General features: G+C 33.4%; 7 protein-coding genes, 1 long non-coding RNA gene and 72 other non-coding genes across 81 annotated transcripts; 75 read left to right on the top strand and 5 right to left on the bottom strand.

Moving 5' to 3' along the window:
• The first annotated feature begins 40649 nt into the window (after positions 1-40649).
• Positions 40650-40721, top strand: Trnad-guc (transfer RNA aspartic acid (anticodon GUC)). Its single transcript has one exon. It is a non-coding gene; the product is annotated as a tRNA-Asp (tRNA).
• Positions 40722-40805: 84 nt separating this feature from the next.
• Positions 40806-40877, top strand: Trnad-guc (transfer RNA aspartic acid (anticodon GUC)). Its single transcript has one exon. It is a non-coding gene; the product is annotated as a tRNA-Asp (tRNA).
• An 88-nt stretch (positions 40878-40965) lies between these two features.
• On the top strand, positions 40966-41037 carry Trnad-guc (transfer RNA aspartic acid (anticodon GUC)). Its single transcript has one exon. It is a non-coding gene; the product is annotated as a tRNA-Asp (tRNA).
• Positions 41038-41119: 82 nt separating this feature from the next.
• Positions 41120-41191, top strand: Trnad-guc (transfer RNA aspartic acid (anticodon GUC)). Its single transcript has one exon. It is a non-coding gene; the product is annotated as a tRNA-Asp (tRNA).
• Positions 41192-41281: 90 nt separating this feature from the next.
• Positions 41282-41353, top strand: Trnad-guc (transfer RNA aspartic acid (anticodon GUC)). The gene has a single exon. It is a non-coding gene; the product is annotated as a tRNA-Asp (tRNA).
• An 81-nt stretch (positions 41354-41434) lies between these two features.
• On the top strand, positions 41435-41506 carry Trnad-guc (transfer RNA aspartic acid (anticodon GUC)). Its single transcript has one exon. It is a non-coding gene; the product is annotated as a tRNA-Asp (tRNA).
• A 666-nt stretch (positions 41507-42172) lies between these two features.
• Trnad-guc (transfer RNA aspartic acid (anticodon GUC)) lies at positions 42173-42244 on the top strand. Its single transcript has one exon. It is a non-coding gene; the product is annotated as a tRNA-Asp (tRNA).
• Positions 42245-42653: 409 nt separating this feature from the next.
• Trnad-guc (transfer RNA aspartic acid (anticodon GUC)) lies at positions 42654-42725 on the top strand. Its single transcript has one exon. It is a non-coding gene; the product is annotated as a tRNA-Asp (tRNA).
• Positions 42726-42813: 88 nt separating this feature from the next.
• Positions 42814-42885, top strand: Trnad-guc (transfer RNA aspartic acid (anticodon GUC)). The gene has a single exon. It is a non-coding gene; the product is annotated as a tRNA-Asp (tRNA).
• Positions 42886-42967: 82 nt separating this feature from the next.
• Positions 42968-43039, top strand: Trnad-guc (transfer RNA aspartic acid (anticodon GUC)). The gene has a single exon. It is a non-coding gene; the product is annotated as a tRNA-Asp (tRNA).
• A 409-nt stretch (positions 43040-43448) lies between these two features.
• Positions 43449-43520, top strand: Trnad-guc (transfer RNA aspartic acid (anticodon GUC)). Its single transcript has one exon. It is a non-coding gene; the product is annotated as a tRNA-Asp (tRNA).
• Positions 43521-44402: 882 nt separating this feature from the next.
• Positions 44403-44474, top strand: Trnad-guc (transfer RNA aspartic acid (anticodon GUC)). The gene has a single exon. It is a non-coding gene; the product is annotated as a tRNA-Asp (tRNA).
• Positions 44475-44563: 89 nt separating this feature from the next.
• Trnad-guc (transfer RNA aspartic acid (anticodon GUC)) lies at positions 44564-44636 on the top strand. Its single transcript has one exon. It is a non-coding gene; the product is annotated as a tRNA-Asp (tRNA).
• A 250-nt stretch (positions 44637-44886) lies between these two features.
• On the top strand, positions 44887-44958 carry Trnad-guc (transfer RNA aspartic acid (anticodon GUC)). The gene has a single exon. It is a non-coding gene; the product is annotated as a tRNA-Asp (tRNA).
• Positions 44959-45040: 82 nt separating this feature from the next.
• On the top strand, positions 45041-45112 carry Trnad-guc (transfer RNA aspartic acid (anticodon GUC)). Its single transcript has one exon. It is a non-coding gene; the product is annotated as a tRNA-Asp (tRNA).
• A 409-nt stretch (positions 45113-45521) lies between these two features.
• Positions 45522-45593, top strand: Trnad-guc (transfer RNA aspartic acid (anticodon GUC)). The gene has a single exon. It is a non-coding gene; the product is annotated as a tRNA-Asp (tRNA).
• Positions 45594-45681: 88 nt separating this feature from the next.
• On the top strand, positions 45682-45753 carry Trnad-guc (transfer RNA aspartic acid (anticodon GUC)). Its single transcript has one exon. It is a non-coding gene; the product is annotated as a tRNA-Asp (tRNA).
• An 82-nt stretch (positions 45754-45835) lies between these two features.
• Positions 45836-45907, top strand: Trnad-guc (transfer RNA aspartic acid (anticodon GUC)). Its single transcript has one exon. It is a non-coding gene; the product is annotated as a tRNA-Asp (tRNA).
• Positions 45908-46316: 409 nt separating this feature from the next.
• Trnad-guc (transfer RNA aspartic acid (anticodon GUC)) lies at positions 46317-46388 on the top strand. The gene has a single exon. It is a non-coding gene; the product is annotated as a tRNA-Asp (tRNA).
• Positions 46389-47434: 1046 nt separating this feature from the next.
• Trnad-guc (transfer RNA aspartic acid (anticodon GUC)) lies at positions 47435-47506 on the top strand. Its single transcript has one exon. It is a non-coding gene; the product is annotated as a tRNA-Asp (tRNA).
• Positions 47507-47596: 90 nt separating this feature from the next.
• On the top strand, positions 47597-47668 carry Trnad-guc (transfer RNA aspartic acid (anticodon GUC)). Its single transcript has one exon. It is a non-coding gene; the product is annotated as a tRNA-Asp (tRNA).
• A 552-nt stretch (positions 47669-48220) lies between these two features.
• Trnad-guc (transfer RNA aspartic acid (anticodon GUC)) lies at positions 48221-48292 on the top strand. Its single transcript has one exon. It is a non-coding gene; the product is annotated as a tRNA-Asp (tRNA).
• A 412-nt stretch (positions 48293-48704) lies between these two features.
• On the top strand, positions 48705-48776 carry Trnad-guc (transfer RNA aspartic acid (anticodon GUC)). The gene has a single exon. It is a non-coding gene; the product is annotated as a tRNA-Asp (tRNA).
• A 564-nt stretch (positions 48777-49340) lies between these two features.
• Trnad-guc (transfer RNA aspartic acid (anticodon GUC)) lies at positions 49341-49412 on the top strand. Its single transcript has one exon. It is a non-coding gene; the product is annotated as a tRNA-Asp (tRNA).
• A 410-nt stretch (positions 49413-49822) lies between these two features.
• On the top strand, positions 49823-49894 carry Trnad-guc (transfer RNA aspartic acid (anticodon GUC)). The gene has a single exon. It is a non-coding gene; the product is annotated as a tRNA-Asp (tRNA).
• A 564-nt stretch (positions 49895-50458) lies between these two features.
• On the top strand, positions 50459-50530 carry Trnad-guc (transfer RNA aspartic acid (anticodon GUC)). The gene has a single exon. It is a non-coding gene; the product is annotated as a tRNA-Asp (tRNA).
• A 410-nt stretch (positions 50531-50940) lies between these two features.
• Trnad-guc (transfer RNA aspartic acid (anticodon GUC)) lies at positions 50941-51012 on the top strand. The gene has a single exon. It is a non-coding gene; the product is annotated as a tRNA-Asp (tRNA).
• A 244-nt stretch (positions 51013-51256) lies between these two features.
• On the top strand, positions 51257-51328 carry Trnad-guc (transfer RNA aspartic acid (anticodon GUC)). Its single transcript has one exon. It is a non-coding gene; the product is annotated as a tRNA-Asp (tRNA).
• A 412-nt stretch (positions 51329-51740) lies between these two features.
• On the top strand, positions 51741-51812 carry Trnad-guc (transfer RNA aspartic acid (anticodon GUC)). Its single transcript has one exon. It is a non-coding gene; the product is annotated as a tRNA-Asp (tRNA).
• Positions 51813-52698: 886 nt separating this feature from the next.
• On the top strand, positions 52699-52770 carry Trnad-guc (transfer RNA aspartic acid (anticodon GUC)). Its single transcript has one exon. It is a non-coding gene; the product is annotated as a tRNA-Asp (tRNA).
• Positions 52771-53334: 564 nt separating this feature from the next.
• On the top strand, positions 53335-53406 carry Trnad-guc (transfer RNA aspartic acid (anticodon GUC)). Its single transcript has one exon. It is a non-coding gene; the product is annotated as a tRNA-Asp (tRNA).
• Positions 53407-53816: 410 nt separating this feature from the next.
• Trnad-guc (transfer RNA aspartic acid (anticodon GUC)) lies at positions 53817-53888 on the top strand. The gene has a single exon. It is a non-coding gene; the product is annotated as a tRNA-Asp (tRNA).
• Positions 53889-54132: 244 nt separating this feature from the next.
• Trnad-guc (transfer RNA aspartic acid (anticodon GUC)) lies at positions 54133-54204 on the top strand. The gene has a single exon. It is a non-coding gene; the product is annotated as a tRNA-Asp (tRNA).
• Positions 54205-54616: 412 nt separating this feature from the next.
• Positions 54617-54688, top strand: Trnad-guc (transfer RNA aspartic acid (anticodon GUC)). Its single transcript has one exon. It is a non-coding gene; the product is annotated as a tRNA-Asp (tRNA).
• Positions 54689-55252: 564 nt separating this feature from the next.
• Trnad-guc (transfer RNA aspartic acid (anticodon GUC)) lies at positions 55253-55324 on the top strand. Its single transcript has one exon. It is a non-coding gene; the product is annotated as a tRNA-Asp (tRNA).
• An 887-nt stretch (positions 55325-56211) lies between these two features.
• On the top strand, positions 56212-56283 carry Trnad-guc (transfer RNA aspartic acid (anticodon GUC)). The gene has a single exon. It is a non-coding gene; the product is annotated as a tRNA-Asp (tRNA).
• Positions 56284-56373: 90 nt separating this feature from the next.
• Trnad-guc (transfer RNA aspartic acid (anticodon GUC)) lies at positions 56374-56445 on the top strand. The gene has a single exon. It is a non-coding gene; the product is annotated as a tRNA-Asp (tRNA).
• Positions 56446-56692: 247 nt separating this feature from the next.
• Positions 56693-56764, top strand: Trnad-guc (transfer RNA aspartic acid (anticodon GUC)). Its single transcript has one exon. It is a non-coding gene; the product is annotated as a tRNA-Asp (tRNA).
• A 250-nt stretch (positions 56765-57014) lies between these two features.
• On the top strand, positions 57015-57086 carry Trnad-guc (transfer RNA aspartic acid (anticodon GUC)). The gene has a single exon. It is a non-coding gene; the product is annotated as a tRNA-Asp (tRNA).
• Positions 57087-57166: 80 nt separating this feature from the next.
• Trnad-guc (transfer RNA aspartic acid (anticodon GUC)) lies at positions 57167-57238 on the top strand. The gene has a single exon. It is a non-coding gene; the product is annotated as a tRNA-Asp (tRNA).
• A 218-nt stretch (positions 57239-57456) lies between these two features.
• Positions 57457-120995, bottom strand: LOC144853984 (GREB1-like protein). 2 transcript variants are annotated; one of them, XM_078711864.1, is made up of 30 exons: positions 120931-120995; positions 113041-113123; positions 98327-98459; positions 93823-94311; positions 92237-92413; positions 90563-90739; positions 88909-88992; positions 87301-87555; positions 85275-85610; positions 81232-81422; positions 80483-80618; positions 79917-80045; positions 79533-79667; positions 78530-78727; positions 77871-78054; positions 76817-76991; positions 76272-76402; positions 71948-72287; positions 71372-71484; positions 70376-70964; positions 68137-68337; positions 67532-67784; positions 67063-67184; positions 66535-66696; positions 66144-66348; positions 65502-65670; positions 65037-65237; positions 64271-64638; positions 63256-63387; positions 57457-62536 (listed from the first exon to the last, which is right to left on the bottom strand). In XM_078711864.1, exons 3-30 carry the CDS (start codon positions 98454-98456, stop codon positions 62370-62372), a joined length of 5949 nt encoding a protein of 1982 aa, XP_078567990.1. In that variant the 5' UTR covers positions 98457-98459; positions 113041-113123; positions 120931-120995; the 3' UTR covers positions 57457-62369. The 2 variants fall into 2 exon arrangements, with proteins under 2 accessions (XP_078567990.1, XP_078567991.1); XM_078711865.1 differs by lacking the exon at positions 120931-120995 and adding an exon at positions 120639-120695.
• A 3044-nt stretch (positions 120996-124039) lies between these two features.
• Positions 124040-124112, top strand: Trnad-guc (transfer RNA aspartic acid (anticodon GUC)). The gene has a single exon. It is a non-coding gene; the product is annotated as a tRNA-Asp (tRNA).
• A 988-nt stretch (positions 124113-125100) lies between these two features.
• Trnad-guc (transfer RNA aspartic acid (anticodon GUC)) lies at positions 125101-125172 on the top strand. Its single transcript has one exon. It is a non-coding gene; the product is annotated as a tRNA-Asp (tRNA).
• An 88-nt stretch (positions 125173-125260) lies between these two features.
• Trnad-guc (transfer RNA aspartic acid (anticodon GUC)) lies at positions 125261-125332 on the top strand. Its single transcript has one exon. It is a non-coding gene; the product is annotated as a tRNA-Asp (tRNA).
• An 83-nt stretch (positions 125333-125415) lies between these two features.
• Trnad-guc (transfer RNA aspartic acid (anticodon GUC)) lies at positions 125416-125487 on the top strand. The gene has a single exon. It is a non-coding gene; the product is annotated as a tRNA-Asp (tRNA).
• An 88-nt stretch (positions 125488-125575) lies between these two features.
• Positions 125576-125647, top strand: Trnad-guc (transfer RNA aspartic acid (anticodon GUC)). The gene has a single exon. It is a non-coding gene; the product is annotated as a tRNA-Asp (tRNA).
• Positions 125648-126058: 411 nt separating this feature from the next.
• Positions 126059-126130, top strand: Trnad-guc (transfer RNA aspartic acid (anticodon GUC)). Its single transcript has one exon. It is a non-coding gene; the product is annotated as a tRNA-Asp (tRNA).
• A 243-nt stretch (positions 126131-126373) lies between these two features.
• On the top strand, positions 126374-126445 carry Trnad-guc (transfer RNA aspartic acid (anticodon GUC)). Its single transcript has one exon. It is a non-coding gene; the product is annotated as a tRNA-Asp (tRNA).
• An 88-nt stretch (positions 126446-126533) lies between these two features.
• On the top strand, positions 126534-126605 carry Trnad-guc (transfer RNA aspartic acid (anticodon GUC)). Its single transcript has one exon. It is a non-coding gene; the product is annotated as a tRNA-Asp (tRNA).
• An 83-nt stretch (positions 126606-126688) lies between these two features.
• Positions 126689-126760, top strand: Trnad-guc (transfer RNA aspartic acid (anticodon GUC)). The gene has a single exon. It is a non-coding gene; the product is annotated as a tRNA-Asp (tRNA).
• Positions 126761-126848: 88 nt separating this feature from the next.
• On the top strand, positions 126849-126920 carry Trnad-guc (transfer RNA aspartic acid (anticodon GUC)). Its single transcript has one exon. It is a non-coding gene; the product is annotated as a tRNA-Asp (tRNA).
• Positions 126921-127170: 250 nt separating this feature from the next.
• Positions 127171-127242, top strand: Trnad-guc (transfer RNA aspartic acid (anticodon GUC)). The gene has a single exon. It is a non-coding gene; the product is annotated as a tRNA-Asp (tRNA).
• An 88-nt stretch (positions 127243-127330) lies between these two features.
• Positions 127331-127402, top strand: Trnad-guc (transfer RNA aspartic acid (anticodon GUC)). Its single transcript has one exon. It is a non-coding gene; the product is annotated as a tRNA-Asp (tRNA).
• A 399-nt stretch (positions 127403-127801) lies between these two features.
• Trnad-guc (transfer RNA aspartic acid (anticodon GUC)) lies at positions 127802-127873 on the top strand. The gene has a single exon. It is a non-coding gene; the product is annotated as a tRNA-Asp (tRNA).
• Positions 127874-128116: 243 nt separating this feature from the next.
• Trnad-guc (transfer RNA aspartic acid (anticodon GUC)) lies at positions 128117-128188 on the top strand. The gene has a single exon. It is a non-coding gene; the product is annotated as a tRNA-Asp (tRNA).
• Positions 128189-128276: 88 nt separating this feature from the next.
• On the top strand, positions 128277-128348 carry Trnad-guc (transfer RNA aspartic acid (anticodon GUC)). The gene has a single exon. It is a non-coding gene; the product is annotated as a tRNA-Asp (tRNA).
• Positions 128349-128431: 83 nt separating this feature from the next.
• On the top strand, positions 128432-128503 carry Trnad-guc (transfer RNA aspartic acid (anticodon GUC)). The gene has a single exon. It is a non-coding gene; the product is annotated as a tRNA-Asp (tRNA).
• A 399-nt stretch (positions 128504-128902) lies between these two features.
• Trnad-guc (transfer RNA aspartic acid (anticodon GUC)) lies at positions 128903-128974 on the top strand. The gene has a single exon. It is a non-coding gene; the product is annotated as a tRNA-Asp (tRNA).
• A 401-nt stretch (positions 128975-129375) lies between these two features.
• Positions 129376-129447, top strand: Trnad-guc (transfer RNA aspartic acid (anticodon GUC)). The gene has a single exon. It is a non-coding gene; the product is annotated as a tRNA-Asp (tRNA).
• A 1048-nt stretch (positions 129448-130495) lies between these two features.
• Trnad-guc (transfer RNA aspartic acid (anticodon GUC)) lies at positions 130496-130567 on the top strand. Its single transcript has one exon. It is a non-coding gene; the product is annotated as a tRNA-Asp (tRNA).
• Positions 130568-130655: 88 nt separating this feature from the next.
• Trnad-guc (transfer RNA aspartic acid (anticodon GUC)) lies at positions 130656-130727 on the top strand. The gene has a single exon. It is a non-coding gene; the product is annotated as a tRNA-Asp (tRNA).
• Positions 130728-131126: 399 nt separating this feature from the next.
• On the top strand, positions 131127-131198 carry Trnad-guc (transfer RNA aspartic acid (anticodon GUC)). Its single transcript has one exon. It is a non-coding gene; the product is annotated as a tRNA-Asp (tRNA).
• A 401-nt stretch (positions 131199-131599) lies between these two features.
• Positions 131600-131671, top strand: Trnad-guc (transfer RNA aspartic acid (anticodon GUC)). Its single transcript has one exon. It is a non-coding gene; the product is annotated as a tRNA-Asp (tRNA).
• A 559-nt stretch (positions 131672-132230) lies between these two features.
• Trnad-guc (transfer RNA aspartic acid (anticodon GUC)) lies at positions 132231-132302 on the top strand. Its single transcript has one exon. It is a non-coding gene; the product is annotated as a tRNA-Asp (tRNA).
• A 401-nt stretch (positions 132303-132703) lies between these two features.
• Trnad-guc (transfer RNA aspartic acid (anticodon GUC)) lies at positions 132704-132775 on the top strand. The gene has a single exon. It is a non-coding gene; the product is annotated as a tRNA-Asp (tRNA).
• Positions 132776-133502: 727 nt separating this feature from the next.
• Positions 133503-133576, top strand: Trnad-guc (transfer RNA aspartic acid (anticodon GUC)). The gene has a single exon. It is a non-coding gene; the product is annotated as a tRNA-Asp (tRNA).
• Positions 133577-133659: 83 nt separating this feature from the next.
• On the top strand, positions 133660-133731 carry Trnad-guc (transfer RNA aspartic acid (anticodon GUC)). Its single transcript has one exon. It is a non-coding gene; the product is annotated as a tRNA-Asp (tRNA).
• An 88-nt stretch (positions 133732-133819) lies between these two features.
• Positions 133820-133891, top strand: Trnad-guc (transfer RNA aspartic acid (anticodon GUC)). The gene has a single exon. It is a non-coding gene; the product is annotated as a tRNA-Asp (tRNA).
• Positions 133892-134134: 243 nt separating this feature from the next.
• On the top strand, positions 134135-134206 carry Trnad-guc (transfer RNA aspartic acid (anticodon GUC)). Its single transcript has one exon. It is a non-coding gene; the product is annotated as a tRNA-Asp (tRNA).
• A 727-nt stretch (positions 134207-134933) lies between these two features.
• Positions 134934-135005, top strand: Trnad-guc (transfer RNA aspartic acid (anticodon GUC)). The gene has a single exon. It is a non-coding gene; the product is annotated as a tRNA-Asp (tRNA).
• An 83-nt stretch (positions 135006-135088) lies between these two features.
• Trnad-guc (transfer RNA aspartic acid (anticodon GUC)) lies at positions 135089-135160 on the top strand. Its single transcript has one exon. It is a non-coding gene; the product is annotated as a tRNA-Asp (tRNA).
• Positions 135161-135248: 88 nt separating this feature from the next.
• Positions 135249-135320, top strand: Trnad-guc (transfer RNA aspartic acid (anticodon GUC)). Its single transcript has one exon. It is a non-coding gene; the product is annotated as a tRNA-Asp (tRNA).
• A 243-nt stretch (positions 135321-135563) lies between these two features.
• Trnad-guc (transfer RNA aspartic acid (anticodon GUC)) lies at positions 135564-135635 on the top strand. The gene has a single exon. It is a non-coding gene; the product is annotated as a tRNA-Asp (tRNA).
• An 874-nt stretch (positions 135636-136509) lies between these two features.
• Positions 136510-158109, top strand: LOC144854087 (patched domain-containing protein 3-like). Its single transcript, XM_078711970.1, has 4 exons — positions 136510-136557; positions 149657-150806; positions 151705-153330; positions 154829-158109. Exons 2-4 carry the CDS (start codon positions 149822-149824, stop codon positions 154864-154866), a joined length of 2649 nt encoding a protein of 882 aa, XP_078568096.1. The 5' UTR covers positions 136510-136557; positions 149657-149821; the 3' UTR covers positions 154867-158109.
• A 1219-nt stretch (positions 158110-159328) lies between these two features.
• LOC144854061 (patched domain-containing protein 3-like) lies at positions 159329-162571 on the bottom strand. Its single transcript, XM_078711943.1, has 3 exons — positions 161755-162571; positions 159682-161286; positions 159329-159553 (listed from the first exon to the last, which is right to left on the bottom strand). The coding sequence occupies exons 1-3, from the start codon at positions 162521-162523 to the stop codon at positions 159534-159536; spliced, it is 2394 nt and encodes a 797-aa protein (XP_078568069.1). The 5' UTR covers positions 162524-162571; the 3' UTR covers positions 159329-159533.
• Positions 162572-163471: 900 nt separating this feature from the next.
• On the top strand, positions 163472-171908 carry LOC144854708 (putative E3 ubiquitin-protein ligase RNF144A-A). The gene is made up of 8 exons (XM_078712655.1): positions 163472-163587; positions 164347-164487; positions 164997-165101; positions 165269-165329; positions 168002-168111; positions 168880-169001; positions 171035-171269; positions 171714-171908. Exons 2-8 carry the CDS (start codon positions 164359-164361, stop codon positions 171846-171848), a joined length of 897 nt encoding a protein of 298 aa, XP_078568781.1. The 5' UTR covers positions 163472-163587; positions 164347-164358; the 3' UTR covers positions 171849-171908.
• A 1947-nt stretch (positions 171909-173855) lies between these two features.
• LOC144854707 (ribonucleoside-diphosphate reductase subunit M2 B-like) lies at positions 173856-178296 on the bottom strand. Its single transcript, XM_078712654.1, has 9 exons — positions 178028-178296; positions 177349-177405; positions 177112-177150; positions 176825-176863; positions 176382-176612; positions 176028-176161; positions 175442-175670; positions 175007-175225; positions 173856-174647 (listed from the first exon to the last, which is right to left on the bottom strand). Exons 1-9 carry the CDS (start codon positions 178112-178114, stop codon positions 174495-174497), a joined length of 1188 nt encoding a protein of 395 aa, XP_078568780.1. The 5' UTR covers positions 178115-178296; the 3' UTR covers positions 173856-174494.
• A 4769-nt stretch (positions 178297-183065) lies between these two features.
• Positions 183066-187581, bottom strand: LOC144853456 (uncharacterized). The gene is made up of 8 exons (XM_078711152.1): positions 187472-187581; positions 185971-186089; positions 185384-185773; positions 185071-185179; positions 184857-184918; positions 184630-184716; positions 183696-183889; positions 183066-183098 (listed from the first exon to the last, which is right to left on the bottom strand). The coding sequence occupies exons 3-8, from the start codon at positions 185769-185771 to the stop codon at positions 183066-183068; spliced, it is 873 nt and encodes a 290-aa protein (XP_078567278.1). The 5' UTR covers positions 185772-185773; positions 185971-186089; positions 187472-187581.
• A 421-nt stretch (positions 187582-188002) lies between these two features.
• LOC144854256 (uncharacterized) lies at positions 188003-192427 on the bottom strand. The gene is made up of 5 exons (XR_013614548.1): positions 191124-192427; positions 190698-190858; positions 189638-189765; positions 189199-189266; positions 188003-188817 (listed from the first exon to the last, which is right to left on the bottom strand). It is a non-coding gene; the product is annotated as an uncharacterized LOC144854256 (long non-coding RNA).
• An 8221-nt stretch (positions 192428-200648) lies between these two features.
• Positions 200649-205131, top strand: LOC144854074 (sterile alpha motif domain-containing protein 12-like). The gene is made up of 4 exons (XM_078711959.1): positions 200649-200741; positions 201395-201524; positions 202973-203039; positions 203383-205131. Exons 1-4 carry the CDS (start codon positions 200721-200723, stop codon positions 203471-203473), a joined length of 309 nt encoding a protein of 102 aa, XP_078568085.1. The 5' UTR covers positions 200649-200720; the 3' UTR covers positions 203474-205131.
• Positions 205132-226674: the final 21543 nt, after the last annotated feature.

Raw genomic sequence — 226674 nt, 5'->3', positions numbered from 1 at the left:
TAAAACTACAGTGCCGGTCAAATTTTATTTGATATCTTAAGCATGTCATTTAAAACTTTAAAAACATTCTCATCACATCGCAGAACATATCATTTTGCTTTTTGTATACAGATAACAACTTGGTTTAATTTATATATTGATTATGTTAATCATATTTTTATTATGTACGATGGACCTTTCAAATAGCATATTTATTTGAATAAACAACCTGTTTGGAATAAACACTCCTCGAGTAAATTCCTCTCTCGAATAAATGCCCTCCATGGAATATCGTTTGGAATTAACTGTTAAATGCCATTTCTGCAGCTTCATCTCTCCATTTTCTTAATTGCTTAAAAGAACTTGGATCTGTATCATCAAACATTTCCAACCATTGTATGACAGTTCCAACTGCTTGAAAAGCTTTCTTTGGCGTGACCTTATTTTCTCTATCATCCTCCTCCACTGAAGATGACCATTCCGTGTTTCTTGCCGTAATCAACCATTGGTGATAGGCAGAATCTTCATCCAACCATTCATTTCACACTCATGCTATCTTCAAAAGCAAGTTTTTCAAACATATTTTTAAATATCTTTCTATCAACTGAGAGATTTTCATCAAAATCTTCATCAGTAACTTCTTCATCAGTAACTTCTTCACGCATTAATTTTCTCCATGATTTTTCTAATCTATCCTGTGTAATTTCATCCCATGCATCAGCGCTCCAAAAAACTGCATCCTTTATCTCCAATTCCTTAATAACTTCAAATTTTGGAATATCCTCATCCTGACAAAAAATGTGTGACAGAAGTTTCATTTTATAAAGCATTTTCAGAGATTCTGCAATTCCTTGAGACATTGGCTGAAGTTTACTTTCATGCACTGAAAGATACATAACACGAATACTACCATCCACAGTTGACAGTTCATCTTCTGGTGAATGGGCAAGTCCATTATCTAATATAAGAATAGCTTTTGAAGGGATTCCTTTATCTCTACAAAATGTTTCTACAAATGGTACAAAGTGCTCAAAAAACCATCTCTTAAATAAATTGTTATCCATCCTTGAATTTGTTTGAGTAAAGTAGTTCACAGGTAGAACATCTATTTGTTTGGAACATTGTTCTAAAGGGGCTTGATGTGTAAATGCCAAAGGTAATTTGCAAGTTCCATTAGCGTTTGCAGAAGCTAATAAGGTCACGCAATATTCAGCAGTTTTTCTCTTGACCTTAGGATTCATTGAATTACTGGGCATCAACTTCCAATACAGACTTATTTCATATGCATTAAAAATTTGATCTTTAGTGAGTCCTTCATCAGCCATGACTTTCATTAACTTAGTCTGAATTGGTCCGCTTGTAATCTCCAGTCCACTTGTAATCTCCAGTCCACTTGTAATCTCCAGTCCACTTGTAATCTCCAATCCACTTCTGGATGCCTTGTCAATGGACTGGATACCATGTCTTTTCTTAAATCCAGCCAACCAGCCAGTACTAGCTGCGAATTTCTTACAACTATCAGGATAGAGTTCTTCCGCTAACAATAAAGCCTTGGTTTGAATTAAGGGACCAGACACAACAATTCCTTCTCTACGTTGCTCTTTCACCCATTCATAACAAGCTTCATCAACCTTTTCATAAATAGCTGAAGATAAGTATGACTTCATTAAAAACTGATCAGGAACTTCAGATTTCGAAATGCTATTTTCAATGTTATCTCGCTTACCCCATATTGTGGAAATTGTTGATTTGGATAAATTGAACATATTTGCAACGACGGAATTAGATTTGCCTTTTTTCCTTTCAGCAATTATTTTCATTTTAGTAGCGAGAGACAAAGTTTGACGAGTCTTTGTAGGAGCCATACCGGCCAGTTAAATAAAAGTTTTCAAAGTTTCCACTTAACTTCTATCTTGAAATTGGACCATGGATTGGTTACTGCATAATATCTTGTGCTTTTTCGGTCTTTAATTCAATTCTGGAAAGAAACGTCAGGATTTTCTCACAACTAAAACTTATTTCTTCTCATAAACTCATTCATCATCATCAAATCTGTCAGTAAATTATTAAAATTATCATGTTAGAATCAGCTTACGGTATGTTTTTAACACTTTGACTGCCAGAGGTTTTTCCAGTTAGAAACTGCCACCGCCAGCGTTTTTAGCCCAATTCGATGTTTTTATTAAAGCTGATTGAAACCATGTATGTGATCTGATTTATATGTAATTTAGACTAAAATAATCATAAAGATTTTAGCTTTACAATGGTACCAAGAACGATTTTTAAATCGCAATATGTAAATCGTAATAGTAAAAGGAAAGTAACCGACTTTTTGAGTTTTTCGTAGTTTCGCGCAAGAAAGTCGAGATATTCGCGATTTTGTGCAAGACATCACAATATAAAAATATCGCCCGGTGAGATCAACAAACAACAAAAAAGTTACTTACACGGCACCGATAGGCCTATAAAAACAAGTTATCGCTATCGAAAAATGTATTACATTTTATAAATCATAAATCTTACATCAATGTTTCGCCAAAATCCACATAGTAAAGACACCAGGCCTAGTTAACCAGGCCTAAAGTTGGTCCGGAACTGTTTTACGACTAGGCCTAGGCTAGCCTAGTACTACTAGCCTAGATAGTAAACTGATGATAATATCCATACCATTTCAAAACAAGTTTGTTGCGTGAAACTTTCAGTAAAACACCAAAACAATTAGGGTATACATACAATAATAAAATTAAAGACTTCATATTGAAAATGACTCCATTATTTTTTATTCAGATAACAAACAAACATGTCAATCCACAAAAACCTTTGTAATGCTTCGGCGGCATAGCTAGCGCGCGACCGATACACAATGCGCCCAAGCCATCCCTCTACGCGCTACTGTGATGGGCGCGGTGTTTGTTATTTCGACAGGTACCATTTTGACAGTCGTTCGTAACCAGATTAGTTACTTTCAAATTGTAAAATATTGGCGGTCCAGACCGAATATAGTGTTCATATTTATAGTATATACCAATAATTAACCTATCTACCGGATTTCATAAAAAAAACGCGAAAAACGAAGATCTTTGTGTTTGGCAGTCAAGCGTTGTGTTTCCAAAAATATTTACAATGTGAAAAATATAGTTAGTACAATACCTAAACAAATATTATTTACCACTAAATAATTCATTAGAATACAAATTGATATTGATATCAATATCATTACATAATTATTATGATATTCAGATGATATATTATTGTATCTACTGTACAGTGCTCTACAGTATTTCTACATTTTGAAATGTAAAAATATAAAGGATTTTAGTAAACAATTAATTAACATTAACATTATATAATTCACCAAAAAGTTTTACATATTCTGCAATTTAAACAATAAAATATGGATATAGTACAGTACATCCACTACCTTCATGTTTACTAATTATAGTAATATTTATTTTATATCATTTAGGTTTTTATAAAACATACTGTATTATTTATAATTTTTTAAATAAAATGGTTTTCGACAACAATTTCAAATTTACAGATATTTTATATACAGTAGTTCAAAGACTTACAATACAAATTGATTCAATTATTTATAATTAATTTATTGTAATTATTGATTAATAATAATGTCAGTAATAATGTTATTTTATAAGTAACTGAATAATTGCTCATTGTAATAAAAAATAATATATTTCATCATTTTACACAATTGAAGGTATCACATTTCCAGACAAAATAAGCTGACAAAAACTCATAAATTTAATGTGAACAGAAATATTAATATATATAATATTCTTTGGAGGAGACATTATAAAGAAGGCTGTCGACAACCAATATTGTTTAAGATTAGAGGGGTAACCCCAAGGTACAGGTCAACCAATCATATCATGGTGCTAGCATCGATTTAATAAAATAGTTCTCAGAAACAAGGTGATGTAATCTACATAAATTTTACATCTAAAATCCTAATCATAGGTCCGTTTATACTAGGATGATAACAACGAAGATAAATAGATAACTACAGAAAAGAACAGACATTTTGTTCATCCTAGAATTATAGGATAACCATACTGTGTGATATTATAGCTCTAACTACACTATCAAAAAATGTGATGTGCCCATATATGGACATGATGATATAGTCATATTACTACCATATTTGGGAATATCATTACCATATTTGGGCACATCACACTTTTTTGTCAAACTAGTTTGATAGTATAGACAGAGCTTAAGGAAATAATATTCTCACAATTCCAATCAAATGATCAATTGAACAATAAAATTACACAAACCAACAGTGGTGTTGGTAGTCTATTTCGTGCCTGCTTACCTGGATAAACCGACAATATAGCCTCTCTCTCCGAAAAGAGGATAAAATTTACGAAAAAAGAAAATCCGTATATATAAATTAGCACCCTTATCGGATAATGCACGCATCCGTAACCACGCCCTCAAGAGGGAGCAATCCAACGTAATAGCGTCATCATTTCTTTTCGTACCGCCATAGCGTGTGTACGTGATACAAACGAAATCTGAAGAATTTCAAGAATTTAAGGAATTCCTTCCAGTGCAAATACAAGACGAAGCTAAGTTCTTTTCTCAATCACGATCAGTTGATTAGAAAGCAGGCTTAGCTAATTCCTTGTTGTGATACGTTGAAATCCGTTATTCTAGGCCTATTTAGAATAGTTTAGTTACGTTTTGAAAAAAAAACGTTATTCTAGGCCTAGAATAGAAATAATTGATACGTTGAGAATCGTTATCCTAACGTGGCTAGGATAGAAACAAAGCACTTCCGTTAGTTGTTACTCCGTTAGCGTGTACGTTTGTGTAGCTATACGATTGCTAGTAGGCACCATGCCAAAATCTGAGTGCATTCAGTGTAAGGGTCCCCGTGCTACGACCAAGTGGGACAGGCACGCTAGGTGCATTAATTGCCGGACTTGCAGCGAGGAGGCCCCGTGTGATATTTGTGTCCGTTGGGCGCCCGCGAAGTTTGCGTCCCTACCTAAGCATAGGGAACGTGTGGAGGTCACTGACCCCGCGCCGTGCGTAGCACAGGAGACTGTTGTTGTTAGTCAGCCTACACCACCTGCACGCGAGAATGCTCCTCCCGCGATGCCTGCCCCCGCTGCAGCTGCGGCCGATCCGGATGTACTCTCCCGGCGGTCATGCAAGCTATCTCGGCAGCGGTGAGAGCGTTGCCTAGGGAGATGCCCTCTGCAACCTCTCCTCATACCGGTCCTCCCCAAGTTCCGTACATCGAACTTCGGCCCCCACTTCAGACGTCTGTGTCTGAGGGCCCGTCCATCGTCAGAGGGTATGATTCCGATATGACGATGGTCAAGCTCTCTGATGAGGAGTGCGCGAGAGAGCGTGAGGGACCGTATGAATTTTATCAGTTTCATTTGATTGGATTTGTGAAAATATTATTTTCATTGATGATAGAATAAAAGGTTTGTATTTTAGTTCTAGGATGACTTTGGGTTATTAAACCATGAGTTAGTTTTTTCGCAGCAGAAACTGGACAACAGGAAAGTATCAGTTGGTGTAAAAATGGAAATAATTCCTCAATGGTCAGAAACAGATTTGAAGACTCTATTTCAATTGTATAGAAAGGACATTTAAAAACAGCTGTTTATGTTAAAATGCAATGTAATGTAATCTGTTATGCAAGTCTAAAATAGTCAAACAATATATAGTACAGACAATAGAAATTGTGGTGTCTAGAACTCCCATAAGGATAAATTATAGACCGCCTATTGGGTAATACTGGACCGCCTATTGGGAAAGACTGGTAGGCACATGGGACACTGTCTACTGCAATAATCCATAACACACAAATAAATCTAGGTACATAATTGAATCATGGAGTAATTCCTCCATGATCCAATAGAGTGTCATTGCATAATATTTGATAATTTGATAATATAATAGTTACCTTTGGAATTTCAAAACAGATTTACATTGATCACTGATTAGGTGATCATTTAGAATAAAATGATCACCTATTGTTATTGTATCAAATCTTTATTGTTATTATTGTTTCTGGGCACTATTTTGTGTAACAAATATCTAAAAAAGTTTAATGTCAATGATTACCAAAATTTCACAATGTCTTTCAAATACTTTAAAGTCCTAATAAGCTTTTCAGCGTGATCACTCATCCGTGACGTCATTTATACGCCATTTTGTGAAATCACATTATCAATCATATCTCCATAATTCATTATCACATATTAATGAAATTTATTACACGTAAACTTCAGGTCAAGGGTAAAAATATTAGCAAGTAAAAACGCACGCGCACGTAGGGTCATGCGCGTAAAATCGCGCGTTCAAAATTTAAAAAGCTCAAAATTAAGTTTTAATCAATTTAGAGCATGAATTAGGCCATTTGCGTGTTTCAAAAAATTACTGCGCAAAAATGCGTTTTTGAGCGCGCGATTCTTAAAAAGCGTAAAAATACGATTTTTTTGTAGAAATCGCATTCTACTCACCATCCTTAGTACATTCACCGAATTTGAGTTCGTTCCGACTTAAAATAACGCTATACGAGCATGTTAAAAATGACAAAATGCGCACATTAATTTCACAAAAGTTCTGAAAATGGTGAAAAATATGTCTTTTTTAAAATGAAAATAACTCTTCAGAATGGACGATGACCCCTAAATTTTTTAACTTATTCGGGAAGCCATTGAGTTGTAGATATAAATGTATATACACATTAGACGTACAAAATGGTATTACGTCATCACATGGCCACTTGAATTAAAAAATTAGGTTTTTTTCTCTTTTGTCATAGATTATCACATTCAACTGAGCGAATCTCGGTTATTTTGCGCCCGATTTTCGCTCAATTTTTTGTATATGATTGCTCATTTAATTATCTTTCTCATGAGTTGTCAACATTTTTATTTCGATGACGTCATCACGCGTAAAAATTTGAATAACCTAGGTCGTGTAATTTTAGCTACACCATACATTTGAATATCTAATAGCTCTTCAGAATTAAAGGTGACCTTGAAGATTATAACTTATTATGAAAGCTGTTGAAATGTAGATATGAATTCATATAAAAATTAAGCCTATCGGATGTTGTGATGTTATCATATGGCCAGTTGAAGTTAAAACGTAGTTTTTATATTTCTTTAGTCGAAGTTATACAAATTTCAATGAGCGCGCATTGCGCTTCTACGTATCAAATTCTCTTCCAATCCTTATAGTTATTTGCTCAATTCATTATCTTTCGAAATTGTCATCTTCGAGTTTATTTTGATAATTCCATCATACCAACAAATTTGAACATGATGTGGGTCCAGTAATTTCACCTATGCTACACTGTATATAGATATACAGTATATACTGTACATAATAGGTACAACTCAGCACTATAAGTGTATATGCATCATGTCATAGGATGGCGTACATCAGCTTTTTACGATCGTATGTTAACGTACGTGCATGTTTAAAAAATGTTAATTTCATTAAAATGATAAAAATGATCACCTATAATTCGTCAAAGTGACGAATTAAATTCTAGTTTAATGTTGCTATTGTATAAAGACAGTGTTTGTAATATCGTTCAGAAAAATGGTTAACAAATAAATTCAATTATATAGTTAAATGTTGCAATCTGTACAGTTTAAATTAAATAAATTTGCAAAGGATTGAAGTGAGTAAAAAATAACTACAGTATGGTAGCTGGCAAAAGAATTGGTGCTAGCAAAAATATGTTTTTAGATATAGTTATGTTATAAAAATATACACTAGCTGATACCAAGTATCACTATCCACATGAAATTGATTTTGTGTTTTCACAAAGAAACTATGTTTAATATACTACAGTAGTTCATTAATTAACAAGATTACAATTGAATTAAACCTTTAAATAGCTAAAGTCTTAATTTTACAGATGTGTTAAATAAAATATGTAAATGAAAATTTTTTAAAGCTAAAATAATGTGTTTTGTGAAGCTCTCTAAACCACATTTTTGCGCGAAACCCATGTTTATATCGGACCAATGCGCGGGTTAGTGTCGCTATGTGGCGTTACAAACGATCCTAAACACTCCAGAAGGTGGAAGAAGAGATAGAGTACAAAGTGTCTTATCTATATTAAACAAAAGTATTTTTAAGTGTGTTAAGTGGTTTTACTAGATTGTTACCAACGATAGTACTTGTCAGTAACATCATCCAAGAGAGGCTAGTATTTAAAGGAGATACCACTCACATTGGCTACATGAAATTCCTGACATTCTGAATATAATTATAATAAATAGTAGAATGCCAATTTCAAAAATGCATCTCAGAGTACACAGTTATGAGCTCATTTGTACTATTTCTAATTTAGGGTATAAAATGATGCATATAATGTTAAATGTTAAATTCATGTCTTAGGCTCTGTCTACACTATCAAACTTTATGTGACAAAAAATGTGATGTGCCCATATGGACATGATGATGTCATATCACTACCATATTTAGGCATATCACTACCATTATTTAGGCATATCACTACCATATTTAGGCATATCACTACCATTATTTAGGCATATCACTACCATATTTAGGCATATCACTACCATATTTAGGCATATCACTACCATATTTAGGCATATCACACTTTCTTTGTCAAACTAGTGATGTGTAGATAGAGCTTAACTGAATAAAATATGTGTGTATAGATTATTCTTATTTTACTGGATAATAACACGTCCTGAATATAGTTAACAACTGAAGCTCCCTGAATACTGAACAAAGTCTTGATAAATCCATACAGTACTGTATTATTTTAGTCATGCATTCTAAAACCATACATTCTGAAGGGTTTCTATTATTACGATAGAATTGTATGGAAAAATGGGAACAATCTGTACGTATACAGGATAATATTTAAATTTTAAGCATTGTATTGTTAGTAACAAGCTGTAGTTTTGGGATGGTAGACAAAACAGGAATCTGAACCACTGTCACAGTCTGTTAATTACCATCTTTAGTCTATTGAAACAAAAACTCGCTACTGTTACAGTACACTAGGCAATATGGTAATTTATATTTAGTGAAAATGCTAATATATTGCAATTGTATAGTTAAATAAATAATGCACATATGTTGAACATATTCAGAATGACAATTGACATATGTTACAGTGCAAATTTATACAATTTTCAATTGAATCTCCTAATATGTTATTCACTGCAGATATTTAAAAATGATCTGCGTAAAACATTTCTGCTGTGAAAAAAACAGAAAGAAAATACAAACACATTTATTATCAAATCACAAATTACAATAAAATAATAGTGTGTACAATGTTTCAAGAAAATGATGAAATTGGATCTGAGGATAAACGGTGTGTACACAATATCATCTTCAATGTAATCAGAATGAAAAATTGTTTGTGTTTTTTATAGAAAAAAAATAATAATAATAAACCGATGATTTATACAATATTCCCAATCTCAATTGCATTACAGTATGCTGTAAACTATCAGAAAGATCATAGGGAACTTGCATTTTCACAATATGCCATTAGAGAAATTATTTTAGAATGACTATTGGACTCAATAGCTGCATTGTTGAATGCGGAGCATAATTATGAAAGGTCACTAAAGATAGAAAAAATATACCATAAATGTGCACTGACTGACTTGCTTTTCACAACTGAAAAGAAAATCAGTATTTTCCTTATAATCACATAATCTACAGTTACTGTATATGAAAAATATGAAAGTATTTTATTGAAACTTTACTTTTTTATGTTTGTCTTTCATACTGTTTGAAGATACAAGAAAGAAAAAAGTACTGACAGGCGTCCCTTAAAAGTCATATTTAATGCAACATATTAATGATATGCAACAAATGAAACATGAGTGAAATGATTGGTTTCCTGCTTAGGTCACATATGATCTCTGTCTGAACACATGTTATAATATTTGTGATTAAAAATATATATATTAAGAGACTGCATAAATCTTTCATGGAGAATTAACACATCCTGGAGTGAAGTTCATTGATAAGACCAGTTTAAATTTAACTATCAGCTCGGCCTTCAAAACTGTTTTACCTTGAGCTTAGGTTTGCTATTGATCACTGAAACAACATATGAACACTTTGAATGCAATAAAATAAATATCGAAATAATTGTAATTAATTAGGCACAAAATGCCTTGTTTGCTAGATACTTGAGGAGCATGGCTGCTCTGGTATAGCATGGAGAAATCAGTTGAGATTTCTGCATTGTGTTTAATTAGTACTACAAACAATTGAATTGTAGATAAAGTTTCTCAAAACATTGTACATGTTCCATCTATATTTTCAGTACATATTAATTAGCAGGGTAATCTGAATTTAAAATTGCAATATAAAAATAACTGCTCTTGATTTTCCAAACTTGATTTTTCATTCAAAATAATTATGAGAGCTTTATTAATACAGGTACACTAGTAGTACTGTATATCTTGAAATTGTATTCATTTTTGGAAAATACTATACAGACAAAACCATATAAGCCACATACTGATCATAGTGTGTTAGCAAAAACCTTGCTTGTTGAGAATGTATGCCTAAATAAACATAGTGAGAAAATTAAAATAGAGAAAAATGATATGAAAAAATTATATTCTTACCATATAAATATAAATGTACCTGCTAAAATATTGTATAAGTCCATTGGATTGCATAAGAATTAGATCACATAGAGCATGCTGTGTAGTACATGCCTTGTAATACCAGACAGACCACATAATATGAATGAAATGATTTTACTGCATAAAGCAATGAGGATTATAACAGTACGTCACAGATCTTACACGTCAATGGCTGATCTGCTCAAGCGGAACTAATGATATGCAGGATAATAATCACTACACTCTTTTAGTATTATGTATATTCATATATGATTGCCATGATTCCCTGTTGTTAATACCTTTTTACAACAATTTTCTGTAGATGAAAATAATTTGGTGAAAACTAATAATCTCTATTAAGAGAACGAAAAACATATTTAGATGGTTTAGAATTATGAGAAATATAATGTATATTATATAACCTACAGTATGTATTATTGAGTTAGAGTAGTGGGGTTCTAAGCCCATTGCGGCACTTTACATTTAACCATCATTTATCTATTTGATGCTATAAACAGCATATAATTTGTTTAAAATCTACTGATAGACTAACAAAATTATTCTGTATTCATTATTAAACGTACACTGCATGTTTTTATATTCCATTATTTAGTAACTATTAATGTCAAAGGTCAGACTGTATTGCATAACTGTATTATTACATAATTCATTGTGGGTTGTACTGTCAAATTCTACTGCAGTGTCATTTGCTTGTCTTGGCTTTAGATCAAGTCTATGTTCTATTTAAAAGCCAGACTTTCCGAAAAGGGGCAATCTAGATGGTGATCCTGAGACAGAAGTAAACTGGAATCAAACTTAATATTGCTGTTGCCATAAACAGTTTTATCCCAGACAGTAGAAACAGGCCCTAACACTAAAAAGTAAAGTTTATAAGTAGTGTAGCTGTAGCTTGGTGAATAACGTGCTTGCCTTACAATCCCAATGTCAGGGTTCAATCCTGACCTAGTGCCTGGGTTGTAACTCACTACTCTTTCAACTCCTCAAATGAGACTTTAGTTTATTTACACTTTTTATAAAATAGTTTATTAATCCTGTAATTGGCGATTTTAACAAAACAACAGTTTAAGCACATGGGAATAGGTTTACCAAAGTATTTTCACAATAAAATACTGTTATATAACGCCCAGTACAAGTTTTTGAATACACTGACAAATTATTATAGCATCTTTTATCATAACTGTTTCTTTGTTTTTTTTGATATTGGTCATGCTATGCTTTGTTTCACTCTTGATTTAACAACAATTGCTTTTATCAAATTTGTTGAGTGTTTACTGTTTAAAGTCAACTTAAGAGAGGTTAAAAAAGGGTTAATATAGTTTATAGTAACAAAAATAAGGACTGCCCTCTTCACCAGGGATCATTTTATTCTAGTTTGACAAAGCTCTTTGGAATTGCAATGTTCAATTCACTTCTGCTGCTGAATATGATTTATATAACTTTTTTATGCTTCACATAATATGTATTGTACAACTGGAACATTGTCATAAAACATTTTTGCTACAGTTTTTAAACTAAACAGTACAATAAATGGCAATTACTATGAAATACCTCCAAAGAATTTCTATTAAAACTGATCCATAAGAATTCTGCTAGCCCTATAGGTAGGCTTATGTCGACCTGGAACTAAAAACGACTCAACTAAAAGGTAATAGTGCAGAGCACAAGAGCACTAATAAATGTCAACTTTCGAGCAACTGAAATGGAATTAAAAGGAACTGAAAATCTGTTTGCAAGTGCTTATGGAAATGAGTCGTGGTTACCCATATCATTATTCGTGCACAGGATGCAATTTGCATTAAAAGAGGCACCATTGTGTGCAAGTGTTTATGTCAAATTGCCTATTCCACACAACGGGTGACACGATTCAAAGTTTTCAGTTTCATGAAAATAGACCATGTTCAACATAATCTAACTCAACAGCAGTTACATTGAAATTTAGCGCAACTGTCTGGTGTTACTTTCAGGTGTGGTAGATTGTGTTCAGTTGATAAACAAACCAACTCAACATATAAAACAGATCTAAACTATTGCATCATCATACTACACAAAAAACTGCCATCTCATGTTTTTGAAGAAACAATAGATTAACTGCTTGATATTTAAAGTTCTGTCTTCACCATCAAACTAGTTTGACAAAGAAAGTGTGATATGCCAAAATATGGTAGTGATATGACATCATCATGTCCATATGTGTGCATATCACATTTTAATAATTTAACAGTTTAATAGTGTAGACAGAGCTTTATACAGAAGGTATGCTCAGATGGAGTTATGCTTCTGTATCATAAGTAAGGTTACATTTAATAAAGATCATAGCAGCCTAGTATTCAGACTAATGTTGGGTTTATCCAGGTAAGCAGGCACGATATAGAACGAACGCTTTTGTTACAAAAAGTGTCACAGATTGGGGCGAACGTTTGGTACGCAAGAATAAATTTTATTGGTTGGAGGTCAAAATCGTTATAGTAGGCTACTGTAAACGTTGTACATTAATCTACAACTTTAAGTTTTCGTAACAAACAGGAGGTCATAAGAGGTGGCTTCTGCTTAATCTTTTCCTAGTCCAGACCTATGAAGTTGTACGCCGCTTCATAGGTGTGAACAGGCCCTAAGAGTTTGTTTCTGAACAGATTTAATACTGTATTTAAAAAAAAACATTTACAAATTCAATATTTTAACACATTAATTAGAATGACAATTTAGTATAATTACTAACACACAAAAACATAACGTCCCTTAGAGCACATGTTTAGTACATTGCAATTTGTTACATTCAGTGTAATTAAATCGAAACTCATTCAATCTGTCAATAAATTATTTATAAATAATCCATCATACATTGTAATTACTGTAATTTAATATTATTGTTTATCTTATCCATGATAACGGGAATTATTGTTTTGATCCTACAATTACAAGCAATAAAAGGAAATTGTTTCTTTTACCAAAGAAACTGGACATTTCAAAATAAATATAGAATAAACATAAATTCAAGCTTTGAATCGAACATCAACGAAAACAAAATACAATTAGAATGTTTGAAAGCATGCCAAAGGTTTCATTCATAAAAATTAAGACTCAGAGTATAGGGTTCCCTAAAAAACAGCACTGGCTTATAGCCAATTAACCTTTTACTAATAATTGGCTCAAACAAGTTGTTTTCACTTTAACTTTCCAAGACTAGACAGTTTGTCCAGTGACTATAATATACTTTCCCTGGTAATTTTAATTATTTAATAGTGTGTATGATGTCAACACGTTTGAGCTATTTAACAATAACATAAAGATATTATTAAGTGTATCCTTGCAATTTGATTGGTTGATGTTGTATCATGTGCCATACATTAGTTTCTCCTATTTCAACAATTGAAGATACTATTGCACTGTCAGCTTTGATAAAAATGATTGTGGAACATGGTTGGTCAGACTATTTAACGTTCAATTCTTCACTTCATGGAAATATTCTTTCCATTCAACTCATTATTATTTGTATACTATTACTATTTAATATTTTTTTCAACCACTTATTTCAGGATGTTTCTTTTTTCTAACCTGGTATAGATTTTATAATACAATTTTCACATTAGTTTTACCAAGAAAATATTTTTACGCTCGACTTGAGGCAGTATTAAACTTGTTTAAATTACAATGGACAGTTTACAAATTACTAAAAACTGAACAAATTTAGGCGCCATATGATACAAAGCATAGGTATCACCTTACCGTGCATTAAATGGAAATAGAGATGAAAAAATCTTTCAGCAAAACACGTGCAACAAAGAAAGGTACACACAGAAGTTTTCGTTTAATAAATTACAAACAATTGGAATGTTTTTATAGATTATTTTTTTGTTAATTCATGATACCTGATAGTATAGATTGTTTTACTAACAATACATGGCTCCCAATTATGGGCCACTTTTAGGATGTGGAATGATTATGGCCAAAAGGGGATAATTTTTATAATAATAAACATTATATTCTCCCTGTGGCCTTCAATATCTTAGGGCCTGTTTCTGCTGAAAAAATAAAAATAACCGATTTTTTCTAAGTACCACAAACCACAGAAATGATCGCGTTGCAACTGAAAATGTTCTCCGACGTTAATCGGTTATCTGGTAATCGCTTTTTAAAAATCACGTCATCCATACCCACAGCGCAGTTCAAGTTATGGAAGGCCGATGAGAGTTGGTTTGTTTACATCCTATCGCTGCCTAAAACTCTCACATGTAGGATTAAAAATTGAACTCGTAAAGCTATATTATTTGTAAAATAAACATCTAGTAAACTAGACCTACTACCGTACCAGATACAACAGAATAATGATGTTATATTAATAAGGGCACGTCGGCGAGAAAAGTTCGGTTCGGCGTTGGTTCTACTGTAGGGCCTAGCTAGGCTATATATTTCTACCGAAAAAACAGGCCTAAAAAGGACATGCAAAACATTGTTAGCCTGGACTGGTGGAATGTAACGGTGTACTTGTAACGCAGAATCTTGGAGTCTCTTGGTATACAGTAATTCTCCCCCACAAAATAATAAAAATCAAATGTTTAACATTTGATTGTTATTCGGTCCGTCCACATCGCTGATCGTCGTCGATCGCGCAAATAAACAGCATGCTTTGTGAATGAGGGTTGCCATACTCTAGAGGTCAAAGTGGGGTCAATAATCGCTATTTGTGTTGCAGCTCAAAACTGCTCCACAATAATCGGTTAAAACAAGAAATAATCGATTAAAACACGCAATGGATTGAGTGTTTTTAATCGGTTATTTTTAATCGGTTATTTTATTTTGCGCCGTTTCTGCTGCCCAAAAATAATCGATTAAAAAAATAAACGGTTAATAATTGATTATTTCCGCTCAGCAGAAACAGGCCCTTAAACAATATTTAAAAACGGGACTTAATCATTTTTAATTTTGGAGGTCAGCCCTTGGTGGAGGTGTAATTTTTGATTTTCTCATTTTTTTTCCATTCATTGAATGTCTTTGTACTATATTCAAATAATACTTAGGAATTGTATTGCGATTAAGGTGGGGAATTACCCAGCCTTAACTAAACTTCAACTAAAGGTATTTATTTAATACACCCATAAGTCACCCTCCTAAAAACATTCGAAAACAAATATTTGTATCTGCATGAATGAACTCATAATAATAGCAATAGTAGAATCAATGTATTGTTAGTACATGACTGTATGTTAGGTATTTTAGTACGTACTAGCAGTTGAGAAATGTACACCTCTGAGACAGGTGGGAAAATAACAAGAATATAAGATTTAGAATCAAGAGTCTAAGGGTCTGTTTCTGCTGAAAAAATCAAAATAATCGATTTTTTCCAGTCACCGCAAACCACAAAAATAATCGCGTTGCAATTGAAAATTGCTACGACTTTAATCGGTTATTCAGTTTAAATGTTTAACATTTGATTGTTATTCGGTCTACATCGCGATCGTTGTTTTGCTGATTGTCGTCGATATCGCGCAAATAAACAGCATGCTTTGTGACGTGAATGAGTTTGCCATACTCTAGAGGTCAAAGTGGGGTCAATAATCGCTATTTGTGTTGCAGATCAAAACTGCTCCGCAATAATCAGTTAAAACAAGAAATAATCAATTAAAACACGCAATGGATTGAGTGTTTTTAATCGGTTATTTTATTTTGCGCCGTTTCTGCTGCCCAAAAATAATCGATTAAAAAAATAAACGGTTAATAATCGATTATTTCTGCTCAGCAGAAACAGGCCCTAACTGGCTAAATTATCTTATTTCATTGAAAATACTGAGTTACTTCAAATTATGGAAAGTTAAACTTTTGCATAACTAATATTTTTTTTAAAAAACAGGAAACTATACTTACAGTGCAAACACTTCAACCACAAAATTTAATTTCACTGTTTTCCTTTGATGACCCAAACAGTGTAATCAAAAACATGCCTTATCAGCAGACGAATACATCATATCTTTTTGAAATCTGTAACAAAATAAAACAATGTAGAAAAATGAAATGAAAAATGAAAAAATTTCCATATTTTGGACTTCATAGTTCCATAGAATAATAGAAGTAGCTCAATAAATAATAAAATCCACTAATTTTATGTATGTTTTACGTTTTGTAGGAGTTTTTGTTTGCTTTCAAAGAAATATAAAATAATGCAATTACGAGAGAACATTTCTAGAAACAAAATGATGTTATCAAAGCAGCAGTCTAAACATCTTTAATAATGTACAAAAGTAAACTTTAAATTGAAGAGTCAGTTGAATGACAGTTGACATTTAGGCAATTACAAACAGTTTCAAATACATGTGTGTTATTAAAAGTTCAAATGTACTTGGAAATGAAACTCCAGCTGCAATATATTGACAATAACATATGAATCATTCATATTTTTGAAAAAAAGAAATTACTTAGACTTGCTACGACCTATGACCTAGTCATGAATTCATTGTGTGCATACATTCCTGCTTTCTCGATTTGACAAGTTTTTGAGGATTCTAGGCCAAGACGACAAAGAATGATCAAATAAGAATGTCATTTGCCAAGTCGCCAACATCGATTGGAGTTAAGAAAATTGGTGAAAAAATATGTTGTCTTTAAATTTGCAAATGTAGTTCGTCGCCATTGGATGTAAAAAAAAAACACCTAAAATAATAATTTGGCTAGCACATGGTTAATACATGAGTCGCATGATACAGAATATGCGATGGTCAATTTAGGGATGTAACCAAATTTTTCATGAAAAAACTGTTGAAATGCACGAGTATCAGAAACGCAACCTAAATTATTTTGTCTAACTTTTTTAGTAAATTTATTTCATATATGATCATGAAACAGAAAACAAACGTTACAGAGTATAATCACCAAAACTTAATACATATGGTTTGATAATTAACTTGTTTTCAATTATATTCCATGGAGATTATTGTATTGATAACATATTCATGACTTAATCTTATTTATAATTTATTAATCAGGATATCTAGCTTATCACATTATCCCAACTGCCACTTACCTAAATTGGATAATTTCTCATATTCAATTATAATTAATGTCATACATATTAATGTCATTTAAACTAGTTTATTTAGTTTCCTTATAGTTTAGAAACTAATTATAAACATACAGTCTTCCCAATTCTTATCTACACTATGTACACTTTATGCGACAAAAAAATGTGTTGTGTCCATATGGACATGATGATGTCATATCACCATATTTGGGCATATCACTACCATATTTGGGCACATCAGACTTTTGATAGTGTAGGCAGAGCTTTAAATAGACTTTGGAGCTCAAAAATTGATCTGAAATTGACCAAATTAGTGTGTGCGCTGTCAATCACACAATCTACTTCACCGCCAAGTTTTGAATACCAGATTGTTTAATATTGAAAAAATCATGCACTTGCTTCAAAAGAAAATGAAGAAAAAAAAAAGAAAAGAACTCTTCCTACATTAAAAAAACAAAATAGGAAATACCAGATCATATTATAATCACATACATGCTCCAAATTCTTATAATACAATACCGGTAATATGTATTATGCTTTAACTTTATCCAATAATCCATTCAAAATAGAAAAAAAAGACTTTCTATACAGACACATAGGATCTTTCAAAAGAAAAGCTAATAAATTTAAAAGTGGAATAGTTTGGTCGGATACTTTCATTCAGGATATAACAATAGTGTGCGGATATGTTTCTTCAAGGGCAGAAAAAGATAATAATCTATTGTACCTACAAGATTTTGAAAGTCAATGGAACACATTCTTTGATCTCTTTATGACCTAGATTTTCTATGGTAATACAAAAAGCATTTTGTATTCTCGGATACAGTAAGAACTATATAAAATTGATGTGTAGTACAGATATCGTTCGAGACGAGTAGGGGGTACCCAGTTGTTAGGATACAGTACAGCTAAAAATGACTGTAACATAACCCACGTTCCAGCTTCGTGGCTACGAGGTATTGTGTTTTGATCACAATTCCACGACATGTATTGTTTTTTATCGTGATCCTACGAACTGCATTGTTTTTTGATCTCGATACTATGAGAGGCATTGTCTATCGTAATGTGTAATAAACACCAGTGTTATCAATGAAGCATTTTGTATTCTCGGATTAAGGACTATATAAAATGTATGTGTACAGTATATCTTTCGAGATGAGTGTACAGTGTACCCCATTGTTAGGGTACATAGTACTGTAGAAGGTTTTATAATACCTGTGTCACTCACAGTCATCAGGTGCCACATGAATGTCCAATCGGTGCCACATGAGCGTCCAATCAGATATGGACAACTTTGACCTGGTATTACCTCAACATGTTCCTCCCAGTTGTATTGCCCAACCAACAAACAAGTTGAAATATGGTACGACACTGATGACAATTAAAGTTGATCAACGAATGAAGATTTTATCTGAATATGTAGATAAACTATCTTTAACACAACCATTATACTGATAACCAAGACAATACTCATACCTCATTAAACTGATTTCTGTTATGTGAAATTTGATTATATATTTTTACAGAAAGAGAAACCTGGCCTGCAGCAACAATTACACAAAACAACAGTTTATTAAGTGGTGTTGGCAGTCTATGAGTGCTGCTTACCTGAATAAACCAACAATAGCTCTTCCTCCGAAGGGAGTATATATTTACGAAAAGAAATTCCATTGAGCATCCCTATTAGATAATGAATGGTGCTATCCACGAACAGTAAAATCTAACCATCCCAGATACCACTGTCATTATTTCATTGTGCTGTCGTCTATGTACGTGTATACAGAAACGATTTGAAAGTATTCTAGGAATTCTTGAAGCTTAGAGTGAGTGAACCAAGCTAAGTGAACTCTGTCAACATCGTTAACATGACACATTGCAAACCGTGAAATTGGTAAAGAAAACAAAATATGCGAAAGAAATTCAAAACTCGGATTCTTCTGCTTAATAAATAATATGAACTGTAGATCATAATACCAAGTTATATTTAAAAAATAATTAATTTTGAAGTAAATCTAATTGAAAACTGAAACTTATAAAGTTTACTTTTCATTGTATTCAAATCTAATTGGAAAGCATCTTTGTTCACTGTAACATACCAAGACACTTATTATTTCTCGGTTTCATAGTATTGTATGTAATTTTTAAGAAAAAATAACTATGAATAAAGTTTTCATTTAATCAACTGTAAACTACTGTATGCTCATAACAAGTACCAGTTCAAATCTTCATTCTTCTAATTAAAAAAAATCTTCATTAATTTTCTAAGAAGCATACCATTTATTATGAAGATCATATTCTTTTATGAAAATGTCAATACTGTAAGTTAAACATCGGTGGATAATAAAAGATTTCATTTATGTGCTGAGTGTAAACACAAATTACTTTCACCCTCAACAATTGTAGTATCTATTTTTAATTTTATACGAATCCGAATGAAACAGTCTTTGATTTCCCCCAAAAAAAGGAGAAAATTGCAGAAACAGATAAAGAGTAAAACAAATTTTGGTTTTCACAAAAAAAACCCACCCATTACATTGTCCTTCCATAGAGAAAGTTTTCCATGGTCCTTTCCACTGGTTCCCTTTTCCATATGGGTGGTTATTAACCGGGATGGTTAACGCCATACTTCCATATTTTTTTCTCTATTATGTAATTTTAATTATAAGAATATGTATGTACAGAAATTGATTGTGTTGTCGGAATTCAGTCCCTATTATAGGAGAATTCCGAATGCAAGTGTATCTAAATTGTAATGCCACAAACCCTAATTTCAATATATCATATGCTAATGCTTCCTGATAATATCTTAACTCAGAGTACACTGAACTAGAATTGAATAGCTATCGTGGCCACATCTAAATGTTTAAGCTAGATTTCTTATTGTGCAAACTGCCAGGATATAGCGGTGCTTGGTAGTAACAACACCACAAGAAACAATAGACACAGACAGTATTAAATATTGCATCCTACATCCAAAGATAAGGACAATAGATTTAATTGGATTTTATGAAATAATCCTTATAATAACGACACACCTTGGCAACATATTACCCGGGTCATCGAAACAAATATAATTTTTCAAAAAGTGTTCACGATTTTTTCAAGGTTAGACAAATTACTTCCAAGCCAATAAACAAGTACAATATTTCGACAGCAAAGAGAAAGTTAGTTCCACATGCATTGATAATGACAATGAAGAGAAATATATCAGTTTCGTAAAACAAACTGCATACGTAACCATTTCTCGAACATTCTTTTAAACACCGATTATCAAAATACAGTAGGGCCTTCATTTTAGGTAGTGCATTTCTAATCCCAGATTTTTTATTTACATACACCATTCCAGGGGCGGATCCAGCATTATAGATTAGGGGAGGCTAAATATTTCATAAATGATTAAAAAGTTCCTTCGGGTTGCAGAAAAATAAAAAATAGTAATTATTTTATTTTAAAAAGACATGGCTGTTGTTAAATTTTAGGGGGAGGAGGACCAAAGCCTGTTTCTAAATCCGTGTATTTTCACAGAAAACAGATCATTATCCCTCTATCTTCACATTGATGAATAAATCCAAGTTACTTGTAAATTTGCATTGAAAATGAAATGCACATTTATTGCCTATATATTTTATAAAACAACATAGATGCACGCTTACAATTTTTAAAATTGAAACAATTTATATTTTTGAATAAATTAGACCATTTTAACTTTAACAAATCCGAAATTTCCATGTGTGCACAAAATTGTCTCCTCCTCCATCAATAATTCTAAACCACATATTACTTTTAAAATTATTTACTATTTATCTCATTCTTCTTTTTTATCAAATTAATTAATCTTCAGTATACAGTTATATGGTTTGGAGTATCTCTATGCCTGTCACATTTATATTAATTTTAAGTTTACACAATATAGTCTTTAAACAGGAAGTTGTACAATCTATAATAGTCTTTTCTGTAGAAACGACTAGCCTTGGGCGTCTGACCTGGATTATTATCACCTTTAGTGCATTTCAATTATTATAATTGTATAATTTTTTTGTTGTATAATATTATAAAATAATCCTTGTCCTATTTTCTAAAATACAATATCAACAAAGAAAGGACAATTTAAAACATGACTTGATTATTCTGAAAGAAAAGGGATACTTTTTGCAAGAAGGTAAAATCAAAAGGGTACAGTAGGCCTACATATGTGTTAGCTTGATTATAGAAGTTCATAATTAAAACTATGTAGATTTGTGTTAAAAATCAGACACCTGAATTTAAGTTACACAAAATTTGGAGCACCCAGTACTGACTTAATTATTTTTTCTACAGGTAGGTTTTTTCATAAAATGTTATATTTAATTAACTAACATTATATTGTACTGAACACAAAAACCATTCTTTATTCACTTTTCTTTAAAATCTGATTTTCCTTTGTTTAATCTCATAAATCATTCATTGGTCTTCCGAATAACCGAGTGAAAATTCTGCAGCGTCTACAAAATACTGCTGCCTGCATAACAACAAGGACACGTAAATTTGACATCTCCCCAGTATTTGCAGATCTTCACTGGTTACCAGTACAACAACGGATACAGTACAAGGTGTTGATCCTGGCCTACAAAGCTCAGCACGATTTGGCGCCTGGCTACCTATCTGAGCTTGTGCAGAGTTACCAGCCCACTAGATTTCTTAGGTCCGGTTCCCAATGCCTACTTGTGGTTCCTAGGACAAGGACATCTACCTACGGTCAGAGAGCCTTTGCAGTGGCAGCCAACTTTGTGGAACTCCCTATCTATCACAATCAGACAGTGCACTTCTCTTAACTCATTTAAGACTCAACTCAAGACTTTCCTTTTCCAACAAGCTTTTCATTAATTTAACATTTCCTGCTTTTATTTTTTATGTAAAGCGCATTGAGAGCCTGCTTATATGCGCTATATAGGAACAGACTATTATTATTATTATTATTATTATTATTATTATTATTATTATTATTATTATTATTATTATTATAAATATAATATAAAATAGGAGTAATACACATAGAAAAATAAGTAATATACTATGAAATAAATATTATATAAATACATTCATCAGTGGAAAATTATTTCCATTTATTGTCATACATTTATTATTTATTTATTTTATTTCATTCTAGACTAACAGAGAATCATTGGCACTAACAAAAACAACATGAATTGAAAATGAAACAATAAGACAAAAACAACAACCATAACCTGGCATTAAATATCCAACCAATAATTACCTGCCTATATTTTACAAACATGACCTTGAAAGGTACAGTACAGTGCGAAAGATAGATACTGTAGGACAGTAAACATAATCTATAGGTGAAAATCAATATAGTTTAACATGTTTTATTAATCATAGCATCCATTGATATCTCCAAATCTTTTATACTTCAATTAGTCTATTATTTCCAAAGAGGTCATGCCACAGGCACTCTAAAAAGAAAGTACTGCATAGAGAGAACATGCACTTGGCGGTGAAAATAAATTATGAAAAGACCATTCAAATGTTGTTGCTGTGCTCTGTCTACACTATCAAACTAGTTTGACCAAAAAAAAGTGCGAGTGCCCAAATATGGTAGTGATATACCCAAATATGGTAGTGATATAAACATCATCATGTCTACTATAATGGGCACATCACATTTTTTTGTCACATAAAGTTTGATATTGTAGACAGAGCTTTGTTTATAATCAATTCACATGTAGAAAATCTTATAAACTAAAACAAAATGTTACCAGGGAATAATTTCGCCAAAAACTATACAAAATAATATATTATTATTATATTTTTATTGATATAATATCAATAAAAATATAATAATAATTCAGTTTAATTAGCAATATTACTAAACTAAATTTTAAAATGAAATTGCTCCCTGGTTGAATTGAAATATTTTATTTATACTGGGCGAACTCTTCAGTCAAAGACTGGTTTCCCAGAGGGCCCAGTTTTGATCAGTGGCGTGATGTGCTAGTACAGCGGGGTAAGCCCTACTCGTCTCGAAAGATGTACTAGGTTTTTTTTTTAAAGTGCATGAGCTAGATGTGTGCACCGGACCTACAGTTTATAGTCCTTATCCAAGAAGACTCGTTCTACCACCAGAACTATGGAGCGAGTGAGCCTTGAACCCTTGCCGATGGCTACGTAATTACGGTCCCACTGTCTTAACTGCTCGGCCACTCACTTGGTATGAACTGGAATTTCTCACTGATACAACAAATATATTTTGTACACAGCAGCTGATGTACAGTACATTTACATAATAACTACCTACTAAACTTACTTTTGATTCTTTTATCTGCAACAAGAGAGTGAGAGGTTTAAATAGGTCATCAGCCTTAGCAACAATTGCTACTAATCACATCATCCTACAAGACAAAAATAACACATAATCTAATCACTAAAATGCCATATATTGAAAATCATAAATACTATGGAACATCCATTTCCAAATCTATTTGTACAATTTTATGTACAATTAATTCAAATGAAATCTTACACAGTAAACAAATTAACTTACATACAACTTATTTAGGCCATTTTACACAGACAATAGCTAACGGTAAGCACAAAAATATAGAATCTATGTTGTTTTTTATGACCATTACACACAATGCGATCAGGGATAGATACAGATTGTGGGACAAGCTACTAATTTTATAGAAAATGTAGTACTGTACTATATTTATTTTATATGTTCTGAATGAATTTTTAACTTAGTATACATACAGTACGACAACCATTTTATCACTTGGCTGCCGCCTAGTTTGATACTATCTTAATGTATGTTACTTTTTCAGTGCATACAAATCATTATTTTTAACCATCTTATTATTGGTTTTACTGGACTGCACAGTTGGATATTATAATAATATTTTAACATATATTTTAAACAGCTGCAATTTTAGCATCATGGGTTTTGGCTGGTTGTTTTTTCTGAAATGTTTCAAGTATGGTACTACAAAATACTGTAGGCTGTTTTAGTAGATTGAAAAAGACAAACTATACAAAAACCAACAACCAAAATATATTGGATAGTCTGAAATTGACATCTTTGATACAGGACTGTATCTTTATATTGACATGCTTTGGTCTTGGTAACGCAGGTAAGCCAGGCTGAGCTAGGATTTAAATGTTGCATACGAGCAAAAAAAGGGCAAAATCTCGATTAATTTTCATTAATCAGAAAATTATCACTGTTTTATGCCAAATATTATCATGTGATAATACACTCAGTACACCTTTGTATTATAATCATAATCAAACTTCAACTTTCCCCTAATTCAAAGCCATTGTTGGATTTCCTTTATCTAGGTTAAGTTAAACCATAGCTTTAATTTCACAATGATCCACTGGTCATGGATGGACCTACATTGTTATTCACTCAATAACAATTATACAGTATTATAAATTAAAAGATTTTTTTAAATAAACAGGATGTGATTATGCTGAATGCATTTATTGGTCAGCTGTCCAAACTATTTAATTTTAAGGATCATTTACAGTAAAAAATATTTTAACTGCAGTTACAACTAAAGGATCATGTTATTCTTAAGTTATTCTACTGAAATTACTGCAGTATACTACAATGTTTACTGCAATAGCGCAAAAGGTTTGTATATGTAGGGGATTACGACGCAGTCACTGCAATAAACAGTGTAATGATTGCCCCATCAAACACCAACAGAACATACTGTACAACAGTAGCGTAACTGTTACAATATGAGCACTCACTGGCTAAACCCAGGGGCCCCGGAGCTTATGGGAGCCCCTGAGCAGTGCCCAGGGAAAGGAAACATGCATTAAAATATGTTGAAAAAGGCTAAAAACGCCAAGGCCTCCAGCATTCTTCCTAAACCAGGGGCCTCCGGTCTCTATGTTATATGCCATTGCTGTACACTATTGTCTATACATTCAGCCCTACATTTCTCTAGCTAGCAAACATCCCTGATTAAAATAATACAATTATGATCAATTGATTCAGCACTTGGTACAGTAACCTTGGAAGATTAAATATTAATTGATTCAGTTTAAAGTCCACATCAAGTTCGTCTGATGTTATCAACATTGATTGCTCTAATGAACATGGTGACCGCGGTCAAAATGTCTCCATACTGTAGCATTATTAAGATGACGACATCAGCCGACTCAAGAATTGAAACTATTTTATCAAGAAATGTATACTTTACTTTTTTTTTTACTTTTAATAGATGTTTATGTTTTGAGATCTCGTTTCATCAAAAAGACAACAAAAAGATAAAAATACCCTTTTGTTACATAATTGAAAAAAGCTGTATTGTTGTAATGTATTCTATTCTAACATTATCAATAAAACACACAAACAAATGGATATTATGCAGAGATAATAATTCTAGGACCCTGCCCTGCTATCTGACTGCATGATTTTGCAGTTTACTCCTGAGTCTTAAGCGCTGTCTATACTATCAAACTTTATGTGACAAAAAAATGTGATGCCCATATATTGACATGATGATGTCATATCACTACCATATTTGGGCACATCACACTTTTTTTGCCATACTAGTTTGATAGTGTAGACAAAGCTTTAAAGTCATACACTCGAACACAACTCTGTAAGTATATATCACGTCAAAAATTACAAGCAGGGAATTGCCTCAAAATTAATTCTTTTTATGCATTACAAAATTATTATTTCTACAATGTACAGTAACTGTAACATTCCCAGAGTGGTTTGAATATTTTGATATTAAATGAAATACACTATACTTTATTGATTACCCTTATTATTGTATTCATTGCTCTAATTTCTTTCATAATGCAATCAAGTGGATACGATAATAATTAAATGTTTCTGTTTATTATGAAAATTAGTAGTTTGTACCAAGATTATTATGCACATTGAGTATAGTTATTCTCAGGTGGGATAAATTATGTCGTAAACATCTTTCTACTTTAATTCCTGACGCAAAAAAAATAATTTGTTACGTCAGGAATAACTTAGAAATCATTTGTTCCATGAATGTGTTCATAACATTGTATTTAGGTTTAACAAACTTAGACAGATGAACTCGCACCTGAATTGGCAGCACTGGCATGACATGAGGGAAGGAAAGAAGCATCTAGGGGAAGGGAAGAAGCCATGAACAACGATCATTGGAATGGCGCTATGTCTTTCCTCTTTTTACTCAACTTCACTGGCTTAAATACAACGCATCATCTACAAAATGTCAACCCTGATTTAGACATGTATTCATGGACCTGCTCCTACAATATCTACAGACCGAGTCCAGGACTTCATTCCGAAATTGACTTATATCAACTGCAAAAAAACACCGTAAATGAGACCCAAAGGTTTTTTTTTTGCTCAAGCACCATTGATCTGAAATTGGTTTCCATTTTACATCCGTCAGTCTAAGTCCTTAATGCAATTTAAATCTATTCTTAAAACTTACTTGTTCAAATAGATTTTTATTCATAGTGCTATGAGACAGCAGTTTAAGACCGCTTAATAAATTCTCAGTATTACTGTTTTAATAATAAATGGACATTATCATACTACACAGAATATACTTCTTAGTATGGTTAATAAAAGTAATATTGACAATTATTTATAGCACCTGAAGAAATTCTACTGTTTTTTCTCAGAAAAAAGAAAGAAATATGGTCGGTTTATGGCCTGACATTTTTTCTACAGAAAGCTGAAGCTAGGCTAGACCAATATAGGTCTGGCTGTGGGCTTGGTGGTTAACGTGTTTGCCTTCCAATCCCATGGTCTAGGGATCAATCCTGACCTAGTGCCAGGGTTCAAATAAATAAAAATTCCACTCCCTAAGCCTCAAATAAGACTTGGTTTATAAATAAAATTAATCATAACATAGTTTATCCATCCTGTAATTGGTACTCACTTTTAGATGCGTATGAAATTGTTTTCCAATTCCAATCGGGTAGCAGCATAAAACAATTCTACGCAAGTGTTTATAAATTAAATTTTTTCTTATCAAATTGAAAAAATTCATCTCCTTCCCAAAATATTTTTGATATCAAATTTTCGTTTTTAGTGAAGGTAAAGATAAACGTTGAAACTTACCAACGTTTCGTGCGTTAGCATTGCACTTTTTCAAGGTAGTGGTGTCAGCTTGGTTTGCCGACACTGATCATGGCATAGTCACGTGATGTTGTGACATCAAAAATAGATCAATCTAAATAGATTGCTTAATGAAAAGAAAATCACATATGGGGAAAAATGTAAATTATTCCTGACAGCGGAAAAAACTCCGAGGCTATATTGCACACCTAAAATTCATAAACCAAATTGGCCTTTGAGGCCAATCGTAGACGGTATAGACTCCATTTACTATGAGGTGTCCAAATTTCTAAGAGATATTCTAAAACCAATGGTTGGCAATGCCACACACTCAATAAACAACTCTAAAGAACTAGCAACCGAACTAAAAGATCTTCATGTGTCACCTAACCATACCTTTGTTTCATTTGATGTAGTGTCTTTGTTTACAAAGACCCCTACGGAAAAATCACTGGAAATAATACATGAATGCTTGAAGGCTGACCAAACGCTACAAGACCGTACAAAACTGAAAGTAGAAGATGTTATGGAACTATTGTCTCTGGTAGTGAACACCGCATACTTTAGTTTTGGAAACATCATATACAGGCAAAAATCTGGCATAGCTATGGGAAGTCCAATTAGCCCAATCGTTGCTAACCTGTTTTTAGAATGGTTGGAGACTGAGGCCATAAGCAGGGCAAATGACAACATCAGACCCACTTATTGGCGAAGGTATGTAGATGATGTTTTAGCTGTGGTCCAAAAAGAATATATAGAAGAACTTAACAACAAACATCTTAACACCATAGACCCTACTAAAAGTATCAAGTTTACTACATAAAGAATGACCGATAACACTCTTCCGTTCTTGGACTGCCTCATCTGACGGTACTATAAAAACTTCGATTTACAGGAAACCCACACATACTGACCAATACTTAAACTTCAAATCAAATCATCCTCTTGAGCACAAGCTGAGCGTCGTCAAGACACTAGTGGACAGATGCCAAAACATTGTAACAACACAGCAGAGCAAAAGAGAAGAGATGAAGCACATCCGAAAGGTACTTAATATATGTGATTACCCGAATTGGGCCATTGATAGAGTGATACACAACAAAAAAGAAAAGAATAGTCAGAAAAAAGGAGAAAACAAACAAGACATGCGTGGCAGCGTAGCTTTACCCTATGTGAGAGGGCTATCCGAAAAGATACGTAGAACGCTCACTAGCCATAAAATTAACTCTTACTTTGTACCCCAAAACAAATTAAGATCGCATCTAGTACACCCAAAGATAGGATTTAGCCGGAGGACACAAGTGGAGTAGTGTATGGTGTACCTTGTATGAATTGCAACTTAATATACATAGGAGAAACTGGTAGAAAACTGGGAAACAGAATAAAAGAACATAAAAAAGATGTAGAAGATCACATGAAAGGAGTTATGACAAGGTCAAGTAGAATGTCACAATCAAACATCACACATAAATCTGCAATTACAGACCATGCTATAAAGGAAAACCATACACCTAATTGGGAGGCGAAAGTGTTAAAGAAAGATGGAAAGATCAACAAGAGAGGATGGCAAGAAGCAATTTCAATTAGAAAAACTGATAACATGAACAGAGACCAAGGAGGAAAGTGGCTGCCACACATATATGATGACCTGTTAGAAGTGAGACGGCCGGCCGGGGCGGACACCTCTGGGATTCACCCAGAGGTATTCAAGAAATAACTCAGAGAGGGCGCATGTCACAACATCACATGACTATGCCATGATCAGTGTCGGCAAACCAAGCTGACACCACTACCTTGAAAAAGTGCGATGCTAACACACGAAACGTTGGTAAGTTTCAACGTTTATCTTTACCTTCACTAAAAACGAAAATTTGATATCATAAATTTTTTCTTTTGTATTTGAACATATGGCTGAAAGAAAATTATTACTGATAGGCTAGAATTTAATTTAAACATACAGCAGGCCTTTTGCCAAGTGATTGCGTTGCTATTGGAAACTGCAGTAAACACACTTAGGGCCACTAGATAAGTCAAGACCCAAAAGATATATTTGTATTTGAATAAAACAAATCACCAAACTTCCTTGTTTTTACTCACTCACATTCACATGAAATACAGCCTGTTATGTTGTTGATGAAAATGAGTCCATTTCTTTCATTACAAACAAGATTTAAAACCTACAATAGTTGAAGATTTTTGAACATCACATTTACCTTTATTCGTAAGCAATTGATCGGATTGTCTGTATTTAACTCCTGCTGCAATCCGGTTACGTCACAGACTGGTCATTATAAAGAAATAAATTTACTATAGTGAATTACAACGTTTTGGATCATGTGATACCATTTCTACAAAGCACGTTAATACAGAGTACTTTAATGATACTCTTTATTGTTATTAAAATTCATTTAAAAGAAAATAAAACTGAAAATTTCCATTAGTTTTGTTATAACATACAAATGTATATTTATATTATTAAAAAGTCAAGGTTAAAATTATAAAAAAAAAAAAAAATACTTTCTCAATTGTCACGCAGGTCTTACGACAGAGACACAGAACATTCACTAACTTGTATTTAAAATAATGAATAATTATTATTCTTATTATTATTTAGAAGCTACACTTTTGAAACAGTGGCACACTTCTTGTGTGCGTCCAGAGCATAGAGATATTAGTTCACTATAATATCTCTCGGTCTAGAGTAAGCAAAATAAAACTGAGCCTACAGTATATGAGTGACTATGCATTTTTTTTAATGGTTGACCTATTTGTTGAAATGGACAATGAATAGAAAATATGAATAGAAGAACCTTCTAGTGTGGTGTAGGCAGCATGTAGGGATTGGATATTTGCTCCTTGTGAATTTACACAATTGGACTCAAATACCATCCTGTTTATTCCTGTTTTGCAACAATGAACACAGACAGCATAGTGGAAAAAATGAGTGTATACTAGACTGAAAATAAACAATTGTATGTGCCTTGTTCCATATTGATATTAATATATCTAGGCTTGTTCATAATAATTAGATGTTTTGCCCTACTCTGACGTAATTTGTACTTTATACTAAGTACATTTGAGAATACTTGCGAAAAAATTTGCAAGTAGTTCTCGGGTGGGACTCGAACCCACAACCTCCAGATCACTAGCCTGGCGTTCATACCTCTAGACCACCGAGCTTGCGCTGATGGCTAGTGGTTAGATTCGAAGTAAGCAGCGAGTACTGCACCAACAAGTATTCTCAAATGTACTTAGTATAAAGTACAAATTACGTCAGAGTAGGGCAAAACATCTAATTACTCAACTCCCTGACGCAAAACTACAATTAAAATCCTGTTGGTGCAGTACCCGCTGCTTACTTGGGTTCGAATCTAACCACTAGCCATCAGCGCAAGCTCGGTGGTCTAGAGGTATGAACGCCAGGCTAGTGATCTGGAGGTCGTGGGTTCGAGTCCCACACGAGAACTACTTGCGAATTTTTTCGCAAGTATTCTCAAATGTACTTAGTATAAAGTACAAATTACGTCAGAGTAGGGCAAAACATCTAATTACTCAACTCCCTGACGCAAAACTACAATACAATCCTGTTGGTGCAGTACCCGCTGCTTACTTGGGCTCGAATCTAACCACTAGCCATCAGCGCAAGCTCGGTGGTCTAGAGGTATGAACGCCAGGCTAGTGATCTGGAGGTCGTGGGTTCGAGTCCCACACGAGAACTACTTATAAATTTTTTCGCAAGTATTCTCAAATGTACTTAGTATAAAGTACAAATTACGTCAGAGTAGGGCAAAACAACTAATTACTCAACTCCCTGACGCAAAACTACAATTACAATCCTGTTCATAATGCTAATTAAATATAAAGTATTTTAAAAAGAAAAAAACAAGCAGTTATAGGTACCTGTACAGTATCCAAATGTGAAGGTGTCTGAGTATGTGTTTACAAAATAAAGCACCTGGGACTTGGTGCTGGCACCAGAGTGCCATAAACGAAACCTAGTTATAGCATAAGAGATATTATAGTGAACATATCTCTATGGTTATAGGTACATGTATGCGAATGTGAAGGTGTCTCATTGTGTTTACAAAATAAAGTACCATAACAGCTGGATAAGCGTAACATGACACCAGATAACAATTTTAATTGGGGGGAGGGGGATAAAGTAGCATGATTGTATAGAATTCTCATAAATCCTTTCTGGCAAAGGTAACTGTGCTGTCTTAAAGGACCAGTCCCCTGTACATTTTCTGGGTCAACTCCGGCCTCCAAAGTCTCACTATATTCAGATAAACAGCCATTAAATAACTATGGGGAAACTTAATAATACTACCTATAAGTTGATCAAGACCAACTTCCAAGAAGGATCATATTATTATGATTTATTTAATAATTTCCGTTGAAAGTTGTCCGAATTAATTCATCTAGCCTAGGTACCGTAGTTTAGTATCACTATGAAAGGAGCTTGTAATGTATGTGATAGTAGTGTGTGTGGGTTTAAAATCTGTGCTAACCATGATGGGTCAGTAGTCCATGTTAACAGATACCCTGGTAAAAAGCAAGAATTCGAAAAAGGAAATCCCATATCTTTATAAACAAATTCTTGTGCATTTCCCTCTAGGTCTGAACTGTATGAGTAACCAACCTGGTAAAATAAATGACTCATTTAAATATCATTTATAGTTATTTCTACAGGCTGTACTATCACAGTATCAGTAACTAATAAAAATTCTATTTTAAAAACGACCCTGTTTGCTCCTGGTGTCCACAATTCTTTCGACAACCAATGATATTCTTATTCAAATTTACTCTTTCAGTTACAGAAAAATTATCCATTAATATCACTGGATACATTTTTACTTTACTGTATTCAGAATTGTATTATTTCTGGGGCCTGCTGTGAGGGCCCCTTAGTCCGGGGCCCTGCTGTGACTCGTGAGGGCCCCTTAGTCCGGGGCCCTGCTCTGAGGCTGCTTAGTCCAGGGCCCTGCTCTGAGGCCACCTTAGTCCGGGGCCCCTGGGTTTAGCCAGTAAGCACTCATAGCCATTATGCCAGTCCTGAATATTGTGCTTTCTATGTCTGTGCAAACATTGAATAATGATCAGAAAGTGAAACCAAATAGTACTGTTTATAATAAAACAAAACATCAACAAGGAAGATGACAAAAATAATATTTTACTGTTTTTCAGTATCATAGCATATTTAAGCCTCCCATCACCAACTATACAAACAATCATCTCATTTTAAAGACCAAAAAAGTTATCGCAATAGGACCATATAGTATTTATTTTTACATTAAATATACTTTGTGACCTTTAAATTAGATCTAAAAAATGTAGGGCATGGGGCTTTAATATATACTATAAACAGAACATGTAGTCATTAAAAATATGCCATGGTTAGCTTTCCAGCACTGGAACGCAACTTCCTCTTGTTTCAGAATCAAACATACATTAACGCTTAGACGATCCGGCCTTGCGGCCTTCATCCTAAAAAAAACATCCCTTTAGGCAACTGTGAGTAAAGACTGTGATGAGTAATATGGTGAGTATTAAAAGTGAGTTTTGTTTTTTAAATTGTGTTTAATTGATCGAGAATCGAACCTACAAAACCAATAGATCCCTAGCCGCAGTACGCAGAAAAAACAGTGTTAAACTTTGTACATAGTTTATAAAAATGTGCATGTATGAGCGATTTTTAATTGACCAATCAATTGCATTCATTCTGCCAGATAAACAGCATTACAAATGTAGTGCCTATGTAAAATAGAAAATGTATTTAGCCATTATAGGCTCTAGGCCTTTTTTACGAAACGAAAGACATCTTTGATCGATGCTGTTCAGGAAAGCGTAACGAACAGAAATAACATAGCATGACGAGCATATTTTTTCAGATTACAGTACGCCATGTGTGCTCAATTTTAGCTATTTTAATTTTTTAAGAATTTATCGAGGGTCTGTTCGAATGCGGTTTTTTGAGAGAGTGTGATATTAGTCGGGAGGCTGTTCCAATCGTTCAATGTCCTGGGCAGAAAACTGTACTTGTGACATTGTGTGTGACAGAAGATTGCGGTATATTTATCCAAGTTCGTGTTCCGTTGTTGACTTGAGGGTTTTTTGACATATGATTGGAATCTCATTATTAATAGCTTGTTTTATAATAACATTCATTAATCTTTTCTTTTTCCTACATTCATGGGTGTGACACTTGATGTTCTTCTTGTAGGTCAGCCTGGGGCCCGGCCTAAATCTGGGCTCGCACTGGCCGATCGCCAAGTCGCCATGGGCGAAAACGTTTCCAGATTGGCGAAAAATAAAACGGCTACTTTAGCCATTTTGGCTATGACATATGATAAAATAGATAATAAAATAATAATTTTGGCGAAAGCATAAAGTCCAACTAAAAGGTCCATTTGTCGATCTTCAGGCATTTATTTTGTTCGTTATCATGTTGTTTACTTCAAGCTCCATTTTCGTCAACTTGTTTCGTTGTACCAGGCGTCTCTTTGTTATTTCAATATGATGAAGATAGCAGAGGTAGACTGCACAGAGAGACAGACATTACACGACACATGGATGATGGAGTCTACCCAAACTATCACGTGTTGCGCTGCACAAGCGAACGACGACTCGACAGCCGACGGTCGGCTATTTACCGGGATTGTCTATTTTTCGATAAGGGTGTTCTTTTCAGATTAAAAAGAAACATAGTATCTTCAATGAATGATCTTATCGAAATCAATATTTATGCGTTATGCATTTTAGGCTCCAATAATGTAGTTTCATATTTTACCCTTAATAAAGTTTCCTTGTGCGTGCAGTGCGTCAGTAGAGTAAACAAAACAACAATCGGGAAATGGTAGAGTCTAACGGGGATTTAGCTAAACACACACGTGCATTTATTGCGGACTATATAAACAGCAAGGCCGGCCGCCGGCTTCTGTGTTGTTGGGTAATAAATAATCGAGCCGGGATGGTATAAATTTCTCTCCCGACAGAAACGCCTTTTCCCTGTGCTTTGGTCTATATTATCTGCACGTTCAACAACGATACGAGTGTTCGTTTGCTAGAAATATTTTTAGCATATAGGCCTACGACGTACCGTCGTACATAAGCCTAGGCTTGCGCTACTGCACTTTCGCACCTCTTGAGCATACCCAATTTAAAAACATTCACCCGCTGCGCGGCGGTGACGGTGGGTGACCGTGAAAGTCTTAGGACACGATTTTCGCGTGGTATAGTACGGAAGCCACCAGCCAAGCGTAAAAAACAAAAATAACATACGTTCAGGGGATTTCAGAAAACTGTAAAATGTTTCTTATTAAATTGATAACTGCATGAATGCTGTATGATTAAAAACAATTTGAACAATTGTTTTGATCATATAAAATACAACAATTATTTTTTTAAATCAAATATACAGTGATTTAGGCATGGCTCTCTTTCCCCAAATGCCTTACAAAAACGTTCAGGGAACAGTGTATAGACCTATTGACATAGATAAATTAACTAAAACGTTTTTACCATTATATTTCAACAATTTTTAATTTTGGCTAATGACCGATTCATTTGGCTAAATAAAAAAATTGAACTTTAGCCATTTTGGCTATAGATAAACTGATTTGACTTAAAAAAATATTTTGACTTTCGCCAAATGGCTAAACAAAATGAAATGTTAGTGCTACTCCAGTAAATCTTCAATCAACACTGTGACATTTTGTGTCTTTTTTACCGTTGGATTTTATTAGGCGATCAACAGAATTTTAGCCTTAGAATTAGGCCTATTAGTAGGCTATAGGCCTATATAGTATTTAGGCCTAGCTATAGAAGGTTAAAGAGATGGGCCTAGCCTACTTAGAATAGGCCTAGGCCCCTAATAAATAGGCCTAGGCTAGAGTTAGAGATGGTTTATAGAGTAGTGTAGGCCTACTGGCCTAGGCCTAGAGCCTAGCTAGGCCTAGTACTTAGTAGTAGTGTAGGCCTATATAGGCCTAGGCCAGGCCAGGGCCTAGGTCTAGAAGGGAATTATCGGAATTATGATATTCTAGGCATACTTTGATATTTGATTAACAACAATGTAGTTTACCTTATACACGCAACAAAAAAAGTAACTAGGTTAGTAAATGACATCCTTTTGTCGCCATCCAATGAACCTCATCTTCCTTTCTTATCTCTCCTCTCTCTCTCTCCCCCCAATCTCAATTGCGAAGTGTTGCCAGCGATAAAATTTAAATTTATATGCCGTAGAGCCTGTCTCAAATAATGCCAGATTGGGAAAAATAATGCCAAATCCCCAAAATGTGGCCGTAATTTAAAGCTCAGGTACAGGCATGAATTTTAAATATAATATCTGGATAATTGTACATAAATCAAATATTTGTAACAGAATTCAAGACGAAAAAAACATGAATTTCCCTTAATATGGTCAAATACAAAATTTGGCAAAATTCTGCCATAAAAACCAGAAAGACTTTTTTTCAGTAGTTAGGTAGTTTCACCTAATGTAATTTAACATGTCTGGTGACTCCCTAGAAGGTGAAAAAAGATGGTGGATATACGGTGGATAATTTTTGCTATAGCATGAAAATAAGAATCTGAAGTTGAATAAAAATACCAGAAATGTAAAATGCAAGTTATATTACCTATGTTTAGTCATCTAATAAAATTTTTTACCATACCGTTTATTTGTCATAGCTTTTTAAAATGCCTCTCTATTTACAATATTTGTGTACAAAAGAATAGAGATTTTACTGTGTAATTTGAACTATCCCCCCACTGATAAGAAAGTGCTTATTTTCAACAAGCTTGTGTAACACAAATAAAATCCCAAAAATTATGAAACATAGGGGAAACTATAGATCGATAATTATTGGAATGTATGATCAATTGAATAGACATTTTTTGCCCGCACCTGGCCTTTAAAAACGTCTGTAAAACCCCAACTGACACAAAGGTGCGAAAATGGTAATTGCAATTAATGTCACCAAACACCACCAGCCCACCCAATTTCAAAACCTGCTACAGCCACGGAAATTTTGAATTTTTTAGCTGAAATATGTTTGGAAATATCATATAAATATATTAATGTCTGAAGACCTCAGTCCCACCATGGTTAGAAAATTGGGTAAAATAGAGATGCCCGATGGCTGGAAATGGCACTTAATTCAAATGAAATAAATATATTTATTAGTACCTCCAGGATCTGCCCACCATGTTCCGAAAATGGCACTTATAATTTAAAATAGGAAATAAAAATGTATGTGTCTCCAGGACTTCAGCCCCACCATGGTTGGGGCTAAGGTAAGACAATTTGGAAAAATAGAGCTGCTCGATGGCCGGAAATAAGGGTCTCTAGGACCTCGGCCCACCATGTCACTGGGGCTGAGGTAAGAACATTTGAAACAAGGCCATACATGGCTGCAGTCGCGTGCTAAACTTAGTGTTTACCGACCAACCGACCGACATAGTGAGCTGTAGAGTAAAAATATGGCTGCTACGATGCAAATGGAACTGAATTTGAAATATGGAAAACAAATTCTCTAGGAGAAAATGTTGTTGGTTATCCGCACTTATTTGCACGCAAAATTACGCGCGCACGCGTGTTTAAAATTTTAAAATGCGAACAATCAAATCAAAGTGACTAGTGACTAATCTAGTAACTATCGTTTGGATTCTCTCAGATATACTAGCTTGGGTTCGAATCTGTATGCATTTTTAAAAATAAAATAAAATGTTTTTCTTTTATTTTGAAAGAAAGATATTTAGAGAGTCAAGTTAATTTAGGATAATAAATGTAAAAGATTAACAACATCAAATTCAACAGTGTGGCGTGTTGACCGCCGCGAATGACTAACATTATTTAATGTCAGAAAAAAAGGAATTATAACTCTACGTGTTTAGAAAAGAATTTATATCTCCTCGTTGGTATGTCGGCGTTGTTATGCAAATGAGTTTGTGCAGGTGTACCACACTGTTAAATTTTGATTTTTGTGCTAAACATAACATTTACAACATCAAAAATCGGGTGGCGAAAGCCACAGAAAAATAAAAGATGTTATCGTGTGCTCTTCCCGCCTCAGCACTAAGGCCAATTGAAGCCAAATGTGCTCCTTCATTTTTTAGTATTCTTGGGCGGACTTCTTTTCCAGATGGACTTCTTTTCGAGATTACTCTCAAACTAAATAAGGGGATCTGCTAGGTTCCTGCCCGGAGAAAATGTTTTTTTTACAAGATTTGAATAATCTTCTAATGTAAAGATCAACAACATTCAACAGTGTGGCGTGTTGACCGCAATGACTAACAATACCATCTTCCCCACTACACCTGCACCAACTCATTTGCATAATAACGCACGGCATACCAACTGTTCAATATTTGTATAGGGGTAGCAATCAATGGGTTGGTTGGATGGCCAGGCTTTTTCAGGCTGCTATTGTTCATCATTTAATCCATTGTATCAGTTGTTTTGATTTCTCATTATCAATTATTCACTTAATTCAATATCATTTATTCATGCTGAAACACAGTAAAATGTAGCATTGTGAAAATTATTTATTACAATAATGCATATGTATTTCAATAAATAGAGAGAATACACTAGCCAGGCCAGGCATCGGCATCTTTACACATTTCTATTTTTTTTGTTCCTAATTTTCTGACGTAACTTAGGTGCTCTTAAAATTGAGGGCGGCAAACATAAAATTTACGAGATCGGAAAGAGGCGGGTAGCCAAAAAAAAAATGATGGTGTGCTCCCTTGCCTCTAGCACGGTAAGGCTCTCTCACAGCCTTGGGGGTACCACACATCAGATGCTTTGATGTTATTGCCTCATGATGTGTGGTGGAAAGGGGGACGTTTAAATCTGTGAACCCCAAACACAGAAGCTCGCATAGTTTTAACTCTTTTCCACCGACCGGCATGGGGTTTGAACCCACGATAATCGTGTTCCACGACGCTCTACCGACTGAGCTATCCGGCCCTCTGGTTTATAGAAAGGTTAAAACTAGTTTCGTTTCCTCAAAAGTACGTCATGAATATGCAAATTTATGACGTAACGATTGGAATGATGTAATATGAAGCGCGTATAAGACTATACTATTGTCACCTTTCATTACTCGTGTACATTGTGGCATAACGGGTAGTGCTCTATCGTTTGGATTTGATTCTCCCAGCTTTACTAGCTGGGGTTCGAACCTCTACGGATTTTTAAAAAAAATATATATAAAATGTTTTTTGTTTATTTTGAAAGAGAGATATTAAGAGAGTCAAGTTAATTTATGATAAATTTAAAAGATTAACAACACCAAATTTCAACAGTGTGGCGTGTTGACCGCCGCGAATGACTAACAATTTAATGTCAGAAAAAAAGGAATTATAACTCTCTTCGTTACGTGTTTAGAAAAGAATTTATATCTCCTCGTTGGTATGTCGGCGTTTGTTATGCAAATGAGTTTGTGCAGGTGTAGTGGGAAAGATGGTATTGTTAGTCATTCGTGGTCAACACGCCACACTGTTAAATTTTGATTTTTGTGCTAAACATAACATTTACAACATCAAAAATCGGGTGGCGAAAGCCACAGAAAAATAAAAGATGTTATCGTGTGCTCTTCCCGCCTCAGCACTAAGGCCAATTGAAGCCAAATGTGCTCCTTCATTTTTTAGTATTCTTGGGCGGGTTTCTTTTCCAGATGGACTTCTTTTCGAGATTACTCTCAAACTAAATAAGGGGATCTGCTAGGTTCCTGCCCGGAGAAATTGTTTTTTTTACAAGATTTGAATAATCTTCTAATGTAAAGATCAACAACATTCAACAGTGTGGCGTGTTGACCGCAATGACTAACAATACCATCTTCCCCACTACACCTGCACCAACTCATTTGCATAATAACGCACGGCATACCAACTGTTCAATATTTGTATAGGGGTAGCAATCAATGGGTTGGTTGGATGGCCAGGCTTTTTCAGGCTGCTATTGTTTATCATTTAATTCATTGTATCAGTTGTTTTGATTTCTCAATATCATTTATTCATGCTCAAACACAGTAAAATGTAGTACATGGTTTGAAATCCTTTTCGTTTGTTCAAAGTTTAAAATTCACAACAAATTGTGAACATTATTTATTACAATAATGCATACGTATTTCAATAAATAGAGAGAATACACTAGCCAGGCCAGGCATCGGCATCTTTAGACATTTCTATTTTTTTTGTTCCTAATTTTCTGACATAACTTAGGTGCTCTTAAAATTGAGGGCGGCAAACATAAAGTTTACGAGATCGGAAAGAGGCGGGTAGCCAAAAAAAAAATGATGGTGTGCTCCCTTGCCTCTAGCACGGTAAGGCTCTCTCACAGCCTTGGGGGTACCACACATCAGATGCTTTGATGTTATTGCCTCATGATGTGTGGTGGAAAGGGGGACGTTTAAATCTGTGAACCCCAAACACAGACGCTCGCATAGCTTTAACTCTTTTCCACCGACCGGCATGGGGTTTGAACCCACGATAATCGTGTTCCACGACGCTCTACCGACTGAGCTATCCGGCCCTCTGCTTTATAGCAAGATTAAAACTAGATTCGTTTCCTAAAAATTACGTCATGAATATGCAAATTTATGACGTAACGATTAGAATGACGTAATATGAAGCGCGTATAAGACTATACTATTGTCACCTTTCATTACTCGTGTACATTGTTGCATAGCGGATAGTGCTCTAGTAACTATCGTTTAGATTCTCTCAGCTCTACTAGCTGGGGTTCGAATCTCTACGGATTTTTTTTTATAAATAAATATATAATGTTTCTTTTGTATTTTGAGTTAAGTTAATCAAGGAAGAGTTAAATTACAATTTTTGCTATTATATTAGAGATATAAGAATATTTACAAAAAAATGTTAAAATACTAAATATTCATCAACTGATTCCTTGGTAGTATAGTGGTGAGTATCTCCGCCTGTCACGCGGAAGACCGGGGTTCAATTCCGCGCCAGGGAAAGTTTACTTATATTTTTTGTCTGCTACCATATTCGAGAGATATATTTTAAAAAAAGTTAAATTTCTAATAGTACATCAACCGATTCCTTGGTAGTATAGTGGTGAGTACCTCCGCCTGTCACGCGGAAAACCGGGGTTCAATTCCCCGCCAGGGAGAGTTTACTTTTATATTTTTTGCTACCGTATTCGAGATATAAGAATATTAACAAGAAAATGTTAAAATACTAAAAGTGCATCAACCGATTCCTTGGTAGTGTAGTGGTGAGTATCTCCGCCTGTCACGCGGAAGACCGGGGTTCAATTCCCCGCCAGGGAGAGTATATCTTTTGCTACCGTATTCGAGAGATATAAGAATATTATCAAAAAAATGTTTAAATACTATGATTGCATCAACCGATTCCTTGGTAGTATAGTGGTGAGTATCTCCGCCTGTCACGCGGAAGACCGGGGTTCAATTCCCCGCCAGGGAGAGTTTACTTTTACATTTTTTGCTACCGTGTTCGAGAGATATAAGAATATTAACAAGAAAATGTTAAAATACTACAAGTGCAGCAACCGATTCCTTGGTAGTATAGTGGTGAGTATCTCCGCCTGTCACGCGGAAGACCGGGGTTCAATTCCGCGCCAGGGAAAGTTTACTTATATTTTTGTCTGCTACCATATTCGAGAGATATATTAAAAAAAACTAAAATTCTAATAGTACATCAACCGATTCCTTGGTAGTATAGTGGTGAGTATCTCCGCCTGTCACGCGGAAGACCGGGGTTCAATTCCCCGCCAGGGAGAGTTTACTTTTACATTTTTTGCTACCGTGTTCGAGAGATATAAGAATATTAACAAAAAAATGTTAAAATACTACAGGTGCAGCAACCGATTCCTTGGTAGTATAGTGGGAGAGTATATTTTTTGCTACCGTATTCGAGAGATATAAGAATATTATCAAGAAAATGTTAAAATACTACGAGTGCATTAACCGATTCCTTGGTAGTATAGTGGTGAGTATCTCCGCCTGTCACGCGAAAAACCGGTGTTCAATTCCCCGCCATGTTGAGTTTACTTTTATATTTTTTGCTACCGTATTCGAGATATAAGAATATTTACAAGAAAATTTAAAAATACTAAAAGTGCATCAACCGATTCCTTGGTAGTATAGTGGTGAGTATCTCAGCGTGTCACGCGGAAGACTGGGGTTCAATTCCCCGCCAGGGAGAGTTTACTTATATTTTTTTGCTACCGTATTCAAGATATAAGAATATTTACAAGAAAATGTTAAAATACTAAAAGTGCATCAACCAATTCCTTGGTAGTATAGTGGTGAGTATCTCCGCCTGTCACGCGGAAGACCGGGGTTCATTTCCCCGACAGAGAGAGTACATTTCTTGCTACCGTATTCGAGAGATATAAGAATATTATCAAGAAAATGTTAAAATACTATGATTTCATCAACCGATTCCTTGGTAGTATAGTGGTGAGTATCTCCGCCTGTCACGCGGAAGACCGGGGTTCAATTCCCCGCCAGGGAGAGTTTACTTTTACATTTTTCGCTATCGTATTCGAGATATAAGAATATTTACAAGAAAATGTTAAAATACTAAAAGTGCATCAACCGATTCCTTGGTAGTATAGTGGTGAGTATCTCCGCCTGTCACGCGGAAGACCGGGGTTCAATTCCCCGCCAGAGTGAGTATACTTTTATTATTTTTGCTACCGTAATCGAGAGATATAAGAATATTTACAAGAAAATGTTAAAATACTAAAAGTGCATCAACCGATTCCTTGGTAGTATAGTGGTGAGTATCTCAGCGTGTCACGCGGAAGACAGGGGTTCAATTCCCCGCCAGGGAGAGTTTACTTATATTTTTTTGCTACCGTATTCAAGATATAAGAATATTTACAAGAAAATGTTAAAATACTAAAAGTGCATCAACCGATTCCTTGGTAGTATAGTGGTGAGTATCTCCGCCTGTCACGCGGAAGACCGGGGTTCAATTCCCCGCCAGGGAGAGTTTACTTTTACATTTTTTGCTATCGTATTCGAGATATAAGAATATTAACAAGAAACTGTTAAAATACTACAGGTGCAGCAACCGATTCCTTGGTAGTATAGTGGTGAGTATCTCCGCCTGTCACGCGGAAAACCGGGGTTCAATTCCCCGCCAGGGAGAGTATATTTTTTGCTACCGTATTCGAGAGATATAAGAATATTATCAAGAAAATGTTAAAATACTATGATTTCATCAACCGATTCCTTGGTAGTATAGTGGTGAGTATCTCCGCCTGTCACGCGGAAGACCGGGGTTAAATTCCCCGCCAGGGAGAGTTTACTTTTACATTTTTTGCTATCGTATTCGAGATATAAGAATATTTACAAGAAAATGTTAAAATACTAAAAGTGCATCAACCGATTCCTTGGTAGTATAGTGGTGAGTATCTCCGCCTGTCACGCGGAAGACCGGGGTTCAATTCCCCGCCAGAGTGAGTATACTTTTATTATTTTTGCTACCGTAATCGAGAGATATAAGAATATTTACAAGAAAATGTTAAAATACTAAAAGTGCATCAACCGATTCCTTGGTAGTATAGTGGTGAGTATCTCAGCGTGTCACGCGGAAGACAGGGGTTCAATTCCCCGCCAGGGAGAGTTTACTTATATTTTTTTGCTACCGTATTCAAGATATAAGAATATTTACAAGAAAATGTTAAAATACTAAAAGTGCATCAACCGATTCCTTGGTAGTATATTGGTGAGTATCTCCGCCTGTCACGCGGAAGACCGGGGTTCAATTCCCCGCCAGGGAGAGTTTACTTTTACATTTTTTGCTATCGTATTCGAGATATAAGAATATTTACAAGAAAATGTTAAAATACTAAAAGTGCATCAACCGATTCCTTGGTAGTATAGTAGTGAGTATCTCCGCCTGTCACGCGGAAGACCGGGGCTCAATTCCCCGCCAGAGTGAGTTTACTTTTATTATTTTTGCTATCGTAATCGAGAGATATAAGAATATTATCAAGAAAATGTTAAAATACTATGATTGCATTAACCGATTCCTTGGTAGTATAGTGGTGAGTATCTCCGCCTGTCGCGCGGAAGACCGGGTTTCGATTCTCCGCCATTTTGTGTTTACTTTTATGTTTTTTGCTATCGTATTCGAGATATAAGAATATTTACAAGAAAATGTTAAAATACTAAAAGTGAATCAACCGATTCCTTTGTAGTATAGTGGTGAGTATCTCCGCCTGTCACGCGGAAGACCGGGGTTCATTTCCCCGACAGGGAGAGTACATTTCTTGCTACCGTATTCGAGAGATATAAGAATATTTACAAGAAAATGTTAAAATACTAAAAGTGCATCAACCGATTCCTTGGTAGTATAGTGGTGAGTATCTCCGCCTGTCACGCGGAAGACCGGGGTTCAATTCCCCGCCAGAGTGAGTTTACTTTTATTATTTTTGCTACCGTAATCGAGAGATATAAGAATATTTACATGAAAATGTTAAAATACTAAAAGTGCATCTACCGATTCCTTGGTAGTATAGTGGTGTGTATCTCAGCGTGTCACGCGGAAGACCGGGGTTCAATTCCCCGCCAGGGAGAGTTTACTTATATTTTTTTGCTACCGTAGTCAAGATATACGAATATCAAGAAAATGTTAAAATACTAAAAGTGCATCAACCGATTCCTTGGTAGTATAGTGGTGAGTATCTCCGCCTGTCACGCGGAAGACCGGGGTTCAATTCCCCGCCAGGGAGAGTTTACTTTTACATTTTTGCTACCGTGTTCGAGAGATATAAGAATATTAACAAAAAAATGTTAAAATACTACAGGTGCAGCAACCGATTCCTTGGTAGTATAGTGGGAGAGTATCTCCGCCTGTCACGCGGAAGACCGGGGTTCAATTCCCCGCCAGGGAGAGTTTACTTTTACATTTTTCGCTATCGTATTCGAGATATAAGAATATTTACAAGAAAATGTTAAAATACTAAAAGTGCATCAACCGATTCCTTGGTAGTATAGTGGTGAGTATCTCCGCCTGTCACGCGGAAGACCGGGGTTCAATTCACCGCCAGAGTGAGTTTACTTTTATTATTTTTGCTACCGTAATCGAGAGATATAAGAATATTAACAAGAAAATGTTAAAATACTACAGGTGCAGCAACCGATTCCTTGGTAGTATAGTGGTGAGTATCTCCGCCTGTCACGCGGAAAACCGGGGTTCAATTCCCCGTCAGGGAGAGTATATTTTTTGCTACCGTATTCGAGAGATATAAGAATATTATCAAGAAAATGTTAAAATACTATGATTTCATCAACCGATTCCTTGGTAGTATAGTGGTGAGTATCTCCGCCTGTCACGCGGAAGACCGGGGTTAAATTCCCCGCCAGGGAGAGTTTACTTTTACATTTTTTGCTATCGTATTCGAGATATAAGAATATTTACAAGAAAATGTTAAAATACTAAAAGTGCATCAACCGATTCCTTGGTAGTATAGTGGTGAGTATCTCCGCCTGTCACGCGGAAGACCGGGGTTCAATTCCCCGCCAGAGTGAGTATACTTTTATTATTTTTGCTACCGTAATCGAGAGATATAAGAATATTTACAAGAAAATGTTAAAATACTAAAAGTGCATCAACCGATTCCTTGGTAGTATAGTGGTGAGTATCTCAGCGTGTCACGCGGAAGACAGGGGTTCAATTCCCCGCCAGGGAGAGTTTACTTATATTTTTTTGCTACCGTATTCAAGATATAAGAATATTTACAAGAAAATGTTAAAATACTAAAAGTGCATCAACCGATTCCTTGGTAGTATAGTGGTGAGTATCTCCGCCTGTCACGCGGAAGACCGGGGTTCAATTCCCCGCCAGGGAGAGTTTACTTTTACATTTTTTGCTATCGTATTCGAGATATAAGAATATTAACAAGAAAATGTTAAAATACTACAGGTGCAGCAACCGATTCCTTGGTAGTATAGTGGTGAGTATCTCCGCCTGTCACGCGGAAAACCGGGGTTCAATTCCCCGCCAGGGAGAGTATATTTTTTGCTACCGTATTCGAGAGATATAAGAATATTATCAAGAAAATGTTAAAATACTATGATTTCATCAACCGATTCCTTGGTAGTATAGTGGTGAGTATCTCCGCCTGTCACGCGGAAGACCGGGGTTAAATTCCCCGCCAGGGAGAGTTTACTTTTACATTTTTTGCTATCGTATTCGAGATATAAGAATATTTACAAGAAAATGTTAAAATACTAAAAGTGCATCAACCGATTCCTTGGTAGTATAGTGGTGAGTATCTCCGCCTGTCACGCGGAAGACCGGTGTTCAATTCCCCGCCAGAGTGAGTATACTTTTATTATTTTTGCTACCGTAATCGAGAGATATAAGAATATTTACAAGAAAATGTTAAAATACTAAAAGTGCATCAACCGATTCCTTGGTAGTATAGTGGTGAGTATCTCAGCGTGTCACGCGGAAGACAGGGGTTCAATTCCCCGCCAGGGAGAGTTTACTTATATTTTTTTGCTACCGTATTCAAGATATAAGAATATTTACAAGAAAATGTTAAAATACTAAAAGTGCATCAACCGATTCCTTGGTAGTATAGTGGTGAGTATCTCCGCCTGTCACGCGGAAGACCGGGGTTCAATTCCCCGCCAGGGAGAGTTTACTTTTACATTTTTTGCTATCGTATTCGAGATATAAGAATATTTACAAGAAAATGTTAAAATACTAAAAGTGCATCAACCGATTCCTTGGTAGTATAGTAGTGAGTATCTCCGCCTGTCACGCGGAAGACCGGGGCTCAATTCCCCGCCAGAGTGAGTTTACTTTTATTATTTTTGCTATCGTAATCGAGAGATATAAGAATATTATCAAGAAAATGTTAAAATACTATGATTGCATTAACCGATTCCTTGGTAGTATAGTGGTGAGTATCTCCGCCTGTCGCGCGGAAGACCGGGTTTCGATTCTCCGCCATTTTGTGTTTACTTTTATGTTTTTTGCTATCGTATTCGAGATATAAGAATATTTACAAGAAAATGTTAAAATACTAAAAGTGAATCAACCGATTCCTTTGTAGTATAGTGGTGAGTATCTCCGCCTGTCACGCGGAAGACCGGGGTTCATTTCCCCGACAGGGAGAGTACATTTCTTGCTACCGTATTCGAGAGATATAAGAATATTTACAAGAAAATGTTAAAATACTAAAAGTGCATCAACCGATTCCTTGGTAGTATAGTGGTGAGTATCTCCGCCTGTCACGCGGAAGACCGGGGTTCAATTCCCCGCCAGAGTGAGTTTACTTTTATTATTTTTGCTACCGTAATCGAGAGATATAAGAATATTATCAAGAAAATGTTAAAATACTATGATTGCATTAACCGATTCCTTGGTAGTATAGTGGTGAGTATCTCCGCCTGTCACGCGGAAGACCGGGTTTCGATTCCCCGCCATTTTGTTTTTACTTTTATATTTTTTGCTATCGTATTCGAGATATAAGAATATTTACAAGAAAATGTTAAAATACTAAAAGTGCATCAACCGATTCCTTGGTAGTATAGTGGTGAGTATCTCCGCCTGTCACGCGGAAGACCGGGGTTCATCCCCGCCAGAGTGAGTTTACTTTTATTATTTTTGCTACCGTAATCGAGAGATATAAGAATATTTACAAGAAAATGTTAAAATACTAAAAGTGCATCAACCGATTCCTAGGTAGTATAGTGGTGAGTATCTCCGCCTGTCACGCGGAAGACCGGGGTTCAATTCCCCGCCAGGGAGAGTTTACTTTTACATTTTTTGCTACCGTGTTCGAGAGATATAAGAATATTAACAAGAAAATGTTAAAATACTACAGGTGCAGCAACCGATTCCTTGGTAGTATAGTGGTGAGTATCTCCGCCTGTCACGCGGAAGACCGGGGTTCAATTCCCCGCCAGGGAGAGTATATTTTTTGCTACCGTATTCGAGAGATATAAGAATATTATCAAGAAAATGTTAAAATACTACGAGTGCATTAACCGATTCCTTGGTAGTAATAGTGGTGAGTATCTCCGCCTGTCACGCGAAAAACCGGGGTTCAATTCCCCGCCATTTTGTGTTTACTTTTATTATTTTTGGTATCGAGAGATATAAGAATATTAGCAAGAAAATGTTAAAATACTATGATTGCATTAACCGATTCCTTGTTAGTATAGTGGTGAGTATCTCCACCTGTCACGCGGAACACCGGGGTTCAATTCCCCGCCAGGGAGAGTTTACTTATATTTTTTTGCTACCGTATTCAAGATATAAGAATATTTACAAGAAAATGTTAAAATACTAAAAGTGCATCAACCAATTCCTTGGTAGTATAGTGGTGAGTATCTCCGCCTGTCACGCGGAAGACCGGGGTTCATTTCCCCGACAGGGAGAGTACATTTCTTGCTACCGTATTCGAGAGATATAAGAATATTATCAAGAAAATGTTAAAATACTATGATTTCATCAACCGATTCCTTGGTAGTATAGTGGTGAGTATCTCCGCCTGTCACGCGGAAGACCGGGGTTCAATTCCCCGCCAGGGAGAGTTTACTTTTACATTTTTTGCTATCGTATTCGAGATATAAGAATATTTACAAGAAAATGTTAAAATACTAAAAGTGCATCAACCGATTCCTTGGTAGTATTTAGTGGTGAGTATCTCCGCCTGTCACGCGGAAGACCGGGGTTCAATTCCCCGCCAGAGTGAGTTTACTTTTATTATTTTTGGTACCGTAATCGAGAGATATAAGAATATTATCAAGAAAATGTTAAAATACTATGATTGCATTAACCGATTCCTTGGTAGTATAGTGGTGAGTATCTCCACCTGTCACGCGGAAGACCGGGGTTCAATTCCGCGCCATTTTGTGTTTACTTTTATATTTTTTGCTATCGTATTCGAGATATAACAATATTTCAAAGAAAATGTTAAAATACTAAAAGTGCATCAACCGATTCCTTGGTAGTATAGTGGTGAGTATCTCCGCCTGTCACGCGGAAGACCGGGGTTCAATTCCCCGCCAGGGAGAGTTTACTTTTATATTTTTTGCTATTATATTAGAGATATAAGAATATTTACAAGTAAAAGGTTAAAATACTAAAAGTGCATGCACCAACCGATTCCTTGGTAGTATAGTGGTGAGTATCTCCGCCTGTCACGCGGAAGACCGGGTTTCGATTCCCCGCCATTTTGTGTTTACTTTTATTATTTTTGGTATCGAGAGATATAAGAATATTAGCAAGAAAATGTTAAAATACTATGATTGCATTAACCGATTCCTTGGTAGTATAGTGGTGAGTATCTCCACCTGTCACGCGGAAGACCGGGGTTCAATTCCGCGCCATTTTGTGTTTACTTTTATATTTTTTGCTATCGTATTCGAGATATAAGAATATTTACAAGTAAAAGGTTAAAATACTAAAAGTGCATCAACCGATTCCTTGGTAGTATAATGGCGAGTATCTCCGCCTGTCACGCGAAAGACCGGGGTTCAATTCCCCGCCAGTTGAAGTACATTTTTTGCTACCGTATTCGAGAGATATAAGAATATTATGAAGAAAATGTTAAAATACTATGATTTCATCAACCGATTCCTTGGTAGTATAGTGGTGAGTATCTCCGCCTGTCACGCGGAAGACCGGGCTTCAATTCCCCGCCAGGGAGAGTTTACTTTTACATTTTTTGCTATCGTATTCGAGATATAAGAATATTTACAAGAAAATGTTAAAATACTAAAAGTGCATCAACCGATTCCTTGGTAGTATAGTGGTGAGTATCTCCGCCTGTCACGCGGAAGACCGGGGTTCAATTCCCCGCTAGAGTGAGTTTACTTTTATTATTTTTGGTACCGTAATCGAGAGATATAAGAATATTTGCAAGAAAATGTAAAAATACTATGATTGCATTAACCGATTCCTTGGTAGTATAGTGGTGAGTATCTGCACCTGTCACGCGGAAGACCGGGGTTCAATTCCGCGCCATTTTGTGTTTACTTTTATATTTTTTGCTATCGTATTCGAGATATAACAATATTTCAAAGAAAATGTTAAAATACTAAAAGTGCATCAACCGATTCCTTGGTAGTATAGTGGTGAGTATCTCCGCCTGTCACGCGGAAGACCAGGGTTCAATTCCCCGCCAGGGAGAGTTTACTTTTATATTTTTTGCTATTATATTAGAGATATAAGAATATTTACAAGTAAAAGGTTAAAATACTAAAAGTGCATGCACCAACCGATTCCTTGGTAGTATAGTGGTGAGTATCTCCGCCTGTCACGCGGAAGACCGGGTTTCGATTCCCCGCCATTTTGTGTTTACTTTTATTATTTTTGGTATCGAGAGATATAAGAATATTAGCAAGAAAATGTTAAAATACTATGATTGCATTAACCGATTCCTTGGTAGTATAGTGGTGAGTATCTCCACCTGTCACGCGGAAGACCGGGGTTCAATTCCGCGCCATTTTGTGTTTACTTTTATATTTTTTGCTATCGTATTCGAGATATAAGAATATTTACAAGTAAAAGGTTAAAATACTAAAAGTGCATCAACCGATTCCTTGGTAGTATAATGGCGAGTATCTCCGCCTGTCACGCGAAAGACCGGGGTTCAATTCCCCGCCAGTTGAAGTACATTTTTTGCTACCGTATTCGAGAGATATAAGAATATTATGAAGAAAATGTTAAAATACTATGATTTCATCAACCGATTCCTTGGTAGTATAGTGGTGAGTATCTCCGCCTGTCACGCGGAAGACCGGGCTTCAATTCCCCGCCAGGGAGAGTTTACTTTTACATTTTTTGCTATCGTATTCGAGATATAAGAATATTTACAAGAAAATGTTAAAATACTAAAAGTGCATCAACCGATTCCTTGGTAGTATAGTGGTGAGTATCTCCGCCTGTCACGCGGAAGACCGGGGTTCAATTCCCCGCCAGAGTGAGTTTACTTTTATTATTTTTGGTACCGTAATCGAGAGATATAAGAATATTTGCAAGAAAATGTAAAAATACTATGATTGCATTAACCGATTCCTTGGTAGTATAGTGGTGAGTATCTGCACCTGTCACGCGGAAGACCGGGGTTCAATTCCGCGCCATTTTGTGTTTACTTTTATATTTTTTGCTATCGTATTCGAGATATAACAATATTTCAAAGAAAATGTTAAAATACTAAAAGTGCATCAACCGATTCCTTGGTAGTATAGTGGTGAGTATCTCCGCCTGTCACGCGGAAGACCAGGGTTCAATTCCCCGCCAGGGAGAGTTTACTTTTACATTTTTTGCTACCGTGTTCAAGAGATATAAGAATATTAACAAGAAAATGTTAAAATACTACGGATGCAGCCACCGATTCCTTGGTAGTATAGTGGTGAGTATCTCCGCCTGTCACGCGGAAGACCGGGGTTCATTTCCCCGACAGGGAGAGTACATTTCTTGCTACCGTATTCGAGAGATATAAGAATTTTATCAAGAAAATGTTAAAATACTATGATTTCATCAACCGATTCCTTGGTAGTATAGTGGTGAGTATCTCCGCCTGTCACGCGGAAGACCGGGGTTCAATTCCCCGCCAGGGAGAGTTTACTTTTACATTTTTTGCTATCGTATTCGAGATATAAGAATATTTACAAGAAAATGTTAAAATACTAAAAGTGCATCAACCGATTCCTTGGTAGTATTTAGTGGTGAGTATCTCCGCCTGTCACGCGGAAGACCGGGATTCAATTCCCCGCCAGAGTGAGTTTACTTTTATTATTTTTGGTACCGTAATCGAGAGATATAAGAATATTATCAAGAAAATGTTAAAATACTATGATTGCATTAACCGATTCCTTGGTAGTATAGTGGTGAGTATCTCCACCTGTCACGCGGAAGACCGGGGTTCAATTCCGCGCCATTTTGTGTTTACTTTTATATTTTTTGCTATCGTATTCGAGATATAACAATATTTCAAAGAAAATGTTAAAATACTAAAAGTGCATCAACCGATTCCTTGGTAGTATAGTGGTGAGTATCTCCGCCTGTCACGCGGAAGACCGGGGTTCAATTCCCCGCCAAGGAGAGTTGACTTTTATATTTTTTGCTATTATATTAGAGATATAAGAATATTTACAAGTAAAAGGTTAAAATACTAAAAGTGCATGCACCAACCGATTCCTTGGTAGTATAGTGGTGAGTATCTCCGCCTGTCACGCGGAAGACCGGGTTTCGATTCCCCGCCATTTTGTGTTTACTTTTATTATTTTTGGTATCGAGAGATATAAGAATATTAGCAAGAAAATGTTAAAATACTATGATTGCATTAACCGATTCCTTGGTAGTATAGTGGTGAGTATCTCCACCTGTCACGCGGAAGACCGGGGTTCAATTCCGCGCCATTTTGTGTTTACTTTTATATTTTTTGCTATCGTATTCGAGATATAAGAATATTTACAAGTAAAAGGTTAAAATACTAAAAGTGCATCAACCGATTCCTTGGTAGTATAATGGCGAGTATCTCCGCCTGTCACGCGAAAGACCGGGGTTCAATTCCCCGCCAGTTGAAGTACATTTTTTGCTACCGTATTCGAGAGATATAAGAATATTATGAAGAAAATGTTAAAATACTATGATTTCATCAACCGATTCCTTGGTAGTATAGTGGTGAGTATCTCCGCCTGTCACGCGGAAGACCGGGGTTCAATTCCCCGCCAGAGTGAGTTTACTTTTATTATTTTTGGTACCGTAATCGAGAGATATAAGAATATTATCAAGAAAATGTTAAAATACTATGATTGCATTAACCGATTCCTTGGTAGTATAGTGGTGAGTATCTCCACCTGTCACGCGGAAGACCGGGGTTCAATTCCGCGCCATTTTGTGTTTACTTTTATATTTTTTGCTATCGTATTCGAGATATAACAATATTTCAAAGAAAATGTTAAAATACTAAAAGTGCATCAACCGATTCCTTGGTAGTATAGTGGTGAGTATCTCCGCCTGTCACGCGGAAGACCGGGATTCAATTCCCCGCCAGGGAGAGTTTACTTTTATATTTTTTGCTATTATATTAGAGATATAAGAATATTTACAAGTAAAAGGTTAAAATACTAAAAGTGCATGCACCAACCGATTCCTTGGTAGTATAGTGGTGAGTATCTCCGCCTGTCACGCGGAAGACCGGGTTTCGATTCCCCGCCATTTTGTGTTTACTTTTATTATTTTTGGTATCGAGAGATATAAGAATATTAGCAAGAAAATGTTAAAATACTATGATTGCATTAACCGATTCCTTGGTAGTATAGTGGTGAGTATCTCCACCTGTCACGCGGAAGACCGGGGTTCAATTCCGCGCCATTTTGTGTTTACTTTTATATTTTTTGCTATCGTATTCGAGATATAAGAATATTTACAAGTAAAAGGTTAAAATACTAAAAGTGCATCAACCGATTCCTTGGTAGTATAATGGCGAGTATCTCCGCCTGTCACGCGAAAGACCGGGGTTCAATTCCCCGCCAGTTGAAGTACATTTTTTGCTACCGTATTCGAGAGATATAAGAATATTATGAAGAAAATGTTAAAATACTATGATTTCATCAACCGATTCCTTGGTAGTATAGTGGTGAGTATCTCCGCCTGTCACGCGGAAGACCGGGCTTCAATTCCCCGCCAGGGAGAGTTTACTTTTACATTTTTTGCTATCGTATTCGAGATATAAGAATATTTACAAGAAAATGTTAAAATACTAAAAGTGCATCAACCGATTCCTTGGTAGTATAGTGGTGAGTATCTCCGCCTGTCACGCGGAAGACCGGGGTTCAATTCCCCGCCAGAGTGAGTTTACTTTTATTATTTTTGGTACCGTAATCGAGAGATATAAGAATATTTGCAAGAAAATGTAAAAATACTATGATTGCATTAACCGATTCCTTGGTAGTATAGTGGTGAGTATCTGCACCTGTCACGCGGAAGACCGGGGTTCAATTCCGCGCCATTTTGTGTTTACTTTTATATTTTTTGCTATCGTATTCTAGATATAACAATATTTCAAAGAAAATGTTAAAATACTAAAAGTGCATCAACCGATTCCTTGGTAGTATAGTGGTGAGTATCTCCGCCTGTCACGCGGAAGACCAGGGTTCAATTCCCCGCCAGGGAGAGTTTACTTTTACATTTTTTGCTACCGTGTTCAAGAGATATAAGAATATTAACAAGAAAATGTTAAAATACTACGGATGCAGCCACCGATTCCTTGGTAGTATAGTGGTGAGTATCTCCGCCTGTCACGCGGAAGACCGGGGTTCATTTCCCCGACAGGGAGAGTACATTTCTTGCTACCGTATTCGAGAGATATAAGAATATTATCAAGAAAATGTTAAAATACTATGATTTCATCAACCGATTCCTTGGTAGTATAGTGGTGAGTATCTCCGCCTGTCACGCGGAAGACCGGGGTTCAATTCCCCGCCAGGGAGAGTTTACTTTTACATTTTTTGCTATCGTATTCGAGATATAAGAATATTTACAAGAAAATGTTAAAATACTAAAAGTGCATCAACCGATTCCTTGGTAGTATTTAGTGGTGAGTATCTCCGCCTGTCACGCGGAAGACCGGGATTCAATTCCCCGCCAGAGTGAGTTTACTTTTATTATTTTTGGTACCGTAATCGAGAGATATAAGAATATTATCAAGAAAATGTTAAAATACTATGATTGCATTAACCGATTCCTTGGTAGTATAGTGGTGAGTATCTCCACCTGTCACGCGGAAGACCGGGGTTCAATTCCGCGCCATTTTGTGTTTACTTTTATATTTTTTGCTATCGTATTCGAGATATAACAATATTTCAAAGAAAATGTTAAAATACTAAAAGTGCATCAACCGATTCCTTGGTAGTATAGTGGTGAGTATCTCCGCCTGTCACGCGGAAGACCGGGGTTCAATTCCCCGCCAGGGAGAGTTGACTTTTATATTTTTTGCTATTATATTAGAGATATAAGAATATTTACAAGTAAAAGGTTAAAATACTAAAAGTGCATGCACCAACCGATTCCTTGGTAGTATAGTGGTGAGTATCTCCGCCTGTCACGCGGAAGACCGGGTTTCGATTCCCCGCCATTTTGTGTTTACTTTTATTATTTTTGGTATCGAGAGATATAAGAATATTAGCAAGAAAATGTTAAAATACTATGATTGCATTAACCGATTCCTTGGTAGTATAGTGGTGAGTATCTCCACCTGTCACGCGGAAGACCGGGGTTCAATTCCGCGCCATTTTGTGTTTACTTTTATATTTTTTGCTATCGTATTCGAGATATAAGAATATTTACAAGTAAAAGGTTAAAATACTAAAAGTGCATCAACCGATTCCTTGGTAGTATAATGGCGAGTATCTCCGCCTGTCACGCGAAAGACCGGGGTTCAATTCCCCGCCAGTTGAAGTACATTTTTTGCTACCGTATTCGAGAGATATAAGAATATTATGAAGAAAATGTTAAAATACTATGATTTCATCAACCGATTCCTTGGTAGTATAGTGGTGAGTATCTCCGCCTGTCACGCGGAAGACCGGGCTTCAATTCCCCGCCAGGGAGAGTTTACTTTTACATTTTTTGCTATCGTATTCGAGATATAAGAATATTTACAAGAAAATGTTAAAATACTAAAAGTGCATCAACCGATTCCTTGGTAGTATAGTGGTGAGTATCTCCGCCTGTCACGCGGAAGACCGGGGTTCAATTCCCCGCCAGAGTGAGTTTACTTTTATTATTTTTGGTACCGTAATCGAGAGATATAAGAATATTAGCAAGAAAATGTAAAAATACTATGATTGCATTAACCGATTCCTTGGTAGTATAGTGGTGAGTATCTGCACCTGTCACGCGGAAGACCGGGGTTCAATTCCGCGCCATTTTGTGTTTACTTTTATATTTTTTGCTATCGTATTCGAGATATAACAATATTTCAAAGAAAATGTTAAAATACTAAAAGTGCATCAACCGATTTCTTGGTAGTATAGTGGTGAGTATCTCCGCCTGTCACGCGGAAGACCAGGGTTCAATTCCCCGCCAGGGAGAGTTTACTTTTACATTTTTTGCTACCGTGTTCAAGAGATATAAGAATATTAACAAGAAAATGTTAAAATACTACGGGTGCAGCCACCGATTCCTTGGTAGTATAGTGGTGAGTATCTCCGCCTGTCACGCGGAAGACCGGGGTTCAATTCCCGCCAGGGAGAGTATTATTTTTGCTACCGTAATCGAGAGATATAAGAATATTATCAAAAAAATGTTAAAATACTATGATTGCATTAACCGATTCCTTGGTAGTATAGTGGTGAGTATCTCCGCCTGTCACGCGGAAGACCGGGGTTCAATTCCCCGCCAGAGTGAGTTTACTTTTATTATTTTTGCTACCGTAATCGAGAGATATAAGAATATTTACAAGAAAATGTTAAAATACTAAAAGTGCATCAACCGATTCCTTGGTAGTATAGTGGTGAGCATCTCCGCCTGTCACGCGGAAGACCGGGGTTCAATTCCCCGCCAGGGAGAGTTTACTTATACATTTTTTGCTACCGTGTTCGAGAGATATAAGAATATTAACAAGAAAATGTTAAAATACTACAGGTGCAGCCACCGATTCCTTGGTAGTATAGTGGTGAGTATCTCCGCCTGTCACGCGGAAGACCGGGGTTCAATTCCCCGCCAGGGAGAGTATATTTTTTGCTGCCGTATTCGAGAGATATAAGAATATTATCAAGAAAATGTTAAAATACTATGATTGCATTAACCGATTCCTTGGTAGTATAGTGGTGAGTATCTCCGCCTGTCACACGGAAGACCGGGGTTCAATTCCCCGCCATTTTGTGTTTACTTTTATATTTTTTGCTATCGTATTCGAGATATAAGAATATTTACAAGAAAATGTTAAAATACGAAAAGTGCATCTGTTCAACCGATTCCTTGGTAGTATAGTGGTGAGTATCTCCGCCTGTCACGCGGAAGACCGGGGTTCAATTCCCCGCCAGGGAGAGTGTACTTTTATATTTTTTGCTATTATATTAGAGATATAAGAATATTTACAAGAAAATGTTAAAATACTAAAAGTGCATCAACCGATTCCTTGGTAGTATAGTGGCGAGTATCTCCGCCTGTCACGCGGAAGACCGGGGTTCAATTCCCCGCCAGAGTGAGTTTAATTTTACATTTTTTGCTACCGTGTTCGAGAGATATAAGAATATTAACAAGAAAATGTTAAAATACTACAGGTGCAGCCACCGATTCCTTGGTAGTATAGTGGTGAGTATCTCCGCCTGTCACGCGGAAGACCGGGGTTCAATTCCCCGCCAGGGAGAGTTTATTTTTTGCTACCGTATTCGGGATATAAGAATATTTTCAAGAAAATGTTAAAATACTAACAGTGCATCAACCGATTCCTTGGTAGTATAGTGGTGAGTATCTCCGCCTGTCACGCGGAAGACCGGGGTTCAATTCCCCGCCAGGGAGAGTTTACTTTTACATTTTTTGCTACCGTATTCGAGAGATATAAGAATATTATCAAGAAAATGTTACTTTTATATTTTTTTGATACAGGTTTAAGAAAATGTTAAAATAATATACAGGGAGATGTTTATTTTAAATGTTATTAGTGAAGAAGCAAAAACAGATTTTAAAAATACCAAAATATTCACAAGAAATAAACGCAATTCATCTAAAACAATATCTGAAATGTAATATTAATTATTTTAATGTACTTAAATGAATTCACATAACATATTTTGGTCACTGTGTACCCCAAATCTCAACATATTATTAAAATAATACATTTTTTACCATCAAAGAAACTATCATACCAGTAACGACACAATGCCTTATTTTTACTTTACATTATTCGGACTAGCACCAATGCTACAGCTGCTTATAAACAACAGTATCTAACAGACAATATAATACTTTTTGTATATGAATTAGGAATCATGTCAAAACTATTCTACTGCAGTTACTGCAGAAATACATTGTTTACTGAAAAAATTATGCAATCATATGCTACGTTGCTTGCTAATATTAATTGCATAAAGTTAAACCGGTAATGAGTAAACAAAGTTACTGGAGTAGAATAATTTTGACATGTTTTAATAGAAATACTGCATTTGCGGGAAACACGCACATTTACAAAGCTGCTTTGATTAACAAAACAAAAAGTATACAACAATTTAAACTTCATAGCCATAAATATGTAGTGTATAAGTGTATAATACTGTTTGTTTTAATTTTTAAATTTCGAATATTACAAAATAAAAAATTAATATTAGTAAAACAATAAATTTATCTTATAAAACTTCTTTAACAGTGATGAGTATGACACCCTTGAAAAAACAACCATGGCACATTCTACAGTAAAGCATGTTGCTAATGATGAAATTGCATCTAGCGCCGTTAATTCACACTAAATATACATTCTACCAATATGAGATAACACCTCAGATATCTTAGAAAGCACTCTGAAATGGTTGGGAGGAGTTTTCCTTTGTTTGGTTATCCCATTCATGTAGGTGCTTTAGTTTCTATTCATTTCCAATATAAAGTATTTAATTGAATACCGCTATGATATCAGGTAACACTTGCTATTCAAATCTAAGTGTTTGCTTGGTATCATTTTCTACAAAAATAGGTACAAAACAGTGAAAAAGAACTTGACATTTGTTAACTGATTAGAACAAAAACGAAAGAAATCTTAGGAAAGCACTACATTAACTGTTCATTGAGAAAATATATAACAAAATCATCGTAACTAGTAACTATACTTTTCTTTTGATCATTTTTACCCGTATTAGAAAAATATATTACAGTGTAAATAAATGGATTTTTCTTCGACCCGTCCACTATTAATTCAATGTAAACAAAAACAGTTATGTTATTGCCAGATAGTATGCAACTCTTACTAGCAGATTGTCAACAAAACCTTTTTCAACTTCCCAAAAAATCAAACATCTTGGTAGGTGTCTGAGTTTCGAAGAATTACAATTGATTGTAACAGTAGCGTATATTAAACACTTTCCAACTAATTACATTCCAACAATCTCAAAATTTACATACAAGTGGTACAGGAGGTGTCATAAAATCCATTTGTTCAAATATGAGTACCTTTAATTTTGTAGCAGAATAAATCAGCAGTTTTTTTAAGATGAACCCAAAGGCACATCATAATAATTCAATCAAAGTTATTACATTTTCCAATAAAAAATGTTACATTTTAATATTCTAATTGGAAATTAAACATAGCTATATAATATTTTGAAGATTAACCATGATTTTAAATATATAAAAAAATTGTCACTTTATCTCCTAGATTGTAGTAGATCTCTTGCATGAAATAGTCTGTAGTGTGAACATTCAAATGTTGAAATTAATTTATTTACCTATTTTGCTTTGTCTTTGTCAAGTCAAACGCGCAGATTATTTATATTATCCCATATCCATAAATTCTTAAATAACCGAATTGTGAACGCCTTTGATCAAAATACCTTACTATATATGCAAATTACAAACTGAAATCTTTTGATACAACTTGCTTGTTTTTTGCCTTCAGCAACCATTAAAACTACAATACTATTTCATAATCTCCGCAGCAATTCCTGTACTCATAAATTTAGTTTATACAAAGCCAGATTACAAATAATCGTTTTTTAAATATTTTGCCAACAGCAATAATCAAAATATGAATAACATTAAATGTATTATTACTTATAAAATATATTTACAATTCCATATTCTAGGCTCCAATATCCTTGTACTCAAACATTGTGTTTTTATACATTTGGCATATTAACAATATGCCAAATCTTTAATACATAACCCTTTTCCATATGTGTAGAATTTACAGATTCTGGAATAAGCCCACCAAATTGAGAAGAGAGCCCACCAAATTGAGAAGAGAGCCCACCAGCATATTTTGTGTAGTATTCATATAGAAAGGTTATTATTGAATTTACTTGCATGTTTGGCGTGGGTTATACATTTGGGTGTTGCCTGTTCTAGACTTATATAAAAATGTATTGCAAAGAGATATACTGTATTTATGGTAAATCAGCCACAAATTTAGGCAACATTTCCAGCTATAATAGCAACATATATAAGAGAGATATTATAGTGAACATATACAGTATATGTTATAACTGAGCACAATGTAAGGATGCCAGCTTTTTATTTTTACCAGTACTGTATTTTCATTATTGGGTATTATTATCTTTATGCAAGAACATTCCAAAACCATGTTTATTTTAATATTATTTTGATTAAGTGAACAAATTTGAAATAAAATTAACACTATATAAAAATTATTCATACAAGTTAATGTTGATTTATATAATAAATTGGAATTAGTTAAGAAATACAATCTGCAATTTTAGTTACACACAGTGACAATGTACACTTTATACAGTGTTATTACATGCTAGTATGTTCCAAGTTTATTTTGCACCTTTGTTCAATTAAAATCATACATTTTAGTGCATTGGACAGCACGCTATGAGCAAAAACAATACATTTTCTCCAAAATGTTATACTTTGTTAGGAATTTCATACAAAAGTTAGACGTACAGTTTATTTATACAAAAATAGCTTATCTAAAATCTTCCCAAAAAACGTTGTGCTTGCAAATCTGTAGGGCCTACCAACAAGGATTTAAACTGCTCACCAATCAGTGGTGTTTGATTGTCGTCCTATGCGTAACACGGAATGCCATTCAAATATCGTTGTACAGACCGGAATTCGATTTGCCGACCCATCAGTGGTGTTTGATTATCGTCCTATACGTAACCTGAAATGCCATTCAAATATCGTTGTAGAGACTGGAATTCGATTTGCCGACCAATCAGTGGTGTTTGATTATCGTCCTGTACGCGACTCAGAATGCCATTCAAATATCGTACAGACCGGATTTTGATCTGCGGACCAATCAGTGATGTTTGATTATCGTCCTGTACGCAACTCAGAATGCCATTCAAATATCATTGTACAGACAGGAATTCGATTTGCCGACCAATCAGTGGTGTTTGATTATCGTCCTGTACGCAACTCAGAATGCCATTCAAATATCGTTGATAAAGTGCAAGACACTTTAAGAAGACCATATGGACACAATGAACACATGCCAAATCACATATACAGTAATCCCATTGTTGGCTAAATATTATCGTCATTTTGAAGACGATGGAACAGGTATACATCAAAACTATTAGATCAATATAAAAAATAATAATTTTCCCCGCATCTTCCAATATATTCTTAACTCATCACTGTATTCTATTAATCAAATTATTTTTTAAGGCTAGCATAAGTTTTACAGCACCAATTAAAGATATAAAATAGACACCTATAATCTGTTAATGAGGGTGGGTATATCGCATCTATTTACAATTATTTCAGCATAGATTAATTAAAAACAGTTATGTATTTACAATCGGTTCGTTGAAAGTTTTGAAAAGAAAACTGAATGAATGTGTGGAAGAAAACATTTATGAAAGCATAAATAGTAATGTACATTGGCAAAAAAAACACAAATAAAGTAAATCTTAAATTTGTTTAAGATCCCTTTTCTACAAACTCAAGGTTTTTGGTATTTAAAATCAATAAAAAGAAATAAAATAAAAAAATAGAATTTAAGGCTATGATTCAGTAATTGTGATATGAAACAAGACACAAACATTAATTAGCTGCTTTTAATGAATTAGCCTAATTACAAATTAAACACAGGAAAACAAAATAATACTTATATTCAATGAAAATATCTAGCATATATTAATAGCTATTTAACCCTGAAATGTAAACAGAGGGCAATATGTTGTTTTAATCTAATTCATTATTAATTATACATATGCTAGTGAGATATGTTTCACAAAAATAGTACAAACATATATAGTACAAAAGTTAGTGTAAAATACTCTATACCCTGTATCAATGTCATTACACACACAGGTGGTCAATCTCCACTGAATAAATTAGCAATGGTTGACTGGTCAGCTGCGTTGAACACTTTGCATGACACCTGGTACAAATATACAATTATGAAAGCAAGTGGATCAGCTGCCTTTAACACACACGGAGGACATTTAATGCGAACAGCGGTTTTAAAATTTACAATATCGTGCGTTTTCCTCACTGCACAGCAAGGTGAAATTTACAAAAAAATGTGTTCACGGTTGAAAACTTCCTTGTGTTACTTTGATAATGTAACTAAAATTATGAAGCTCATCAAAACAGCTCCTGGAAAATCTACGGCACCAATAAACTGGAACAGACATGAAATATAGAAACGAAAGACGCCAAATCAGTTCTTGCTTTGTTGCGAGGTAACTGCATTACTCCGTTGTTTACATCTGTTATTTTATTTTAAAACAAGATGTAATGCGTTGGATATAATCGAAAGATATGCAAATCAGGATCGAGATGAGCACAATTGTGTTTCTTGATAGAAACATTGTACAGAGTATTTTAAAACAATGTTACATTTGTGTTATTTACATAACACATATAGTATGAATGTTAAGTGTTTATACCTTATATCAATACTACTGTCTTGTTGATAGAAAACATTGTACATAATATCCTTATTTAGCTTCCACGATAACAAAAACGTTTAGTTTGGATGAACGCCAGTAAGTAGAAATATAGGTCGATCTTCACGTGCATTTGCCGTCTGGAATTCATCTCGTAATCGGAACTGCCATTGATCCTCAAGGTCAAGCCTGACCACCAATCGTCGCAGCGTGTTACGGTCAGGGCTTATCAAACATAGCTTAGCACCTATTAGATTTTTGAGAAATAAAAGGTAGACAGTAACTAATAAGTTTATTTAATTCAGTTTTAAAATAGCAGTGTGCACAAATTATTATAGTCTCTCTTATGGAAAACAATATTTTAGTAGGATTTGTGTAATAATTTTATTGCTTGAAAACAAATTTATTAGAAATAATTGAGTAGAAAGTGTCAGTGACACACAAAGTTAGACTATCATATGAAATAATTTTAATTAAAATGTGTTTTCACAAAGTGAACATGAAACTAATACTTAATACTAGTAAACAAAGTATTTTCTAGCTTTACAGATGTGTAAATGCAATTTTTTAAAGCTAAAAAAATGTGTTACATAAAATTTCTTTTTGAACAACCAAAATTAGTATAAGCGAACTTACAGTACGTTTCGAAACCTATCAGGTTTCATTCTCAACTGGCGTTTCATCGTCTTGTCACACATTTATTGAACTATTATTACTATAACTATTGAAGAAGGAGAAGGGGGCCAGTTGAGAATGAAACCTGACAGGTTTCGAAACGTACTGTAAGTTCGCTTATACTATTTTTGGTTGTTCAAAAAGAAATTTTATGTAATACCTATTCCACAACCAGATGAAATTCTTCCAACATTAAAAAAATGTGTACTGCAAATCTGTATACGATTTTACTCAAGGTTTTGTGGTTAGAGTCACTTTGTGACACCACTAATTCAAAGTTTTTGTTCCTACCATTTATAAACTTGAACTGTTTTAGGAACTCGGGTGTAACGTATGAACTACACATGTACAAGAGAAGTCCACTGTATTCAATGCCTGCCGACATCTCAACTGAAGCAGCATTCCGAGAGCTCACATAGTGTACTGTAAGTTTCAAAATATCAAATTAGCATTGTACAAATCAACATGGTTTTATCACGGAAGAGTGAGATTCACTCTTCCCTGATGTTAGAAGTTAAATCAGCAATTAATCTATATATATATATTATTCAAGGCTCACTCGCTCCATGGTTCTGGTGCTAGAACGAGTATTCTTGGATAAGGACTATAAACCGCATGTCCAGTGTACATATCTGGTTCATGTGTACTTTAAAGAACCAGTACATCTTTTGAGACGAGTAGGGGGTTACCCCGCTGTACTTGTTCACACACAGCCACAGTCACAAACTCATAGTACTATACACTCTGGGAGAACAGTCTTTGACTGATTAGGTTACCCAGTATAAAGAATAAATAATAATAACAATATTAATATTCAAGGTGTGTTTTAATAATGTGCTGCATAAATTGATAGACTTGCTTTGGAACAATAGGAGGAAATATGATGTAACAAATAGTATTGAAGAAACTCAGTGCATAGCATTATGTAACAAATTAATGATAGTGGTAATGTTTTAATTAGAACATCAACAGTATTTCTAAATATTCCAGTCTGTACAATAGATGGATTAAATTAAACTACTGATTTATTAAACTCGTCAACTTTCCCAGTACTGACTATCTCAAAACCAGACTTTTCTTGAGGTCCGAATGGTCTCAAATTCTTTTTTTGCCATTGAAAACACATTCAGAATACCATGTTTTCTAGAAAATCTGACATATTAGGCCAGCCAAAAAGTGTCTGGTATTGGGAAAGTTGACTGTTTTTCTATTAAGATATAATATATGAAATAAAAGAACAAATAGATGAATATATGCAATGATGTTATGGTATTGTACATCTATCCAAACCAAGATCATAATGTACCTGCTATTGATGATCCCAGATTATGGTAGCAATCAACACAGAGCACAGGATTGTCTGGATTCCTGACAGACAGTGAGAACAACCTCTCAGCACTAGCATCCTTAAGGAACCTCTCCAGCAGAAGCTGCGGATGCATGGTCAGAGGAATCAACTCCTCACTATCTGGTGTGCATACAAAGTTCTTGACAGATATGAGACGGTTTAACTTGTAGTTGTGAGGGAGAGCCGAGACCTTTGGAGTTGGAATGGCATTCTTTATCTTGGAAGTTGGCAGATGTTTAATAAGGACACTGATGTGATTGAAGCAACACGAGGCAAGCCCAGAGCTGCCAATCTGCATATTGAAATCAATGTCATGATCAAAATACCTGTTGATTTAAAAAAAAAAACAGATTACTACACAAATCTGGTAGCTCCATAAATTCCTATAAATTGGGGTAGGTTTATTCCTGGGTGAGTTTTAGTACCATATATTTTTTATACAGTAGAATCCCTATTTATTAAGGTAACATCTTAAGGACCCAACAAAGTATCGCCTATGTATAATAAATTCCCCTCCTTTGTTTCATGGGAAAGTGTCTTAATATAGGGATGTCCCCTGAATATGAGTGTTCCTTAAATAGAGGTTTCACAAAAGAAGGATTCTATTGTATCACCAATTCGCAATATCTGATTAAAATAATTGGATCTTTTGGGCAATTAGTTGATAATAAACTATGGCAGTTAAGATGTTTCTTTAAGCACCATACAATCACATTTTATCTACCTGTTCTGGTCATACTGCAAACCATGCGTCAGGTCAACATTGATAAACACCATGTTATCTAGATGTCTGTTTGAAAATGGTTCTTGAGGAGGCTCTTGTGACCAGCGGGTGTTCCACTCTCGTACACCCAACATCCCAAACCTGTGGATCTTGGGAGTGGATTCGATATGTTGTATCACACTACGTAAAGATGACAACGTTCTGTAGATAAAATTTAAATAGAAAGTTTCAATACAATATAGTGTATAACATAATATTGATAGCTCAGGTTTAAAAAATGGCACAAGTCACAAAGTCTGAAAGTTTATTGAATGAACATAAGAATGTTCAAAATAGTTTGACATAAAAGAGTGTAATGTGCCCAAATATGGTAGTGATATGACATCATCATGTCCATATATGGGCACATCACATTTGTTGTCACATAACGTTTGATAGTGTAGACAGAGCAGTATACACACTCACTCTTCTTGTGAATCAAATAACTTATGAGCATGCCATGTGACACAGGTATCTTCCATGATGGATATGAAAGGCCACACATCTTGTCTTCGTACACCGACTGCCTCCTGTCGTGACATTTCCAACTGTAAATTGTAGTATGCTAACTCTTTAATGAAAAACTTGGCAGCACCTAAAATGATAATTATTTTTTTATTCCTTTATCTTAATTTGTAAAAAATAATACTGTATTTTATAGAATATGAACAATAACATGAATGTGTTACCATAATCAGTTTTATATCATAGAAATCAAGCACAAAAAAAACAGGGATAGCCCTCAAAATCCCCATAAATTTACATATTGGGGGTGTCCACTAAAGTATATTTTAATATTTATAAATAAACATTATGTAGTGGTGATAAAAATAACTTTGAAAAATCCTCTTTCGTCATATTTTCTCATTGGCCAATAATTTATTTTTGTCTAGAACAGCTTTTAAACTTATTTCCTCAAAGATGCTATGAAATAAAATGTATGTCTAGTGTATGATCAATGAAACAATTAAAGAGGGGAGGCAGAACAGAATATTTTAATTTTCATGCTGTATTCTAAAAACATATTTTAAAAGACAAGCGTGCAGAAATTGGAAAGGTGGTACACACCTGGTCCTGCCTCATTTGCAAATGCAGGTAGCACAAGTATAATGTTGTTTGGCCAATGCTTTTCGTATGACAATACATCTTTTTGTTTGCACACCAGTACTTGTAGATAGGAGGCACCGTCCATAGCATGCACCAGGTTCACCATTGCTTGCTCTGGCCTTGCAAATGACGGTGTGAATATTGGAGTCTTTATCATATTTCCACTCTGAAAAAAAAAAGTTCTTCACTGTAATATTACAAAACAGTTTGAAATAAGGATTTATTTGTTAACATAGATGACTAAATTCCAACTAAGTAAGCATCCGTTGACAGTTTTTATGTCATTGCTTAATATTGCAAATGGTCTTGTTTGTTTGTATAATTAATAAATAAATAATTTAAAAATGAATACCTTATCATTGATGGTTGGTAGTCTCATACTTTGAAGTCGTCTTGTCTGTTCATTGAACACAAAGTGTTTCACTTGTTGTGGTGGGATGATAAACTGCATTTCAAAATCGTCTGTAAAAGCACTTGATTTGAAGTTGAACACATGTGACTTTGTGTCCCTCACCTACAGAAACAATATAAACATTTAAATGTTTGTGTGAAACTGAATGGCTATATTATATCTATAACGCTTTTCATTGGATAACCACTAATGAAATTTCAATGTGTTTGTATTTTACAAAAAAAAGGTATGAATTAGGGTTTGAATAAATTAAAATCTTTATATATGTAATGTAGAAAAGTAAGTTGACTGACCAAAAGTTATAATTAAATTAAAAGCAACATAAACATAGCCTAGGATTGTCTTAGGCCCATGTTTTTTGACAAAAAATGACCTGTCGGTTTTTTCTGACAATGACTTCAGGTGGTCAAATATCTGTCAAGATTATGATTAGATGCATTGTAGCAATAAATATGTAATAATGCTTACCTCAGTTGACGAAGCATCTACGTGTTGCTGGCATTTCTCACATCGGTGAAATGCATTGTGGGCACTGTATTTTGTCAGCATGGTGCATGAGGTTTTGATTTCCTTGCTAACTGACTCTTCATCTAAAATAAAGCAAAGAAAATAAAAATAAAACATCTCATCTATGTTACCCATGTTTCTATACAGTCAATGAAAAACATTAGTCGTTATTGGTGTGTGTAAATAAAAAATTAAGTGATCTTATGAAGGGCATACCGATTGTTATTTATTTGAATTTGTTATTTATTTATACTAGTCAAAGACTGGTCTCCCAGAGGGAGTGCCTACTGCAGTGGTAGTTCTGCACAATGATATCTTATCATAGTAATAGTAATAATTATTATTACGAATTAGTACATAATACTAAATATTATTAATTAATATAAATATTATTAATTACTGTAAAGAATTTTTTGAATAAAAAGCGTACCAACAAACTGAACATGTTTACTCCACACTGGACTATGTCCCTTTAACTGTCCAGCATGTAATCGTCTGTCAAATGGCATCTGAGAGAGTTTCTCAAACTCTGGCCATCTTTCTGGTATTGTGTCTACATTGGTGGTCTGTCCTGCAGACTCTTCATTTATCTCTTCTTGATCTACAACCTCTACTTCTTGTAACCTTACTAGCATTCGAGATAGAACCCTTGCAAAATGTATGTAAACTCCAGTTTTGCCAACCTGAAAAGACAACCACAAAAGTTAATCAAAATTAATTCTTTTACTTAAACTCTTGAAAGATCCTGGTAGAGTCAATTCAATTTATTCTGGATTTTACAAAACAGACAATAACGCATACATCACACATGCTAGACCCGGGGAACTCCGAACAGCGAACTAAATCACTTTCGATGGAACGTCCCAGCCTGCAAATCCATTAAATACAGGGAATAAGGATATATTTAGTTACCACACTAAATCCACAATCATGTGTTCTGATCATTGACAAGTCGGCAATGTATTAAATACACTTGATCAAATAACGGCAATATGATACAAAGTAAACCAATCATCAATCAAAATGTACCCATACCTGTGGTGCACCATAAAGTAATAGGTGTCTAGGGCGAAATTTACTTTTCGGTTCCGATTCATAATAGTGTGGGTTAGGCTCCGTCCATAGCCTGCAGTAGGCACTCTTTGCTTCTGGTGTGTCAGAGCCTAAAAATGGCCTAACATTATTTATCCATGTAGTGTCAGCAGAGGGCAGTATTGTTGATATTAAAGGCATAGTCTAGAAAACAAATTCAAGGAAATGAAAAATGAGATATGTTATTTTTTAAAACTATAATGCTATGTGGAAATAATGAGATGAAATGTTTTTAACACTGCAGCCAACCCCTATTCAGGGGACATCTGTATACTTTGTTGGGTCCCAATCAAATAGAGTCGGGTTGGTGAACATCAGTCCAAAATACGCAGAAATGTTTCCAAAATACGTCAAGTTGAGGGCGCTATACTAATCCAAAATATGCGAGTCTTTCCAAAATATGTCGACTTGAGGGCGCTATTCATTTTCCAAAATATGCGAATTGTCCAAAATACGTCAAGTTGAGGGCGCTATAAATTATCCAAAATAAGTGAATTGTACAAAATACGTCAAATTAAGGGCGCTATTCATTTTCCAAAATACGCGATTTGTCCAAAATACGTCAATTTGGGACCGCTAGTAATTTTCCAAAATACGTCAACTTGAGGGCGGCAAACTTTTTTCCAAAATACGAGAACCTTTCCAAATGTATCATATTGAGAGTGTAAGGTAAAATTACAGTTTAATGTATTAAAAAAAAAGTTTCTTAGAGTAAAACAAACAAGTACATTTTAGTTATTAATGAAATTATTGGAAGGCAGAATTTTGTAAATAAAATGTCATATTATTTTTCAATGTAATCATTTATTACTGAATAAAAACAAATATGTGCCAACATCAGTCAATAGACAGTGCCTATAAAGGAAATTTAAAGTTATACAGTTTATACACAGCACAAGTACTTTCTTGTAACTAAGGATGTGGTATATAGATGTGGGTAGATTTCAGAGTATTAGAAGTTTTAGGATGAATGGTATATTGTTTCTAAAGGGTAATTAAAAAGTGAATGTTAGTCAAGGGAGACACTTTATCAAAGTTCCAACCACAGTTATAATTTACACTTCATTTCTGTAGACCAACGGGTATATCAAATAGTGGAACCACAAAAATGTAGGATAGGTTAATTTCTAATTGGCAACCAATGGGAATTCAGAATGTTTTTAGTTGTTTACTAAGATGCACACTAGCACACTTCATTGTTAAATTAGCCGTTCAATAGTTGTACAAACTTTTCAATCTATCTACCCACCCAGCCATCCCCCGGCATCATCCAACACCTAACGTCAACACAGGCGCTACTCATATGTTACTCATTTTATTCACTCATTTGGCTGGTATAATTCTGGGGAATTATTTTGCCCCCAAATTCCACAATTTACCTAACGGATGTCACTTACATCCTTACCGATATACTTAATATAAACAACCATTTGATTTACTGGCTCCTGTGACAACACACTGGACCTTTAATACAGCGATGTCATATGAGTGAAGCCCCCAAGAGGTCAAAATGTAGTTTAGTAGTAGTAGTATTTAGCATTGCTTGTACAGTATCAGTAGAAATAAACTGGGGAAGCTTAACTTATTTGTGTTGTGTGTAAATATACACATTAATAATGTCTGAACGATGTACGATTGCATTGCCAGACGTAGCTAGTTTAAATGAGGCATAAACCGGCTACAAAAACAGCATGTACAAGTATAGTCAGGTATGTGTTATATATTTGGTGATCTACAAAATTGATATTTTTACCGAGCTCGACAGACCAACATCGCTTTCAATTTAATGTACATATGGTCTAATACAAGTTACCTAATTTGAAATCTACCATAATAGTTATTTCACATAATAGTTGGATAATTTTCCAATTTTAGAAAATGAATAGTGCCCTCAAGTTGACGTATTTTGGAAAATCACAAGCGGTTCCAAATTGACGTATTTTGGACAAATCACATATTTTGGAAAATGAATAGCGCCCTCAACTTGACGTATTTTGGACAATTCGCGTATTTTGTAAAATGAATAGCGCCCTCAAGTCGACGTATTTTGGAAAGACTCGCGTAAATTGGATTAGTATAGCGCCCTCAACTTGACGTATTTTGGAAAAAAAATTCTACGTATTTTGGACTGAATTTTACCAACCCTATTGATTAAATAAGATTGTACTGTAATAAAACTTACCGTTCTCTTTATAAGTTTTTTATACACCGTCTTAGAAACGACTACAATTGGTAGCTTATGAAAGTTTTTATTTTCTGCTTCTTCATGACTACAATCTCTTCCTACTTCTCTAGATTCCTCTGACTCTGGTTTTCTACTGAAACTGGGTACAGGGCTGGTGGCAGACGACACACAGTTTGTCGGTGCCGCGTCCGAGCTTTCAATTTCCTGACTGAAACTGTGAGGGCTCTTACATCTGCTGGGAGATGGCGTTTGGTTTATTGTAGTGGAATGTGGAATATCATTATGTGGAACTTTCCCCGGAGTGCGTACGGTCGTGTCAGCTGGTTTAATTTGATTGCTGCCCTCAACGCCAGAATCTTCCTGGATGGACTCGATAGGAATTGAAGGAGGTGTTGCAATATCATAATCGATAGTGCCTTCATCATCGTCCTCTTCATCTTCTTCATCACTGTCTTCAGGTGCTGTAACGACCTCTTTCAGAAGGTCAGCACTAACATAGCGACTGGCCAATCCAATTTCTTCTTCTAGGCTAGCCTGGTTTAATTGCCCATGATTGACCAGCCTAAGGTCAATATAGCGAACAGATCTGCAACAAGAAATATGTATAGAAAATAATGGATTGCTTTTTCCAAAATAGTAAGGATTTTACAAACTGTGTTAAAAACCGGTAATGTAATTTTTGTTTGTAGTGCAAGACAACAATATAAATCTTACTTAAATTATTAATTATTTATTTGAATGCTACACTTTTGAAACAGTGGCACGCTTCTAATAGAAAAATTATTACATTTGTCTTCTGAGAGCCAAGAATAAATTAAATAAGTATACTGAAGGTACAATCAACTCTCTCTGAAAATCTCCCAAAATTCTGTATTACCATCAAAAACACATTCAGACTTTTCTGAACACTAGACCAGCACAAAGATGTCTAGTAATAAAGTTGACTGTAAATTAATTTAAATTGCATACACTTTTCAAACATCATTTTCTTACCGTGGGTATTTTTCTCCACATGTATGTTTACCACTGACAACCATTATACAAGGTAACCCCTCCAGGTCACTGTAGGTTTGTGGTTTCCAGCTACTTCCTTCACCCTTTCTGGCCTAAAACAATAAATAGTAGAATTCAGTAACATGCATGCACACTCTAAGGTAACTTGGACATTCAAATGGGGGTGGGGGTTCAAATAGTGTTCAATAACCAGGAATCTTTGGTTGTGACAAGATCAGTTCCATGCCCCCACTAAACACTGATATTCATAAGAACAAAGGACTGTTACGAATTCCTATCTTGGCAAGGAGAGCTCAATGTTTTACTAAAGCCTGTTTTCCTGTCGACGTTATCGTTAACAATAATCGTCGATCTTCTACATAAACATTGAAATGTTAAAGATTTACCGGAAAAGGTACTCGCTATCGTTATCATTTCAACTCGATCGTTTTCAAACGATCGTCGTTGAACTGTAAACGATCAACGACGACAACGTCGAATAACGTCGACAGGAAAACAGGCTTTAGTGTTTATTCCTTTAAACAATATTTTTTTTAATCTAAAGCATAGACAAACCTGCAGACGTTTCAGAAAGTAGTTATCTAGTATGATCTCTTGGTCACCGCTGCACAACAGAATATCCAAACGGTACTGAAGACCCATCTTATCACGAACTGTCCGTAATTTATCATGCGCTAAAATGGCCAATTGCGGTGATTGAATACGAAGAATAATAGAAGGACCTGTCCCACACGTGCTGTGCATTGGCTCAGTTACAACGTCTTGCAGCATTTTCAATGTTGTCGCAGTAGAAGAGGTGCTCACACTTGGAATACCCGATAACGCCATAAAGGCAGCAGAATATTGCCGAATTAGGAGGTATGTACGGACCACACAACTGTGCAACTTTGGATATCTGACGATAAAATATAATTTGTTGTTTATTGAAATTGCAGTTTTTAATAATGTCAAATAAAGTTGGATAAATCAAGAAAACTATCTTATTACTAGATTTGAACTCGTCACTTTGACGAGTTAGTTATCCGTTGGAATGTTGCACACAGAAAAAGATCATGGCATTTATTACCTTATATCAAAACGAAGAGTGCCAGAGACCTACTAGGTCCCTGTATAAGTTGTTTACCAAAATTTAGTGAGTAGTTTTTACACGAATAGTAAAATAGCCAATCAGAACCTAGTCTTATTTGGTCTGCTACATTATAGAAATAGGTAGGAAATAAATGATTTTGGCTATACCATTCCGTTACAGTCAGTATAACCAGTAAAATCTTTATACATATATTACATACAGTGTAGAATAGGTGAAATTACGGGACTAATTATTATTATTCCAATTTTTAACATAGCGACGGTATCAAAATGAAAAACTAAGATAGCAATTTCGGAAGGATATTATCTCAGCAACAACATGTTAACGTGAAGAAGAAATTTGGATAAATAAATATAGATGCGCGCTCTTTTAAATGTGATGAACTATGACGCAAAATATGAAAATACGACTTTTTTTATTCAACTGGCCATATAATGACGTCACAACGTCGGATTGGAAAAATGTTCACATGAATTCGTATCTACAATCCAATAGCTTCCAAGAAATGTTTTAATCATGATTATCACTTTTTATTCTGACGAGCTATAACAGATTGAAATTTACTGTAAAGATGAAAATAAGTGACCCACGTTATTTACGTTTTTAGACATGATGACGTAATAAAAATTAAAATATTTTTAACTCATGCGAAAGATAGTTGATTGACCTAGACAATATCAAAATCGGGGTGATGCGCTCTATTAAATGTGATGAGCTAGGACGAAAGATATAAAAATCCTAAATTTTATATTCGCGTGGCCATACGATGACGTCATAATGTCCGGTTAGCCATAATAATACATGATCCGATATCTACAACTCATCAACTTCCACAATATGTAATAAAAACAACTTTCACCGTTTAGTTTAGAAACTACGACTGTTTTAAAAAAGGCATAATTTTGAAGTTTTTTTTAACTTTTTCATCAAAAACGTGGGCAAATTATCCAATTCTACGTGCTCGTATGACGTGATTTTAAGTCAAAATTGTTTAAAAATTGGTAAAATTACTAGAAAAGGCTGGAAAAACATAAATCATGCGAAAAAATATGTTTTTTGCGCTACGTGCGCATGTGCGCGTAAAAAAATTGCTCGCGCTCGGGAATTTTTTAAATGCTTAAAATGACATGAAACGCATAGAAAGTTGATTAGAAATTGATTTTTTGCATTTTCAAATTTTAAATATGCGTGCGCGCGTAACTTTCTGTGAAACATGCAATTTTTTTTCTACATTCAGTTAGCGCAAGATATAAATTAAACTTTTGCTAAGTTTCAATTTAAATTATTGTATGGTTTTTGATCTATGTTAAAAACGCGAAATTTATAAAAACGCGCGTAAGTCACGTTGCGCAACTCTGACGTCATTCAAAAATAGGAGGTGCACAACTTCACGTGAATGCCCATATGTCGACAAAGTTATGAAATGTTATGTTAACACGTTTTAGAGATACGCTCTGCACAAAAAGTGAGAGAGAAAGACCGAAGAATAATGTGAAAAAAAAGAAACAGGACAGTTACAAGGAGTTATCCGCTGAATGCGGATAACTTATAAGTAAAAGTGAGTAATATGAAGCTTTCTGATTTCTAGGTCATAGGTCATTTCAAATTGCAAGAAAAGTAGGATCCTTTACTCTATATTGACTTCAGGCGCTTCTGATTAATGACAAGAGGTTAAAATGAAGCTAGAAAATATTAAAGAGTATTACAATAGGTATCCCAATGAAAAAATTTAGATTAATTTTTTTACTTTTTCTTTCAGTTAACCACAAAGAACTTAATGTAATTAGCATTTTGCAATTTAAATGATTGAAATCCGATTGCCCGTTCTGAAGTTATGGTTATTTAAAGTGGTAAAAAAATACTCGATTTTTTGCCTAAAAATGGTGTTTTTTGCAGTTAAAATTGGAAGCATTTTTAAAAGGTTATAACTTTTACAATAATCAGTTAAAAGTTTTGATTTTTTTTAAACCTATAGATATCACAGAGTTGTACAACTCTATTTTTTTTGGAGTTTCAACGAAACCTATTTTTAAAATTATTGGTCCGCAAAGTTGGTCCGAAAGCATTTTGCGCCCATTTTTGCTGGAATTCCCTAAAAAATGAAAAAACTGCAATTTTTCAATGATCTGTAACTTTTGAACTACTGTACTAATTCATTTATTTTTTTTTGTACTTGTTAGAATGTAGTGTATATATCATTAATAAATATATTTGATATGTGTAATATGAAAAAAAAATATTTTTTTAATGGTGAAATTTAAAATTATAAAGAAAAAAATGAAAAAGTATGTTAAAAACTGTGTGTACTGTTTCCTTTCTTTCACACTAATTTTAGGTAAGTTTGATTATTATATTATTTTAATATACTTTATATTCATAATTTCAATCATAAATACTAAATTATATATAACTTTTGAATACGTAAAACAAGATTTTAGGGCCGTATGATTATGACACCAAATCCAAGCCGGGCTAATGCTCTCTTACTTAGGCAAACACACAATGGGTCAAAATAAACTCATTTAAAATAATCAATGTTAATTAAAACAATTAATTGTTTACATGAATAGTATATATAACATTATAAAAATGGTTTTCTTTTCGTATTTCTAACCGTAAGTACGTTATTAAATTGAAATACGGAGCTAAAGTTTAGCCCAAGTAACGGCTTACTCGCGATCAGCAGTCGCTCCCGTAAAAGTATTTCGGTCGCAGTTAATGACTTTCGGCCGCCGTATACAGAGTCAAATGTAACGTTGGTAAATTAGCTTAATAAATTTCTTCGGTACATTTAAACCTAACGCATTTGCATTGTATACTTGCATAATAAATCTTCCGCACATTACACCAATTTTAAGTTGTTAAATTAATGCGTAAAACCAGATATTCTACGACGGAAAAGGACATGTCAATCTCCGACATCGCTGCTGTCACACATCTCGCGTCGAGCTGGCCGAACTCGAGCGAGGAAAACTAAACAACGTGTTCAAAATATGGAACGTACCATTCGCTGATAGGGTGCAATAATGTATTAAACGGAAAACGTCACAACAAACTAGCGCGTATTTCACAGTACAATATTTTACTCACTACAATATTCACCGGATTATAATGGTTGAATCTTTAAAATTCTGAACGGGATTTACGCCTCATGCACCATTTTAAAATGTAGTTCGCACAATTACCATGCACAATACGTTTGTAATCTATGTTTTATCGATTTCAATGTAGATTTAGCTATAATTTAATACCAAAATCCATAATATTTTTCCATAAACGGTGATTCAAAATTGGATTTTTGTCACAAAAATTGACTTTTCGTTACTAAAAATCTATTTATAAAAGACGATTTTCATATCAAATTAAAGCTCATTTAAAGCCTGATAACATACAACAAAAATTAATCCGCTAGCTTCAATGGTAATCGTGCGATCGTGTTTTGAAAACTGATGGGGATTTTCCGATGAGGTTTTCAACGCGCGGAAATCGGCTCGACGGGATTTTAGAACCGTTTTAAAATCGCATTTTCTCGGCAACTACTTCATTAATTTTAATTGTAAACACACTTATACATAGATTAAAACAAGTACTTTCAAACAATATAAATTTTGTAAGTATTAATTAAGAGTGAATACGATTTATTTACCATCAAAGTCATACTACTTATTCGAATTTTGTTAATATTTCAAAAGTGATACCCCTCTGTGCGCTTTCATTGGGATACCTAATTACAATCAGGCTAGGAGACATTAAACTATCAAAATGGTTAATTTTTTTTTATCCTGTTACCTTCTAAGAAGCTCATCTGATACAGTTTCGAAGCATTCGTCTGTTTGTATATGTGGAGTAACATTACTCCACTCTAGCGTTGATTTCAATTGTTCCAAGCCAAAGTATGTCAATTCACTATCAACACCAGCCTATCAGAAAAGATGAAACATGTAAAATGAAGTTTTGTAGAATTTTATCAAATTTTATAAACATTATATTAAATTCTCAAATTTTGCCATTATTTTGAATATAGAAAATAAATTGAAAAATAAAAAAAAAAATTTTCCAGTCAAAATCTACATCAAAGCCTTTAATAAACAAAGTGTTTTATTCATTTATTTTGCATTTATTTATTTATTACCATCTTTAATGAGGGTAGACTATCAAGTTCCAGTGATGGAACTGATCATAAAGGGGCTTGATATATATATACAAACATATCAAATATAAAATATTCAAAACAAGTTAAGTATATAAAATCTTGTTTTGAGTTTTGAGAACTTATTTTTTGATAGGAAATAATTAATTATATATAATTAATGTTACTACTAAGCTACTCTTACCTGTACTGTAGACGTTGGCATACAGATTTCATTTTGTGGACTTATCATAGACCTTACTGTCTGCAGGTTGTATGGTGTATGGCTGACCAGCAACATTAACACATTCTGTGCATCTCTGATTTCCTTGCAATGTAAAAAGTTGTTTGAGGCTGCAGTGTTAGGTCCATGTTGAACCCTGTAATAAAACAAAATAATGTATGTTGATGATTTAACCACTACGAAGTAGCTTTGAATTTGGGAGCAAAGTTGTTTGTTTACTTTAATGTATTTGTACTTAATGGTTAATACATTGAGATATTAGGGAGCATTTGATTTACGACAACCAACAACCTAACTAGGTCAGTTCAATTGATGTGTTGTCTGTTGTGTCTGAACCTAGAAACCATCAAAACTGTGTTGTCCCAATATCCCCACACACACACAATGAATTAACGACATATTAGTCATCGGTCATCGCAAATCAAAAGCTCCCTATTCTTCCTATTACAGAATAGAAACAGGATCTGATCAATTAACAAAACAAAGTATCTATAAATTGTATGTACACTTTAAGGATATTGGGAAATGGTGGTATTATGAATGTCCTTTGTGTATGTAGATTGGTAGGCATAGATGCAACACTATTTTAATGCACAGAGAGGCCATGAAAATGCAGAGGAACAGTACAGTGGTGCACACTCTGTTGCTCCCTGCATTTTGCCAAGTATGTCGCTCAGTTTCTGAACGCTTACTTTATTTAATAATAATAGTTCATTCTTATATAGCGCATATAAACAAGCTCTCAATGCGCTGCACATTATTACACCAGTCATTTTTTGGTTCATACACGTATGGAAACATGCTCCCATAATAGTGCAGCTAGTAATCAGCGCAAAGTTGTGTCTTGATCTAACCGGTTACCCATTTTATACACCTGGGTGGAGAGAGGCAAACGTAAGTAAAGTGTCTTGCCTAAGGATACAAGCAATGCGGTGAGAGTTGGATTCGAACCACGATCAGTAATCCAACGTCCAACACACTGCACCACACGCTCTCACCCTCATTCAATGTTTACCTGTGTGTGTACTGGTGCGCCTGGTCATGTACAATCACAAACAACGTGTATGGAGATTCTTTGACACGTTTTACTAATGCTTCAAATCGTTCTTTCATTGCTGCAGTAGCATCACACTTTATTACAAACTTTTCTGCTAATTTATCCGTAACATTACTTCCAAGGTCAAGGTCTGATAACAAATCTATGTCAAAGAAACACAAAATGATGATATAATTGAATAAAATCATGCCATCATTTCTTTAAAAAAAATAATATGATTTATATAGTCGCAATACAGCAAATTTGCATATTTCAAATTTATTAACCATAAATTCATCTCTACTGGTTTAATATGTATATACGCAGGTCACGGTTGTGGATCGGATTCCGATGTCAGGTCAACTCACTAATTACGAGGTGATAAAAAAAGGAACATAAATTAAATTGCAGGGACATAGTAGCACCAATCACACCAAGATATTTCCCTTAAATATAAAGTATTTCACTTAACTCAATAAATATTTAAGTATTTCTCTTAAATTGTATTTACTTAAGCTTGGTTCCCACTAGCGACGCAACGTAACCCACGCAACGTAACAAAATGCCCTTCCAATATTTATGTTTGCCAATTTTTAATCTTCGGGAAGAAGATGAATAACTGATCTTTATAAACTTACTTGATTGAACCAAGCTCCTTGTGACTTGATGGTAAAGCACATTTGAGGCTGGTAGGATAACATGTAGCTCAACCTGAGTGAAGCGACCGAGGTCCAGGGCCATCTGGTCCGAATCGGCTATTGCACATACTTGGGACAGGATTCTCATGGCCACTGCAATCTGCACTGGTGTCAGGGGCTCAGACTGTGTACCACAATCTGTCAACAAATGACAAAGTTATTTATCATAATTATTATTATTATTATTTATTCAGGCAAAAGATACATTTGTTTTCATGATACTGTACTAAATCGTGTAAAATTGAGAATATGTATCAATCACAGAACTGAAAGTAGTACAGAGAAACCAGACTCTGAATACCAGAAATTTCATACGCATCCAACAGCGAGCATAAACTCGCCAATTACAGGATGGATAAACTATTTTATAATTTATCGTGCTTATAAACAAAGTCCCATTTGAGGCTTAGGGAGTGGATTTAACCCTGGATCTTGGGATTGGAAGGCAAGCTGGTTAACCACCAAGCTACATCTCCACTACCATCACCACTACAAATTTTATGAAACTGTAACTTTTCAAGATTTCCAAGTTTCTAGAGTTTAGTTACAGTTATAGGGAACCTCCATATGAGAAAATCACCAGCAGGAATTCTTCAGACAGTTTGTAGCATAAAGCTCTGTGTACTAGTTTGACAAAAAAGTGTTATGTGCCCAAATATGGTAGTGATATGACCAAATATGGTAGTGATATGACCAAATATGGTACTGATATGACCAAATATGGTAGTGATATGACCAAATATGGTACTGATATGACCAAATATGGTAGTGATATGACACCATCATGTCCATACATGGGCACATCACATTTTTTGTCGCATAAAGTTTGGTAGTGTAGCTTAACAACCAAACTTTATTTACTTTTGAAAACAAATGGTGTACCACAAACCTAACTTTACTAGTGTTTATTCGCCATACAAACATTTAAACAATATCAAATCACCTTTATTATTTGAACTAATCATGTTAGATGCTAATGAGGTATCCACTCTGCAAAGCTTGTCACCATTATATGGCAGCAGTACTTTGTCTTGTCTTGCTGCAAACTTCCCCAACAGAACATCCAAATCTTCGGAAGCTAAAAAGAAATAAGTACAGTGATCATTACCTCAGCCAGAATGGTGAGATGTGGTCGATTGTGTCTGTTTCTTTCTTTCTATGGTTGTATAGTTTGCAGGATTACTCCAAAAGTTATTGCTAGATTTTCAAAGATTTTAAAGGATGGTTTCATAGCTATATGGGAACACATCATTAAATGTTCATATGTCCAGACGGCCGGAGGTTTATGCAACAAATAAATACATTTAGTAGGAACCAGTTTACTTACCTATATTGTTCTTTTTGAAGTGATTAGTAAGCAGTTGTATTTTTCCTGTAATAATTTCATAACTTATCTCTTTGAATGTTTCATTGACTGTTAAGCGTGCCTCAACCAAAGCCCTCATTTGCCTTGTACCTAAAACAAAAAAATACTTTTATATATATAAGCTTACATTGCAGAGTATTTCAGAGTATTCCAGATTCAGGCCTTTTCTTTTGAGGTGAGCAAGTGCGATCACTCACCTAACACACTCCTAAACTGCCGTTGAGGAGTGTGATTTACAACACACTTAAATTTGGTAAACTTCTATACATCAAAATACAAATGGCACACCTACAGCACCCCTGAATGTACTGAGGAGTGCAATTTGTAGCACACCTATAATTTTAAAAAGACCTGGCCTGCAGTTTTCAACCAATGGTAGAACATCTTTATTTATTTTTTTGTTTTAAATTTGTTGATGTTTTTTATGTATTGTATATATTGTTATATGACCCAGCAATACATTTTGTCTTAACTTTTTATCTTTTAATCTTTTTTTTAACCCTTCTTTAGAATTGTCTTTTACTCACCTGATACAACAATACAAAACTCTGTTCCTCTCATTCTAGAAACGTGAATTATTAATGTGAATAGAGGTCGCTGTCTTGATAATGAAGGCTTCTGTAACAACTTAAGAATATCAGCTATTCCGTCTGCTATGCCAGTCTACAATATTACACAAGTACACCTTGTTATTAATCAATATAATCATATTAACAAGTACTGTACTATTATATACTATTCACGTGTCAATCTGTATGTAGCTTAACTAACACTAAGAGCATGTTCAGACCATATGGAGTTATGTTTTCATATCGTGCGCAGCGTAAAACTCCCTAGGTCTAAACCACGATTAGCGGAAGCCACTTCTTACGACACTGACCTTTCGTTCGTTACGACAGCTCAATGAACAAGATTAGTAAACTTACTAAACTCTTAATCAAGTATGAACAGTTTTCTATTACGATGTTAAATATTATATGACCTTGTTTACGATATGAAAGCATAACACCATTGATCTGAACATACGCTTAGTTAATCATTATTAGGAATGTGCATATGGAAGAAACATATACTCAAATGGTTAGGATGCCAGAGCCAGAGTATGGCAGAAATAAAACATTCATTTATATAGAATGTCTACATATTTAGCAGAAGGGTCTTTTCACAGATTTTCTCACCTTTACTGTTTATAAATTAATTATTTTTCAGTATATCAATGGGTGGTTTTCATGCCTATGTTATATATATATATATATATTGAAATGCACAGACTTACTTGTGCAACATGTACTGCAACTCGTCCACTAGATCCGGTAACTGCAAGTTTCGCAAGTAGCGGTAATTGCAACGGCGCCACTGTGGTGAATTGTGGGATATTATGTTGGTTGTTGAGATCCTTAATGACTGTTTCCTGTCTTGCCTTCAACAACGCAAGCTCAAAATCTTCACAGCTTAGAGGTTCATCTCCTAATAAATAAAAAAACATGGATGTTAACCAGTGAAGTAGCTATGTACATAAAATGTGTAAAAGTTGCTAGTAATGTGGTAGGTCCTCTGGGTGAAAGTCCCCCTGGAAGAAATGCCCTCTGGGTGAAAAGCCTTTGCGGTATGGTGGAAAGCCATCTGGGTAAAGGGCCACTCTGAATGAAAGGCCTCTCGGATAGTAGGAACTGTGCGTAAAGATCAGACTTTGTTATTTTGTAGTTTTAATAAATTTAATAACTTCCGTAGGAAAAAAAATGAAAAAAATTATGTTTTCACTTATAAAATGACAAAATAAATGGTCAAATTCAACCAAACCAGCCAATGTTGATAACTATTAAAATGGCATATTAAAAAAAAATGTTTTTCAAGGGGACAATACATCTTTAAATACATGGTAGCTGTTTTTAATGATTAAATTATTCTAATATAGGGCTACAGCTATCCTTGGCAAACCAATTTAACTATGTAATTTTACATGAATTTTATTCATTGAAATGCTACGAAGAAATTAGACTACATTAAAGTAAATAATTAACAATAATTCTATGAAGTGCCTTCACGACAAATACATTTTGAAAATTGAATGAAATGAGTATCTTTTTTGGGCAACATCTGACATTTGGAAAAGAAAAAAAGTATAATACTATTTGTCAATTCAGTAAATGATATCCTAACCCAACAATGAATGTTTTTTAAAATGTTTTTTTTCCCATCATCCAAATGTCAAACATTTAATTTGTTATAAATGTCAAAACATAGCAAAAAATTCTTTGAGAATAATTCAAATGCAAGTAGAATTACATTATTAAGACCTGTGACAATATGCGGTGCATCAAGAGGTGACATTAACTACTACGCATTTATTTACAGGACACATTTTTGAAGTTCAAAATGATTTAATTCTAAGATATTATGTTACTTCAAATGTTAAAGGGGAAACTCAGGGTTCAAAATGACTATTAAGTATAAAATATAATCATTTGTGGCCATACTGATGATAAACATTTTTTTTTTGTAGAATGTTTGTGTTTTTAGAAACTATAATAGTGTTAATATTAAAGGAGAGGAAATTTATCAAAATGGATTGTTTTTCTATACATTTTATTTTAGAAACAAAATGAAATTTCTGTATGAATTTAAAACGGTTATTAGGTAAAAAGGGCAATATTAAATAATAATTTGGAACAATTTTAAAATTACTATTAATTTATTCATTAATTGAATTATTTTACAAAATTTGTTTAGCATACTTTAAATAAAATCGTGACTTATATTATCGACGAAAAAAGGTAAATTAGTTTCTGATTTAAAAAATTGAAATATAACAATTTTAAAATATGGGTATAATTAATTCATTAAATGACGAAAAAATTAAAATAAAAAGTAATTTAATATTAAACAATAACAATTTTGAACATTTTAATTTATTAATTAATTTAATTATTTTTTTTTTTACAATTTAGGCATACTTCAAAATAATTCAATAATTTTTTTTTTTTATATATTTTTTTTAATTAAATTTCAGCATACTTAAAATTAGTGAGCAAGTTAAATAATAATTTTAAATGTTTTAAAAAGTCAAAATAAGGCATATTGTATTATCTCGCTGATAAACTTTAAATTTGTATTTTCCTTTAAATTTCCTATTATTATAAGATATAATATACAGTAATTCTAATGTAGACAAGTAGTAATGCAGTCAACATATAAATAATGTATAACATGTGTGCTCAGAATCTTTCCTTGATCAAAGCAATTTTTCTTAACATAAATAATAAATCATATTATGAAACTTATCTGTGGTAACATAATTATAAAAAAAAATATTTATAATGTAATTCATACAAATTTAATGCTGGTAATTAATCTATAAATTATACATAGTATGGAGTTTAAGAAGTATCTAGTAGCAGATATTTATTTTTAAAATATACATTTCATAATATTATTAGTAGAAGCAGTCAGCGGCTTGATCTTAAAGGGTATCTACGAGTTTAAAATTTCTATAGATAATTAGAAAATATAATCCATTGCAACAACATTTATTCTTTATTTAGTATCAGCGACTTATATAAGTCAAAGATGCTCTCTTACCATCCTGAGATTAGAGCGTGTCTTATTTTAATTAGTAATACAGTTTATTTTTGTTCATTTATAAGTAATTTACTTTCTATTGACCAGAGATCTTGACATAAAAGAATAAATGAATAACCCTTGTTCACTTTCACATCTCAGTTTCATCTCATTGGAAATAAATTGATTTATCATTTTATAGGTTGTCCTTGCATCCATTCACTTTGGTTTTATACATTTTTAAATCCCAATTTTTTGTATTTATTCTTTGTTTATTGTTGAATGGATGCTAAATGAATAAAAAATAAATATATTCTGATAGTGGTGATTTTGAAATTAAGAACTGCTATATATTTCAGTTTGAATATTACATTGTATTGCTAAAAGCAACACAATATAAAATGTATTATACATTCTTTGTATTTTCTTCAAAGAATTTTTAGTGGAAAAAAAATTCAATATCAAAAAATCAACAGCGGTTTTAGACAGATTGTCAAGCGTGACTAACATCGACAAGAAATGATGAGAATTGTAAATAGGATTTTTTATAACGATGACATTAAAGAGTTTGGTAAGCATTTGCATAATATGAAAACAAGACATTTGTGCCTTTTATATTTAAATAGAAGGCTGGTGATATTATGTATTTTATTCTTTTGCAGAAGGGTACCTATAGCATTGTATAATTATTTATTTTATTTATTTCATTTGAAACCCAACCAACAGCAAAAACAAAAACAAAACAAAAAAAATCGCCAAATAATTTGTAATACAAATAAACATTTGGTATAGTTATTAGTTATGTCAAAAACTATTATACTGCAGTTACTGCAGAACTAATTTTTTTACTGCAACTAACATAATAACTTTTGAGTCAAATGTAGAAGTTTATGAGGTAGTCACTGTAATAAACAAACTCTTGCTAAATACTGTAACTGCAATAACTGACAAAATGTATTTACTGCAGTAACTGAAGTAGAAAAATACATGTTTAAAAAATATATAAAAATTTTCATATAGAACCAGGAACTTTATATTATTGCTTTAAAACAATAACAGTGTTTGTATTAATCTTAGGCCATAAAAAGGAGGCCAAATGCTGAATATATACGATGTGGTATTACAAATTAATTAATTTACCTAACGGTCAATCCCTCCCTACAAATCAACACGGTACAGTTTACATACAATAAAATAATTAATGTATTAATTTAATCAAAATATTAATAATCCATTAAATATACAGTATATTGTGTTTTGTCTCATAATGAAATAATAATAGTTCCTTACAGTTGTTATGGAATATCTATTACTTTTATAAATATTCATTGATTGATGGTTTATCTCGAGAAATGAATGAAGTGATTTAATGTTTTCGTGTTGCTGTAATTTTTTAGATTGTTATTTTTATATGGGTGACAATAACTAACATGTGGTTGCAATGTCTACTATGAATTTTAATGTTTAATTTACTTTCATTCATTATAATTTCATAAAACTGAGAAAAAGAAAATTTAAAATTTGTTAGTTTCATTTTCAATTCTCTATGATATAGATGATGAGGTTTGGAAATACAAGGTAATATAAGAGTGAAAGCAATGCTAATAAAGAATAGACAGGCATTCATCACAAAGGGTATAAACGAACATAAAATACAGCAATTCCAATTTAAAGAATAAAATATTTATACTCGTGGATAAGCGTAGGTAAATAAGAAACTAAATGACACTGTCTCTTTAAAGTTAATACAAGTGAACTGACCTAGTTGTACGAGGTACTGAACCATGACTAGGACCATAGTTTCTAGATTCATGTTTTGCATGCCGATTAATCCTAGACTCTCAGCCACACTCTGCGGGATCTGCTGTGATGTCTTCAGACTGTCTCTGAAGATGGGGCTTAACATGACGTCCATTACGTTGCCGTGGAAAAGCGGCGTTGGTCCACTGCACGTGAGGATTATCACACGGCCGCCACACGCTTCTGCTAATCCGGGTGGAACAAAGCAAGTATCTTGCATACTGCTGGTGACAGGGGGTGGAACAAAGTTTGGTGGATGTACACTGTGTGATGCCAGGTGTTTGGGTGAAATTGGTTCTGAATATCAACAAAAAAATATTAATAACTTAACATTATTTAATATCGATTTAACTTATATAATATTCTGAAAATATATGAAAATGAAAACAAAAAATACCAATAACTAAATATTTATTTAATATCAATTTAACTTATAATACAATATTCTGTAAGTAATTTTGTGAAAATGAAAACAAAAAATACATATTAATTATTAATAACTGTATATTTGTAGGTGTTTTTGTAAAATTGGCTCAGAAAACTAATACTTCTTATACATTTATTAATATTAATGTTTGATTTGAGAACTTGATTTAGCTAAAATTGCTTGCTTTCACAAACATTAATATTATTTATTACAATTTATTCAGAAACAACTAATATGTTCAGGTGCGGAAATACATCAAAAATTAATTATTAAACTAAAGAAGTTTTTAAAGAAATAACTAATTATTTAAAATAAAAATCTGAAAAATCTATTATTTACATTTATAAATATCATAAGGGTAAAAAATCAAAACTAATATCTATTTAATATAAACAGAATTTTTATATTCAGGTAAAATGTTTATTTTAATAATCAATTTTGTTCTTGTTTCAAGCACTATAAATTATGTGATAAAAAATAAACATTAGGGACCTTGTCAAAATTATCCTACTGCAGTTACTGCAATATCTATTTTGTTTACTCTTTAACCTGTTTATAACAAGCTTTTTTAATTTAATGCAGTTACAGTATTTATTGCTGTGACTGCATCATAAACTTGTATTGAAACAAACTGAAACCATACGTTACTGCAGTAAAACAAATTAGTTACTGCAGTAAAATAATTTTAACATGATCCCTTAATTTATTTAATTCAACTGTTGAAGATTTTCTATCACAGTATTTTTTCCTGAGAAATTTGATACCTTTTAAAATGCCACAGTTAAATTTACATATTATTACATGGTAACAGTTAGAATATAGGTTAAGTATGATTATAAAAAAGTACTTGGTTTGTGGGTGGCCTAGCTACATTAATTACCGCATCGTGTTATAGACATTTATAACAGTATACCCAGTATAATTTTAAATCTAGGTGTTACTTTTAATTGTCAAATTTGAATTATATTATATGGAATTTTTAATATTTAAAGTTAGGTTTTCGGTATGCGTTTCCAAATGGTACTAAAGTATGGTTGAGAAAGTTGAAAAAATAAGACCATTTTGGGCTTTAAATAATGAAAATAGAATCCTACTTAATATATCCTAAATTGTTTATTTCAATAATCCATTTTTTTTTTTATTTATGAGTACTACATTGTTGTAAAAAAATGAAATTTTTAAAATAAAATAGAAAAAGTGTTGTGCAACAGTTTATTGATCATAAATAGGCTAAGCAGCAGTGTGAAATAATTAATGTTTCTTTGCATGTTAAACCTTAATAGGAGAAAAAATTAATCGTATTGTAATTGTAGATGACAAAAAGTATTAACTTAAATAAAATCAGACAAAGAAAAATGTATCAATTTTATTAAATGTTTGGCAAGATATAAATAGATCAATCAACCGTTGATTTTATTTTTTTTAAACACTGGGATTTTTTTTTTTATTTTTAAAAATAAATTTAATTGAAATCTTCATATCATATAAAGGAGTTACTAAAAATAGATGCAAAACAGATGTTAGTTTATAGTTTTTAGATTTAAAAATTCAAATGATCACCTGGACGAATAACATGAGGACGCTCTCCATCCATACTATATCGATGTCTTTTTTTCAAAGGCGGCTGCGCCGCACTTCCTTCACTTGGTGATGCGCCTCGTTTATCCTGACACGCTTGGCCCATTGGGGAGTTACTCTCTCGTTTCAGTCCTACCGCATAATGGTTGATCGTTGCCGAAGGGGATGATCTGTGGTAGTGACTACTACGATAATTTATGGCCGTTGATTGACTAGCTAACGATCTAGAAACTATTACTAGATAAAAATGTAGATTTATGCAAATTAGTAAACTAGTATGCATTGTGTTTGAAAGATTTTCCTACCATTAATGTTGAAAGCTAATGTTGCATGACGTCTAGGATAAATCATGTACAATTTAACAGAATTATCTACAGAATACACCATCAATACTAATGCAGTGTACAGTCTATGAAATAAGACATAAATTTCTATTGTTGTGTTGCATAATGTATCTTATCTTTCTGCTGATTAGATTGAATTGTTACGTGGATTTTCAAAAGTATGATTAATTATTGATAATAGCTTTGTTTTTCAAATGACAATGACCTAGTTTAATACATCTTGTTTCGCAGTAATAACAAAAAGAATTTCAATAAACAACTTTGAACTGTGTAACTATAATGTGAATAGCTTTCCAATTTATTAACTTGGTACACACGCTCCAAATATAGTATGGAATAGATTTCCTTCCAATATTGTATTGTCATTTTACAGTGACTATGGAAATGTCTAAAGCTCTGTCTACACTATTAAACTTTGTGTGACAAAAAAATGTGATGTGCCCATATATTGACATGATGTCGTCATATCAGTACCATATTTAAGCATACCACTACCTTATTTGGTCACATCACACTTTTTTTTTCAAATTAGTTTGATATTGTAGACAGAGCTTTACAATGTTTACATGTATGATAGAAACAACACCTTAATCAATGGTTTTGTATTGTAATTATATTATTTAGCTTTAAAAACATACAACTGATTAAAATTTTATTTCTGCACACATTTGCTCGATTATTGTATTCAGTGTTGTGATGTACAGTAAAACAGACACTGCTGATTATGTTTAATTGTTGTTAGTAGCAACACAGACAGTACTACATACTTCAGAATAGTTTGTTATATAGCGTGTCCATAGAAACAGACCATACATCAAAAGGATTATTTGTATCCATACAAAATTGAGTACCATACTGACCGCAATTGTACTTGGGAATGTTTATATGAAGTTCCAACATTATCCGCCATCTTGGATCCAATTTAAAACAGGGTCAAAATTCCCCCATTGTAAGTCTTTTATAAGGACTAAACTCAGTATTGTTACAGACAAAATATGGTTCTAGCCATTTTGAATGTCTCTATAATATTTCAGTCTGTTAAATAGGGACTATACTCAGTGTTGTTACAGACAAAATATGGTTCTAGCCATTTTTAATGTCTCTATAATATTTCAGTCTGTTATACTATAGGGACTATACTCAGTGTTGTTACAGACAAAATATGGTTCTAGCCATTTTGAATGTCTCTATAATATTCATATCAGATATTCTGTGAATGCAACAGAGCTGTGTCATCAAAACTCACCTGACGCCTGGTTACCAATGGTAATGTTAGGAGAGCTGCTGATATATCCCATGCCTGATGATGAATAACTACGCTTGCGACATTCTATAAGATAAGCAATGTTATCGTCAATACCTTGCCATACCATAATTGGATATATTATTAACTAAAGGCCTAGCAGATACAGGCTTGTCTATGTTCACATTGTATAGTGTTGATCACACATTTTACAGAATAGAAATATTATATCTATGGTTATTGAGTCGCCACATGCCACAAAGCCGGTAGACCCTTGCAGAAATTACCTGTGGAAAAATCATATGTCTATAAATAGAGCAGCTTCATGTACATTCCATGCGAAAATAGTACCAAACTAATGACATGACAATTTTAATAGGTTTGTAGCTAAAACCTAGTCAAAACAGATTTCACCACACATTAACTGATAGTTTAACAGGTTAAAGGTGGGTAAAACCCAGTCAAAACCGATTTCACCATAGATTAACTGATAGTTTTAACAGGTGTAGGTGGGTAAAACCCAGTCAAAACCAATTCCACCACATATTAACTGATAGTTATAACAGGTTGTAGGTGGATAAAACCCAGTCCAAAACTGATTCCACCACAGATTAACCGATAGTTTTAACAGGTTTGTAGGTAGGACACTCAGTCAAAACTGATTCCACCATAGATTAACTGATACAATTTTAAGAAGTTTGTATGTGGGTAAAACCCAGTCAAACCTGATTCCACTACACACTAACTGATAGCTTTAACAGGTTAAAGGTGGGTAACATGCAGTCAAAACAGATTACGCCACACATTAACTGATACCTTTAATAGGTTTGTAGGTAGCTAAAACCCAGTCAAACAAGATTCCACCACAGATTAACTTATAGTTTAAACAGGTTTGTAGGTTTTATGACTTTTAATTACAAAAGCAAAATGTATAATAAAGCAACCAGTCAAAAATTAACTGTAGGTAGGACAACCAGTCAAAAACGATTGCACCACAGATTAAACTGACAGATTTCAATAATTTTCATTCTGATTCTCCAGGCTCCAGATCAAGTAAATCAAAAATTCTAAGTATTATCAAAAGTGACTTTTACTTTATGAGCTAGTACTTAGGAAATGGACTGGAAATTACCTTGCATGCATGTTTAAGCAGAAAGATTTTTTCCCATGAAAAACTGGAAATATCACATGACCATATTTGACCAATAATTACAAGTGGGATGTAACATTGTTTATGTTCTATGTAGGACAGTCAGACATTCAAAGATAGAAATAATTTACTGGAAATTCATAAATATTCCATAAGTTGAAATATTATTAAGTTTGTTGACAATAACATTGTAAATACATCAGTTAGTATCTAATTAATCATTAACAGTTGAATAGCTTTTCCATAAGTAAAAAGCTGATATAGAAAACATTTTTAGCCTTATCTACACATACACTTAAATGTTTGATGGAATATGTTCAGGCTAGTGTCACATATCCAATCCTAAATAGTTGTAGTTAAGTCTTGACGATGTTGTATATGGCTTAATTAATAAAGCATTAAAAAAATTATATTTCATATTGTTATTCCAAGAATTAACAAATAGAGAATAAAATATAGCTTTTCGATTATGATTTATTTAGACAAAAAGATATTGCATTTACTAACCTTTCCATGGGATATTTGGGCCTCGTACCAATTGCCCCTGTTTGTTCCTGACAATGTAATACTTCAGGTGTTTTTGTTTCTTAGCCTGTGTCGTTAACTTAAGGTTAATGTGATGCGAAAACTCTGTGAAATAACGAAATCCCTTCTCACCACAGCCAACACAGTTGCCGCTGAACCCTATCATGCAAAATAAATACATTAAGTAAGGCATGAGTTTTAATAGTTATGGGAGTATTGTGGAATTTACTTAAATACTTAATAATAAATAAAAGGTTTTTGGACTTGTTTTAGTCTTAAAATGCTTTGTTCTAATTTATTTGATACAATTTATATACTTTTACACACACAGATTAGTATTTATTTCACAATAATTTTCTTTCTGCCTTAAATTATTTTTATTATTTTTTTCCATTAAAATACGTTTTACTAGGTAATTTTTTTTGTTTTCATCTAATCTGGTCAAAGTGAATAATAATTGTCTTTCATTAAAACTAGCTATTTAACACACCTTTTTTCATTTCAATAACTTCTCTTAAGAGTCACAGTATAAAGCTGTCTACACTATCAAACTATTTGACAAAAAAAGGGTTATGTGCCCAAATGTTGTTCTTTTTTTGCTTCCACTAATGTTTGATCTTTTTTGTTAGGGTTACATGCTTAAAGCACTTGTGCTTATTTTGTATCCCATTCCATTATCATATTATTTGTATTGTATTTGTATATGTTTTTATATTGATTATGGAATAAAAATGTTGATTGAAAAAAAAAAAATATGGTAGTGGATATGCCCAAAAATGGTAATGATATGATGTCATAATGTCAATTTAAGTTTGATAGTGAAGACAGAGCTTAAGAGAAGTTCTCATGGTTTTGGCTATATGGGTGCCACTACATACCCTCCTCATACAAAACTTAGATCAGAAAACATGGGTTTAATTCTCATAATTAGGAGTTATAAACTTTGTAACACACCGACACCAACTATAAACTCTTAAACATACATGTATAATAAACTACATGTAAACTCTAATAAATTGTTTAGAGTCCTTACATAATATGTTAAAACAAATAATAATTGACATTTTTGTCTTTTTAAGTTTATTATCTTATTATAATTGGCAGTATGCTATCACCAGCTACTAAGCGACCTTGATAATATGGAAAAAACTCATTAAATATGATGTAACACTCATTAAAAATAATATATACGATTAAATCTGTAGGAAGAAAGGAAATTTAATTGCAAATCTTTATCACTTTTCAGTTGGAATATTTATGACTTATGATGATTACAAAAGCAAAATGTATAGTAAAGCAATTTAAAGCTCTGTCTACACTATCAAACTAATTTGACAAAATAGTGCAAAATATGACATCATCATGTCCATATATAGGCATATCACATTTGTTTGCCACATAAAGTTTGATAGTGTAGACAGAGCTCGGTATAACCCTAAAAATGAAACATTTAATAACAAGACTTTGAGGAAGAGTGATAGTTGACCAAGTTCTGATAGGCACGCTAGATTTGTGTCCGATTGAGTTACAATGTTTGGTAGCTGAAAAGGTTAGATTTGTGATGGGGTCAGGGAAATGTTAGGAATATGGAAAATAACCTTTAACCTTTTTCTTCAAGCTTCTGCTTCTTAAGTTCACCTAAAAAATGATACCTACCAAGCAAGGCAAGATTTGTGTTAGGATCCGGTAAGAACCTTGCATCAACCGCTGCTACCACGATATTCTCGGGCAAGTATGGTGACTTAGTCCCGACAAGAATGAAGCCTTTTGGAAGGTCGATAGTCTTTTCTGTAAGTTCTGTTAGTCGAATATCGGCACCAGCTTGACAGAAACCTGAAACATTGATTTTAAGAAATACAAAATAATATATAAATATATAATAAACTGAATAGATAATCAATTTGACATATATTTTGTCCAATTAGACATGATAAATACACCAGGTGGGACCCAACCAAATATCCGCACCTGGTTAGGGGTTGACTGTAGAGTTAAAACATATATTTTCCATCATTCATGTCATGTGAAAGTATCCTCTTAATAGAAGTATCTCAAAGCCGGGGAAGATTCAGTATTTTCATCGGCAGAGCGCAAACATAACATTAATAGTCAAAAAGTAGTTCATAATTTCGTTTAGCTGTTAAAAAGGAGGAGGAGGAAGAAGGGAGGTTCCCCAGGATAACATCTTTGGATCCACCAATGCAAAGGAGGGATTCTACTGTATACTGTACCGAACATTCTGTACATATGACAACACTGGCATTAGGTATAGCAGAAAGCACTTCAAAATATTATTTGTTTATATTGAAATGTTAAATTGAGTAAAATAGTAAAATATTCCAAGATTTTTTGCAAAATTTGATGGTATTTTTAAAAATTATTTTTAGGATAAAAACCCTAGATTTCTAACCATAAAATATACAATTTATACAATAAATATAACAATTTTTTTAATATAGGGCAGGTTCATCACTGGGACATGACAGTAAATAAAAATCAACTAGACTTAGTTTAGTAGTTGGCATTTAAAGCCAGCTTTTTTTCGATAAAAAGTAATGATATTAATAAATTAATAGATAAAATAAGGAAGAGGAGGTTCACCAGTAGGGCAAAGGTAGAGAAAAGTCAATCAAAATGACCTACTTTACTTCATAAAAATCTATAACTTTCTTTTATATATACACTTTTTATGCATAAAGCCCTCTGGGTAGCTGTTGACATACAAGGTAGCGAATGCCAATATGTGCGAGTAAACTTATGTAATACAATTTAATGGTTGTTATCAGTGGAACAAATAGAATATTCTAATTCATAATGATAAAACCTGACATGTAATGTGTTAATGCTAATATATTTGTATAGCGCATTCCACAAACAATGTCGTCTCAATGTGCTTTTAGTGAAGTGGGCGAAAAAATAAATACTGTAATAAAATGCTACTTAATATACAAAAGAAGATCGAAAGGTTGAATCATGGCTTCCCTGTTATTTGGAGTACATTTTATTCTATGTTAAATAGAGTAAAGTCGTTTAGGTCTACATATATATATACATTTCTCTGGAAGTTTTTACATCAAAGAATTTGTTTTCTTCACAATTTATATTCTTTTTTTGCTTTTGCTGGCTGGCTGTTGACATAAAATCAGTTAGGTCATATACTGTAAAATTTGAATGCATGTTTTAAATAGCTTGGTGTGTCAAATGATTTTTCTTCTTGCATAAATCCTAAGCACAGTACTCACCTACTTCTTGACAACCTTGCACTGTAAGACTATTGTAAAGCATACCCGATCCATCCATATACTCCCTTCTATACTGAACCAACTCATCTGCGGGGGGCCTGGGGGACAATTGCTTGGGCATCATGCCAGTCATCGACGATGGTATATGATCAGGTGGATTGTGCCTTGGAATGATCTGTGGAGGAGCTGTCCGGCTAACAACAAGTGGAGCGGGTGGAAGAGGTTGATGGGTAATGGACGGGTGTGGAGGAATGCGGTGGGATGGGATAACAACGGGTGCGTGTACTTTTGATGGAACCGGATGCCGTATCTGCGACTGGTGTGAATGTCTTGGTGAGGTGGATGCAGGAGTATGTGGTTCGGATGATCTTGATCGATGTTCTGGATGTACGTCATGTAAAGCTCGTGGACTGATCGACGAACTGTCTCTTTCACGGCGGCCATCACTACTTCGTCTTACATTTAGCTCGCGGACTTTAGGCTTTACGTCTAAAAGGAAAAATTATATCAAATATTGAAAGGATTTTGAAACGTATCATTAATCAAATTGAAGAAACTTGGACTCTTGACTTGACTTACAAAAATGGAAAACCTTTTTCTATTAGCCAGCAGTTGATACCAAATATCAGATAAGCATAGCACTCCATTAGGATAATATGCATCATAACTTCCAATCAAGTTAATAAGAACATTGGTTTGTAATATAGTTGTAGTTTTATAGATGTTTAATTTGTTTAAATTTTAATACAAACTTTTTCAGCTGTGTGCTATTGGTTTGTACTTTTTTATACCATATTAAATAAATAAATAAATATGGTCTCCAAAATGAAAAAAAATACAAATCTATAAAATCCAAATTTTAGTTGGCCATTTTGTAGTTTGGATAAAGTTACTCACTTTTGCCAAAAAAAACCCCAAAAATTATGATTTTTGCTTTATTAAAAACTAAGACAAAATAAAAAGTTCAATTTAACAAAAAAACAAAGATTTCCATTCAATGGAATTCCAGTTGACCATTACTTTGTCAGGAAAATGTTTAAAATTCAATAAAAAAAGGAAAAAAGAAAATTATTTAAATTTTAATTTATTTTTTTAAATAAAATTATAACAAATTGTACAACATTGTCTGTCATCTGTCACACTTCCATCATGTAAACCAAAAGAGCCAGCTTAATTATCATCTTACAGTACCTTGCCCCCATCTCATCTTACAGTACCTTGCCCCCATCTCATCTTACAGTACCTTGCCTCCATCTCTCATTAAAACACCTTTTTCAATCTTCCTACTTAATTTTTAATCACAGGATTTAAAAAATAGATTAAAGCATAGAAATGTTCTTCAAATGTCAAGATTATCAAAATATTGTTTATAAATAATGTAATCAATTTTGAAATATTGTTACCCATTGAACGTTAATTGACCTTTCACCTCGGTATCACTATCATAAACATAGCACCTAATACTTACTGATGCAAAAAAAAACTACAATACGAATATGAATAAATGATTACCACGGTAACACGCACTATCAAATAACACAATGTTGAAACAAGACAAGCGAAACGATCCGTTAAAGGCCTCCTCGTGGCCATACATTTACGAGAAGGACGAGGGTATAATCACCATTATTTGTTACACTATATATACATCAATAATATATCTTTAATCTGTATACATCAATCACTCAGATAGCTTAGTTTTTGTCAGCTGTTTGCACATAAATATGTATGTGTGCAATATTCACGCATTTAATAACCATGCGTGTGCATTTGGGAAAATAATGTATCCATTTATAAGAAAACATGGCTACAGTTAAATTCTTTATTTATTATATTTTTTTTCGTACGAAACGGTAAATTACTATTAAAATGATATGTTTTTATTTATTTGAATAATATAAACATTTACAAATAAGAAAACATACTTTACTTTATTAAACAAAAAGGTTGAATAATTTGTAGATTTTACGATTTGTTAAAATTCGGATTTGAAAAATTACTTTAAGTTAACATTGATTATTTTGCCAAATAATTTGTTCGCAAAAGTAAATTCGGTATGAGTGTGTCCGACAAATGAATGTAAACACGTAACAAATGAGGTGTAACATTTGGCCTCCTGTCATCTTCATCATAACAAATTATACTCTTATATTAACATACTGGTATGGTAATATGTTGAACATGATGATCATAACCGTTTTTAAATTTTTCTTTTATTTTTCTAATAATATTCAGTAAAATCAATTTATGTTCTTTTGCATACTAATTTGATTACTATTTTGTTAATTAATAATATTATAGTAAATACTGTACAAACATATATTTTTATTAAATTTATAAAAGTACAAAAAATATAGCTACAATTTGTCATATATTTTATATTATAAAATAAATAAAATCTAAGTCAAAAATGTCATAGTACCGAATTTATTTCTCGAATTAACTGTGTTTATTTATAATTATTAAATAGTAATTTAATATCAATCTTTTCTTTTTTAACCAAAGTATACATATTTTGTTTCAAGTAACATGCTTGTATTTTGTTTAATTTTTTTAAATGTATGTCTGATAAATACAAGTATAGAAGGGATTAAATTCATGAAAGAAAATCAATAAAGTATAAATTGTGTTCATAACCTAAGGTATAGTAGTAATGCATTATAGTCTAGTAAACCATTAGATTTTAATTGAACATAGTTAAATTCTCCTTATTAAATATACACTGTATCTATTACATTTTGAGATAATTAAAAACCAAAGTAAAATAATTTAACTTCAAATAGTGCTGTGTTTTTTGTCTTGTCAATTTACCTCCGATACAATGTTATTGTTAATGTTACATTCTGTACAATAACTCAGAAATCTAAACTATATCATTTGTTATTATTTATTCTTTATACTGGATAGCCTCTTCAGTCAAAGACTGTTCTCCCAGAGTGCCAGTGTATAGAACTATGATGAGTTTGTGACAGTGGTTGTGTGTGAACTTGTACACCGGGGTAACCACTTACTCGTCTCAAAATATGTACTACTTGTACAGTAGGTTCTTTAAAATGCACATGAACCAGATATGTACACTGGACCTACGGTTTATAGTCCTTATCCGAGAAGACTCGTTCTACCACCAGAACCATAGAGCGAGTGAGCCTCGAACCCTTGCCGATGTTATGGCTATGTATTATGGTTCCACTATTTTAGCCGCTCGGCCACTCACTCGCTCAGTGGTAAATCAAAAGTATGATGGAGTAACATCAGGGTTAATGACAACTGACTTCTTATTTGTGTAATTGGGTACTTTACCTACCTTCGCTGTGTGCTGGTCATGATTATCGCTAACTCACTTGGCTACCATGGACCAGTAGATAATACTGGCGCACCGTATACAATGGTATCATTGTTGTGTAAATGTATTTTTATCCTAGCTTAAAAACAATATATGAAATATAAAAATCTCCTATAGAGATACAAGATTCCACAACACATCTTGATGTACATGTAAGAATGGTTGAGAACTACCACCATAAACTACTGTGAAAATGAACATTTTCAGGCTCAAGCTCAGCTAAAATTCCCTGGTTCTTTATGTGTAAATTCTGTATTTTATATTTTCATTAGTTGCTTTGTAGTAAAGACTGTTTGCAAAATAACATCCACAAATAAGACAATGCCTATCAATTTTCAATTTTGTGACGTTATAAAATCTTCAATATCGGCCTAATATTAAAAAGCAAGCCCTCTGTTGTGCTCCACATATAATTCGATCTGTTTTTTGTTATTCTTTTTATGTCATCGTTTTATTTTAGTTTGTTTTTTCTGTGTTAATTAAACTAAAAATTTATTTTAAAACCATGCCTAACATGGTTCTTTTGTTAAAATTAAAGATTAAAAATAGCATTATCCCACATTTACGTTCTTTTTTCTTGTTAATTGTTTTTAATATCTGATCTTTATATTAGGTTTAGTTTAAACTCATAAATCATTATTTGAATAATGTTTTATTATATTATTTACAGCTGATAAAGTAAATACTATACACTAGATGTTCTTTATCATTCAGGTTGAACTTATGACCCTGCTGGTTGATCAGTTCAATGAGCCATGCAGCTTATTATAAGGGTAGACAAACTATACTCATTTGAACATAATCTTGTAGGGGAAAAAGAAAACTAAATCTACAATAACAGACTCGATTTAAATACTCTTGTGACTAGCCCCGCCCACTGAACTAATATGCAGTGCACTAGCCCAATATAGTTTATTGATACTGTAAGTATCATATTTTCACTCAGCTGTCGCCTTGTGAAAATATAACCTTTCATCTTTCACCTCTTGAAATTATTTGTACCATTGCACTCATAATCATTCGTTAGTACCAGCATACTGAGCTACAGTAGTTACCTGCACATTGTATAGTGATACTAGCCCACTACATATTAGCTAGCCCTGTTGTGCAACAATTATTACTCGAGTTAAAACTGAATCATAACAAAAATAGAGTACCAACCCTTTTCCAAGTATAACTGTGAAAAAACTGGTTGTGGAGTGGCATTGTTTGACCGCAGCGACTGCTCAATGGACATGTGCAAGGCAGCCTCAAATCTTGAAGACTTTAACTGGCCCTGGTTGTTACCCATGATCTGAAAGAAGAAAAATACATACCAGTTTAAATATTTTAGTTTGTATCCATTTTTCAACTCCTTTTATCTTTTTAATCAATAACATTTGTATAAATTCTACTCATAAACCACCACCTTCACATGTCAAACACAAGTGGATGAGTACATTCATGTGAACAACTGCTCACAAGCAGATACCTCAGGTGATTTCTCTCACATCTTATACAAGGCCACTCTTGATCCATAACAATACTCCTGAGCAAACTGTTTTTGTTTTATTTAGCATTTTCCAAATCCAGGCATGTTGTTCACGCGCATACTAAGGCTTATGCATACCAGATTTAACAGGAAAAAACAGGACATCAATAAGAAGCAAATAGTGAAAACATGTTTAATGAATTTAACGAAAATATAGGCCTACTATTTATTAATAGACTGGACATAAATAGAAAATGAAAAAGGAAAAAATGACACAACTAAAGCCTGCCTACTGTAGTCTTTTTGTAATTATTTATTATTTAATTAATTATATATTAATTATTATTATCCAATGAAAAGAAGTACCCAAACTTATAATCTCAATTTGTACTAATCGATTTAAAAATGTTATATTGGCTGTTTGTTAAAAGGTGCAATATAAAGGCTGTAAACATGCATAGCCTACAGACAGTATCTTCACAGCTTGTGTTCTTCCAACACCCAAGAATTTAATAGGCCTATAGTTTTTAAACCTAATTTGGGAAGATTATTTTATGGCCACCAAATATCTGGAGAATTGAGGTATCTTTACACTGTACCAGTTATTCCTTTCAACTATCATTTAGAACCAAGGCCGACAAAGCACTGCTCCAGGCAAACATGACAGTGCATTCCAACACAAATATAACTTACTCTTTCATGTCTTCTTACCAAGGTGTGTGCTATATTTAGTATGCAGAAAGTTTAATTTTAAGCAGAGTAAAGTTGAAAGGAAACTAGGACAGCAGAGGAAAGAATGATATTATATGAGATTATGAAATATTGCTGGGTGAAAGACCTCAACCTACTGCACTACAATGAACCATTAGACTGTGCTGCTAACCTTCAACTAACACTAACCTTCAACCTTCTGGCCAGCCTCTACAAGATCAGATAACAGACCAATAAAACAGGAAGTACAGTACACCATTATATACCATACTTTCATTTACCAGAGCAACTATGCATTTTTACTGAATATATTTACCAGTTTATTTATTTGTTTCAACTTGTTTAATTTTATATAAACATAGTTTGTCTGCTCTACAATTTGCTACTGTAAAAAAACAATGTTCTCAAAGGAAATCCCAGGATGGGAAACAAACAAATTAAATAAATTCATCTCTGTACTTATGTCCTCCCATTTTATTATTGCCATTGTAATTGTTTTGCCCTTTTTTTTCATTTATTCTAAATGTGGTGTTTTTATATTGTTATTTGTGAAAATATCATATGAATTTTGGACAATTGAAGTGAAATAGTAGTGAAGCTTACCATACTTTAAAAAAAACATTTTTACTTCCATACACTTTTAACAGCAAACACATGACTAGCCAATTACAGGATGGGAAACAAATCACATACTGTTTGTTTTGAACTAAAGTATTGGCTTGAGTTATTGATGGGTACTACAGTATTTTGGTCTTCAGACAAATCTAGATACTGTGTCAGAGTCTAGGAATGGATGTCAAAAAGCTAAAAATGATTGGGAGAATAATACAACACATGCAGATACCCAGAATTGATGGGTTGGTAGGCAAGAGGGAAGCCACACAGCATAATTACATACAGAGCAAGGAGTCGAAACTGTCGGACGCTCCAACTTTTATTAGACATTTAAGGGTACTGTAGTTTTAGTCGCTTTTTCTGTTTTTGGGGATAAAACAAACCCAAATACCAAATTTTGTCTATGGACCATAGGATTGGTTTATTTCCCAGCTGCAAAAAACTTTTTAGAAAACCGTGTGTTAATAGTATAGTGTCAGGAGAGGCATCTTGAAAACTGACATGTAACATAAAACTATAGCAGAAGCAAATAAAACTAAATAGATCAGGCATTAAATAATATATGGTATTAACAGTTGTTGAATCTCAAAGATGATTAAATAGTAAAGTAACTCTCTGGAAAATAACGCCAAGTTTAACAGAACTATCTCGTTTCAAAGATATTTGAATGACAGGATAATCATATTTAACGACCAGACAATAACCTTGCAATGTTGTTTTTTTAGAAATAAATCGTTAAAATGTAGGATTTTAATTGCAGTAAATGAAACCCCATACCAGCAAAAGGCTACAGTAACTAATTATGCCTCATCAAATTCAGTAACTATAAACACAAACTTTATTTTATTTAGATTTCACCCAAATTGGCAAAAAAATCTGGAGAAAAAAACGCCTCAAACAGATTGACAGACAAGCTGGAACAAAATCAATTTTCTGCCAAGTTACCATTATTTGGTAATATAATTGAATAATTTCATAATTAAAAAAAGAGGAAATAATGATGGACAGAAGTATTAAAAGTATACAGCATAATAAAACTTACAGAATTGTGTGAATCTGTCAATTTATATGATTGATTGACAGCAAACCAATGATATTTATAAATGATGGCTGCTTAATGGCATTGGCTTCTGAAATATTTAAATTAATCTGTTTTCATAGAACCATTTTAGGATGGTTAAAACAGTGGGTATACACATTTCTATTTGGTTGTTCAAAATCTTTCTGGTCTGGTCTTACAGATGAACATACTGCGAATACTATTTATTAGTAACTATAACTGCTTTTTGACCAATACTGATCTGGTAAAGTCCATTGCCTGTTGGCCTGTCCGAAGAAATTTGGTATATGATATTTATAACCTTTATTGTCAAACAATAACTTTAATTTAGTTAAATTTATTTTTACATTATTTTTTTATAAGTAGAATAATTTTTTTTTTCAAAACAAGAAAAAGTGAGAACAAAGACAAAATTGTATTTAACAAAACTGAAGAATATAATCTATATTTTCCTACTAAATACTATAATGCAAATTGGTCCTTAAATACAAAGAATAATTTAAAATGTAATTTATTTTGTACATTTTTTTTATCTTTAAATTACAATAAAATATTTGTTTTAATTTAAAAACATCATTGTTAATAACTAAACAAATTAATTAAACTAGGGGTTTCAAACAAATTTCTATTGCATGCAATTATAATACTAATGTAAATTGTAAAAACAAAATCTGGTGAATTAATTTGTATAAATCTTTATAATACTACAGGTAATGGTGAAATGGTACATTCAAAACATTATAGCACAAAAATAATCATTAAAAAAAATCAGATACAAATTGTAATACATTACCCATAAAAAGTCCAGTTAATTCTTCAAATGAATAATCAAATTAAACAATTAAAATAAAGTATTTATTTACTATACTATTACTACTGTCTGTAGCTATAAAAAAAAAAATAGACTTATGCTAGGCCTTCACAAAGAACCCAGTGTAGATGTAGTATGACCATGCTCTGACAATGAACTGGCTTACTGATCACTTTCATCCTTTAATCTCCTCTATTACATAACAGGTCTAGCCCAGATTAAAAGTACAAGGCCAATGGACACTTTGCAAGCTAATCAAATCACCTGTTAATAATCAGCCTAGCTTACACCATTTATTATGTGGGGTGATCAATGTGATTCTCAAAAATGAATTTAAAACATTTATAAATTTAGGTATAGAAGAAATTCTATTGCCTGGTGATCTGAAAATTAATTTTAAAATAATTAAAAACAAAATTTAAATTATATATTTGATACAATTTACAAACGATTTTTCTGAATCACTTATAAATGAAAAGTACGGCCTCATGGAAAAACATCTTCCATGTGAACTGGTTAAAGATTTTATGAAATATTATTAATTATTAAATAGGATTAAATTCTTAATTATACAATTCCATTTTTTGTCAAGATCACTTTAATGTAATATTTGAAATAAAATAATAGTTTTCATTTATCTTTATTATTTTGTTATTAAGTAAAAATGATATTAGAAGGTAATTAGAGATACCAAATAAATTACATTCTGTTGTATTGGTATTTAACTACATTAAATATCCCTTTGTTTAGGAACAGAAACCATTTGTAATTGAGCAAGATTTTAATTCAAAATGGAAGTATATTTTACATTACTACAAAACAATTTTGTGCATAAAAGAATTATTTAAAAGCTGTACAATATTTTCAATTTAACGAATCTTACTTGACCCATGGAGAATTATTTCCAAAATCTTGGAATGTTCCATTAATTAATGGTCAGCTTTGATTGCTTACAATAATGGACTATTCAAGGTCGTTCTTTATCCTTCCTTTAGAGAACATTTGCCAGCATGAGAAAAAGCACATACTTTACTTTTCAATTACTTTTGGTTTTTGTGAAATCACTCTAGAAAACTGAAACAACATTTTATTTTATTTCCACTTTAAATTTGCATTTGTAGAATATTTTATAAAAATTCTAAACACTTAAATTACTGAAAATTAAGTTTTACAACTTACTGTACAAGCATGGCAGACAAAATAATTGGGAACAAAAACTATAATAAATAATAACAAATTTACAACAAAAACAGACTTGGTAAAACTGTAGGCTTTGGGTTTAACGCCAGCAGCAATGAAAACAAATTTTATTATTCATTTTTAAACGTTTTAATTTAACAAACACACAGATTGCCTAACTCGTTCTGGTGGTGGTGCAGTGTTCATGTCTAGTTTGGCCCTGTTTCTGCTGCCAAGAAAATACCGTATTTTATACGGTATTTTCTGAATACCGTATTTATACCGTATTTTTTTGGCAGCAGAAACTGCGCTCATAAAAAAAATACCGTATTTTGTATACCATATTTTCCCCACAAAATTTGTGGATAAAATACGGTATTTACAAATTTATACCGTATTTTTTTTTACCTGCGACATGAGGTCAACGTCGTGTTTTTATTTTCTGTCGCTGTCAGCTGTTTTACACACGTGTATAGATATATTCGGCGAAAATGTGGAGCGAAGTCGTCACAGTATTTACTATATAAATCTGTGTCGGGAAGGAGGGTGTGGGGAAGGAGGGTGTGGGGAAGGAGGGTGTGGGGAAGGAGGGTGTGGGGACGGAGGGAGAGGGGAAGCTAAATGTCCGGCCAACTAAAAGGTAATAAAAGAGACAACCACATTTCTAAAAAAATCAAGTAAACTCAAAGCTGAAGAGCATGCGAAAGCAGTACAACATTGCAAAAGACAATAACTCGGGGAGGGAACGAATTACTTGTCCCCATTACGATGTTTTCTGTCCTCTCACAACATCTCTATCACTAGGGCTAGCCTGTTGAAAGTGAGGCGTAAAACTTCCTTTATTGCGACTTTTAATTATCGACCAAATAAATGAATGGCAATTTGGGTAAAAAGGATGAAATTTAACACGACCACCCAAGAAGTATTGTTGGCAGAAACGGGGTACTAAAAAATATGGTATAAAAAATACCGTATTTTATACCGTATTTTTATACCGTATTTTGAGCAGTTGCAGCAGAAACAGGCTCTTTGTTGTCATATTATTACTGCCCGCACCAAATATTATAAACAATGACATATCGTATTCAGTGAAATTATAAATATAAATCCATTTTGTAATTACACTATACAAAATTCACATGTGTTTTATCAATGCAATAGAATACGTAAATATTACTCAACGACGCAAAAAGGCTGACAGAGCAGAACAACATTAGAGTGTTCTCAGTTACAATAATTATTCATATCGACCTTTTACGACTAACTGCTACTGGCGAACCTTGAAATCCAGCAATCGCAAAGGACCCAAAAATCATACAATGACTATTAACTGTCCAAAATTCAACACATTAACATTCAAATGCACTGACATTAATTTCAGAATGAATGTCATGTAAAAAATGAGCACACCTTGGAGGGCCATTCAGAAAGACAATAACAAATAAAATAACTTCTAGCACTGTAACGATTAGATATGTTTTAGCTTTGTTGTTTTCATGAGGGTTGAAAACTACTACTATTACTATACTAATGTACTGTAATATCTGTTAAAAATTATGATTGGAATAAAATAAAAATTAGAAAATTACTATACTATACAGGTTTAACTATTGCATATATTCCTTTTTCTTACAATGTTTTTTAAAAAATTATGATTAATAATGTTAATCTGGTTTTTAGATACAAATAATTTTGCATTCTTTTGAGAGAAAAAAAGTGAAATAAACAGTTACTGAAAAAAATTAAAGAAAAAACAAACATTATATAACTTATAAGTAGTTTACCTCCGCCAAGGAGGTATATGTAATCGATCGCGTGTGTTTGTTTGTCTGTTTGTTTGTTAGCAGGATTACTCAAAAAGTAAAAAAAAGATCTTTACCAAAATGAATATACAGATAGATATGTGGTCAAGGACCATTCAATTAAATTCTGGACCACTTTTTAGTATACTTTTCAGACCTGCTAGTGTTAAAAGATAGGACAGAATTTTTCAAAAGCCGGCGAGCAGTTTTAAAGTAACAAGTAAACTGAAATTGCATTTTCTCGAGAACTACTTGTCCAAAAAACTTCATTTTTGTATAAGAGGCAAGAGTTATAATTTGTGATTTGTAATTTTAAAACATAATTTGATTTAATGTGCACCTTTTTTGATGCGAGTAGTTTAAAAAACCTATTTCTTTTCACATTCACTCGTTTGATTTTCGCGTTGCTGTTCTATTGTTAGTCAACTAAAGCTATTGTTAATTGAATGGCTTGTTACATAACCATTACACCAAACTCGCATACACATGCTTGTAGTGAAATTAGCCTAAATCACAAACAGCATTAAGACACACACAAATATATATATATTTTTTCCCTGAGAAATTTTATGTAGGAGAATTTTACAGTAGGCGGAAGTATGCACTCTCGGAGTGGCTTTCTAGTTTATGTATAATTGAGGGGATTTTTATTCCAAACGATGCTTCATGGGAGGCGAGGGAGGGAATTTATTCTAGGGGGATGTTTTTTTGAGGGGGACAGTTATTCTAAGGGGGATGTTTATTTGACAACATTTATTTGAGGGGAATGTTTATTCAAAGCAGAGTGTTTAATTGAGAAAATATAGTAGCCTACACAGTGAGAGGAAATATAATTGATTGATAATAATGCAAAGAAACTAATGTAATGTACAAAATCAGAGTACCTAACTTCAAAGTAATGGTTACCAGACCAACTAGAATTGATCAATATTTGAGACGACTGTCAGAAAGGACAAAATGTAAATGATCTATGTGTTCAGAGTTCATTTTCAAGTCTGACATATTACAAGTTGCCTCAAATTTTATATTTGAAGTGCTTAATTACAACATATTGTAAATAACGACTGAAATCAAGTATATCAATCAGATATAATCTCAGCAAAAAATAAAAGATGTGATATTTAGAAATTCTGATAAGATTTCCATCTAATACAAATACAAGCCTACGTTTTCAGTCACAACCACTTATGTTACTCAACCGAACATAAAAAACGATCTGTTAATAGTTATCGTGTAACTTAGCAACGGCCTTTTCAACCAATTTTTCTGGAGCAATCGGCAATTTCATAGTTAACCTTCAGGGTATCGTAGTGTTTATGTTTCTTTGTAACACGCGACCTTCAGAAATTCAACCCAGCGATTAATTCTCATTTTTCATTATTTTTAGTATCAATCTTTGTCATTTTTTTACGGGTGCTATCATATTGAAGCCCACTATCTTTTTTCCAAATGGCCTTCATAAACCGAAGATCCATCAATACTATCATTTTGTTTATAAATTCTCATCTTTCCAATTACAGTATTATTTACCTCATGGCTTTTTATTCAGAAATCAGAGATTTATTCATTATCACCTTTCAGGTTTTTGTTTAACAGTTACACAATACATTTTTTGCGAGTATATTAGAAAATATCCCAGAAGATCACTTATAGTTATAAATTTAAAGTGAAACAAACTATAAATCTATTATCATCTTTCAGCAATTTCTGACAAATATATTTGGAAGGTTTGTTGAAAAATATCAACGTACAGTAGACCTAGATGATTCTATAAATTTAAATAGTAAGAATCTATCATTCATTTGTTATCATCTTTCAACTTTGTCTTCTATTATTTTAGACATGATAAACCTATAAAACGTAACTTGTAAACATTAGAAAATTTGTCCACAACCGACCGAGTCTCAAGATTGGGTTTTGTGTTTAAAACCCTGCGATAAACTCTATGATTGTTACATAGATACAGTAACCACTACCTCTATCCCATCTATGCGTTGATAATATAACTATACTTCGTTAGTTACGGTAAAAGATGATCAAGCAGTGTTTTTATCTGTGGGTGCAACATTTGAAATCCTCCCAAGGAATGATATTTTTCTTGACTTTTAAACAAAATGCTTTGCAGTGGTGTAACGCTGAGGCTGTTTTTTCCTCTGGGCACTGCTCAGTGGCCCTGGGTTTTGCCAGTGAGCGCTCATAGCTGTTACAGTACGCCACTGAACATTTGTAGACCTAATGCATGATTAAAAAGTAACATCCTGAGGATACATCATGGTAACCCTCCTACTATCCCAGCCAACAGATTTGTTTTTAACTCAATATTTATAGCCTTCAACTATAATGGTCTCATTCAGTTTCATAATAATGAGATATTTAGTTTGAAATAACAATCATCATTTATCAAATGTCAAAATAAAAAATATTGTTATATATCATTTTCAGATCTTAATGTTTGCAAAACTGGATGTTTTTTTTAAAAACATATTTCTATCAAATACAATAGGCCTATTGTAGGTTGAGTGTAAAGCTATGCATGCCGCTCCTTTAGGCAGTAATATTTAGAGAACGGAATCATTAGGAAACAGTAAGCTTATGTGGTAGCTTATTGTTTACTACGGCTCAAAAAATGGGTATTTGGAAACTGGCATGCTCAAACAAGAGAGATCAAGAGAGTCTATGAGACATTTAGTCTAGTCTGTAAGACCTGTTCAAGAAACAATGTTTTCTTTTGACTGTCAACGTTATTTATCATTGAATCAAATCCTTCCTCTGCTAAATAGTTTTGCGGAATGGTGTGTGTATACCCCAAAAAGTCAAGCGGCGTTTTGTGTAAGAAATATTTCTTTCAGTTTCAGTTTTCTACGATACATTTCTTCTGTCCCTTAGAGTATTACAACTGATTCTGTACTACCTTCTTTAATTTTTTTCTTCCAAATATTACCAATGGCATTTAATTAAATTGTCTTAAGATTGATATATTTTACATAGCAATCAATATAAAATAGACGACAAACATTAAACACAGTTGTTATAAGAAGTTACATTATCATGTTTCAGTTTGATAGCATACCTTAATACTAATTCTACCTTCCCTTAATTTTTTTTTTCTTTTCCAAGTATTTATTACACATTTACATTCCATTTATATATATATATATATTGTTTTGTAACAGGGGGTTTCTACTTGTATAAGCTATGCTTCAGAGACTCCCCCTTTCCATTCTTTTTGTTGTGTCTTTGTAGTTGTACTATAATTATTTATGTATGTTTATGATTATGCATGATGAATGGAAATAAAGAAAATAGATGAATGGAAATAAAGAAAGAAGATGAATGGAAATAAAGAAAGAAGATGAATGGAAATAAAGAAAGAAGAAGAATTATCTTATTTCTATTATTATATTCTTAATTTCTATATTTCATCACACTTAAAGTAATCAAGACAGATGACAAACAAACAAACACCATTGTTATAAAGTATTGCCATATATTATCAGTATACAACATTCATATCAATCCTATCTACAAGACAAAAACACTAAGTGCATTAAGATAATTTATATCATTTTTATTATTCGTCGTCGGTTGTAAGTGGTAAGATTGCGTTGAGACCAAAGCATCAGTCGCAATTTTATCTTTTCACGATAACATCCAGTCAAGGTTGAGCACATACCATTAAATTAACGGGGATATGTTTCAATCTTCACGCTGATGAAACGCTATGAATATTCTCATGTCATTTTTCATCAAAACTTATGTTATTTAATGAATATTACAATAATAGACTAGAATAGATTACTGTATACAGTATTATTATAAATAAGAGACTGGATTAAATAATAGTATAATAATAATAATTATAATAAAAGACTACAGAAATAAAATATACTCTGTTTTGTTTGGGGTCTGATTGAGACAAGTTTAATACTTCTAAATCAGATCCCAGCCAAAAAAAGTAGAAATGTTATCTTAAAATGTTTAATATTTATGTTGAATAATATGTTTTTTGGTTGAATAAATATTACGAAACAAACAAACAATCATGGCATCATTCTTCAGTTCAAATGACAAAAATAAGAAATTGTGGAGGTTTTTATAGACTTTGTCAGAAAGATTATTTTATTTTCACTAATTTGGATTTATAAATAATTTTACAGGCATAGAGAAACGCACCCTGTGATATGTTGAAAATTATTAATTTATAAACAGTATAGCAAATCTGTGAGAATTAGATCAGAAAGAAAATATTAATTATATCTAATTTTAACTTCTTGAAATCAACAAATGATTGCAAAAGATTATCATTTAATATAATAAGTATACTGTAATTTTTGAAACTTTAATTTTAAATCGTTTTAAATTATATTTTTTGGACTTGGAAAGTAATTCTATGCTGATGGAATCAAACCTATTTTTCTTTTGACGATTCAGTAAACATCACACTTAAACAGACTTTAGTGCAAATAAGATAAATAAAAAAAAATAAACACTTTTATTTTTCTGCAATGCAACCCGATGGATGGTTTTTCTATCATTTATGAAATTATGAAATTTAATATATAACGCTGGATCCGCCCCTGTTGTAATCTTATAATATAAAGTTAATTTTTCCTCTTTTTTTTATTGTTTTACCATCAGTTGCTGGTTGCCCTGAAGTCATAACATTGGACAATCCACTATACGCATTGGGACCCTGATGATGTCATCAGTTTTGGTTCAAAGAAGAATATAAATTTGTAAATCATTGTAAAGTGTATTTTGCCTACAGGGTAACAAATTCACATAAACTGTATGTGCAGTAATAAAGTATTTGTACATAATTTTCAAAAATATTTGTACAAAAAAATATTACTATGATGGTACAGTAAGTATAGATTAAATGAATGATTATATTAAGATTCAATTATGTCATTCTTTAGAATTAGATGTTATACTTTAATTTTTAATTAAAACTCCCAATGGATGAACTCTCTGATGGCATTGATGCATTTAATACAGTAATGTCTCTAGTTAAAACCATTACATTAATTTTTCTTAATGCTCAATTACCAGATTTTCTTCTTTTCGGCTACTAAAAGCTCTGTCTACACTATCAACTTTTATGTCAAAAAAAGTGTGATGTGCCCAAATATGGTAGTGATATGACATCATCATGTCCATATATGGGCACATCACATTTTTTTCACATAAAGTTTGATAGTGTAGACAAGGCTTAAGGCAATATACAAATTTTGTTTATGCCTTTAGTAGTTAATTTTCTTATTTTTTTAATTGCATTCATATTACTGAACACAAACAATACAACGATAATTTTATCATCTTCTTAAAAAACTGAAGAACGATACATAAATGAAATCACGTATCAAGGGAGGTAGTTTTATGTCATCGCTATGTGTGACTCATCAATGACAATATTAATGTGTCCACAATTAACGATGCAAAATTGTTACATATAAATATTATGAATGACCAATTGGTTGTCTGGCGATTGTAATGAGCCCCTCAAGATTGACTACAGTACTGTAGTAAAAACAGCTTAGTATCACACTGTTTTCTTTATCTAGATCAGGAGTTTTTCTTATAAAAGGGATATGGGATGACCTTGAATTTATCAGGAAAGGCCTGTTGCTATTGACCAAGAGAATACGGTTTTTAAAACCATATTTTTAAAGTAAACAGTATTATACTTGCCAATACAAATGGGTCCTAAAAAAAAAAAACACAAAAAAGAAACAATCTTGAATGAATACGCATTTAAAAACTCCAATTGATTCCAGTCTCGATTGTCAAAAGCTGCAACGCAATCGCAGTCTCAATTTGACCTAACCTCAGAAGGCCACTGAAAGGTACTGTACAGGCACCGAACTGGTGATAATGATATCATTACACAACCAACCATGAATGATCACCAAATGAGAAACCAGGTTTAGTTTGTTTGATGCAACATGATTTTTGTTATTGTTATACTACAAATCACTAAAAACTGGTTTCTATACAAACAGATGAATGATAACATTTTTTGTTACATGGTATATAAACACAAAATACACACAGTATTTCACTACACTAGAATATAGAATTGTAATACTGTACAATACTGTAGTTATCAACAATCCTTAAATTCAAGTTAACTTCTAGAATTCAATCCTTCCACAAAATTAAGTATGTTTACTTTGTTGTACAGTAGTTAGTTAAAAAAGTAAAACATTTGCACATCACATCATCCTTGTATTGTAATTGCAGTAAACAACATGGCAATTATTTCCCTCCTTTATATCTCAATCCCTTCCCTCATCATAGGTTAGCATATCTTGTACAGATATCTTTTTAAGTATAGTCTAGGGATTTTTCTTATATCAGCCATCAACATTTTTGATATCATATGAGATTTACATGTTGATATAAAGCTGTAAGAAATCCCACCAAAAACCTGTTATTCCTAATAATATTATTATAATCACATGACATGGAAATTCATGGAAATATATTACTTTTTATAAATCAATAATAAAGTTATGATCTTTCAATTTATAAGTGTTACTAAGTATGTTTTTCCATTTGCGTATTAAATCTGGTAAAGGCTCACGCGCAAAAAATAAATTTATTATATTTAAACACAAACTGTCACTCCATAGCTATCAAAACGTGAATCCATAAAATAACATTTGTAAGTCATAGTAAGTTATGAATTTAGCATATAATTCAGTTGTTTATTTACAGTTTACAAAAATTAATTTTTCTATAAAGCAATGTTTTTTTATAGTGAAAGTGGATTACTTATTAATTTACAGATATATATTGTTTCAACCTTTGCCTGAAGATCGAAGCATATTGATCGAAAAGTTGAGAAGCTCAAGAGTTCTATTCAGGGCGCTAGTTCCGTTTCGCACCTGTCATTTATTTCGTCTCAAAATTTTGTTAAGTAACTTTATCGTGAGTATCACACCTTAGAGTTAGGCCTCAAAAATACTTTTACGAAGGAGATCACACAAAAGGTAATAAATAAATCCTTTAAATTGATGAATTTACAGACGTGTTTCTCGTACATCGGTTCGTGAATTTCACATACGCCATGTTCAATGTTGTTGTTTCTGTGGAGCGCCAAAAGAGCAATCATAATAGAGGGCTAAAAACTCAATATAATGCGTATATTTAATGCATTTAATGGTGAAAATTACGTTCAATGTTAAAATATTTTGTCAATGTCAATGCAACAAAAATGTTACTGTTACTACTGTACATGGTTTTCGCAGTTTTCGTTAACTTTTAAGAATGAAAATCAACAAATTCATCATCATATTATATGTACTGTAGGTTTATACCTCAATGATCTAAATAATATTCCTCTTAGTCTTAGGTCTAGGCTAGGTAGTGATGCTGATTTAAGCCTAGGGTTGGTTTTGTTGCATTGACATTGACAAAATATATTAAAATTGAACGTAATTTTCACCAATAATTGCATTAAATATACGCATTATATTGAGTTTTTAGCCCTCTACTATGATTGCTCTTTTGGCGCTCCATAGAAACAACAACATTGAACATGGCGTATGCGAAATTCACAAACCGATGTGCGAGAAACACGTCTGTAAATTCATCAATTTAAAAGAATTATTTGTTACTTTTTGTGTGATTTCTTTTAGGCCTAATTCTAAGGTGTGATACTCACGATAAAGTTAGTTAACAAATTTTGAGTCGAAATAAATGACAGGGGCGAAACGGAACTAGCGCCCTTTTCAGAACAACATTGCCAATATACCAAACCTTATGCCACACAAATTCTCACACTTTTTCACAAGCAACCAATCCTAGGCCACAACAAGCAAAGTGACGTAAAAAACAACTTAAGGATTTATAATGAATCGGGCTGTTTCTTCCCAAGAAGGCACTTCGACCCAGTCGGTTGGAAGAAGTGGGTTAGGGCAGGGTCACAACTGATAAATCTCAAGCCAGCAGCCATCTAAAACTTGACACATATGCGTGGGCAAACTTGATGTTATATTTTTATTAACAATTAATTTAGGTCACGCGCTATACAAATAATGAAAATAACATTGTAGGTTCTGTGCATCAAAATTCTTCCAGCACATCTGGTACATTAAGGATACTAACAGTAGTCTGGATAGTAAAGCCTATGTGAAACTGTCACTGAACTTTTTCTCTGCAGTTTGTGACATGACACACAGTGACTTGAGGGGACACTATACTATGATGTACAACTCTTACCTGATATGAGTTGATTCTGGCAAAGTGCCAGACTTGAACCTGTAACTCAGTGACTCAGGCAGAGCACACAAACTTCTCTTCCTCTATACAACCACAAACCGCAATCAGCAAGAAAATATGAAAGATAAACAGAAACAAATATCAACATTTCAATATTCTTTTTATTATATTCAGAAATACAAGTAGTATTTGTTTTGTTTGCTTTATTTTTTCTTTAAAGTAACGTTAAATTGACAGTAATTGTTCTAGTCTGTAGTTTGTTTGTACCAAGTTTTTCAACACTTGGTATATACGCTTCAAAACAAGTACAATCTAAAATAACACATTCAATTAAACAATTGAATAGTTTTATTTTTTTGTTTGTTCCTGATGCTGAGACAATAGAATGTTTACAATAGTTGTCTAATGATCAGATCTAAACCCCACCCCAGTATGTCACTTCTGCCTAAAGATGTTTTTCAAGACTCTTAGACTTGTCTACACTACCATATTTGAACATATCACTACCATTTTTTGTCACATAAAGTTTGATAGTGTAGACAGAGCTTTACTTCAAAGCAGGTACAATCAATTTCTAGACAACACATTCAATTAACAATTGAATAATGACTTTAAACTGTTGTTTGTTCCAGATATCAAGACAATAGGATGTTTAGTTGTATTGTGATCTGACCTGAATCCTACACCCACACCCTGCACAATGATACTTCACTACCATTGAATGCCTCTTTAAAAATCCTAGTGCATAAAGCCTTGTTTGTACAGTACGTACTGGACTTGAAAAATGGTAAATTTAACCAAGGTATTCTTTTCCCCAAAGCCATTGGTAAATCCGACATTGTTCACACTAGTTCAAAAAGTTAGATCATGTAGAAATTCTTTACCATGGTTTTACCAAAATGTAACCATGACATTAAAAACTATGACTGAATCGCATGGTGAAGGTTATGTGTTTACCAGAGTCGCATTCGGATTGGACTTACAATGGTTATTTTTACTGAGACCATGATAAGTTCTGCATGGGCAGGCAGTGGTCTGTAAAATTAAACGTGGGTAATTGTTCAATTAACACTAATGTAGCCATTGTTCAGATTGACAGAAATGAGCATCTCTACAGTAGATCAATTTACAAAGTTACAAACAGCAAACATACAAATCAGTGTGTAGACAATGAACCGACGCTAATAAGCAAACAGCCTAAAGATACAAATCCATTTGTCATGTGAATGAAAATCACTATTTACTGGATTGTTGTTGTACATAATACAATATGAATGTTGCAGTTCCAACCACAACCTACAGTGGAGTATGATTAAGAATAGAGAACTGCCACTTAAGTCTTCTTCAGTATTACCACCATAAGCACTATACTAAACGGCTGGGCGGTCAGGCGGCCAGGGATGGCGATAAGCCAGACAGGGATGGAAATAAGGCAGCCAGGGGTCCTGCCAACGATATTTCTTTTCGTACATAAGTTGGGGACCCCTCATGAAACGTCACAAAATAAACATGAATATTCATTAGTCATATCCATAAGGACGGTGTGACGTAAGAATTGACAACAATTCACTAATGCAAACGATTTCTGTCAAGCCGACTGTTTAGTCGAAAGGATTAGACTATGGACTTTCCATGTCGTTGTATGGGGTTCGAATCCCATGAATCCCACTTCTTTATACTTCATGGTGAGAGAGATTATTTAAAGGGTTAGGTTTAGTTATATTTAAGAAAGTAGTTCGGCTATCTTTCACATAATGGGTCCCCAACTGCCAACCATAAAATCGGTACACATTTCAACTACTTTTTAGAATACCATTACTTAGAGTGGTTTGAAAATAAAATCTGTATGAATCTTAGTTGGATAGAAAGGCTTTAAAATAAACTAGGTTTACACCAATGGTACAGTACTGTACCTCAATTACGTCTTCATCAATGATTCAGCCCTGGTTTAAACCCAATTTTTAAAAAAAACAATGCAAATGACACTATCCAAGCCATGATTAAACCATTAAATGTGCATTGACTGAGTAAAATGACTGTAATGAGATTCATTAATGGTTTCACAGCATGTGTGCCATCAGTACAGTATTGTGTATTTTATTTTACGGAGAATAATATTGCATTTTACACAGCAGATAAAAAATGCTTACTCTGCATTTCTACAATATACTTTCAATGATAATTTCCAAGATTATTTCAACAATAAATTTCTGTTTGTTATTTAAGATGTTGGGCATTTGTGTACCACTGCCTAATGCACCAGTACTACATGTATAGAGTACTGTGGTAGTACATGACCTATCAAAACTCTGGTGTTTACATCACACCGTCCCTTTTTTTTGTGATAAAACTGTGGATGGATTACAGTACTACAAACATATACAGTCAACTCTCATATTCTCAATACTGGACTCTCTGAAAACTAGACATTTTCCCAATACAGTACCAGACTTTTTCTTTTTACGATTATCAACACATTCCAAATACCATACTTTCTGGAAAACCAGACATAATTGGCCAGCCCAAAGGTGTCTGTTATTGGGAGAGTTAACTGTAGTACCAATAGACAATATTCAAAGCAGACTATGCAGCTATCACCTGCATGTTGGTTCATTTAGTCCAAGATAATCTCCTACGCATCTTTCAATACAATACAAGGGACTTTGAATTTAAAAACCCACAGCTGTTCATTTCAATGTATTGTTTTATGTTTTATAAATGATCTGTAACTTAAAAGGCAGCTGTAAAAAAACAAAATCTCAAACGTAAGCTACTGTATGTCTACACTTTCAAACCTTTTGTGACAAAAAATGTGATGTGTCCATATATGGACATGATGATGTCATATCACTACCATATTTGGCCATATCACTACCATATTTGGGCCATATCACTACCATATTTGGCCATATCACTACTAATACTATATTTGGGCACATTACCATACATTTCATTCAGGTAGCTCCTGGTTTCTAGTGTTTATTAAAAAAATAAAATATACACTATTGCAACACTTATTTTTGATCATCGGTAAAGCAGAACGAACATCCTGAATTAAAGAATATAAATTTGTGATCCTGTAGTTCGTTTTACTAATTTTCAATGACTATAGTCATTAAATATTTGGAATTAAAATAGTATTTTCCTGTGAAAAAACATGTACAGAATATAAAAATGGCTGAAATTCAGATTTCCACTTTCATCAAATTCTATTTTATAAATCATGTGCTTTATTTTTTAATTCTTTCAAATATCATTGTAAATATCTTGAAATTAAGAATTTGTGTTTAATAAACATTTCAACAACTTTTTTAATAGAAATAATTCAAATTGGACAATATTAATGTGTTATTCTTTTATTTTTTAATATCAGAAAACTTTCGGCTGAAAAATCACTAAGGATTAAGGCAAAAAAGTATCTAATAAAACCAAAATTTAAGTTAAACAATCAAAAATATTTTATTCATTTTATCAAATTTAAGGAGTGGCAGATACAGTATATCCTACTGTACAGTATGCAATCGTTAATTATTAATAGTCCATACATGAACCAGAGATCTGCCATCCATACACACTTAAACTTTCAATGCTCTTAGGGGAGGTTAGTTCAGGTTATAAGGTAACAATAGTGATCTATTATAACAAAATGTCATAGTTCTAAATCCCAATAAAACATTTATTAATATTATGCTAAAACCTAACCTTTGATATTTGTCAAGGAGTCTTTAGAAGGTACTTTTTGGCCAAATAGTAAGTTACAATAACATGAACATTAATCATTTGTTTTGAATGGAATCATATTCTTTATAAATTATAATTATGCTTGTAGACAGTCATTTAAATTTCACGATAGGAATAATAAATTAAGGTAGATAATGGAAGGAAAACATTTATGCATTGTAAAGAGATTGATTAAGTATCATGGCAGCAATACAGATTACAATAACAAAAAGTAGAATTTTGTAATGCACAACAATTTCATTGCCATTCCACTCAGAATTGGCCACTCCACCTAGCCATTGCAATTCCTGCCATCGGCACTCCACCCATCCATCGCCCCTCCACCTACCCCACCTACCGTTGCTCCACCCAGACATCACCACTCCACCCAGACATTGCAATTCCAACCATCATGGCCATTCCACCTAGCCATCACCACTCTACCCACCCATTGCCGGTCCACCGAGCCATCTCCGCTCCACCCGTCATTGCCGGTCCACCAAGCCATCTCCACTTCACCTACCCACCCTTCGCCACTCCACCTACCCCACTCTTCGCCATTCCACCTATCCCACTCTTCGCCATTCCACCTACCCCATCCTTTGCTACTCCACCCAGCCATCACCACTCCACCCAACCATCACCACTACCCCAATCTTCGCCATTCACCTACCCCACCCTTCGCTACTCCACCCATCCTTTACCACTTCACCCAGCCATCACCACTACCGCACTCTTCGCCATTCACCTACCCCACCCTTCGCTACTCCACCCATCCTTCACCATTCCACCCAGCCATCGCCACTACACCCACCTATCGCCACTACACCCACCTTTCACCACTCCACCTACCCCACTCTTCGCCATTCAACCTACCCCACCCTTTGCTACTCCACCCAGCCATCACCACTCCACCCAGCCATCACCACTACCCCACTCTTCGCCATTCACCTACCCCACCCTTCGCTACTCCACCCATCCTTCACCACTCCACCCAGCCTTCACCACTCCACCCAGCCATCGCCACTTCACCTACCCTACTCTTTGCCATTCCACCTACCCCATCCTTTGATACTCCACCCATCCTTAACCACTCCACCCAGCCATCACCACTACACCCACCTATGGCCACTACACCCACCTATCGCCACTACACCTATCCCACCCAGCCGTCACCATTTATGTATGTAATATGGCATGTTTCTGACCAATGACAACATTGTACTGTCTTTAGATACTTCAAAACCTATCCTATTTTTATATTGAATGTTTCAAAATTCTGAACATGAATTCTACTACAAAGAAATCGGGTAAATATCATGACATTACTGGATTCAGAGAAAGTTAATGATTGAAATTTTATTTATTCTGTGACTTAAAGTGCCTTCAGGCTTCCAATAAACTCAGTTTTTTCATTCTTCTTTTATGTTTCAAATATCATTACAATCTTGCCCAGGGCATCAAATTACAAAATTAATTCTATTCAGTCTACAAAACCATCAACAAAGTAGGACAATAGAATAAATTTTCGATAAAATCCAGGTTGAATCCCACGGGTTGAAATCTATATTAAATAAAGTTGGTATTGTTTTTCTACATTTTACATCCAGGGTAACCATACTGTATTATTGATAGCCTGGTAAAATGTTATCATTTGTCGCTGTTTTTTCCAACAACATTAAAGTGTTCATAGTTCTTTTTTTTTAAATAATTTTGAATATAATTTGGCCCTATTTCATAGATTGATGTGTTGTTTGCTACTTAAGAACATTGGCCCTCTTTCCACAAGCAGGATGGATGCATGCGTTGTGGTCTTTACATAGGACTCAGTGCTATGGTTAAACATTGGCCCTCTTTCCACAAGCTGGATGGATTCATGTGGGCTTTACATAAGGCTGGATGGATGCATTAGACTCTTTAAATCATGGGAGCATTGCATTCAAGTTGGATGGATACGTTATGTTCCTCTCTACCACTCGCTAGCCTGTCATTTTTTTTTTTGCTTTGAGAAAGAAATAAACTAGAAAGATCCTAATTAATAATACATTAAAGAAACTTTTAATCAATAAGTTAGGCCAAAACCTGATTGTACTGTACCCTTGCTAATTGATTAGTTAATTCCCATACACATCACAATAATGCTGTATTATTTCTAACTAACGGAAAAGTGATCTAATGCACGTTCAGCTTTTTTGTACAATTTAGTTCTCGTGCATCAAGGACAATCTGAAAATCAAAAATTCAATAGTCCATGTCATATCGGTCTATATTTTTATCATGATTTTTCATATCGCTAAGTAAGAAGAAAGAAGTCTAGGCTCAAGTCCATGTTGTTGTGTTTCATATTCGTTGAATGGAGATAATATTTCATTTGTTGATTCAACTTGTCTCCTCATTCAATAGAACAGTCAATATCTTAATCATCAGTGATATAAATATTCTCTCTATCCAACTCATTCATTTTGTATACTGTACAGTACCAACCCATTATAGGTATATTACATAATCTTGTTTGACCATCTTGTTGTGTTATTTTCCAGTGGATGACATACTGAGATGAATCTTGCCAAAAATACATTTTTGGTAAGATGACAGTGGCCTGACAGTTTCCTCGGATTTCAAGTTTCATGTTCTGATAAATTTATGGAATGATAAATAATATGCAATACCGTTACGCTGTGTTTTACATTCGTACAACTGGAAAAAAACCAAGACGCAGCTTTTTGTGGTGTGGCTTGTTGATTTGTCCATAATTATGTTTTGCCTTGGGTTTTCCCAAAATTTAAGCCAAGATCATAATGTTGTGTAGTGTAGTTATGTAATATTTATCTCCATTTCTGTATATCCGTAATTGAGCCGAATTTCCGTAGAAATTATGGATACTCTGTAGTAGAGCCATGCTTAATCAGCATGTCAGTCAGCCTAAGGGGCAGGGGTGGTGGAATTTCATCCAGGTGTGGCTGATTATTTGCAAGTTGTTTACAACTTGAGTTAAGAAACATCTTAATCATACATTTTTCAACAAGGTGTTTATTCTAGACATGGCTATATCATATTTTAAAAATAATAAACAGTATTATTGTTTTTAGAAATTTACTGAATTAACATAGGCCCTCATAAAGCAGATGAAAGGCCTGGATAGTACAGTAAATCAACTGAACACAATTTACTGTCAACTAGAATTAATTTACTGTAATATACAATAATGAAATAAAAAAATACTTTTCTAGAAAAAAAAAATTGTTTCTAATGATGCCAGATAAAACAAATACAATCACACTGAAATAATAACAAGCCCGACCCGACGAGGAAAGGGTTCGAAGGATTCAAATTTACTCCTTATTCGGTATTCCTGAAGTGCCTTTTTTCAAAATAAACAACCTAGGATAGCCTCTAGGCCTATTCTAATAGAAGAGTTTGTCCATTTTGTGGAAAACAAAACACAACTCCCAGCTACATGCTTGGTAAATACAATCTAGGCTAGGCCTACTCTAGTTTGCAAGAAATACTAGGACCCAACCTATCCAATACACTCAGTACACCACACAGCATGGCAAACACAAGCGGGCTAGCCTAGGTCACAGGGCATAGACTACTAGGCCTAGTTCTTGTCCATGCTTTTGCTCTTCATCATATCATACAAAAACAAAAGCCCAAGTATTTTGAGGTCACCTAGCCCTAGCTCATCGACTGTATCCGCTGATTGCTAGCTAGGCTAGGCATCCGCCAAGCTAGGCCTAGCAACGTCTCTCTGAGTGAGGGCACCATTGCAGATTAAGTGAAAGTTCTATCTACAATTTCAATCTGCACGACGTTTATCCATGTACACAATAGATAGAAAGTAGATTGCTGCTACTGAGAGCGCCAAAACAACAAACCCAAAAATGCAATGGCCGCATGGTCATGCACCTGTCATCCACACTCTTCGATCTTGCGCATGCAGCTACATATAGGCTAGTGGTAGCAGCTAGCACAGCATGACAAGAAGATGAACGCCCTGGCCTGGACGGTATGTTCAAGGCCACAAACGGCGCGACACGGGCGAAGAGGTAGTACACAAACAAGAGCAGAGAAGGGTTGGTTCCACAACGATTAACTACCTAAGGGTAGCATTAATGTCACATGCAGCTACTTTTTAATTTAAATAATAATGAAAGTATGCAAACTTACCAAAAGAAAGCTAACTAAGTGTCTTCCGCTCACCGCTGAGGTTAGCAAGCGGACACGGAACGGAGATGAACTAAAAGTAAGACTACTCTCTGTCTAGACTAAGGTCGTGACGTCATGGTACGCGACGGACCATCCTTGTGCATGGAAAAATTATGGACTGGTCCATTTTTACAAAAGAAATAATTATATAGAAATTAAATTATACACATTTTCAAAACTACAATGATACAAAACAATGGAAAATGAAACACAGTAGTTAAAGATATGGTATCTCGGAAAACATACTGGCGTATATCATTGTAATGTTCTTTGATTAGAATATATATATTCAAAAAATTAGATACTGTATTTATTATTATTAAAATAAAAGAATGGATTATTCCAAAGATGAACTTTAATTTATGTTTTTAATTAAGCGCTCTTCGACTTCTTTTGGTTCAATATGATTCTCCAAGCAGATGAGTGTATGGTTATGTACATACAGGTACGACTAATTGTTTTTGCAAATTCCACATATATAACTACAATATCAACCGAGAAGTACAGCTGTTATTTATGGTTATGTTTTGTTCATGTTTAAACTAGGTACCTAGTATAGGGCGTATCTTGATTGATTGATTGATTGATTGATTATCGAGAATTATTTATAAATAGCCTAAACCGATTTTCCCTTACTATTTAATGTAATATTGAATACACCCTAGAGGAGACCGTAATTCATATTTGTACAATTCATAAAACAATTACAATAATCACCTACGATAATTATGATAATGTTAAGAGTTCAACTAACTAGATTCGACTTTATTTTATGTGCGGTTTTCTCTACTTAAACAAAATCAGCTTCATGCCTAGCCCGGCGGCGGATTAGTCCAATTTCGAAGTTGGTCCTACTACTTGTAATATCGTTACACTGTGCTCAACCCAATTTGGCGTCAGCACAGTGATATAAAATAGAAATAAAGTCACTAAATGTTAATATCTTTTCGTATGTTAATACACTGCTCAAGTGGACCCAATTTGGCCCCAGGGGGACACAGTGATATAAAGTAGAAATAAAGTCACAAATGTTATTTTAATATCTTTTCGTATGTTAATACACTGTGCTCAAGTGGACCCAATTTGGCGCCAGTGGAGCACAGAGTGATATAAAATAGAAATAAAGTCACTAAAGTTTCAATATCTTTTCGTATGTTAATATACACTGTGCTCAAGTAGACCTAATTTTCATTTAAGTATCAATATCTTTTCGGATGTTAATAGGCCTACACAGTGTGCTCCAGTGGATCCAATTTGGCACCAGTGGTGAAGCACAGCGAAATAGTCACATACAAAAACATCGAGAAAAAATACTTATGGAATTCAAAAATATTTAAAACCTGGGCCGGGTATTTTCAATATCGGTTAATCCATCCGTAATGCAAACGAAAAATTAGTTCAAAGCCATATCAGTGATTTTAATACGATAAATACTTATTTAGTGTCCCCGGAAAGTGCACATATTCATTGAAATATGAAATTAAATATTAAGTCTCCAGTACTAGCCCACCATGGTTGGGGCAGAGCTAATAATGAAAATAGAGTTCAGACTAGAATTGCACTTATGCTTACACTTATTACTATACATAATCACCTATGATAATTATGATAATGTTAAAATTTCAAAGATCCAGACACGACTTCAAAGTTTTGGGTGGGGTTTTCTACTTTAAAAACTCGACTTCGTATATGCCTATAAAGGCATAGCCCGGTGGCGGAATTAGTCTAAGCTTCGAAATTGGTCTAAAAATCGGCATCTTTGCAATTGTTCTTATTTGATTTTATTTCACTTTCCATCAACCCCATACAAAAACCATCGGAGACAAACTATCTGTTTAAACATATTTATTCTGGGACGGTGCGGCCATACACACCAACTACCATAAACGTTTATTCATAACTTATTACAATACAATATCTTGCATGAATCGGACATTTCGCTACCAATATAGCAACATTGATTAACAAAATCAAAATTTAACAGTGTGGCGTGTTGACCGCGAATCACTAACAATACCATCTTTGAGGGCGGCAAACATAAAATTTACGAGATCGAATACAGGTTGGAAAAAAAAATTAAATAAAAAAAAAGATGTTAAATGTGCTCTCCCTGCCTCAGCCGTTTGGGGTCGTTTCCAGCACATCACCAGATGTTGTCGCCTCATGATGTGTGATGGAAAGGGGACGTATAATTCTGTGAACCCGAAACACAGTGGTCGCATACCATATAACTCTATTCCACCGACCAGCGTGGGAATCGAACCCACGAGATACGTGTTGTTAACACGACGCTCAGGCGACTGAGCTAACTGGTCATTTTGGTTTTTACAAGGTTAATAGGATATTTATGACATAATGATGAATTACGTAAACCACGTATAAATAGACTATTATCAGCTCTTCAGTCATGTACTACTTTGTGGCGTAACGGATGATGCTCAGGTTTAAGTACTCTCAGCTCCGGAGTCATGGGTTCGAACGTCTACGGATTTTTTTTTTTTTTTTATGGAAAATATTGAATATTGTTTTTCTTTGATTTTGAAAGAGAGATATTTTGAGGGTTATAAATGTCAGGCCTAAAAAAGTGGACCTTTTTTAAAATCAGAAACAAAGTTGCATGGCATTATTTTCCCTTAAATAGACTGCCATAAAACCTCGAAAAGAAGCCCATGTGCCTCCTTCATTTTTAGTACTTTTGGGTGGAGTTCTTTTCCACATGGAGTTCTTTTCGAGACTACTTTTGCAAACTAAAAGATGGGAGCTGGTTCCCTTCCAGTGAGTACTTCCGCCTGTCACGCGGAAGACCGGGTTTCAATTCCCCGCCAGGGAGAGTTTACTTTTATTTTCATATTCGAGATATAGGCCTAAGAATACTTACAAGAAAATTAAAAAATTCTGAAAGTGCATAAACCGATTCTTTGGTAGTATAGTGGTGAGTATCTCCGCCTGTCACGCGGAAAACCGAGGTTCAATTCCCCGCCAGGGCGAGTTTACTATTATATTTTTTGCTACCAGATTCGAGATATAAGAATATTTACAAGAAAATTAAAAAATTCTTAAAGCGACCTATTCCTTGGTAGTATTAGTGGTGAGTATCTCCGCCTGTCACGCGGAAGACCGGGGTTCAATTCCCCGCCAGGGAGAGTTTACTTATATTTTTTTGCTACCATCAATACTTGATAGAGTTGTACAACAAAGTCAACTTACTAGATGCAACTTCATTAGAGCCTGCTTCAACAGAAATTTATAATTCCCAGCAATGTTTTAACTGTATATATGAACTGTTTATAAGTTGTTTTGAGACTGTGTAATTTGGTAGTAGTCACTCTCATACTGTATGCCTACATTTAAAAGTAACACATCCAAATGCCAGTCAATGGCTACCAGATGTCTCTGTGAGACGGTTATTTGAACCAGTACCAGTACCAGTACCGTATTCGAGATATAAGAATATTTACAAGAAAATGTCAAAATTCCAAAAGTGCACCAACCGATTCCTTAGTAATATAGTTGTGAGTTTCTCTGCCTGTCACGCGGAAGACCGGGGTTCAATTCCTTGCAAGGGAGAATTTTCTTTTATACTTTTTTAACTACCATATTCGAGATATAAGAATAATAACAAGAAAATTCTAAAAGTGCATCAACCGATTCCTTGGTAGTATAGCGGTGAGTATCTCCGCCTGTCACGCGGAAGACCGGGGTTCAATTCCACGCCAGGGAGAGTATTCTTTTATATGTTTTGCTGCCATATTCGAGATATAAGAATATTTACAAGAAAATTTAAAAATTCTAAAAGTGCATCAACCGATTCATTGGTAGTATATTGGTGAGTATCTCAACCTGTCACGCGGAACACCGGGGTTCAATTCCCCGCCAGGGAGAGTATTCTTTTATATGTTTTGCTGCCATATTCGAGATATAAGAATATTTACAAGAAAATTAAAAAAAATTCTAAAAGCGACCGATTCCTTGGTAGTATATATAGTGGTAAGTATCTCCGCCTGTCACGCCGAAGACCGGAGTTCAATTCCCCGCCAGGGATAGTTTACCTTTATATTTTTTTGCTACCAGATTCGAGATATAAGAATATTTACAAGAAAATTTGAAAATTCTAAAAGTGCATCAACCGATTCCTTGGTAGTATAGTGGTGAGTATCTCCGCCTGTCACGCGGAAGACCGGGGTTCAATTCCCCGCCAGGGAGAGTTTTCTTTTATATTTATTGTTACCGTATTCGAGATATAAGAATATTTACAAGAAAATTTAAAATTTCTAAAAGTGCATCAACCGATTCCTTGGTAGTATAGTGGTGAGTATCTCCGCCTGTCACGCGGAAGACCGGGGTTCAATTCCCCGCCAGGGAGAGTTTACTTTTATATTTTTTGCTACCATATTCGAGATACTAGAATATATACAAGAAAATTTAAAAATTCTAAAAGACACCGATTCCTTGGTAGTATAGTGGTGAGTATCTCCGCGTGTCACGCGGAAGACCGGGGTTCAATTCCCCGCCAGGGAGAGTTTACTTTTATATTTTTTGCTTCCATATTCAAGATATAAGAATATTACCAAGAAAATTTAAAAATTCCAGAAGTGCATCAACCGATTCCTTGGTAGTATAGTGGTGAGTATCTCCGCCTGTCACGCGGAAGACCGGGGTTCAATTCCCCGCCAGGGAGAGTTTGCTTTTATATTTTTTGCTTCCATATTCAAGATATAAGAATATTTACAAGAAATTTTAAAAATTCTAATAGGTCATCAACCGATTCCTTGGTAGTATAGTGGTACGTGACTATTTCCGCCTTTCACGCGGAATACCGGGGTTCAATTCCCCGCCAGGGAGAGTTTACTTTTATATTTTTTGCTACCAGATTCGAGATATAAGAATATTTACAGGAAAATTTAAAAATTCTAAAAGTGCATCAACCGATTCCTTGGTAGTATAGTGGTGAGTTTCTCCGCCTGTCAGGCGACAGACCGAGGTTCAATTCCCCGCCAGGAGAGTTTACTTTTATACTTTTTGATACCATATTCTAGATATAAGAATATTTACAAGAAAATTTAAACATTCTAAAAGTGCATCAATCGATTCCTTGGTAGTATAGTGGTGAGTATCTCCGCCTGTCATGCGGAAGACCGGGGTTCAATTCCCCGCCAGGGAGAGTTTACTTCTTTTTTTTTGCTACCATATTTGAGATATACAAATATTTACAAGAAAATTTGAAAATTCTAATCGGGCATCAACCGATTCCTTGGTAGTATAGTGGTGAGTATCCGCCTGTCACGCGGAAGACCGGTGTTCAATTCCCCGCCAGGAAAAGTTTACTTCTTTTTTTTGCTACCATATTTGAGATATACAAATATTTACAAGAAAATTTAAAAATTCTAAAAGTGCATCAACCGATTTCTTGGTAGTATAGTGGTGAGTATCTCCGCCTGTCACGCGGAAGACCGGGGTTCAATTCCCCGCCAGGAAGAGTATTAATTTATATGTTTTGCTGCCATATTCGAGATATAAGAATATTAACAAAAAAATTTAAAAATTCTGAAAGTACATCAACCGATTCCTTGGTAGTATAGTGGTGAGTATCTCCGCCTGTCACGCGGAAGACCGGGGTTCAATTCCCCGCCAGGGAGAGTTTACTTTTATATTTTTTGCTACCATATTCGAGATACTAGAATATATACAAGAAAATTTAAAAATTCTAAAAGAGACCGATTCCTTGGTAGTATAGTGGTGAGTATCTCCGCCTGTCACGCGGAAGACCGGGGTTCAATTCCCCGCCAGGGAGAGTTTACTTTTATATTTTTTGCTTCCATATTCGAGATATAAGAATATTTACAAGAAAATTTGAAAATTCTAAAAGTGCATCAACCGATTCCTTGGTAGTATAGTGGTGAGTATCTCCGCCTGTCACGCGGAAGACCGGGGTTCAATTCCCCGCCAGGGAGAGTTTACTTTTATATTTTTTGCTTCCATATTCAAGATATAAGAATATTTACAAGAAATTTTAAAAAAAATTCTAAAAGCGACCGATTCCTTGGTAGTATATATAGTGGTAAGTATCTCCGCCTGTCACGCCGAAGACCGGAGTTCAATTCCCCGCCAGGGATAGTTTACCTTTATATTTTTTGCTACCAGATTCGAGATATAAGAATATTTACAAGAAAATTTGAAAATTCTAAAAGTGCATCAACCGATTCCTTGGTAGTATAGTGGTGAGTATCTCCGCCTGTCACGCGGAAGACCGGGGTTCAATTCCCCGCCAGGGAGAGTTTTCTTTTATATTTATTGTTACCGTATTCGAGATATAAGAATATTTACAAGAAAATTTAAAATTTCTAAAAGTGCATCAACCGATTCCTTGGTAGTATAGTGGTGAGTATCTCCGCCTGTCACGCGGAAGACCGGGGTTCAATTCCCCGCCAGGGAGAGTTTTCTTTTATATTTTTTGCTACCATATTCGAGATATAAGAATATTTACAAGAAAATTTGAAAATTCTAAAAGTGCATCAACCGATTCCTTGGTAGTATAGTGGTGAGTATCTCCGCCTGTCACGCGGAAGACCGGGGGTCAATTCCCCTCAAGGGAGATTTTACTTATATATTTTTTGCTACCATATTCAAGATATAAGAATATTTACAAGAAAATTTAAAAAATTCTAAAAGCGACCGATTCCTTGATAGTATAGTAGTGAGTATCTCCGCCTGTCACGCGGAAGATCGGGGTTCAATTACCCGCCTGGGAGAGTTTACTTTTATATTTGTTGCTACCATTTTCGAGATATAAGAATATTTACAAGAAAATTTAAAAATTCCAAAAACGACTGATTCCTTGGTAGTATAGTGGTGAGTATCTCCGCCTGTCACGCGGAAGACCGGGGTTCAATTCCCCGCCTGGGAGAGTTTACTTTTATATTTGTTGCTACCATTTTCGAGATATAAGAATATTTACAAGAAAATTTAAAAATTCCAAAAACGACTGATTCCTTGGTAGTATAGCGGTGAGTATCTCCGCCTGTCACGCGGAAGACCGGGGTTCAATTCCACGCCAGGGAGAGTATTCTTTTATATGTTTTGCTGCCATATTCGAGATATAAGAATATTTACAAGAAAATTTAAAAATTCTAAAAGTGCATCAACTGATTCCTTGGTAGTATAGTGGTGAGTATCTCCGCCTGTCACGCGGAAGACCGGGGTTCAATTCCCCGACAGGGAGAGTATTCTTTTATATGTTTTGCTGCCATATTCGAGATATAAGAATATTAACAAGAAAATTAAAAAATTCTAAAAGTACATCAACCGATTCCTTGGTAGTATAGTGGTGAGTATCTCCGCCTGTCACGCGGAAGACCGGGGTTCAATTCCCCGCCAGGGAGAGTTTACTTTTATATTTTTTGCTACCATATTCGAGATACTAGAATATATACAAGAAAATTTAAAAATTCTAAAAGAGACCGATTCCTTGGTAGTATAGTGGTGAGTATCTCCGCCTGTCACGCGGAATACCGGGGTTCAATTCCCCGCCAGGGAGAGTTTACTTTTATATTTTTTGCTTCCATATTCAAGATATAAGAATATTACCAAGAAAATTTAAAAATTCTAAAAGTGCATCAACCGATTCCTTGGTAGTATAGTGGTGAGTATCTCCGCCTGTCACGCGGAAGACCGGGGTTCAATTTCCCGCAAGGGAGATTTTACTTATATATTTTTTGCTACCATATTCAAGATATAAGAATATTTACAAGAAAATTTTAAAAATTCTAAAAGCGACCGATTCCTTGGTAGTATAGTGGTGAGTATCTCCGCCTGTCACGCGGAAGATCGGGGTTCAATTACCCGCCTGGGAGAGTTTACTTTTATATTATTTGCTACCATTTTCGAGATATAAGAATATTTACAAGAAAATTTAAAAATTCCAAAAACGACCGATTCCTTGGTAGTATAGTGGTGAGTATCTCCGCCTGTCACGCGGAAGACCGGGGTTCAATTCCCCGCCAGGGAGAGTTTACTTATATTTTTTTGCTACCGTATTCGAGATATAAGAATATTTACAAGAAAATGTCAAAATTCCAAAAGTGCACCAACCGATTCCTTAGTAATATAGTTGTGAGTTTCTCTGCCTGTCACGCGGAAGACCGGGGTTCAATTCCTTGCCAGAGAGAATTTTCTTTTATACTTTTTTAACTACCATATTCGAGATATAAGAATAATAACAAGAAAATTCTAAAAGTGCATCAATCGATTCCTTGGTAGTATAGCGGTGAGTATCTCCGCCTGTCACGCGGAAGACCGGGGTTCAATTCCACGCCAGGGAGAGTATTCTTTTATATGTTTTGCTGCCATATTCGAGATATAAGAATATTTACAAGAAAATTTAAAAATTCTAAAAGTGCATCAACCGATTCCTTGGTAGTATAGTGGTGAGTATCTCCGCCTGTCACGTGGAAGACCGGGGTTCAATTCCCCGCCAGGGAGAGTTTACTTTTATATTTTTTGCTTCCATATTCAAGATATAAGAATATTACCAAGAAAATTTAAAAATTCCAGAAGTGCATCAACCGATTCCTTGGTAGTATAGTGGTGGGTATCTCCGTCTGTCACGCGGAAGACCATGGTTCAATTCCCCGCCAGGGAGATTTATATTTTTTGCTTCCATATTCAAGATATAAGAATATTTACAAGAAATTTTAAAAATTCTAATAGGTCATCAACCGGTTCCTTGGTAGTATAGTGGTACGTGACTATTTCCGCCTGTCACGCGGAATACCGGGGTTCAATTCCCCGCCAGGGAGAGTTTACTTTTATATTTTTTGCTACCAGATTCAAGATATAAGAATATTTACAGGAAAATTTAAAAATTCTAAAAGTGCATCAACCGATTCCTTGGTAGTATAGTGGTGAGTATCTCCGCCTGTCAGGCGGCAGACCGATGTTCAATTCCCCGCCAGGAGAGTTTACTTTTATATTTTTTGCTACCATAGGGCCTATTTGAGATATACAAATATTTACAAGAAAATTTAAAAATTCTAATAGGGCATCAACCGATTCCTTGGTAGTATAGTGGTGAGTATCCGCCTGTCACGCGGAAGACCGGGGTTCAATTCCCCGCCAGGGAGAGTTTACTTTTATATATTTTGCTACCATATTCGATATATAAGAATATTTACAAGAAAATTTTAAAATTCTAAAAGCGCATCAACCGATTCATTGGTAGTATATTGGTGAGTATCTCAACCTGTCACGCGGAAGACCGGGGTTCAATTCCCCGCCAGGGAGAGTATTCTTTTATATGTTTTGCTGCCATATTCGAGATATAAGAATATTTACAAGAAAATTAAAAAATTCTAAAAGCGACCCATTCCTTGGTAGTATATATAGTGCTAAGTATCCCCGCCTGTCACGCCGAAGACCGGAGTTCAATTCCAAGCCAGGGAGAGTTTACCTTTATATTTTTTGCTACCAGATTCGAGATATAAGAATATTTACAAGAAAATTTGAAAATTCTAAAAGTGCATCAACCGATTCCTTGGTAGTATAGTGGTGAGTATCTCCGCCTGTCACGCGGAAGACCGGGGTTCAATTCCCCGCCAGGGAGAGTTTTCTTTTATATTTATTGTTACCGTATTCGAGATATAAGAATATTTACAAGAAAATTTAAAATTTCTAAAAGTGCATCAACCGATTCCTTGGTAGTATAGTGGTGAGTATCTCCGCCTGTCACGCGGAAGACCGGGGTTCAATTCCCCGCAAGGGAGAGTTTTCTTTTATATTTTTTGCTACCATATTCGAGATATAAGAATATTTACAAGAAAATTTGAAAATTCTAAAAGTGCATCAACCGATTCCTTGGTAGTATAGTGGTGAGTATCTCCGCCTGTCACGCGGAAGACCGGGGTTCAATTTCCCGCAAGGGAGATTTTACTTATATATTTTTTGCTACCATATTCAAGATATAAGAATATTTACAAGAAAATTTTAAAAATTCTAAAAGCGACCGATTCCTTGGTAGTATAGTGGTGAGTATCTCCGCCTGTCACGCGGAAGATCGGGGTTCAATTACCCGCCTGGGAGAGTTTACTTTTATATTTTTTGCTACCATTTTCGAGATATAAGAATATTTACAAGAAAATTTAAAAATTCCAAAAACGACCGATTCCTTGGTAGTATAGTGGTGAGTATCTCCGCCTGTCACGCGGAAGACCGGGGTTCAATTCCCCGCCAGGGAGAGTTTACTTATATTTTTTTGCTACCGTATTCGAGATATAAGAATATTTACAAGAAAATGTCAAAATTCCAAAAGTGCACCAACCGATTCCTTAGTAATATAGTTGTGAGTTTCTCTGCCTGTCACGCGGAAGACCGGGGTTCAATTCCTTGCCAGAGAGAATTTTCTTTTATACTTTTTTAACTACCATATTCGAGATATAAGAATAATAACAAGAAAATTCTAAAAGTGCATCAATCGATTCCTTGGTAGTATAGCGGTGAGTATCTCCGCCTGTCACGCGGAAGACCGGGGTTCAATTCCACGCCAGGGAGAGTATTCTTTTATATGTTTTGCTGCCATATTCGAGATATAAGAATATTTACAAGAAAATTTAAAAATTCTAAAAGTGCATCAACCGATTCCTTGGTAGTATAGTGGTGAGTATCTCCGCCTGTCACGTGGAAGACCGGGGTTCAATTCCCCGCCAGGGAGAGTTTTCTTTTATATTTATTGTTACCGTATTCGAGATATAAGAATATTTACAAGAAAATTTAAAATTTCTAAAAGTGCATCAACCGATTCTTTGGTAGTATAGTGGTGAGTATCTCCGCCTGTCACGCGGAAGACCGGGGTTCAATTCCCCGCAAGGGAGAGTTTTCTTTTATATTTTTTGCTACCATATTCGAGATATAAGAATATTTACAAGAAAATTTGAAAATTCTAAAAGTGCATCAACCGATTCCTTGGTAGTATAGTGGTGAGTATCTCCGCCTGTCACGCGGAAGACCGGGGTTCAATTTCCCGCAAGGGAGATTTTACTTATATATTTTTTGCTACCATATTCAAGATATAAGAATATTTACAAGAAAATTTTAAAAATTCTAAAAGCGACCGATTCCTTGGTAGTATAGTGGTGAGTATCTCCGCCTGTCACGCGGAAGATCGGGGTTCAATTACCCGCCTGGGAGAGTTTACTTTTATATTTTTTGCTACCATTTTCGAGATATAAGAATATTTACAAGAAAATTTAAAAATTCCAAAAACGACCGATTCCTTGGTAGTATAGTGGTGAGTATCTCCGCCTGTCACGCGGAAGACCGGGGTTCAATTCCCCGCCAGGGAGAGTTTACTTATATTTTTTTGCTACCGTATTCGAGATATAAGAATATTTACAAGAAAATGTCAAAATTCCAAAAGTGCACCAACCGATTCCTTAGTAATATAGTTGTGAGTTTCTCTGCCTGTCACGCGGAAGACCGGGGTTCAATTCCTTGCCAGAGAGAATTTTCTTTTATACTTTTTTAACTACCATATTCGAGATATAAGAATAATAACAAGAAAATTCTAAAAGTGCATCAATCGATTCCTTGGTAGTATAGCGGTGAGTATCTCCGCCTGTCACGCGGAAGACCGGGGTTCAATTCCACGCCAGGGAGAGTATTCTTTTATATGTTTTGCTGCCATATTCGAGATATAAGAATATTTACAAGAAAATTTAAAAATTCTAAAAGTGCATCAACCGATTCCTTGGTAGTATAGTGGTGAGTATCTCCGCCTGTCACGTGGAAGACCGGGGTTCAATTCCCCGCCAGGGAGAGTTTACTTTTATATTTTTTGCTTCCATATTCAAGATATAAGAATATTACCAAGAAAATTTAAAAATTCCAGAAGTGCATCAACCGATTCCTTGGTAGTATAGTGGTGGGTATCTCCGTCTGTCACGCGGAAGACCATGGTTCAATTCCCCGCCAGGGAGATTTATATTTTTTGCTTCCATATTCAAGATATAAGAATATTTACAAGAAATTTTAAAAATTCTAATAGGTCATCAACCGGTTCCTTGGTAGTATAGTGGTACGTGACTATTTCCGCCTGTCACGCGGAATACCGGGGTTCAATTCCCCGCCAGGGAGAGTTTACTTTTATATTTTTTGCTACCAGATTCAAGATATAAGAATATTTACAGGAAAATTTAAAAATTCTAAAAGTGCATCAACCGATTCCTTGGTAGTATAGTGGTGAGTATCTCCGCCTGTCAGGCGGCAGACCGATGTTCAATTCCCCGCCAGGAGAGTTTACTTTTATATTTTTTGCTACCATAGGGCCTATTTGAGATATACAAATATTTACAAGAAAATTTAAAAATTCTAATAGGGCATCAACCGATTCCTTGGTAGTATAGTGGTGAGTATCCGCCTGTCACGCGGAAGACCGATGTTCAATTCCCCGCCAGGGAGAGTTTACTTCTTTTTTTTGCTACCATATTTGAGATATACAAATATTTACAAGAAAATTTAACAATTCTAAAAGTGCATCAACCGATTCCTTGGTAGTATAGTGGTGAGTGTATCTCCGCCTGTCACGCGGAAGACCGGGGTTCAATTCCCCGCCAGGGAGAGTTTACTTTTATATTTTTTGCTACCATATTCGAGATACTAGAATATATACAAGAAAATTTAAAAATTCTAAAAGAGACCGATTCCTTGGTAGTATAGTGGTGAGTATCTCCGCCTGTCACGCGGAAGACCGGGGTTCAATTCCCCGCCAGGGAGAGTTTACTTTTATATATTTTGCTACCATATTCGATATATAAGAATATATACAAGAAAATGTAAAAATTCTAAAAGTGCATCAACCGATTCCTTGGTAGTATAGTGGTGAGTATCTCCGCCTGTCACGCAGAAGACCGGGGTTCAATTCCCCGCCAGGGAGAGTTTACATTTATATTTTTTGCTACCATATTAGAGATATAAGAATATTACCAAGAAAATTTAAAAATTCCAGAAGTGCATCAACCGATTCCTTGGTAGTATAGTGGTGGGTATCTCCGTCTGTCACGCGGAAGACCATGGTTCAATTCCCCGCCAGGGAGATTTTACTTTTATATTTTTTGCTACCATATTCGAGATACTAGAATATATACAAAAAAATTTAAAAATTCTAAAAGAGACCGATTCCTTGGTAGTATAGTGGTGAGTATCTCCGCCTGTCACGCGGAAGACCGGGGTTCAATTCCCCGCCAGGGAGAGTTTACTTTTATATTTTTTGCTTCCATATTCAAGATATAAGAATATTACCAAGAAAATTTAAAAATTCCAGAAGTGCATCAACCGATTCCTTGGTAGTATAGTGGTGGGTATCTCCGTCTGTCACGCGGAAGACCATGGTTCAATTCCCCGCCAGGGAGATTTATATTTTTTCCTTCCATATTCAAGATATAAGAATATTTACAAGAAATTTTAAAAATTCTAATAGGTCATCAACCGATTCCTTGGTAGTATAGTGGTACGTGACTATTTCCGCCTGTCACGCGGAATACCGGGGTTCAATTCCCCGCCAGGGAGAGTTTACTTTTATATTTTTTGCTACCAGATTCAAGATATAAGAATATTTACAGGAAAATTTAAAAATTCTAAAAGTGCATCAACCGATTCCTTGGTAGTATAGTGGTGAGTATCTCCGCCTGTCAGGCGGCAGACCGATGTTCAATTCCCCGCCAGGAGAGTTTACTTTTATATTTTTTGCTACCATAGGGCCTATTTGAGATATACAAATATTTACAAGAAAATTTAAAAATTCTAATAGGGCATCAACCGATTCCTTGGTAGTATAGTGGTGAGTATCCGCCTGTCACGCGGAAGACCGATGTTCAATTCCCCGCCAGGGAGAGTTTACTTCTTTTTTTTGCTACCATATTTGAGATATACAAATATTTACAAGAAAATTTAAAAATTCTAAAAGTGCATCAACCGATTCCTTGGTAGTATAGTGGTGAGTATCTCCGCCTGTCACGCGGAAGACCGGGGTTCAATTCCCCGCCAGGGAGAGTTTACTTTTATATTTTTTGCTACCATATTCGAGATACTAGAATATATACAAGAAAATTTAAAAATTCTAAAAGAGACCGATTCCTTGGTAGTATAGTGGTGAGTATCTCCGCCTGTCACGCGGAAGACCGGGGTTCAATTCCCCGCCAGGGAGAGTTTACTTTTATATATTTTGCTACCATATTCGATATATAAGAATATATACAAGAAAATGTAAAAATTCTAAAAGTGCATCAACCGATTCCTTGGTAGTATAGTGGTGAGTATCTCCGCCTGTCACGCAGAAGACCGGGGTTCAATTCCCCGCCAGGGAGAGTTTACATTTATATTTTTTGCTACCATATTAGAGATATAAGAATATTACCAAGAAAATTTAAAAATTCCAGAAGTGCATCAACCGATTCCTTGGTAGTATAGTGGTGGGTATCTCCGTCTGTCACGCGGAAGACCATGGTTCAATTCCCCGCCAGGGAGATTTTACTTTTATATTTTTTGCTACCATATTCGAGATACTAGAATATATACAAGAAAATTTAAAAATTCTAAAAGCGACCGATTCCTTGGTAGTATAGTGGTGACTATTTCCGCCTGTCACGCGGAATACCGGGGTTCAATTCCCCGCCAGGGAGAGTTTACTTTTATATTTTTTGCTACCAGATTCGAGATATAAGAATATTTACAGGAAAATTTAAAAATTCTAAAAGTGCATCAACCGATTCCTTGGTAGTATAGTGGTGAGTTTCTCCGCCTGTCAGGCGGCAGACCGAGGTTCAATTCCCCGCCAGGAGAGTTTACTTTTATATTTTTTGATACCATATTCGAGATAAGAATATTTACAAGAAAATTTAAAAATTCTAAAAGTGCATCAATCGATTCCTTGGTAGTATAATGGTGAGTATCTCCGTCTGTCATGCGGAAGACCGGTGTTCAATTCCCCGCCAGGGAGAGATTACTATTATATATTTTTTTGCTACCATATTCGAGATATAAGAATATTTACAAGAAAATTTTAAAATTCTAATAGGCGGCATCAACCGATTCCTTGGTAGTATAGTGGTGAGTATCCGCCTGTCACGCGGAAGACCTGGGTTCAATTTCCCGCCAGGGAGAGTTTACTTCTTTTTTTTTGCTACTATATTTGAGATATACAAATATTTACAAGAAAATTTAAAAATTCTAATAGGGCATCAACCGATTCCTTGGTAGTATAGTGGTGAGTATCCGCCTGTCACGCGGAAGACCGGGGTTCAATTCCCTGTCAGGGATAGTTTACTTTTATGTTTTTTTGCTACCATACTCGATATAACAATATTATCAAGAAAATGTTAAAATATCGATTCATTGGTAGTATAGTAATTGCTCATAGTAATTCTCCCCGCCACCATGGAGACGTTTACGTACTTTTATATTTTTTGCTGCCATATTTATTTTAAAATAGTTGTGCGCCGCCTGTTGTTGAGCCAGTGAAATACCGTAGCCTCCTAAGCCTTATTAAAGATGATACACCGGCTAGGCTGTTAACAACTTATTTTAAGGATGCAATAATTGATGGTGAGTGTTACATTATCAGTTTAATTTGTAACGTTGATTTTTTGTTGACATCATGTAAGCTAGGCCTAGTCTCAACTCAGCTTAAACTGCACCACTTACCTCATAGGCCTACTGTATATGTACCTAGGCCTAGGCCTAGAGGCTAGCATGATAATTAAGTAAGTCCACGTACGTACCTGCCAGACAGGAGGAGGAGGTCTGGCTGGGAGCGGATGTATGTCTTTTTATTTATCCTTCTTCATTTGGATAACTAACTCAAATTGACTGTACGTAGTAAGCTGTTTGTTGTATCATGGCATTTTAATTAGGTGATCATTTTAAATAAAATGATCACCTATTGTTATTGTATAAAATCTTTATTAGTTATCCGCACTATGGCGGATAACTCCTTGTAACTGTCCTGTTTCATCATCTTATTTTTTTTCTGTATTATTAGTTATCCGCATTCAGCGGATAATTAGTTATCCGCATTCAGCGGATAACTCCTTGTAACTGTCCTGTTTCATCATCTTTTTTTTTTTTTTTTTCTGTATTCTTCTTTCTTTCTGTCATTTTTGTGTCACACGTAACTCAAAAACGTGTAAACATAACATTTTATAACTTTGTCAACATGTGGGCATTCACGTGAAGTTGTGCACCTGCTATTGTGAATGACGTCAGAGTTGCGCAACGTGACTTACGCGCGTTTTTATGAATTTCGCGTATTTAACATAGATCGAAAACCATATAACATTTTAATTTGAAACTTAGAAAAAGTTTAAGTTATATATTGCGCTAACTGACTGTGGGAAAAAAATGACATGTTTCACACAAAGTTACGCGTGCACGCGCGTTTGAAATTTCAAAATGCGAAAAATCAATTTCTAATCAACTTTCTACGTGTTTCATGTCATTTTGAGCATGTAAAAAATTCCCACGCGCGCGCATTTTTTTACGCGCGCAGTGCGCACGTAGCGTTGAAAACAATTTTTTTCCCGTGATTTATGTTTTTCCAGCCTTTTCTAGTAATTTTACCAACTTTTGAACAATTTCGATATAAAATTACGTCATACGGGCACGTCGAATTGGATAATTTACGTGCATTTTTTATTAAAAAGTTCAAAAAATCGTCAAAATTTGTCAAAATTATGCCCTTTTTTAAACAGTCGTAGTTCCTAAACTAAACGGTGAAAGTTATTTTTTTTGCATATTCTGGAAGTTGATGAGTTGTAGATTTTGGATCATGCGTTAATATGGCTAAACGGACATTGTGACGTTACCGTATGGCCACGCGAATATAAAATATAGGATTTTTGTATCTTTCATCATAGCGCATGACATTTAATAGAGCGCATCTCCAATTATCTGTTTTCCATTTTTACCCAAATTTTTATATTATCTAGGTCAATCAACTATCTTTCGCATGAGTTAAAAATATTTTAATTTTTATGACGTCATCATGTCTAAAAATGTAAATAATGTGGGTCACTTATTTTCATCTTTACAGTAAATTTCAATCTGTTATAGCTCGTCAGAATAAAACGTGATAATCATGATTAAAACGTTTTCTGGAAGCTATTGGATTGTAGATACGAATTCATGTGAACATTTTGCCAATCGGATGTTGTGACGTCATCATATGGCCAGTTGAATAAAAAAAGTCGTATTTTCATATTTTGCGTAATAGTTCATCACATTTAAAAGGGCGCGCATCTATATTTTACGTATTCAAATTTCTTCTACACGGTAATATGTGGTTGCTGAGATAATGTCCTTCCGAAATTGCTGTCTTAGTTTTTCATTTTGATACCGTCGCCATGTTAAAAATAGGAATAACCGGGGGTCCCGTAATTTCACCTATTCTACACTGTATGTAATATGTATACAGATTATACTGTTTATACTGTATATACTATATGACACAAAATTGACAGAATTCAGCACTAACAACATATCATATTCTTCAGATCAGGTCATAATGCCGTAATCTTTTTCTGTGTGCAAAAGTTTAACGTATGACGTGCACGTGGCGTTTGTCGTGCGGATAACTAACTCGTCAAAGTGACGAGTTACATGTCTAGTTCTTCTTTCTTTCTGTCATTTTTGTGCAGAGCATATCTCTAAAACGTGTAAAGTTAACATTTTATAACTTTGTCAACATGTGGGCATTCACTTGAAGTTGTGCCTTTTTTATTTTTGAATGACGTCAGAGTTGCGCAACATGACTTACGCGCGTTTTTATGAATTTCGCGTATTTAACATAGATCGAAAACCATATAACAATTTAAATTGAAACTTAGCAAAAGTCTAATTTATATCGTGCGCTAACTTTTTTTGCACTAAAAATGGCATGTTTTACACGAAGTTACGCGCGCACACGCGTTTAAAATTTTACAATGCGAAAAATCAATTTCTAATCAACTTTCTACGCGTTTCATGTCATTTTGAGCATGTCAAAAATTCCCACACGTGCGCAAATTTTTACGCGCATGGTGCACACGTAGCGTTAAAAACGTCATTTTTTCGAGTGATTTATGTTTTTCCAGCCTTTTCTAGTAATTTTACCAACTTTTAAACAATTTCGACTTTAAATTACGTCATACGAGCACGTAGAATATGATAATTTGCGCGCTTTTTTGATAAAAAACTTCAAAAATTCGTCAAAATTAAGCCTTTTTTTAAACAATCGTAGTTTTTAAACTAAACGGTAAAAATTATTTTTATTAAACATTCTGGAAGTTGATGAGTTGTAGATATCAGATCATGCATTAATTTGGCTAATTGGACATTGTGACGTCATTGTATGGCCACGCGAATATGAAATTTAGGATTTTTGTATCTTTCGTCATAACTCCTCACATTTAATAGAGCGCATCTCCACTTATCCGTTTTCCATTTTCACCCCGATTTTGATATTGTCTAGGTCAATGAACTATCTTTAGCATGAGTTAAAAATATTTTAATTTTTATGACGTCATCATGCCTAAAAATTTAAATTACGTGTGGCATTATTTTCATCTTTACAGTAAATTTCAATCTGTTATAGCTCGTAAGAATAAAATGTGATAATCACGATTAAAACGTTTTCTTGAAGCTATTGGATTGTAGATACAAAATCATGTGAAAATTTTGCCAATCGGATGTGGTGACGTCATCATATGGCCAGTTAAATAAAAAAAGTCGTATTTTCATATTTTACGTCATAGTTCATTACATTTAAAAGAGCGCGCATTAATATTTCACCTATTCAAATTTCTTCTACACGTTAATATGTTGTTGCTGAGATAATTTCCTTCCAAAATTGCTACCTTCGCGTTTCATTTTAAAACCATCAACATGTTAAAAATTGCAATAAATAGCGGGTCCCGTAATTTCCCCTATTCTACACTGTATGTGATATGTATACAGATTACACTGTGTATACTATAATATGAATCAAAATAATAGAATTCAGCAATAACAACCTATCATAGTCTTTAGTTCAGGTCATAATGCCATAATCTTTTTCCGTGTGCAATATTCCAACGTATGGCGTGCATGTGGCGTTTGTCGTGCGGATAACTAACTCGTCAAAGTGACGAGTTTCATGTCTAGTTATTTTTTTTCTTTTTATTGTTTCTGTACACTATTTTGTGTAACAATTATCTCAAAAAGTTTAATGTCAATGATTACCAAAATTTCAGAATATCTTTGAAATAATATAACTTAATCCTAATAAGCTTTCCAGCGTGATCACTCATCCGTGACGACATTTATACGCCATTTTGCGAAATCACATTATCAATCATATCTCCATAATTCATTATCACATATTAATGAAATTCACTACACGTAAACTTCAGATCAAGGGTAAAAATATTAGCAAATAAAAACGCACGCGCACGTAGGGTCATGCGCATGAAATCGCGCGTAAATATTTAAAACGCTCAAAATTAAGTTTTGATCAATTTAGAGCATGAATTAGGCCATTTGCGTGTTTCAAAAAATTACTGCGCAAAAATGCGTTTTTGCGCGCGCGATACTTAAAAAGCGTAAAAAATATGAATTTTTTTTACAAATCTCATTCTACTCACCATCCTTAGTACATTCACCAAATTGGAGTCAGTTCCGACTTAAAATAACGCTATACGAGCACGTTAAAAATGACAAAATGCGCACATTAATTTTACAAAAGTTCTGAAAATGGTGAAAAATAGGTCTTTTTTAAAATGAAAATAATTCTTCAGAATGCAAGATGACCCCCAATTTTTTTAACTTATTCTGGAAGCCATTGAGTTGTAGATAAGAATTCATGTACACATTTTACGTACAAAATGTTTTGACGTCATCAAATGGCCACTTGAATTTAAAAATTAGGATTTGTTATCTTTTTGTGTAGAATTATCACATTCAACAGAGCGTATCTTGGTTATGTGTGCTCGAATTTCGCACAAATTTCGGTATGTGCTTGCTTAATTAATTATCTCTATCATGAGTTGACACCATTTTTATTTTAATGACGTCATCACGCGTATAAACTTGAATAACGTAGGCCGTGTAATTTCACCTTCGCAGTAAATTTGAATATCTTACAGCTCTTCAGAATTGAAGGTTACCTTGATGATTATAATTTATTATGAAAGCTGATGAAATGTAGATATTAATTCATATAAAAATTAAGCCTATCGGATGTTGTGACGTTAACATATGGCCAGTTGAAGTGAAAAAGTAGTTTTTTCATATTTTTTGTCAAAGTTATACACAATTCAAAGAGCGCGCACAGCGATTCTACGTGCCAAATTTGTTTCCAAATCTTATATTTTTTTGCTCAATTAATTATCTTTCGAAATTGTCATCTTAAAGTTTAGTTTGATAACGTCATCATGCCAAAAAATTAGAACATGTGTGTCCCGTAATTTCACCTATGCTACACTGTATATAGATATACAGTATATACTGTACATATTGTATATGGCATATAGGCACAACTCAGCACTATAAGCATATAATAGGATGGCATACATCAACATTTTCCGATCGTATGTTAACGTACGTGTATGTTTAAAAAAAATTAATTTCAGTAAAATGATAAAAATGATCACCTATAATTCGTCAAAGTGACGAATTAAATTCTAGTTTTTATTTTAAAATTATTTTTTTTATTTTTATCATAAAAAACAGCCCTATCAAGTAGTAATATAATATAAAGTAAAGGCTAATAATAATAAATACCTGTCTGTACTACTGTTGACTGTAGTTAGGCCTATGTTTATTAAATTCATATTGAGATTGTATAATAATGTATGTGGACTAGGCCTAGGCTAGTTTTATACTAGGCTAGTAGTAGGGTAGGCCTAATTTATTAAATTTATTAATTTAGGGTAGGCCTAGCCTAGCCTCTATCTAGGCTAGAGAGGGCATAGGCAATAAATAAGTTACCATAGCAGACATTCCAACCCTCCTGATTTTTCCTAATCCCAATCTTCCGAACAAACAAATTAATAAAATACAATCAATTCAAAACAAAGCAGCCAGATATGTGACAAAACATTATGACAGAAATAGTAGCATTACAGAGATTAATAAACAGTTAAAATGGCCACTTCTTCAACATAGAAGATTTGTTGCCAGACAATCTCTTCTATACAAAACATGGCATGGAAAAACAGCCATATTACTACCATCATACACAAGTAATTTTCATACAAGAGTGTTACGAAACTCCAATAATTTTAACTTGTCAAATGCGAGATATTCAATAGACAAATACAAATATTATTTTTTTCCGCGTACTGTAAGAGCATGGAATGTACAGTACTTCCAGAATGCATTAAACAAGCATCATCACTACAAACCTTTAAATCAACACTTTGGACAAACTTAGATGATTGCACAATCACTATTGCACCACCTAAATAGCATGTACTGCCAAGTCATGGGCTTCAATTTAATGCAGCAATTGATTTATGTACCGTATATTAATGTATGGATGTTGGTTTGTTTGTTTTTTCGTCATTGTTTGGTAAGTTTTGTGAAGTTGTGAAATTAATAAATTAAAAAAAAAAAAAATTATAAAACAAATTCAGTTAAGTATGATGTTTGCACACCGAGAGACGCACCCCCTGGCGCATATACCCATGTGGTCCTTCGTCAGTATTCATCCAGATCCAGTAATTAACAAAGTCTAACGAAATTTTGGTTTAAGGTAAAAACATTTTTCAAATCGACATTGACTGCCTGATCTTTGTTTTTTAAGTGGTCATTTCAGTATTTAGGCAAGACACTTTAGGCCTACTTATATTTGCCGCTCTCCACCCAGGTGTATAAATGGGTAACGGTTAGATCAAGACACAATTTTGCGCTGATTACTAGCTGCATTATGGAAGTATGTTTCCATTCGTGTTTGATCCAAAAAATGACCGGGGTAATAATGTGTGCGCATTGGGAGCTTGCTTATAAGTGCTATAAGAATGAACTATTTTTGTTAAGCGCCTTTGAGCATGTTTATTCATGAAAAGGGCGCTATATAAATGTGGTATATTATTATTATTAGTTGCTAGGATGCACGATTCACCTTTCGTAAACATTGAAATGCTGATTGTGTATTGTGATGTATTTAAAATGTGTCAAATTTTTTTTTTTTTTTTTTTTTTTTTTTTACCATATTTAAAGAGGGTGATCCATCCAGCAATTGCTGATCATTAGGGACCCTCAGAGGTTCACAAGACAAACATATACACAAGATGCTCTACATAAACAAAGTCTTATTACAAGTCTTTGGGAGTGGAGTTGTAATTTTGTCCTTAGAAAAAATCCTGACATGTGACAGGACTTGAACCCAGGACCCTTGGAGTGGTAGCCAAGCATCATAACCACCAAGCCACAACTCCACTCCACAATTTCATTAAAACATGTCACATCTGTTACAAACACATCCTTTAAAAACGCATCAAATCTGTTATGTAAATCTCCTGAAATTGTTAATCATTTGAGGTTGGAACCTCTGCCATGCCAATGTTATCATGCCTAGAATAATCCTACCTAGTGTAGTCCACAACAAACAAAGCAATATTTAACATCAACTTGGAGAATGTTTAATGAAGCAGGGACCTTTCACGTCAGGGACGTTTTTCCCGGGATGTGTCATCCTGATTGAGCCGAAGCATCGCACTTTTTAAACGATATAGTAACTTTATCAATAGATATTTAATGACAAACAAACACTTGTGGTATAAATGGTATAATACAGTAATGATAGTGATAAGTATATACATTATATAAATTTATTTAATCTCAAAAATAATATTTATATAGTTATCATTATTAAATAAATGTTATAGTATTTGGTTTAAGATGTGATAAGGGTTGTAAAACATTTACATAAGATTATACTTTGTAGGTTACTATTATAATAATAACTCTAGAAAGTTTAATGCACTTAGTGGTATGGTCAGTTTTACCCTACATTTTTAACTAGTCTAAACTAGGCCTTTCAGTTCAAAACTAATTAGATAATTATGGTTGGTGGGGTACATATAGTAAGTTTACCAATTTGATACACAGAGTATTGGTGCCTTATGGGAATATCAATTGAAAACTATTTTTATTACTATTAGTAAAGTATTTGACAACTTCATAATTCTTTCATCAAAAGATGTTATAACATACCTGAATCAAATATGGTCGTTTGATTGGAAGATTGTGGGTCATATGATATTCAATAGACATACTATTGAACTGCAATTTTCAGCTTTTTTGTACAAAAAAAGAATGTTTTTTCGTGCGTCAAATTGTGGTTTATTTTTATAGTTAGTAAATGTGCTTTTATAGAAGACCGTATAAAAAAATTCATAGTATATAGTAACTTTAGAAATGGCAACAACATAAATTGTGTCAGAACTACAGTAATTGGTGAGATTTACAGAGAGTCTAGTGATGGCTGTAATATACCCAGTGCACTTGCATCCTATCTCCTTCCACTCACAGCACACATTTACAGTACTTCTTCTTCAGGCATGTGTTGTCATTTTTTTGCATACACTGCAATTTATCAATGTACTGGCTATGAATTTCGCAGGGTAAAAAATATCAAAAATATCAAAATATAACAATATATTCTTTTGAATTTGATGCTCCATGAGAACCTTTCTTAATAACTATTTGGATCTACCTAGCGTGCAAAAGCTTGGTTACGAAAATGGTTGGTTACGCTTAATATGGATAAACAAGCTTTACAAATTATATCCATTCCAAGGTCGTTAATATTCATTTTACATTTTTATAGCTCCGTTTTAATATTTTAATTAATTAGAATTCAGACATCGTTGACTTAAAATACTAAGTATTTCAAGATTATCAACGAAAAGAATGAATTATCTTATTTAAAATATAATACATATGTAATAGTGTGTATTATAGACACATCCTGAATGGAACAATATATTGTTAAAGATGTCTCCCTGAAAAAAAAATTCTTAAAATTTTTGTTAAATATGCCATTTTAATGTAATCTAATATTTATCCACTTTGACAAAAAATTGGATCGAAAAAAGAATGTATTTATCTAAAAAATAGTCAAATTGGCTGGCAGCCAATGGGTTTTTCGTCAAATTTAACCATTTATTTTGTCATTTACTACAAAATAATCTATTCAAAGTCTGATTTTATTAATCTTTATTTATCATGTTTTTGGGGACAATACATTAAGTTTCTTTTCTGGATTACAAATCTTTATTGTTATAAATAGAGATTTATATATTTAAAAAATATTCCATAGTCATTGTTACTTTGGTGGCAGTAGTCCCTCATTCATGATTTGGAGCAACTACTACTTTAATGGTAAACCTGAATTCTATTCTCTATATTGTTTTCTATAACATTGATAACATCAATAATCTTGTGCCAACTGTGATAAGAATTTTCATCATTTTGGTTATGAATGAATGGTAAGTACTATCACAGTTCGTAGGTACTGTAGGGTACATACAGTATTTCAGACTTGATTTTAGGCAGAGAATTTGCATTGTATCAGCCTGTCTCTAAATAATCATAATTTATACATTAATAAAGTATGATTTTCTTTTATAGAATAATTTATAATCATAAAAGTTTGATCAAATTATCATTAGCAATTCTAATAATATTTTAATGATTACTGATTTAATCTAAATTCTGTTTTCATAATCAAATTTCTAATAATTACATATTTTATGCTGGTGGGATTATTAATATATTGTTCTTTTTTACTGGTATTATTAGTGTGATGTATGTTTACTGGTAGGAACAATACATATAGCCTGGGTGCAGTACAAATTTTGCGGGAAAAAAGTATAGGAAAATTTTTTTTGGGTTTTTCTGATAGAGTATACCATATAGAATGTCAGAAAAAAAATCCGCATCCCAGGGTCTTGGGGAAAATTTTTTACGTCACTTTTAAATTTTGGCCTATACAACACACACAAATTCCTATTAACACACACAAATACCTATATAGGGGATAGGGAAAATCAATTAACGGTTTTTGTTACTTGCAGTTGTGTTTTAATGATTAAAATTAGTAGAGGCTTACTTTAATAACTACTTCTCATAGTAGTTGATGAATCAAGTCGATACGATGACATCATCATGCCAGAATCCAATATGGCGGGAAAAACAGGGTATTGCTAACTTCCCGCAAACCCCCCAAACCTCCAAAAGAACATAGCAAACCCCACCGAACCAACGTAAAAGTGATTGAATCATGTAGTGTACAACCCACTGGGTATATCCATGTAAAAAAAAAAATTAAATTTCTACTGTTAACTACTTATTTTTGGGGTAAAACATCATTTTTTGGTAAAAAATGATTGCTAAACCCTGCAAACCTCCAAAAAAATATAGCAAACCCCACCGAACCAACATAATAAAAGTGATTAAATCATGTAGTTTAAGACCCACTGGGTATATCCATGTAAAAAAAATTAAATTTCTACTGTTAACTACTTATTTTTGGGGTAAAACATCATTTTTTGGTAAAAAATTATTGCTGATTTTTAACAAAAAAATGATGTTTTATCCCCAAAATAAGTAGTTAACAGTAGAAATTTAATATTTTATATACCCAGTGGGTCATACACTCCATGATTCAATCACTTTTACGTTGGTTCGGTGGGATTTGCCATGTTTTTTTGGAGGTTTGCGGGGGTTTGCGGGGTTTTTAGCAATACCCTGTTTTTCCCGCCAAATTGGCCGCCATATTGGATTCAGGCATGATGATGTCATCGTATCGACTTGATTTATAAACTCCTATGAGAAGTAGTTATTAAAGTACGGTAACGTGAGAGGAACTAGTACAACACATTACTTAGTAGATATGTTGAATACGGTTATTCATTCATTCATCTTTTATTTCGGAAAAAAAAATTCTCCATAGTTCAGCAACAAATATAACGAATACACATATATATATATAAATATGTAGATATATAAAGAAAGAAAAAAAAAAAACCAACGTTACATAGACACGTGGTTAGAACTATACAGTAGCTTCATCCATCTACTACGTAGAGTGGATGAAGGAAAAGCAAATTCATGAATACATTTTATGACAATATTGTCAGACCTCCCTAACCTGCACAACATGCCAAACACCACCTTACGTTGTAGTTCGTAGAACGAGCAGATGTGGTTTTCTACAAACATGGTGCTGGCACTGCATGACCTAGGTTATATATATATATATTGATGTGCCAGGGACCTACGCCACATTATGTACAGTTGATTTCACAACTGCGTTTGATAGGATAAACCATAATGTTGCTATTTCAAAGATGATAGAATCTGGTGTTAGACCGTCGATAATTCCAACGATTAGCAGTTTTCTGATGAATCGCACCCAGTGTGTGAAATTTAAGGGACATTGTTCTGGACTAAGAACTATAACGTGTGGGGTCCCCCAGGGTACCAAACTGGGACCCAGCATATTTACCGTTATGGTGAATGATGCGGGTAACACCACTGATAATCGTTGGAAATTTGTGGATGATCTAACACTGGGAGAAATAATTAATATAAAAAATAATAGTACATCATCAGAACTTCAATCCCATTTAGATTCCTTGAGTTGTTGGTGTAAACAAAATGACATGCTACCCAAGCCTTCGAAGTGCCATGTTATTAATATAAATTTTATGAAATCCCAAATAAACTACCCCCAATTTACTATAAGTGGTGAAAAAATTGATACTGTACATAGTATGAAATTATTAGGTCTTGAGCTACAAGACAATTTAGGTTGGGATATCCAAATCAAAAGTATTATCTCTAAAGCAAGTAGAAGAATGTTTCTTCTTTATGCATTGAGAGGATATAGTGCACCTATTGATGACATGTTAAGTATTTATCAACTCTATATTCGACCGCTGACTGAGTATGCATGTGTTGTTTGGCACTCTAGCATTACAAAACATCAGACCAATGAAATTGAGAGGTTGCAAAAGCGAGCATGCAAAATTATACTTGGCCAGGACTATGAGAGCTATGATATGGCCCTTACTCAACTTAAAATTACCAGCCTTGCTGAACGTAGAGAAAAATTAACATTAAAATTTGGAGAAGGTATCCTTAAGTCAGAGAGACATCGTAATATGCTGCCTGCTGAAAGACCTAATATATCTAGATTACGTAACCCCAATAGATTTACATTACCTAAAATAAAAACTAACCGATATAAAAATTCAACGATTCCCTATATTATAAACAAATTAAATTCCTCCTGTGAAAAATTAAATTAAAAAAATATATAATGAATGATTGTGCAATATTACCGCCTAAAATAATCAAATGAAGAGCACTGCAGACAACGTTTAATATTAATATATACTGTAAACTTTTTTTTTTTTTTTAAATTTCTTTTTTGTATTTGTATTTTCCGAAATTTAATATATTTTTGTAGATTTTTAATGTTGTGAATATTTTAGTGAATAATTGTGCAATATTGCCACCTATACTAAAAGATAATAATAATAATCAAATAAAGAACAGTGCAGATAGGTTTTAGTATATTATAATGTAAATTTTTCGTTTTTTTAAATAAAAGTGCAATTGTATTTTCCAAAATTTTGTATATATTTTAAGATTTTTAATATTTTAAATTTTAGTGAATAATTGTGAAATTTTGTAATTGTATTTTCCGAATTTATTATTGTAGTTTTTATAGATTTCATTTCAATATTTTTTATTGTAATACAAACGTTATTAGCTATATGCTATTGTTTTTGTAATTTTATATATACCGTAATAAAAAAAAAAGTAAGCCTCTACTAATTTTAATCATTAAAACACAACTGCAAGTAACAAAAACCGTTAATTGATTTTCCCTATCCCCTATATATAGGTATTTGTGTGTGTCAATAGGAATTTGTGTGTGTTATATAGGCCAAAATTTAAAAGTGCCGTCAAAAATTTTCCCCAAGACCCTGGGATGGGGATTTTTTTTCTGACATTCTATATGGTATACTCTATCAGAAAAACCAAAAAAAAATGTTCCTATACTTTTTTCCCGCAAATGTGTATATTAACTGTTCTGCACCCAGGCTAATAGATTTTCGATTGTGTACTTTACTGGTATGATTATGTCTTCTTATCTATAGCATTTTAATATTCAATTTTATAATTAATTTAATAATCTTTTGTACTGCCATGTTTTTGATTTTAGAAAACTGTAATATGAATATAATTTTAATCATTTTTCCGCATGTTTTGCATTAGTTATAGCGTTACAGTAGGCAAACTGTTAAGGTCTCCCAATAAGCACAGAAGTTTGCAAGTGAGTGCCCATCATTTGTACACGCACAGCACAAATTATTTTACTATGTGTACACATTCCTGCTTTATCTGGACAGCTTCTATTTTTTTGTCAAGGCTTACAGAAATAGATCAGGCTAATAAAGAGATTATAGATTTATACATTTTAAAGAGTGTTGTACTGTTGGTGGTAGACTGAACTAGATTTTCTTATGGCTATGATTTTTCACTGGCTAATTTTCAACGTACGTAATGTTGTTTACAAAATTGTATTCTGGATGACAATGTAAACATAAATCCTGTATGTGCAAATAATTGTGTTTTTTTTTCGAAATGAATTTTCCATTGTATTTTGCAGGGAAGAAATAAAGAAACCATCAACTAGCAATTATGAAGATAACCCACCAAGACTGGTTGAACAGATTATGAAGAGGAGAAGCACTCTTGCTGTTTTTTTGTCCCTCAGTACTCTATTGACATATACATCATTTAAATTACTGGACCGTGTTTAAGAACCATTAAGATGAAGTTTTTTGGATGTGTAGATCGTGCTTTATCCAATGCCTTTTACCACTATGGCAAGTTTATAGCCAGGCATGCATACCTGTTTCTTTTTATTCCCCTTATTTTATCTGGTCTTTTATGCTTTGGTATTTTCTTTCTTGAAATGGAAAAAAACGCAGAAGATCTATTCACACCGTATGAGAGTATTGCACGAGACGACAAAGCAGTCATTAATAACCTGTTTCCAATCAATTATACTCATTTTAAAGGAGGGCGCTTGTTAAGTACGACTGAGCGTGTTGGTACGGTGATGGTAACCCCAAAAGAGGGCTTGGATTTACTATCGAGAGAAGCTGTGGAAGAAATATTACATTTGGATGAAGTTATCCGAAACATTGTCATAGATGAGAAGAGTCTTCGGTATGTAGACCTGTGTGCAAAATGGATGGGTAGATGTATGCCTGATAATTTTCTATCTGCACTTGATTACGATGCAAAGAATATCGTCAGCATGCCCATCACTTATCCTGTCATACAGAAAGGAAATCAGAGTTTTTTCATTGGTGCTAGCCTAACCGATATCAATTATTTCAACATGACTAACATTGTACAGTCAGCCAGTATTTACAAGGCTAACTATCTCTTGAGTTCATCCCCAGAGCTAGAGGATCTGTCAATTGAATGGGAGTATGCATTTATTGATACTCTGCATGAATTTGAATCACCGTATATTAACATTATCTACTTCACGTCAAACACGATTTCCGATGAGCTTTTGAGTCTCAGCCAACGAGTAATGCCTCGATTTTCCGTTACGTTTGGTGTGCTATTTATGTTTGCAATTGGTTCGTGTATGATGAGTGATTGGGTTTTGAGTAAGCCATGGTTCGGTCAGTTAGGTATCATATCCGCCGGCTTAGCAATTATGTCTACTGCTGGACTCATGGGCATTGCTCAAGTACCGTTTAACCAGATAGTGTCAGTAACACCTTTTCTTGCGATAGGTAACTACAGTATATACTTTATAAATGATACTGTATAATAAATGATAAAATATCTGTTACCATCATTCAATTGAGTGCCACTACAGGATGTGATGTGTAATCAACAAAGAACCATCGCAAATCAGAATCATTAATTAATGCCACTTGTTATTCTGACTTTTTTTTACTCATTGAATAATGTCAATAACATTGAAATAGAGTAAATTACAAGCTGAAAAATAACATGGCAAAAAACATTGAAAGAGAAAAATTTACAATAAACAAAAAAAAATCAAATTATATTACACAATCACGTTGTTATAAAGTTATATTATCTGGAAACTAATTTTGTATTTTAATTTGGATGATTTACCTGAAATAATCGCTTACACACTGATGACACATCATGCATTTACCGTGTGTCGCTTATTTTATCATTTAGGTTCAAAATTTTATTACACAATATAAAATAAAAATATTCATCACTGAGAAAGTACCATCTGTTAATGAATATAATTGATGGCTTTCCGTCCAATCACAGTTCATGGTGAAATCATGTTTCAGTTACGATTCCCAAGAATCATACATTTGAGACTAAATTACAGTTTTGGTTTCTAGGAGTCATTATTTGGTATATATTACCGAGTATAATGCACTCAAGAATAATCCCACCCTCAAATTTAGACTAAGTTAGGATACAAGACTATAACCCCACCCCCTTTGCCCCTGGGGCTATACTTGGCCATATTCTGTACAGTATAGTGAATACCGTTAATATACAGGGTGATCAACATCATTGAATCTTATATGCAGACGACTAGAAATAGGCCTAATGCCGTTAATTAAACATACAGTACATTAATACATACAGCATTAATAAATAAAATAATAATCCATATCAATTAATATTTTGTTTTAGGTATTGGATTGGATGATATGTTCATAATGCTTGCAGCTTGGAGGCAGACAGATGCGAAGCTTTCAGTAGAGGAAAGAATGGGCAAAGCTTACTCAGAGGCTGCCGTATCAATAACAATTACAAGTTTAACAGACGTCCTTGCATTTTGTATAGGATCCTATAATCCCCTTCGAGCAATTAAAATCTTCTGTCTGTATACAGGGTTGGCCATCACATTTGACTACATATATCAAATCACATTTTTTGGGGCCTGCATGGTACTAATTGGCAGACGCGAGGCTGCGAACAAACATTGCTACACATGTAAAAAAGTTCTACCGAAATCTGAAGCTAAAACGACATGGTACAGGATCTTCTGTGCCGGTGGTGGATTCAAAGAACAAGACAGTGTATCAAAAAAAGATATAGAGCCTTGGCTTATGCAGTTCTTTAAAAATCAGTATGGACCATTCATTATGAAACCAGTGGTGAAGTTTGTTGTACTGATATCATTTGCCGTGTACATCGGTTTAGCCGTATGGGGCTGTACGCAGGTACGCGAAGGCCTTGAGTTGAAAAAGCTCGCTGCTGATGATTCATACGCTTACAAAGCGTTTGAACTCGATGATGAGCACTTCAACGAATTCGGTCCCCCCGTGCAAATGGTGTTACCAAACAAGCTGAATTATTGGGAACCAGAAACGCAAAACCAACTTGAGATGATCACAGAAAACTTGGAGAAATCTGAGTTTGTACATCCTTCGATGTTCACTACCTCATGGCTTCGTACATACAACCGATTTTTATCACAAATTGGTGTTAACATTACTACTTTAAATCAGACCATGTTTATGATGATTCTGCGTGAACAATTCCTAAAAGTTCCAGAGTTTTCAGAATTTGCTCTTGATATTAATTTCAATTTCTCCAACATGAATAAACCATGTATTACATCATCACGTTTTATTCTTGCTACAACTGGGCTGTTTACATCTATAGAAGAAGCAAAGTTTTTAAAAGAAATGCGAAATGAAGTAGAAGAATCACCGATTGATATCCATGTGTTTGGGCCATCCTTTGTGTATACTGAGCAGTTTCTAATTGTTGCACCAACGACAATGCAAAACTTAATCATTGCAACTATATGTATGTTTTTCGTTGCGTTAGTTTTGATACCGCACCCTATCTGTGCCGTGTGGGTCACGATATGCGTTGCCTCTATCGAAGTGGGGGTTATAGGATTCATGACATTTTGGGGCGTCAACTTAGACGGCACGTCTATGATTAACGTTATTCTTTGCATTGGATTCAGTGTAGACTTCACTGCTCATATCACGTATGCATATGTCAGCGCTTCAGACGAAAATCCAAACAAACGTGCAATATCAGCTCTTCATTCCTTAGGTATGCCGATTTTCCAGGGTGGTTTTTCCACGATTCTGGGAATGTTCGCTCTCTGTTCGTCTCCTGCTTACATTTTCCGGAGTTTTTTCAAAGTCATGTTACTAGTGATGGTGTTTGGTTTGTTTCACGGACTTCTTCTCCTTCCGATAATATTGAGTTTGTTTGGACGGTTTATGAGACCAAATCATGAGAAGCAAGGCCAGCAGCATGAAGCAGTCAAGACAGAAGAGACAGTTGATGAAGGTAATGAAAAAAGCTTGTATAATAATTTGTTGGAAGGTGAAACGTTGGATCAGATAATTACAACGATATGAGTGAGTTTTGTTCAATGTGAAAATATTGAGAAAAAAAATATTTTTGTGGGTGGGAATGAACCCGCAATGCCATACAGTATAGTCTAATCTGGGACGGATGTTTCAAAGACGACATGGAAAAAGAATTTAATGGGCTAGCAGAAAAAAAACATTTTACCTGCCCAACTATTTTGTCAGAAAAGTTAATTTATTCTATCAGATGAACCACCTTAATTTATAAATGTTGGTGTATAAAATACACTGTAATTTCCATTTACTACACAATACAATTGTGAAAAGTAATTGTTATTTTAATTTCTTTATGTTACTCTTATTGTGTATGTTCACACATTTTAAATTATTATACTTAGCCAACCATAAATAAATGTCGGAAGTATATAAAGTCTTTAAAAGACAGTTTAAACAATTTGTTAAAAGGTTACTCAGCATAAATTTATATCAAACTAGGGTACAATTTATGCCCATCATCAGTAGAACATGTTTTTCTATTTTTTTGGGTTTAAAAAAATTTAAATCAGGGGCTGATTTGGAGGTGTGCACTCCCCTCTTTTGGCTAAAATTAATTTATTAACTACTTTTGATATCAATTTTTGACAGATTACTAATATTAAATGTTAGCCACTCCTGATGGACACATTGCAACCTAGCTTTTTTAATTTCTTTGTTTGTTATACTGAAATAAATTAAATTATATATTTATAAATTTATATTTATACTGTATGTAAATAATTATACCCGTACAATTGATTAATAATTAAGTCGTAGCAATGTCATTGAATATGTTTGTGCAAGGAACACATTGTGGAAAAATGTATACGTGCCATATGAGCTGGTCCAAATGTACTGCAATGATATATGCACACGTTTGTATGTTTTTGTTATCAGTTATGTGTCTGACATTGACAAATATCCTAATTGGTATCAAGAAGCTTTTAACATATTTAACTTGTACCAACCTCTCGGATTGAATAGTAGACCTCAATGAATGTTTATGAGTTGGATACTGAGAATATTTCATGATTTATATTCTATTGAATGAGGCAGAGCCAAGTTAGATAGAGCAGTCAATCTTTCAACTCATGAAATCAATGAATACAAACCATTCATTATCACTACTATGAATTATTTCAACAATATGGGCCTAGGGCTAGACTTTTTTGTGTAGAAAGAAGGCTAAGTGCTGCCTGCCCTCATTTAATTAATCTTGAATCAAATATAAAACCTTGAAAACATAATCTTCAGTATATTTGTTTAGTGTTTCAGAAATTCTTATAAAGTGCCACAATAGCACATTTTGGGAATTAGAGTTTTAAAAGCGGATTAAAAAGTACAATACGTAGAGGCTGCATTATTCCCTGTCACAAAATATTTCTACAGTATATGTTTCTAACTTTGAAATTATTTTTTCTTTTATATTCCATCTGCAGCTGATGTCACTGAGAGTGATTTAAACGGTGTGGTATAAGTACAGTAATATTTAATGTTGTTTACTAGTATTTGTATTGCAGCTATTGTTTTGTTTATTCCATGCATGCTTTCAAAGTTATAGTTTTGGTAGTTCTACAGTAGGGTAGAAGAATACAGGGGAAATGGGTATAAAAGTATAGTACCGTATACTGTACACCAGCGTGTAGTGGGTGTGGCTTCAAATCGGTGTGTTTGATTGGCCATTGTTATGCAGCTATATTTGGTATTCCTCCCTCTCCTGAGCTGTGATTACATTGTTTGGAGTGAACTCTCTACTATAACAAAAAAATCCCCCAAAAGTACTATATGCACAAGTTTGTATTTGTTACAATATGTAGTCTGACAAACCTTGAGATAGCCGGCATTTGGTCAAGAGTTTTTAAACATCATCTGACTAATACCAACTGTACAGAATTAAAATCCATATTGCTAAAGTATAACTATAATAATAAAAAAAATGCACTGATGAAGGGCTAGTGTTTTGCCGAAAGCTCTGCTATTTTTTCTGGCTGTTTTACTTTATCGTTTTGATTTACCTTATCTCCATTGAGATCCAGCCGCTGATACCCACAGCATTGTCATTATTTTCAGTAATTTGCCTTTGGATTTATAATAATATAAAAATAATAAACTGCAAATGTGGTGCTTTGCATGATACCGCCCATTTTGTTTAATCATAAGCTGTGAATATGTGAGTTTTGTTTTATTTGTATGGTAGATAGCATATCATTCCTGGTGGTAGCACTAGAACAATGGCAGTGGCAGATCCAGAGAGTAACCTCTTCCAACACACTGCCCAACCCGTTCCCAACATCCCAACCTCCTAATATAATACTTTATGTCTTTATCTTGTCATATCATCAAATATTCAACCTTAAAGCTCTGTCTAGTATACTATCAATCTTTGTATGACAACAAAATGTGATGCTCATATGGACATGATGATGTCATATCACTACCATATTTAGGCATATCACTATTCATATTTGGGTATATCACTACCATATTTGGGCACATCACACTATTTTTGTCGTACTATAGTTTGATAGTGTAGACAGAGCTTAACATATGATTTATTCAGTTATGAAGATTTTGTTAATACTGTAGTTCTATTACAGTGAAAACTCTCCTTTGGGACACTTTCCTGTGAAACAAACGAAGGCCAATATATGTTTTAATACTACTCTCAACCCTTATTAAGGGGACACCTCTATTAAAGGGACACTTTATCCGTTCCTGAAGGTGTCACCTACTGTATTTATATTATTATTATTATTGTGAGATTCCTGAATCTGCCAACTGCATGAATACATATACTGCACAGCAAACCCAGAATCGTAAACCACCAACATTTATTTTCAATATTATTGGTTAAAAATTGTTTTTTTATTGTTTCCTTCCTTGAAATGTTATTTATTGAAAATAAATTTTCTTGGCTGTTATTCAAACTTTATATAATATAAACAATAGTTTTTAATTTATACAACAATGTATGTATCCAGAATAATAAGTTTGTACAGTGTTGGAATCTTATATCTTTCTTCTAAGGAAAGAATTGGTTTAGATCTGAACTGAATTGTTCCTCCACCAGTTCTTTTTAATGCAATAATGTTTCGTTTAGCACTTAATATATTACACAGTACTGTAGATCCATAGTTATTAGTAGTAGCACATGTACATGCCTTACTTTTAGTTGTACTTGGACCTGTTATATTAGTTTATATGTAAAATACAGTTTTTGAATGGTACATCACCATGCTTTATACATAGCCTAAAGTACATGTATTATTTTAGTTGTAAAACTTTGATTTGACTTTGGTTGAATCTGTTAAAATAGAGTAGACCTAGTATTACAAGATTAACATTTTTATAAATAAGTACACTTGCCAAAAAGTTCACCCATATCCTACAGTAGTTTATTATTAAGCCAATGTCTGCTAACGTAATCATTGCTTTACAGTTGAATTCTGATTCAATCTCGCCGTACAATAAATACAATTTATCCCTAGGGTCTTTGACCCGATTGTGGATCCACCGAAAATATATTTGCTATTGGCATGTGACTTGTTAATATGTGACTATGAACCTGTTTGTTAAAACTTGATGTTATATAATTATTTTCTGTTAATCAGTTACTAATGGACCTGTTATATAAGTTGATGATATAATAAGTACTTTACTTATTTCTCCATGATGTTAATGTATAATTATTTTTTGTTAACCAGTGACTATAAGCCTGTTTTATACATTTATGTTGTTATGGAGAAATAAGTAAAGTAACATAAATGATGTTGTATAATTTTTTTTTTCAACAGTTGTTAATTACTGGCTATGCTGTTTGTACTATAAGTTGATGTTACATAATTTATTTTTGTCAACAATTGTTAGTTCAGGAACTGATAAAATATATTATCACCCATAGTTCAAGGATTTACTCATCAATATAAAAGTTATTTTAAGAAATATTATATAAAACAAATTCTTTATATAAAACAAATTCTATCCATTTATGAAAAGATTAAATTTATCCAAAAAACATAAATAAATTGCAATACATCTAACTGAAAATATAAGAAATGATATAGAATGTGATTTATAGTTTCCATGCGTGATAAAACAATATTAACAAATTGATTATTTATATTAAATGAAAATACAGGGTATTAATAACAAATTATATATGATTATATTTACTGTATTTTAATCAGTAATAATAAGTATGTACTAATAAATAAGTGACTAGCTTGATTATCTTTTAACTGTGATATATAAAAGGTGGCCTGACTGATTTTGTGGTGTTGGCAATAATAGTTTTGTGACAGGGTGTGACAATTAATGTTTGTATTCTGGTAAATCTTTGCACTACTTTAATTTCTCAAAAATGACATAAAAGTACTTGCAAGATGAAAATGCAAATTTTAAACCTGGATACTTCACAAAACTCAGGAAATTTGTAATTAATAATCCAATTCACCTCAGTAAATGAATGTAATGAAATCCTGTGTTATAAATGCGCCATCCAGAGGGGAAAAAAGATTATTATCCCTTTGCATGTGTGTTTTTATGTGTTATATATTTAGCAGGGATATGTTTCGTTATAAAGTTCTTTATTCTAAAATCTATCTATTTTTCTGACCGATGTTGATGTGTACCCTCTCCTTGGTTCCAAAGTTGACAATGTTATTTGTAGTGTAATTTGCTGAGAGTTTATTGAAATAAATTTATTGAACAAAGTATAGTATATTTTTGTCAGTGTGTTATGTAATGACTGTATCTCCACCTTGCCTGTAATTAAAGCATTTAGTTTTTAAAAAAGTCCCTAGATACATATTGCCTAATCTACTGGATGTTTTTATACACACAATACTATTTGAATGAGTAAATAATCATTAATGAGGCCTATATATTGTAGTGTATTAAGAGCCATTGTATCATAAAAAGGATTACTTTAAAGGCTTCTTTATTTATTGTTCGTATTTGATTTTTGTTTGTTGAATTAGAATACCTGACAATACAACATAACATCATAACATATTTTATTACAATTAAAGATAAGAACAGCCTTGTTCAACATTACATTTCTTGAGAAAAAATAGGTGTTGATTGCTTCAAAATAGATGCATTGAGTTTGCCTGTTCAACTCACTATAAATTATTTGTGCTCTTTTCATTACTAAAACAATATTTTTGTCTCACGATACAACATTGGAATTTCTAACAAATGTCTTTGTATTAAAAACGATTGACCGCAATATAAAGGTTAATTGTGAATTATATTGATTAATGCTAATTTGCATAAGCAACAATTTTACGTGGCCTATGCACAATAAGTTTCAAACAATTTAATGTAGCCTGCACGTAGCCGCTAATATTATACAGGAGAATCAGGGCGATGTAAAATTCTCCCTGAATGTATTTTATTTTTGTCTATCGCCCTCTATTTTAACAATATAACTCCCATGACATGCGTTTCAGAATTTAAATATAGTAACTTAAAACTTCTAAAATTTTAACATGTAAATAACTATACGCTGTAAAATATTGGTATAGAGTTTGACCTCTGACACGACGGCCAGCTATACAGTTTTGATTTTTTTTCAGTCTTAGTTTAATTAATTACTTTTCTTACAAAGCAACATCCTATAATTAAAATTCACAAATAGCTACGTTTATTAATTTAATTTTAAGAATCAACCGTGTTAGTTGAAGTTCTAATTAATAAATATGAAGGCGGTTGGTTGTTAAGCTATTTATTTTTAAAAGTATGCAGAATAGATCTAATTCACTAGGATATTTTGTTTAACTACATACGTAATCATTATAAATCGTGCATAAACGAAGAGTATCCATTACGCAGAGAATAAAGTGTAATTTACCGTTTATAACGTCCTCTCTAAATACCCATTATTTTTTTAGTAAAATGAGACAAAAATTAAGTCTTCTTTTACGTACACTGTAGCCTAAATAGCTAAAACTTTTGGAATTTAGACTTAGGGAGTTTTTGCACGAGCACGTAAACGTTAACTTTAACGCTATTTTCTCAACATGCAACGCGCAAGCTCCGGCCACAAATCTGTTCGACTCCGCTTACTGGTGAAGTCAAGATGTATTGCAACCAAGTTGATTTATCTTCATGTACCGGTATGTTTACTAGTCTTCTCTTTTGTTAACATACCAATGGCGATACTGAAATTAAAAAAACAACCGTAGTTAAGCGTTAGCAATAGGATTTTAAAAATACAGACTAGATTAAATAGACTTAGACATGATACAAGCTATACTTTTACTATAAAATCAAGTACTTATGAGTTTACCTTCTTCCATTGTTGTTTTTTTGTTAACAAATACTTGCTTATCTCGTTGCAGCTCCACTATTTTGTTAGTTCCTGGTCCAAAAATCGTCAGTAGAACTGGTAATGCGAACAATGCATGGAATAAACCAAACAACATGAGCAAAATGATTGTTCTAAATGCATTAATTATTATTGAAGATGAAGAAAGCAGAAGAAAAACTGCAGAACCGGAAATGACGAAAGTTGTCTGCACAACAGGCATTCCGATTGTATTTAGTGCGGACAGGGCTCTCAGATTGGACGATTTTGCGTCTGACGTAGCATACGCGTATGTCACGTGCGTCGAAAAGTTCACACTGAAACCAATGCTTAAAATCACTGCCATCATTGTAAAAATATCAAGCTCAACACCCCAAAACAATAAATAACCTTCGACCCCAGCTTCTATAGAGAAAACGCCTAACGTAATCCACACTGAACAGACTGGATTTGGGACCAAGAGTAGAGTGAGTACGAACATGCATACTGCTGCGATTAAGAACAGTTCAAGGGTTTGGGAAACAATATCTTCGTGTTGCTCTGTAACGATGAAAAATGGACTAAAAACGACAACTTCTGAATTAGCCGTTTTGGCTATATCTCTCATGTCGTGTAAAATCTTAACTTTATCTGAATGTGTGTACGCATTACATGTCGTCAAAATAAGCACTCGCGAATTAATAATCCTGACGTCTCCAGATTTACTGAATGCTAAATCAAGTTTAAACTGTTTTCCTGCCGATGATTTCAAAAAGTCATTTTGTAACTTGTCTATATAAAAGTCTTTGGTAACATTTGTACAACTTCCATATGAATTCGTTAGAAATGTACAATATTCTTTATACCATGATAGCGTAAATTCAGGCCCACAAATATACTCGTTTGACTCAAACGACTGTGTCATCTTTTCCACTGTATTCTGAGTGTCTTTCTCCCAATATTCCAGGTCTTCCATCATCACGTACACAGATGGACCATACTCTACTAAATTGTCCGATTGGAATGAGTTTAATGTGGTGATCTCGGCGTTGATGTCTTCACATTTTGAGATGGTCGTACAACCGTAAATCGCAAAACCTTCATATAAGACAAGAACCACTATGATCAGAAATTTACTAAAGCGGTGCATTACAAACGGTCCTAGGTACGTTTTAATAAACCACGAAATTAATGGCTTCAGTTGATATATTGTAAGTTCCTCATTATTATGATTTACTCCACCTGCACAAAGACATTTGTAGATAACATTAGAAGATTCGCTTTCTGAGTCAACCTTTACACAAGTGAAACAATGACGATTTTCCATTTCTCGTCTGCCAATATAGAAGAGACACGCGCCAAAAAAAGTTAGGTGATAAGCATACGTGAAGACAAGGGATAACCCTGCACATAAGCATGGTACTCGGATGCACATAAATGGGCTAATTGCTCCAATCATGTAAATTATGATGTTGGCCAGGTGTGTGATGGAAATAGACATAATTGCGTCACTGTAACACTGTATCAGACGATTTTCTATCGACATCATCATTGGATTCGCTTCGCGCCAAGAATAAAGCAAAACAAATGTGTTGTCGAGTCCAATACCTACAAATAAACAATGAAATAGAAAAACTTGTTAGTCTATAATGCATAATTCCTTCAATTATTTCAACCGATTTGCTTCAAGAGATCTTAAAAAGTAAAATTATAAAAGAAGAAATTAGCTTTTAAACAGATCGAAACGTGTTTCGTCTCTTTATTTCGAATTTATTTTATCTAGAATTCAGTGAATCTTCTTAATGAACGATGTTAAGATTAGGCTACCTAAATATTGGTTTCCACTTGGAATTGGACGCAACGCAGGTGAGTTGATCCGCGCGTCGTGGTTGGTCAACGCTTACGCGTTGCGTCCAAGTGACAGCCAATCACTCAGGGAATACTTCTTCTATTCCAAACAAATTTTGTTAGAATTGACGAATCAACCTTCTTTCTTATCATCATGATTTGTACTAAGTCTTGTCACTTGGTTTCTGTACCAAGTTTTAAACACGCATCTCATTTATTGATACCTACCTAATGTTAAAAACACGACTCCAATAACACCGACGTTTAAATCAACTTGGAAGAAGCAGACAAGACCACATGCCGATATAAATGCCAAGAGTGCCGATATTGTTCCGCAAAGAGCTACCATCGGTTTGCTGAGAACGCAGTCTGCCATCATGCAGCTCATCGAAGCCAGAACAACCATTGCAATAAAACTTACAATAATGACGGGTAAATTATCGTCTAAGGCAGACGACAGTTGTTCAGACGGTGTCTGAGAAGTGTAGTAAGCGACGCTAATAATTTCAGATTCGTAGTTATGCAAGAGGGTGGTTATTTCTTGTTCCCACTTTGAGGAAAACATATCGTATATGTCTGGTTTGAGAACATACGTTAAGATTATCTCACTTGCCGACTGTATATTACGCGTCTGGTTACGGGTAATGACGTCACCCAGTGAATCCCCAAGAAAGAACGTTACGCCGTCAGAACGCACAGTGGATGGGTACGTAAGATCATTTAATGAAATACAGGTACTGTTCCCGTAAAAGACATCTACAATTGAGTTTAACATGCATGTATCGTTCCACTTTGCACACAAATTTGTAAATCCAAAAGGTTTGCCTTCAAGAACATATCTTCTTATTGAGTTGTCTAACTGTAGAACTTCTGTCAAAACGTCATCACTGATCACATTACCTCCTGATGATGACGTAATTCGAATGGTGCATCCTTTCTCGACCACTTTCGTTCTACGATTATTCGAGTAGTTTGAGTAGTCGGTTGGAAAGTACATCTCGGTGTAATATTGTTCATACACTGCTTTGGAATACAATGGAGTAAACAGATCACCAACATCTTTGTCAATAGTTACGAAGAAGAAACCAAAACTTAAACAACATGTGATAACAACGGGTATTAATAAATACGATAGCGGCCTACGAGATATTGAAATACTCAAAATATGTGAACATTTGTTAAGTTCTCGGCGAATATGTGTTGCAACGTCCATGTTTGTTGTTGATTACAGCTTGGCTCTCTATGATAATTATATGACTACCAGCATATTATTATGTGACAGTGTTTTTGTTTCATATTGTAGACTTCCATAATTGTGTTGAACAAAGGGGTGGGATCGTCAGCAATGACACGAGGCGTTAGATATCGCATTTATACTTATTCTTCTTCATGAAAAATTGTCATAGTTGTTTGTTTTTTATTGCTGTACAATAAACGAAGTTAGAATTTGAGAAAAACGAATTGATTTATTACTCAATATTCCTCCTCCGAAAAATATACCCTGGGAATCTATATTTCCTTTCAAATATCTTATAGGCCCGCCGCTACGAAAATCTATCAAAACATAATTTTCAATGGTTAAATGAGACTAGATACGGACCTTCATCAATATAAGCCTCGTAGTTTTGGTGGTATGTGAACAGTGAACAGTTCTTTCAAAATATGAAAAAATAAATAAAACATGGGCAAAGCTATGGAAATACACCTCTATATATTTCCCTTTGCCAATTAAAAAAAGCTTAGTTTAGTGGAATAAATAAAGATTATTGCTGCTGCAGCAGCTCTCTGAGTAAAAACCAAGAGTTATCAAATTATTACTGAGTGATAAGGAAGTAAAGAGTAAAATTAATTGTACTCTTCCCTCAGCTCCTCTGGTTAAATAATATGTTAGAGGGCGCTAGTTTGTTTGTTTTAATTCAATTCAGGGCCTGAATGTGAAAGATCGAATCGATCATCAAAAGAATAAACAACATACTGATGAAAAGTATTTAAACAATGTTTTTTAAAAATCATTCTTTAATATTAAGAGCATTTATTTTTTGAAAACAATCTGATTTAACGGTAAGCATTATCGTGTCCGTTTTATTACACTTCGTAAAGAAGAGATGTAGCCTATAGCTAGGTATGCTAAAATAATGGCTATTGAATAGTAGTATTGAGGACGGCTAGGCTAGGCCTAGCTAGGTAGGGGCTAGTTAGTAGGTCCCCTAGGCGCGCTTAGGCTAGGCCTAGGCTATCATGATTATTCACATCTAGCCTGTGCTATGACTAGGCTTGTTAGAATGCTAGATAGGACTGGTCCTAGCCTAGAGTACACCATTTCAGTTGTTTTCAGTTTTCCGGAAAAGGCAGAACATGTTTAATTCAACGCAACTGCGTGTATGTCAACATATTTTGCATTACTTTGACAAACTTTGATTGAGCTGTGTGGTCAGTTGCTTTAAAATAAATTGTTCTTAAGAGCGCTTATGTCGACACAGTTGAGTTATCCCAATACAAGCACCCTGTGTCATTCCCTGGTTAGTAAATTAGATGTAAAAAGGATTTAAATCCAGACCACAACACAAATTAATTGTTTACTCTGCAATGTAAAAGTTGTACATTATTAATTATTAGCAAGATGAATGTAATCTAATTAAGACAATTAGGCTCTAATCCTAAATCCTTCAACCCTTTCTCCCTCCCCATAAAGAAAATCAACAAAACAACGGCCCTAGATCTTCATGTATTCTGGGGTTATAAAAGAACAATAAAACCATTTTTAGGCAATGATCAGCTAAAAACAATTTTTTTGACTGTTTGAAATGCTTTCCTTTACAGGTTATATTGAAGATGGCAGTTAGTGTTGTCAGCTCTGATCTAGCCCTCGATCCATTGATCAGCTGTAAGTTATGTATGCAAGAACACCCTGTAAAAGCTATGCATACTATGCACCAATGTAGCTGTATATATTGTAAAAAGGTAGGTGTGTTTAGTTTATCCCTTCTATCGATCTAAAGATTAGGAAATCTGTGAGTATGACAGAAAGCCACCCCAACCGAGATTCAAACTCGGAACCTTCTGCTTGATTGGGCTCATTGGTTATATAATACAGATACGGACACCAATACATTGATTGTTAATTTCCTGTTAAATTTATCAGGAGCACTTTGAAGATGATTAGACAATTTATGAATAACAAACCATTGTATTAGATCCTTCTTAAATATATTATGAAAACTTGCTATGGATAGATGCAAAGGATTACTTTCAGTTCCAAATCCATGACATAACCACATGCACGCCATTTTCTTTCAGTTGTTAATGCAAATCTATCATTATAACCTGAGTTAAATATCACCCCTAATTTTCACAAAATTGTATTTATTAACTAGGCTCAGTGTCTTGAACTATACATGCCCATACATTATTTTTGAAAAATGTGTCACCAGTTTTTTTTTTAAATTGGGGTGTTTTGTTTGTTTTTGCAGTGTTTAAAACAATATCTGAGTCTTTTAATAAGTGAAGGGTCTGTGAGCATAATTACATGTCCAGATGGAGAATGTCTAGAGAAAGGAAAGATAGATGGGACAGAGGTCAGTTCGTATTATGATACAATATTTTAATATTGAAATAGAACATGACGAGAATTACTACTAGTGTAATAAATATTTTATTATGGAGATTACTAAAAACATCGTATTAGAACTTGATTTAAATTATACCAGAGCAATGGTTCTTACAGCTTTGAATTTTTATATAGATACGTTTACTTGTTAACATGAAGGACTTTGAGCGATACAGACGTCTCAAGTTTGAAATAGGTGAGTTTCAGGCCCGTCTGCAGCATTTATAATGGGGGGGTACTAGCGAAGCGAGCAACAATGGCTGGGGGCCAAGAGGTCAGGGTCGAGGCAAAATTTGCGCTATTTGACGTTCTAAAGACTGATTTAAGACTCTTTGTTGTGGCTTGGGCTAGTTGAACGATGGACACCAGAACTTAACGCTTTCATGATGTTTAAAGGCCAACTCAGACAGCGTCGTACGACGCTGTCTGAGTTGGCCTTAACAAACAGTGAAACACTCTGACCGACTGCAGAAAATTAATTTCAACAAGAAAATGGGCCTTACCGTGATTTTTTGAATAGAAGACAACAAAATGACAAATTCTTAATTAAATTGTGTTCGTAATTGACAATGATTTATTTAAAATGATTCATTACTGTTTTATCCAGCCATCCAACTTTTGGCATGATTTTCCAGCAGCTTTCCAGCTTCCTGCTCCTTCCTTCCCATGTTTAGGCGCCGTATTCGATAGTGTCTGTATTTCCAGACACGTCTTTACCGCCGGTTGTCTGTATTTCCAGCAAACACTTTACCACGTACCGCGTACATGAAGCGCTAAGCTATTGCTTGTCATCACATGATCGACTGCGCATGTTTCACATCGAGTTTGTAGTCAGTTCAGATTCCGTAATTTAATTACTGGTATTTTTTCATTTTATATTAACATATTTTTGTTTGTATACCATTGATAATGTAAATTTTGTATATATATAATAATATTGTCTTTAGTTAAACAAGACAAGAAAAAATACCAACCGAGGAAATAGTGGACCTTTTGGGTTGGGGGGGGGGGGGGGGGTACAACGGATACAGGCCTGAGTTTCATGAAATTGTGTATGATTATAAAATAAGCCCAAGTTGTTTAAATATTCAAATAAGAAATATGTGCTTTAATCTTCACCTATGGGAACTATATATAGTAGACCCCTTCTTTGGGACACACTTATTAAGAGAAACCTTCCTGTGAATCAAACGAGGAGCAATGTATGTTTCAACTCTACAGCCAAACCTATTTGTGGGACACACTTATTAAGGGAAACCTGCCTGTGAATCAAACAAGGAGCAATGTATGTTTCAACTCTACAGCCAAACCTATTTGTGGGACACACTTATTAAGGGAAACCTGCCTGTGAATCAAACAAGGAGCAATGTATGTTTCAACTCTACGGCCAAACCTATTTGTGGGACACTCCTATTAAGGGGAACATTCCTGTGAATCAAACAAGGAGCAATGTATGTTGTATGTATGTATATGTAACACTACAGCCAAACCTATTTGTGGAACACTCCTATTAAGGAGTAACTACATACAAACAACCTTGAATTAAGTGAATTTTTTTTCATAAGCCTAAACATTTTGTTGAGGAAATTAAATTATTTTTAACTGATTTTGTAATATTTGAAATAATAATCTGTTATTGGAAGTATTCTGATTTTGTCGTTTATTCGTTGGTTTCCATACAGTAGTCTTAAGGTTAAGGATTAAAATTATTTACAAAGATAGTTCATGTTTCTTCTGTAATTTAAAAATGTTAATCCCATTTTGAATAGCGAATTTGACGTTCTTTCTCATGGCTGTTATTTCAAATGCATTGCCAGCCCTACAATACAAACCGCTATAGAAATTGACCTGTAGCCATTACACTGTAAAAAAATGTATACATAAATAATCAATAATTCAATTTCTCAGTTACGTGATTACGGAATAAATTACATTAATATATGTGTCATGATTTTATTTTATTCATTGATTACAGAGTGGAATGTGCAACCTGAGTAACAGTCATTAGTAAATGTATAATTTAAAATGAGCATCCATTTATTTCAATTGCTAAGCTAGAAGTTAACCTTTACAGAATTCAATATTCTTATAATCTTATAAGTATGCATCTGTACAATACAAAATTCCATGCTGTAAACTAAGACTAGTTTTAGTGTATAGTAATGTCACTGATAACATGATAGAATTAAGTGAAAGTTTTATATAACAAGTCTACAGGGTACAAATTCAAAGGTTATACAGTCATAATAGTAAATTAAAAGCTTTCAATGCATGGTATGTTAACATTATCTTCCTTCTCAGCCCACATCACGTAAGCCATGTAAAGAAAATTAAATGTTTAATGTATGAATTGTTCAATGTAACAGTGTTCCCAACACAGGTGTTTTTGTTACAAATTTGCTTCTGTTGTCTTCATCTAAATGTTTATTTGTAGTTGTTTTCTCATGTAGATTTAAGCAAATCTTTAAATTATGTTGTGCTGTAAGTTGATGATTAAGATGATTGGCCATATTCACACACAGTGAGATATTTCTCTTAAATACAGTTAATAATACAGTCAATAAATCTACAGTACTGTAGTTGAATTCACCTAAATTTTAAAGATGTATTTCCTCCTATTTATCCAATTCAAATGTAACAAGTTGTTAAAAGGATTCATGTCTGTGAATATGTCAATGTTAGGGGAAAAAGTCTTTTCCTTGATTGGTTAATGTGGCCAAATGACAACTCCGCCCTTTTCAAAAACATGTTAGGCTTTGCTTATTATTAACCATTAACTGAATTTAACCTATTTTTAAAGCACTGATTAAATTCAAAATCCTAGGAAATGTGTCTAAAAGTACTAAAATATTGTGTTTGTAACAACAGAGGTTGATTTGGATCCTCATCGGACTTGGTGCCCTGAAGTTGATTGTGAGACCATTTGTCACGTGTGTAGTGGTGACCTTCTCAAAGCAAGATCAGTAAGCTGCCCAACGGTCAGTATATACCGAATCTATATATAGAATAGGACACAAAATAGGATCAAACAAGGGCAATATGTTCCCTATTTTGTTCAAAGCTCCTCTTCAATACAATTATTTAAACAGAGATGATCTAAAGGCTACTTTCGTGAAATTCTTAGATTGAGAGAAATTTAATTTGCTATATGTATGTTTATTATGTTTAATTAAGTGTGGTTTTCTTAAATTCTGTAATATTTGTTTAGGACCACAATGGAAATAAGTTTGCCGTCTCGGTATATTGTGTTTTTATCCTATGATTTTATGTCAGAATAAAGAAATAAAATAAATAAATGTGTCTTAACATTATGGACAACTCCTATTTTGGAGACACTCCTTACTTTGTTGGGTCATGAAGGTGTCCCTTAATAGAGGTTCTAACCATCTATTACAGAAACACTTTCCTGTGTAACGATTGAGAGGCATTATATGTTTTAACACTATGCCCAACCCCTATTCAGGAAATGCCCTATTAAGGGAAAAGTTATTTAGTCTGTATTATATTCAATATTGAAGATTGAAATTGCTTTTGTCTCCAATAAATGGATTCTTGTATTTGCCAATGGCTATGTCCTCAGTATGTAATTCTAACACAAATTTGTTCACATAGCTTATGATATTAAATTGAAGAGACAAAATATAAAATTTTGGTCTTTTAAATAAACAGTGGAGTCAAAAATTATTTATAGGTGATTTTTATTTAAAATTTTATATTTATTATATTATAATTTATATGTTCTTTAGTGTCAATTAGAATTTTGTTCAGTTTGCAAGTCATCATGGCATCAAGACCAAACTTGTTCAGAATATGTAAATTATTTGAAATCACAACCAGAATCCAGTTGCAAAGGTCGCGATACATTCAGGTAAGAACATTTCATCTACTAGAGGGTTTCGCTCGCTTCGCTCGCGCACACTCTAGTGGGTGTACTCTAGTGGTTGTACCCGAATGGTCCTCGAAAACATGACCAACGCCTCGAGAAATTGAAGCCCGGGTGACACCTATGTATATGACTGATGAGTAATGTATGTTTATTTTGTGATGTTTCATGAACAACTTTCGTAGGCTACTTATATCGGTCGTAGTAGACACCGTTTTAAATTTATAATTATAAATAGAGCAAGCAACAGAAATAATCGATAATATAAACAGTAAAGGTGTTTCCCTGGTAGGCCTACCAGGCCTCCTATAGTAACATTGAATCGCACCTAAATTTGATTAAATGATTATAAATAGCATAAATAATTAGTTCAATTAGCCTGCTATAGTAACATTGAATCGCACCTAAATGATTAATAAATAGCATAAATAATTAGTTAAATTACTAAAACAAATTGTATTTCACGTAAAGTAAAGGCCTTTATAATTGATAGTTGAATATCTAAAACAAATAAATTGTAGTTCACGATTCAGTTGAATCACTAAAATCACATTGTAGTTCACGTAAAAGTAAAGGCCTTCAATAATAGTTAAATTACAAAAACAAATTGTAGTTCACGTAAAGTAAATGCCTTTAATCAATATAATTGATTAGTTGAATATCTAAAACAAATTAATTGCAGTAGGCCTAGTTCATGATACGTTGAACCACTAAAGTATTTGTATTTAATATTGAATGTCGCCACCAACGGCCATTTTGCGTGTGTGAAAATAACCCTGTGATATCCACAAATTTTGATAGGTAACGCTAAATTTTGTCGTTGTAAAAGACGAAAATGGAACAATAGCGTAGTACTGAAAACTAATGTTATCAAATCTACGTTTCGCGGTACATCTAAGATAGATAAGGTAGCTATCCAAGGCGGAGATTTATACCGAAGTTTTTCCATTGTGCTCGCCGATGTCGGAATTAACCATAATTTATATATAGATGGACACACTTTGTACAAAATAATGAAATAATATATTATATATATATAAATCCAAAGGCAAATTACTGAAAAAAATGACAATGCTGTGTGTATCAGTGGCTGGATCTCAATGGAGATACAAAAAAAAAAGCGAAAAGCTAAATCAAAACGATAAAGTCAAACAGCCAGAAAAGTCAGCAGAGCTTTCGGGCAACACTATATATATATATAATTAATGTTCTTTGCCTGTTGTGTTTATATATATAACATAATATATAAAGATGTATGTCTTTATAAAGGAACATTTTTGTCACTAACTGTAATACTTCAGGAAATTGTTCACAATTTTTTAAAAGATGCCAAATTAAATAAATAGACCAGCTTTCTATGACAATGAGTAATAAATTCAAAATGGTTTGAAATATAAACTTATTTTAATTACCATGTGCAATATTGAATAATTATTATAATTAGTAAATAATTGTTAATCTATTAGCCACTTTTTATCAGAGAATTGTGTTGGTTTTGTGTTGATGCAATTTTCTATGTATTTTTACTGTTATTTATTTATATGATGATATGCCAGTTTTTCAAAACAAATTTCTGTTAATTCTTTTTAATGGACAAATAAAGATAAAAATACTATGACTAAATATATTGTTTAGAAATCCTCAAATATACATGCTTTATGTTTGGGATGATAGACTGAATTGATAGTCAAATACAGTTCTGATCATGATCAACGAAATGATGTATACTGGACTTCTACAGTACACTAGCGGCATATTAATCTTTTGTATAAAGTTAATAGGTCTTTGTCTACCTACCATCTTGAAATAAAAGGTTGCTATAGTACTTAGTACTGTTGCAATATGGTTGTACACTACAATATTGTGTAAATCTACCCTGGATGTAAACCTACCCCAAAGTTTGAGTACACTGTAATTGAATACAAAATATAGGCCTACTATATGTTGGTTACTTTGTTAAAGGTCTGCCTACTGAAAAAAGAGACCCTGCCTTAATTTTGAAAGTTTTATTTTTTCAGCATTCCATTTGAAAGTGAAGTAGAATCAAATATCAAGCGCTGTCCAATGTGTCACATCGCAATAGAGCGTGATGAGGGGTGTGCGCAAATGATGTGCAAACGCTGTAAGCACGTTTTTTGTTGGTACTGTCTCGCTAACCTGGACGATGACTTTCTGTTGAGGCATTATGATAAGGGACCTTGTAAAGATAAACTGGGTCATTCCAGGGCTTCTATTCTGTGGCATCGCACTCAGGTAAGAGTTTTTGTATATTTTGCATAGAAAACAATCTGAGCACACTAATTTGATAGAAATCAGCCATAAGCCACATAATGAGATAATCCCTATTCAGGTTTGTACGCTGCCAAGGTCCACCTACAGGTATGTAATTGGTAATAGCCAGAGAATTGTCCATTTTCTCTAACAATCAAGCATACAGGTCTGGTATGAAAGTTCAGAACACACCAACTGGTGTTCTAAGATATTTATAGTAAAATAAATTTCAGTACTAGTTGTACAAAATGTAACTAAATAAAAAATGATACAAATTTAAGCAAAGTAGAAACTGCAGATGCATTTATCCTGCTTTTTTTTATATTTGGTGTTTAAGTGAGTTTTAGAAGGATCTTTTGTTTTATAATTATGTTAGAACGATAAAAAGTGATTAAAATCGGACTATTTATATTGATGTTTTTACAGGTAATTGGTGTGTTTGCTGGTTTTGGTCTTTTACTTCTTCTCATGTCACCATTCCTAGTTCTTGCAGCTCCTTGTATACTTTGCTGTAAATGTAAAATATGTAAATGCTTCCAGGATGATCCAGATATCTCCTAGGAGATGACCTTTGGGATAATGTACATTTGAGATGACCTCTCAGCAGTACAAACTACTGCTTTCTTTATTGTAGCAATGTATTTTTTAAAATTATATTTTAATATGTTGTCAAATTATTTATCAGATAATTTATAATTCCAGGTATGTTATACCAGGCTGTAGTTTGTTTGTTATTTTTAGTTTAGTTTTAAATATTTGTTCGGCCTATTCCAAGAAGTGCATCCTCTATGGTTATAATATATGTCACTAAATGTTATAAGTGGCCTTGCTCTATAAAATAGGTTAAGTTAAAGAAGATTTACTAACATGAAATAGTATACTGTTTTTATTAGATTAGTACCTGTATATATTCAATATTTACTTTAATAATATAGTAACATTCCTATAAATTATATTTTACAAGAAAATAGATATACTTGTATAATGTTAACCATAAAAAAAAATACCATCATAGTTAAGTTTTAATATAGTAAGTTTAAGTAATTAGGTCCGAGATGTCATTTTCTCTCTACCTTATACCTTTGCATGTGGTTTTCTATGGTTTTATGTCAGTTACTGTCATTTAAATATCATAACATGATGTACACAATCAGTTTGTTAAATAAAAGGTGGATTTGTGTCTAGATGGAACTGAAAGCAAACTCAACTGTCGCTATGCTTCGAGTAACTGAACGCAACTCAAAATAACAAACTATGTTTAAATAAGCACAGATGAACATGTTAAAATCTTGTGCGTGCAATATGGGCAACCAGTTGCGATCAGGTTTATGTCAACATAAGTGCTCACACACTTGATGTGTTCAGTTCCGTTCTTGAGTTTCAGGTAGAAACAGGTATAAAACCAAATCCCTGAAAAAGTTCATTTAAATTATAAAAATTAAAGATTTGTAAATCAATACTTTTAGTAAATAGTGTTCTATCAAATAAAATCAGTTTGTTAGTGTTTAACAAAAGACATTTTTTTACTTAGGGTTGTTGCTTTACTTATTGCTTTTGCTAATTGCTTAATTTGGGATTTTTGCTTTTGGTTAAATGTTATCACCTACTGTAGAATATGTGCAATGTACCTGTGTACCACTGATGTCGGTTACACCCAAAAAAAGATTGGCAGTGCAAATGAGGCAAGCATAGAAATGTTAAATATATGTATATAAGTTAAGTTTATAATTTCTTGGTAAAATCTATTTCACTGTTCTACATTATAGGCGAGAATGAAAATATTCCTCCCATTCATTGACAGATACAAAACATTTGTTTTATCACACACCTACTGTTTTTAAAGTAAACTTTTATTTAACACAATCAGTCACAAACCTTGCTTTGTGGAAAAGATGTGTAAAAAACGCTTGATATAGAAATGTTACTGTGCAATAAGCATGTGATACAAATTAACCAATCACATAGTAAGGATACACAGGTTATACTGTATTATAAAAATTATTTGTAATTTGTACTAACAAACATCTGTAACAAAAGGATTGTACAAAGCACGGTTTTGGTTTATAGATGCTAAATAAAGTATTATGCAAAAATGCATATTCCAGATGATTTATACTTGTGTTATTAAGATGTCATTTCGATACGCAAAAGATGTTGACAGTCCAACTAAATGACATTAAAATAGCAGGAGCCAATTTTGAAACAAATGGCTGGTTCATGCAACAGCTTGTAGATGGCAACCTGGTATTGTTGATATAAATTTTGCGGTACACCACGTATATTAGTTCTGAAAAGAACTCCTGAGCACGATCAAAGCATATTGATCAAAACGTTCTTTTCTGAACTAATATACGTGGTGTACCGCAAAATTTATATCAACATTTGATTTCGCCATGCAAACCTTCAAACAATATATATATACCTGGCATTGCACATCATTCTACAGAGATCAAGGATCTAAACATGCAGGATAAAAGTGTCGGTATGTACATTAACATAGTTTGACCGAACCCTATGTGTCCCACATGCGATTCCGAAATATTCAATATAAAAAAACATACAACAATATAATAATTTCTATTTTATTTTCCTATGTATTGTAAGACATACAGCCTGGTTTACCATCACAGAATTTTTTAAAAACAAGTTAAATACATAATATTTACAGTATAATTTTGATGGTATAGATTTGTTCTTAGTCTGCTGTCCAGCTGCTAAGTTACTACAGTATAAAATAAATAGTGTTGAAACATATAAAATGGAAGGATAAATCAGTTATACTACTAATTAAAGCACAAACACCCCTTTACTTTAAAATATACAAAAACTACAAGCAAATGTCATTGAGAAATTGAATTAAAATTTAGTACCAATTAAAACATTTTAATACAAAATTACGATTAAAATTATACAGAAGTAGTAGTAACTAAATGTATACAAGAACTACAATAAAATGTCGTTCGAGAAATTGAATTAAAATATAAAATTTAGTCCAATGCCTTTCATAGGTATCTTTTGGCAACATTTTAAGATTCAATAAACTCTAAATGGAATTGATTATTTTTGTGCTATTATCAAAGTGTTAAAGTAATAAAATGGCCAATAACACTACAGCCTTGTGTGTGCACTTTTTAACGTGCGATACAGCTAGGCTTCCGTGAAAGACCTATAAACCCGTCTATTGTATTGCATTTTTCTTCGTGTAGTTTAAAAATCTTCATCTATGCTAAACCGATGTGATTCTTTAGTGTTCATTACACCCATCTTAGCATACTCTCCTACTCGCTTCTCAAAGAAATTCGTTTTGCCTTCCAAAGAAATATTCTCCATAAAATCAAAAGGGTTCTCTACCTGCCAAATCTGAAAATACAAAACATTAATTTTTATTGGTACATGTATGTTTTGTGGAATTCATTTAAACAATGCAGGTAGAACTTACATGCTCAAGGGAACACGCATATTAATTACATCAAATTTATTTTTAGATGACTGTCCCATTGAGTGTTTATTGGTTATTACGCTAACATTATTATTATACACACTGAAGAGACTTGAAAGGCAGGAGCATATAAACACGAGCTTTCGCATTTCTTATTTTACATAAATAACACTACAATTTATCTACAGATAACAATAATTACATTGCAAGCCATAACAATCTATGTTTACAGTACGTCGTTAGATATGCTGCACCAAGATATTCTGCACTAATAACTTACCTTATTGCACCCAAGTTCTAACAACAGCCTGTTGGCGACAAATTCAATGTATCTCTTCATGAGCTCAGAGTTCATTCCAATGAGCGAGACTGGGAGTGCATCCGTGAGGAATTCCTGCTCTATTTCGACAGCATCCTTGATGATTGCAACTATACGTTCATTTGCTGGTTTATTTTTGAGATGTTTAAACAGTAAACATGCAAAATCACAATGAAGTCCCTGATAAATAATAAAGAAATAATACCAAAATAAAATGTATAACAATAGGTGAAGATACAAGGCACTAGCAAGTTTCTGTAGGTTTGACCAATGAACAGTTCATACTGTCTGCAATTTTTCTTTTATGACTGGTTGCTGTCATCATCAGCAAATTGGACTAGTATTTGATTAATTAATAGTTGGTTCAATATTTATCATATCAGGAGATTTAATTACCTCATCTCTGCTAATTAATTCGTTTGAAAAGGTTAGACCAGGCATGAGTCCTCTCTTCTTTAGCCAAAAGATGGCAGCAAAAGAACCAGAGAAAAAGATGCCCTCAACAGCTGCAAATGCAATGATACGCTCTGCGAAAGTGGCATTTTCGTGGTTGATCCAAGACAACGCCCAGTCTGCCTTCTTCTTGACACACGGTAAGGTTTCAATTGCATTGAATAGTCGATCCCTGTTAAAGAAATGTATATGAATTACCACAGAATATCTACATTATTTTGTCGGTATATATTAGGCAAAAAAAGTTCATGGGAGAGGCAGATGTGGAAATAGTGACAGAAACAAATTTGTTTTTTTTTTATATATACTGTATTTATGTATATAACATTTTGCAATTTACTGTATATTTGTTTTTCTATTAAAATTGTTTTTCATTGACAAAAATGTTAGGGAGCCAAAATTATATGGAAGCAATAGTGGCTTCCTAAGATGAGCCTTTCTAACATGGGCCTGTGATTATGAAATCAAAGCTTGATTTCGTGTATCATATGGAATTGAAAAAAATGTTCATTAAAAAACCAAAGTGTACCTTTCTCCTAAATCTTTGATATAAGTGTCGATTAGCAGGCTATACATTTCGGAGTGAATATTTTCAATGGCGATCTGGAAACCATAGAAACATCTTGCTTCGGTGACCTGAACTTCCTGCATAAAACGCTCCACCTGAATTTGATAATGTGAAAAATTTTGTAATATAACCATTATATAGAACTTTTACTGTGCAATAGGCATGTGATACAAATTAACCAATCACATAGTAAGGATACACAGGCATGCCCATCTACTCTATGGTTAAATTATAACAAATTGTTTGTAAATAATCTTTAATAAAACATGATCTAGAACAAAGAACAAATGTATGTTGATAATCGTGTAAACTTACCAAATTTTCATTGACGATTCCATCACTGGCAGCGAAGAAAGCAAGAACGTGAGAGATGAAGTGTCTTTCACCGTCCTTCAATGAATTCCAATGTGCTATATCTTTTGATAAGTCAACTTCTTCCACGGTCCAGAATGAGGCTTCAGCCTTCTTGTACATCTTCCAGATATCTGGGTATTGGATGGGCAGGATAACGAATCGTCTTGGGTTGTCTCGCAGAAGTGGCTCATCCTAAAAGGTAATATAAAACATTTTTACTTAATTGTTCATAGTTATATCAATTATTAATGCAATATTAAGTCAATCTCCTTGATACAAACTAAGAACTGGAATTGTGTTCAGGTCCTTTTCTTTTTAAATTGCAGAAAATCAGATATTGGGCTGGCTTTATAATCATAATTGTTTGAACAACCATTTACATGATTACATCTTAAAACACTTACCTGAATATCAATCTTTTCAGTTTCAATGAGCTCTAACTTCTATAAAATAAAAATATGTATTTTTGTTATAAAATAATGAATGTTTATGTAGTCCATATACTGTATTTAGTAGTAGTTTGGTTGCAGTTTTAGTGAATTTATAATGAAAACAGATTTAATAATGTTTAACAAATTTAGCCTGTGCACATTCCTAATATCTAAATGGTAAAACTATTTTTTTTGGGGAATTATTATTATAGTTATACAAATAAAAATTGTTTAAATATAGAATATTACAAAAAACTTACTTTCTTTATTGCCTTTTTTTCATCAGATTGATGTATATTCTGCAAAAAAATTGAATAACTAAAATGAAGAAATAAGCTAGATTTACCTAGGCCTATTAATAATTAACTGGAGGCCATCTCATTCCCGCACTTTTTGTATAGCTTTTATGTGAAGTCATTCAAGTGGATTAACTAAATGACCTTCAAACAAAGGACAAAGCAGCTGACAACAGATTAAGAGAATTGATCTTTTCTTACTATTTTCTGACTGTCACCAAGAACTTTCTTCACTTGCTTTGATGACTTTAGAACACTCTGAAATAGAATATATATTACTATTAATTTAAATCCAAAGGCAAATTACTGAAAAAATGACAATGCTATGGGTATCAGTGGCTTGATCTCAATGGAGATACAAAAAAAAGGCGAAAAGCTAAATCAAAATGAAAGTAAAACAGTCAGAAAAGTCAGCAGAGCTTTCGGGCAATACTAGCCCTTCATCAGTGCAATTACTATTAATTTAACTACATCAAAGCATAGGCCGGGTCCATCCAGTAGTATCCTCCATTTCAACATGCTTTTTTATAATCTTAATTGAAAATCTGACCTGGACCATGGTGGTCCTAGACTAAGTTTCAACCATGCATGATGGTTTGGTAGCAAAAGGGCATTTTATCACTCCTAGGCCTAATCCGCTAGCTAGGCCTAGTGATAAAGTAAAAAGTACAGACACACCCCCACATGTAAAATGGAATAACCCTTAGGCCTAGCCTAGGCCCTATCTGTGATTCTATAAAACCACCACACACAGTTAATAATAATTAATAGCCTAGCCTAAATTAATAATACGCCTAGGCTATACAGTATAGGTATCTATCTTAGCTAGCTACTATAGGCCTAGGCCTAGCTAGCCCAGGTGAGATAAAAATGTTCTTACCTTCTCCACATTTTCTTTGTTTTCATTCTTAATTTTTACAGACTCCATTGAATTGATCAGGTTCTTAGTTTTTCGTGGTGACATCATATTGACAGGATAGTGTTAAATAAGGCAGTTAAATTTGAAAAAGAAGAAGGATATGGCCTAGGTAGGTGAAGATTTAGCTATGTGGCGAGGACTGGTAGCACAAACACGTCTGATCCGCTGCGAAGAAAGGGCCCAGATGATTATTTCTTCGCGCAAATTTTCAACAGAAATCGAAATCTGGCGCCTTTATTGTGTTGATTATCATCCGCCAATCTGAACCAATCAGGCACCGGGATTAAGTATGTGGACTCTTCGATATTAACTAAGGACACTTTCAAAACATTATTCAACATTATCAGTTATATCATTTCAAAACTAATATACATATTATACTGAATTCTTGAATGTAGTATGATTGAAGCGATTATTTACATTAGAATAACCATTGTATTTTGTACAAAATAGTGTAATATTCAAATACATAATGGAATGTTCCTGACCGGCCAGCTGGGTGTTAACGCCCAGCCAGCCGATCATCCAAGGTCGTCGTGACGTAAGCTGTCCTTTTTGTATGTGGTTTTTAGAAATTTCGCGCGAAGCTTTCATTGTTTGTCTACTTTGTTTGAGGGTGACGTTCCATTGTTACGTTATTTATGATGTAACATTACATCATTGCATTGAGGTCCATCATACAGGATCCATGGTAGTCTGGTTCTAGACTCATTGAGTTCGAATTAATATCAGTAAAATATTATTTGGGCATGTATTTTCCAACTGACACAAATTGAAACACTGACTGACGACATGATGGACTAATAAAGTAATAATATGGTAGTATCCATCCATATATAAAGTGGCCGTTAAATTGTCGGGGCGGAGGTTTCCCCGAGATTGTTTTTTTTTTTATAAATCAGCGGTGGCGCGCCAGGACCTTCCCGATGTGTCCCGTTCTATCGTAATTTGAGGCCGTTTTAATCAGATTTAGGGGAGGAAATTGTTGTAATTTTTTATGAGTACATGTATAATAATTAAAATACTGTGTGTAAAACATATTGCACGAGGTCCGATGGTATATTCGTGGCCGGCTGTGTTTATACATTCTTTCAATTTTAAAAACGAAGTGAATTAGGCCTATAGTTCAGTATATTAATTATGCCTATATTATTATAGGGTAAATAAGATGTTGGCTAAACGAAAATTGCATGTTTGTGTTTGTAATGTACATAGGCCTAATAACAGTAGGCCTGTAATGAAATGTCTATTTAGGTACCCCACGGGTTAAATCGTAACTTAACAACTATAGTCCGGTGGACCCGAAAGTGGACAAATTGTCATCCAACTTTTCTTGACCAGAATTTTCCGTAGATTACGAATATGGAAGGTAATCGATCAGGATAGGAAGCTTTTTCGAGATATAAGGGGTCAAAGTTCAAAATTGACCAATATAAAAACATGCTATATCTCCGGAAATTCTGGACGTAGTGAGATAATTTTGGTGTCAAATTGTTCACAATGTATATGTTTATATTAGCTCTAACAGAACTTTCTTTGAAAAATTGATCGGAAACCCCATTGTTAGCAATTTTGACCTTTGACCTCTTTTTGCTATATCTAAGTAATGGCAGGTCGGAGAGAATTAAAAATAGGAGTAAATTGTTCCCAAGATATACATTTATATTCAGTGTAACAGATGATATTGCTTGAAAATGACCGGAAGTGTGGTTATTAACCTTTGACATAATTGAATAAGGTTATAAAAACATAAATTAATAAATATTTGTCGTAAGGAGCCAATTTTGGTGTCAAATTGTTCACAATATATATGTTTATACTTGTTATAATGCAACATTTTTTTCAAAAAGCTACTGAAACACCTATTTTTCTGTAATTTTAACCTTTGACCTGTTTTTCTCATCTAAATAACGACATGGCATAGAGATTTCTAACGGCAAATTGTTTATAATAGATATTTTTATTCAATCTAATAGATTATACTGTTTGAAAATACAAGTGTGATTATTGCTTTGAAATCCTGTACATAAGAGCCTATCAGGGCGGATTTAATTCAAAGAGGTGTGGAAGGGGAATAATACTATTACTATACAGTACAATGTCTTTCAGAAATATTTGAGGAATTTCAATCAGGTATCCATGTATCTCCAATAAACGGAATGTACGGCTCATAGAGAATTCAGAAGTTACCCTTGGTTCATTTTGGCAAATCCATATGGGTTTCTTTTAAAAGGATTGAGGGTGCACAGACAGGCTTTTCCCATGGCTTAATATTGGAACCTACAGTTTTAGTTACCCGATATATTTCTAACACAGTAACTTGTGTAGCCAAATGCATTGGTCCGATACAGGGGCCAAATGTAGAACTGAACATACAGTAGAGAACCACAGAAGGGTCTAAATAGATGACCTGCTGTTGTTTCATTTTAGGCAAAATCCAAATCGGTTCCTTAAGGATCGAGAGTGCACAGGCAACTTTATTCCATGTGCCTGTCTATATAAACCCACATTGTCACCCCTTATATTTCCACTATGTGGCTTAATGTCCATGGATGACCGGCCTTTGGGTTAATTTGGGCAAATCCATAAGTGTTCCTTAAGGATCGAGAGTGCAAGGCAGCTTTATTCCATGGGCCCCGCCTGTCTATTATGAACCCACAGTGTCACCCCTGTCCATTATGGGGCTTAATGTCCATCCATGGAGGACCGGCCTTTGGGGGTTAATTTGGGCAAATCCATAAGTGTTCCTTAAGGATCGAGAGTGCACAGGCAGCTTTATTCCATGTGCCTGTCTATATAAACCCACAGTGTCACCCATTATATTTCCATTATGGGGCTTAATGTCCATCCATGGAGGACTGGCCCTTGGGTAAAATTGGGCAAATCCATAAGTGTTCCTTAAGGATCGAGAGTGCACAGGCAGCTTTATTCCATGGTTCTGCCTGTCTATATAAACCCACAGTGTCACCCATTATATTTCCATTATGGGGCTTAATGTCCATTGAGGACCGGCCCTTGGGTTAATTTGGGCAAATCCATAAATTTTCCTTAAGGGTCGAGAGTTCACAGGCAGCTTTATTCCATGGGCCGCGCCTGTCTATATGAACTCACAGTGTCACCCCTTATATTTCCATTATGGAGCTTAATGTTCATCCATGGAGAACGACCGGCCCTTGGGTTAATTTGGGCAAATCCATAAAATGTTCTTTATGGATGATCGAGGGTGCACAGGGATATTTATTATATCTCTATGAACCCACATTTTCACCCCACATACATTATTTCCAATATAGGGTCTCTTGTAGCCCCACATAGAGAACCCCGAAAGGTTCATGAAGGATCGGCCCTTGTCAACTTGTGTAATGATAAATGTGCTCTTTTGATTGTGTATGATTGATAGATGTCTTAACAGAATGATAAAACATAACATTGTCTTAAATGTTAGTTTTTATTTGGTTTTAAATGCAAATTGTGTGATTGGTCAATATTGACATTTGACCTTTAATTGCAAAGTATTTGTTTTATAAGGCGACTGAATAACACCATACAATACCTATAACCATACAAATGTATTAAAAGACCAAATTGAACTTTAATAAATTGGTTATAATACATATGTATATAATACATTGTTATAATTGGTCAATTTTGAACTCTGACCCCTTATCTCTTCCTATTCGGTTCCTATCCTGATCGAAGTCTGGTTTGATTAAATACAGTATTATAATAGTATTAATCAAAATTATAATGAAATAACATAACTTTACTAATCAAATAATTTGATTACTTGTAAAACCATCAATATCATAGTTTGGACAACTTTGCATTTATTTGTTAACTAATACGCGTATTAAAATGTTGACCTTCGACCTTATGTCAACTGATGAAATTGACCTTATTTTAACTGATGAAATGATGTATTCGCTCTTTTACATTGCGTATGATTGATTAACAGGATGAGAAAACATCCAATTTTTATTAAATATTAGTTTTTATTTGGTTTTATAGGTACGTTCTATGATTGGTCAATATTGACATTTGACCCTTAATCACAAAGGATTTTTTTTTCATAAGGTGATTGAATAGACACTTATAATCATAAAAATGTAATAAAAGACCAAATTGTGCTTCAATAAATTTGTTATAATACATATACATAATACATTGTTGTAATTGGTCAATTTTGAACTTTGACCCCTTATATCTCGAAAACGCTTCCTATCCTGATCGATTACCTTCCATATTCGTAATCTACGGAAAATTCTAGTCTAGAAAAGTTGGATGGCAATTTGTCCCCTTTCGGGTGGTGATTCCCCCCTCCTGCCACCGGACTACTAGGTGAACATCCTTTTGCTGTAGCGTACGTACGTCGAAGTGCATTGTTTAGATAGCTGGCAATAATGCACCACATTATTATTAAGATTATTTAATGATAATTATGTTTTATCTATTTCTATTTATTTCATGTACCTCTCAACAGGGAGATGTCAATAATTTTAATACTGTGTAAAAAAGATGAACTAAATATAGAACGAATAGATTTTAATTAAAGGCCTGGTGCGGGCAAACAATTTCTATTGGGATCATACATTCCAATTAAATTATCGATCTATAGTTTCCCCTATGTTTCATAATTTTTGGGATTTTATTTGTGTTTCACCAGCTTTCACACAGTAAAATCTCTATTCGTTTGTACACAAATGTTGTAAATAGAGAGGCATTTTTAAAAAACTATGAAAATTAAACGGTGTGGTAAAAAATGTTATCAGATGACTAAATATAGGTAATATCACTTGAATGTTACATTTCTAGTATTTTTATTCACTTCAGAGTTTTATTTTTATGCTATATCAAAAATTAATCACCGTATATCCACCATCTTTTTTCACCTTCTAAGGAGTCACCAAACATATTATTAATATTACATCTAATAATTAACCACTGAAAAAAAATCGTCCTGGTTTTTATAGCAGAATTTTGCCAAATTTTGTTGACCATTTTAAGGAAAATTCATGCGTTTTCGTCTTGATTTCTATTACAAATATTTTATTACCAAATAAATTTAAAATTCATGCCTGTACACATATGAGCTTTAAGGAATTGAAAGATACCTTGATATACCGTAGTAGCTTACCAGTAGGCTATGCAAGCAGTTTGATGAAAACAGTCTAAATACGGGGCGCAATTTTTTTTTAATTCAGTAATTAATGCGCAATCTTAATCGTAAACAAAAATGTAAATTCAACTAAAAAACTGACATCCCAAATAACTTATAACATGCACTCGATTGTAATAATATAATGTATTTTAAATTAATTAAAAGGTCTTAGACTATTATTTAAAATTAAACAAAAAAAACTAACCGTGACTAATGAAGCTATATAGGCCTAAAGAAAATGTCTTAAATATAATGATTATTGATTAAAGTAGTCAACAGAACTCTTATTTTAGCATTGTGTTCAAAATACAAGCAGTCCCGATACGATAACGAAAGGCGTAGAGTATTCTGGGCTTATACGCATGCGCAGTTAATATTCTGATAGGCCTACCGTTGGATTACAAACCCTACTATAAAGTACAAAATCCACAACAGCAGTATAACCAATACAAATCTAACAACAAATCTAACAATTCTCTTCATGAAAGCATACCAACTTATTTTGCTTTCGACTACAGCCTGTCGATGTACGTCATACTCTTGTTGGAGTCTCTTAATCACTTTACACAAATCGAGGTGTTTTTTCAAATCCAAATCATCCTCAGTTGGACCTTCACCCTCATCGTCAATCAGATAGTTTTCTACAAATAGTGCCAATGACGCACCTTTTAAATAAAAAATTAACATAAATTTGATAAATAGGTTTGTTTGCTGTCAATGGTGGGGGGGGGGGGGTGGGTGGTTGTAGCAATATGATGATAATCATCAGCATCTACGTGAATTGCAATAAAGCAATAAATCCTTTTTTGCACAACAAGAAATAATATAAAATCTGTTTTAAAACTGTGATTATGTCTCATCATTTAAATATATGTTTTTTCTAAAAAGTAAAAATATGAATGAAGGGCACACTAATGTTATAGACAATTGTTTCAGCAAGACCATATTTAAATTTAGAAATGTGATTTGGATTAATGTAAACAGAGATGTAAATTATGCATAATGGTCTTAAGCATGACTGGTGACACTGAACACTTGAATTATTAATGATAATAAAAAACAGATTTGTTGATATTACGGTTCAATAGGCCTACCCATGGAGAAATAAGTTATTTCTCCATGGCCTACCTGAGTTTTTCCAAGAGCAATTCTAAAACCTTACCGTTTAGTTCCTTATGTTTTAAAATTTCACACAACCTCACAGACTCTCGATAACCGCATTTGACTAATAGTAACCAGCTCAAGTTGGTAAAACTAGTTTGGTTACTTTTCTAAATCAGATTGCGCTTCTTATACCATATAATAATAATAATAATAATTATAGATCCATGGTTACACAATAAGCTGCTCAAAACAAAGAGGTAAGTTTAAAAGGGGAAAAGGCCAATACATTGAGGATACTCACCGATACCAGTGAGTCTTGAGTGCATTTCAGTCTCTTGCCCTTCTGGTATCTCTTGTTTTGACGTCACAACAATGATAGGACTACACCCTGAATTAAGGTATTATGACAAAGAAGAATATTTTATTAAAATTGACAATAAAGCAATAACAATAATAAGACATATAACTAAAACAATGTTCCATGGAGATGATAGAAATTCTAGATATATAAATGAAACAATATATTACCTGATGCATCCTTTATATAGGCTATTACTCTCTTCAAAACTGAGTATTCTGGGTCTTTTGAACTGTGAAAGTGTAAAATTTGATCATGATCATGAGTTATGCTTACTCTTCTCAAATCTTTTTTTTTGCTAAAAAAAATGATAACATATATTGTTATTAATATATGTATCAATATCGTATTACCATTTGCAGATAGTAACGAAAATATAATTACCTAACAACAAGTATAGGAAAGTCCATTGGTTTACCAGGCACTTCGAAGAAGTTAAACCAATTTGTTTTCGGCTCCCAAGATACATCACTAACATAATTGCGGTATCCATCTAAATACAAAAAAGTATCTATAGTGTGTTTATAAAAACAAACATTAATGTGTTTAGAAAAGAAGAAATTGTGAGTAGTTAAAAATCTCTATAGCATTTAATCCAACATGTTTGCAAATATGATATTAATGTTAGCCCTACAGCGGAACAAAGACATGATAATATTATTTTTATTATTTGTAATTTTCGACATTTCTAACTTACTACAAATACGGTAGATTTCATCATAGGCATACAATGCTCCATCAGGATATCCTCTTGTATCAACAAATTCAAGATTTCCAATTTTAACTACTCGAAGATCATTTGTATTTCCGCCTCCATGGTGTCCTCCCTTGCGAGAAGAAGGCACCTCTTGAACAAACTCACCAGGTGACTCTTTACTTCTGTATTTTAAAACCCAAAGTACGCTATTTATAAATGAACTTTTTCCACATCCGGATTGTCCAAAAACAACAATTCTGGGGGGCACTGAAGAAGAATGGGTTTCACCTGAAACAGTGGACCTCCACCTCCCGGTGTCAATTACCATTTTCTTTAACTTTGGCTCAAGTGAATGTTCCGATACAATGACTTTCTGAAATCTTTCCATGGCTAACTATTCTATAAAAAATCAATTTATACAAGTACAGTAATACAGACACAAACAACATGACTGAAAATGTATGTTATGGTATGAAAGGTTCATTGGCGCAATTTTGATTTTGTTAATAGATATAGTAGTGTAGCCAGCCTACAATATAATTTCAAGCTACTGTTAAACTGAGAATTTTAAAATATTTATTTCGTACCTTGGATAAAGCAAGTAAAACGTCACACAGACAGCTACCGCGTTAAGTTCTTGATATCTATGATATTCTGAGATTTCTCTATATTTCCAGACTGACGTACTGACTATAACCATATAGGCCTAACGACGAAACGAAATGTTATGCTACGTTAAACTCAGTAAATCTAGTACCATCGCACATATGCTATTCCAAAAATAGAATGTTTATGAGGGAGACAAATATCTATCAACAACCCGTTTGTATAGGGTTCGAAATATCCCCCTCCTCTTTTTTCCCGAATTGCTCCTTTTTTTTCAAAATAGAGACCCATGATATTATAAAAAAAAAACGATTTCCACAAATTCGCCCTCTCCTATTTGCAGTGTCGTCCAACCAAAAATACTCAAAATGTTAGGCCCCTTGCTTTCCTCATTTATAATATAAAAAATCTTTCAACCGTACTCCTTGGCGCAATACTAGCTATTTTTTGTCTTGTTTGTTTGTAAACCACAGCACTCTTGAAATTATAAACAAAATGTATTGAATTACCGTACCCGATTGTCAGTGCTGTTTCATCACCATAGTGACCATACTACTAGATTTGCTCAGTTCATAGAATAGAACCGAGAATCAGGGTAAGTCTATACTATACCACTTAGCAGCATTGATTTCATTCTTATTGTTTGCATAGTAATGCATAAGGCTTATCAATCACGATATTGTAGGCATACAGCTGTTAAACAAAAATCATGTGTAGGCCTAAATATACTTTGAGGGAAAGTGCTTATTATGAATGAGCAGATACTCGTGAACAATATTTAAATTGTAAATTGTAATTTAGGCAATTGAATTTTAAAATGTCTTTAATAAAAATTACTTTTACGTAAGGGCGTGTACGTAAGGGCGTGTACGTAAGGGCGTGTAGCACAGTGTGTTGGATTCAAAACATCTAATTGTAGTGTCCCCCTTATGATGAGAGGAGGTGGTCGTGTTTCATAGTTAGTTATTCGCAATGCGGTTAACTCCTTGTTATTGTTTTTATTTATTTTTTACACGATTTAGTTAAGGACTTATAATAGAATGGTCGGATAATTTGAATTGCACATTTTAAAATCCCAATTCTTTTGTATACAATTTAAATTTTGTTATTATTATATATATATATATATATATTATAATTATATAGAGGCATTTTAAAGCCTTTTTTTTTGCATGATTTTCACACAGAATTTCATTCCACAATGACAACTTTTCGTAGGTCCCTATCAAAAGGACCTATCACACAAGAATCTCCTCTCGTCACGTCAATTTCGTTCAAAACACTGAATCGAGCATATGACCGGGAAAATTGTAGGCAAATGTTTTTCAGTTTTAAATGAATGTATATGTTGTCCTGATCACGTACAACAAATCAACCATTCGTCATCCACCGCTTTCATATGCAAATGTGCATAAATATAGAATTTAGCTATAAAACCCATATTTTTACGATATCTCCTAAACTAACAATCATGCTTCATACCCAATGAACACATTGAAAGCATTTTCAGTGATCATATACCATGTATAACAGGTTCCACTCCTAAACTAATAATCCATTTATTACAATATTTGTGATAAACCCTATGTTTCATACATACATTTAAAGTATTTTTAGTGATCACATACCATGTGTAACAGGTGAAAACGCAATTTAAGTCACCCATATTTTGGAAATTTTAGCTTCTGGTAATCGACTACTACCCTTTCTATTGTTTTTATGAACCACGAACAATATTAACAGATCACAAATGACCTTGTGTATGTGATATCATTTGAAAATTACATCATATTGACTAAAATGTATATGTGTAAGTTAGATATACAGACTGTTAGTGGAGATGATCCGCTGATGGACTGGAATGAAATCAATAAACGTAGTACAGTACTATGCATACCGTAAACCTCGAAAAGTGACAAATAAATTAGTTTATCCAAGTTCTTTTATTTTAAACAATAAATAATAAATATTTGGTATCATTCACTTTTATTGACTGTTGAACTCTAAAACCTTTTACCGTATATCGTCTTATTTAAACAGGTGGAAAATATGCAAATTAGGTCATTGTGTGACACACAAATGACCAAAGCCACACCACCAATGACAAAAATTTACCTCTGACAATTTCGATTAAATATATGATACACAGATCTAGCATATCTAATACAAGTTTATTTTTAACCTTTATTTTTTATCTCATTGTAAAATTTTCAACAGCAATAAATATCACAACATTGATTACTATCTAAATAATTAACATGTTTGGTATAAAAATACATAGGACTATGGATGAAAGAAAAACTAAATTAACTTGATATATGTAAGGCTATATTAAATATATTGTGAAAGGTATGCCTACAATTCAAATTCATTCTTTTTACACAAACACATATTGAGTAACAATTGCCATTGCGAAGTAGGATAGGGAGAACATTTGGTTCACTGACATACCGTAAATGGCACGTAGATTAATAACAAAATAGCTACAGGCATAGAACCACTGATTTACATAAATATTAATAGTATTTAATTGTGAGAAGCATTTTTTCTATTTATATAAACCAATAACCAACATTTCATCAGACTATGCAGAATATAACTCAGTGTCATTCCATTCTATTGACTAAAATCTAATTTTAACCTAAACATTTTCACTTTCATTTGTTCCCAACTAAATGCTTAATGATGAGTACTGCTGGAAAAAAAAAACTTGCAAACAATCAGTAGTATGTAATTGACTGGTTACGATTAATATGGAACAATGGATGGAATCTATTTAAAGAACCAACGATGATCAATTTTCTGCTGGCGGCTTCACACATTGTCGCCTGAAACAAAAATAAACAGTGTATTTTTTTATTTATTTTTCAGCAAAAGAAATTCACCATTAAAACTCATACAATTATAAACTCTGAGCAAGGCATTCATTATCATGTAATTCATATTCAGTATAGGTACAATGTCAAAAAGTAGCAAAAGTCAATAACAGTTGTATTTATTGTATGTCCAGCAGTGTACCATAAGACATTAAGTTACTAAAAGAATTGATTGATCACTGTAAAAGTGATTGTTTATGTTTATAATAATTGTTGTTACTATATACACAAACATAGTGGTATCAGTGTACAAGACATAGTTGCTTGTGAGGGAAACAATTCATTTTAAACCATCACTATCATCAATACTTTGCATTAATCAAATGTACTTACTTGATCATTAGCAGCTTTATAGTTCTGATAACTTGGCTTCAGTTGCTTTTCTCCCCATTCAACTTTAACTAGTAAAAAAAAAAATCTGTAAGTACAGTGTCAAAGGTTACTATATGTAATTCTAGAACAATATCTTGTCGTTTGAATAAACACCACCCCTATGGAACATCTTTTAGAATAAATGCCTCTTGAAACAACATACCTAGGCATTTATTTTTCACTCAAATAAACACCCTACTTATTCATTTATACAACTGCAGAGTGCTGGACAACGTCCATCTTGACAAATACCTGGTAGGACAACCACCCCCTCAGACAACTGCCCCAAGATAGTATGCCTACTGTTTCAGACACCTTTATATCCATAGTTATAACCAGAAATTCTCAAACAAAGTATATTTGTATACTGTACAAGAAACGTTTACCAACAACTACATACCTTATAACTCTTCAAACTTGTTCAGCAGTGAATCATTTTCTTCTTTAAGATTTTCATTTTTATATTCTTTCTAAAGATTCATTTTGTGCCTTTAATTTTGATATTTCTTCTAAATAATTGCACTTCACCTATAGTAATATAAACCAGGGATATTAACAGTTATTTGTTTTTATTATTTGCATACACGTTGTACTATAAAAAATAAAATAGTAATAGAATGAGGTAGCCTGGACAAGCGCAGATTTTTTTAAACAAGGCCTAACATATAATATATATACTCCCCTCCATTTGGTTCCTCCACTAGGATGCAACGCAAGCGAATTGGTCAACAATGTGCGACATGCGTCCTAGTGGGAACCAAGCTTTAGTAGGATCAGTGAAAACAAACAATTTTTAGCCATGTCTGCATACTATTGTTAAACCATCAGAATCATTACCTCAACTGGTTTGCTCTCTGTTAACTTTCTTATTTCTTTCTCATGCTGAATATGTAACCAATTGCATAAAGTTTAGATGACCTGTTGGAAAGAAAGACAAATATAATTATATTTTATATCTAGTATAGTCACCAACCACCAGATGGAAACATCAGCATTTCATTTTAAGGACCAAATGCAGACAAGCCTAAAGTAGTATCAGAATTAGTAATGGTTATCTGGCCTCCAAATTGGAAACATGCAAGCCTCGCTACTACAAGGTTGATGATCAGAGCGAGGGAAGGTAGCACTTTTCAATGATGCTCCTTGTTAAGAAAAGACATAGAAAAACACAATACATATTATCAAGAAATATACATAAGAAACATATTAATATATTCTATTCTAAATAGGCTTGTGCATATACAAGGTAAGAGTAATTTAGGAACATCTAAAAGATGAGACAGGGGATCTGGAGTCCACTGCAAAAGTGTGTGCCACTGGGTTGAAAAGCATATCCACTAATTTAAATATATTATTATATTGTTATTATTATTACTTACCTTACAGACATAAAGGCAGTTTAGCACTCTGTCCTGTAAGCAGCAAAAATGAAATTGTGGAATTATAGTTAGTAAACTTACTTCAGATTGTCTTTATTCCATGTAATAAAGATGTATCTTCCAACGGGTTGGTCCTGTTTTTTCTGCTGTTCCATCCTGTATGTCCATAGTATCCAATTGTCGTACATGTATCTCTGCTGTTTCTGATCCTGACAGGCTGGTCCAGATATAGTTTGTCAACTCTGAAATTGTAGAATTATGGTTAGTAAGCTTACTTTTGATTTTCCTTCAATGTAAAAAAAAAAACAACTGAATCTTCCAATGAATCCTGTTTACTGCTATTCCACTCTGAATGTCCATTATCAAAGTGCTTCACATGTATCTCGAATAGTCCTAATCCAGACAGGCTGGTCCGGATATAATCTACTATACCCTGGTAGACTGGCTTGTCTGGATATATTAAATCCATCGACTCTGAAATTGTGGAATCAAGGTTAGTAAACTTACTTTTGATTGTCCTCTCATGTAAAAGACTGAATCTTCCAATGTATCCTCTTTTCTGCTATTCCACCCTGTCCATATTCCAAGTGCTGCATATGTATCTCAGATGGTCCTGATCCAGGCGGGCTGGTCCTGATTCAGACAGGCTGGTCCTGATATAGTCATAGTCATATAGTCATAGTCATATATACTTTATTGTCCATTTAAAAAAACAGAAATGTGATTTGAAAACTGGCAAAATACAAAAATATAAATATAAAATACAATTTACAAAAACACACACAAAAAGTTAAGAGGCTAAAAATTGTTAAAATTAGATAAATATTATTATTATTTAATTATATTATATGATTTATTATTATATTGCACTAACGATGATTTAAAGTTTATATAAAAGCATTAAAAATACATGCGTGAGCTATAAAAATAAACAAAAGCGGTTACATTTTATCTTTGTACTCTGGAGTTATATAAGTGTATAGCTTTAGGTACAAACGAGCACCTAAACCGTTTTGTTTTGGTATTAAGTGCATGTAGTCTTATGCCAGAATTCATGAGGGCAAATTGTTTGTGAAGAGGATGTGTTTCATCATCAATGATACTTTTTACTTTTTTTAACACATTTTCTTTATACAAGGATTCAACATCAGGTAAGTGCTCTCCTACTAGTCTAATTGCTCTATTTCCTATTCGATTAAGTTTAATTTTATCTTTTTGCATTGTATTACCATAAAAACAAACATTACAAAAAAGTATTACACTGAGAATTACAGAGTTATAAAACAATTTAAGTATAGTTTTGTCAATTTGTAGGTACTTCATTTTTCAGACGGGCTGGTCCTGATAACGACGGGCTGGTCCTGTTCCTGACAGGCTGGTCCCGATATAATCTGCTATACCTGTGTCCAAGTGTTGCACATGTTTCTGAGATGGTCCTGATCCAGACAGGCTGGTCCAGATATAATCTGCTATACCCAGTATCCAAGTGCTGCACATGTATCTCTGATGGTCCTGATCCAGACAGGCTGGTCCATATATAATCTGCTATACCCAGTATCCAAGTGCTGCACATGTATCTCTGATGGTCCTGATCCAGACAGGCTGGTCCATATATAATCTGATATACCCGTGTCCAAGTGCTGCACATGTATCTCTGCTGCTGGTCCGGATATAATCTGCTATACCCAGTATCCAAGTGCTGCACATGTATCTCTGATGGTCCTGATCTCGACGGGCTGGTCCTGATCCAGACGGGCTGCTATACGAGCAATCCTATAAATACTTAGGAAAAACTATAGTTACCTTACCTTATTATCAATGCCATCTACACACTTACAAAAAATAACATGATTTGAAATGTATTGATACTTAAACTTCTAGATTCTTAGCTACACTTTATTAGTTACCTGCAGTGAATATTTACTATAAGATGCCACCTTACACATAAAATACATTTACACAAAATTAACCTGATTTAATACCAAGATATAATGTTACCTTACCCATTAAATAAAATGCATTTACCAAAAAATAACCTTTAATAACAAGATATAATGTTACCTTACACATTATATAAAATGCATTTACCAAAATATAACCTCATTTAATACCAAGATATAATGTTACCTTACACATTATATAAAATGCATTTACCAAAAAATAACCTGATTTAATACCATAATATAATGTTACCTTACACATTATATAAAATGCATTTACCAAAAAATAACCTTTAATACCATAATATAATGTTACCTTACACATTATATAAATGCATTTACCAAAAAATAACCTGATTTAATACCAAGATATAATGTTACCTTACACATTATATAAAATGCATTTACCAAAAAATAACCTTTAATACCATAATATAATGTTACCTTACACATTATATAAATGCATTTACCAAAAAATAACCTGATTTAATACCAAGATATAATGTTACCTTACACATTATATAAAATGCGTTTACCAAAAAATAACCTTTAATACCATAATATAATGTTACCTTACACATTATATAAAATGCATTTACCAAAAAATAACCTGATTTAATACCATAATATAATGTTACCTTACACATTATATAAAATGCATTTACCAAAAAATAACCTTTAATACCATAATATAATGTTACCTTACACATTATATAAAATACATTTACCATAAAATAACCTCATTTAATACCAAGATATAATGTTACCTTACACATTATATAAATGCATTTACCAAAAAATAACCTGATTTAATACCAAGATATAATGTTACCTTACACATTATATAAAATGCGTTTACCAAAAAATAACCTTTAATACCATAATATAATGTTACCTTACACATTATATAAAATACATTTACCAAAAAATAACTTGATTTAATACCAAGATATAATGTTACCTTACACATTATATAAAATACATTTATCAAAAAATAACATTTAATACCAAGATATAATGTTACCTTACACATTATATAAATACATTTACCAAAAAATAACCTTTAATACCGAAGATATAATGTTACCTTACACATTATATAAAATGCATTTACCAAAAAATAACCTGATTTAATACCATAATATAATGTTACCTTACACATTATATAAAATGCATTTACCAAAAAATAACCTTTAATACCATAATATAATGTTACCTTACACATTATATAAAATACATTTACCAAAAAATAACTTGATTTAATACCAAGATATAATGTTACCTTACACATTATATAAAATGCATTTACCAAAAAATAACCTGATTTAATACCAAGATATAATGTTACCTTACACATTATATAAAATGCATTTACCAAAAAATAACCTGATTTAATACCAAGATATAATGTTACCTTACACATTATATAAAATACATTTATCAAAAAATAACATTTAATACCAAGATATAATGTTACCTTACACATTATATAAATACATTTACCAAAAAATAACCTTTAATACCGTAGATATAATGTTACCTTACACATTATATAAAATACATTTACCAAAAAATAACATTTAATACCAAGATATAATGTTACCTTACATATTATGTGAAATACATTTACCAAAAGATAACCTGATTTAATACCGTAGATATAATATTACCTTACACATTATATAAAATACATTTACCAAAATACAACCCAATTTAATACCGTAGATATAATGTTACCTTACACATTAGATAAAATACATTTACCAAAAAATAACCTTTAATACCGTAGATATAATGTTACCTTACACATTATATACAATAAATTTACCAAAAAATAACCTGATTCAATACCAATATATAATGTTACCCTACACATATAAAATACATTTACCAAAAAATAACATTTAATAATTTTTTTTCTTAATAAAATTGTAATAATACAATTCATGAAAAACAATAAATATTATGCTAATAAGGGGAAAAACCTGTAATCATTATTAGCATATTAATAAAATACATAAGAAAAACAATCAATATTATGCTAATAAGGGACAAAAAACCTGTAAATCATTAGCATATTAATAAAATACATAGAAAAACAATCAATATTATGCTAATAAGGGACAAAAAACCTGTAAATCAATAGCATATTAATTAATGAAATACATAGAAAAACAATCAATATTATGCTAATAAGGGAAAGAAACCTGTAAATCATTAGCATATTAATAAAATACATAGAAAAACAATCAATATTATGGTAATAAGGGAAAGAAACCTGCAAATTACTGTTAGCATATTAATTAATAAAATACATAGAAAAACAATCAATATTATGCTAATAAGGGAAAGAAACCTGTAAATCATTAGCATATTAAATAATAAAATACATAGAAAAACCATCAATATTATGCTAATAAGGGAAAGAAAACTGTAAATAATTAGCATATTAAATAATAAAAATACATAGAAAAACAATAAATATTATGCTAATAAGGGAAAGAAACATTTAAATCATTAACAAATTAATTAATAAAATACATAGAAAAACAATCAATAATTATGCTAATAAGGGAAAAAACCTGTAAATGATTAGCATATTAATTAAAAAAATATCTACAAAAATAATCAATATTATGCTAATAAGAGAAAGAAACCTGTAAACCATTAGCATATTAAATAATAAAATACATACAAAAACAATCAATATTATGGTAATAAGGGAAAGAAACCTGCAAATTACTGTTAGCATATTAAATAATAAAATACATGCAAAAACAATCAATATTATGCTAATAAGGAAAAGAAACCTGTAAACCATTAGCATATTAAATAATAAAATACATAGAAAAACCATCAATATTATGGTAATAAGGGAAAGAAACCTATAAATCATTAGCATATTAATTATTAAAATACATACAAAAACAATCAATATTATGCTAATAAAGAAAAGAAACCTGTAAATCATTAGCATATTAATTATTAAAATACATACAAAAACCATCAATATTATGCTAATAAAGAAAAGAAACCTGTAAATCATTAGCATAAAATTATTAAAATACATACAAAAACAATCAATATTAAGCTAATAAGGAAAAGAAACCTGTAAATCATTAGCATATTAAAATATTAATATTTACCATTTACAGCATCCCATACTTACAGCGAGCTGTTACAATCCTGAAATCTGCTCTAAATGTGGTAGATGATAAAAGAGTCCATGATATCTATGACGAGTCACATTCTCTTGATTTATCCAAGTGGACCAACAAGGAACCATCAAGATCTAAAAAGAAAACTGGAGAAGAAAAATATTATGCTAATAAGGGAAAAAAAATCTGTAAATGATTAAAGCCCCCTTCCCTACGTTTTTTAGATCTAATTTAAGATCACAAACTATATTTAATGTAAAAATAATACTATATGGTCCTATTGCGATAACTTTTTTCGTCTTTAAACGGTTAAAAATGTGAATAATAAGTTGATTCTAATAATTATAGCGGCCCGCTATAAATCCCAAAATGCATTGTGCGCGGATTGATATTTTTGTTTTTCACCTGTAATTTGCCCACTTTTCGATCGATCGTGAGGCCAAAACAAATGGAAGACTCCTAACTTTTCAGCGAAAATACCGGGTTTTCCCAATTTGTATCAACGGAGTCTGGCAAAAATAGAAAGACAATTAATGCAGCAACTATACAACGTCAGGCTAGGTATATAGCTAGCGTACGATGTTCGTACGTTACCAATGTTTACCAGCTAGGCCTACAAAACTAAGCCTAGCTAGGCTAGGCCTAAGACCGTCCACGAGAGGTCGATCGCTGCGAGCTACTTAGGTAGTGCATTGTTTCTCACTTTTTATCATAATTTACCATAAAACGTACATTTAAGACAAGGAATGACATGGTTTAATGTTTTTAAAGTGATATATGTATTATTTTCCAAAAAACGTCCAAAATTGCAGGGAAGGGGTCTTTAACATATAAATTTATAAAATACATAGAAAAACAAGGAAAAGAAACCTGTAAATCATTAACATATTTTATTAATGCGAAATAAATATAAACACAATCAATATTATGCCAATGAGTGGGGAAAACCTGTAAATCATTAGCATATTAAAATATTAATGTTTACCATTTACAGCATCCCATACTTACAGCGAGCTGTTACAATCCTGAGATCTGCTCTAAATGTGGTAGATGATTAAAAAGTCCATGATATCTATGACGAGTCACATTCTCTTGATTTATCCAAGTGGACCAACAAGGAACCATCAAGATCTAAAAAGAATACTGGAGAAGAAAAATAGTACATCGTGCTTACCTTAATCAAACTTACCCCAACTGCAATGTTAACGCATACATCATAGACATCCCATAATACAGACAGCCTATAAGAACTTTTCCATCTGTGGTCCATTTGGCCGTCTCTCCTACAAAGTATAGAAACCATGTGCTCGCTAAGTGAAGAAGGAGAGCGGACATTATACAAGTGTTTAAAATTATCAAGGGCTTGGATGATATTGAAACCGAAACCTTTTTTGATCTTAGAAAGGACAGTAGAACAAGGGGCCATCAATTCAAATTAAGAAAGCCAAGAGCCCGACCCGACTGAAAATCAGAAGCCACTCCTTATCAAGTAGAATCGTCAACACATGGAACAATCTTTACCACACTACAGTACAAGCAAAAAATTGATTCACTCTTCTCTATATTGCCGAACATTTTGAAACAGCCCTACAGAAACATACATTAATGATATACCACTGATACAATGTATTGTTACTCTGGCCATGTAGGAATTATTTCTAAATAAATAAAAGTCATCCGGCTAATCCATGGACAGAGCCATTTATATACGTATCTGTCCATGGGAGGTATAATACCTTCATGAGCTAATATCTATGGACTAACCAAAACTTGACAAAATAGAGGGCGCTAGACTTGTTTTAATGTTCATCAGAGGCAGCTCGATTGATGTAAGCTGTAAATTATACACAATACACAAAGCAATTAAACTAACTTTTTTGTCCTGCATTCTTTTAATAAATTGCACTATTACACAAGAATACAAAAAACCAATAATATTCTTGGAATAATATCATTGTGCTTTATATCGTAGTCAATTTTGAACGTGCAGGCCTACTTCTAATGCTGGCGTTTTATTGGTTGAAAGTTATCAGGTTTTCTGATATTTGATTGGTTAGAGAGTGTAAGGTTCAAATCTGGCAATAAACTGATTAAATTGTGCTAATTTCGTAACATGCTTTGAACTTTTTTTATTCAATTTTTTTTGTCAATCAAGATTTACACTTCTAAAAATGTGTTTCCCATTTCGCTTTTTTTATTTTCAAATTGCCAAAGGGCGACATTATTAATCATAGTTCTGATCTTGCGTGAAAATAATGTTCTTATGTACGTACTTAGACTCCGTTTATATTACCGCAAATAATAAGTGTTTGGTTTACAGCCTACAAGCTTCTAATTAACACTAATAAAACACTTTTCACACTTCGTCATAGCCATGAAATGAAAATAAACAAATCACAAGGATATTTTCAAATTTATTTGAATAACGAAATTGAACGCAAGACTGAAAGTACATTTCTAGGTGTTTATCATTCATGAAAGCTTAACCTGGACATGTCATAGAATTTCAATATATATATAGATGTTCCTCAGCACATCCTAATTAGTTTATATAATTCATTTTTTGTTGTTTCTCATTTGCTTTACTGTAACATCTGGGCGGCCGATTATGTTAACATTGACAAAAAACTTTTAAGTACTTTGAGTACTTAAAAGTTACAAAAACGTGTAGTCAGAATTAATTGATTTTCACATTATTTGTCTCATTCAGAACCTCTATTTAAGAAGCTTAACAATTTAAAAATTCAAGATCTTCATACTATACAAATACATATCTTTTATTTTAATTTGTTAATAATACATTGCCGACCCCAAGTATGAACATGTTTTGTTGGTGACATGATTAAATGGGCCCATAATTCAAGAAAGAAAACGCAATAGGCCTACTCCTTTTGTCAGACTTGACAGAATTGTGGATAACTTAGAAAATAATGTAGTCTGCTGCAAGTCATGTTTAAGAAACGAAAGACTGATCTTGTTTAGTGTATCAGTTGTTATGTTTTAAATCTTATTGCCATTCACTAATTTGATCAATACAAGAAAGGACTATTATGGAAAATTAAAGTATAGGTCAACCGTATGATTTTGATGTTGTTTGCTTTTGATTATTATGTTTATTTAGGGATCTTATGAAACAAGTATGTTTAGTTCTTATTCGATTCCTAAAAAAAGTAGTCACATGGAAACGTTATGTTATTTTTGTTTTTTACGCTCGGCTGGTCACGACGTCTCTCTGCAATATGGCTTCCGTAGCACGAAAATCGTCTATTGATTAAAAATAGGCTAGATATAAAACAAATTGTTTTTATAATTCTATGCTTGAAAACCCGTGAGTATATTGGATGAAGTATTGAAACAATGTTGCGTAATGCTAAGGGGTGGGTTTATAAAAACGAAACTCGCCTAACTAAGCTAGGCCCTAGCTAGCTAGGCCTAGGCCTCACTACTGCTAGTCTATCATCTATTTAGCCGCCCAAGCAGCAGCAGGTGTCACAGTTCACTGCTTGATATCAAAACACGGAAGTAAATGAGAGACGTATTGCGTAAGCTAGAACAAGCCAGAGGCTATTGAATGTCAATAAATTAGGTGTTTGATCTCCTACTAGCCTACCTTTACTCATCTGCTATACATATATAGACCTATGCCTAAATTATTTAATTATTTATTTTAGTGTATTAATGACATGTTTGTTCTATCTTTAATTAATAATAATATCTTTCTCGCAATAAATTGATTTTTTTAGTTGGGCCTTAAATAAAATTAAAATTATTTTAATAATTAGGCCTTCCATTCCATGGAGTATTACTCCATTGGCCGCCTAGGCCTAATTAATAATAATGAATAAATAAAGGCCCCTCCCTGAATCCTAGGTTTATTTATTATGTCTGTATTTTACTGTAAACATAGGCCTTTCTTATGCACTTGTCAATAGTATGACCCACTGTACGACCTCCAGGAGAGGTGCGTCATTTGTCCAATATGTGCATCATACCTTATGAATACCATGACGCACCCATGCATCAAAAAAGTGACTTACTTTTACTATTAGGTGACCATGGGCAGTAAAGTGACGGACATTGACACACCATTGTTCATTGATCTGATGTACATCTAGGTTGGTTTTGTCAATTAAACAAATGATTTTCTTTTGAACTATTAACCAATCAGAACGTGTCTAACCTAATCAATTTCTATTGGTTGTCTATTGATTTCTTACAGTTCAACAGTTATTTTCTAGGCTTAATACCAATACAGCATTTCATATTGTGTTAAACAAAGGATCAGCAATGACAGAATCAAGAGTGAATATGATGGCCAAGGCATACATTTTAGACAGACGGAGTGAGTCTGTACCCAATGGTGGCTTCCATGATATACAATGCTATAATCATCAACCAGTTTTAATGCAGTCCAAAAGTGTCAAAGTATGTACCTTTGTACTGATGTAATTGGTGTGTGGGGCAGTGTGTTAAGTCTGTCTACACTATCAAACTTTATGTGACAATGAAATGTGATGTGCCCATACATGGACATGATGATGTCATATCACTATTATATGTAAGGGCGTGTGGCGCTGTGTGTTGGACGTTCGACTACTGATCGTTAGACCGAGGTTCGAATCCAACTCTCGCCGCATTGCTTGTATCCTTAGGCAAGATACTTTACTTACGTTTGCCTCTCTCCACCCAGGTGTATAAATGGGTACCCGGTTTGATCAAGACACAACTTTGCGCTGATTACTAGCTGCATATATGGGAGTATGTTTCCATAGGTGTTTGATCAGGAAATGACTGGGGTAATAATGTTCAGCGCATTGAGAGCTTGCTTATATGCGCTATATAAGAATGAACTATTATTATTATTATTATTATATTTGGGTATATCACTACCATATTCAGGCACATCACACTTTTGTTGTCCAACTAGTTTGTTGGACAGACGGAGTGAGTCTGTACCCAATGGTGGCTTCCATGATATACAATGCTATAATCATCAACCAGTTTTAATGCAGTCCAAAAGTGTCAAAGTATGTACCTTTGTACTGATGTAATTGGTGTGTGGGGCAGTGTGTTAAGTCTGTCTACACTATCAAACTTTATGTGACAATGAAATGTGATGTGCCCATACATGGACATGATGATGTCATATCACTACTATATTTGGGTATATCACTACCATATTCAGGCACATCACACTTTTTTTGTCCAACTAGTTTGATAGTGTAGACAGAGCTTTAGACCAGAGGAGAGAAATAGTAATGTTGATGTATTATTTATTTATATTTATTCACCTCAATAAGATCTTCATTAGTGAAGGATGGGACCAACAGGTGGTAAACACCTCTAAAATAGTCCAGTCCCACTTGCAAAATGCCCAGTTGTGAACAGTGGCTGTGTGTGACAGTGGCTCTGTGTGTGTTTATCAGTGCACCGATGTAACCTCCTACTCGTCTTGAAAGATGCACTGGTTCTTTATAGTGCACATGAACTAGATGTGTACACTGGACATACGGTTTATACTCTTTATCTGAGAAGACTCGTTCTACCACCAGAACAATGGAGTGAGTGAGCCTTGAATCCTTGCCGATGTTATGGCTAAGTAATTACAATTCCACTGTCTTAACCGCTCTCGGCCACTCACTCAATAAAGTAATCATTTGTGTTTACTTGTATTATTCAGCAAAAATCTACTCGCTCCAAGAAATCTGTATTTAAGTGGGATAACTGTGATGTTTTGAGATGGCTAAGAAAACATCATCTGCAGTATTATCAACTGTATGGAGCAAATTTTAAAGAACATGATATATCAGGTAATATAACCTAGTATCTGCCTCAGACGTATTGGCCACATGCCTGGACACGGACGAGAGAAGCCCTTGATCAATGATAGGACCAATGAAGGTGCTTTAAACAGTCCTGGCTCTAGTTTCATCCATCATTTAGATGAATGTAAAACTAATTGACATTGTTGTTCCCGACAGACGTCGGCCATAAAACAAACAAATAAAAACAAAATTGCTGCATAGACCTACTTGTTAATAAATAACACGATCAAGCCAATTATGTCACATCTTGGAAATATAATATTTGTTGCATAATCAACTAATTAAATTCAATTTATTTCACTCATAAATGAACAGCGTCATCTCTCAAGCTCACAGCAAGCATACATTCAGTGGCGTAATGGCTATAACTGCTCACTGGCTAACTAAGGGGCCCAGAGCTTAAGGGACCACACAGCATGAGCAGCCCAATGCAACTACCCAGCATTAGAGGGCCCCTTAGGAGTGCTAAACCCGGGGGATTTTTCCCCTGTGTTACACCACTGCATACATTACAGTATTAGTTTAAAATAAAGTAAAGTGAATTGGTAAAAACCAATACTGTATAACAGTTGACACTTTAAATCATTAAAATATATATATTTAAGAAAATCAACATCCCTGGTACAAGATAGTCCTCGACTATATCGCAGGTTTATTCCCGGGACTAAAGTTAGTCCAATACCATTACAAGATAGTCCGACTATATCTCAGGTTGAGTCAAGGACTAAAGCTAGTCCAATACCATTACAAGATAGTCCGACTATATCTCAGGTTGAGTCAAGGACTAAAGCTAGTCCAAAACCGTTACAAGATAGTCCGACTATATCTCAGGTTGAGTCAAGGACTAAAGCTAGTCCAATACCATTACAAGATAGTCCGACTATATCTCAGGTTGAGTCAAGGACTAAAGCTAGTCCAATACCATTACAAGATAGTCCGACTATATCTCAGGTTGAGTCAAGGACTAAAGCTAGTCCAATACCATTACAAGATAGTCCGACTATATCTCAGGTTGAGTCAAGGACTAAAGCTAGTCCAATACCATTACAAGATAGTCCGACTATATCTCAGGTTGAGTCAAGGACTAAAGCTAGTCCAATACCATTACAAGATAGTCCGACTATATCTCAGGTTGAGTCAAGGACTAAAGCTAGTCCAATACCATTACAAGATAGTCCGACTATATCTCAGGTTGAGTCAAGGACTAAAGCTAGTCCAATACCATTACAAGATAGTCCGACTATATCTCAGGTTGAGTCAAGGACTAAAGCTAGTCCAATACCATTACAAGATAGTCCGACTATATCTCAGGTTGAGTCAAGGACTAAAGCTAGTCCAAAACCGTTACAGGATAGTCCGACTACATCTCAGGTTTTTTTTTTCTCAGTGTGCTTTTTGATTCACCATTGCAATTGCCTTTCATTGTTTTTCAGGACGAGCATTGATTAAACTAAACCTGATCAAATTAGAAAAGATGGAAATAGATGACCAAATGCACAGGTTAGTTACGTGTAATTATTTTAAATAGATTATCTTTTATTAATATTACATTTAAATAATAAAGGTACAGTAGGCATCTGTATAGATTTTTAAAAAGTTCATAAACAAAAAACAACATGATATACAGTATAAAGCTCTGCCTACATTATCAAACTAGTTTGTCAAAAAAAGTGCATGCACAAATAAGGTAGTGATATGCCCACATATGATAGTGATATGACATCATCATGTCCATATATGGGCACATGGCATTTTGTTGTCACTTGTAGTTTGATATAGTGTAGATAAGGCTTAAGGATATTTCAATTATATATTTATATTAAATTATTAATTTGTTATACAGAAACGACCTATTGGAATACATCTTACGTCTTCGTCTGAAACATGAACAGACTGAACTTCGGCTACTTTTCAACACTAATAATGCTGTGTGAACGCTGCCTACAGTTGCTGACTACTTATGATAATAATAATAGTAGCAACATGTGAACTTTAAAAGTCACTTAACTTTTAATATCTTTTCGTATGTCAATACACTGTGCTCAAGTAGACCCAATTTGGCGCCAGTGGAGCACAGTAATATATAATAGAAATAAGTCACTGCATTGTAATATCTTTTCGTATGTTAATATACTGTGCTCAAGTGGACCGAATTTGGCGCCAGTCACTGAATGTTAATATCTTTTCGTTTGTTATTTAATATGTATAGAGGATTTAGATAATCCACTAGTATGAATTTATGATTTATGAAGTTATACTATCAAACACAATACATGCAATGTGTACAGCATATAAATCAGGTCATTACAGTGATTTTGCTTGAAATCACACTTTTCGCAATACAGCTATGCAGAGTGCCAGGCTCTCAGCTCAAAATAAACACAATTATCAAAAAATGTCCAAATTAAAGACCAGAAATGAAAGTAAATAGGCCTAATTCATACAATGTCTGGCTTACGATTGCATGACCCTCTTTAGTGGAAAGAGTAAGAAAAAATTCTGGCTACATGCTTGTTTGTAAATATATTATTATTATTATTATTTATATTATTGAAAATCCTTTGTATGTCTAATTAGAGATCTTGGGTTCGAATCCAATATTATTATTATTATTATAAATACTATTAGATATAAAACAAATAATCATTGAGTATATGAAAAAACAGATACAGTAGGACCCCTATTAAGGGTACACCTTAATTTATAGGGGTCACCACTTGATAAGGGTCATCCTCTTATTTCGTTTCATGAGAAAGTTCCCCTGAATAGGAGTGTCCAATAGGAGTTCTACTTTACCCGATGAATAACAAACAAACCATTCCTGGAGTTAGAAACATGTAATTTAATAAATTGTTAGGTAGAACTCTATGTAACTACTAATAAATTATAATTATATTATAGTATGTTTTATGCATGTAGTAATTACTTTTCATATGACATGACTAGTCAGGATACAGGATTTTAAAATGGGGACCCTGCAGGACCTAAAAAGGGTTCTGAAAACTGAACCTAAACTGACGATTTTGGATCTACCTATGCACAGTGTATACACTCAATTAAGTGCCTTGTAACTCATTTTCTCCTGAATACTCCATGAACCTATGAACAAGAAGTTACTAGTTTAAATCCAGAGGTTCAATGTGCTTTGCAGACATTTAATGCGACTTTATTTCCATTTATTTGATAATTTTTATATTTTTTATATATATATATATTTTTTTTTATAAAAAGCCTCTTTTTACAATATAATCAGGTTCAACAGAGACTAGATATATTTATTTGTATTGTTATTTGTACCTGCATGTACCCTTAATATAAGTGTCTTTGTGAGATTATTTCTTACAATGCAAAAACTATAAAACCGTATAAAACAATATGGCAAGCCTCAGCTGTCTGAAGTATTCAAAATATTATATTATTATATCATTTTTTTATTATATTATATATTGTATTGTAATGAATTATACGTTTTGCATTATATTACTTGGTTTTAGCATTATATTATATCTATTTCTAATATATTATGTGAAAAATGTAACAAATTATTGACTTTTTGTATTATATTATTCGGTTTTGGCATTATATTATGAACATTTACTATTATATTATTAATAAAATACATTATATTATAATATAATTGTATTATATTAAACCCATTTACCTTACTTTATAACATACAACATTATTATATTATACGGATTCGTTAGTTATATTATTATTTTGTATGATGTTTATTATACGTCACGGCTCATTTCAGTTCTTCTAACTCTTTCTCTCCCTCCCCCTGTTCACTAGCAATCAGCGGCAGAATCTGAATTGTGTGACTGTTGAAGAATAACTATACTACGTACTAGGCCTAGCCTAGGCCTACTAGGGGATCTAGCCTAGACGTAGCTAGTTAGACAAGTGACCAAGGACCACCGGACAGCTACAACTAATACTACAATACAATAATACTACTAATGCAATAACTACTACTGCTAATACTTAGGCCTAGCTAGTAGAGTACTAGGTAGGTTAGCTACTACTAGGCTCTAGGGGGTTAGGGCGTATGTATGATGTTACCTACTAGGCCTAGGCCTACTAGTACTAGCCTAGGCTAGGCCTAGACTTAAGTTGTAGTAGGCTAGGGCCGGGCCTGCTGCCTTAGGCTAGGCTAGGCTACTACTACTACTACTACTACTACTACTATAGGCAGCCAGCCCATGATGGTTACGAGTAAGCCAAAATTTTGGATATAAGTAAACCAAAATTTGGGTACGAGCGAGTTGGCATGGGTACGGGTTGACCTGTATCCTTCTTTCTAGCTAATCGTACTAGGCCTCAAGTAAGTCTACGCTACCCAGTCCGGCTACAATATGGTCTATTTTGTTTTATAGCTTTATTGATAGCTGGGTTCAAGTCTGGGTTGGGACGGCTTTTTCTCATTCTAAAACAGAGTTCCTTATCATAATAAAATAATATATGAATTTATTTGTAATAGTACCTAGGCCCTAATTGCCATTGCATTTATTATTATTAATTATATATTATACGGTTACCCCTTAATTATACTATAGTATAATTTCCTTGTTATATTTTACAATATTTTCTTTATAATTCTACAATTTTGTCTTTCACAGCACAAATTTATCATACTGTATTTGTCCAAGCTACTCCAGCTACATGGTATTGCCTTGAGGCTAAACTACACGGTATACTGGCACTACCATCATTCCTGGCTCGTCAACCTGGACCACATAAGCACAGTTTTTGAGTTTCAGTTTATTTACCATTTCAATTTCTGAACATAAGAGATGAACAACTTATATGGATGGATAACCATAAGAGCGAAGCTCGTTTACCGGTCACCCGTTAGTGCAGTGACATTACGGACAACATAAAGACAGGACAAAGGTGCAATACATAACAAGACATGTGAACACTTGTGTTTGCAACCCCTTGGATAAAATAATATATTTATATAAAGGAGAAAGATAGATATTATAATATTTCTTTTTTATCATACAATACATAGTACCTATTGGTATTATATCTAAAAATACAAAGGCGGCTAACACAGATAGTTCCATATATACAGTACTCTCTTATAAATAGATGTATCTCTCCAATCTACCTAATCTAATAATAGTACTATTAGCATACTACTATACACTTTGTAGACAAGAAGTAAGTTGTATACACCTAGAGGACTTATGGTAGTACAGTCGAACGCCCTCTCACTGGCCCGGTCAACATAATCTATACCTAGATTATTACAGTAATTAAAGTACATTATTACAGAGATTTTTTTTTTTTTTGTTGCAGAAATCAAAGTTATGTGTATAGAAAGCAGTACTCGTATTACAAAACTAAGCAGGTTGTACTCTTGAACGCAAACTGGCAGGATATTTTGAATATTTTTTATTGTTGAAATGAATGGAATCCTAACTTCTTTGCAACAACTGGAGACGAAGACATATTATGACCCTTTTATTTAAATTTATTTGAATAGACCTTCATGTAAATTCATTAAAGGCTATATGTTTGTTTTATATTTTAATATGTGATAGTAGAAAATCATTGTGTATAATGAGGACTAAGAATCTGATATTCACTTGCATTCTCATCTTTTAAAAATTTTATTTATAATGCTGGTAATGAGTTTAAAATTTAATTATGTTGACTAGTTTTGATAATCATTATTTCTTTTGTGTAATATAGTTCATATATTATGTATTGAATAAATTGGTAAGGCCCTATACTGTTATTATTTAAGGAAAGTTTATATACACTTATTTTATGCCTACTTAGTATTAATTGTTTATATAAATATTTTGTCTAATTGCCTTGATTTTTTGTATAGGCCAATGGCATCAATGTTTTTCTCAACGCAAATTAGCCTAATAATGCCACATTTAAACACATGATTCATTGATTTCTGATATTCTGTACTTGAGTATGCATTACTAAAATAACCAAGTAGTTAATATATTTCATTTGTAATGTATGTATAAACATTAAGTTTTTTTTCACATTTTTAAATTTAAAAATTATTACAATACCTACCTTTCTGATATTGTTACTATTGTATAATATATTTTGAGGCAGCAATAAAAAAAAATTAAAACAATTAATTTGACTTATACTGTACTATGTTAGTTCAGGATATGAAATGTGTGTGGGCATCTGGTGTGTTGGAGGTTGGTGGTGTGAGGTGTATATTTGTCACTTTAAGACCTAAATTAGATGTTTTCTGAAGAAAAGAAGTAAGAGGATACGCTTTCAAACAATTCCAAGAAGATTCACACAAAAATAATTACTTTCCAATAAAATAGTATAACAGCGTATATTACAGTACATTGAATAAACTCGAGCGGAAAAATAACGCACATAAAAAAACACTCATATTCTTGTCGAAAAGTGCCCTCTATAGTTTTCTATTAATTTATTAATAATTATTATTAATTAATGAGTAATATGAACATATTTTTAACATTCAATGCTGGAAACTGGTTCTACTCCTAACAAAGTTTCATACCTCCAAATTTCATCAACGTATTCAAAGCACTTCAATATTAAATATCACATTTAACATAAAAAATTCGGGTTTTGGATAGAATTTTGCTTAAAAACATATACAAAAAACATCGATAAAAAATACTTTTCGTATTCAAAAACAGATGATACTTGGTATAAATGTTCACTATATGTTGCTCTATTCACAGAAACAAAATTGCATTCATGAACGTTTTTTGTTGGTTGTTTTTTCAAAATAGTTATTAGCTTGAAAAAAATGAGTTGGAATTGTATAGTCTTTCATAAGTAGTGTACATTTTGTAAAAACGTAAATTTAAAAAATCAGTGATATGGCTTGATAGTTATTTTTTTTTTGCAATATGGATGGAGCAACCTATATTGAACATTTATACCAAGTATCAAATGTTTTTGAATACGAAAAGTATTTTTTATCGATGTTTTTTGTATATGTTTTTAAGCAAAATTCTATCAAAACCTGGATTTGTAATTTGTTAAAGGATATTTATTTAAGTGCTTTGAATACGTTGATGAAATTTGGAGGTATGAAACTTTGTTAGGAGTAGAACCAGTTTCCAGCATTGAATGTTAAAAATATGTTCATATTACTCATTAATTAATAATAATTATTAATAAATTAATAGAAAACTAGAGAGGGCACCTTTCGACAAGAAAATGAATGTTTTTTTATGTGCGTTATTTTTCCGCTCGAGTTTATTCAATGTACTGTAATATACACTGTTATACTATTTTATTGGAAAGTAATTATTTTTGTGTGAATCTTCTTGGAGTTGTTTGAAAGCGTATCCTTTTCCTTCTTTTCTTCAGAAAACATCTAATTTAGGTCTTAAAGTGACAAATATACACCTCACACCAGATTCTGCCCACACACACTTCATCTCCTGAACTAACATAGTACAGTATAAGTCAAAATAATTGTTTGTTAAAATTTTTTTTTATTGAAAACAATCTGCCTCAAAAAATATCATACAATAGTAACAATATCAGAAAGGTAGGTATTGTAATAATGTTTAAATTTAAAAATGTGAAAAAAAAATGAATGTTTATACATACATTACAAATGAAATATATTAACTACTAGGTTATTTTAGTAATGCATACACAAGTACAGAATATCAGAAATCAATGAATCATGTTGTGGCATTATTAGGCTAATTTGCTTTGAGAAAAACATTGATGCCATTGGCCTATACAAAAAATCAAGGCAATTAGACAAAATATTTATATAAACAATTATACTAATATTGGTAGGCATAAAATAAGTGTATATAAACTTTCCTTAAATAATAACAGTACAGGGCCTTACCAATTTATTTAATACATAATATATGAACTATATTACACAAAAGAAATGTAAATGAATTTATAAGGACATAATTATTATCAAAACTAGTCAATATAATTAAATTTTAAACTCATTACCAGCATTATAAATAAAATTTTAAAAAGATGAGAATGCAAGTGAATATCAGATTCTTAGTCCTCATTATACACAATAATTTTCTACTATTAGTATCACATATTAAAATATAAAACAATCATGTAGCCTTTAATTAATTTACATGGAGGTCTATTCAAATAAATTTAAATAAAAGGGTCATAATATGTCTTCGTCTCCAGTTCGTAGAAAATGAAGTTAGGATTCCATTCATTTCAACAATAAAAAATATTCAAAATATCCTGCCAGTTTGCGTTCAAGAGTACAACCTGCTTAGTTTTTAATACGAGTACTGCTTTCTATACACATAACTTTGATTTCTGCAACAAAAAAAAAATCTCTGTAATAATGTACTTTAATTACTGCAATAATCTAGGTATAGATTATGTTGACCGGGCCAGTGAGAGGGCGTTCGACTGTACTACCATAAGTCCTCTAGGTGTATACAACTTACTTCTTGTCTACAAAGTGTATAGTAGTATGCTAATAGTACTATTATTAGATTAGGTAGTTGGGAGTAGATTGGAGAGATACATCTATTTATAAGAGAGTACTGTATATATGGAACTATCTGTGTTAGTTGCCTTTGTATTTTTAGTTATACTGTAATACCAATAGGTACGTACTGTGTATTGGGATGCAATTCAACAGTTATGAATAAAAATAGTCCTATGTACTCTGTATGTTGGAGGAAATAAGCATAAGAGCAAGTCTTGACCACAGGGTGTAAGTCAGTCACTATTTTGAATCAGTAGTATGACTTCTTAGGATTTAATTAATTTTAAAATTATCATTGTATGATCGAAAAGAAATATTATAATATCTAACTTTCTCCTTTATATAAATATATTATTTTATCCAAGGGGTTGCAAACACAAGTGTTCACATGTATTGCACCTTTGTCCTGTCTTTATGTTGTCCGTAATGTTACTGCACTAACGGGTGACCGGTAAACGAGCTTCGCTCTTACGGTTATCCATCCATATAAGTTGTTCATCTCTTATGTTCAGAAATTGAAATGGTAAATAAACTGAAACTAAAACTGTGCTTATGTGGTCCAGGTTGACGAGCCAGGAATAATGGTAGTGCCAGTATACCGTGTAGTTTAGCCTCAAGGCAATACCATGTAGCTGGAGTAGCTTGGACAAATACAGTAGAAATTTATGAGACTTGGTGTGTGATGATTCAGTATGATAAATTTGTGCTGTGAAAGACAAAATTGTAGAATTATGAAGAAAATATTGTAAAATATAACAAGGAAATTATACTATAGTATAATTAAGGGGTAACCGTATAATATATAATAAATAATAATAAATGCAATGGCAATTACTTATATTATGTATACATTACAATATTACAAATAAATTCATATATTATTTTATTATGATAAGGAAATCTGTTTTTGAATGAGAAAAAGCCATCCCAACCCAGATTTGAACCCAGCTATCAATAAAGCTATAAAACAAAATAAACCATATTGTAGCCAGACTGGGTAGCGTAGACTTACTTGAGGCCTAGGCCTAGTACAATTAGCTAGAAGGATACAGGTCAACCCGTACCCATGCCAACTTGCTCGTACCCAAATTTTGGTTTACTTATCCAAAATTTTGGCTTACTCGTACCCATCATGGGCTGACTGCCTAGTAGTAGTAGTAGCCTAGCCTAAGGCAGCAGGCCCGGCCCTAGCCTAGGCCTACTACAACTTAAGTCTAGGCCTAGCCTAGTACTAGTAGGCCTAGGCCTAGTAGTTAACATCATACATACGCCCTAGAGCCTAGTAGTAGCTACCTAGTACTCTACTAGCTAGGCCTAGGTAGTAGCAGTATTAGTTATTGTAGTACAGTATTATTGTATTGTAGTATTAGTTGTAGCTGTCCGGTGGTCCTTGGTCACTTGTCTAACTAGCTACGTCTAGGCTAGATCCCCTAGTAGGCCTAGGCCTAGTACGTAGTAAAGATAGTTATTCTTCAACAGTCACACAATTCAGATTCTGCCGCTGATTGTTAGTGAGCAGGGGGAGGGAGAGAAAGAGTTAGAAGAACTGAAATAAGTCGTGACGTATAATAAACATCATACAAAATAATAATCATTAGGCGCAGGAGCCCCGGATAGCGTTACGAAGTCGTTAACTCTGTCAGCCCATGGTCAGCCCAACTAATGTGTTTTTCCCAAGGACAATTTATCAATAACTAAACTTTGTCACCACCCATAAGTGTGCTGTTCATTTCCTATTGACCAATGAACACCAATGTAACTGGACCTGAGTTTCTTGCTATTTGACCTTGGGTGCAAATTATACAATTAATTGATGTTAAGGCCACTGACTACTCTTTTCTGTATAGAAACACTGAATTGACTGAATATTAAGAAAACCCTACAATAATTTCTACTACTACGTTGATATGGTGTTATACAAGAACTAAATTAAAGGAATTGAATGTATGGAGAATAAAAACAAAAAAGTTAAACGTTATATGTAAAACATCCCTTAGATGATAATATCTATCAGATATATCATTTTCTAAACATTGTTTCATTAGTTATATCACGGAAAAATAAGTTAGTTATAAATAATAAGTTATTTCTCCATGAAAGTTAATGTACAGTACTATATCCATTTGATTGTGCTACCTAATGTGCTATCCATTTGAAATAATGTGACTATCCATTTGAAATAATGTGCTACCCGATAATCCTTATAGAATAATGTACAGTACTATATCCATTTGATTGTGCTACCTAATGTGCTATCCATTTGAAATAATGTGACTATCCATTTGAAATAATGTGCTACCCGATAATCCTTATAGAATAATGTACAGTACTATATCCATTTGATTGTGCTACCTAATGTGCTATCCATTTGAAATAATGTGATTATCCATTTGAAATAATGTGCTACCCGATAATCCTTATAGAATAATGTACAGTACTATATCCATTTGATTGTGCTACCCAATGTGCTATCCATTTGAAAGAATGTGCTATCCATTTGAAAGAATGTGCTACCCGATAATCCTTATAGAATAATGTACAGTACTATATCCATTTGATTGTGCTACCCAATGTGCTATCCATTTGAAATAATGTGACTATCCATTTGAAATAATGTGCTACCCGATAACCCTTATAGAATAATGTACAGTACTATATACATTTGATTGTGCTACCCAATGTGCTATCCATTTGAAATAATGTGACTATCCATTTGAAATAATGTGCTACCCGATAATCCTTATAGAATAATGTACAGTACTATATCCATTTGATTGTGCTACCCAATGTGCTATCCATTTGAAATAATGTGCTACCCGATAATCCTTATAGAATAATGTACAGTACTATATCCATTTAATTGTGCTACCCAATGTGCTATCCATTTGAAAGAATGTGCTATCCATTTGAAAGAATGTGCTACCCGATAATCCGTATAGAATGTACAGTACAGTTATATCCATTTGATTGTGCTATCCGTTTGAACTAATGTGCTGTCTGTTTGAAATAATGAAACAGCTCCAGTTACAAAGGTCGTCACAGCTCCAGTTACAAACGGTGATACAAAGTGTCAATCATTTGACCAGTGAACAGCCCACTGGTAGAATAGTCCTTGAAACCATCCGTAAAACACATTAATCAATCACATCAGTCATGCCGCTAATGGTTGAAAACCTCACTTTTTGGGGTTTTCAAACGTAACGCTATCCGGGGCTCCTGCACCTAATGATAACTAACGAATCTGTATAATATAATAATGTTGTATGTTATAAAGTAAGGTAAATGGGTTTAATATAATACAATTATATTATAATATAATGTATTTTATTAATAATATAATAGTAAATGTTCATAATATAATGCCAAAACCGAATAATATAATACAAAAAGTCAATAATTTGTTACATTTTTCACATAATATATTAGAAATAGATATAATATAATGCTAAAACCAAGTAATATAATGCAAAACGTATAATTCATTACAATACAATATATAATATAATAAAAAAATGATATAATAATATAATATTTTGAATACTTCAGACAGCTGAGGCTTGCCATAAAACAAGCCTTTAATCATGATTACGTTTTTTTAATTAAACTGTACATAAAATGAGTGTTTGATGGTGTTGGTGACGTGTCCCGGTGACGTGTAAAACGCCCGCGTTTTATTGGATATTTCTGTCACGTGCGTGCGTAACCTCACAACAGGATTCTGGTTACTTTACACCCTGGTTACCAACCAAAAAACTTTCACATCATCCGCACACGAGTTGATCAAAGTTTTTCTTTAAAGTTTATAATAGCAAGTTATTTCAGTTTATTCAAACTACGTACGTATTTATATAATATTTTATTTTTTGTATATTGTTCTAAAGGGAATGTTTTATAGCTTTTAAACACACTTTTTTAGTATTTGTTTCAATAGGCTAGGCCTACTTTACATCAAGCCCGGGGCAAGCGTCACGCGCAGCCACTGACTGGGGAACGTCATGCGCGCAAAGCGGGGGCCGGGCCCACGCACACACGTACTTAGTGCCGCCGATAACACAATTAAATAGGCGCGCTAGATTTGACATGGCCTACATACATAATATAGACTGGCTTAATTATATTTAATTTAGATTTTTTATTCAAAACATTGTGTTTTTACGTGCATATTTTTTTATTATTATTAATTAAAGTGTTCCGAAATAAATATTATTTAAACTTTGTTAATGTTTGTGACTTTTTTTGAAAATCGAAAAATGTTGGCAACATTTATTTTAAGATCTACTCTATTAGTCCTGTTGATGCATTCCTCTCCATTGCCTGGCTATGTGCTGTATATGCTTTCTAAGTCAGCAATTTAATTGTATATGCTAGACTATTAACATTAATTATAGAGCAGAGATACATACGTAGTAACACTAATACAGTAGCATATCATCAATTTTACAAGTGAGATGCTTAATAAAGTAACAATCAATAGAGTATATTTCTATGGCAAGCCTCAGCTGTCTGAAGTATTCAAAATATTATATTATTATATCATTTTTTTATTATATTATATATTGTATTGTAATGAATTATACGTTTTGCATTATATTACTTGGTTTTAGTATTATATTATATCTATTTCTAATATATTATGTGAAAAATGTAACAAATTATTGACTTTTTGTATTATATTATTCGGTTTTGGCATTATATTATGAACATTTACTATTATATTATTAATAAAATACATTATATTATAATATAATTGTATTATATTAAACCCATTTACCTTACTTTATAACATACAACATTATTATATTATACGGATTCGTTAGTTATATTATTATTTTGTATGATGTTTATTATACGTCACGGCTCATTTCACTTCTTCTAACTCTTTCTCTCCCTCCCCCTGTTCACTAGCAATCAGCGGCAGAATCTGAATTGTGTGACTGTTGAAGAATAACTATACTACTAGGGGATCTAGCCTAGACGTAGCTAGTTAGACAAGTGACCAAGGACCACCGGACAGCTACAACTAATACTACAATACAATAATACTACTAATGCAATAACTACTACTGCTAATACTTAGGCCTAGCTAGTAAAGTACTAGGTAGCTTAGCTACTACTAGGCTCTAGGGCGTATGTATGATGTTAACTACTAGGCCTAGGCCTACTAGTACTAGCCTAGGCTAGGCCTAGACTTAAGTTGTAGTAGGCTAGGGCCGGGCCTGCTGCCTTAGGCTAGGCTAGGCTACTACTACTACTACTACTACTACTAGGCAGCCAGCCCATGATGGTTACGAGTAAGCCAAAATTTTGGATATAAGTAAACCAAAATTTGGGTACGTACGAGCGAGTTGGCATGGGTACGGGTTGACCTGTATCCTTCTGTCTAGCTAATCGTACTAGGCCTAGGCCTCAAGTAAGTCTACGCTACCCAGTCCGGCTACAATATGGTCTATTTTGTTTTATAGCTTTATTGATAGCTGGGTTCAAATCTGGGTTGGGACGGCTTTTTCTCAATCTAAAACAGAGTTCCTTATCATAATAAAATAATATATGAATTTATTTGTAATAGTACCTAGGCCCTAATTGCCATTGCATTTATTATTATTAATTATATATTATACGGTTACCCCTTAATTATACTATAGTATAATTTCCTTGTTATATTTTACAATATTTTCTTCATAATTTTGTCTTTCACAGCACAAATTTATCATACTGTATTTGTCCAAGCTACTCCAGCTACATGGTATTGCCTTGAGGCTAAACTACACGGTATACTGGCACTACCATCATTCCTGGCTCATCAACCTGGACCACATAAGCACAGTTTCAGTTTCAGTTTATTTACCATTTCAATTTCTGAACATAAGAGATGAACAACTTATATGGATGGATAACCGTAAGAGCGAAGCTCGTTTACCGGTCACCCGTTAGTGCAGTGACATTACGGACAACATAAAGACAGGGCAAAGGTGCAATACATAACAAGACATGTGAACACTTGTGTTTGCAACCCCTTGGATAAAATAATATATTTATATAAAGGAGAAAGTTAGATATTATAATATTTCTTTTTTATCATACAATGATAATTTTTAAATTACTTCTTAAGAAGTCATACTACTGATTCAAAATAGTGACTTACACCCTGTGGTCAAGGCTTTATTTGCTCTTATGCTTATTTCCTCCAACATACAGAGTACATATTGGTATATATCTAAAAATACAAAGGCGGCTAACACAGATAGTTCCATATATACAGTACTCTATAAATAGATGTATCTCTCCAATCTACCTAATCTAATAACAGTACTATTAGCATACTACTATACACTTTGTAGACAAGAAGTAAGTTGTATACACCTAGAGGACTTATGGTAGTACAGTCGAACGCCCTCTCACTGGCCCGGTCAACATAATCTATACCTAGATTATTACAGTAATTAAAGTACATTATTACAGAGATTTTTTTATTTTTTTTTTGCAGAAATCAAAGTTATGTGTATAGAAAGCAGTACTCGTATTAAAAACTAAGCAGGTTGTACTCTTGAACGCAAACTGGCAGGATATTTTGAATATTTTTTATTGTTAAAATGAATGGAATCCTAACTTCTTTGCAACAACTGGAGACGAAGACATATTATGACCCTTTTATTTAAATTTATTTGAATAGACCTCCATGTAAATTCATTAAAGGCTATATGTTTGTTTTATATTTTAATATGTGATAGTAGAAAATCATTGTGTATAAGAATCTGATATTCACTTGCATTCTCATCTTTTAAAAATTTTATTTATAATGCTGGTAATGAGTTTAAAATTTAATTATATTGACTAGTTTTGATAATCATTATGTCCTTATAAATTCTTTATATTTCTTTTGTGTAAAATAGTTCATATATTATGTATTGAATTTATTGGTAAGGCCCTATACTGTTATTATTTAAGGAAAGTGTATATACACTTATTTTATGCCTACTTAGTATTAATTGTTTATATAAATATTTTGTCTAATTGCCTTGATTTTTTGTATAGGCCAATGGCATCAATGTTTTTCTCAACGCAAATTAGCCTAATAATGCCACATTTAAACACATGATTCATTGATTTCTGATATTCTGTACTTGAGTATGAATTACTAAAATATTCCAAGTAGTTAATATATTTCATTTGTAATGTATGTATAAACATTCAGTTTTTTTTCACATTTAAGTTAAATTTAAAAATTATTACTATACCTACCTTTCTGATATTGTTACTATTGTATAATATTTTTTGAGGCAGCAATAAAAAAAAAATTAAAACAATTAATTTGACTTATACTGTACTATGTTAGTTCAGGATATGAAATGAAATGTGTGTGGGCATCTGGTGTGTTGGCGGTTGGTGGTGTGAGGTGTATATTTGTCACTTTAAGACCTAAATTAGATGTTTTCTGAAGAAAAGAAGTAAAAGGATACGCTTTCAAACAATTCCAAGAAGATTCACACAAAAATAATTACTTTCCAATAAAATAGTATAACAGTGTATATTACAGTACATTGAATAAACTCGAGCGAAAAAATAACGCACATAAAAAAACACTCATATTCTTGTCGAAAAGTGCCCTCTCTAGTTTTCTATCAATTTATTAATAATTATTATTAATTAATGAGTAATATGAACATATTTTTAACATTCAATGCTGGAAACTGGTTCTACTCCTAACAAAGTTTCATACCTCCAAATTTCATCAACGTATTCAAAGCACTTCAATATTAAATTAATATCACATTTAACATAAAAAATTCGGGTTTTGGATAGAATTTTGCTTAAAAACATATACAAAAAACATCGATAAAAAATACTTGTCGTATTCAAAAACAGATGATACTTGGTATAAATGTTCACTATAGGTTGCTCTATTCACAGAAACAAAATTGCATTCATGAACGTTTTTTGTTGGTTGTTTTTTTCAAAATAGTTATTAGCTTGAAAAAAATGAGTTGGAATTGTATGGTCTTTCATAAGTGTACATTTTGTAAAAATGTAAATTTAAAAAATCAGTGATATGGCTTGATAGTTTTTTTTTTTTTTGCAATATGGATGAAGCAACCTATATTGAACATTTATACCAAGTATAAAATGTTTTTGAATACGAAAAGTATTTTTTCGATATTTTTTGTATATGTTTTTAAGCAAAATTCTATCAAAACCTGGATTTGTAATGTTAAATGTGATATTTATTTAAGTGCTTTGAATACGTTGATGAAATTTGGAGGTATGAAACTTTGTTAGGAGTAGAACCAGTTTCCAGCATTGAATGTTAAAAATATGTTCATATTACTCATTAATTAATAATAATTATTAATAAATTAATAGAAAACTAGAGAGGGCACTTTTCGACAAGAAAATGAATGTTTTTTTATGTGCGTTATTTTTCCGCTCGAGTTTATTCAATGTACTGTAATATACACTGTTATACTATTTTATTGGAAAGTAATTATTTTTGTGTGAATCTTCTTGGAGTTGTTTGAAAGCGTATCCTTTTACTTCTTTTCTTCAGAAAACATCATCTAATTTAGGTCTTAAAGTGACAAATATACACCTCACACCAGATTCTGCCCACACACACTTCATCTCCTGAAGAACTAACATAGTACAGTATAAGTCAAAATAATTGTTTGTTAAAATTTTTTTTTATTGAAAACAATCTGCCTCAAAAAATATCATACAATAGTAACAATATCAGAAAGGTAGGTATTGTAATAATGTTTAAATTTAAAAATGTGAAAAAAAATGAATGTTTATACATACATTACAAATGAAATATATTAACTACTAGGTTATTTTAGTAATGCATACACAAGTACAGAATATCAGAAATCAATGAATCATGTGTCTAAATGTGGCATTATTAGGCTAATTTGCTTTGAGAAAAACATTGATGCCATTGGCCTATACAAAAAATCAAGGCAATTAGACAAAATATTTATATAAACAATTATACTAATATTGGTAGGCATAAAATAAGTGTATATAAACTTTCCTTAAATAATAACAGTATAGGGCCTTACCAATTTATTTAATACATAATATATGAACTATATTACACAAAAGAAATGTAAATGAATTTATAAGGACATAATTATTATCAAAACTAGTCAATATAATTAAATTTTAAACTCATTACCAGCATTATAAATAAAATTTTAAAAAGATGAGAATGCAAGTGAATATCAGATTCTTAGTCCTCATTATACACAATGATTTTCTACTATTAGTATCACATATTAAAATATAAAACAATCATGTAGCCTTTAATGAATTTACATGGAGGTCTATTCAAATAAATTTAAATAAAAGGGTCATAATATGTCTTCGTCTCCAGTTCGTAGAAAATGAAGTTAGGATTCCATTCATTTCAACAATAAAAAATATTCAAAATATCCTGCCAGTTTGCGTTCAAGAGTACAACCTGCTTAGTTTTTAATACGAGTACTGCTTTCTATACACATAACTTTGATTTCTGCAAAAAAAAAAAAAAAATCTCTGTAATAATGCACTTTAATTACTGTAATAATCTAGGTATAGATTATGTTGACTGGACCAGTGAGAGGGCGTTCGACTGTACTACCATAAGTCCTCTAGGTGTATACAACTTACTTCTTGTCTACAAAGTGTATAGTAGTATGCTAATAGTACTATTATTAGATTAGGTAGTTGGGAGTAGATTGGAGAGATACATCTATTTATAAGAGAGTACTGTATATATGGAACTATCTGTGTTAGTTGCCTTTGTATTTTTAGTTATACTGTAATACCAATAGGTACTGTGTATTGGGATGCAATTCAACAGTTATGAATAAAAATAGCCCTATGTACTCTGTATGTTGGAGGAAATAAGCATAAGAGAAAGTCTTGACCACAGGGTGTAAGTCAGTCACTATTTTGAATCAGTAGTATGACTGTGCTTATGTGGTCCAGGTTGACGAGCCAGGAATGATGGTAGGACGTGCCAGTATACCATGTAGTTTAGCCTCATGGCAGTAAAATGTAGCTGGAGTAGCTTGGACAAATACAGTAGAGATTTATGAGACTTGGTGTGTGATGATTCAGTATGATAAATTTGTGCTGTGAAAGACAAAATTGTAGAATTATGAAGAAAATATTGTAAAATATAACAAGGAAATTATACTATAGTATAATTAAGGGATAACCGTATAATATATAATTAATAATAATAAATGCAATGGCAATTAGGGCCTAGGTACTATTACAAATAAATTCATATATTATTTTATTATGATAAGGAACTCTGTTTTAGATTGAGAAAAAGCCGTCCCAACCCAGATTTGAACCCAGCTATCAATAAAGCTATAAAACAAAATAGACCATATTGTAGCCGGACTGGGTAGCGTAGACTTACTTGAGGCCTAGGCCTAGTACGATTAGCTAGACAGAAGGATACAGGTCAACCCGTACCCATGCCAACTCGCTCGTACGTACCCAAATTTTGGTTTACTTATATCCAAAATTTTGGCTTACTCGTAACCATCATGGGCTGGCTGCCTAGTAGTAGTAGTAGTAGTAGTAGTAGTAGTAGTAGCCTAGCCTAGCCTAAGGCAGCAGGCCTGGCCCTAGCCTACTACAACTTAAGTCTAGGCCTAGCCTAGGCTAGTACTAGTAGGCCTAGGCCTAGGCTTAGTAGTTAACATCATACATACGCCCTAGAGCCTAGTAGTAGCTAAGCTACCTAGTACTCTACTAGCTAGGCCTAAGTATTAGCAGTAGTAGTTATTGCATTAGTAGTATTATTGTATTGTAGTATTAGTTGTAGCTGTCCGGTGGTCCTTGGTCACTTGTCTAACTAGCTACGTCCTAGATCCCCTAGTAGTATAGTTATTCTTCAACAACAGTCACACAATTCAGATTCTGCCGCTGATTGCTAGTGAACAGGGGGAGGGAGAGAAAGAGTTAGAAGAAGTGAAATGAGCCGTGACGTATAATAAACATCATACAAAATAATAATATAACTAACGAATCCGTATAATATAATAATGTTGTATGTTATAAAGTAAGGTAAATGGGTTTAATATAATACAATTATATTATAATATAATGTATTTTATTAATAATATAATAGTAAATGTTCATAATATAATGCCAAAACCGAATAATATAATACAAAAAGTCAATAATTTGTTACATTTTTCACATAATATATTAGAAATAGATATAATATAATGCTAAAACCAAGTAATATAATGCAAAACGTATAATTCATTACAATACAATATATAATATAATAAAAAAATGATATAATAATATAATATTTTGAATACTTCAGACAGCTGAGGCTTGCCATATATTTCGGCCTTGAAAGTTACTGGTTCAAATCCAGAGGATGTGCTTTGATTGTTTGCAGACTTTTAATGCAAACTTCTTTCCATTTACTGTATTGGTAATTGATGTATTTTATTTATTTATTTTATTCAGTTCACAGCCAACAGCAATGAAACCGCCACTAACAGGTTGACTCTAAACATAATAAACTATAATAATAAATTCAAATAAGCAACAATAACATAAACAAAGATTGAAACATTATAGAGATTTAACAATTTTACCCTTAAAAACATTTAAACTATCATAAAATATGGCAAGCCTCAGCTGTCTGAAGTATTCAAAATATTATATTATTATATCATTTTTTTATTATATTATATATTGTATTGTAATGAAATATACGTTTTGCATTTTATTACTTAGTTTTAGCATTATATTATATCTATTTCTAATATATTATGTGAAAAATGTAACAAATTATTGACTATTTGTATTATATTATTCGGTTTTGGCATTATATTATGAACATTTACTATTATATTATTAATAAAATACATTATATTATAATATAATTGTATTATATTAAACGCATTTACCTTACTTTATAACATACAACATTATTATATTATACGGATTCGTGAGTTATATTATTATTTTGTATGATGTTTATTATACGTCACGACTTATTTCAGTTCTTCTAACTCTTTCTCTCCCTCCCCCTGTTCACTAGCAATCAGCGGCAGAATCTGAATTGTGTGACTGTTGAAGAATAACTAATTATCTTTACTACGTACTAGGCCTAGGCCTAGGCATGGAGCTACTAGGGGATCTAGCCTAGACGTAGCTAGTTAGACAAGTGACCAAGGACCACCGGACAGCTACAACTAATACTACAATACAATAATACTACTACAATAACTACTACTGCTACTACCTAGGCCTAGCAAGTAGAGTACTAGGTAGCTACTACTAGGCTCTAGGGCGTATGTATGATGTTAACTACTAGGCCTAGGCCTACTAGTACTAGGCTAGGCCTAGACTTAAGTTGTAGTAGGCTAGGGCCGGGCCTGCTGCCTTAGGCTAGGCTACTACTACTACTACTAGGCAGTCAGCCCATGATAGGTACGAGTAAGCCAACATTTTGGATAAGTAAACCAAAATTTGGGTACGAGCGAGTTGGCATGGGTACGGGTTGACCTGTATCCTTCTAGCTAATCGTACAGGCCTAGGCCTCAAGTAAGTCTACGCTACCCAGTCCGGCTACAATATGGTTTATTTTGTTTTATAGCTTTATTGATAGCTGGGTTCAAATCTGGGTTGGGATGGCTTTTCTCATTCTAAAACAGATTTCCTTATCATAATAAAATAATACTGTATATGAATTTATTTGTAATATTGTAATGTATACATAATATAAGTAATTGCCATTGCATTTATTATTATTAATTATATATTATACGGTTACCCCTTAATTATACTATAGTATAATTTCCTTGTTATATTTTACAATATTTTCTTCATAATTCTACAATTTTGTCTTTCACAGCACAAATTTATCATACTGAATCATCACACACCAAGTCTCATAAATTTCTACTGTATTTGTCCAAGCTACTCCAGCTACATGGTATTGCCTTGAGGCTAAACTACACGGTATACTGGCACTACCATCATTCCTGGCTCGTCAACCTGGACCACATAAGCACAGTTTCAGTTTATTTACCATTTCAATTTCTGAACATAAGAGATGAACAACTTATATGGATGGATAACCGTAAGAGAGAAGCTCGTTTACCGGTCACCCGTTAGTGCAGTGACATTACAGACAACATAAAGACAGGACAAAGGTGCAATACATAACAAGACATATGAACACTTGTGTTTGCAACCCCTTGGATAAAATAATATATTTATATAAAGGAGAAAGTTAGATATTATAATATTTTTTTTCGATCATACAATGATAATTTTAAAATTACTTCCTAAGAAGTCATACTACTGATTCAAAATAGTGACTTACACCCTGTGGTCAAGGCTTTATTTTCTCTTATGCTTATTTCCTCCAACATACAGAGTACATAGGACTTTTTTATTCATAACTGTTGAATTGCATCCCAATACATAGTACCTATTGGTATTATATCTAAAAATACAAAGGCGGCTAACACAGATAGTTCCATATACAGTACTCTCTTATAAATAGATGTATCTTTCCAATCTACTCCCAACTACCTAATCTAATAATAGTAATATTAGCATACTACTATACACTTTGTAGACAAGAAATAAGTTGTATACACCTAGAGGACTTATGGTAGTACAGTCGATCGCCCTCTCACTGGCTCGGTCAACATAATCTATGCCTAGATTATTACAGTAATTAAAGTACATTATTACAGAGATTTTTTTTTTTTTTTTTTTGCAGAAATCAAAGTTATGTGTATAGAAAGCAGTACTCGTATTAAAAACTAAGCATTTTGCAGGTCTTGAACGCAAACTGGCAGGATATTTTTTATTGTTGAAATGAATTGAATCCCAACTTATTTTCTACGAACTGGAGACGAAGACATATTATGACCCTTTTATTTAAATTTATTTGAATAGACCTCCATGTAAAGTCATTAAAGGCTACATGATTGTTTTATATTTTAATATGTGATAGTAGAAAATCATTGTGTATAATGAGGACTATGAATCTTATATTTACTTGCATTCTCATCTTTCTAAAATATTATTTATAATGCTGGTAATGAGTTTAAAATTTAATTATATTGACTATTTTTGATAATCATCATGTCCTTATAAATTCATTTATATTTCTTTTGTGTAATATATTTCATATATTATGTATTAAATAAATTGGTAAGGCCCTATACTGTTATTATTTAAGAAAAGTTTATATACACTATTATTTAAATGCCTACCAATATTAGTATTAATTGTTTATGTAAATATTTTGTCTAGTTGTCTTGATTTTGTGTATAGGCCAATGGCATCAATGTTTTTCTCAACGCAAATTAGCCTAATAATGCCACATTTAGACACATGATTCATTGATTTCTGATATTCTGTACTTGTGTTTGCATTACTAAAATAGTAGTTAATATATTTTATTTATAATGTATGTATAAACATATATTCATATTTTTTTAAACATTTTTAATACCTATCTACCTTTCTGATATTGTTACTATTATATAATATTTGTTGAGGCAGCAATAAAAAGAAAATTAAAACATTTAATTTGACCTATACTGTACTATGTTAGTTCAGGAGATAAAGTGTGTGTGGGCAGAAACTAGTGTGTTGGAAGTTGGTGGTGTGAGGTGTATAGTTGTCACTTTAAGACCTAAATTAGATGATATCTGAAGAAAAGAAGTAAGCGGATACGCTTTCAAACAACTCCAAGAAGATTCACACAAAAATAATTACTTTCCAATAAAATAGTATAACAGTGTATATTACAGTAGGCCTACATTGAATAAACTCGAGCGGAAAAATAACGCACATAAAAAAACATTCATTTTCTTGTCAAAAAGTGCCCTCTCTAGTTTTCTATTAATTTATTAATAATTATTATTAATTAATGAGTAATATGAATATATTTTTAACATTCAATGCTGGAAGCTGGTTCTACTCTTAACAAAGTTTCATACCTCCAAATTTCATCAACGTATTCAAAGCACTTCAATATTAAATATCACATTTAACATAAAAAATCGGGTTTTGGATAGAATTTTGCTTAAAAACATATACAAAAAGCATCGATAAAAAATACTTTTCGTATTCAAAAACATTTGATACTTGGTACAAATGTTCACTATAGGTTGCTCTATTCACAGAAACAAAATTGCATCCATGAACGTTTTTTGTTGGTTGTTTTTTCAAAATCGTTATTAGGTTAAAAAAAATGAGTTGGAATTGTATGGTCTTTCATAAGTGTACATTTAGTAAAAACGTAAATTTAAAAAATCAGTGATATGGCTTGATAGTTATTTTTTTTTTGCAATATGGATGGAGCAACCTATATTGAACATTTATACCAAGTATCAAATGTTTTTGAATACGAAAAGTATTTTTTATCGATGTTTTTTGTATATGTTTTTAAGCAAAATTCTATCAAAACCTGAATTTGTAATGTTAAATGTGATATTTATTTAAGTGCTTTGAATACGTTGATGAAATTTGGAGGTATGAAACTATGTTAGGAGTAGATACAGCTTCCAGCCTTAAATGTAAAAAATATGTTCATATTACTCATTAATTAATAACTAGAATTTAATTCGTCACTTTGACGAATTATAGGTGATCATTTTTATCATTTTACTGAAATTAATTTTTTTTAAACATGCACGTACGTTAACATACGATCGGAAAATGTTGATGTATGCCATCCTATTACATGCTTATAGTGCTGAGTTGTGCCTATATGCCACAATATGTACAGTATATACTGTATATCTATATACAGTGTAGCATAGGTGAAATTACGGGACACACATGTTCTAATTTGTTGGCATGATGACGTTATCAAACTAAACTTTAAGATGACAATTTCGAAAGATAATTAATTGAGCAAAAAAATATAAGATTTGGAAAAAAATTTGGCACGTAGAAGCGCTGTGCGCGCTCTTTGAAATGTGTGTAACTTTGACGAAAAATATGAAAAAACTACTTTTTCACTTCAACTGGCCATATGTTAACGTCACAACATCCGATAGGCTTAATTTTTATATGAATTAATATCTACATTTCATCAGCTTTCATAATAAATTATAATCATCAAGGTAACCTTCAATTCTGAAGAGCTGTAAGATATTCAAATTTACTGCGAAGGTGAAATTACACGGCCTACGTTATTCAAGTTTTTACGCGTGATGACGTCACTAAAATGAAAATAGTGTCAACTCATGATAAAAATAATTAATTAAGCAAGCACATACTGAAATTTGTGCGAAATTCGAGCACACATAACCAAGATGCGCTCTGTTGAATGTGATAATCTACACAAAAGAGAAAAAAAACTTAATTTTAAATTCAAGTGGCCATTTGATGACGTCACAACATTTTGTACGTCAAATATGTACATGAATTCATATCTACAACTCAATGGCTTCCAGAATAAGTTAAAAAAATCGGGGGTCATCTTGCATTCTGGAGAATTATTTTCATTTTAAAAAAGACCTATTTTTCACCATTTTCAGAACTTTTGTAAAATTAATGTGCGCATTTTGTCATTTTTAACGTGCTCGTATAGCGTTATTTTAAGTCGGAACTGACTCAAATTTGGTGAATGTACTAAGGATGGTGAGTAGAATGAGATTTGTAAAAAAAAAT

This window comes from Antedon bifida, chromosome 10 (genome assembly GCF_963402885.1).
Source record: "Antedon bifida chromosome 10, ecAntBifi1.1, whole genome shotgun sequence".
Lineage (NCBI taxonomy): Eukaryota > Metazoa > Echinodermata > Crinoidea > Comatulida > Antedonidae > Antedon > Antedon bifida.
This window is presented reverse-complemented; position numbering and strand designations above follow the sequence as displayed.

Bases quoted from the DNA above. Each gene is read 5' to 3' on its own strand.
- LOC144853456 (XM_078711152.1), bottom strand. From the start codon at position 185,771: ATGGAAAGATTTCAGAAAGTCATTGTATCGGAACATTCACTTGAGCCA. The intron at 185,180-185,383 runs GTAAGTTAGAAA...TTTTGTATTTAG, and splicing joins TGAAATCTACCGTATTTGTA to ATGGATACCGCAATTATGTT. The intron at 183,890-184,629 runs GTGAGTATCCTC...TTTATTTAAAAG, and splicing joins CTCAAGACTCACTGGTATCG to GTGCGTCATTGGCACTATTT.
- LOC144854708 (XM_078712655.1), top strand. From the start codon at position 164,359: ATGGCAGTTAGTGTTGTCAGCTCTGATCTAGCCCTCGATCCATTGATC. The intron at 165,102-165,268 runs GTCAGTTCGTAT...ATTTTTATATAG, and splicing joins GAAAGATAGATGGGACAGAG to ATACGTTTACTTGTTAACAT. The intron at 169,002-171,034 runs GTAAGAACATTT...TTATTTTTTCAG, and splicing joins AAAGGTCGCGATACATTCAG to CATTCCATTTGAAAGTGAAG.
- LOC144854061 (XM_078711943.1), bottom strand. From the start codon at position 162,523: ATGTACTTTCCAACCGACTACTCAAACTACTCGAATAATCGTAGAACG. The intron at 161,287-161,754 runs GTAGGTATCAAT...GTTTATTTGTAG, and splicing joins AGTCGTGTTTTTAACATTAG to GTATTGGACTCGACAACACA. The intron at 159,554-159,681 runs GTAAACTCATAA...TTTTAATTTCAG, and splicing joins AAAAACAACAATGGAAGAAG to TATCGCCATTGGTATGTTAA.
- LOC144854087 (XM_078711970.1), top strand. From the start codon at position 149,822: ATGAAGTTTTTTGGATGTGTAGATCGTGCTTTATCCAATGCCTTTTAC. The intron at 150,807-151,704 runs GTAACTACAGTA...ATTTTGTTTTAG, and splicing joins AACACCTTTTCTTGCGATAG to GTATTGGATTGGATGATATG. The intron at 153,331-154,828 runs GTAATGAAAAAA...TTCCATCTGCAG, and splicing joins AGAAGAGACAGTTGATGAAG to CTGATGTCACTGAGAGTGAT.
- LOC144854074 (XM_078711959.1), top strand. From the start codon at position 200,721: ATGCAGTCCAAAAGTGTCAAA. The intron at 200,742-201,394 runs GTATGTACCTTT...TGTATTATTCAG, and splicing joins TGCAGTCCAAAAGTGTCAAA to CAAAAATCTACTCGCTCCAA. The intron at 203,040-203,382 runs GTTAGTTACGTG...TTTGTTATACAG, and splicing joins ATAGATGACCAAATGCACAG to AAACGACCTATTGGAATACA.
- LOC144854707 (XM_078712654.1), bottom strand. From the start codon at position 178,114: ATGATGTCACCACGAAAAACTAAGAACCTGATCAATTCAATGGAGTCT. The intron at 176,864-177,111 runs GTAAGTTTTTTG...TTTATTTTATAG, and splicing joins AAAAAAAGGCAATAAAGAAA to AAGTTAGAGCTCATTGAAAC. The intron at 175,671-176,027 runs GTACACTTTGGT...TTTCTTTAACAG, and splicing joins ATCAAAGATTTAGGAGAAAG to GGATCGACTATTCAATGCAA.
- LOC144853984 (XM_078711864.1), bottom strand. From the start codon at position 98,456: ATGGGTAACAACCAGGGCCAGTTAAAGTCTTCAAGATTTGAGGCTGCC. The intron at 90,740-92,236 runs GTAGGTATCATT...TTTGCATGATAG, and splicing joins CACAAATCTTGCCTTGCTTG to GGTTCAGCGGCAACTGTGTT. The intron at 67,185-67,531 runs GTACGCTTTTTA...GCTTTATTTTAG, and splicing joins TAAACATGTTCAGTTTGTTG to ATGAAGAGTCAGTTAGCAAG.